This window comes from Meriones unguiculatus, chromosome 4, assembly GCF_030254825.1.
Source record: "Meriones unguiculatus strain TT.TT164.6M chromosome 4, Bangor_MerUng_6.1, whole genome shotgun sequence".
Taxonomy (NCBI): domain Eukaryota; kingdom Metazoa; phylum Chordata; class Mammalia; order Rodentia; family Muridae; genus Meriones; species Meriones unguiculatus.
In genome coordinates, this window is record NC_083352.1 from 38,944,571 (window position 1) to 39,232,928 (window position 288,358).

A 288,358-nucleotide genomic window follows, 5' to 3' on the forward strand; every position below is an offset into this window, starting at 1 on the left:
AAGCCATCAGAAAATGCCAGTGTTAGCTGGCCATAGTTGATTCCAGCACTCGGGAGGCAGAGGCAGGCAGATCTTTGTGAGTTTGAGGTCAGCCTAGTCTACACTAGTGGGGTCCAGGAAAGCCAGAGCTACATAGTGAGACCTTACCTGAAAAAGCACCCCCACACTCTTCCCCCTATCCTCCAAAAAAAGAAAAAGGGAAGTGTGACTACTTAGCTACCACCTCTGGTCACGGCTACAGGTCTCCTCTGCTGTCAATCATTGTCTTTCGGGTGTGTGTGTACACTTGCTTGCCTGTGTGTGTTTGGGTGTACAGGTTCCCACAGTGTGCATGTGGAGGTCAGAGGACAACTTGAAGGAGGCAGTTCTCTCGGATCCTGGGAACCAAACTCATGCCAATCAGGCTTGGTAACAAGTGACCTCACCTGGTAGGCCATCCTGCCAGCCTCGTGTGGCTTTTCTCCAGAAGCAAAAGCGTTCTACCAGGCCAATAGCAGGGTCCAGCTGGGCTTATTTCCTTAACATTTCACCAGTCGGTTCGCTTTATTTATTTAGCCTTTTAAACTTGGGCCTGGTGAGAATTTGCTTTAGTTGACATTTCTCTCAGTGCTGTGGTTTGAAATCCATCAGGTTAGCCAAGGGCCACAGCAGGACTATATAGGGACCCCAGCATGAGAGAATGTAGCTACCTTCCCTCAGGTAATGGCCTCTCTTTCACAGAAGCCACGTGTGAGTCAGTTGGTGCTCACTGAAGGCAGGCTCCCTGAGTTTGTCCCTGAGGGTAGGCTCCAAGGTCTGTATTATTCTACACTGTGTTAAGGGCCTGGTCACACACCCTTCTGAAAGAAGGTTGAGCATAGTCTGCCAAGCTCAATGCCTAGGGAAAATGGGCTAGCACAGTTCCCTTGGTTTTGGAGGGGTTCTCGGACATGAGATGAAGGGTGCCACTTCTCCACCCCTGCAAAGAGAACCCCTTCACCTGGCACGCTGGCCAAAGCAAAGCACCTCCACAGTGGCATCTTTGGAAAGTTCTTCATTGGAGAGGTCTTTGAGCCACTTCGAAGCAAAGACCCCCTTTCCACACTCTCCAGTCCTTCATGAATCACATACCCGGCATGAAGACTCCAGGCTGAGCATTCCTTACTTCAAAATAGGTGGGAACAGATGCACCTGACTGGAATTTTCCAGTTCTGGAATGTTCTCTTCTATGTATTGAGATATCATGGAAGTGGGACCCAGGTCTAACTATGAAATGATTTTGTTTTATTCATACCTTGTATCCCTAGCCTAAAGGTAGGTTTGTACAACATTCTCCTTGCACTCATGTTCATGAGTAAGACTGACTATAGGAGGTCAATATGTGGAATTTTCCATAGGTGGTGCCTCTTAGTTACTGCTCTATTGCTGTGAAGAGACACCACCATCAAGGCAACTTATAAAAGAAAGCATTTCATTGTTTATTTACAGCTTCAGGGGATTAATCCATGATCGATGTGGCAGGGATAGTGACAGACAGTTAGACATGGCGCTGGAGAAGTAGCTGAGAGGTTACACCTGAAAGTTGTAGACAGAGATAGAGAGAGAGAGAGGGAGGGAGGGAGAAGAGGGAGAAGGAGAGAGAGAGAAAGAGAGAAAGGGAGAGGAAGAGGGACAGGGACAGGGAGACTGGGCCTGACATGGCCTCAGTGACACACCTCCTCCAACAAAGCCATTATCTATCCCCCAAAGGCCACGCCTCCTAATTCTTCCCACCTAGTTCTACCAACTGCGGACCAAGCATTGAAATATATACGCCTATGGGGGTCATTCTCATTCAAATCACCACACAGTGTCAAGAAGCTTAAGATTTAGGAAAATTTTGGATTTCAGATTTTTTAATTAAGGACGTTCATTTTGTCTTAGTACTCAGCACAGCTAAGTTAATGTAGCAAGGGACTGATGAACCGATGTGTGCATGAGTAGCCAGATGAATGCTAGATATGTGAGCAGGTCTGTGGATGAACAGACAAATGGGTGGGAGGGTGGATGGTGGGTGCTTACATAAATGGGTTGGTAGATGGATGAATGGATTAGTGGATGGATGGATGGATGGTTGGATGGATGGGTAGACGGGTTCATAGGTCGGTAGAATAGACGGATGGATGGACAGTTGGGTGGATGGATGGATGGGCAGGTAGATGAAGGGTGGACAAATGTAAACATTCAGGAATAGGTATAAAGTATTTCATGTTTGGAATCTCTTTCATAAATTTGACTGCTCTTAAGAAAGAAACCTTCCTGAGCATGCTGACAGAAATCTTTGTGATGATAATAGCCACAGCCCTTCCTCCACAACAAGAGCTGGCTAAAACCTGACGAAAAACACTGCTTTTGCATCCTGCCTTTGAGCCACAACTGTAGAAGCGCAGGTGGGCCAGTGCCTTCAGGGACCGAGGTCAGAAACCAGAGTCTGTGATCCTCCTACCTGAAGGCCACCGGGTCAGCAGCAAGTGATGGTACAGTGTGAGAGAAGAGTATGGGAGATGAAGCCATTCAGTTGTGTCCTGGGAGAAACAGTGGTTTTCACAGGCAGGCTGTTGAGCCAAGCTTGCCTGCCAAGCTCCTTCCATGGCACAAACCCCTAATTTTAGAAGAATCAAGTCATATAAAGCTTTGGACAAGGGCACCTGGTTCAGGTCATGCACAGTAACAAAGAACCTAGCCACAGAAGCACTGACGTTTCACATTTCCCTGAAGGAAGGTTAGAGGAAAAAAAAACAACAAAAAACAAAAACCACCAGGTAAAAATAGCAGCTCATTTATTGAGCAACCATTAAGCGTTGCAGGATTCCACACACTGTCACCAACGTGCTTAGTCACCTTGAGAATACTGGAGTTTTATCATCTGGTATAGACCAGGAGACAGGATGTTACATTACCCAAGGTTGCAGAGTGGTACGAAGCAGAGTTAAGCTTTGAGCCCAGGTTTTTCTGATTCTAGAGCCCATCTCCTTACATTCCCCGTACAACAGTTTGTGCTACAGCAAGAGTCTGATCTGCTCGGAGGAGGAAGCGGAAGCCTTTGGTACTTCTGAATAATATCATTTTAAAGCGAGTGCTAGAGTGAATTTTCAGGGGTCATGTTTTGACTGTAAAATGTTCCCCTTCACACGTTCTTATGGGGTCTGGCTGGCAGGCACGGGCTCCTGCCTGAGCTCATGGATACCTCCTCCACTGAGGTGTGACCCAACTGCCTCACTCACCACCCCACTGCCTCAGCACCACCCTGCCTTCCCCATCACGATGGGCCGTATCCCTTCAGACTGCAAGCCAGCGAAACTCTCCCTTCTTCTAACTTGCTTCTTGTCAGGTTGTTTGGTCACAGCAACGGGGAAAGCAGCAAACACAGCCTGGATGGACTAGTGTCTCTTTTTGACTCTGTGACTGGTGGGTTTGAACCCTGATGTCCCCCTCACCCAATAATAGCCCGGGGAGTCCATGGCTCTCGAATGCTTTCTGTGGATAAATAGGAAGCGGGTGTGTCTTTGAATAAATAGGAAGCAGGCAATGACTTTTCAAAGGAGACTATCTCAGAAAACACCACGGAAGCGCCCGGTTTCTTTTGCAGCGAAATGGAAGAGCGAAGCCTTTGGCCCTCCTTGTACCGTTCTCAGGAAACAGATGCGGAGCGATCTGTGGCGAGAACAAAGAGCACTGTGTCCGCAGGCGCAGGTGTTCCCGCAGTGGCAAGTGAACCTGATGGGGTCGGAGACCCCTGCTCCCCTCCCACCCCTGGCCCAGCTCTCCACTGCTTGGCTGCCCCGCGTTGCTCTGTGTGCATCTGTGGCTCTGTCAGAGACCTGGGCTGGCGCTGGGTGTACTGTTTCAGAGAACCCCCTCGAAGCCTGCGAAGGTCTGCGGGTATGAGATCTGAAGTCCTCCAGTATGTCCCGGGATCTGTGAGGCTCGGTGAGGCCAGGAGCAACTGAAACAGCACTTTCCCTCCTCTGCCTTGAAGTATGCCTATCAGCGACGGGCTTGAGTGGTGGTCTGAGGAACCCAGCTTGGGTGCTGTTCTAGCTTCCTTTCTATTGCTGTAATAAATCATTTTGACCAAGATAAACTTAAGAGGAATGTGTTTACTTGGCTTACGGCTCTGGACCACAGTCTGTCTTTGAGGAGAATCAGGGCAGGGACTCGAGCAGAAACCATGGAGGATGAGGTTGGAAAGATGGCTCATTGGTTAAGAGCACTTGTTGCTCTTCCAGAAGCTCCAGGTTCAAGCTCCTACACCACATCCATCTGTAACTCTAATTCTAGAGAATCGGATATCCCCTTCTGCTCCTGAGGACCCTGTACTCATGCAGGGCACCTAACCTCACACAGGCACATACACATAAAAATGAAAACAAACAAACAAAAACTATGGAGGAATACTGCTTGCTCTCTCTCTTGTAGGCTCCTGCTTAGATAGTTTTCCTATATATTCTAGGACTACCAGCCTGGGGAAGGGTTTCACTCATCGTGGGCTGGGCCCTATAACATCAGTTAGCAATCAAGACAATACCCCACCAGACATGCCCATAGGCCAATCTGATCTGGGGGAATCCTTTAACTGAAATTCCCTTCTCATGTGACTCTGGGCTGTGTCATGCCGGGGTTTACAAGTGAATTAGGACAAATATGGAGGCTCACAAGCACTCATTTAAATTCTTTCTCATAGATGGTTTCCTTTAGCCATCAAATGTGCATTTTTTTTTCCTACCAAAACTGACCCTACTTCCACGAGACACAAAACAGGGATGTGACAGAACCATTGACCCGCTTTTGCCCAGGACCTGTCTTGTGGCAGCCGAGGAAACACTTGTTGAAGGGGCTGGGGAGGTGGCTTAGTCACTAAAGTGTTTGCCACACAAGAGTTCAGAGCCCTAGCACCAATATGAAAGCCGGGTATGGTGGTGGGGAGGATGGGAGGCAGGTGGATCCCTTGAGCTCCCTGGCCAGTCAGAGAGCTCCCGGGCAGGACGGATGAATTAGGTTCAGACCCTGTTTCACAGAGTTGAGCATGACTGAGCTCTGGCCCTCACAGACACGCATGCTCACATGTGTGGTCACACACACATGCACCCCCTTCTCACATAGGGTACCACATGCATACCCAGAAACACTTGTTGGATCGGCGGCTCTCGAGGTTTCCTGCAGCAGGTCTTTCTGGTGAGAGTGAAAAGTCAGGGTTGAGTGGTCTGTGGGTACTCCTGGGAGGAGTATGGGTCACATACATTAAGGCCCCCATGCACACGAGGCCTGAGAACCCACCATTAGTTTTTAGAGGCTGTGGGTGTTCGATTCTGCCTGGAGAATCTCTGCTACGAAGGTCCCAGGGCTGATGGTAAAGCAGAGTAGACATGGGAGGCGTGTAGGCTCTCCGCACAGGCTCCGGGTCGGGCAGAGTCATGGCTTTTCCTCTGGCTCCTGTTTGTGCTGTCCAGGACCCTGTGTCCCATCTCTCAAGCCCTCCCCACCTCTCCCAGCATACTTTCTAGCACATGACAGGCTGATGTTTGCACGGAATTTGTTCTCTGACCTGGAGAGAAAGACAAACACTGTGATGGCTGGAGCTTCACTGGGGATGTGGATTCCTGCTGAACTGCACATCCTGTGAACGAGTGGCAAGAGCCCAGGAATCCAAGTCCAGAGGCCATCGCTTAGTCCTGACCCTGAACTTCTTCCTTTAGGCCTCAGCTTCTCAGAAAGGCTGCTGCTCCAGCCTGGAGTGTGATGATTTCCCATCAGTTAACTGGAAATTAGCTAAGCCAGAGGACAGAGAGCCCAGATTAATATTTAGAAAGGATTTACAAGGTAAAGAACCCCGTTAATCCTGAGGTCTTTTCACTTGCATTTGTGGAATGGGTGGAGACTGTTTCAGGTTAGGACAATTCCCATAATCCCCCCTACTAAGCCCTTTTTCCATTGTGGTTTCTAACTTTACATCTACAAAGCTAGCAGGTGCTTCTCGGAATGTTAATGCCCATTGCTTGAAGGACACACTGGGAGTTCTGACTCTGGTCCAAGAAATCGCCATAGCCAATGACTGCCCACAGGAAACAAGCAGAGCTTTAAGACAAAATGGAGAAGCTATTGTGACGATGACCAATGGCGTGAAAGATTAAGGCTGGACACCAACAAGCCTGGACTTGCCTGTTTGCTCTACTGTTCCCACACCAGTTAGTTGCCCTATTTAAATGTCCAGTTCCTCATCTGTCAAATGGAGATAACGATGGTGTTTATAGTAAACTCCAATGTGCACATACAGGCCCAAGCAGCCATGTCTTGCCTTTTATGTAGATGCTGAAGATTTGAACTCAGCTCCTCATATTTGAACAGCAAGCCCTCTGACTCACTGAACCATCTCCTTGGCCCTGGGATTTTATTCTTTAGAGTAAAAAATATTTCAGCATGTATAGATATCATATCTATTTATTATCTATCTATCTATCTATCTATCTATCTATCTATCTATCTATCTATCTATCATCTACCTGTCTATCATCTGTCTAATTCAAGGGGACTGAACTAATACACAGGCTGACTATAAAACTGAACTAATCAATGCACGCAGGAGGTAAGATTTAAATATAGCATGTGTGTGTTTTCTAACCACTAGCATCTTCAGCCTCTGAAGCAGGCTGGCACATTTTCAGACCTGGCACAGGCAGTCCATCAGGAACCTCATCTGATAACCTTAGAGAGAACCAGCACAAATCAAGCAGGACGTGTCAATGGCTGGGAGCTGACAGAGTCCCACCAGCCAACCTAGCCTTTGCCCTGGCACTGGCTGAGACCCACAAACCAGTTCTGCCCTTTGCTTGCCCCCGAGGCTAGCCTCAGCGAGTGTGCTATAATGAAGCATCCTAAGGGTTCTGAGACTCCAGCTCCAGGCAGCGAGCCTAAGGGCCATGGTACCCCAAGGTCAAGTTTGGCGAGCTTGGGATTCACTGGAGGGGGTTTCTAACCCGAAGAAGCCTGCCCCAGCTTCTGGTGACACCCAATTGGAGCACACAGTCATGGCACAGTCATGTTTTGAGTCTGTCTCATCTTGGCTACCTGCTGAAGGTCTTGGGATACTAAGATGGTTGTTGAACACAGTCACCATTAAAAACTGAATTATATAAACTTATATAAGTTATGTTAAAAACAAAGATATTTATCGGTTCTCAAAACGTATCACTTCTTGGGGAGATAGGTTTAGGCAACAAAGCTGTTGTTGAATAAGCAAAAGGACCTGAGTTTGATCCCCGATGGTGTGTGAAAACGCTGGGAGTAATGGCTTGCACTGGTTACCTCAGTGCTCGGGCAAGGGGACGCCTCCAACTCAGCTGGCCTATCTGGAGGGCCTCAGGCTGATGAGAAGCCCTGTCTCAAAGGAGGTATGTGGCCTTGAGCATGGAGCCCGAGGAAAACCTATGGTTTATCCACACACACAAATAACCAAAACCTCTTATCACTTCTTAGTTGCTCTGCTTCATTTTATCACGGTGTATGCTTGGAAGTCATTTGTATCCATCATCTCTGTGTGACAAGACACTCCCGTGGTGGCTGCTGTACCCCTATCAGTCAACCGTCTGAGATGGACCCCAGTGGGACCGCTCACACCGCAGAACCCATCACCCAGGGTTCTCCCCGCCAGCTCCCTTGAGGTGGAACCCAAAGAGCACTTGGAATAAGCTCCTTGGGTGATTTCCTTAGGAGGGACAACATTCTGACACGGATGTAGGGGACATTCCAGGTCACCTTTGAGTTCTGAGAATTTACTCTTGGGCTCCAAAGGTCTGTAGTTACCTCTGGGACCATGTGAAAGAGACTGACCCTTCTGTGCTTTTGTTCTTCCTCCTAGAGATTAGGGTGCATAGCACACGCGAGTCCCCGGGCACAGTTTCTAGCATCAAAGACCTGCCTGCTGCCGGCACACTGCCCTTGCCTGACTGAAACGGCTACTGAGAAAGCCGGTACTAGAGGCCTCTTATTCGTAGCCCAAGTGGCCTCAGCAGTTTTTCCTACCCCAAGGCAGCTGGTATCACCAGATGTTCGGGGACAACTGGTGTCATCAGCAGCAGGAAAGGCCAATAGCAGTGGTCACAGACTCCACAGCGCTCGAATTCTGTCCTTATTCTAGAAGGATCCGTCAAATCCATTCACAGTGCAGACATTTTGATGAACCATAGGAAACATAAAGCATGTGCTCCATCCGGGTACCAGGAGCCTCGGCCTTATAAGTGAGCTGAGAGTTACTAGTTACTAGGAAAAGAATAGATTTTTTTTTAACTGCTTTTTTGTTTTCCTTTTTCTTTTCGGAGATAGGGTATTAATGTCTGGCACAGGCCGGCCTGGAACGTCTGGGCTCAGGTGTTCCTCCTGCTTCAGTCTCTGGAACTACAGGCTTTCTTTAATTAAATGAAGTTGTGCTTGGCAGGAAGAAGCTCTTTGTCTTTTCTGACATGTCAAAGCCACAGGGAGAAAGGGCAGTCCCTGTGGTGAGCACACCCCCCAGGTGCTGGCCAGAGAGGCGTAAAATGGCCTTTCCTAGAGCTGGTTCCACCGCAGACAACCTTCCTGCCGGGTCTCCAACCATGACAGAGACTTTATCATGTGCCTGACATTTGGCCCGTAACCTGGCCCTGGCCTAGTGCTGGAGCACACACCGTGAATGACAAGCTTGGGTCTTGAGAGCCGGAGGAATTGTTTTTATTTAATTATTTTTTATTTTTATATCATCTATCGATCTATTTATCTATCTAATATCTATCTATATCCATCTATCATTTATCTACTCATATTTCATCTATCTATCTATCTATCTTTCTATCTATCTATCTATCTATCTATCTATCTATCTATCTATCTGTCTGTCTGTCTGTCTGTCATCTATCATGTGTGCATATGTGGGTGAGCATACCACAGAATGAATGAGGAGACCAGAGAACAACTTGCAGGAGTCAGTTCTCTCCTTACACCATGTAGGATTTGAGGATCAAACTCAGGCCGTCAAGCTCAATGGCAGTGGCTTTTGTCACTGAGATATCTAGCCAACAATAGAGGGATTTTAAAAAACGGATTATTCTGACAATAGGATGCTCTACCTTTCCCCTGACCTTACTGTCTCTAGCTCTCTCTCTGGTGCCATCTTGTGCCCCTGCCCTGTTGCCCTGCTGTCTCTCTCTCCCTGTGCCCCTGTCCCTGCTGCAGACCTCTGCTGTCAGCCATAGGTGTGGGATACAGAGCCCGACCTGCCCAAGGCCCACAGATGCTTTGAGCTTCAGTCCAGCTACTGGTGGTCTGTAGACAGTTTGGTTGTGGCTTTTGGATCTTGGATGAGGCAAAGAAGGACCCTGAGAACCAACGGTTAGTTTACAAAATGCAGACATGATGATACCACACACGTGTGTGTGTGTGTGTGTGTGTGTGTGTGTGTGTGTGTGTGTGTGTGACACTCACAGCCCTTCCAGGTTCTTCATTACCCAGCACTGGGGGTTAAACAGTCTGCCGCCCTCTCCAGCTGCACATTCTCAGGGGTCTCTTGGTCTCTTGCTCTTCTGTGTTCCAGCTGCTCTCACTATGAGTCCCTGCATCACTGCAGGCCCCAAGGCAATGGGCAAGAGATCAGAGCGAAGACTAAGCCATTTTTCCTTTTCATTTTATTGACAGGTACTTACAATGTGGACCCAGATTGTCCTCATACCCCATATCCTCCTGCTTCTGCCTTAGTGGTGCCAGGACTACAGGCCGTTCCACCCAAATATTGTTCCTCCCGTCTTAAACTTGTCTTGGATATTTTCTTATAGCAAAATAACTTTAACCTACCTACCTGCATCTGTCACAAGGGTAATCTTTCACCTTTTTTCTTCTTTTTTTTCTGAGATACTATGTAGCCTTGGCTGGCCTGGAATTCATTACATAGACCCAGGCTGACCTTGAACTCACTAAGACCAGCCTGCATCTACCCCTCAAGCCTTGGCATCAAGGGTGTGTGCCACCATGCCCAGTCTCTTTCAACACCTGTGGCTGCCTCCCCTTTCCTTGAGAGAATCGCTCAGTCCTTAGCACTGTTTCTGTTGGAATGTTTAATTATTTGGGGCTTGTCTCATCTGAAAGCTCAGCCAGTGCCCCTGTCCCAAGGACCCTCACTGGTAGGAGCCTGAGGATCTTTGGTTCAGGAGTGGACCAGGAGGGACAGACTCGGTGGCTAAGCGGAGCTGGCACAGGCTGGCAGTGGTGGAGTTTGTGGTACACATGTCAAGATCTGAAGAGCCGGTCAACAAACCCAGTCATCACCCTTACAGGAAGAAAACCAAAGAGAGGCCATCTTCTCTCCACAGTGCTGACTGGAGTCTCCTAGAATGCAGATGGCCAACTGCCTCATGAACTGTTCGATGTGATTTGCTTTTGGTGACATTCATTTTCCAACAATGGCTGCAGCTATTTCTAGTTTCACGGTAGTACAGTGCTCTGGGAACGGATCCTCTGCCCTCCCTCAGCTGAGCTGACACTGCTCCGAGTTTTGAATGATGTCTTCGGGGGTCACTCAAATGGCAGAATGACAAGATACACAGTGATGGCGTTCTAAAGCAGCTCGGAACTGGGATGGTTTGCTACATATGGCGTGTTTAGTTGCTCTTGCCCTGGACCGAGCATTTTCTCCTGCTGTGTGACTCTTAGTGTTAAAACTGTGACAGGCCCTGGTCAACAGGAATGGCTGTTCATGTTCTCCTTCAGGGAGTGCTGGCCTTGTGAGTTTTGTTTCTCTCTCTGTGTGGTCTGTCTCTGTCTCCCCCCCCCCCCCCGACACACACACACAAAATACTCACATACAGAATAGCCAGTGGGTAGAGATATTTGACCCCTGGCTGAGTGTCCCCTACATCCATACTGAGTGGTGGGAGTCCTCTGGTTTCTTTTTCTTTCTTTCTTTCTTTCTTTCTTTCTTTCTTTCTTTCTTTCTTTCTTTCTTTCTTTCTTTCTTTCTTTCTTTCTTTCTTTCCTTCCTTCCTTCCTTCCTTCCTTCCTTCTTTCTTTCTTTCTTTCTTTCTTTCTTTCTTTCTTTCTTTCTGTCTTTTTCTGTCTCTGTCTCTCTCTGAGACAGGGTTTCTCTATGTAGCTCTGGCTGTTCTGGAACTAGCTCTGTAGACCAGGCTGGCCTTGAACTCAGAGATCCACCTGCTTCTGCCACCCGAGTGCTGAGATTAAAGGTGTCCACCTCCACTGCCCAGCCTAAAGAAGACAGTTTCAATGTATTATCAGTGTTTTTTTTTTTTTTTTTTCCTGTCTGGACCTTCATCATACCACACTGCCTCTGTAGAGAGAGTTTGAGTGCCATCTTATCCCATCTCTTGGTAACAGGCGCCTGATCCAGTGTCAGCCCTTTCTGGACCATGTGCCTCTACATACACTCAATGACACTCAGTGTCTTGCTTCAGTATACTGAGGACATCCAGCCAGCCTATGGGATTTAAAAAAAAAAAGATAGTAGTGGTGGGGACAGCTGCTTAATGGTAATGTGCTTCCTAGTGTATGTTTGGCTCTGGAAAGAAGAAAAAAAAATCATGTGTTGGCAAACCTTATTTTGACGTGCTGGAGAGGGAACCCAGGGCCTTTTGCACGTTAGTCAAGGACTCTACCATTGAGTTACCCCTTCATTCTGACAACCTTGAAAATATAAGCGGAAGGCAGAACATGACCACCACCCTTAACACTACTCTTAGGCCCCCTGTGGGTACACTGGGTTTTAGACTGTATCAGCATCATGAATGATCTCCTCTGGTCCTGAACTGTCCCTGTCTTGTGCACCATGAAGCAGGGTGGTTTTCCTTCACTGAGGTACTCTCATCCAGGGCAGGGCTCCCCTGAACGATCTTGTATGTCCTCTTGGTGTGGGTGCTCTGAGAGGGGCTGGGCCTTGCCAGAGATGGAACAGCACCGGGAATCTGGAGCATGCGGCCTTTTGTCCTGGCCTGGGAGGCCCAGTGTTCTTTGAGGGGGTCATGCTCGCCTGAGGTATGTTCTCAAGGTGTGGCCTGAGCCAAAACAACAAGATGAAGCCTCAAAGGTCAGGCCCGGCGTGGCTACTATTCTCATACCAGACTTTTGTCTTGAAACCGGCAGGCGCCTTCATGCCTGAGACTCTTCTGCCTTTGCAGGTTGAAATGGTGTGGACAAAAACAGTTGCCAGAGATGTCAGGCTTTACCCAGTGTCTCTAACGAGGATCGACGAAACAGCAGAAGGAGAGCTGGAGTTTCCCACAATGCCCCTTTCCTCACTGAGTTTCTCTGGGCACCAACCCGGGTCCTTTTCAATTTAATTAGCACAGTGAACCAGTCTCTAACTTTCAAAGGGATCTGAGGAAATCCTCCTGCCAAGTCCCCAGGGAGTCCCCGTGACACTCAGGAACATGGGCCAAGCTCTTACGTAGGTTAAAGATGTCTGAGGAGAATAAAGGTTATAGGGGAAACAGCCTACCTTTCTTTACAGGGCCTTGTTTCGCATCCCTGAAATCTCAGATGTAGCTCTTACAATGAGGTCCTGTTGTAGAAAGAGCTGGCCTTTTATCACCACTTAAAATCTAATTAATCCATATTGAAGCACAAAGATTTCCGTTGTACGTTAGGGTGAGGGGTCATAGAGACCTCTTTGTTCATCTTTAGACTTATACTCGTCAAACACTGGGGATATAATTTTACCAGGCAAATTGGAAGCTAGCAGATCAAATCCTTATCAGAAAGCCTAACTCATGGCTTTTAACAGAGTCCTTCACCCTTTACATGAAATACTATATTCAAGAGGAACAAAAACGTATTTCAGAGTGGCCCGGAGAGTTAATGACCAAAGCTTATATTCTGGGCAGCATGGGACCAAGATCGTCACACTCCTGACAACCACAAAGGACAGCAGATCCTATAGAGTGGCAGAGCTGTAGCACCTGTCCAGATGGCTTTCCTCTTCAGAACGGCCATGCAATCTGTAGGGCTTTCGCTGTCATTGCTGGGATGGGTTCTAGCCATTATTGCAACGTATCTGCCACACTGGAAAAACCTCAACCTGGAGCTGAACGAGATGGAAAACTGGACCATGGGGCTCTGGAAATCCTGCGTCATCCAGGAGGAGGTGGGGAGGCAATGCAAGGACTTCGACTCCTTCCTGGGCTTGCCAGCCGAGCTGCGGACCTCCAGGATCTTGATGTCCCTGTCCAATGGGCTGGGGCTGCTGGGGCTGCTGGCCTCTGGCTGTGGTCTGGACTGCTTGAGGCTTGGAGAGACACAGAAGGGTCTGAAGAGGCGACTGCTCATCGCGGGAGGGGTCCTGCTCTGGACCTCGGGCGTGATGGTCTTGGTTCCTGTGAGCTGGGTGGCCCACATGACCGTGCAGGAGTTCTGGGATGAGAGCATGCCCGAGATCGTGCCCAGGTGGGAGTTTGGGGAGGCCCTGTTCCTCGGCTGGTTTGCTGGCTTCTGCCTGGTGCTAGGAGGGTGCCTGCTTCACTGTGCTGCCTGCTCCAGGCCAGCTCCTCCAGCCTCGGGCCAGTATGCAGCGACAGGACCGCCAGACCACGGCTCGTACCTGGAGAACGGGACCATACAGCCTGGAGTGAGAGCCGACAGCAGGGCTGAGACATGTCCTTAACTAGCCAATTGCAAAAAAAAGGTCTCTGTTATGTTGTTATGTAACTAAATTGTGCTGCTCACATTTTTTTTTTCGTTCAATAATTGCTTTTTTTTTTTTTTTCTATACTAGAGGTTTGCCTTTGGAATCTGAATGGAAGCCCACCTATAAGGAATTTGAAAAACATTACATAGCTATGTGTGGAAAACAAAAAACAAACAAAACAAAAAAAACAACCTGTCATTGATCTGGTTATTTAAACCAGTGTGTTCGTGGGGTTGGGGGTTGGGTGTGGGGAGTGCTGTCTGATTGATAGTCAGTCTAGTGCTTTGATGGATTCGTTTGGTGAGAAAACTGTGCTGCTGTTTGCAGCTGGAAAGGATGATTACTGTCCACCTCCTAAAGAAAATAACAACCTGCACTCTTTTATTAGAAGAGCCACAGGCTAAGCCAGCCCCCTAGGGCCACTTCCACAGCGACTCTGCATTTTGTGCCTAGATTTTCCTGTTTAACTATACGAAAAGTTTAGGGGGGCCGGATGCTCTTGGAGACTCCTCTACTGTCAAGTAGTAGCTAGTCTCTGCTCTCATCTCTTCCCTCAGAAGCTTCAAATTAAAAAAAGAAAAAGAAAAAGTTTCTAAGGGGATTTTTTTTTCTTGTTGTCTAGATTCTGTCATTTCATTTGTCAGAATGAAAACTTGCGGATTGAAAAATGACAAATGTGGGGCTATCTAGAGGAGTGTTGAGCAAAGATGTCGATTTTGACACAAAAGGCCTGACCGCTTAACCCTTCTGCAGTTTAGAAAGCATATTTCAGCAAAGAAGCTAAAATCCCCCCAATCCACAACTGCTCATGGCTTATGCACGTGAGCCCACAAAGCCTCGGCGATAAGGGAGGCCTGACATTCTGCTCAGCATTGTCTCATGCTCTCTGTAGCGTGTGCAGCCGGAGAGACTTTTCAAAACAGCCCGATTTAAAGTCTAGAGGGAGCCCTGATAAGATTGATTTATTTGGTTAAGAAATACTTCTCTCTGAACCTCTTCCGCCCCCCCCCCATGATGGTAACACCCAGTATTATCCTAACACACGCACTGAAATGTGAGAACTCTTTAGCTGATGAAAATCTTACAGGTGTAATTAGCGAAACACAAAGCAGGAGGAGCTGAACCCAAACCTTCAATTAAACATTTTTCACATTCATGCTTAATTCTCCGACTTGTTAGGAACGCTGGGAACGTGAAAGCCAGGTAAGCCACCACAATGAGAGGGTTAGCACGGCTTGACCTGCAAACGTTCTCTTCTCAAAATTCAGCCCACAGGACACAAACGCAGCCCGGGCCACACCTTAGCATTGCTGGTTCACGGCAGCGTTTCCCTGTCCTCTTTTGAAACCTTTTCAACATGGAATCAAACAATAGTAGACCTGGCAGGCTTCCTCCTAGACACACAATGCAAAACTATGTCTGAGCTCTGCAAGTGATAAGTGTCACACTTTTTACAGCGAGCTTGGGGGCAGGAGTGGGGCTGGCTCAGGCTCACAGCACGTTCTAATGGGCTTAGTCTTCCGAACAGCAGCGCAGTTGGCTGCACTTTTGCTCTCCCTGCTGGGATGGGCGTTATCCTGCCTTACAAACTACTTGCCACACTGGAAAAACCTCAACCTGGAGCTGAACGAGATGGAAAACTGGACCATGGGGCTCTGGAAATCCTGCGTCATCCAGGAGGAGGTGGGGAGGCAATGCAAGGACTTCGACTCCTTCCTGGGCTTGCCAGCCGAGCTGCGGACCTCCAGGATCTTGATGTCCCTGTCCAATGGGCTGGGGCTGCTGGGGCTGCTGGCCTCTGGCTGTGGCCTGGACTGCTTGAGGCTTGGAGAGACACAGAAGGGTCTGAAGAGGCGACTGCTCATCGCGGGAGGGGTCCTGCTCTGGACCTCGGGCGTGATGGTCCTGGTTCCTGTGAGCTGGGTGGCCCACATGACCGTGCAGGAGTTCTGGGATGAGAGCGTGCCCGAGATCGTGCCCAGGTGGGAGTTTGGGGAGGCCCTGTTCCTCGGCTGGTTTGCTGGCTTCTGCCTGGTGCTAGGAGGGTGCCTGCTTCACTGTGCTGCCTGCTCCAGGCCAGCTCCTCCAGCCTCGGGCCAGTATGCAGCGACAGGACTGCCAGACCACTGTCAACAACTGGAGCTGAGACACACCAACCCAGAAATCTAAGGCCGAGGGATCAGTGGCCTCTCTGCCCTTGCCCCAGCTGGACTTGGTAGGATCTGCTCTAATCACCCCTACTTAACTGTGCTTTCTGATTTTCTGAAATGCATCCTTCCCTTTTGTGGCTAACTTCTGCAGAGAATTGCTTTCTACAACTGACTAAAGCCCTTCTGCTTTCTATCTGGAGACCAAGTGAATCAGGACCTATTAATGTAATCAGTCATTCGTGTGCATGAACTTCGTCAAACTTTTAAAGGAGGCTGTGATTGCGCCTGCGCACATCTAGGGCGCTGGTAAATGAGCACTTCCGTATTCCTGAAAGGACCCTTCTTGTGGAGAGGAATCATTTGGGAAACAGATGTGATTTTGGATCACGCGCTTTCAGGTGTTTGAGATACCTCCTGAAGCTTAGGTCTCAGTGGATATGTAAAATGCACGACGACTGATGAGAGTAAAAAATACAGAACCAAACAAACCACCCAACCCTGCTTGGTCCGTAAAGGACTTGGAGGTGAGATGGACACCCCCCACCCCCATCAGACACATCCATTCACGCCTCCGAGCAGAACAGGGCGATCTTGGATGCTGGGGATTCAGGTAGCATGCTGCCACATAAAAGAGCTCTTGCTTCTGTGCGCTGATGCAGGGTGGAATGTCCTGCCTGCCTCGGCTCTGGGGCAGAGGACAGGACTGGTGCCTCCGGGCACAGTGCCTCCTGGGACAGCTGCCCCCTTTCGGAGCACACTGCCAGCTCCAGCTGTGTAAGGGGGGGACCACGTACCTGCCAGTCCTTGTTTCTCTGGTGCAATGAAAATACCCCATCTCATTTTTCCGTGACATATATAGTCTAAACAAGAACTATTTGAGACAAATTTCTGGCTTGAGCAGGAGTTCTTCATGGAACGTTTTATATTTGTTGGGGACACGGTTCAAGTAGATTCTTGTATATGTGCCAATCAGGGAAATTAACTGAACAATAAGCAACGGTAAAATGCAATATTAGGAAATATGTATTCTTTGTTTAAAAAAAATCACTGAATTTCTTTTCCATCCAAAAATACACGGAAAGTGCAGCAACGGGAGTTAATCTGTGTGACATTTGCACACTTTTACAGACAGGACAAATGAAGACAGAAACATATGCAGAATTTAACCTGGATAAATACTAGTTCAGTCCTGAGCTTCTCATATTTAATACAATATAAATCCATAGCAAAAAAGTAAAGGTATTTAATTTGAATGCTACTCAGCTAACTTTTGTCCACTTGGCAAGTAATATTTTTTGTACCTCTAACACTTGAGTTGCATATACAAAACTGTAATAATATTTTGATAATCCAAACTTGAAAGCTAAATATTTACCCTGTGCAGAATAAATTCTACCTTTAAAAATATTTTTAATAATATTAAAAATTTTATTTGTCCATATGGTTTTGTGATTGAGTTAGTAAAACATTTTTTGAATCATTTGGGTTAATACAAACGTGACAGGCCTACAAAAAGCTGCCTGTAAGTACATAACACTATTGCTGACTTTTAGAGTGTGGAAAAAGGATTCTATTAGAATGAGTTTCTCTTATGTTAGAAATGAGCATGTTTTGTAAAATAAAACCAAAGCCCCTCAGTCACAACTGTGAACTACCAGCCTGAGATACACTTTATTCTTTAATACTCGTCTGAGACTTTTTGTATTACAAAAAGTTAGCAATAAATCTGATGAAGATCATAAAGCTGTAAATACTCCATTATAGCCTCTTGTAAGCCCAACATTTAAGATGGCCAGAACCAAACTATATATTAAACAGAACATAAATAAGACCGTAAATAAATAAATGAAGAAAATAAAATCGCACAGTACAACTCAACAAGATTCTATCAACATTTTCATGGGTCAAACTATGCTGCTGGCTAGCTGACCTTCATTTAGAGCTCTAGTGAGTAAACCTTTGCTGGTGACATTTGACCTTGACAGGAATGGAAGGCATGCCAGTTTCCTCCAGTCACCCGGGGTGGGGGCAAGCGGGGCAGCCTGGGAGGACTGTACTCAGCCCGCCACTAACACTTTTCTGTTTTTTTTTTTTTTTTGCTCCACGTAGTGTTGAGTCCAGTTACATCTTCTAAGAGGTTGGATATGAGCTGTAGAACATTCAGGGGGAAAATGAGTATGTTTTAGGCACAACGACTTGATAACTGACTGAGTTCTGGCTGAGTATAAACTTTGATTCTGATGAAAATGAACTTTCTAAAATATGCATAGATTTAAGACAATAAAAATCCTTACGGATAGGGATTCCAGCGTAACATAACATTTTTTTTAACAGATTTTTTTTCTTGCCTTCTTTTAATTTCTATAAAATTATTTTGCATTAAAAAAATAAAAATAATTTAGCTTGCTCTATAAGATGGCTCACCAAAACACGGCTTCTTCCAGTATGACAGACTGAGTAAGTACGGTTTAAGTTACCTAAACACTATGTATTTTAACACTTTTATGCTGGCAAAGCTATGCTGAGCCTTTTTTTTTTTTTTTTTAAAAGAAGTGCCTGGGTCTGGTAAGTTAAGACCTATGCTAGAGAACAGAACACTTGGACCAATTTCTATCTTAAGCTTGCTTGCTCACCACATATATATATCAAATGATCTGGTCCACACCGAGTCCCTTAGGTACACCCTCTGTTTCTGCTTCCAGCTACTGTCTGTGCTTCACTGACAGAATCCCCTGAAGATGACAGCTGTTCCCTAACTTCCGGCGGGCGTAGAAACCTTGATACCCTCTCTTCTGGCTGGCAAGTTTGATCTCACCAAGATTCGCCCTGTCCTCAGTTCTCACCTAAATGAACATGGTGAGTCCCTCCGCACTGCCTGCACTGTCGTCAGAGCCTAGGGAAACCATGTGCTTCTCAGCATCGTCTTCACCCCTAGGACAAGGCCCCGGGTGGGCCAGAACCTGACAGGGAGCCCTGCAGATCCGGTCTGTGTTGGAAGCAGCGGCCACTCAGCATTTGCTGAGTTCCCTTAGTGGTGCCTGGGTAGCTGGTGCTGCCCCCCCGACCCCCGAGGGAAGGGTGGCCCTTTACTCCTCACGCTCTTGTTCTCGGCATCTCATACGTTTGTTTTCACTAGATGAGTTTAAGAGGGCAGAAACAAGGTGGTCAGGCACAGGTGACAGAAGGACCAGGGCACCTGCTCTAGGTGGACTCAGAGCCATGCTTTCCATGGCAAGTGTGGCTTTCTGCTCTGGGGCCCGCCATGGCACTGGGGCACCAGCCTCACGGGCTGCCGGACGGCTGCCCCCTGCGGTCGGCTCAGCAGGTGAACACCGGGCACTCGCCACCACTGTTCCCTTCTGTAGCAAAGCTCAGTGCTAACACACTCATACAGCACTTGTGGACCAGGTTACCCCATTTTTGTTGTGATTTTTTTTTCTTCTCAAAGCATGTAAGAGTTACATTCAAAGTACTTTACAAATGGACCTGATGAAACTGGTGTGAAACGAAAGTTCTTCAAGAGTTGACACTTATGTTACAGGAAATGAAAGCCCCGCCCCCAACACAAAATAAAAAACAACAACAAAGTAAATGTTCAGTCTTTGACCCTCTGTTGGAAAGTGGCCAGGTGAGGAGCACCGGCAAGCCGAGGTCACACGTCATCAGCTGGCAGGGACGGGATACTAATCTTCGCGCGTGTGAAGTAGGCTATCTTCTCCCTGGAGGGGCAGAAGGAGAGAACTGTTTAGGTATGATCTTGAGAGCCCAGGGCTGTCTCCACAATCCCAGAAACTACACTCAAAATCAGAAGCGCCCATGTTTAATAACTTCTCTTTTTATAGCTATTTTTCCTTTGTGTGTGCAGGGGTGCACATGGGAGTCAGTCTTCTCCTTCTCCACATGCATCCTGGGGCTTGAACTCAGATCATCAGGCATGATAACAAGGGCCTCCCCCTCAGCCATCTCCCCAGGCTGAGTCTTCATTGCTTTAGAGGTTGTAGTATGTTGTAGTCCCTCTGGCTGTAATTCCACTACAAAGCTAGTAAGTAATTCCCTCCCTCCACATCTGCACTCAGGCTACGTGTGGGTATTTCTAAGCCAGGGTAAGAGAAGGTTCAAAAGGGCCAAATTCTGAACTGAAATTCCTAGAGACCTTACAGAAGCCACCATCCTGAAGTCTAAGGAGAGGGAGAAAAGGCCGAGTGAAAGCATGACGCTGGACAGTTATTTTATGACACACAGGCATCCTCTCAGCTTGGCTCAGTGGCCTGAAGGATGACCGAGGATGTTGGGAAGGCTGGATAGTGTGGTCCTGATGTCTGGGAGCCACAAGCCCTCCTGAAACCTGGGAGGACCTAACAACAAGGTCCGTTACAGCGCCTGCCTTGTTGGCTGGCTTCAGCTTGGCAACCTGACACCCAGGGACCCTGGGCTCCTGGCTCCATCCCCACCGGCTGCTACCGCAGGCATCAAGGAGCATGTGTGGCTCCTGTAGCTGTCACACGGTCCCCACATGGTGTGGCTTTGGCTGCATCTCCCTTTGTCCTGATGGGATGAGGCTTGCTTCAAGACAGGTCGGTTTCTTACGGGGACAGGAATGTTTATACATTCTTTACTTTGGATTTTAACAACTGGGAGCTGTAAGATTTTCCACAGCTGACATCGTTGCTTACTGTGGAAGCAGCTGCAGCAGCCCAAGCAGGAAGGGCTCCTGTCACCACTTCACAGATAAAGCACCAAGCAGTGGTACTTCCTGTAAGTACCGCAGTGGCTGTCTAGCACAATGGGCAGGGAAACCCTAACCCTTCATTTTATAAAAGGGACCCGTGACACCTCAGCTTCCTGTCCCTGCAGCGAAGGTGCCAAGAACTCCTCACCCCCAGCTCCTTCTTCAAGTCTCACCTGCCTAACGCCAGGCCTCACCCTTCAAAGCTCTCCCCATCTGCAAGGAGCCCCTCCTTTCCTGCTCCCAAATAGCCTTTCTCCTGAGTGCTCTCCACAACCTGAAAGCTTTCTCTGTTTTCATTTACATTTCTGTATTTGTGTAAGAATGTGTGTGTGGAAGAGAAACGGGGAGAGAAAGAAGAGAGAGTGGGAGGGAGGGAGAGGGAGCATGAGTGTGTGTTTGCGGGTATGGGTGAGATGTCAGAGGACAGCCCACTGGAATTAGCTTTCTCCTCCCACCATGTGGGCTCCAGGCACTGAACTCAGGTCACCAGACTTGGCTGGGTCAAACCATCTTGCCGGCCCAGGCTTAGAAGCTCTCTAAGGACTTCTCTATACAAAATCTAAGTCAAAACTAAGGCGAGCCTTCTTCTGTGGCCCTACTATCACTTGACCATCTGGTTTGGTCTCTGAGGCCTGTGTCACATAATTTGGGGACATGTTAATTCCCACCTCCACCCCCCCCATACGGGGCAGGTGTCCTCTCCTGGCCACCTTCTCCCACTTTCTTGGCTGTGTCTCCTGTTTCCACCCTGGGAACTGGCCAGAGCCTGCAGGCTCTTCCTTTCCATCTCTCTGTGATAACCCTCACTTTAAGGCTTGCTTTCTGACTGTCCGCTGGCTGGAGTTCCCTGGGTGTCTGATGGCTTGTTTAACCCAAGCTGTCTAAGGCAGTCCTCACTGTCACCGCTCTCCTCGCTCAGGCCCACTCTCCACCATTCCCCCATAGTATTCCTACTCGGAGGCCTGGCCCCTCAGCACCCAAAGCCACGCCTGAAATTTATCAGCGTGGCCCTGTAGGGTGTGAGCCCCGCTGTGCCCAGTAAGCTCGCCTGAGCCAGCTCTGCTGCAGCTGGGCTGAGCCTGACCTCTGGGGCTGAGTGGCTCTGTCCCTCACACCCGACACAGCCGGTGCCTGGAGGTCTGGTGGAATCCTTCCAGCACAGACTCCCATGATGGCTTCCTTTGAGCTGCCCTGCTTAGCTGGCCTACACAGATTCTTCCTATCTGCTCCCAGAATCCCTCTTAACCTGTAACAGCTCTACATGGCACCGCAGTGGCTTTGGAACTCTGTCCTCCCAGACTGGAGGTTCTCTGCAGAAGCAGGAAGCATGTGTTCTTGTGCTGTGCTGTAGAGATGAGCACAGTGCAAGGCGTGGGGGGAGGGAGAACGGTACCCCAGGAGTGTTCAGAAAATGAGTGAACAAAGCCCCCCAAAGATTTACAATGTCTATATCCTAGATACATTCGTAATATAACAGAGCCTGTCTCCCAGGAACTCAGGACCCTCAGCGGTCCTGAGTTCCTGGGAGACAGGCTCTGTTATGTCTGGAGCCTACCAGTGGGTGTCACCTCAGGATAGAGTACATTGCAGAACTCTATTCAAACCAGGGAAAGACCCTGGTGACACTCACTTAGTCCTGAGGTGGATTCCCACACACAGGGGGACGCCACACGGCTGGCCCCGCGAAGCCGGCTTACCTGAAGGACTGCACCTGCCGAGGCACCTTCTGGCCCTGCTCCCGCAGCCGGCACACGTCCTTGGCCACCTGCCTCATCAGCTTCTCTGCGTTCAGGTCTTGCTTCTGCTCTTCTTTCGTCTGCTCAGCCTGGCCCAAGACATAACAATTGAAACCTGGTGACGTGCTGCTAGGCTAAGCGGGGAGGCCAAGCCAGGCAGGCAAGGGTGTCTTTTGCTGGGCCGCAAGGGACAACGCCCACATGCTCAGCTCATGCCAAGGGCAGGAGGCACTGTGTGACCCAGGGCCGAGCTCATTTTAGTCACATTTCAGGTTTTACATGTGGAAAAGGTCTCAACACAAAAAGGTCTCAAAAACAAAAACCAAACCAAGACAGTGCCAGCGAAAACATAAAACTGAAAACTCCTAGCAAGCATTCTTTCCCAGAAAGTGAACCGGTACCATTTTGGCAAACACACTGGCAAACTCTTTCCTGCCTTCCCAGCCCCCTTTCCCCGTGTTAGCCAGTTAAAAAGCTTCAATAGCACCTATTAAGCAATGGCACCTATGGAGAGCTCGGGAGACCCTCACGCAGGAGCTCACCACGTGGCCTGCTGCAGGTGAAGGGACACAGATAATGTAATAGTTGGACACTCTCAGTGCCCACACCCTCTTAGGACCTCCTGGAGTCACAGTGCTGAGTAGGATGCACATTCTGTGTTACTGCTGGTGACACACAGATCTTGTATTATCTATATTTTAACACAAATGGACCAATAATCCCACTCATTGGCGGCTGCTTCCACATTTCATGCACTTGGCCACCTCGCTAGCATATGGGTATTGACTGCCATCAGTAGGAACAGCTGATGTTGGTGAAGATGGTAGACCCTGGCACACCACCTTCTGGTTTCAAATTCCCTTTTGACCGCTTTCTAGCTATGAGCCTGGGCAAACAGCCTGGCTAGCCGTGGGCCTTAGTTTCTTTGTAAGCACTTCAAAGAGTGTTGTTTAGGGTTGAAATGAACTAATAGCCACAAATCACTCGGCCCCTGAGCCAACACTCAGCCTGCTATCTCAGTGGCTCGCCATTCCTGTTACATTCCTGTAGGCTAACGCAGGGCAGAGCTGTGAACAAGTTGAAGTTAATGAATGAAAAACAAAACAGTAGAAGAGAGTAGAGAGTGTAATAAATATAAAAATTAAAAGGAATAATAATGTTTCCTCTGGTTAAGATTTTTTCAACTTAACATTTAAAAAGGTATTTCCAGGAGCCAGGCACAGTGCCTTGGAAGGGTAACTTATATAGGAGCATTGTGAAAAACAACCAACAAATGAATGGATAAATAAGAAACCAGACGAGGTAGCTCATGCCTATAATTCAACTACTTTGAAGGCTGAAGCAGGAGAACTGCCATCAATTTAAGGCCCGCCTGGGCTACGGAGCTCAAGCTCTCCACACCCTACCAATAAACCCAAAGAACAGCACAGCAGTCACCACTAGCAAAAAGACAAACAAGGTGGGGACAGAAAGAGAAAAAACAGTTGGGGTGCGTTTAGTTGGTAGCAAAATTGGACAGAAGGGGTTCGCCATACTATTCTTCTACACGCACGCAAAGCGCGCGCGCGTGCACACACACACACACACACACACACACACACACGCACATGCACACACGCACACGCACACGCACACGCACACACACACACACACACACACACACAGGCCTCTCCTGCTGGATCCTGCTGGGGATCCTAAGTCAGATGGGTGTTTGGCGGACAGCATTATAACTGCTGAGCCCCTCCTCGTCCCGACTGTCACTCTAACGTGGAGTGTGCCTGTGCTCCACTTGACCGAATACAGTTGAATGTGGCACACTGAGAGATGGGGAGTGTAACGAGTGACCGCGGCACAGTCACTACAACACCCGGGATCACGAGTCCTTCAGCTCCAGTTTCCTACTTAACGGTAATTGACCATTAATTAATGGTTTGTGGGCTGATTTTTTTTTTTTTTAAAGCTGCGTTACAAGGAGGAATTCCAAGGGCAAACTTTGGTGTCTTTCCATCCAGGGGCACTTCCTTCCTAGTCTCCCTGGCCTGGGCAAGTGGAGCTGATCAGGCAGCAGCTGAGGAAGATGCTGGGACTGTGATGGGCTCCTGCTCATTTCACAGAGAGTGACAGACACATTGCCCCATCAGTGCTACAGTGGGATGGCTTCTTGTTATCTTTTAGTCCATTTCTGGACTACCAGCCACCTTTCTCTATTCATGGAGTCTCCTCAAGGCCTGGGCTTCCTCAACAGCCGTTAAGGGACTCTCCGCTTCCCCCACATGAGAGCACCCGGGGCACTCGAGGAGAACAAGACATAATAGTATATTAATATCTCTGGGATGTTTTAAGTGTAGTCCGACTTTGGCATCTTGACATCAGGGAGACAATCTGAGGAAGAAAGGGAAATTTCTGGCTTCTTTGGAAGAACAGAGTCCTCCCTCAGCCCACCCCTGCCTCTCCTCTGAATCACAACTGGCCGCTTTCTATATTTCAGACTCTGGAAGGGGGTGGTCAGGCGATCAGTTCAGTTTACACGATGGGAGCCTGACCTGCAGAGGTCCAGTGACTCAAGTATAGCCATGCTAAGGCGCCTGATAAAACAAGGAGCGCACAGTCTTCATTTACAGTCCTCAGCTTCTCGCTCTGCTTCCTGGGGAAGTACAACCCCAGGACATTAACGTTTGGCTTTTGTTGTAAGCTGTAAAAGAGGATTCCTATCACCAACAAGGAGAGCTGTGGAGGACGACCCTGAGAGCTGAGGAGAAAGCAGATCCAGGGCCTGCTGCCGCCATAAGCCTCTGCTTCTCCAGGAGGCAGTTTTCATGACCACCAGCAGGGTCACTGTTGGGTACATTATGATGACCTGATGAAAATCTCACAGGGCCCCAGCACCACAGAAAACGGTGGAAATGAAAGGTCTGTGTGTATGTGTGTGTATGTGTGTGTGATTTGTGTGTGTATATGAACAGGCTGCTGTGGTCATGTGCACACTGCCCAGTGGGTGAGAAGGTGAAGAGGGAGCAGCAGAAATATCACTTCTGCAGCCGTAACGAAAGGTCCACAGCTGAACAGTCTGGATTTTTAGAGCTATTTATTACAAACTTCAGTTGTAGGGGAAAAAAGTACGCAATACAGATAGTTTATCCACCCACACAGTTGGTAAAAATAAAGATAAACCTCCCTGTGCTCAGGACTCAAGTCATTTTTAAAGCAGTATAAATGTGCCTGTGGAGCCCTGCGCTGCTGGCTGCTGTAAAGCTGTCACAAGGCAGAAGGAACAGCGACAGAGTGAGCGGAGGGGTTGGCACCGGCTGTGACAAAGTCTGTCCTCCAAAACCCACGTTGCAATTTAACTGCCCTTGTGACAACTTTAAGGAGTGGGATCTCTGAGGGACGTCAGGCCACAGGGCCTGCCACAGGGGGGCGCACATGCCTTAGGACCTCTGCATTTATTTCCACTTCCATCAAGGAGGATGTAGTCTTTATCTTGGACTCCAACCCAATCATCAGAGCTTCCCTTCCTTCCCTCTTGATCTCAGAGGCAAAGCCATTCTGAAACCAAGCTTATCAGAAAGCGCAGCTCAGGATTCTGTTGAGATAATGGCATTCCATGTATGTGCCTGTGACTGTGGCCACCATCAGACACCAAGGAGACAGACACATGCTAGCCATCACTTAAGAGCGAAACGACCACAGATTGATGCTGAGATAAAGTATGAGGAGAGTGGTAAGGTGTTCAACTTTAAGATAAGTTTCCAAAGCTGGAAAGGGAAGCCTGGCGGAGCACACGAGATCCTGGCCATTAATTACATCTTTGACTTTCTCCCCCTACAGTATGGCAAGGTGCCCAGGGCCTCTCATGTGTTAGGCGAGTGCTTGACCATTGAGCTATAACTCTTGTCTTGACTCTTGGGAATTCTTGTTTTATTAAGACCAGGTGTAGCCCAGGCTGGCCTTAAACTTGTTACGGAGCAGAGGATAACCTTGGACCTTCTGGTCCTCCGGCCTTCATCTCCTCAGTGCTGGGGTTACAGGTGTGCACCTTCATGTCCCATGTTATGCAGGACTTGGGGTTGAGCCCAGGGCCTCAGGCACTCTAGGCAAGCACACCCCACCCTCAGCCCCTCCTTGAGTTTTAAAATCGAAACAGGAGAGGACTGACTGGTCTCCAGGGTTCCAGGCAGTTCTGAGTGCCACGGATCACATTTTGTCTTCTAAACGTGACCATCACCTTGTATGTTGCACAGGACCTGTTCTGTGAGCAAAACACATGTAATGCAGTGGTAGTTAACTGCAAGGGAACCACACTCAGCTACGGGCTGAGCTGAGACTACACAAGGCCTGTGAGATGCAAGGAGCGCCTGTATGGCTACGGGTGCCGAGCGCACAGTGGGCACACAGCAGCCACGTGCATCCCCTGTACCCACTGTCACAAAGGAATTGTGATACAGATAATAAAATGCCAGTAATAGGGAGATGTAAGTGGGATTATCTTTTACACCAAACGTTACGCCAGGTGACAAGTCTTCAGAGATCGCTCACTATGGCGTCACCTCAGTTTCACATTATGTGTGTGGGGCTGCCTGACATTTCTAGGAACTGCATAGTAGACAAGGGCATGATGCAGGGGAAACCAAACAAACGGGGGCTCTCAGGCACTGGTTCCTGGGCAAGCTAAATGGCCACTCTTGCCCTCTCACTGCCATTACTTTCCCAGATGTGCCATCTGGAGAGGCTGGCAACAAGGCAACAGAACGTCCCACTTCAGAGGAACGCGAGAGAACTGGCGGACAAGTGCAACACCTGGCTTTGCACAAGGACGCTAGGGGTATTCACGACTGATACTCCTGGAGCTTGTCGCAGGGTCGCCAGGCACAGGGTGAACTGTGGGCGCTCAGGCCACAGCCATGCCTAACCCCAGGGCCAGCAGCCCCACCTGTCAGGGTCTCATCATTCAGCCGCATGCCTCTTCTGACATGAATAGATGAAGGAGTCTCAGAGTGGGCAGGGCCAAGCAAAACTACCAGCACACTGAAAAGACTAGCACGCTTTATCGAGCCCGTAGAAACTGTCACCAGGGAGGGGTGGACTCACGGGGCGCTGTGACACGGAAAAAGCAGAGGTGTGTCTGCGTGAGACCCCCGAAGTCTATAGCTAGGCTGACGGCAACAAGAGAGAACATTTGCATTACAAGACTTAACTAGGCTCAAGGTTCTGAATCCTTTGGCTGTTGGGTTTTATACTTCCTCCATTTTCCAACCACTGGACAATGGACAAATCCAAGGGTTTTATGGGTGTGGAGGAAGACAAATCACCCTGATGCCCTCCAAATTCCCAATCCTCCACCAACAGGAGAAACCCCAGAGAACCATACAGTGAAACACAACTTATGAGCATTGGAAAACAGCGCCTTGTGACTCCGAAACTTCCAAAAGGAGCCCCCACCGTGTTCTGACATCAGCCAGCGCTTCTGGTTATGCGTGCCAGTATAACTGTTACGCGGGATCATGCCTGACCTTTGGGCTTCGAAGGAGCCTCCTACCCTGGACACTGGGGAGACACAGTCATCGCACACCACTCTTCAACACCACCCTTTCCACATAGCACCTCTCAGAAGCCCCCCAGGGCTCCACTCTATTCAGGCCTTCAAGATGCCCGACAATTACCTTGCCCTGCCTCATCTCCAACTAGGTAGTGCACAGAACAGGTAGAGGAGAAACGAACGCAACCACAACATGAACAGAAGTGTCCTATTTCTTACTGTTTCCAGCTTTCCTTTTCTATGTTTACGTCCACACTGTCTGGAGTTTACGTTTCCATGCCGTCTCAGCCACTGTCCTACTGCTGTGAAGAGACACCGTGACTAAATCCTATTAGATAGAGCATTTCATCGGGGGCTGGCTTACAGTTTCAGAGGCTTGGTCCATTATCGTCACGGCAGCGAGCATGGTGGCAGGCAGGGACTGTGCTGGAGAAGGAGCTAAGAGCTATATCTTGATCCATAGGTGGAGAAAGACTAGGCCTGGTACAAACTTTCCAAACCTTAAAGCCCATCTCCAGTGGCACACTCCCTCCAACAAGACCACACGCAGTGCGACAAGGCCACACCTCCTAATCCTTCTGAAATAGTGTTACTCCTTGATGATTGAGCAAGGAGGGCTATTATTCAAAATACCACACACGCCAAGCAGAGATACAATGCCATAATTTTCTGTGTGGCTGATCTCTTTCCTGGTGCTGGATTCAAACCCAGATCTTCACGCACACCATGAAAATGCTCTGTCATTCAGCCACACCCCCAGTGCATTCCCGCCCTCTGTCCTCTGACATGTCTCCTGTACCACCGCACAGCAGTGCTCTACACACAAGGGTGCCTGTCCTGGCTCTATGTAAATAAACAGCATTCTCAACCTGTGGGTCAAATGACCCTTCCACAGGGGTCACCTAAGACCATCAGAAAAAACAGGTTTATTTACATCGTGATTCCTAACAGCAGCAAAGTTAGTTATGAAGTAGCAATGAAAATAATGTTATGGTTGGGGGGGGGTCACCACAACATGAGAAATTGTATTAAAGTGTTGCAGCATTTGGAAAGTTGAGAACTACTGATTTAATACCATGACTAGTCTCTTGCCTTGTCCGAATCTCACACTATTGAACTATTCTTGACTATTTTAATAAATCTTGACCTCTGTAGGGTGAATCCTGTGCCTTGTTCTTCTTCTTCAGAATTTTCTTCAACATCCATGACAAAGCAAATAGGCATTCTGCTTGGAAATGGACCGCTCCATCACTTGTGTAATACTAATTCTTCTGTATTAGTAACTGATAAATTATGGTCTGCCATCAATTTTTTCAGTGAAGTTATGTTAGAATACTGCCATAGCCATGTATTTACAATTTTTTTATTATAGCATTTTAGTTTTTGATTACGTGTATGCACATGTCTATTGGTGGGCACATACACTGAGTGACAGGGCCCGTGTGGGTCACAGGAACCAGGCTTGCCCCACCCCAAGCTTAGTCACAGGCAGTTGTAAGCTGCCTATATGGGTGCTAGGAGCTGAACTCGGGTCCTCTTGAAGAGCAGGAAGCACTCCTAACCTCTGAGCTATCTCTTTAGCTCTTCCTTACAGTTCTTTGTGGTTGCTTTTGTGGTTGCAGAGCCATGTAATGGTGACTTAGACCACATGATGGCCCCAGAGTTGAACATATTTGGTAACTGGCCCTTTACAGAAAGGCATCTTAAACCCTGTTTCATGTGAGTGTGGCGTATTTCTGTAGGTGCTTTTCTTATCACTGTTATGTTTGCGATTTTCTCTACCACGCTTATCAGATTTACTACTCGATACTGTCCATTGATAATGTTCTAAACGTTGGCACTTAAGTTTTCTAGTTGTTTCTGGCTGGTACATAAGGCACCTCATGGGTTAAACAGAAAACTTCCCTCAGAGCTCACATGTTAAAGTTTAGGGTGGTGTGACCTTGGTGGCGGGGGTGGTGCCCTAAAGGTCAGAGCTCGACCATGAGCCCTTGCTCTCTGCCATGAGAAGAGTCTCCCAACCCCATGCTCCCATAAGCAGCACGCTCCGCTTAAGTGCAGGGACCATGCAACCACTGCCTAGCAATGAGCCAAAACGTGACCTTCCTCCTCTAAGGCGTTCTCTGTCACGCCAGCCATAGCTGTGCAGAGTAACTCACGCAGACAGAGGCAGAACAGATGGCATTGCTCTCTATTGCTCACCTTGCTTTACCTACCCATCTTACTCTTACTCTCTGTAAGAGTACGTCAGTTTCTCCTTTTTTTTTCTGACTCAGAGTTTCTTCCTAATGTAGCCATCTATGCTACCTGCCAATACCAACAGCTTTCCTTCTTTTCAGTAATTTGGCTTTCTTTATGGTACTGACTACAGTTACTAATACAATGTTGAAGAGTGTTGGATGTCTCTGTGGTGGTTTGAATGAGAATGGTCCCCACAGGCTCTTAGATTTGAATGCTTAGTCACCAGGGAGTGAAACTGAAAGAATAAGAATGACGAGGCGGTGTGGCCTTGTTGGAGGAAGTGTGGAGCTCGGGGTGGGCTTTGAGGTTTCAGAGTTCCGCACCAGGCCCAGTCTTTGGGCCTCTGGATCAGGATGTAGTTTTTAGTTACTGCTCTAGTGACTTCCTGCTGCACACTCACTGCCACAATGTTGAACGTCTCTTCACAGCAACCAAACACCGACTAAGAGACTTTGCTTTGGTTGTTGTTATTCTGTTGTTTTGTTTGTTTGTTGAGACAGGGCCTCACCCTACAGCCCTGGCTGGCCTGGAGCTACTACAGAGACCACGCTGGCCTCCAGGTCACAGAGATTCACCTCCCTGTCCACCTGAAGTGCTGGGATTAAAGGCTTGCACATCACACTCGGCTGATTTTAAAGCAATGACTTTGTGGGATCACATCTCTGCTTCTTGTTATTTTTCACTGGGTTAACAAGTGTCTTACCTTCTTCTAGCATACTAAGAGTTTTAAATATTAATGTCCACTGTTTTTTTTTTTGTTGTTTTTTTTTTTGTATTTGCTTGTACCCAACAAGTTGACTAATAGTTACTCTGAAGTCTGTTAGGTTAGTACACAAATAAAAATTTTAATATTAAAAAAATCCTCCCACAGTTCCATATAGTAAAAGAAACGTGCTTTTAAAAAAATACAATAGTAGAGTCCGCTTACTGGAATTTTAGTTAGGAGTTTTGCAGTCATAGTGGAATCGGCCTGTGTTTCTCCTTTTTGATAATATTATCTGCTTTTAGAATTGGGGATTCAGCTGCATAGATTAAGTGTGGCATGGTCAGTGTATGAAATTGAGGCAATCTATTCTTTAAAAATTTGGTGAAACTTATATACAAACTTGATGTTCCTTCATGGGTAGATTTTAAGTTTCTGCTGCCGTTTCTTTAAGAGATAGAGGATTTTTCAATCTCCTTTCTTCATTAGTTCTTGTATCTTCCTAGATATTTGTCTAAATCGTGAACATAAAATGTTTAAGGCATTGAATGAATCTGTTAAATTTCAAATTTGTCTGGACTGTTCTGTCCTCATCAACACACTCTTAGTCACTTTTTGTTGCTGTGGCAAACCCCTGAGAGGACACCTGCGAGGGAAGCAGGTTGCCTCTGGCTCAGGGTTTCAGGTCCAGCCGGTGGCTCTGTTGCATGTGAACCCACACATGGAGGCAGGAAAGAACTGGGGGGATGTGCGTGTGTAGCGAGGAGGCTCATTTGGAAGAAGGCCTTTCAAGGGCCCCATGACTCCCCTCCCCCAGCTGGACCTCCGCCTTCTGCAGCTTCTTTATGCTGAGGTCTTTGGCTGAGGAGGTTAATGCTCTTGTGGTCCAGTTGCTTTTCAACACTGCCACCAGGTGGGCCCAAGCCTTTCAGTTCAAAACACACATTTGTTATGGGGATCCTTTTCTATCAGACACTTCAAGGTTGTATCTTCTGTACTTCAGATTCCTACCCAAAGGACCATGCTAAAAGAAAATAATGTTTAAGCACTTGTAACATAGCAGCTGTATGAAAAGCTCTATTTGAAGATTAGAGTAGAAATGAATACAGATTGCTAAGCAAAGACATAAATCCTAACCCTAAGAATAAATCAATATTATACTCAGGCAGATTCAGTAATATTTATGTCTCACATTAGAAACAATCGTTTTAAAATATTCGAGTTTTGCTGGGCAGGATGGTGCACGCCTGTAATCACAGCACTTGTGAGGCTGAGACAGGGTGGTTACATGTTCTATTTTTTGTTTTGTTTTGAGACAGGGTCTCATTATGTAGACCTGGCTGTCCTGGAACCCACTATGCAGACCAGGCTGGTGCTGAACTCACAGAGATCCCCCTGCCTCTGCTTTCCAAGTGCTGGGATTGAAGGCATAATTGAAGATCAGCATGAGCTATTCAGTGAGAAGCAAACAAACAAAACCCCAAACCAAAACCATAAAAACCCCTCTCAATGCAACCTGTGTGTGATAGCACTTGCTTTTAATCCCAACATTCTGTAGACAGAGGCAGGTGAATCTCTTTGAGGACAGCTTGGTCTACATAGCAAGTTCCAGACAGCCAGGGCTAAATACTAAGATGCCTCAAAACAAACAGACAAACAGATGAGAAAACAAAACCCAAATTATTTATTTACTTGGTGATTTAATCTTATTTTCTAAACATGTTTTTAGGGTGAAAAGCAAATGCACACCATTAAGTGAAATGTAATCTTCTTCGAGGCAGGAAAGTGAACGTTTAGAAACATTAAAATTAGCAATGAATTTATAACTGCTGTGGCGAATGAATCTGCAAAGTGCTGAGATGTAAACACTGTACCATTTGGGGAGACGCTGGGAGCGGAGCTGCCCCCTTCCTATCAGGAGACTGCAGAGCGGCCTGGGGGTTGGCGCTATCATTTGCAGCTGGTGCCACAACCACTACTAAGCAATATTTCGAAAGACACTATGATGGTGGGGAGGCCAGGCCCCGCGCCCTAGTAAAGGCATCGATGGGAAGATGCCGAGGTTGGGAACCTCCCCCCAGGTGCCGCCCACCCCCAAGGATGCATCCACAGCAGCCCCTCCAGAGCTCTGTACCTGCTTCTCAGCTTGCTTCAGAAGCTTCTGGAATCGCTCATCCTCCAGCACGCCCGGGGGAAGGTCGGTCTCTCCCTGAGCTTTCAGCTCCTCCAGCTTCTGCCGTAAGCCTCTCAGGGCCTGTAGCTCGTCGTTGAGGCGGCTCTGGCGGGTCAGGGAGGCCTGCAGGTCCAGCTCCAGGTCCAGAGATGTGCGCACGGGGCATTCCTGAGCAGTCCTCCTGAGGGTGGGCTGGCACGCTGCCTGCAGAGGGAGAGAACAGAGACCCTTGTTACTACCTCTGCCCTTCCTGTACGCGGCAGGAGGCGTGGCAGCCCCACGGCTTGCCCTGGTCAAAGCCAGAGCGGAGGAGAAAGTTCACCTCCGGGCAGAAGCTTGTCTAAGGCGCTCGTCTGCCTCCTGCTGGGGACATGGCAGAAAGCCAGTGGAGGAGGCTCTATCAGCTTGGGTCCCGGGGAGAACAGCAGAGCTGGTTTTGAGCCAGCCTGCCACAAACTAGCTGCTGAGCGTGAACTGAAGCTATATCATTTAAACCATGGTGATTTTAATAAGTGGGCAGTAGGTCACGATGACCCGAGTATATGAGGGTCCAGATGGTGGCTGAGAACCAGCTCCTCAAAGTGTGCCCTGACTGCCACACACATAAGGTGGCACCTCCCTGACCCCCAACAAATAAACAAACAACTGTAATTAAAATGATTTTAAATGGATGCCACAGCCTATGCTGAATGAGAAACAAACATACTACAAAAAATTTATATACGCTCCATTCCAGGACACATAAAGTCCACCACGTCTGTGTGTACTGAGTGGCCAGAGCGCAGTGGAGGTTCTGACTGTTTCAGTCCAGAGGTGTTCATATTCCAACTCCTTCCTCGGCTCCCCACTGTGCAGAATCTACTTTCACTGCGCTCTCCCCCAGGGCCAGCCTATCCATTTATCAAGAAATAGTTCTGGCACAGGTAGGAGTAAATGGGTTTATTATAGACAGAATAGGAAGGGAAGGAGGGGGCCTCTGACCTTGAGGGTGGGGTAGAGAATGGTCTGAGGCTGCATGCAGTGAGCTGTGAATTTGTGTCTTAACCACTGTAAGAAGCCCGCAGAGAGACAGACAATCCAGGGATGAGACAGACCCACTTGAGGAGAACATAAACTATGCTGAATAAGATACCATAAGCGGGATTGTGAGGGCGATTTCTTGCCTGGACTCACAGCAGTGGGGCCGGAAGTGATGGGGTTCCTGAGAATGGTGCTATGTGATACAGTGCTCTAGTTTGAACATCTAGAGTGATCACGGTGGTCATAACGGTGCAAGGGAGGGGCCTTTCTGTGCCTTCTATACTGAGACAGCGTCCAAACTGAAATACTTATTTATCCTTTCATGGTACTGGGAATTGAACTTGGGGCCTTGTAAGTTGAGGCATCCTGTCAGTGAGCTATACCTCAGGTTTTTTTGTTTGTTTGTTTGTTTAATTTCATGGCAGATTTACTAAGTTCCCAGGTTGGCCTCAGACTTGCTTTGCTTTCTGTCTTTGAACTTGTGATTTCTAGTCAGCCTCCCTAGGAGACATATGGGCCTTGTTCTGTCCAGTTCCCTCCAAGCTTGATGGGTTGGACTTTCTGGTGGTATTCACACTTGGGTCTGCTCAGGGATGAGCAGGCACCTCCCCAGGGACAGTGTCACAGAACAGGCCGGTCCCGCCTGGCCCAGCCTGGACTAGCTTTGAAGACAACATATATCTCATCACTCATAAGAGAGCACTCCCACATAGGCCTCGTTGGTTTATGCCATGCGACTACTCCCTGTATCATCTTCGACACAGCTGCACCATGCACCAACCTGGGAAGAGCTCTCGAGAGCCAGCGTGAGGAGGCTCAGTACAGGATGTCAAGGCTCCGCTCTGGGCCCATGACCTTTGTCTAGTCAAGGAGTTCTATTAACTAAGCTTTGAGTAACCTAGCCCCACGCAGCTCCTCAGCACTTCTAGCTAAAATGCCTGAAGCCACCGTCCCCTGAAAGCAAGAGCTGCTTTGGAAGGCAGGCGGCTTAAAAAGACGTGAGAACTGTTCTGTCCACATTAACTTTAATCCCTAAAAATAATTGTGCAAGTTACAAAATTGGTAAAAAGACACCCCTTTCTCCCCCAAGAAACTCCACAAAGCATCCACATGCTACTCCTCTGTGGAGTATGTGCTCCCTCAGGGAGGAGCCCGGTTTTACATTCTCTCGCAATCACTCAAGTGCTGGACATGGGGGACACGCTGACTCTGGAGACTTGGTGGTCATCTTCTCCAGAGACACTGTAAACCAGGTTCCAGCCTTAATCCCCACAGGTTCCAAACCAGGGCCACACGTGCTCCCTGGCTCAGGAAGTGACTCAGAGCTGCAGCCCAGGAGAGCTAGGGCCTTCAGTCACCTGCCTCAGAGCTGGGAACGCTGGCACTCAACCTTTCTGGAATTCATGTTCTTCAAGTCTGGCTCAGGCAATACATACCCTTTTGACCCGCAAACTGCGCCGTTCGGTGGAGTTTCTCACAAACAATGATTTTTTCGCCAAGGTTGAACTGTCGCTGTCACTACGATTTAACTGGTACCCGGAGATAAAAAAGAAACAGAGTAATCACTGACTATCCAACAGAGCTGGTGGCTGTCAGAGCAAAGGTGCTTCTGGGATAAAGCAGGCAGTGAGAGAAGATGTGAGCTACCCTCTTTCTCTCCTTCTCTTTGGTGCTGGGAGTCAAATACAGGGAGGGACAGGGACACACACACACACACACAGACACACACACAGACACACACACGGGAACTGATCAACCACAGAGCTACATATGAAGCCCATGAACTGTATTTTAAATAAAATATTTCATAAACGATTTCTTCCCTGGTCTTTGGTTTTCTGAAAGTAGTTTTCTGAAATAACTTAGAGCTGCCTTTTGGTAGCAGTTATCAAAATCTGTGTGTAAAAGTAACTTTTTTTTTTAAACAATGAAACGAGTTCTGTACTAGTAGCTAACACGTGGCTTGTTTCTCTAGGGCCAGCGCTAGCCTGTGCAGTAAGTAGGAAGAGGCTCACTCCTCTTCTGCCTCAGGCTCTGCTGAAGGTCACTTTAGCAGGAAAGGCCACCCAGAGCCCTCCTGCCCACCTCTCAGCCTGCTCTTCTGTCCCAACCGCACTGAGCCACACCCACGGTGCCTCACGGGGCGCTTATTATTTATAACCCGGCTCATTCAGAACAACAAGAGTGCAGAAGGGAAGGGGCTGAGGCTCTCTTTCTGGAAAAGTGCTCAGTAAATGTATTTTACTGCCTGAAAAAGTTCAGAATTTCCAAAGTCTCTATCTTATCATATGTAACATTAAATCTGTTTACTATAACTCATAACTAATTCATGAAGTAGAATTTGGGAAACTGATGTAAACCTCCCAATTTTCTTCCCAGGACTATGGGTCTGATTCCGGGACCCGAGGTCCTAGAACATGATTTCTCTTGTAAAATCCAATTCACATTTTCTCTTCAGCAGGATTAACATGGTTAGAAATGCATATGAAATATACAAAATTCAAGTCACTTCATGTTTCTAAACATAGAAGTTCAACAGTTCTTGGCATCTGGATCCTTCAACTCTACTTCTTTGCCGAGTGGATTCCGTTAGGGCCAGCGAAGCACTGAGCATATGGAAACAAACAGCTCCGAAGAGCCCAGGTATGGTGCTCTCCACGTGAGCATCTCCGCCTGCTGCCAGAAGGAAAGCAGGCCGCACAGCTGGCCCCTCCTCAGCACTGCGCAGGGCTGTCCCTTACCCGGCAGATGTACTGGCTCCGCTCGCCTGGGGAGAAGGTCTGCGAGCGAACTATCACGCTGTTTCTCACGAAGGGGTGCTGCCGAGAGCTCAGGCTGCTACGGTCTTTGGGACGAACCGCCATATTGCTGTCAACTGCTTCATCAGTATTTGTCTCCTTATCGACCTACAACGAAAGTTGGTGTTTCCTCAGGCATTCTTCATAGGTGCGCCACGCTCCTGGGGAGCGAGCCAATAGCTAAGCTTAAGCAGTGAACCCTCTAGCGCTGCAAGCCAGGCTTGCCTATGGAGAACCGTGTTTCAGAAAGGAGAGAGGGGAGGACGGTTTTCTCCTGTGAAGCATCTTACTTGGACGTGTATCACTACTAAACATTACTGATGTTTGTCAGAACACGGTATGATGATTAAAAAAAAATGATTAAAAAGTCAAGATAGCATCAGGAGAGAGAGCTCAGCAGTTAAGAGCACTGGTTGCTCTTGCAGGCTCCCGGGTTCAATTTCCAGCACCCACATGGCAGCTTCTATCTGTCTGCACCTCTGGTTCTGGGGGATCTGACACCCTCTTCTGGCCTTGGTGGGTACTGCCCACACATGGAGCACAGGCAGGATGCAGGTAACACACCGTTAAACATTCCCTAATAAAGTAAAAAATTAAAAAGAGGTAGATGAAAACAAAATAATCACATAGTATTATGGTCTGAGGGGAATTTCAAATGCACTACATGAGGATAACGATGTGAAGCTCACTGTGAAGCGCCCCTGGGTCTTTGGAAATATGTAACAAAAACACAACTCAAGGAAAGGTGCGGTGTCTCCAAATGCCAACTCCACGAACAAGAAGTTATCCGTCTCTTATCTCTACTGTGCCATCTTGGAGGCCTGCACGGGACATGTCCCCCTTCTGGATGGTCTTGACTGTAGCAGAAAATGTAGGCACGACCTGGCGGTCAGCCTACCTGGCACACTGCGCTTGAGCAGCCGGGAGCTGGCCTGCGTGGATGAGCCTGCTCTCTCCAAGTCTCCTTTAATGCACTTCTTCCACCCAGTGATCCTGGTGCTGTGAGTGCTCACCATCCAGTCTGAGGTCATGTGCTAACCGACCACAGTCTAGGGCTTCCGCTGTGTAAGTGGCTGCTCACGTGCAATAAAGCAGATGCTGTTCCCTGAAACCCTCTCGGGAGTGGTTTCTCTCTGCGCCCTTGATGGGCCCCCATTGCGGTCTTGTTGGAGGATGCCCAGGTAGTGAGGGCACTTGATATAGTTCTCACCCAAGGGGTCAAGCTGCCTGTTTCCTCACCATGGGTCCCCGAGCCTAACTGAGTCAGTGTCATCTCTACAGGTTTCAGCTAGAGCTGCAGCCAGCTAAGATGACCTGCAGATTCTTTTTTCTTTTTCAAGGTGTATTTTATTATTTATACAGCACCTTGCCTGCATGTGCTCCTGTACACCAGAAGAGGGCACCAGCTCTCACTACAGATGGTTGTGAGCCACCATGTGGTTGCTGGGAATTGAAGTCAGGACCTTTAGAAGAGCAGCCAGTGCTCTTCTCCTCAGCCATCTCACCAGCCCCGAACTTCAAATTCTTCCTTCATGTTTAACCCTGAAGTAGACTTTGAACCTTGATGCCATTAAGTAGCCCCTGCCCCTGATTTCTCTAAAATAGAAAAACATTTGTTTGAGACAAAGTCTTGCCATGGAGCCCAGGCTGGCCTGACACTCATGATCCTCCTGCATGGTCTCATGAGGGTTGGGATTGTAAAAATCACCATACCTGTGTCCAAAAAATACAATTTAAATAAGAAAAAAAAATTTGTTTGTTTGGTTATTTTTGGAGACAGAGCCTTTCGTGTCTCAGGCAGGCCTCAAACTCACTACAGAGCTGATGATCCTTCTGCCTCTGCCTCCTGAGTGTAAGCATGACATCTGGGTGCCCACTGTGATCACCTGTGTGGTGGTGGGGATCCAGGGCTGCAGGCACTATACCAAGTCAGCTACATCTAGAGCCCCAGACAACACTTTTTTAAAATTTTAATTACAGTTTATTCCCTTTGTATCCCACCTGTAGCCCCCTCCCTCTTCCCCTCCCAAGTCCATCCTCCCTCCCTCTTCTCCTCCCATGACCCTCCTCCAGTCCACTGATAGGGGAGGTCCTCCTCCTCTTCCATCTGATCTATCAGGTATCATCAGGACTGGCTGAATTGTCTTCCTTTGTGGCCTGGTAAGGATGTACCAGACAATACTTTTAACAAGCTCTCGCAGAACATTTAGAGAGATATAAAGCAGTGAGTATTGCTTCTGCCAAGAATAAATAAAAAATTAATGTTCTGGGCCTATGTGAAAATTGTAAAGTGTTTTCCATGCTGCTTGGTGATATTCCCATAAAAGCCTTTCACACAGCCAGGTGTGGTGGCACAAGCCTTTACCCCTAGCACTCAGAGTGACAGAAGGGGGATCTCTGTGAGTTCAAGGCCAGCCCAGTCTACAGAGCGAGTCCAGGATAGCCAAGGCTACACAGAGAAACTGTCTCAAAAAAAAAAAAAAAAACATAAACAAACAAACAAAAAGATCCTGATTTGGAAGAGAAAACAGCACCCCCCTGAGTGATGTCTACAGGGTTTTTTTAAAAGGAGATTGTAGTAGAACATTTACCAGGGTGGGAATTCCAGTTGGTGGCTGGCTAGGGTCTTCAGCATGCTCATTTTCTTTCCTACACTGGTCTTCGCTTGTCCGAGGCCTGCTAGAGCATGACCTCGGGTCTTCTGTGCAGCGACTGCCCTCTGCCGGGTGACCCTCGGCCTCTTTCGCAGCCACAGTTTCGTCAGAGGCCTCTCTAAGCATCGATAGGCTATGGTGAAACAAAACAAAAATCAAAAGCCATTCAGTCTGGCAGGCATACTCCACGCAGCGAGGCTGGGCACGTTAACCATTAGCTGAGAAGTAACTAACGGAGTCATACATGTGATTGAAGACACCATGACAGCTGGAAGTTAGTTAACTAGATCAAGAAAAATAGATTCTCACTGTCTGTTCCAGGAGTCCAGAGCAAAACCTCCATGGTATGCTACTAAAATGTTAAGTCTCCAGATAGTCAACACAAATATCCAAGGACCACATACAAATTTTAAATTCGGCATGTAAAAACATGACATTCATGTAATATAGCTTGTTATAACTCAACTGATTATAAAATTAGTTACATAATAGCTGGTTACTCTTAGCTAAGACATGAGGATTACCCATTACTAACTGTTCATACCTGGCAGTCACAGACCTGTGTAAACCATTTGCTCTTGAGCTATTGGATGACTCACTGCCTCACACGCTCATACTTAACAAAAGCTGTGGCATGCATTTGGGTGGTGACAAGAGCATGACCGCATGGCTAGAGAGATGGAGCAGTGTTTAGGAGCGCTGGCTGCTCTTCCAGAGGACCTAGGTTTGGCCCCCAGCACCTGGGTAGCATCTCACAACCCTCTGTAACTCCAGGTCCAGAGGATCAGACGCCCCCTTCTGGCCTCTGTGGGCACTGCAGGCATGTGGTGCACTTGTACATGCAGACAAAACACCTGTATATATTTAAAAACAAACAACATGACCAGTCTATACAGAGTGTACACAGGAGTGCTGCGAAGGCTCGGAACATGGCATGCTTTGCTGAGTTTCATGTTCCAAGACGAGAAAGAAGCCTTTCCATGGATGTCTAAATGTCAAGCCTTAATCGAAATTGGGGACATACTGGCAGATTGACACAGGCTAGTTATTAAATGTCTGGCCGTGATGAACACAAGGGAGAACCAGCAGTGGCTAACGTGAACTTAAGGCCTCCCCCTGAAACCTCCCGAGTATATTCCTTGAAATGTGAGGCAACTGTACTTTATGAGCAGGAAAAGAGCTTAATGCGCAAATACTTCTAAGTCCCTTTCCTGGTGCCGACTTTACTGCCTTTTTACCTCATGCTCTCACCCTTCCTTCCAAATGTCCACGGCTGTAACATTTGTGACTTTCCTTGTCGCTCTGAATTTCTCACGGTTCATCTTTGCATGCATACACACACGAGGACAGACCACACACACTAACAGTAACACAACCACACACAACAGTGTAACAACTGCACATAAAAATTAACTCCAATCGGTTTATATATGGAAGATGCTCAAAATGGAGGCATTCACTCAAATGCAGTTTTAGAGAATGTAGTGGAGACCTGGGAAGACAGCCCTTCAGCTGCAGAGGCACACAGATACACAACACAGCATCACCCTTAAAGGATGGGTACTGACACAGGAGGACACTGAAAGGGCTTGGGGAGAGGCTGACACTCCAAGAGCTACTTGGAGGATCTTTTCTAAATAGCGACTTTGCCTGAGAACAGCCTAAATAAATGCTACTCCTAGTCGAGAGAGAGAGAAAGGGGGAAAAAAAGGAAATAAAAAGATAGCGAATTTTACCTCATCTATGACTATTACAGTGGCTCTCAACCTTTCTAATGCAAGTTTTCAATGTAGCTCCTCATGTTGTGATGACTCTCAACAATAAAATTATTTTTGCTGCTACTTCATAGCTGTAATTTTGCTACTGTTATCAATCATAATACGAACATCTGTGTTTTCTGATGGTCTTAGGCATCCCCTGTGAAAGGGTCATTTAACCCCTTTCCCCAAGGGGTTGTGACCTGCAGGTTGAGAACCTCTGTTTTATAATCAGATAGCATAACTTTCTAAGTGGATAGCTTAGACAAAAAGCGAAAGCACAGAAGTAGGAAACATTATTACCAGCAGCAAGAGCAGACAGCCCGGTCAATGAAACTGCCTTTGCCTTTGCCGTAAGCTCACCATTTCCTCTTCTTATTCCCAACTGACCAGGAAGAGACCCCAGCCAGTGCTCTCTGATGCCACAGTTTACCACAGTTCCAAAGTAAGACACGAGCCTATAAAGCCCCCAGAAGTTCCTCTGGGAAGCTAAGGATGCCCCAAGCCCCCCAGAGAAAGGCAGCAGCCATTTACCAATCTCCTCCTGGACCCCGCTCTTCTTCTGGCCTCAGCTCCTCCTCCTCCTCTTGGGCCAGTTCTTGCTCCACAGCCAAGAGCTCGGCTGAAGTTCTTGCAAGTAAGGCTGACACGGCATCCTGCAGAACGGAAACCATATGGCACTTAACACCAGGCACTCCAGATATGATTCAGAAACTCTTTGGATGCAGGCTTACACTTCCAGCTGTGAAGAAACAGCTTGTACCAGACCCGGCTCTCCTGCTGAGAACAAATATGAAAGCTGAGCGAAATGAAACCAAAAACAAATGCAAACTCCCAGATGTTATGAAGCAGGAAGACTGACAGAGGGTGTCAGGGCTGGAGGGCTGAGGTCCCAGGGGAAGCAAAGAGACAAGAGAGGTGACCATCACTGCCAATGTTTCCTAGGCATTTGTCAACTAGACAGGAGGCTTGCAGGCCAAACAGATGGGCTGCCCGGAACCGCGGCCCCACAGTCCACTGCTTGAAGACTAGCATGGAGTGCAGAGCAGTCCACACAAGAGGACTTGGAGGAATGGTGGGTGATTGGGCCCTGCATTACCCAGCATGTTTCTGTTCAGGCCTTTGCCATTTCTAAGCTGCATCTGTACAGAGCAAGACAGAGAAATAAAGCCAAACCCAGCTGGTAGCAACCTAAACAGCAAGCAGAGACTTCATGGCTCACAGGGTTCTGGAGAGAGAAAACTTGGAATTCAAAACCCCTAGGTGATGCAGGCAACTTTCCTGTATTGTCATCTTACTGCAGAAGAGCATCAACTTGTCCCTCAAAGAATTATTTTGGCTGGAGGTTTTACAATCCCTCATTCAGTGTGACCAGCGTTCCACTGACAGCTCATGGTGGGAAGCCATAAGAGACAACAGAAAACAGAGGCAGACTCTCAAGCGACTCACGCACTGCAGGTTATCGGAGATGGCGGCTAAGCCTTAACAACTCAGTACGTTAAAGGAAAACTGACGAAGCTGGATTATTCTACTAGCAAGAACACAAAGAAAAGCACATCAGTGCATCGGAATGAGTTGCCACAAGTCAAAGGAAGAGAAAATCTTGCCGGCAGTGGAAGGAGAGGGAGACACATTTTAGGAATCATTGCATTTTAGATTAGGTCAGTGGCAAGATGACAGGTTATAAGTCCATGCCATGAGATCATGGGGATGGATGGAAAGAAGTCTGGATAAACAACCACCACCAGAGGAGGTAAAGAGCTACAGAGGCTAGCTGGCACCCCAGTCATGGCAAGGTGCTTGCCCTGTCCAGTCCCGCTGAGGGAAGTATGTTCAAGCACTCTGGCCACTGATTACGCTGAGAACTGGTGGAAGAGAAAAGTGTGGGAATGGTTTGCACCAGAGGCTGAGCTAAGCGTGCTAGGGGGAACAGTGGAGCACAGCACCTGCTGGGTGTCTGAGGCAAGTACCATCCTCAACCTCCCACGCTGCCGAGAGGATCAAAGGCACTGCACCCAGCAGAGCAATACCCAGAGATCAGCACAGATGAGAGACACAGTGTGGGAGAGGAGTCTGAAGCAGAGTCTTGACCCCCTCCACACACAGGGCCACTGCCAGGACGAGCTACGTGGAGACCCTGAGATCAGGGCCTCGGGAGGATGGTGGCACAACTTGATGCAGAATCCTGATGGACGGGGCAAAGGTGAACAAAGATGGGTGGGCTCTGCATATGTTTGGCGCCTGAGGCACAGGGTCTTGCACACCAACTGAGCTCCAAAGCTCCAGAGACAGAGCTGTAAGCTTTATCCTGGGGACAAGTCAGACTGGGGAAGACTGGCAGAAAACAGTCTGGCCAAGAAACGTCTCTGAAGGGCACCATGGTGTAGTTGGCTGGGCTACTGGGACTAACAGCTCTTCTTGCCATAACCTGTGGAGTCTGACTAGGAAAACAAACAAACATAGGGAAAAACCATAATCCGAGGGGCAGGAGAAACCACACTTCTCCAACCAGGAAACACACCGACAAAGTATACAGTACTTTCTGGTTCACCTCACTGCCTGTTTATTTTTATTTTTAAGCATCAATCCTTTAAATCTTATTACAGTATTTTTTTTTAATGTTTCTTGTGCTTATACTTTTGTACTTTAGTTGTAGTTGCTATGTACAATTATGGAAAAGGTTTTATATCTGTTCTTCCTTTCCCCAAACCTAACACACAGTATTCTCTATTGCTTTTATTCTTCTAACCATATACTTTCCTCTCATCCTTACTTTCTACTTCCCATTACCCCCTCACCTCACTACTTAAATGTTGGTACCCTTAACCCCCAAAATCTATAAACTGCACTTTCCCCAACCAACACCAAAAAGACCTACAAGGGACACAGTGAGGTGCGTCTGCTGCCGTTGGCACTGGGGCTGTCACACGCCCACGTGCTCCCTCGGTCACCTCCCTCCATTCATGCAGCACCATCTAAGCCAGGGTTCTCAAGATGTGGATCGCACCCCCTGGGGGTCACATATCAGCTATCTAGTTTATGATTCATAACAGCAGCATAACTGCAGTTATGAAGGAGCAAAAAATAACTTCATGGTTGGGGGTCTCCACACAGGAGGACTGAATTAGAGGGTCACTGCATTAGGAAGGGTGGGAACTGATACTCTAAACAGTGGCAACTCTCTAGGGGTTTTCATGTAAAACAAAAAAAAGCAGTGGGGACATGAGGAAATCATCATCATCATCATCACCACCACCAGAGGGTGTTGTCCATATGAATAAGTGTGCAAATTACAAGGGAGTAAGACACCCCAACCCTGAAAAATAAGGTAAGTTAGCTGACATGGAAAAGGATTCTCATGTCATACTTTTGAAAAGGAACCATGTTCCTATAGAGGATTCAAATCGGCAGACCAATAAAGGTAAGAAATCAGTTAGAGCCCAGACAAGAAAGTCACCCCAGTGTGTGAAAGGGTCACTGACATCTACAACCACATAGAACAGACACAAACCACTGCATAAGGAGCTGAAAGAACCTCTAAAAGCTGTGGCAGCATTAAACACCCTTTAAAAACTTATGATTAAGAAGTTACAATGGAAACTGTAGAGTGTTTTTAATTCATGATAATTCTGTAATTATCACTGGAAGGAGAGTTGCAAAACACACACACACACACACACACACACACAAACAATCCAATCAGCCAGTCAACCACCAACAAAACCAACAAAACCACGGGAAGCAGCAAGCCCGTCCATAATAACCCTAAGTGCAAATGACCTTAACTCACCAAATGAATACCAGCTAACTGTGCTCCATTAAAAAGCAGGATTCAGCTAGTGGTTTTCTCCAAGCATCTGACATAATTAGTAGAGACATCCAGACCTAGAGTCAGAGGCTGGAAATCAGCTACCAACCAGACGGACACCACCTCAGCTATCAGGCTGGCTGCTTCACATGACGGCTTTCTTCTAGTTATATCAACTCCAAAGCATTAGAGTAGTGATGCCGGCAAGACGGGCCTGTCAAGGAGAAGCTGTAAGTGCTCAACTTAGTAAGGAAAAAGCATGTATGTGCAGAGTTGCTAAGGTCTATGGAGAAAGTGACTCTTCTATGAAATTGTGAAAAAAAAAAAAAAAAAAAAAAAAAGACAGGGTCTCTCTATGTAGCCCTGGCCATCCTGGAACTTACTCTGTAGATCACGCTGGCCTCTAACTCTGATCCGCCTGTGTCTGCTTCCCAAGTGCTGGGATTAAAGGCTTGCAGCACTACTGCTTGGCGAGGCAGGCTGGTTTTGCTGCCACATTTCAAGTGGCAAAGCAGTGACAAGCACAGTGTGTGGAAACGCCAAGACAGAGAAGTCCTTGCAGCACCGTGGGAAGACACATTGCAAAGAGCACAGAGAAGTCTGCAGGGCAACACATCCACTCGTGGGTTTCGGGACACATGTGCCAAGTATGGGAAGAGGCGGGGGCCTATTCCTGATGATCTAATGGGAAGGAAATGGAAATTTACAAACTTGGATTGATCCAAAAGGAGGCGTGGCAACAAAGGCGAGGCCAACAACAACCAACTTCAAGGCAAATGCGAACCCAAATGTGTGTACAGATTAAATGTAACTGCAATGAATATTCCAGGTAAAAGGTGAAGACACTGGCTGGGCAACAAGCCAACACCAACTATACGCTGTTTTCAAGCAGAACAACAGAAATAATAAAAAGCTTGAAAGAAAAAGAATGGAAGATGCTAAACCATACTGACAGTACATTAAAAAAAAAGAGAGAGACTTACATAGCCTTGCCACTATCAGATGAAAAGGCATTGTTTGAGGGAGAGATAGCTCCTCACAATAACAGGTCAGTTGGACACAGAGGCACACTACAAGGCTAAATTTATATTCACCAATAACACAGATGCAAAGAAATTACTGCAACCAAAAAGGAAAACTATATTTAGTGCTATCATAGCTCAATGAGATTTAAATATTTCTGTCAGTAAATGATAAACAAGCAAACCGAAAATCTACTATGTGTAAGAAACTCTAAAAACAAAATTAACAAGTTGATAGCAAAACACATTTGTTGTAGAGTAACTGAACATTTATCCCAAATATACCACATGCTAAGCCAAAACAAGCATGGCCAAATGGTTCTATTCTCTGAAGACAGTCAAATAAAACTAGAAATCAGTAACAGAACTAAAAAGCTTCAACTACCCGGTAATTAGTAAATATCCTTTAAAAACTTATGATTAAGAAGTCACAATGGAAACTGTAGAGTGTTTTTAATTCATGATAATTCTGTAATTACCACACTTGTAAAAAGCATTTTTTAGTACCAAATCCAATGACAATAAAACAGCTATCTAAGTACCCGTCTTAAGAAGAAAAGGAGACCCAAATTAAACCTCAAGTGGTAGATTGGAAGAAATAATAAGGTAAAAGGGAAAATGAGCAGAACAGACACACATATAATAGTGAGTATCAACAAGACCAAAATTAGTTGTTTAAATAAGATATGAGAACTGGCAAGGCTCTGGTAGGAGTGCATAAAAAGGGCACAAACTGCCAATATCAGGAGTAAAAGTCCTTGCAGTATGGAAGGACAAAAAGGTACTGTGGCTGATTCGTGCTGGGTGGGTCTGTTAGGTGCTTGGCAAGCATGAAAGTAGCCCTGGGCTTGTTCCCAGCACTGCCACAATAATAATGACATAATAAAAATATATTGAATAGACAAATTCTGCAAAAAGCAAAGCCTACAAAAATCTACAGCAAGTTTAGAAAACCAGACCAGTCCTCTGCTGTGGTGGTTTGAACAAGGTGTGGCCCCCACAGACTCATGTGTTGGGTGTTGGAATGCTTGGCCATAGGGGGTGACGCTATTAGGAGGTGTGGCCTTGTTGAGTAGGGGTGGCCTTGTTGGAGGAAGTGCGTCTGTGTTGGTGGGCTTTGAGGTCTCAGGTGCTCAAGCTACACCCAGTGTGGCACTCAGTCTCCTTCTGCCGCCTGAGGATCAAGATGTGGAACCCTCAGCTCCTTCTCCAGCACCGTGTCTGCCTGCACACCGCCATGCTCCCAACTATGATGAAAATGGACTAAACCTCTGAACTGTAAGCCAGCCCCAATGAAATGTTTTTCTTTATAGGAGTTGCCAGTGTCATGGTGTTTATTCTTCACCGCAATAAAACCTCAAGTAAGACACGTGCTAGTACAGAAACCAAGCCTTTATTTAAGCATGGCCTTTTGCTGCTGGGCTGCAGGCTGGAACACTCGGTGTCTTCCTGGCTGCTGCTTAGGAGGCTGCCCACAGGCTTGGTTAATAAATTTTCCCCCAAATAATTAAGGAAAAAAGTAAGTTTAAAAATTGGCATGATGTTTTTTATTATCTTTTCATGTCTATGAGGACTGTGTTGTATTAAGTTTCATTCTTGGTATCAGTAATCTGTGCCTTTTTATGCATTCTTACCAGATACTTGGCAAATTTAATAATTTTAAGAGTTTCTGCAGTTACTAGAAAAAGATATTTCCTAACATACAATGAAGAAAAACCTCAGTGCCAGAGTGACATTGAGATCACAAGAAAAAGACTAATTTTTCAAATGAAAATAAATGAGAAAATAAATCAGCTAATCAAATTCAGTGTACATACAGACACACACATACACACATGTGTATATAATATGCCATAGTCAAGCCTGCTTTAGTCTAATAATCCAAAAATACTTTAATATCCAAAAGTCAGCCAAGGCTGGCAAGATGGTGCAGAGCTAACTGCGCAGACGGGACAGCCTGAGTTGGATCCCCGGAGGTCACACTCAGGGTAGAGAGCAGACCGCTGAAAGTCACCCCCTAACCTCTACCTAAGCATCATGGTATCCATGTCCATCCCCTGCTAATGATTACCTATGAACAACCCCAGAAAAATCATTTTAGATGCTGGGCTATGGAGAGCTCTCAAAAGGTTCAGCACTGCCACAAAGACAGACAACCAAGGCCGTGGAACAGAATGGAGGAGCACATTCAGGCCACGGGCTCACAGCAAAGGCAGCCAGTGCGGTGCAGCTGGGGGCGCATCTTCACTTCACCATGCTGGGAGAACCAGCTACCAGACGGTGGAAGGAGGCCTGGCCTACAAACCTCATGTCCTAAGCAGATTATTTTCATAAGAATCACATACTAAATCTGAACAACAAGCAATAAAGCCTGTGTAAGACAACACACACACACACACACACACACACACACACACACACACATTTTCAGGTCCTGCTACCAAACAGTTCTTAAAGGGAAAGTTCATAGCACAAAGGGGAAAATTGACAAAGGTTCATTAAAACTGAGTGAAGAAGAAAAGAAAAAAACAAACCCTGTTTTATGCTCGCGTTGGCAGTACATACACTAAAGTTGGAACAATACAGAGAATGTTAGCATGGCCTCTGCTAATAGGATGACATGCAAATTCCTGAAGCATTCCATATTAAAAAAGAAGCAACTGAGTGTTTCCTGGGCTGGAGAGATGGCTCAGTGGTTAAGAGCACTGTCTGCTCCTCTGGAGGTCCCTGATTCAATTCCTGGCACCCACAAGGCAGCTACAACTGTCATTCCAGCTCCAGGTGATCTCACAAAAACATACATGGAGGCAAAACACCAGTGCACATAAAATAAAAATAAATTGTTTTTAAAAACTGAGTGATTTCATCGAAGATGACATTATAAAAATGTAAAGGTAAGTTACAGAAAGTAAGACACTTGTGATATATTAATTTAAAACACTCATTTTCAAGCTCAAGGTCTCCAACCAAACTAAAACAAAATATAATAGAAAATGCATTAAAAACTAAAATATACGCGTTATAAAAAATGCCTCCCATTTAGCAGTATGTATATTATAATCAGGGACATGAAAATTAAAACTGTAAGGTAGTGCTATTCAGACACCCAAACAGCTAAAATGAAAGGAGGCAGCAGCAGTTTTATCAACTGTATGTACATGGATTAATTTCAACACTATTAACAACTAGTAACGGCTCAAGACGCTCAGCAGCAACAGAACAGATGAACTGAGATACGATTAGACGGTAAAATATTGCCTGACAATGAGAGTGAATGAGCTGTAATTACACGGATAACAGGTGAGTGTCACAAGATGCCAGACACAAGGAGCAGACTCCAACTGCGCCAAATTCAAAGACATGTAATACAGACGCAAAGTGGGGGCGACACCTTTGGGAGACTGTGGTAACAGCAGGGGAGGGGACATGGAGCATTCTCAGGTGATGGCAACACACTGTGACTTAATGTGGGCCACGGCTGCATAGGTGCCTCGCTTTGCACTAATTCGCTGCTTGCGTAAGATGTGTGCGCTTTGTTGTAAATTTCCCCATTGGCTTTTTCCTTAAGAGAAACACAAAAGACAGAGATTAGAAGAGGATAAAAAGTGAAATAAGATTCGTGTAACAGCACAGAACTGACAAGCACCAGCAGGACGCTCTGACAGGCATTTTTCTCCAGTGCACACAGGGCTTTCTCTAGGATATACTTTGCCACCCGAGATGGACGATGCCTAAGGGCTGACACCTGCGGCTGGTTGTCCTTTGACCTCCATACATATGCACACAGAATGGATATACACACACATACAGAAAAGCACAAAGCCAGTACAAGAAACAATAGATGCAGACACAAGAGAGCAGTCCTCCCCGAAGTGTTTGATTGCTTATTTAAAACAGCAATAACAAAAATACCCAACCCATACAAGGTGGGGTTTTGTTTTTTTATCAAGTAGAATTTACCCTAGCAATGCAAGATTAATTTAACACCTAAAATTAAACAACAGTAACCGAATGAAGGATAGAGAACTATATGAAAAGTTAAGTAGATACTAAAAAAGCATTTGGCAAATTCGACAGCCTTTAATGGTAAAAACATTCAGGTGACTGGGAAAAAGTCTTCCTCAATCTGCTAGAAGCTTTTCTGAAAACCTTTCATTTCATGGTGAAAAGCTTCCTCTAAAACTGAGAGCAAGGGGATGGGGGTCCTCAGTCAGTCCCTAGAGCCAAGCAGGCTTCTCCCAACATCCTCTAAGCCTGACTCCAGCAGAAACGACGCCCCCTTCTGGCCTACACAAGTACCATGCTCTCACACATGCATCACATACACACACACACAACACACCCCACACAATTTTTATAATTCAATGGTAAAATAAGAAACTAATCTATATATCTATATATCAAGAAAACAGTTTGCAGTCCTCCAAAATGTTAAGCGTAATTACTATTCAACCTGGTGAGCACAGTTCTCCATCTGTCCACACAAACACTAGGCTACAAGTTTTCAGGGCAGCGTCACTCACAGTAGTGAAAATGCAGAGATAACCAAATGCACATCAGCTGAGGAGTGGTAGCAAACAGTGGGGCACCTACGACAGAACACTGTCTGGAGACGAGAAGGAAGGAGTCTGCCACTGTCCCACAGGCACACCTTGATAAGCCACATGAAAGAAATGAGAGCAAAGCTTGCACGCCAGCATTCACAGGAAATGCCCAGAATAAGCAAACTCAAGGAGCAGGGCAACGTGAGCGGCTGGTCACAGGTATGGGGCACAGCTTGGGACAATGGCAGCATTCTACGACTACAGCTGTGGAGACAGTTGCACAGCTTTGCAAGTGTGAAGAGACATTGGAGTCGTACACTTCCCATGGGTGAATTGCATGGTTTATGATTTACATTGTGGAACAGCGATTTCAGAGAATTTATCAAAGACAGGAATTACATTCCACCCGTTTGCTTGCCGCGCCCATCTTCCACAAATCTGGACGTGAGTACAAACCCCACGCCATGTTTCCCTTCTCTTATCACCTACCAAGATGTCCACCACAGTTTCCCATACTAGATGATCAATACAACATTGGCTTAATGATTTGACTTTTGATTAATAACTGCTGTTTCCCAGATAATCTAAACTTGTTTGTACTAAGGGACAAGATTTTCAAAGGCTAACGAATGATGAACAGCCTCACAAGAAACACTTCTGTGATCTTTTTAAGTATCATGTATAACTGTTGGTGATGGCAAACTTTTCAGTGGAAGTCAACAAACTAATATTTACAACAAACTTTTTGACAGAAAAAGATTTAAGAATACTAAGAACCAAGGTTGGAAAATTAACATGCCTCCAGAATGATAACTGGAAATTTACAAAATGGAAGTGTTTCAAATGTGACATCAAATACATGAACAAAATGAACAAAAATATGAATTAAAATCTAAAGGTTTCCACGGCCATTTAAAACAACAAAACCTCAAGTAACTATTTTTATGGGAGATTAAGTCCCACTTGAATCTAAGCTGGAAATGATCTTTCTTAGGATGCTAGGAGCAAAGAGGAGCTGAGAGAAGAGGAAGAAAAACTCATGAATGGAGCCAGGCATGGTGGCACGTGCTTGTAATCCCAGCACTCCGGCAGGCAGGTCTGGAGGCCAGCCTGGTCTACAAAGTGAGTCCAGGACAGGCAAGGCTACACAGAGGAATCCTGTCCCAGAAAAATAAAACAAAACAAACGTCCTCCTGAATGAGAGCAAGGCCCCTGTCTTCCGCAATCTGTGTCCACATTACACTACCGCATCTCAACAGTGCTGTTTCCCAGCGGTGACTCACCAAGTCTAGAGAATCCAGTTCTGACTGGCTTGACTGAGCTACCGGCTCCTCATTTTCTTCTTCATTCTTCTTGCAAGGCATTTGCTTGGAAGGAAGTAAATTATACCACAGCACGAAAATCTCATTGGAAAACGGTAAATCAGCCAGGCTGATCTGCGTCCCAGCCTACGGGAAGTGGAAGAAATAAAGGGAGAGAGAAAAATGAAATGTTTAAATTGGTATTTGTTCTCGCTGGTGCAACAAAAGATGACTGGACAAGCTTATCTCAAAGAACCAACAGACTATTGGTGACATAAAGCCATAAAGCACTGGCTCTGTGTGTGTGTGTGTGTGTGTGTGTGTGTGTGTGTATACCTGTGCCTCTGTGTTCTTAAGGGTGTGAGTGCATACGTATGTGCAGTGGCCAGAGATGACTTTGAGATATTTCCTCAATTTCTTCTCTCACTCAATCTGGAGTGAGGGCCCTAGGATCCTCCAGGCTCCCCACACAACCCCCCGGGGCCAATAATGCACAATCGAACTGCCAACGACTAAGTGTGCAACTTTTTCTAAATATAAAATTATACTTAAATTCTTAAAAGTAAATGAATGAATTAATGACTACGTTGAACCTAAAATACTTCTTTTAATATGTCAGAAGAGTGACCTGATTATTACAGAACATCATTATAAATAAACTTAGAGATGGAGACTTTAATTTTGCTCTTGAATGAGAATTTACCAAGATTCCTTTTGGTCTGCGGGTCACTAGAATGCCCCCCCCCACAAAAAAAAGAAGGAAAGGTAAAAGCAACTTCATACCCCACCCAGCCACAGCCAGAGTCTAACCTCAAGCCTGCTGTTTCTGAGGCTACCAGTTAGCATATCTATTAATTTTATGGCAGCCTTCGACATGTATTAAACATGGTGTCTTCTTTGCTGATATTGACGGCCTAGCAGAATCATCTTGGTTTCTTTATTATGAGACAGTATGCTTTTTTTTTTTTAATTTTCAAATAAAGAAAAAATATACTGTTCTTTTTCCTGTGGTTATCATTAAATATGTGGCCATCCCCTACTGGATCACTGAGCAATACCTGTTTGACCACTTGTATCTGAGCAGGTCACCCAGAGAGAAAGGATGCCCTAACTTGCATGAGAGCATCCTAAGCAACACGTAAGTAGGAAGCCTTTCTATTGCTTACTGAATTAATCACATTGTTCCAAGCAGCAAATCAATTCTGTCTGGACGCTCTAACGAAATGGAAGGGCAATGGACTAAGAAAAGGAGTCATACTGAGTCTTGTTTAATTTCAGTTTGAATCAATGAATTAAGGACAGGATGATGTTGATATCCAGCTCCATTATCTATGAGCAAAACCCACTTTGGGCAGCTTTTATCCGAAAATGGAGCTGATCAAATTTTCCATCATCAAACTTCCATGATACCATTCTTGGCTTGAGGAGCTGAAAAGAGAGAGCACTCCACACAAGCATTCAGGTCCGGGAACTGAAAGCATACTCCGCAGAGATGGTCGTAGCAGAGGTAAAAGTTCTGCCATACTCAAAGAAAGGAATGAAAAGTCAAGTTTTACAGAATGTTATCATTTATAAGCAGATTAAAAAAATCTGGCCTGGGAGGAAAAACATTCTAGAAAAACAGGATCGATGAGATGGTTGAGCAGGCAAAGGCGCTTGCCACCAAGCCGGGGGAATTGTGTTTTATCCTCAGACCCTACGTGGTGAAAGGAACTAATTCCCCCACGTTACCTTTTCACAGTCACAGGCGCGTCTTGGCACTCGTACACAACCACACCAAAATAAATAAGTAAAGAATTTCTGAGGAGCCATAGCTGTAGGTGGCTAAGTGGTAACAGAAAATAGCTTTGCACAACAGGACCGCGGTGCTCTCTGGGAGCGCTCCCAGCCGCCTACCAGGCATTCCTCCCGGCGGTGTCTACTGACGGAGCAGAGGTCCACTCTCAGGGTCTTCTGTTGCAGGGCTGCCTGAGAAATGGCCACCCTGAACACGTCGTTGTACAGCACGGCCTCGGTGGGTGGATGCACTCTCGTTCGAAACAGACAGCTGACATCCGCCGAGGAGGGGAGCACAGCAACCCGGAAATACCTGCCAAGACAAGCGCGGGCTGACTCTCACGGGCACCAGTTACGGTGGATCCGCGGCTATCATCTGCACGTAGCCGCGGAGGAGAAAACGTGACAACACGGAGGGCAGTAGCAGACGACAGTGCCGTAAGGGATCCAAGCTCGGCTGCAGACACGGCTCTTAACCCACCCGTGCCCACAGCGCCTCTGTACGTAAAATAGCCACCTGCCACGCCGCGAGCCTGCAGCAAGGCACGATGGGAAAGCCAGGAGGAGGAGTTCGCGGCCTGACCTCCATCAACTCGAAGGTAAATGGTTTCTGAGCTGCAAACGGTGCGGACACACTAACATGGACGCTGCTGATACTCCCTCAAGCTGAGCATCAAATGACTGCTGACGAACGAACATCCCCAGGAGTGGAAAATATTACCCTACCAGAGACAAGGAAGGCTAAGGAGCCTTGTTAACAGGATGGAAGACAGATGAGGTGGCGACTCAGAAGCGTCACTGTCTAGCATCTCAGAAGGCGCGGAAGTGACAAACTCAGAAAAACCTCACGCTGTGTAGATGCAAAGGAGAATGCGCAACAGCAGTGACGCCCAGCGCTCCTCAGGGAGTGTACCTGACACTCTGTGAAGACTGAGGTATTTTCCTAATTCCAGAAAGAGAAATCGCTCCCCTTTCAGTTCCAACTCTTGTCTCGTTTATATTCTAAAATATGCCCTTTTTTTTCTAGTTAGGAAAAATCTGTAAATCCAATTCCATAACTGAAAATTCCATGCTATGTTTTATTTTATATCAACATTAATTACAAAGATCCAGCACTAAAGTCCAGTGGCGGCTGATGAAAGGCTCAAGCCCGCCGAGGGCTGCAAGCTCAGGAGAGGGGAGTTTTTCTTCCCCCCTCTGCCTCCAGAGAGTCAAAATGCGAGGAAAGGCTGGCTGCCCCTTCAGCCTTCAGGTTTCAGCCAATCTATACCTATGACCCAACTGTTTGGTTCATCTCAAAATGTTTCCACATCAAACAGGCCTGAGTTGAGGAGCTTCAGAAGTGAAAGCAGGGGCTGGAGAGACGGTTCAGTGACTAAGAGCACTGGCTGCTTTTCCAGAGGGCCTTGGTTCAGTTCCTAGCACCCATATGGCAGCTCTCAAACATCTGTGCCTCCAGTTCTGGGGGATCCAATGCCCTCTCCTGCCCTCTGTGGGTACTAGGCATGCATGTGGTACACAGACATAAATGCAGGCAAAACACTCCTACACATAACATAAAAATAATGAAGAAGAAGAGAAAGGAGGAGGAGGAAGAACAGGAGGGAGAGGAGGAGGAGAAACAGCAACGGCAGAAGCTGATAGCACATGCCTTTAATCCTAGCACCCAGTACTTGGGAGTCAGAGACAGGTGGATCTGTGAATGTGAGATCAACCTGGTCTATAGAATGAGTTCCAGGACAGCCAGGGTTACACTGAGAAACCCTGTCTCGAAAAACCACCTCCCAAAAAAAGTAAGGAGGAGGAGTGCAGGCACTCTGCCGCCCATTCTGCTAGAAGAGAGACCTCTCCAACCAGAGACAGGCAAGCTGTGAGCTACCTCCAGAAATAATGTGGCTGTTACCAGCCAGCTGAACACCACCATGTATTTGTCATAATTAGTAGTAAAATGAAGTTTTAGAGCCAGGCACAGTAGCCTATGGCCTCAATCCCAGCGCTTGGGAGGTGGAGACAGGAGGATCAGGTGTTTGAGGCTACCTTGGAATACAAAATCATTTTTCTTTAGAGATGAATAGCATTCGTATATGTGTGTGTGTGTGTGTGTGCATGCCAATTTTTTTTAAAGATTTATTTATTTATTAGGTATGAAGAGGGCGCCAGATCTCATTCTAGATGGTTGTGAACCACCATGTAGTTGCTGGGAATTGAACTCAGAACCTCTGGAAGAACAGCCAGTGTTCTTAACCTCTGGGCCATCTCTCCAGCCCTGCCAGATTTTTATTATGCATTCATGTGCTGATGAAATTCAGCTCTAAAGAAAAATAAAATCATAAAATTTGCAGAAAAGTGGATGAACTTAGAACATATAGTATTAAGCAAGGTCACACAACTCAGAACCCCCCCCCCCCCAAGTTCTCAGTCATATGCAGTATCTAGCCAACAGAACATGTATGTATGCTAACACATGCACATGTGGGTAGAGTGTAACAGGTAGAAAAGTAAACAAGAAAGGCTGATTATGATGGGAAGGCGGTGAATATGCATGCAGGCGGTGGACATGGCTCATGAAAGAGGACACAGAAGTCCTAATCTGCTGTGGAGTTGTCATTTGTGCTGGTGGCTCATGGATAAAATACAGAAAGCATAAACCCTACTGTGGAGATCCACAGCTTCTGCCATGAATGGCTACTCTAACTGCATAAAAGTCCGCTGAGTTACAGAGTCTTTGGGTCTGCTGAATTTTGGTTGGTGATTTTTTTTCTTTGCAACTTTAAAAATAATTAAGTTAAAATTAGAAAAAAGAAGGAAGGGAGAGACAGAGAGAATGAACTAAGGCCAAACAAAGAGCTCTCACAGACTTGGAGCAGGAGAACATCTCGGAGTGCTGTGTATGGCTGATATATTCGTGATGTCATTGTTCAGGCTTATTTAAGAAAATGTTGCTAGTCTCAGGGAAGTTCAGGCAATTAGACAAGTTATCACGCTTACATGGTGCTGGGAGCAGACGCGCACGCTGCACACCAGCTGGCTGAGAACCACTGCTGCCCCGGAGCTACCGTGGGCGTCACCATGCCTTACGGAGGCCCTGGGGAGGGTGACTGTGGCTGGCTTAGCTGAGCTAGGACACTTGTGTGTGAAAAAAGGGCATGGAGGCCGGAGAGCTGGCTTGGTGGTTCAAAGGGCTTGCTGCTCTTCCAGAGAACCCAGGTTAGGCTCCCATCCCCCACATGCCTGCTTACAACCACCTCAACTCCAGTTCCACAGCATCAGATGCCCTTTCCTGGCCTCCATGGGCACCACAGACTAGACATGGTGCGCTAAACATTCGTGTAGGCGAGACATCCAAACACAGAGAATGCTTTCTGAAATAAAATAAGAAGAGGAAGAAAAGACATGCGCAGGAGAGGCTCTCCACAGGGAAGAGTGACCACGGCCCTGCAGAGGACCCGGCCCTCACAGTGGCTCACAATCACCTGTCACTCCAGGGAGGGCCAGGGGATCTGATGCCTTCTTCTGCTTCCTTGGACACCAGCAACACACATGGCACACAGAAATACATGCAAGGAAACATTCATACACATAAAATAAAAATAACTAAAAAAAAAAGCTGTGTGTGTGTGTGTGTGTGTGTGTGTGTGTACTACAGATGGCTCTCCTTGCTCAGCTCCCCACAGCCCTGAGACTGACCAGGCTTACTGAGGAGCCACTGGTGATACACACTGGTATCACACAGCTTAGAAACGAGATGTCAGTAACAGCAGCATCAGGCTTGTCATCTCCCAAATGCTGCCCTGTGTAGATACAGCTGTGGCAGCCTCATGCCCAGGCTCTCTGTGAAGTGGGTCCTCTGTGCCCACTCTCCTCCTAGATCCTAGTGCCAGCTTCGATGGTCATCAGTGGATGCTCTACCACTCTCTCCACTTTTCTGTTGACATCAAACAATCTCCACCTAGCTCTGCCTCCACATGCCTCACCCATCCCCACCCCTTGATGATGGGGATGTGAGCTTAACAGCACCCCTGCTAGGAAGACATCCAGGACTCTTACTCACACTCAGCTAAATGTCCCGGCTCTGAGGAAGATACTGCCATTAAGAAAACAATGACCTGGCTGGGCACAGTGTCACAGGCATCACTCGGCTGCTTTTTTACCTCATCTCTGTCCTGCCGTGTTCAGAGAGGAGGTTCAAAAGCAGAGTAGACACACAGATTTGGTATTCTGTGCCCACAGCCATGTGCTCTTCTTAGAGTCACTGGGAGTCTGGCTCCAGAGGAGACTGATGGGAGGGCTCCAGAAAGCAGCCCTCCTAGGAAGCAGCCCTGAGGCAATGGACGGTAGAGAAGTACAGCAATACTTCATTGGGATTCTTGGTCTGCTACAGTGCTCTACCTGCCGCTGAGAATTACTGCTGACTGAAAGCGAACACGGAGTGGTAAAAGCACACTCTTCCACGCAGCGTAAAGTGTTTCTGTGGTGGTGCTTAATTTAATCACTATGCATTCATTAGGATATCAGAAAACATTTCTCTAAACCAACAGTGGAATAGTATGCATTAGTAAAAACTAAAATCCTATTTCTAGCAATCGGGCGTCAGCCAGCCTCTGGTCACAGAAAGGAACTACGGAGCCTTAATTGTGATCACCTGAACAAGGACCTAACCCTAGTTGGTTTGGCTTACACTTTCCACTTGTCTTTACTACCTTCAGTCCAAACAATCAGCCTTGCTATTCCTCCCCGGGCTTCCTTTCTTAAAAGCAGATTTGCTCTGTTTTTAATTCTGTGTATCTGCGCATATCCACATGTAGGTATCTGCAGAGGTCAGAAGAGGGTGGTAGGCCCTGGTGCTGAGGTTGCGGATGGTTACAGGGCACTGTCCAGTGTGGGAGCTAGGGAGACAAGTCTGGGTCTGGAAGGGCAGCCAGAGCGCTGACCCACCAAATGGTCTCTGAGTTCCCTGCCCCCGCCCATATCTTCTTTCTGACAAGCCATTCCATCACAGGCAGAAGTACTGTACGGAGGACATTTTAAGCTCCTCCATTTGTTTTCTTTACTGACTTTACTTACACTTTTGAAGAATGAGGTATCAAGAAGGCATGAAGATTGCGGAGTTGAGCTATAATCACCATGAAGCTTGAACTTTTTGTATCGTATCTGCCAAAAGAGAAGATGAATCAAACAGAGTAACTACACTAGCTAGGTCTCCCCACACCACACACACACACACATACACACACACTCTCTCTCTCTCTCTCTCTCTCTCTGCTTTACCTGAGTCCTATTTGCACCTGGGCTGTCTCCACAACAGTGACACCCTCTTCGCTATAGGGAATGTCTTCGATTTCACCAGGCCTAGGGACCAGGAGCAGGTGGACAGTCGTTAATAGGATATCGGTTACAGCTACCCCTTGCCTTCCATTCCTTGTGGAACTGACCCCTGTGGAAGCTTTTCAACCCCACGAGAGTCTGACTCCGAGCTTGGGGAACAAATTTGTGTGTCTGGCTTTCCTGAGCCCTGTGAGGCTATCTCACTGTCTTGGGGGCTTTCAGACTCTAAACAAGGTGCTTCATGTGCCAAACAAGCATTGGCCAATCACCAGGCCAGCTGGTGAGCACACCAGTCCGCTTGCCATTTCCACGGCTGGCAGGATGTTTTTGGCAGGGGCACGCTTCACCTTACAGTGTTCACGAGGCTGGCTGTCAGGCTTGCGGGGGCTGACTGTGCCCCTGCAGGTTCCTTACTGTTTCATGGAGGCTTCATAGACGCCGCTGTCTCCGGCCACGGATTCGTCAGAGGCAGCAGCTGACACACAAGCACTTTTGTCTCTTCGAAGATGGAGTCCTCTTCTTTTGGGTAATGACTTTTCCACATCTGGGGTGGAGAAGGTGATAGCATCATTAGTTTCTTATTGGGCAAAGTGTAAAATGCTCACACCAGGGCTGGAGAGATGGCTTAGTGGTTAAGAGCACCGACTGCTTTTCTAAAGGTCCTGAGTTCAATCCCCAGCAATCACAAGGAGGCTCACAACCATCTATAATGAGATCTGAGTGCTCCCTGATGGCATGTAGGTGTACGTGCAGACAGAACATTACACATAATAAATAAATAAATAAATCTTTCCAAAAAAGAAAAAAAAATGCTCACACCATAGAAGCCCAAAGCACAATTTTCTCCTTAAAGTCAAGAATGTTACTTCACATATTAACAGACGGGGTGAGAGAAATGCTGTGATTCAGAGGGTCTAAGATTTATTATTTGGGAAAAACTGGTTTTGCTTTTGTATAAAGAAATTCTTTTAACATTTATTTTATGTGTATTTTATTAGTGTTTTGCCTACACTTGCACTGGGCCGGCTCTCAAGCCCCCCAAATTAAAAACCAAAACCAAACCAAAACCAAACAAACAAAAAACCCATGTTTATTCAGGCAAGTGTGTGTGAGTGTGTGCATGTGTGTGTATGATAGACATGTGGAGGTCATAGGACAATCTGCAGAAGACAGCTCTCTCCTTCTATCATGTGGGTCCTGGGGATGGAATTCAGGTTGTCATTCTTGCATTAAGTAGCTTAATCCACTGACCCAGTTCACAGGTCCTTGATCTAAAACATTTTAAGGCAAGAGAGACATAATTCCCATCATCCCCAGCTTCTAGGCTTCAAGCGTTCATGAACCACCACAAACGCTGGCTAAGCAGCTATGTGCCCGCATCAAACACCGGCACTGCACCAACTTGAACAACTAACTTTAGCTACTCCTTGGAGAAAAGTTTGCTGCCCACATCTCTACATGCCCCTTCCTCTTCTGTGCATCTTCTAATGGAAATTAAAGAGAAAACAGCTTTGACTTGTATGAATTCTCACCCGCTAATATCACTAAAAAAAAAAAAAGAAAGAAAAAAGAAAAAAAAGAAACACAACAAAAAAACCAAAACTTTTTTTGTGCTACTGAATCTTTAGCACCAGCTACCACTTCGCGCTTTTATCTCTAACTCATATTCATACAGCAGCATCCTGCAGGGATGGAGGAGCATTCATTTAAAGCTGTGCTCGGCGCGGCACCGTAATAAGCTGTGAGCCCCGAGTTCCTTTCATCCTCCAGAGAGTGAGCCTGAGGAGCGATATTGGTATGCATTTCGGCCCCCCTCGGAGTCGTGACTTTACATCTTGTTAAGATGTTTAAGTTTTAAGGCTTCAGATTACAGGATTGATTGCTGCATTCTCTCTTTTATTTCTGGCAGTGGGAATGCTTTTTCCTTGAAGATGAAGTGCCTTCTCTTTGCCCACTCCCCTCTGTGAGGGGTGAAGGTGATGACATGATTTATTGATTACCCCCAGGAATAACCACAGCAGTCTGAAAACTGACTTTGACAATGACAGAGACCGACTGTGGGAAGACTTCATAGTTATTCCACCTTGGTGGCTGTCATCCAGCAGGGATTGGTGCGGAGGAGCAAACTGGCTATGAAATGGAGTTGGCTTCACCTTTCTAAGGCCCCAGGACATTAAGACGGGAGCAGTGTCCTTCCAACCGCCCCCCCCTTTCCGAGGTGGGAAGACGTTCCTCGGATAGGCCAGGCATCGGTTAAAATGCATGCCCCCTGCTGTTTTCAGTCAGGAAACAAAGCTCGCTGCAAACAATGCCCTTGCACATGCATTTTTTTCAAGTGACTTCCTAAGGTAGTGGGGATGGAACCCAGGTTTTCAGATGTCCACTGTGTCACTGAGCAGCTAGGCCTCAGGTACCTTTTTTAACAACGGTGCTGTGGGAACTTCCTCCAGGCACCTGCCTCCAGCCACAAAGTCATCAACAAAGCTGGTAGCAACCTCAAGTGTTAGGAACGAGGTAGCCATTGAGCCACCATGCCTGTGTGACTGGCTGAGGGGGCTCAGGATCATTAGGTAATAGCCCTTGGGCTGCAGCTTTTGGGGCCCTCTACCTTTTCGAGCATCTCCCATCATGTACTGGGTTTGCCATGCTGATGGGATTGAGAAGTGCCCACTAGGGAATATTCCCCATACATGAAGGGCACAGGCAGCTGTAGATGCTCAAGAAGTATCGCGCCCTAAAAGGCAAAAATGCGCAAAGAAGGGCACATCCACTCAAGTGCTGTCTTTCTCTTCTCTCCCTAACCTGCAGGGAGAAGGGCACAGCCGTGTTGACCGCACAGGTATGACGAGGCCTTACACCTCCCATGATTTATTTGTGTGTATTTGTATAAGGGGTATTTTAAGAGAGTGACTGTAGTGTTGGGAGCTCTCTGAAAGAGGGCATACAAACCATAGGAAGGTCTCCTGCACTCTAGGCTCTGCCCCAGGCCACTAATGAGAACATAGCACTTCAGCATTCTGTATCAGAAGCCTCCTAAATCAAGCTGTATTCATCTTTAGAGATCTCAGTCTGCCAATCAATTAATACTTAGAATTCCAACACCTGTGCATATACAAACAAACAAACAGCTTCTGAAACAGCAAGGACAGGGTGGTGGCACGCACTGACACATGCTGACAGAACAGGACTTCCTGGCAGGGGCAGAAAGTTTACCTCCTTCAAGCTAGCTATAGAATGGACCATCCTCAGAACACAGGACAGCCCGGAAAACAAGGGTGCCACCTGCTCTACCCGGCCTACGGCAGGCACTGAAAGCTTCCATAATGCAGAGGAAAGCGATGTTAAAAACCGAAAGTGGCTCAGCACGGGGTCAGGAAGGACCCTCTCTGCCCATCTCTTCCTGGAGCTGCAGCTGGGAGAGCAGCCAGCAGATGGCAGAGCAACGCCGGACACGGGGCTGCAGCGCCAATTAACTGGGGCAGAAGGGGAGTCTGGCACAAACCAAAAACGGTGTTATACCGAACCCCCCAAGCATGCTAAACACTGACCCTTCGTGCTGACCAGCCAACACTCTACTGACTTTGCTTTCATCTGTTTCAGGTCCCCTTTAACGAGAAAGTCCTCGTCGCTTTGCTGTTTCTGAACCAGAATCCAGGAGGAAGTGTAGACCACTCACAAAGTACCTCCTGGGCATCTGTGTCCCACGGAAGACTCTTGGGCCACAGAACAGCACTGGCCAATGAGTCCACTAAATAGGGAGGCGATATGTTCTGAGCACGCGCATGGACACGTCAGTGTGCACCGTGCATGCAAACACGTGAGTTCGTGTGTCTGTGCCGGAGGCTGACATCGGGTGTCTTCCTCAGCAATTCTCAACCTTACTTTGGGGACAGACTCTCCCTGAATGCGGCACTCAGCAGATCCGGCTGTTGCCAGGGAGCCCGGGGAATCCTCCCCTCTCTGCCTCCCTACCTGGGGGTATAGCCGTGAGCTGCTGTAGAGGCTTCTCTGTCGGTGATGGAGAACTGAATTCAGATCTTCACACTTGCCCACCAAGCACTTCACAGACTGTGCCATAGCCTCAGTCCCTGCGTTTATTTTGTGGTACTGGGGTATCGAACCCAGGGCCTTGCACTCGCTAGGCAAGCTGTCTGCCACTGAGCTATAAATATATCCCCCTGTGTAGGATATATTTTTTCTCTTTTAACAGAGAAAAAAAGTATAGGTATAGAATAAGTACTCCTTAAATGGATACCCCGAGAAACCAAAGGGGAACCATCCACTTTATTGACATGGAAAACAGTAACTAAACGCTTCCTAAAATGGTGCAGAGAAATGCAGGGGAGCAAGGTCTGTCTGTACCTACCTGATGGTCCTCCATACAGCAGCTCCCCAGCGCACTCGTCAAGATCTTTATCCTCAAGGAGAGCCTGGGATGCTCCTCCGGGCTCTGAGTCCAGCAAGACCTGATTTTCACCAAGGCCAAGGGCAGCCAGGTGGCCACTCAATTCACAGTCCTCAAAGTCAGCCGTGAACCGGTGCAGGGAGGTGTCGTGAGAAGATACTGGGAACGTGCTGTCCAAGACCAGGGGGGAGCCGGGAGGGGACAGGGAGGAAAGAGAGGACCTGGAGGAGAGGGACGCCACTGACTTGGAGGCCTCGGTCAGGGGGGGAGTGTGGCTGCTGGCTGCACCTGCCACCCCGCAGAGCGCACTCTGGCCAGGCTGGCTGGGGGACTTGACCACCTCATTCTCATGGATGGTGGTGATGGGTCCGGAAGGAATGTAGCCGCCCTTCTCTTGAAGAAGGAAGTCCAGTTTATACTGATAGTCTGTGTCCATCTGGTCGCCCTGGCTGCTGTAGTAGAGCTCGCTGGAGCTGAGGGAGTTGAGTGAGCCTCGGCTGGAGGTGTTCAGAGAGCCCCGACTGGAGGCCAGGGACCCCAGACTGCTCCCGGAAGACATGGACAGCGTGCTGGAGGAGAGGCTGGGAGGAGAGCAGCACACTGTAAGATCTGCCCTGGAAGCTCATGCACAGTCCCCAGCGGCTCCTTCACGCTCAGGAAGGGAAAGGCAGTGGCGCTGTCTGAGAGCTGCAGCCTGGGCAGAGGAACTCGCTGCCGCAAAAACAGTTCCCTGCTCACTCACAAAGTTGGTACTATTACCAAATTTGCCGTCCTGGCCTTTCTAAACACTTGTCATAGCTGCCAGGAGTGGTGGCACACACCTTTGACCCCAGCACTTTAGAGGCAGAGGATCTCTGTGAGTTCAGGGCTGGTCTAGATAGCCAGCTCCAGGACGGCCAGGACTACACAGAGAGACTGTCTCCAAAATAAATAAGTAAACAAATGAGTAAGTAAATAACCATTAAAAGTTTTTAATGATTACATGCAGGTAAAGCGGTGCACACTTTTAATCCCGGCACTCAGGATACAGAAACTGTCTGGTCTACATAGTGAGTTCCAGGCCAATCCAGGCCTGCCCCCACTCCCAATGACACACCTTTAGCAAAAACCTGTATCAAATGCCTATTTTACATCAACTTGCAGAGCCACCCACATCACCTTCATACTTGAAGAAGGCTGAAAAGGCTGATACTGTCAGCGCAGCTACTAAGGCTAGCAGGAAAAGGCACTCATAAAGACATTAGGCAAACTCACCCATCAATGTGAAAGATGGGATTTCTCAAGTTTTCAGTGATATAAAGCAAACCCTCTTTCTGTAGGATATTTCAAAATGCATTCCAAACTTAAATGTAGAGTTTATAGGAGGAAAAAGTGTTTCTATTTGGTAAGTAAACATCAATGAGTGGGCATGACTTATGTGTTTACTTTTAAGCAGCTAAAAACCAACTAAGGAGGGCCGAGGCTTTGCCTGGATGCCGGGGAAGGCATTTCCCTTCAAGGACCCAAGCAGCTTACCTTTTAAGTTGCGAATACAAGGAAGTAGTTAACTTAGTCGTTTCTTCAAGTTTCTGTAGCAGCTCTTTTCTTTTCTCTTCCAATTTCAATCTAGAAAAAAAAAAAAAAAAGAAAGAAATTAATTTTCAAATGATATGTAGAAACCCAAACTAAACAGCAGAAAAACTCAGTATCCCAGAACCATGTGTAACGGGGATGTCTGGATGAGCTCCAGAAAACAGGCAACAAACAAGAGAGAAGGGGCAGTGCTTTACAGCCATGATAAATGTAGCTGGAGTGTTATGTCCAGTCCCAACGCTGGGAGAACCTCAAAATGCCGACAGTGTAAACTTTCCTCAAGTTGTAAACGATTTGGCCCCAGTCATGGAGAAGTACTGAGGGCAAAACAACAGCAACACTGACCACAGCAAAAGCCTGAGCAAGTCCAGAGAGTCTCGTGGAACTGCAGGCTGGCTTCTGCTTTGGAAAACATTGGGCAGCAAGGGGCCCCCTTAGGTACTGGATGAGGCAAGCTTTGCTGTAAAATAGTGCTTAATGAACTCCGATGCTAACTTCCTGGGAGGTGTAGTATGGACTCAGAGATCGCTCCACAGTGCCGCTGTGGGCTGGCTTGGCCGTTGCCGTTTCAGCAAGAAGTCCAGGTCATTCGCCTTCCTGGCTCTATCCTGTCTCAGCACTCGGAGTGGATTACCATATAGGCAGAGCACTGTAGAATTTTATCTTGAAACAAACTCGTTTCAATACAGGTCAGACATCCAAGGAAAAGGGCCTGCATGAGGCGCATGGGGGGGGGGCGCTTGAGACATCACCCCAGGAAGGCAGTGCCTTGGTGCCTGGCCTGGGGTTTGCACCTTGTGAGTCCTGTATCCTTTGGCAAGCTACCAGCTAGAGGGACTCACCTTTCTCATCTGAGTGGTGATTACGAGCCTCCTGTGTCTACCTGATAAGGCAGTTAAAAGGATCAAACGGAGTAAGGCACAGGAAAGTGCTCTACAGGCCACAGAACAGTCACACCTGCTCACAGCCCTGCAAGCTGGGGATATGCACAACTAGCCATATTGGTTTGGAGAAAGAGAGAATCTCCCTGATTTCCAACCTCCTTGAAACTGTATGCATGTCTTGGGTAGGAGGAGATGTACTTGTTTTATTTATAGGTACCTATTCCTTTTATGTGTCTACAACACAATTTTCATTACACGTTACAATTAAAAGGTAATTCTTGCCATTTTCTGTAATACTGGCACGATCAATTCTTTTACATATTTCACAACTGCATTTTTAAGAAGAGCAGTCTATTTTAAAAATCTCTCCAACAAAGCAACTCAAACAGAATGGAAAATTAATGTAAAGATGTGACTTGGAACACACAGAGGTCTGGAGAAATCCCCAGTTAAAACCCACACTAAGTATTACGCTTATCAGTGCTCATGTGAACTCCCATGTGTGCTGCGTGTGCCCTCATGCATGCATTCATGCATGTCTACCTTGCTTATTTTTGTTTTATGTGTGTGGCTGTTGTGTGTGCGCCACATGCATACATTGCCTGCAGAGGGCAGAAGAGGCTGTCAGACCCCTCGGGACTGGAGTTCCATCCAGATGTGAACCACCATGTAGGTGTTAGGAACTGAACCTCTGTAAAGAGGAACAGGCCCTCTGTGAGAACGGCGAGTGCTCTGAAGCACTGCGCCATCTCTGCCATCTCTCCAGCCCCCACCTTATCTTTGAGACTCTGGCTTCACTGAGCCTGGTGCTTATGGGTTGGCTAGATTGGCTGGCGGTCTAGACTGGCCGGATCATCCCCAAGACCCACCCTCACACTAAGATTATAGACTCTTGTAGCCATGCTTGGCTCTTTCATTTTTCAACACAGGTGCTATGGACCTGAAGTCGGGTCCTCATGTACACAAAGCAGACATTTTACGGACTAGAGCATCTCCAAAGGCCCAGCTTCTGTGGCCTTGCTTGCATGTTCCCCCGAATGAGGCTAGGGTCTCAGAAGGTGGGCACTGGCTCCTCCTCAATCCTTTATACAAACCTCTTGTTGGTGTCACTAGAAGCCACAGAAACCTTATAGTGGGGCAGCAGTTTCTGCCCTTGGCGTTAACCATCAAATCAAGCTTTGCCAGTTGAAGGTTGCTGTGCTGAAAGTCTTCCTCAGGCTCTAAGGGTCCTTCCTAGGAAACCAGGGTTTAAGGAATGCCAGTGCTGTGGGTGAGAGTATGGAAGGAATACAGGAAAGAAGAGCAATTTCTCCTTTGTCCTGGTGCTCTCCCACAATGAACGGCTTGTGCAGATTCACTTTATTACCACCAGAGGGAGAGCTCGGCCGCTGCTGTGGGGCTCACTGTGGGCCTGCAGTAGCAGCAGCTACAAGGACAAGGAGGAATCAATCACAGGATGGCTGAGAATTCGCGGGAGTTTACTGTCCTGAGGCCACAGTTTGAGTCCCCCCTACTCCTGAAATAATGCAGAACCACAACAGGATGGAAAACAGGGAACCTGAAGGCAAGGCAACAAGAGTTTTCTTTGGTGTTGGTGTCAGCACCAGGAAGAAATTGAGGGTCTGGTGCTGACCGTGAGCGTCATGATGAAACTGTGTTACTGGCCACCACTTACCTGCACTAGCACTGAGGAGACTTGGCTTGCAGAGGTGGTCTCTTACTTACCAAGGTTCAAGGACAGCTGGATGGGAGCAACCAGCAAAAATAAATATGTATAGTAGGAAGCAAGGGTGAAGGGTACAGAACTGGAAAAGGTGACAGTGACGGAACAGAGGCCAAAAGCATTCCCAGGAAGGGCCAGGTCCGGCTGTTCTGCATCTGCTTGGGGAGCAGGGCCTGCTCTAGTGCTTGCTGCAGCAGAAGGCTCTTCAGGATATGTGGAAAGGAACCATTTCCTTTCTCCAACCATCGCAGAGCCATTCGTTGGAGCTAAGTTGGTCAGACAGGGATATTTGAATTCCCCCCTCCCCTGCACTGCAGCACAGCAATGGGAATCTGCCCTTGACCACAGACACTGAGAGGAAATCTGAATGCGCTTAGGTGGTAAGCCAAGTGGCTTGGCTTCCAAAGGACACGGAAAGTCAGCATATTGCACAAATGGATAAACACGTTCCTTCCTGCCACCATCCAGTCTATGGCAGACAGGCTGTGCAGGTGAGGCCTAACCAGACTGCCTATTCCCCAGTGAGGCACAAAGCCCTTGGTCGCCTCTCACTAAATATTGCCATTATTTTATGTAAAGACTATGGAGCTTCTGCTGAGTCCCTAATTTGGCCACTAGAAATGTGACAGTCATTAAGTATGTAAAACAAAAGTATAAAATTCACTCAGGAACAAACTGCCCCTGGTAAAAATGACAAGCACGATGCCATGCCTGTAAATGCTAAGATGAACATGCTCCTCCCTCCCCGTCCAAAGCGAAGGAGGACCAGATGGCCTTTCCAGAGTCTCCTGCTACAAGAGGACAGAGACTTAGCCTCAGCACATTAGATGAGCATGAATATGGGGGAGTCTCCACACCCTAATTCTATAATCAAGGATTCAACCAAGCGCGGATGAAGGTGCTCAGGGAAAAGGCCGGGTTTGCACTGATCACACATGGACCTTTGCCGTGTTGTCTCTTGAGCTATACAGCACAGCAGCTGTTTCCATAATATTTACGTTGTTAGGAATTCTTAGTAATCTAGAAAGTGTCCAAAGCTTATGAGAGTGTACGTTTTCCGTTAACACTACACAATTTGTACCAGGGAACTGTGGCTTGAGTGTCAGGGAGGGGCCCTGGAACCAACTCCCCAGGACATCAAGGGAACAATTCATGGTGTTCAGTAAGTGCTATACAGTAAGTGCACTGGTGTCTTACACAAGGCGCCCACAAAGGCTGCTGTGTCATTACATCCACTGGTGCGTCTCGCTGGAAACTTAAGTTCTATTAAGTAAACACAGACCAGCACAGCTCCGCCTTCCCTTCCCTTCCCTTAGTTTTGTGCCTATCGGTGTTTGTTCCCTGAGTCCTTCCTCACACCTGAGGCTAAACACAGAAAGCAGAGGAAGAAAGGAGGACAGGAAGTGGAGATGAGGCCTAATCAGACGTGGCAGGGCCTCTGCTTCCCTGACACACTGTTCCCACACTTTCAAACTATTTTGATGTTTAAAAATCTAGACATTTATTGAGAAATGGAGATTAGAAAGCAAGAGGCCAAGAATTAAAAAAGGAAAGAGACTGGGTTCTGGAACGATGTTCGAACTTATTTCCAGGTCATATGAGATGGACATGGACCCGCTCTGGGGCAGATACTGGTCCTCCTGAGCTGGTCTATGATGGGCACTGGACCTGAAGGGCTACAGTTTGTCAGCCTGGCACAGTGGCCAGCTGCGTCATCTGATAAACATTCCTGCCCATCTGCTTGTGGCTCCGGAGATCTTAGAATAAATAACTCACACCTTCCCACACTCGCTCAGAATGATTGTCCCTGCTTCAGAAGCAGGTTTCAACTGACAAGCCACATGCAAGGAACATCTTGTGACTGGTTAAGAGAGCAAGCTGCCTTTTCCTTTCCTTGTGAAAGTAAAAGCAATACACATATGACTTCAGTAACGAAGACAAGAGCAGGAAGGCTCACTTTCTGTAACAGTCTAGGTCATCAGCATCAGAGCAGCAGTTCAGAGCTGTTGCTATCGGGCTCGCTCAATGATGTACTGCATTCCTGATTTTATGTCAACATTCCTTAGCTATTCCACATCTGTCACGATCACTTTCGCATTCCTAACAGACAGAGGAGAACTGATACTTCGGAGCCCAGGAGGGTGCGCTTCATTGCTTTGAGTTCACTAACAACAGGAGCTATTGAGATTTCCAAACCCGGGAAATGTCACCCTGTCCCCAGGAGAAAACAAACCTCTCGGCCAGAGCCCTGCTCGGCAAGCCACGCACGGACATCAGCTCCTCCTCCAGCCGCTGGCGCTCCGCCTCCAGGTGCTCCAGCTCATCTTGCGAGCGTTTCTGGGGGGTGATGAACTGCAGCTCTTTCAGAAGCTCTTCTTTTTCGTTAATCAGCATCAGCTTCTCCTTCTCAATGTCCAGGGCCCCAGGCCAGGCCTCACTGTCCAACTTTGACAGCTCAATTTTCAAGTTAGCCATGCTAAAAGACATAGAAGACACATGTGTTGAAGACTCCCCGGAGAATACAAACCCAGGCCATGTCTGGGTGCAAACGCAATCCACGTCTTTCCGCCACTCCAGGTGGGATGAACAGGAGCGTGGAAAGCAGAGTGCCACTGGCAGGCATCCCTGATGTGTGTGTTTGGGGGAGTGATGGGAGGGGTACCTAGAGGCTTCCATTACGAAACAAACCAACAAAGCTGTCCTCTGAGAGGCTCCACCCAGCAGTGGATCAAAACAGATGTCGAGAGACTCACAGCCAAACATTGGCTGAAGTGTAGGGAGTCTCGTGGAAGAGTGGGTTAAGGACAGAAGGACCAGGAGCTCCCCAAGAAGATCAACAGAGCCAACTAACCAGGGCCCAGAGGGGCTTGCTAAGACTGAAGCACCAACCAAGGACCATGCAGAGGCTGGACCTAGGCATCCTACAAAGATGTAGTCAATGGGCTGTTCAGGCTTCATTTGGGTTCCCTAGTGATAGGAGCACAGGGCCGGAGGCTGTCTCTACATGAACTCTATTGCCTGCTTTCTGATCACTTCCCCCTGGTGGGGCTGCCTTGCCAGGTTAAAAGGAACTAGGATACACTCATTCTTGATGACACTTGATGTGCTGGAGTGGGGGGGCTCCCCTTTTCTGAGGAGTAGGGGAAGGAAGAGGTGGGGGAGAGAGAGAGAGAGAGAGAGAGAGAGGGGGAGAGAGGGTGGGACTGGGAGGAAAGGAGGAAGGGGACTATGATCCAGATGTAAAGTGAACAAATATACAAATAAAATTAAAAAATAAAAATAAAAAAAAAGAAACAAACCAACATGTTAGGGTGCCCCAAAATGACATTGTTGTATACTATAGAGTCTTCTGGGTAAAGCTTCCATCCCTCAGCTATATGATTACTTCCCAGAGCTGGGCAGAACTTGGGGCATTAGCAGATCACAGAAGGAAAAATGAGAAAGGAGCAGAGCCTTGGCCAACCCACATTAGAGCAAAATCAGTTCATTAAGGTTTCACATCACCAAGGATAACAGGCAGGCCCTCCCTCCCTCCCAGCCCCACTTTCCTCAAGTTTCCCACTGGGAAACACACCCTCCACTGGGGCCTCTGCATGGGAAGTGTTCATTATTGAATAGTCTTGTACCATCTCAGGTGTTATGGTTCTGACCTATGTTCCCCTGTATCTGGTTATCTGGCTGCACAGAGGTGGGCACAGCAGAGCAAAGGTGGCTGGTGAAGAAGGAAAGGATGGAGAAGAAGAGAGGAAGTACCACAGTAGCGCCAGCCACAGTTCTGCCTGACCCCGGGCTTCCCCACGTCTCGAGGCCAGTCACAGATGGCCAGGTTTACATAACTCCCAGCTCAGCACTAGCGCCCAGACTCCACTATGGAATGATTTGCTCTGCAACCCTGTGAAGGCAATCCAGACTTCCCACAAGATGAAAGCACCCTGGCCATGAGGTGCAAGATCCAGACAAACTATGGGCACAACTGGTACTGACATAAGAAATCCATTTTCCTGCATACACTGCTGGATAGCTGCTTTGGCTTCTGGGCAGCACATAACACGTACGAAAGACAGATGGAAAAAGGGATTACCCCTCTCCATTTTGAAGGAAGAAACTATAAAGACAAGAAAGAAACTAATATAAAAAAACAACTTCAAACAAAGATGTGAAGGAGGTCCGCACTGTGGGGCCTTCAGTTTCTTCCTCAGTTTTTAGGAGCAAATGCTCCCTTACATTGGTACTCGTGTAGTGTGTACCTCTCTTTTCACCTGCTGTCTGCACTTAGGACAGACAAAGCATCGGCTGACACAAAACCATAAACAGCTGTCTCCACGTAGTGGAACATTAATCATCAAATTGCTAAGTAAGTATGACATTATTAGCTTCTGAGCATAGAAAACAAAAGCTAGAGGAGAAAACATTGAGGGCAGAAGAACTCTGCTCTCCCTTTGCTAGGAACTGAGGAGGAAAATGCATTTTCAACATAGGCAAAATCCCTTGTGAGACACCTTCTGGCCAGCAGCACCCGTAACCCTAAAACCAATCCCAAATAACACCAGTGCAGCCAAATGACAAAGAAGAGATGGCCTAAGTTCTGATGTGATCAAGTAGCCAGCTGAGCTGAGAGCAACAGCACAGTGCAGGGAGAGAGGTACATTTATTACTTGAGGGCACACGATTAGATAGACATTGGATTTTATTTTGAAAAGGGCACACAGATCTGGCAGGGACAATGTGGAGAGGACTTCTAGGAACCGGGAAGGGAGGTGTTACCTGAGCTCTGGAGCTAATCAGCTATTACAGTCAGTCCCCATAGAGGGAAAGCACAAGGTGACCCAAAGACCCAAGGCGGAGTCCATGAGAAGCAATAGTGCTCTTTAGTTCTGAGATCTGAGCATTAGCCTTCAGACACCAGACATAAGTGTTGGGCTTGGTCCACGGCAGAACCAAAGAGTTGTGACTGTTAGACAGTTGGCCTGCTCACAGCAAGAGGAACCTTGAACGTGCCACCCAGTAACGGCTGTCCTGTCACTGGGCCTCCACACCGAAGACCACCCCTCAAAACCTACTAAAGGCAGCCCCCCCCCCCAGTTTTGTTCCTGGAAAGGAGATAATATAATATAAAAGCCTTTCCGACCCTCGAGACATTTAAAGGTCTACCAGGGGACATTGAAAGACATTAAAATCAGCTGATTTAAGCTCTGCTCAAACTGACCGAGGGACTTGTTCAAGGTCATGTGGTTAATCATTTATGGAGTGAAGCCTGGGTTTCTGCTCAGTAAACTGAAGTTTACTGAGGTACTATTTGAAACACTGCCTAGCACAGAGTCAAATACTATAGTAATAGTCACTTCACTTTGTGAAAGGCAGATAACCTCTAAGACCTATGGTCAATTACTTTAAAATTTCATCATCTCTAGGAGTAATGGACACATCCAAATGGCTGATGGTACTCATTATGGTAAAGACACAGCACTCTGGGAGGGTCTCATGGTCAGAGGAGGAACAAGATCAATTCCTTGGTCTTCTGTGTGGTGACAATGCAATTGCTCCTAATGTCTCCTAAATGATGAATCAACGGCCTTGTTAAGCTCTTCAGTGGTATCAGAATGACCTTCACCCTCAGAAACAAGTGGGGCGTGCTACAGTGTGGAAATAATTTGTCTATCTACCTTCTCTATTAGGACCATGAGGTCTCTTGCCCAGTACCCCACCAGAGTCAGGGAATTAAAGACAAGAACATGAGGGTTGGTAAGAGCTTATGAGGTAAAAGAGATAGTTCTTTCTCCTTCACTGGCCTGTCGGCAGGAGCAGACACACAGCACCTTCCAGGAAGCAGTAGAAAGCCTGGTGGGGACGGGGCTGCTCAGAGGTAACTCCCAGCAGAGATGCAGGGTCAGGCCACTGCACAGGGTTTGGGTCAGGAATCGGTCATCTCATTTTCAATTGGAAGTATTATACAAGCTCAAAACTTTTTCCCATAAGGGAAAGGGAAACTTTTATCCCCACACTTCTCATTAAATTCCCCTTTCAAGCATAGGGGCACACCCCTTTAATCCCAGCACTCAAGAGGCAGAGGCAGGTGGATCTCTTGAGTTCAAGGCCAGCATTATCCACAGAACAAGTTCCAGGACAGTCAAGTCTACACAGAGAAACCCTATCTCAAAAACAAAAACAAAAACAAACAAACAATAAATAAATAATGAAAAATAAAATTCTCTTGATTCTTCAGCTTTGCAGGGAGTAGAGAGAGAGCAACCTTTCCAGGCTAAAGCAGCACAGGTGGCTTGCTGAGGCTGGGAGGGGAGTGGCCACAACGCCACAAGTCACCACAGCAGCTGGGCAGCTTCTGGTCTCACCTTCGTTTGGCTTCTTCATACTGGAGACTCAGCCTGACCTTTTCAGCTAAATTTGATCTGCTCCGCACCCCAATCTAGTACAAACAGAAGGAAAAAAGTCAATTAACTCTGCTAATGAATGAAGTAAACTGCTTTTGTTTGTAGGAAGCGCAAGTAATTGAAAAGCTGGAGAAAATGGCTGTGCAATGGGGGAAATGCCAGCTAAGAGGCACTTACTCCTTTGGCTGAGGCTCATCTGTTTCGCAAAGACCTGAGCACCGCTCTCCCAGCAGATTAAATTCAAGACAAAAGTATTAGGTAAATGTGTCTGGTATCTGAGAGTTTATGAAGGGTGGATAGGTCAATGAAATTGACAAAATGGAACAGATTTCTTTGCCAAGATTTCCATCACTTAACTCATAACTACACAAAATGTAAACTAAACAACCTCAGGAACTGATTTTCACACAGCAAGTCCTACTGGCAGCACCCACTGGCTTCGTTTTTCACGGCCCATGCACTTTCATGGTGTAATATAAGTGGGAATCTAACAAAAATGAAATACTCTGGAAACGGCTTTTCACGAGGGAGAAGGGAAAAGAATAATATCCAGATCATAGTAAATGTTCTCAAACATCAGCTATAATTCATAAATACTGACTCAACTTCAAATTTATAAAAACCATTTCTTGAAAACAAAACAAAACATGCGTATGGATGTGTGTGTCTCTGCGAGTGTGTACCCTGTGTGCAGGTGTCCGTGAAGGCCAGATCGGGGCATTAGGTCCCCCAGAATAGAGGTCGGTTGTGAGCTGCCTAACGTGGGCGCTGGGAGCCTCTGGCAGAGCCAGATACAGTCTTAAAAGCTGAGCCATCCTCCAGCCCCTTCTTGTAAGCTTCAAAAAGTGCCCTTTTGGTTTCTCATTCCCCTTAAGGTTCTTGTGAAGTGATCCAATTCACAGGGCTGAGAACCAAGATGGGGAGAAGTTAAACTTAGATGCATTTCTAGCCTTTCAGTAGCATCTGTAAAGAAATGCAGACCAAGAGAGTTCCAACTGTGCACTTGGCTCTTTGACAGAAAAGATGAGGCTGCGACTTTTAAAATGAATCTAGAGGATGAAGTACTGAAGGCACACTCTAGCTCCTGTCCTAGTCCTCTGTCCCCATCCCGTCACCACCCTCTCTCACCACCAACTCCAGCCCCACCCCTGACCCCTGTCACCACCAACTGCATCCTCCCCAGCCCCAACCTGTCCTCAGGGCATGGAGGACAGCACTGGCACAGCTGATGCCCCCTGGCGACTTACATCTCCAGAAATGCTTGTCTGCGACCCAGCATCAAGGGTCTGTCTGGACAGAGAGAGATGAGAATTCACAGGACTGGATCTCAGATCTGGCTCGGAACTGCCCATGTTCTGATCCAAGTGGAAGCGCTCCTGCAGCTTGGCAAGACTCTGTCAAGAAGCACACAGGCGTCCTCAGTCTAAGGGGCAGCCCCTTTCCACAGTGTCACTAACGGGATGAAGGCAGGGACATCACCTGTACGCTTTGCACAAGCACGCGATTCTGGAAGTGTGTGATGGCATATTCTGCAGGTAGCCTCCCCCTTCCTCTGTGGACACTTCAATCTAGCTTTGTATTTATTTACTATGTGTGTGTGTGTGTCTCTGTGTGAGAGCCACATGTGTGCAGGTGCCCACGGAGGCCAGAGGAGGGCGTCTGATCTGGAACTGGAATGACAGGCAGCTCGTGAGCCACCTGATAAGTGCTGGGAATGGAGGAACTCAGGTCCTTGGCAGGAGCAGCAGGAACACTGAGCCCTCTCCCCAGTCTTTGGCCTCCAATATTGCATGTGCAATTCTTATTTTTAAACACTTTATTAAGTCAATAGGGACCTACTACAGTTTGAATATGGTTTGTATGTATTCCCTAAAAGTCCATGTAGAAGATTCTCAATATGTTGAAGCTTAAGAAGTGACAGAGCCGGGGCTGGAGAGATGGCGCAGAGGTTAAGAACAATCACTATTCTTCCAAACGTACTGAGTTCAATTCCCAGCAATCACATGGTGGCTCATAACCATCTATAGTAAGATCTGGCGTTTAGGCAGAATGTTGTATAAATAATAAATAAATCTTAAAAAAAAAAAAGAAGTAACAGAGCCTATAAGAGGAGGGGAAGTATAATATTAACATAGTTCTGAAGACCCTAGCTCATTCCCAAGAGAGCACATGGTTATAAAAAGCGCAGGTGTGGTCTCTGAACTGCTCTGGCTTGCTGTCTTGCTATCTGTTTAAGGTGCAGTCTTGCCATTGTGATACCAACCACACGAGGACTTTACAAAAGACTGGGAGAGAAAATGGGGCCAAATAATCTTGGGCTTTCAGCCTCCGAAACTATAAGCTAAACAAGCCTTTTTTCTTAACAGAGAACAAACTAATATAGAACTATTCACTTAGCATAATAAAAATTTCAGAACCATTCGATATTTATAACATAATCTCTGATTTTTAATATACAGCAAGACAGCTCCCTATTTGGAAAGGGGTACAATTATACTACTTTATATCTAGGCAAGACCTAAGAGGCGATTCTGTTTACATTAATATTACAGATTAGGAAACTGAGACCCAGAAGCTGTGAGGGAGTAGCCTGGCCTTACTCAGTCCATCTACGTGCTGACTGCACAGCACTGCCTGCGTGGTGACAGCTGATAGTAAAGTGAGTAATCCAAAACCACTGTGCCTTCCATGGCTGCCCAGGTCGAACACACTAGGTTAACTCTAGAGGGAGGCTATGTACAAGTCAATGTACTAGAAAGAAAATCTAATCCAATTTGCTTTGTAAAAAGCCCTCTAGTAGCACTAAGTAAAGAACAAACAACAACAACCCATTACTGCTAACTGAAGAGCATATGTAACCTGATATTTAGGATTTCTGTGCTACAATAACAGATGTAAATCCGACGTGTGCATTTGCAGTCTCAGCCATGGCAAGGAGGATAGGAGGTTTAGCTCAGCTTGGGCTACAGGAAGACATCATGTTGAAGGAAGAAAGGAAGAAGAGAGGAATGGAGGGGGGAAGGGAAGGAGGAAGGGAGGGAGGGAAATGCCAGTGATCCAATGTTTGACATTCACCTTTCACGAGAACAGATATATACTATGTACATATAATAAAACTTACATAGACACATCAAGTTACATATGATAGAAAAGAATGAAGAAACATTTCAGTGAATGTGGGAAAGTCTTTTCTGTTTCTCTTGAAGTGAAAAAGATTAGTAATTGTTTTTTCTTAGCTGTGATGATGACATAGTTAATTAATTTGGTAGCTTGTGACTAATATGTTTCAAAGAAATAAAAGATACTGGAAAATAAACTCAGAGCATATTATCAATATGAAGAGAAAGAATATTACTGTGGATTTGGTTTTGAGTGGCTGTGTGTTTATTTTTAGGTGTACATAATTGTACTACTGGATTTTTATGTAAAATGTTTGTTACTAGGCTCAAATAGTTTGAAGTCATAGCCAATCTCTGATTTCCCTTCTAGCTTTATTGTTGATCTCAGGAACTGATTAATTACTCTACGTACTTTAGGAGCTAAAAGAACTCAAGCTGACTGGCAGGTGAGACCAAAGTTTACAGAAGAGGCAAAGGTGACCCTCGCGTGATCAACTCCAGGCTCCAGCGTAAATGTGCCCACTTCCAACGACTGACTACAATGTGCATTTCAGAAACTACCAACTTCGTCAACAGGACAACTGTGGAGCAACAATGAAATGTTGAATAACAGTCTTCATGTGTTAATATGAGTTTAGGGTTGTTATATATGTGTTTAAAACAACACATATAAAGGCTAGCTGGGCTGGCAACTCCATCCCACTGCTTCCTGGCTCTGTGATCTTGGGTAAGGTACTGGGTTTCCTAGCCTAGAGTTCATGGGCTATAAAAAGAGGACTACACCTCAAGGTCTGCAAGGATTAAGGGAAGTGCACAGGAGAGGACCTGGCACCAAGCCACTTCCAAGTATTTGCCCTTTTCACTATTATCTTTTCCATCAGATCACTTCTTGCAAGTTATTTTGAAATTCCAAAAACAAACAAACAAACAAATCACATGGATATAAGAATATTTATCTTTCTCAGCTAACCTCTAGAAAGCAACATGGAGAAGCTGAATGTTACATTTGAATGGAGTTTCTGTTAAGAACACAAGTACCATTGCTGGCTCACACACTAGTCAAAGATGCAGGCTAAACCTGACTAGATGATGATATGCTTCTGACTTCTTTATGTTTTTCATAATTATGAGGAAGAGGAAGAGGGAGAGAAGAGAGACGTCCTTAGGACAAGGCCATGGCTCTGATGGCATTTAGGCACAGATGGCCGAATGCTCATCACCCCACAGCTGCTGTGTTTTTCCTCTGCATGAGGGTGGATCTGAGGAGGCCATAGGCCGAAAACTGTACAGGCAGAACTAAGGGATTGGCTAGCCACTTTCCTGGTGGTAGCTGTGGCTGAGCCCAGGCTGGGGCAGCATCCTGCACCCCAGCAGCACCCCAGGAGATGTACCTATCGCCTACTGATGATAGTGACACACTCCCACACACCCTGGGTGGGGGCCACTGTTGGGGACCCCTGACATTCCCAGTGTGCTCACAGTGTGATGGGGATGATGGACATTCCCATCATCCAGACAATGCCTCTGGCCTAGATACCAAGCTCTTCATCGAGGCTCCAGGCTCTCTTTCCCCACTCTACTCAGTGTGAAAGGACACATGAGCCCTGCCTTCACAAAGGACACCGCAAGTTGGGGACCACCTGGTTCCCTATGTGTTTCTCAGAGCCTATTCAGGGTGGGCGCGACCAGCGTGGAGACACAGATACCCCATAACATACCTGCATTAGATCTTGCTTTTCTTTTTCTCCTGAGCTGATTGCTTTTCTGATAGATTTCAGTTCTGTCAGGATGGCTTTGGCTTCACTAAGTTCATACCCACTCTGGCCTCCAGACATCTTTTCATCAATTCTATTAAGAGAGGAGAAGATGAGAGAAAAGAAATACAAAGGTGAGTGTAGAGGAGCCGCTGGTTTTGGGGTGCCTTCCTCAGTGATGGCTTTGCACAATTACTCTCACCCGTCGCTACACAGACAGTGCTTCTCCCCTGCCCCCAGGCTCAACTTCTCCATCCTCTATGTCATATCTTGTCCTTTTCTAACCACTTTCAAGCACAAACACATTTTGGGGTGGTCCTGATGCTGGCTGAACCCAGTCTTTAACATACTCAGCCTTTCTCGAAGCCAAGGAAAAAAAACTGACAGGGACGGCCTGTAGCAGCAGAAGCAGCACTCCAGCCACTGACATCACAGCCATGCCCGAGCAACACCGGGCAGGGTGCTGGCAGCGTGGCGAGCCCTTCAAGTGCTCGACAAATGCTTATTTGTACTAGTGAATCTCTGACAATATTTAGATTGTGCGGCTTCTTATTTCTGTCAAATACATAAAAAGTATTTACTAAAGCTATGAATGGAGATGGAATATCTTGCCTGGCTGACCAAACTTAGAACAAGGCAGATGGGCAGATGTGCTCCTTTGCGGTGTGTACTGAGCAAACAGCTCTTCAGCGGGTTAGTTACTCTGTTCCGTGCCCCCACGGATGTCCTTACTTTACATCATTATTTTTGTGGGCTGGAGTGTTTGAAGGGCTGGACCACATGTTCTGCTTCTTCTTAAGAAGCTATTGGGCGTTCTAGTCACGATCAGCATCCCATTCTCTCCAGTTACGGTCCCGACCATACAGACCATATACCGGATAGACAATGCCTCTGGCCCACAGCCTTCAACTCTACACAGCTTCTCCTAGAACTTATCAACAGATCCTCCAGAGAAGCGGCACACAGTCAATCAGGAGAAATGGACTCTGAGCTCATCTGGTTTAAGCTGCTTCATGACTGACATGTACTTTCCATGTGAAAGGTGCCATCTGACCAAAGCACATGCCATCTTAATCACTTTGCCAAACAAAGTTAACTCAAACCAGGAGAGTCTGTAGATTAATGATTTCCCCAGGTACTATTGAAGCAAATATTTTATGCTACTGAGCAAGCAATTAAGCTTTAAAAGCCTAACCAAAAAAAAAAAAAACCAACGATTATAAGGTCATTTGATAATGAAATACAGGCAATAACTTCAGAGGATTAAACACACACGCGACACACGAATGCATGCATGCATGTATGCACGCAAACACACAGACAGACGCATAGATACACACTCACTCACACGCCTGCACACATACACACACGTTCATGGTAAGAAGGGGGGTACTTAGAGACTCCATTCTAATTTTTTCCAAACCAAGAACTGAGGCCAGAAAGCTTACGCAAATTTAACTCTTAAGTCACATAGAACAGGCAATAGGGTGACCACATGGACCCTGGCTGAGGAACTGCATAATCACTAATCTAGAATACTTCTTGAAAACAACAGTGACTGTTGCATAGTTTCCCTTTTTTGGGAAGGGATTTATCAAAGTAATATTTGGCTCCTTGAAGAATTAGATCCACCAGCTTAATACAGGTAAAGGCTCACTAACCAAAAGAAACGCTGTTTCCAAATGTTGTTTTGGCATTTTCAAGCAAGGTACTTTTTAAGTTAAAAGAAAGTGAATGAAAACTGGAGATAAACTGGGGTTTCGTGAAAAAGCTAACAGGAAACAGAAACCACGTCCAAAGCCAGAGAGATCTCTTCCTACCTGTGAAAATCCCCACAATGGTAAAACATGCCCTTAATTCAGAAGTACACTTCACCATTTAAAAATAAAAAGCAGAGTTAGGCCAGACTGCTGGTTTAAATTTCTGAGGGTTTTACATTTTGATGGCAATTTCTTGGCTATCTTACTCTATTCAAAGTCCTCCCTCAAACCACCCTAATCTTTTTACCTCAAATATTCATTCCATTTTCAGTTCCAAGCTTTTACCTTTTCTCTACTTTTTCCTTCCCATCTTCCTCCCTCTTTTGACCTGACTATAAAAATATGAACATGTTTTGATGTTGTATTAATTTTTTTTGGTGTCTCTTGTGGTAGAGCCATTAGGCTTACTACCTTCTCCTTTAAAATGAAGTGTCATGCTTTTATTTTTCTGTGTTTGAATGAAAAGCTTTATTTTTTCCTACCTTTTTTTTTTTTAAGAAACTTTAAAACATTTATTATATCTGCATGAGATTTTCACTTGCATGCTTTCTTTAGAAAATGTGCCTCGGAGCCAAATCTTCATGGGGACCACATGTGCTTTTGATCTGCTAAGTGCTGCTATCATTTCCCAAGTAGGGGGGCAGCATGAGGAGTTCCTGGCATCCACCTGAACACAAGCCACGCTACTGTCAGGCCACAGGCAGATCGGAGGGCATAAACCAAGTCACACACACAGACAGAGAGTTGTTCAACTCAGCGTAAAACTGCTGTGCCACCCAAAATGAAATCTCAAGGATAAATCACAATTTCAAGATTCAACAAAAATGTTAGATAAGCCTACAGTGGGATTCAAGCTAATTTCCCCTGTCACAGCACAAGACAGACAGACAGACAGACAGACAGATTCGTTCATAAAATTAGTGGTGAGTGGTTTTTGTTGTTTGGTTGGTTGGTTTTTTTAAAGTCTGCTGTCTGGTCTCACCGCCACGGTTCATGCTTTAGTGGTGATAAAAGCTGAAGGAAAAAGCTGTTTTGTCTGTACCTAAGAGCAACAGGAGCAGTCTCTGCTCTCAGATACTGTATCTTTCTGTTCGTGGTTCACTCTAAGAGAAGCCTGGATCCCCACACAATTGTCTATTGTTTTCTCACGGAATGTTACTGACAGAGTCTTAAAGATGCCTTAGATTCCTATGAAAAGTGTTTGCAAGCAAAGTGCTTTCAACAACAGAGTATTGTCAGACCAACACAACAAAAACAGCAAGTTTGGCTAACCTCTAGCCCTAGGTGGTTACATGACTTATAATTTCACGTGTCCTAAAATGTTTAATGTATGGCTAAATATTTTGGGGCACTCCTTTTAGGTTTCTTCACCCTCTCCCTGTCCGCACGCAGAAGGCCTGCTTTATGTCCATTCAAAGGTACTAAATAACCCAGCTAGATCAGCTGAAGGGCTCCATGTCTGAACTGGAGACACACTACAAGACCGTCAGATACAGGTGGCATGGAGACCTGCAGCAGGAAACTTGAGACTTCCTTATTCTCACACAGACAGAGATTTGTTCAATCCAGCATAAAACGGTTGTGCCACATAAAAGGAAATCTCAAGGATAAAGCACATAAATTCTAGATTCAACAAAAGATCCCATTCTGTGGTGAAGAAGTGCAAGGTTTATCTACAAATGTTAGATACACCTGCAGTGGCATTCTACTTAATTTTCCCTGTCATGGTACAAGACGGATGGATGGATGGATGGATGGATGGATGGATGGATGGATGGATGGATGGATGGACGGACAGACAGACAGACAAATAGGCAGGCAGACAACATTCTGTGAGAAAACAATACACATTTGTGTGGAGATCCAGGCTTCTCTTAGAATGAACCAAGAACAGAAAGATACAGTATCTAAGAGCTCATAGGTACAGACAAAACAGCTGTTATCACCATACCATTGGGGTGACTTACCTAGAATGTCAGTGGCCTGATTCTATGAGGCAAGAAGGCTGAGTCACAACAAATGTCTGAGATTTACAGTCATGTGTCTGACTGCTGGTCAAGAACAGTGAGTGGGCATCACCAGATACAAGTCACCATTGAGCATGCAGAACAATCAGCTCATGTCAGGCCAGTGATACGAGCCTTAATGGCGACACTGCCTTGGATGGCACCGGGTTTCCAAAGAGCAGAAGGCTGACTAGGATTTCATAGGCAAAAGGAGTGGAGCTGGGTACTTTCCAGAGAGGTGGTTCCTGTGTTAATCTGGCATTGCTAACAGTGCTGAGGGAGCTGCTGGGAAGAACACGGAACCTCTCTGAACAGGAAGCTGGCCAGGAAAAGTCCTAGGGATACTGCCCTGCAGCCGATGGCAGCCAGCCCTGCCCAGGCAGGAGGACACCTTGCTGCCTCTATGGTCATAAGACTATGAAAACCATAGGCTTCTTCCCTTCCATGAGGTACCTATGGGCTGGTGACTGCCGGAGGAGACAATGTCTCAGCTGAGCCTGCCATGGCTTGGCTAGTGTGAGTACCATCAGTAGCGAAACACAGGGGCTTCTATAGGCTGGGAATGACATGGGTTCTTCCGGAACTGGCCACCTTTGTTTCCTGGCCCATCTCAAAGCTAGTCCACTGGCCCACCACCATTTAGAATGAAAACAAAAGAAAACAAACAAAAACCGTACAAAAACAGAGGGAACATAACCGATAGGAACAGCAGGCTCCTTTGCAGAGCCTAACTTGTCCTGGCTCCCTTGAGATGGGTCAGGCTGGACTCCATATGGTCTCTAGGACTGACAGAAAGGTGGAGACTGATAGCTCAGAGCCTTGCACGTATAGCCCGCCCAGGCTAGCCATCAAGGCTGACCTATACCACACTCTGTGAGAAGGCTGGCAGCGGTCCAGGACACAAAGTTAAATTCTTCACTTTGGTTTCTCTGGCTCATCTTCAATGATTAAGAAAAAGTTCAGACCTTTTCAAAGTGTATAGATTTTTTTTTTCCAAATATTTTTTTAAGTTGATTGCTTTTGGACCTCTGGCACGGAGCTTTAAGCCTTTTACTTTCTATGTTTCTTTGAGAAGTCGCTTATGTAATTGGTATATCTATTTTTTTTATTAGAGAGCTTTGAATTGCTGTAAAGTCAATTTTAGTATTTTAATACTCACTGTTGCAGTGTTTCAAAGCCTTGCTGTTTATAGAGAAGTTCTTGCTTCATCTGGGAGAGTTCTCTCTTCAGCTTTTTAACCTTGCAAGAAATCAGTGTGACCATTAAAATATTTCTGAATAATTAGTAACACACATTATTTCAGAAGATAAGAACTTAGCAAGCCAATAAACATTTTACTTCTCTATCACATAAATTCTAGGGGAACTCTATGAGGTATTTTTAAATTATCAGTGATACACAGCACTGTCACTCACTTAGCAACACTGTGAAGAGCTGGAGCATCCTATCCTGGCCTTTGCTTTGAGGTAAGCAGCCAGCGGGGGTCCCATGAGAACATGTAACCATGCATGTCTAACTCCATACTTTTGACTTCTTCCCTTCTCTTCCTGGGCTCTGGATGGCCCTCCATGCCTGGTTTCTCAGATATGTCCACGGACACATGCCTCAGGGACCTTACAAATGCTATCACACTCTGCTTGAGGCCCTGCCCAAGCTTCCCAGGGTTGACTCCTCTTGTGTATCTCTGAGTTAGTAAGCTGTCTGCCATGGGGACAGTAAGTTGCACTGATCTGCCTGCCACGGCTCCATGGGGACAGGAAGTTGCATGAAACCACAGACATCCCAAACGTCCAAGAATACCAAGCAAACCAAGTGATTCATAAATACTTGTCATCGTACTGATAGAACTACTTTCCTGTTATTTATTATATTCCTTGGTAGTAATAAGATGACAATTCAACAGATTGGAAAAAAATCACATGCCTAGTGTTTAGTCACAATCTCATGAAGGTCTTCAATGACCAGCAGGTACTTACTTGAACATATAAAACTATAGCTTTAAGAGTCAAACTCTCTGTTACATATTTTAATGTGTTTCTGGCTTTTACTTTCTACAAACATGACCTCTTACTCATCCTGACTATGGAAGAGCCAGGTACTGTAGAAATACAGTCACCAGTGACATCATGCTTTCCAAGCACTGGACATTTTGTACAGGAAAAGTTTAGTATGTGATGAGATACATTAGGGTTTGGGACCCAAGTTAGAGTGAGGGCCTGGACAGAGGGCTTCTGAGGAAATGGCATTGGGGTGGAGAAAGGGGGCTAGTGGGTACCCACTTGGTAGGAAGGGAAGGGTCTCGGGGTAGGACAAGTGACCTTTCTTAAAGAGAGGACTTGATTCTTGGGACCTTAAACAATGCTCCTATTGCTGGGTTACAAAAGAACAGGAAGCCCGGGGCTACAAAGGAAGGTCAGAGATGTAGTCTTAAAGCCATGTTGAAGATTAATACCTATGCTAAGAGCAATGAGAACAGTCCTGGTTAGATTTTTGTCCACTCGACACAAGCTATCTGGAAGAAGAACTATAATTGAGGAAATTTAGATTGCCAATAGGCAAATCTGTACAGTGCTTTTTGATCAATGACTTATGGGGGATGGGCAATGCCACCCCTGAGAAGGTGGTCCTGGGTGGTAGAAGAAAGCAGGCTGAGCAAACCAGGATGAGGGGAGAAAGCGGGCCAGCGAGAAGTTTTCTTCTATGCCTTCAGCCTCAGTTCCTCCCTCGAGTTCCTGCCATGACTTTCCTCAGTGATGGAAAGGCAAATAAACCCTTTTCTCCCCTTTTCTTCTTGACTTTGGTTACGATCTATCACTGTGCTAGAAAGCTCACTAACACAAGAATCAGAAAGGGATTTTATAACAAGATCTGCTTTATGAGGTTAAAGGATCATTGTGATTATTGTACTGGTTGGACGAGCGGGACCTGTGGTGCCTGCGCCGTGGACCAGGATGTAGGCAACTGCTTCAGAGAGCAGCACTCAGAAGAAGCAGAAATCCATGGGCCTTAGTGACAGACTTGTGTTGAATGACGGAGAAGAGGTAGCAAAGATCCCCTTCAAATACTAGGCTTGGTACCCCCGGGGGATGAAATTACCTTCCCAAAGAGCAGGACTACACGTGGGGTGACATAGAATCAGGTGGAACATACAGATTTCATGTTCAGAAAAGTGTTTTGATAAAGAAACAGGCTCAGAGAAATGCAGATGACACAAGTTGAGGATGGATGAGATCTCCTAGACAGGAAAGCCCCATTTGCCTTCATTATTGAGACATCCCATAGAAAAGACAAAAGAAACAGCGTGGAGAGCAAAGCAGGAGGGGAGAGGGCACTGTGAATGTGAGAGAGAGGCCAGAGGAAAAGGCAGGAGATGTGTAAGCCATGTCTGTGGATGTAAAAACACAGCCCTTTGATTCAAGTAAATACTCAGTATATTTTACACGCTAGAGTTCAATCGGATGCTTCATTTTCTGCCCACTTGTATTTTATCAGGGGAAAATGATACATGGAAAAGAATTATATTTCAAGCCTCAACTTGTAACTACAAAGAGAAGTAATGCTGTGAGAAGCAAGGGAAGAAAGAGATGGGGCTTCCTGATGGAGACAGGACTGCTCTGGCATGAAAGCCGGCATGCGGAGTGACTGAGCATTCACAGGACATTGGAAAGACATTAGCCATTCGCATGTCATTCAAACAAGCTACAAGTAATCAATAGCTCATTCCCTGTGTACCTGAATATTTGACAGATTCTCTGCACTTTTTGTTAAAAAGACAATAGCCCTTCTGTTTTAAACAAAACAAAAGCATATCCAGAAGTCAATAGCAACTCAAGGAGGTGGGCTAAAACCCACCTTTACCTTGGAAAAGAGGGTTGGCAGAAGCTGTTATTGAGACCATGTAGAACTGCAGAACTAAGCCACTCAGCATCGCGCAGTGACAAAAAGTAGTGTTGCACTCAGTCATTTGGGATAAAATGGCAGATCCACTTAAATGTTTCAAATATTCTGCAATTCAGAGATACTAGCACTCCTCACATTCACCAGAGTAACAACCAAGAGGGGAAAATACTAAATGTCCATTAGCAAACGAACAGAGGAAAGATGCTACATACCCACAGTGAAACAGAACTTGGGTTCAGGAAAAGTCAGAGGACCCTGCAGTATGTGTCAACACAGCTGGGCCTTGAGGACATTATGTTAAAGAAAAGAAGCCACTCACAGAAAAAGAAATAATGGGCAGTTCTACTTAAATGAAGTGCTCAAATTAGTCAGGCCCGTGGGAGGGAGAATAGCTTCCAGGGGCTGGAGGAAGGGCATGAGGAGCTGCTGTTCAGTGGGTAATAAATTTTCATTTATACAAGGTAACACTTCCACTGGGCAACGGGCTACCTACAGAGAGCAAGTCAGCACTGTACGCTCAGCATCTGATAGAGCTCATGCTAAATGTCCCTATCGCATACAATAAAAACTGCCATTTATAAAACCTAAAAACAAATCCTGACAAACCTGACCTCTGGATTTCATTGTGTACTGGACAGCACTGACATAGAACACTAACCTGAACTGCCTGATTCTTATTTCCCAAATATCAATTTTAAAATCGAACGGATTTTATTTCTTAATTATGAAACAATTCACTCCCGTTATGCTGACAAATGAGAATAGGTCTGGTTTCCAGGCAGACATTCTTTCTAATTGTTCTTTGGTTTTGTGAGTATGGACTTCAGTAATAAGTCACTCGCCTTTCCTCACTAGCTATTGGAACACTGTATTTTTGCTTTTGTGCTCGGCTCCAAGCCACCCTCAAATGGGCACAAAGTGTAAAAACCACGAGTTTGGTGCAGAGCTGGAGGACTGGACCAGCACTGGTCTGCACGCCTAGCACACACTCTCCACAGAGGCAATAACCAGTAGTTCTGTTATTCCAGGCATTACTCTAATCACGCCCAGCTTCAATTCTCACAATCATGTATGATAGCAACCCACTTCTAAAGCATATTGTATAGGTGAGGAGTGTGGGACTTGAAGAGGAAATAGTGGGAGACCTAGCAGGGACCAGAGTGGAACCCAGAAGTTTTAAAGCTACAGGGAGAATTACAGCAAAGTGTCCTAAGTGAAGCCTGTGACCCATTCTTCCAGCTTAGAAGCGTCGATATTCCTTGGCCCAGAACTGAAGACAGAGACAGCGCCACAAGCCCAGAGCCAGTGCTTTCTCTAAAGACTGAACTTCCAAGCAGCGGTGACCACCATGCAATTTTATACAATAGTTTCCTCAGAATCACATCTCACAACCTGGAGCTCGAAGTTAGAGGCAAGAGACCCTTGACTTTTGCACATTTCCTGCTTTCTCTACTGACTAAGCTAAAGGAACTGATATTTTAAATTGATTTCAAAGTTATTTCTGAAAACTAGGAAGACACTGTGATCAAATGTGTGGACTGAAATGAAACCACGGCACCTCTTCCCACTTCGCACAGTCCTGGTGCACTGATTTATTTCAAAAGCGGGAGAATGAAGATGGTGACAAGCAGGAAAAGTAAGTCCAAAACCTGTAGGCCTCTGAAAGAGCAGGGGACAGGCAGGTTTCCCAGGCTGGCCCCTGCGGTGAGCCTGGCAGCATTAAAGCTCTAATGAGCAAGATGGTATTTTACTAATGAGTTCCTTCCCTTCTCACGGTCACTCCGTTGTCTTGCAGGGAGCTCCTCTGTGTGACAATGAAGGGCAACTGTCAACCTGTTCCTCCGGGAAGACTTCTCCTCCTACCTGCTCCAGATCTGCACCACACATCTAATCAACCAGACAGTCAGTGGACAGGAACACCATTTTTAAACTTAAAAAAAAAAAGGCGGGGGGGGGGAGGGGAACAGAACTTAAATGCTGCTAAAACCATTTATGGTTACTAATTAATGGATTTTTGTCTTACAGTACAAGACGGTTAAATAAAATATTTTTTAAAATTTTTATAAAGCCAATGAGAAAAAAATTAAATGAACATCTATGAAATGTACTGTCCGAAGATAAAGATAATAGAGAAGAATGTAAAAGTTCTCTACAAACATAAAAAAAAAAATCAACCAGCAAATTATCATATAATTCAACAATTCCACTCCAGCAAATATCTGGAGAAATGAAAATGTATCTTCGCACACACGTGCACATGTATGTTCACAGCCTCACAGACATGGAACAACTACAACCCAAACAGGCATTGACTGATGGAAGGATGAATGTAGTATGTTCCTCAATACCAGAAAGGACTGCTGCTTTGATATATGCTACCACATGGAGGGGCCTTTGAGACATTTCTGTACAAAGAAGCCAATTAGAGAAGACTGAATGTCATAGACGACCGTCTCAGACACAGGTCTAGAGCTATGAAGGGACACCAGGACCACAGAAACTCTGATAAAGCAAAGAGTTTAAATCCCGGGCTTGCTAACAGTTTCAGAGGCTTGGGCTGTTATCAGAAGGGCAGGAAGCATGGAGGTACAAGGGCAAGGGTGGGGCTGGATATAACAGAGCTAGATCCTGATCTGTAAGCAAGAGAGAGCGAGAACTGGGCTTGGCTCTGGCTTTTGAAACCTCAAAGCACCCTTCCACACACACATACTTCCTCCAACAAAGCCACACCCACTCAGATAAGGGCACATCACTTAATCCTTCTCAAATAGTGCCACTCCCTGCAGACTAAAGATTCAAATACATGAGCCTCTGGGGCCATTCTTATCTAAGCCACCACATTGACATTTGTGTGACACAGCCACAACACACAAGTCTAGGGAGGCGGAGGTAAAACAGTGGCTGAAGGCTGGGACTCGGGTGGCTGAAGAAGAGCTGTGTGGGATGAGGAGTCCCTGTTAATAGAGTCAGTGCTTTTTTTCAGGAGGTTCAAAGTATTGAACAGTTAGATTGTGATGATGAGGGTGTGTGTGGAGTCTGAAACCCACTCACCTGCCCACTCAGTGGCTTTACACTAAATATTTAGTATGTGTATTTTAAATGGATGAAATCTATAGATCCATGAAATGTTACTCAATAAAGTTGTTAAATTAAAAAAAAAATACAGCAACAAAGAAAATTAAAAAGATGAAATACAGCTAAATAAGTTAATTACATCCCAACATCGAGAAAACTCAAAATCATGGTACCATTACAAACCAATTAAAGGGAACAGGGACTATTTCTAACATGAACTCAGTGGCTGGCTCTTTGACCCCTCACCCCACACCACCACGGGAGGAGCAGCCTTGCTGCCAGGCCACAGAGGTGAACATTGCAGCCAGTCCTGAAGATGCCTGATAAGCTAGGGTCCAATGGAAGGAGAGGAGACCTCCCCTATATGTGGACTTGGAAAGGGGCAGGGAGGGTGGGCTTGGGAGGGAATGAGGGAGTGGGCCACAGCTAGGATACAAAGTATTCACAATAAGCAAGGAAATGGAACCAGCCTAGATGTCTATCAACAGATGTGCAATAAAAATATAGCACATACAGAGAATGGAATTGTATTTAGCCATAAAGAGAAAGGAAATGTGCAGAAAAATGGACAGATCCGGAAGCAGCAGACTGAGGTAAGCCCTAATCATAAAGACAGGCACTATGTGTTCTCTCTTCTGTACAGACCTGACTTGAATGTGTGCTTAGGTGGGAGGCTATATGTCGTGGAAGTGGAAGGGGATCTATGAGAGGGAAAAGATGATATAAAACCAGACAAAAGACTACTAAGGGCCAAAGGGTACAGGGCAGTGATAAGATGCAGGAGAAAGAAGGAAGGAGAGGTGCAACAGAAACAAATTATGTTTCAAAGCGTTATAATAGAATTTAATGCTTTGCTCATTAAAAATAGTGATATTTAATTAAAATGAAAAAATAAAAATGTTGTGGCTTGTGATAGAAATACAAAAGATAATTAGACTACTCTCCCTATTCATAAAAGATGCTTAATCTTTTCTATAAAAAATATTTTAATCTAGGCACATGCCTTTAAACCTAGGATTAGGGGGCAGAAGCAGGTGGATCTCTGAGAACTCAAGGCCAGTCTGGTTTACATACTGAGTCCAGGCCAGCCAGTGCTACATAGTGAGACTCTGTTTCAAAAGAGAAAAAAAAAGTTTTAAAATATGCTTTTATTTATCCTTTGAGAATTTCATACAAGCATACAATGTTTTCCAAGCATATTCACTCCCTAGTCCCAATAAAGTGTTTTAATCTAAAATAATTCCCTTTAGTCTACTTTTAAGTTATTTTTTTCCTGTTCTCCCTGGTTGTTTGTTCAGGCTTTATAAAACCATCGAATTGATCACTTACAAATGAGTTTGTCCTCCTGCCAATAATGTCTATTCAGACACTATATTTTTTCCCAGAAAAGTTAACTGCATTTAATTTTGTAAAAAGCATGGTAAAAGTGAGGGTGTCAGAGAGTCGGGGTGGAGAGGCTAGTGGCTTACACAAGTTAGAAAAATCTAAGACTCTCTCAACAACACAATGCCAACAAAGGAATTCATTTGCATATATTATTTAGCCTACAGTACAGTGCCCTTAAAAATTAGGCAAAGAGGTCAAAATCATTAGAGAAAAAGAGAAATAAAATATCATTAAATCCATGGGATGACTGTTGCATCTTTTCAAGGTCTAACACTGATTTTTATTTCTTTCTTTCTTTATTTATTTTTTTTTTTGAGGAACAAATGTGCTATGAAATCACCTTGAAGTCATATGTGGGGCAAGAGAATAGCTCTTATATGGGACAGTCTTCTCTCATTTTCTCTTTCAGTTTCCTCCTTTTCTTAGTCATATAATTCTTCATTTCATTCAAAACCACTAAGAAAGTTGTACGGTACTCCTTAGCCAAACACCAACTACTAATAAATAAACTGATCTAATCATCCTAAGAATAAAACATCTAATGCAAACACTGAGGTTCCAAATTAGCACTGGCCATTGCTTCATCCCAAATAAGATCAGTGACATCTGGAACTCAGAAAAAGTGTGTGTGTGTGTGTGTGTGTGTGTGTGTGTTCGCATGTGTATTTATGTGATGATCTAATCAGATTCCCCAGGCTGTCTATGGAGCCTAAACAGGCTGGAACTTGCAATCCTCCTGCCTCAGCCTTCCAAGTGCTGGGATAATAGGCATGTACCACAGCCCTCACATTAAGCTGAAGTTTATATAAAATACAAATACAAAAGTCTTTCACGTGTAGTCAAAAGTCAATCCTCATTTGTGATTTTTATTACATAGCCAATTTTTATTTCAAGTGCATTGCTATGATTGTATTACTTTAGAACACTGCTTAAAGTGAAATATTTTGTAATAATTATTTCAACTCTATTCACTATTACAAACCACACTTTAAATTTAGCTGCACGGGGACTCCAGAACGCAGCTGTCATTAGTCTTGCTGCTCTGGGCTCTTTGGCAATACATCTATCCTAGAGTCACCCATGCTTGGGTAAGTAACCCTTCACCCATGTTTCTACTAAGCTACTAGGCGAGCTTCCTGGAGCGCCAGGAAGGACCAGGGAAGGGTAGTTTCTTTGGCCTGTTGATGTCCTTTCTGGGGTGAATAGGCATTTCTACATCTCCCCAGGAAAAGCAACACAGTAACTTGCTAATATTGCTACATCAAAACAACAAAGTATGAAACTAGTGCCTGTTTACCCCTAACAACTGTCAGTATGAACGTGGTGGCTCACACCTTTAATCCCAGTACTTGGAGGGCAGAGGCAGGTGGATCTCTATGAGGTTGAGGCCAGTCTGGTCTACAGAGCAAGTTCCTGGACAGCTAAGGCTACACAGAGAAACTCTGTCTTGAAAAACCAAAACCAAACCAAACCAAACAAAACACAAAAACCTATCGGTATGATTTAAAAGTAGATAGGTATGGAGGGCAGTGTGGTTGGCTCCTCCATCAATTACCATCTTGCAACATCAATTCATGAAAGGGGCTTGTATGCACAGGGATTCTGACTGGTGGGCCAGGTCAGCACCACCCCAGTGACTCTCCAGTCATACCCATCCCCTCTCCAAGGACTAGCCAGCCGAAATTCGAGGAGTTAGCAGAGCCAGCCAAGTGCCCAAACCAGACTCTAACTCCAGCATGGCGGCTGCAGAGCAGTCAGGGGACTGGCCTCTTCCCAAAAGCGTTTTTAGCTGTCCTCAGCTCTGGCGACAGGGATAAGGGAGGGTGGGCAGGCACCTCACACCCTCTTCTTCTCAGAAGCACCTTTTCACACAGGGCCTCTCTGACCATCTTGCAGTTGCAAGGTGACAAAACAGGTATAATGTATAATGCCCCCAATGAAGGCCCAAACCCCGGCCAGCATGCGACTTGTGAAAGGCTCATTAGGAGAGAGATCTGGGGATGCGACCCCGTGGGGACCCTGGGATTCCTGATTGACAGGACCCCTTTAATGGTTATTTGTATGGGGGACCTTGGTTTTTGTTTTAAACCACCCTTCCCAAAGTTTGATTATTTCCACCCTTAAAAGCACAGACTACAGTAGCCTACTGTGGTTATGAGTTGTATTACAAAGATGAATTATGAAAAATCGTTTACATTTCCAAGGACAATAATAACTTCCTGAAGTCACAACCAAGTGGTTACAGAGTTTGGTATGAGTGAGTCAACAAAAATGCCTTCATCTGCCTGTTCTATAAATACATCGCCCAGCCCAGACCAAGCACAGCAACATCCAGACAGGGCACAGAGACACAAAGCAGTGGTACCCACTGTGCGGCAGGCTTGAGCAATGGATAGAGGGTCCTTGACACGCCGACAAGTGTTTACTGTAAGGTGACACAGCTCACCTCTACGCCTGAGTTTATAAGTTAAGTGAGATGAATCCAGACTTCCAATACATGGAACTTGGGTTTGGTTCTGTTTTGTCCTGGGGCCTGAACTTAGGGCCTTGGCTACCCCCTCAGCCCACACATGAACCCACACGTGAGCTGTTTTCATGTTTGTTTGTTTTTTTCCCTGAGAACAAAAGCACATAAATTGTAAGGAAAACAAAACCAAACCATCTATCCTAAGATACTGGAAAACCGCTAGGCCACAGAATTTACGTTAAAGACCCGAAAGGTAAAGGGAGGGCAGGCATGACTGACGTGTGCTGGAGTTGTGCTTGAGGACTCTGCTGTGCCACTAGCAGCTGGAAGAGTCCAGGAGACTGGACTCCAGACACAGACAGCGAAGGGCGGTAAGGCCGGCACGCTCAGCGGAGAGGTTGGGAGCTCAGTGTCGATGAAGCTGATGGCATAGGCAGGGGCACATTCCATGGGCTCATGGGTAGCTTTGAGAGCTTTGCCTAAGCGGCGGGGAAAACTGGAGACAGAACCCCCTAAGAAAGGGACTGGACTGGGTTTCAGTAATTTCCAGTTCTGACTGGATTTAAATCATCTGCCCCTGATCCAAATGCCTACAAGAAGCAAAAGTAACTGTTCTGAAAAATGCAGGACCGCCCAAAGCTTCAGGTTATCTTTGTCCTTCTGCACATGCACTATAGAGCTCTTGATAAAAGCAAGAACCTATAAGGATCAAGAACTGACCAAACTCCAATACAGCCTAGGCCCAAGGGCCCCAAGACAGGAAATCCAGGCACTGGATTAACCAACGCATGGAAATATAAAGTACTATGGCTATTTTGGCCAAAAAGATACATCTTAATGTGCAGAATGTGGGCAAGGAACTAGAAACCAAAATAAACAAATAGAACCATTTAAAAAGAAACGTAAGTAGAATTTGGCAGAAATAAGTAATAATGATAAAAAAAATCTACAGGTGTTTGAAAATGAAGCACTATACTACGCTACGATTTCCCAGAAAGGAAGGAAGAGATTTCGAAGCGCATAATGGTAAAAATTCAAAACTAAAAATCTATGGGATGGAAGTAAAAGTCATATGCATGAAGTGATTTGGAGTCGGAGTGGCTGAAACGCTGTGGTACTGCCCACCAAGTAGCAGAGGGTGGGCCTGCTTGCCTGTCTGTGTGACTGAGGCTCGTGCTAGCCACGCACTCAGCCAGCGGAGCTAGCCCTACCAGAAGACGTGCTCATCCTGACATACCAAGTCCACTAATGTAAAAAATGGGCATACGTAGCCAGTCAGGGCTGGTGCACACCCTTTAATCCCAGCACTCGGGAGGCAGATGCACACTGAGCTCTCTGAATTTGAAGACAGCCAGGGAGTACAAAGGGAGTCCAGGACACCAGGGCTACACAGAGAAACCTTGCCTCAAAAACAAAACAAACAACAACAAGAAAAAGAAGTACATGTGTGTACCGAAAGCAGTAGCTATTTAGCTTTAAAAGTGGCTGTGGATGAGTCCTGAAATGATGCTGGGGGAAAAGAAGAGTGCGCAGAGCCATATACATGGGAAGCATTTCAGAACGGCAATGGGGGATACTGTGAGAGGGCTCAGTGCAGGCATCTGTGCTTATGATGATAATCTACTTTATGACCTCGGTATTTATTAAATAGTCGGTCATTTGCTCATGGGCAGCCCATATGATCCCCCCAATCAAGGACAAGAGATTGGTATTTAGCAGCATGATCAAAATAATTAGAGGAATGATCAGGAAACAATCCCTTCTGAGAAGGAGTGACAGACAGACGAGGCAGTGCAAGTTGCAGGCACCTTTTTAAATACCAGGACACCAGATGAAAGAGCAAAGTAAATTATGAGGATGCAGATTTCCCTTGCATATACCAACTGCTCATAAGAAAAGCCAGCCATGGCAATGAAGGTAATCCCAGCCTATGGCCATTCCAGCTGAAGGTACCCCGTTCTCATTGGTCTCTGAAGCTAAAGCAGGGTCAGGCCTGGTTAGTACTTGGAGGGAGATAAAAGTGATACTGATTATCAAACATCAGATAGAGGAGGGCTACCCAGCAGGGCAGAGCGGAGGAGTTTCCTTCAGAGACAGATGGAGGCGACCACTCAGGCCTCCTCCACGGTTGACGCTTCTATGCATTTGTTCAGTCGAGAACCACAGCAAAAGCAACCTTACCCGTAATCGCGTGGTGGAGATCTCAGCTTTTAAAATATCAGGATCATATTTAGTGCTAGATGAAGACCCTGAGAAGACTATTAAGAGAGAGAAAAAAAATGTTACTTATAAATTGCAATAATTGTGAGCTTAGAATTTCCTGAGTTTACAAGTAAGGCTTACCCGGCATTCCAGGACAGGCCTGTCACCCCAGTTAGATGGGAGGCTGAAGGAGAGAGATTGGGCTAACAGGCAAGTTCAAGGGCAGCTTAAACAACTTAGTGAGATCCTGTCTCAAATTACAAAGTAAAAGTAAAAGTTGTGGAGATAAAGCTCATTGGTGCAGCACATGCTTAGCATTCATGGGGCCCTTCCTGGTCCCCATAAAACACAAACACACAGAGCCAACATTTATATTCTTTTTTGAGTATGCTTTTCTTTTTCCTTTCAGGAGATAGGGTCTCATGTTTATTTCAAACTTATTTTCTTTTTGAAACAAGCTATTATTATGTAGCCCAGGCTAGCCTCAAAGCTGCAGTGATTCTCCTGCCTCAGCCTTCCATGTGCACAGATTACTGGCATGAGCCTCTGGGCCGGGCTCTTCCTTTGTCATGCTAAAAACCAAACCAAACCTCAGGATTAAAATAAATAATAAATAAAATACTAGGTCCTTAAAGAAGTCCATGCTGTGCAGCTCCTTAACACCCCTGAGCACATCACGCTGCTTCTTTAAATAAGGTCAGCTCCAGGTAGTAAATAGGGAGGGACAGAGCTCCATCATTCAACAGTAAGCAAGAGCCACCTTTAAAAGGTTCAAATCTGGGCTGCAATGAGTGTTTGCTGCTCTTCCAGAGGACCTGAGTTCAGTTCTGAGCACCGCCCATGTTGGGCCACTTATAGCTGTTTGTGGCTCCAGCTCTAGGGGTCAGATGGGTCTAGCCTCCTTTGCTTGTTCTGACAGAGAAGTTTACTCATAAACAAAAGGCAACCAGGCAGAAGCATCAGGAGAAACAGGAGGCTTGTCAGATGCCTGAGTTGGGGTGCCACCTGTAGGCACCCCCATCTCTCATGGCTGGGAGGTTCTTGCCTACGAGGGAGAGGGCTCAAAGTTAACTCCACAGGAGTGTGAGTGGCCTTCCCCTCTCTATCCTGTCTTCAACTCTGCAGTGAGGGCAGCCACCACAGTACTCACGGCTTGTGCGGGAGCTTGACTTCTCCTTGTAGGCATCATTTAAGCGTACGTATTCGTCGAGGGCCAGCGCCAGCCTCTGCTCCTTCACGTGGTACAGCTCCTTCTGCGTCCTGAGTGCGTCCTGGGCCACAGAGAGATAGTGCTTGAGCATCTTCTCTTGCTCGCCCCGCCACTGTTTTCTCGGATCTTCAATCTGCGTGGTTTCTGTAAGACAGTAGGCGGGAGTTTGTTGGCATTTAATCATGTTTGTGGGATTATTCATGGAGGGACTAGCTAGTTTAAATTCTTGTATCCTCTAAAGCATCTGCCAGAAACTTTTATGGAGTGACTTGTCTAAAACTTGGATATAGCGATTGTTTTCTTTTGTTTGCTCCAAAACCACCTCCTGACGTCCATTTATAGTTCTTGAAGTTCATTTATAGTCCTTGATAACCATGTGCCCTAACTATAAGCCCTTCACACAGATGTCACCCACTGGACCATTCTTTTGAGGATTCTCTGGCTCCCCAGTGCCCAGAAAACAAGAGCTAAGTCATCACTAGCATCCACAGCCATGGACACTCTGAGGCAAATGGACTTCTGCAGGACCATACTTCCACTGACCTAACACAGGACTCCTGCCCTCTTCCTGACTACACCAGCATGACTCCTGACCATGTCCGCAGACCATCACTGGTCCTCAAATTCACTATTATGCCCACAGCAATATGAAAATTAAGAGAGCTGTCTGAATAGCAATTTTATTCAGTTATTTTGTATCTGTTGAATCTGTAAGTATTGGGACTTGCATTTCTTTGTGGGCATTTCACTTTACTATGAATTCCTTTTTATTGAATTTTACCAACAGTATCAGTCACTCTGCGGTAGACTAGAAAATTTAAAACAACGAAAACTAAAGCCGCCCTGCTCTTGCTCTGAGGAGAAAGTCCTTTAGCTACTGTAAAACTCCCTGCACCAGCACTAACCGAAGTCAGTGGAATTTGGACCCTGGAAGGGTCCCCCTAACCTTTTACTTTATAATAAATGCATATATTGTTGTGTGCTGGTGTCTGGCTTTGGGGTAAATAGGGCTTACAAGACAAAGTGCAGTGTTTGTGAATCCACAAGGAGGCCAGTACAGTTAGGCTAAGAGACCGGTCACCTCACATGTCTGTAATGACAAGCCACAAAAGAATATATACTTTTGGCCAGAGAGGAGGTGAAAAGGCTCATATCACCAGGGAAGTATAGGTTAAACTATTAAGGAACATTACCACATATTTTAAGTGGTCAAAATATATGGCGCTGGAGAGATGGCTCAATGGTTAAGAGCACTGGCTGCTCTTCCAGAGGAGCTAGGTTCAATTCCCAGCATCCTCACATTGGCTCACAACCATCTGCAACTCCCGTTCCAGCTGCAGACCCTGTCTGTCCTCTGTGGGTACAGCTCACATGGCAGAAACATGCAGGCCAAACAGGAGAGAGTAAAATTTTAAAAAATCAAAATTTAAATCTGCCAGGACCAAGTGTTAGAGGACAGTTAAGCAACTGCAACTCTAATTCATGGTGACTAGAAATGTCCAACTGCTTTATAAAACATTTAGGTTATTGGCATATATCCTAATATTTGGCAACTTATTGACTCAAGAAATATGAGACTATGTACTAGTTGAAATACCTGAATAAAAATATTCACTAACAGCTAAATTTACTCACAATAAACAAAGGCTACCAACTGTAGTATTTAATTTTTGTTATATCCATACAATAAATACTACTCAACAATAAAAAGAAAAAAATACAAACAATAATATGACTCTCAGACCCCAAATAACACTTCCTGTATAGCATTTCTATAAAATCTGACCACAACCCCAATGACAGAAAAGTAGTCCCAAAAGCAGAGAGCAAACGTCCATTTTCAGGGAACGGGAACATTCCATCTCTTGGTTCTTACAAAGGTTATGTGGTATATTAAAACCCATGAGCTGTGTACTGAAAACAGATGCAGCTCATTGTATGCTGCACCTTAACAAAGCTGACTGAGGGGGCTCAGGATGAAGCTCACTGGGAGAGAGCTTGCCTTGCACCTAAAAACACACACACTCCCTCCTCCCCTAATGACGCAAATGAAAAAGCTAGTTTTAATAAATGAAAATTTTAGGTTGATTGCGTACACTTTAAAGACTCGGATTGAGTGGCAGCCACATTTTAAAGACATGTGGAGCTAGAAAAATGGCTCAGTGGTTTAAAACACGTGTTGCACTTACAGAGGACCTGGCTTCAGTTCCCCGCGCCCACAAGGTAGCTCACGACCATCTAGGAAATTTGACACCCACTTTTGATCTGGGCACCAGGCACACACACGTGCAGATGCGCAGACATACACACAGACAATCACTCAGACATATAAACTAAGATAGAGATAAGAGAAAACTGAGGAGGTCTTCTTTGGCCCACAGGACTGACTCTTCAGGGGCCAGGCAGTCCTGGAAATGTGTAACTCGGTCCCCAAGTATAAGGTATATTAAACTGAAGCAGTGCAGACAGGGAAGGCTCTTGGGGCTTAGAGAGGCCCCGGCTGATTCACAAAACGGTGAATCAGACCTCCTCTTGCTTCATATTCACTGGCTAATAAAAGCAGAGCTTTCTCTAAAGCACAATTTTGAATACTCATTTTAGAAACATAAATATTTAAATACACAGAAGATGTACATCTCATGCAATTATTGTGGATAAATGTTCTAGCCACTGTCTCACAGGACACACCCTGAATGTGCAGACCCTCTGGACAAGAATCTTCAAGGACAAAACAACATGGAGCACCCATCTGAGTGGAAGGTAGGCAGAGATCACCCAATAAGAGCCCCAAGTGCTCAACTGTGCAATAGTTACTACTTAGCTCACACGAATACGCGCTGGCCCGAAGCTCGGGGCCCACAGCATAACAAATGGGAATTTATGGTCCTTCTGGGGGGCTGCAGAGGGGACAGCACTGTGTTCTTTTTCTTCCTCTACCTCCAACTCTACCACCACGAGGAAGCCAGCTACCACGGCGTGAGGTGCCCAGTGAAGAAGCTCGCTTAGAAAGGCGTGAGGAAGCCGCTGGCCGGCAGGGGAAGGGAATACTGGTAAGAACCACAGCTTGGATTTAGAGCAGGGCCTTCTCCAGTGGAGCCCAGGGAGGACTGCGGAGCTGGGGGAGGACCACGGCCCGGCGCCCTGGTTACAGGCTTGTGAAAACTGAAGCCAGAACAGCTAAGCCTTACCTGACTCATAGCCCACAGTAACTGCAAGATGAAAACATATTAGTAGTTTGCCACTGTGAGACATGTAGCGATTAAACCAACCAAGTGAAGAGTTGCAAAGATCTCAATGTCTGTAATTAGAACAGTAAGCAGGCATCTCTCAGGTTCCGATGGTCACATTTGTCCCCACGTTTGAGAACTGGTACTCAAATGAATATTTATCAGCAAGAAAGGCCAGAGACATTGCTACAACAATGACACTCAAATTAATGAATTGAAACAACACTAAAGATGACAACAAACTCTTAGTATTTTGGGTGATAATAATGTGTTTTGGATGGGTCTGGAAAGAACACTAGAGTATATTGGTTTGAATTTGTTACAACAGAGGCAGGAAACATTTATATTTCTGAAATATTGCACAGTTCAAATATGAACTTCAAAAGAGGACTCCCAAAGGTGTCTTTGAAGGTTTCATAAAGCAAGACTAGGCTTCATCTCCATCTGTTATATTTGCTGAACAGATTTAAAAAGGAATATTTATTAAATGTAAACACACAAGAAGAGTGTGTTTTATAAAATGTGGTATCTTTTTTATTAAGACCTCCTGGCCTTGGGAGATTACTATATCATAATGCAATATAATTTGCATGCTGTCTGCTATATTAAAGAAGTAATATACTACATGCTTTAAAACATTGTGTATCTCAAGAGAATTCACATCCCATCAGTTTCATAGACATGGGACTTTACAGATAGGAAACACAAAAGCTTATCATGGAAGACAAGATAACAGTACACTTCAGAGAATAGTGTTTCTGTCTATAATGCAGAATTTGAATTCTCCTGCTGTGCTCAAAAGAATGAATGAAATAAATACGAACAACTTTTCTTATCTTCATTTTTATAAAGTAGCTGCAAAATTTACTTGTTACTCATTTCTTCCATATACAATTATTAATCTCCTATTAGATGCATTAAATAAAATGAGATGTTGGAAGAAATCATTATGCACAGAGTAAACAAAAAAAAAAAATCCTACTGAGCTGACTGTCTTCGGAGAAGGGTGATTAAGAATAGAGCAACTTAGAGAGTGCAGGTTTCTTCTGATTGAGAACGTGTGATGCCAGTGAGTCTAACCGTAATTAAACAGGACACTAAAAACTCCAGGCAGGCAGTCCTAGCCCCTTGCCTTCTCCAGTCATGACTCACACAGGCTACACATTGAGTTTCCTTTTTATTTTACCAAGCCCTGCACTCTCCAGCTTGCTGAAGCCTTTGGCTCTAGCTATGGTCTTCTTCCTCCCCGATCCCCTAAAGCTGTAACACGCTCCCTTTCTCCTGTTAACACAGCCAACCTTTGAGGGTCAGTTAGCACTTTCTGCAGACAGCACAGCTCCATCTCAGAAGGGAGGGGCTTCCACCTGTTCCTGCACTGTGGAGCACAGTCAATCTTCCTCATGTACAGTGAAAACTCACTTTGTAAACAACAGCGCACACACAAACTCGTGCAAGGACATTAACTATACTTTGGAAGATCACCTGATAGAAATGTGAGGCTCCACTGCCAAAGGGTTGATGTGACAGCATGGAAGCCTTTGTGGTGAAAGTTAAATACAAAGTGAAAGAAAACAGTTTATCAAACACGATAATTGTACTTGGAAGCATATAAAATTCCAAGTGTGAGTATGTTTGTGCCTAGATAGGAAAAGAACTGGAAAGATGCACATCCAAGATTCAGAAAATTAGTTAGCTCTAGGTCTTGTGAACATGCGATTTTCTTTCCTCCCCACTTCCTACTTTTTGGCACCATTACTTTTCTGAAATATATAAGGCTGTGATGGCTGAGTTGGGAAACAGCAGAAGGCAAAGGTGTGAATGAGAAAAGGCATCAACATGATGAGGTGTTCGAAATTATTTCCCATTTAGTATCCATAAGGACCAAAATATGTATGAAATAACATAAAAAGGTAAGAAAAAAAAGTCTTTTTTTAAGGGTTTGAAGACAGAAGATTAGAAGTTTCTCATAGGCAATGAAGACAATGACTTGGAAACAGACAAGAGGGACATGATAGTAATTGCAACGAAAAGCATTATGACAGAAAAAGAGGCACACACTGAAAGGAAAGGAGAGGTCACAGCTTTGGGAATGACAAAACTCATGGAATATAAGTCAAATGAGAGAAAGAATAAAAACATAAAACAAGGAAAATCTGAAAGAAGGCTGAAGAACTTACGTAAAATCTACATCACGGTGGAAGAAGAATGAAAAGTCCCAACTTTGACAAATATGTAAAATACGGTATCACATTTTCAACTTAACATCTCTCACCAGGCTACCAGTCAGCCACTGGTGTACCTGGGCATTAGCCACAAATGAGTGAGGAGCAGTTTCAGGGGCTGGCAGTCCTGCGTCCCAGAGTACTCAAGACCTGGGGACTTGTGGCTCAAATGACAGGTCTCCCGTGAGTCCCAGGCATTTTCTTTTTTCCCCATTTCCTATTTTCCGGCACTATTGCTTTTATGGTAAGGCTGTGATGGCCGAGTTGAGGAAATGGTAGAAGAAAGCACAAATGAGAAAAGCATCATCAAGAAATGATGAGCTGATTCTAAATTGTTTCCCCAGTTGTTGGGAACTTGGTCCCCAGTTGCTGCCGATGCTTGGGGAGGCTTAGGAAATGTGGCCTTGCTGGAGGAAGTACGCCACTGAGGTCAGGCTCTGAGGCTGACCACTCCCGGTTAGCTCTCTCTTTTCTGTTTGTAGCTGAGATGTGACACCTCAATGCTCAGCTCCGGCTCTGGCTCCAGCCACGCGTCTGTGCCCGCTGCCTCTGCTCTGCCATTATGGACTGTGACCCTTCACAAGTGTGAGTCCCACATAAACTCCCCTTCAGGTTACCTTCACTGTGGTGTTTCGTCACAGCAATAGAAAAGTCCTAATACAGGGCGTCACTGACAGAAGCAGAAACCCGCAGCTTTCCTGCCTGGAGAGCTGGGGACCAATTATTCCAGGCTTCAGAGCCAGAGACTAAAAGTTCTATGTACCGAGTATGAGGCTTGGTGCTCTAGGCCTAAACCACCAATATTGCTGCATTTAGGAGCTGTCTTGGTGCCCAGCAGCAGTGGCCAGCACCTGCTGGATGGGCCTTGGGTAGTAGGATCTTCCGCTCCCACAATGGCTAGCATTATAACCTTGGATGCTTGATTCTTCAGAGATCCTTCCAGTCTCTGGAACTTTCCCAGGGTCTACACAGTTTCCTGTCTTCAGCGACAGCCATTGTCAGTTCTACCATTTTTGTTTCCCAAGGCGGCTGGCCTCATGCCATGACTGCTGCAGCTGTCACTGCTATTGCTGCCTCTGCAGCTTCCTCTTCCATGCCTTCATTCTGCTAGGTCAGTCACCTTACTAATGATCAAAAGCAGTCACAGCAGACCACTCAGGTTATGAAGGTAACCAAACATTCTCTGATTGGATTTAAGGCTTCCACTACAGGTCCCACGCCTGGTACTGTAAATCTGGCCAAGAACCCAAGACTGGGGAGCCCATGGGCCCCAACATGGGCCCTGCTCTGCTGAATGGACACAGTATTTAATTGCTCTCTAAATTCCTCTCTATCTTCAAAGATTAGTACAGCTCCTAGACCTCCATGGGAGAGTCTCATTGTATAGCACACAGCAGTTAATGAACAACTATCTCAGTGACGACAGTACAGAAGACAGGTGTCTGTAGAGTGCTCGGCCATAAGTAGGGCATCTACTCCCCTCTTTGAGGCCCAGGGACCATCAGGGAAGAGGGAGCAAAAAGACTGAGAGAGCCAGAGATCCAGAGAACAGTGTCTTCTGGACAAGAGAGCAGCATTTATGAGCTCACAGCAGCTGTACTTGTCTGAACAAGACCTGCACAAGATCAATCCAGTCAACACCCAGCGTGGAGGAAAGACGGGCTCATGAGTTCCCACCCCTAACAACGGAGTCATTGGCAAGCGGATCCCTGACTGGGGAGGGAGAGTCGGTTTTCTTTAAGGGTGTGGCCGCTGGTGGACTGTACTCCAGTGGATGATCCCACACCCGTGAATATTTAGTTAGCACAAAGTGGACTTGATGAGATTTAAAAAAAAAAAAAAAGGCAGGAAGTTTTGGGGAGATCTGAGAAGAGGAGAAGGGGAGATGAATGTGATTGAAATACATCGTATGAATGCACAAAATTCTCAAAGAATTAATAAAAATACAGTCCATTCAGGAGAATGCTAAGGAACCCAACATTGCCACGGTCCAGGGCTGCACAGGAGGGCGCTTTGTCTTAGTTGGGGTTTCTATTGCGGTGAAGACCACCAAGACCGAAAGCAACTTCAGGGGGAAAGGGTTTTTTTATTTCCTCTTACAGCCCTCAGGTCACACTCCATCACTGAGGGAGGTCAGGACAGAACTCAGGGCAGGAACCTGGGGGCAGGAACAGAAGCAGAAGTCCTGGACCAATGACGCTTACTGGCTTGCTCTTCACAGCTTACTCAGCCTGCTTTCTTGTACAGCCCAGCACTTCCTGCCACCCTCCCAGGAGTATCACCACTCACAGTGAGCTGGGCCTTCCCTCACCAATCATTAGTAAAGACAAGGCCTCACAGCCTTCCCTACAGGTAATCTGATAGAGACATTTTCTCCATTGAATTTCCACTTCCCAGGTAACTCTAGCTTGGTCAAGCTGACAAAAGACCAACCAGGACATGATTGTAGGCTAGCTAGAAAAATGAGCTGAACAGCCTCCTATACCACGGGGGGTGGAGGGGGGGTAGGGAGGAGTTTACACTAGGCATGGTACCTTTGTGAAAACAAACGGCTGTGTTTGCACCAACAAGAGCAGTCCTTTATGCAAATGAAAGATAGTATTGACACCAATTATACTTCCTTTGCTGGACAACCCTGGGAATTGCTCTCTGGCTGGCCTGGGTAAAAATACTTGATGAAGTTCACTGAAGCTTGTGAGAGAGAGAAAAAAAAATCTATCACACGCTGTTTCAAACAGCAGCAAGCAGCTGTAGTTACAGCATAACTTCCTCAAGGGCATCTTGAAATTCAAAGTATCTGGGCTGCCAGAAAGGCACCCTGGCCAGATGTTTAGCTGGTGGTCCTCCACTAAACGCAGTTAGCACATCAGGGAAGGGTTTAACTATGTCAGTTAGAGAGTAATATTATCTCAGGGCCCCACAGCTTAGAGGAACCTTAACCACTAAGAGTGCCTACAATAAAGGTCTATCATTAGCGCAATAGTGCTTTAACGAATTTAACAGGGCTCTAGCGCTTCTGGGACATTACCTCAGTTTCCCAGCAGAGGTGGATTCCAATACACCCATCTCATTTATATATATTAGGCTTTAATTGATCATGTTAAGTACCAAGAAATGTAACTATCTACCCATCTTCTTCTTTCTAAATAACAGTTTGTCTACCTAGGGGGCTTAGAGGATGCAGGCAGTAAAGCAGCAGAAAGGCTCGAGATTAATGTTCTCCATTGAGAGACAACAATGCTATAAAAACCATCATATATACATCAAAACTTTTCTTCAAATCCCAGCAAAACACATTACCTAGGAAGCTGCTTCAGAGCAGCATGGAGTAAACACACACCATCCATCACTCCCAGAGATTACAACTGAAGTCAGAGCACAGAATCCAGAAACCAATCAAAGGAAGACTAAAAGGTAAAAGGATGGTAAGAAGATAAAACACTGCGACAGTAACTCCTGTTTTTGTTGTTTTATGCCTGCAATATTTCTTGTTATTTCCTGGATCTCATGGGATTACAAATGGAATCGAGATTTAAAAAAAGCTCCAAAACAAAAATCCACTTTTTGTAAAAAAAAAAAAAAAAAAAATGTGGGGAAGGGTCTGATGTTGCCAGACAATGCCTTTGATCCTCCTAGGGGCCATCCTAGATAAACAGCAAGAAACCTCTGATTTCTCTTCCCATGATAAAATATTGCCTAAAGTGGTCCTCAACCTTCCTAATGCTGCGACCCTTTAATACGGTTGCTCATGCTGTGGTGACCCCAACCAAAAGATTATTTGTCTTGCTACTTCACAATTGTAATTCTGCTACTGTTATGAGTCATAATATAAATATCTGTGTTTTCCGGTGGTCTTAGGAGATCCCTGTAAAAGGATCATTTGACTCCCACAGGGATTGTGACCTACAGGCTGAGAACCACAGAACTTAAAGCAACTTGGAGAAGGAAGGGATTTATTTGAGTTAAGGTCATACTCCATCAGGAACAGAAGCAGAGACCATGAGGCACATATACGAAAGCATCTCCAGTCATATGCAGTGGCCACAGCCCTAGGAAAATATCTGAAGATCACAAAAATGAGAAAATAAGTAGGAATCATAAAAGAGAAAAATAAGATCACAAATTAAATCTTCATTGGGTGAAAACAGATGCAATAATTGTAAAATTAACAATATTTTAAAATATTCATTGAGCTTTTACCAAGGCTGATCATATTTCAGGGCTGGGAGAGTGAGGCAGAAACAGAGGCAGAGAGACAAGGACAGAGAGATACAGAGACACAGAGAATGAATTACCACTAGAGAGGAAAACAGAAGCTCACTCAATATTCCTTATAAACACAGATACAAATTTTATCTAAATATAAGCAAATTGAACTGCGAAGTATATAAAATAAGACAACCCTCCATATCCAAGGGTTTTACATTCAGCAATCCAAACAATTATAGAGCATATACTGTAGCCAGTCAATGACAGATCCATCTTTAATAAACATACATGGCCTTTTTGTCTTGTCCTGATTGTCTAAACAAGACAGCAGAACAACTATTTACATTGCATTAGCATTGTAAGTAACCTAGGGTGACTTACGCACTCAGGAAGATCTGTAGGTTATATGCTGATACTGGGCCACTTTATAAAGGGGTTTGAGGCCAGGTATGGAGGTACACACCTTTAATCCCAGTACTGGGGAGGCAGAGACAAGCAAATTTCTGAGTTTAAGCCTAAGCAGGTCTATATAGCGAGTTCCAAACCAGCCAGGGCTACACAGTGAATCTCTGTCTCTCTGTCCCTTTCTCTCTCCATTTCTCCCATCTCCACCTTGCATAGGTGTGTGCTTGGGAACTAGGCATTTATTTACATAGGGCCCTGTAGCTGAATTCCAGCAGACACTGAAAACATATATATATTTAATTATATATATTGTATATATAATTTATATATATTATATATTATAATTATAATTATATATTAATTAATATATATTTAATTATATATAAAATACATATATAATTAATTGATTAATATTATTTAATCAAGTACAGTCTATATGGCTTAATGTGTAAAACAAGCATAATACATTCCATTAATAAAATAAAGAGTCACTGCAACAAATACCAAATAATCTGATTACTAATTCTGCACTGGTTCATAATGAGAACACTACATATGAAGTCCCAGGGACCGTGACTGAAAAATACTTCTGTCTCATAAAGGACATCTACAAAAGTACAGATCAAAAGTGACAGCTAGCACTGTGAATACTGAAAGACCAGAAAGTACAAATGTCTGTTTTAAAATTTTCAAATCACTGAAGATTCTAAAATGGTGCAGAAATTAAAAGCAAAGTAAAGAAAAGCTTTTCCTATTTGAAGGTGTAGGGATTTCTACACAAAATGTTATCTATTTATAAAGGAGTTGTACAATGAAGGTTTACAGCCTAGTATCTACCATAGCACCAAATATAAAGCAGTGGAAAACCCAGCGAAGGTGAATCACCCTTCTCGGGGCAAATGTTCGCCAAAAGCTGAGCAGATGCAGGAGTCGAACACACAGACGCCCCATCCTGGGAACTCAGGAGTCGATCATGAGACACCGCATCCTTGGAAGACTCAACAGTGTTCAGTTCTTCTTCAGGTTGCCCGCTAATTTAACAAACTCGGAATTCCATCATGGATTTTAAAATATAAATTACTATGACGGTTCTACAATCTACATAGAAATATAAAAATTTGTGATCCTTGAAAAATAATTTTCATGAAGGGCCAAGTTAAAGAACATACATCAACACATTTCAAGACATGAAAGCCTTCTAATTACGGTTACATGCTATCAGCATAAGATCAACTGAACAGAACAGAAAACTCGGAAGCAAGCAGATGCACACTGTGGTGGTTTGGATGAGAATGCCCACTCTTCATTTATAGGAGTACCTGGTTCCCAGTTGGTGGACTGTTTATAAAGGATTAGAAGGTGTGACCTTGGGGGAGTTCTGTCACTAGGGATGGGCTTTGGTTTCAAAAGCCCACTCCAGTTCCAGTCTGGCTCCTTCCCTGCCCCCGTCTTGCTGATAAGATGCTATGGCTCAGTAACTGCTCCAGGGTCAAGCCTGCCTGCCTGCCACCACGTCCCCTGTCATGAGGACTGTGGACTAACTCTCTGAAACTATAAGCAAGCCTCTAATTAAATGCTTCCTTTTATGGGTTGCCTTGGCCATGGTGTCTCTTCACAGCACTAGAACAGTAACTGGGACAAACACCAACATATTTTAAGTAAAGGTAACCAATCATTTAGGTAGGAAAAGATGAGCCACACAAGAAATGGTTCTGGAGGGGCTGGGACAATGGCCTAGTGTGTAAAATGCTTGCTGTGCGAGCATCAGATTCTCAACACAACACAGAAAGTCAGGGACAGGTTGTTTCTACAAGCTCAGTGCTTGAGGGTGAGGCAGATCCCAGGGGCTCACTGCGTAAGCCGAATCCATGAACTCCAGGTTCAGTCAATAGGATTTAAAAAATAGTGAGAGCAGCAACGAAGGGAGACGCCTGGTATCAAGCTCTGGCCTCTAACATGCATACATGGGTAACAGCACATGCTCACAGATGTATGCAACTAGACAAGTGCACTAAAGAAGGAGATGGTCCGGAATGATACAATATCTACTTAGAAAAGAACAGACCCCAATTTCACTTCACACGAAACTCAGAAAATAATTTGGTGTGGAGCAGCAATCTAAACTGTAAGAGCTTCATGAAATCTCTACACTATAAAGCAGAATATTTCACACCTTCTCAAAGGAAAAAAGATTTCTTAGAGCTCAAAAGGTAGGAGGCATTTATAAAAGTTAATTGGACTTTTAAAATCTTCGGCTCTTCAAATCTGAAGGAAACTGAAAAGAGAAGCCACAGGGTAGAAGAAAAAGATTCACAAGAGTCTAATGCAAACACAAAGAGTTCTAGCAATTCATTAACAGGATAAGTGACAAATACATGAACAAATTCTTCACAAACACAGAGCTGTGTGCACACAGCAGTGGTGGCGAATACGTTTGGAGGTGTTTACCATCGTTGGCCAACAGGAAGACACAAATCTAAACTACACAGGGTCTACTTTACAGACACCTGAGCCAATATCCTCCAGAATGGCAACAGAACAAGAACAGACAGCAGGTAAAACTCCTCAAGACTAAGGGTGACAACGTTACAAGGTACAGGCATTTGTTGGGCTAGTCGGCTATTTCATCTAAGTCACCCTGTGTATGGCATGGCTCATACGTGTCTCGGGACTTTACACTGTACATGGTGGTGTCTGCTCAAGAAGGGCAGCTCACGGGAGGTTCATTCACAACAGATGACCCCAGACATCCATTCCAAGATCTATCCACAGAGCCATGTACTACCAGGGAACAACAAGAGCCACACGACATCTACACATCTATATATATGGATCCAAAATGTCATTCCTGGTATTTTTAGAAAAAAGGCAAAACTAATCTTCAGTGGCAAAGGTCAGTTCCCATGGTATTGGAGAAAGGCTAATTGACAAAGGCAAAGACAAAATCCCCTAGGACTGAAAATTTCTTTGTCTTGACTGAGGAGGCAGCATACTTAAAATGTATACATTGTGTATGTAAATTATGTACGTAAAAGTTGATTTTATAATATTACTGTAATTGTATTTAGAAAACAAAAACATCGACATGAATTCAATGGAAACAATAACAATAGCAGCAAACAAAAGCCTCCATTCTGAAAACCCCAAGAAACTAAAATCTTTAAATAAATGGCAAATGATATCATGTTCACAGTATCATCAGCATACTCATGCTTCCCAAATTGCTTATAGATATAGTTATCACACTTCCAAGAGGCTCTTTTGAAGAAACTAACAAATTGATTCTCCAGTAAATGTAACTATGCCCCTGACATAAAACTGCCAATATACATTGGAAAATGAACATGAGCCAGAGGGCTTTCCATGGCTCAAACACTCACAGTACTTGGAGGGATGACAGCCAAGGAGCATGAAGAAACACACAGTTACATGGAAAGAGGCAGAGCCACACAGATAGTCAAACTACTTCCAATCTAGGCTCTGGACCAGTTCAGTGTGGAAAATAAAAATGTCAATAGCTCTGGAACAGCTTCATATACATAGAAGAGTAGGAAAGATCACACACAAATAGTGAACCATAAAACTTAAACCTAGAAGTAATCACTGGAGACCTTTTCCACCTATGGAAATTTCTCAGCTAGAACACAAACGAAACCTACCAACCATAAAGGAGAAAAAAAAAGGTGCTATAGTGAGCTTCATCGAAAAAGAAAAAAAAAGGTTTTTGTTATTAATACTAAACTACATACATGACATATGCCTATGTATGTGAGCACGGGTGTCTGCAGGAGCCAGAAGAAGTGTCACAAGCCCTTGAAGCTGGAGTTGCACACAGCTGTGAGCTGCCAAAACAGTGCTGATGACGCAAGCCTATATATACCCAGACACAGGAAACTAAGGCATAGAGATAGCCAGGAACTCAAGGCCAGTCTGGATACAGAGTTAGATTTTCCTCAAAAAATGAAAATAAACAGATTAATTTTTAACATTTACAAAGGAAATAAAAACTCTTCTCAAGGTAAGTACATCCAACACTTGAAAACAGGTACTGGTAAAGCATATATAATGAAGAACTCAGGTACAGAATATGCACATCAGAATTCCTACCACTCTAAACAATCCAGTTAAAAAATAGGTCATGGCCCCAACTAGACATTTCCTCAAAGAAGATATTCAAGTGGCCAATAAACATAGGAAAGGATGCTCAATATCACTAATTCTCAAGGAAATGCAAATGAAAACCACAGTAGTATATCTCTCAAGCCCCTTCAGACGGGCACCCTCAGTAAGTCACCAGGATGTAAGTGCTTAGTTAAGAGGATGCTGGGAACAGGACTCCTTGTGCGTGGCTGGGAGCTGGGCATGAAAAGCAGTTGAAATTCCTCAGTTAAAACCAGAGCTGTGATCCAGGCATCCTACTTCTGGATATTTCTCTAAAACAACCAAAAGCAGGCTCTCAGAGAAAATCTTCACACTCATATTCCTTGAAGCATTTTGCACAGTAACTAAAAGTTGGAAGCAACCTAAATGCCCATCCGCTGATGCGAGAGCAACACAAATGCCATATGAACCTACCCTAGCCCGTCACTAGGCTTACAAAATAAGGGCATCCTGCCCTGCGCTACATGTGACACAGGGGAACTTTAATCACAATTTTTACTTCAAAAAAACAAACGATGTATCTAAAGGAGTGAAACTCTTACTTAAGCTAGAAAGAATGACAGCTGCCATGAGCAGCAAACAGGGGCAGAAACACTATCCAGCCATCCATAGTTTAGTCTTCTACAAATCAGTTGCATCACAGCCGTTTACAGCGAGTTAACCCCAACGTTCTGTGCGCTGAGGGGCAGTTAATGAACGGAGGCTGTAGCTCCTGGCTACACACGGCATGGGTTCAATACACAGCACTGAAAGCCCACACAGGCACTTGCTCCCACAGGCAAAGATTGTACAGTTTAAAAACAAACAGAAAAACAGGGAAAAAAAAACAAACAAAATCCAATGTTCTATAATAATGCTCACAGCAGCCTTTCTCTAATAGCACGGACTAGGAACAATTTCAATTTCATAAGCAATAAAAATACATCTATTATACTACACTGACATCATAGATGAATAGAAAGGAGCCACGGCTGTGTCCGTGAAGTATCTAGGTTTGTTGTTTATTTTGAAATTAGTTTTTCTCATTAACATTGACTTTTGCCAAACTGTTTACACAGTTTGAATAGGAGTTCATTGACTTGATGTATATGTGCCCGAGACTACGCATGCGTACTACGTTTATGGCCGAGACCGGAAGAGGATGTCAGGTCTCCAGGAACTGCAGGTGGTGGTGAGCCACTCATGTGGCTGCTTGGAACAGAATCTGGTTCCCTAAAAGAGCAGCAAGTAGTCTTATGTGTTAGGCATCCTCCCAGCCCTAATTAGCACAGGTTTCTGGTTGGTTGGCTAGTTGGTTGGTTGTGTGTGTGTGTGTGTGTGTGTGTGTGTGTGTGTTTGGTAGGGCTGAGCTAGCAACGGCTTTTCTCCTAGAGCTAAAGGGTTGGTGCAGGGATTAATGGCAAGTCCTGTGCTTGCAGAGGACCCAGGTTTGATCCCCAGCACCCACATGGCAGCTCAAACCTCCTGTAACTCCAGTCCCAAGGGACCCTGTGCCCACTTCTTGAGTCCCTGGCTCCTGCACATAACAGAGCTCACAAAAGCTCATGGAGGCTCACACCTATGCATACACACAAATAAATCTTCTAACGGTGATTTTCCTATGGTTGCAGCAAGAGTACCAAACCTTTAGAAACATCATCCTTACGTTCTAGGTCATGCAAACATCCTGTCCCTACTATCTATGTGCAATACACATGCCCGCTAAGAAGGCAGAATGCAAATGTGAGACATGCCCGAAATTACTTCACCGTCAAGGTCAAACCTTTATTGCTCATATTTAAGAATGTTTGCAGCAATACTATTAAGCAACCAAACATTCCTTGCTTCATTTTTTTATCTAAATAAAGAGGAAATAATGCTGAAACTATACAATGTCAAAACACAACATATGTGTGGGCCAGCTGTTATAAAGAAATAATACCATTTGCTCCTGATAAACTACTTTGCAGGACTGTCTTGAAGATTAATGAGATTACAACAGCTCCTCCTCAGTAAGGGAACTACTTGCTTCAGCTAACTCAGGTCCCTCGGGGAAGAGTGTATCTATCAGGCCACGAGGCTACAAATCATACAATAAAGCAACGCGTAGGCTTGAAAATTCATGTTCTGATAATCAAGGTTTTATATATTCGGAATGTTTCTTTCTGAAGTATAACATGTGCTTGAAATGCACTTTAAATCCTTTATTTAGAAAAGAGTCCACTTTTATCCTTTGAGTTATATAATACAGCTCTTCCTTCAGGAGTTTAGACGAGGCATTCAAGGATAAATACAAAAAGTGTGGTCCCTGCCTCCAAGAGGCTCACAAGCTGGTGAAGATTCGTGCAGTGCAGACAAATGCAAGTGCAAGATGACAATGCTTTAGAAATCTCCTATGTGCCAAGAATTGCCGAAGTGTGGCCTAGGCACCTAGTCCATGGAAAGATGGATGTACAGTGGATGGTGCAGCCTCTGCCTGAGCAGACCAGTTCTAGAAGGACATGGTCGGTGGACATAAGGCCTAGGGAGCGCACAGAGTTTGGGGCTAGAATTGGACCAGCACACACAGAACAGAAGCCAGCCAAGGAGGCGCACGGTGCTACCGCTCAACCTTCCATGGAGGATTAGCACAGGATGGCAGATAAAAACAGGCAGGCAAATGGGCAAAACAGAGAAGCAATGTTCTAAAAAGAAGTCAAAGATATACATCCAGAATTCGGCAAGGCTTGAGGGACAAATTTTAGCAGCCAACAACCTGTAAGAGGAAACTGAAGTTATCAGCCATGAAGACCCAAAGGAAGAAAACAGCGGAAGAATCTTCCAGAAATTCTACAAGAAGGTACCTGGTAAAGAAGGGTCAAAAGAAAGAAATGCTCGAAGGAAACAATCAGGTACTAAAAGGATCTTCCCGAGAAAGACCCTACATAATCCAGAGGTTCCAGGAAGAAGGAATGACCCATGGTGACAAATCAAAGAAGTCAAGATCACAGCGGTGCCTGGCTGTCACCACCTTGTGACTCCAGTGACCTCAGCAAAAGTGGACACTGTGAGCAAATGGAAAGCAGTGGAGCAAGTGAAGTTCATGCAGGCCATGCTTTTCAGGGAGTCTGCCCATGAAGGGGACTGTATCTGGTAAAGGATGCATGCAGGCCAAATCCTTTGACATCCTGACACACATTACATCTACAAGATTTACATTCAATAAACAACCAAACAAGTCACACACACAAAACCTCAGTGTTTAGGTAAGTACTGATGTTGGGCTGGACCTCAGTCATAGCTATGCTAGAGTGTATGCGGGCAGGTTGAGGTTTGACACACCTTCGAGGGACAGTTTTGAGGGGGCAGGGAGACATTATTTGTTTCTTCTTTAGTAGTTTTGGTTTAGATTCAGTTTGAGAGTTTCCAGTATTTACTGAGACAGAAAAATATGAAATAAGCACTCAGGGGCTGGCTGTGGTAGCCAATGCTTCTGATCCTAGCACTTGGGATAAAGAGGTGGGCATACACCTGTGACTTTTGAGGCCAACCTGATCTAAACAGCACGTTCCAGGCCAGCCAGGGCTGCATGAGACTGTCTCAAAACAGAAACGCATGCACAAGTGCACATACATACACACTGACACGCGCGCGTGCGCACATGCACACACACACACACACACACGATTTGAAGCTGGGGCAGGTCAAGTTCCCACTTGGTTACCATGGAGGCTTATTTTTGTTGAACTGGACAACTGGTTGGCTTTTGGCTTCCCAGATACTGCTTGATAGAAGGACAGCTAAGTTTGTCCATCTAAAGTAAGTATTCCAAAGTTAAATGGCTATTTCAGATATTCCAGGGAATTGTGTATTTGCAAGGACAGAATCTGCTGTTCAATGTGAAGTGCCATGCTTAAAGAATAAAGCATTTGGCGGTTCATCGCTGAATAAGCATAACTGTATATTAGATGGAGAGACAGGGGATATTAGTATTAATATGTAATGCTACTCTATCAAGAAAATCTTATTAAGAAAACACAAAGTTGGGCTGGAGAGATGACTCAGTGGTTATGAGCACTGGCTGCTTCTCCGAAGAACCCACGTCTGAGTTCTAGCACCCACGGGGCAGTTTACGACCATCTGTAACTCCAGTTCCAGAGGCTCCAATGCTCTCTTCTGGCCTCCCTGGGCTCCAGGTACTCAGGTGGTACAGACATGTGTACAGACACCCATACACATAAAATTCATTTAAAAATAAATAAGCAAAACTTTAAAACCCCATAAAATTAAAGCCAATTTTAACAAGGCACAAACTCTCAGCATGCACAAGGTGCTGGGATCTCAGTACCCATGCACGTGCTTTGCACGAGAGGGGTGCTGCTGCCCCGTGCTCTTCAGAACACTGACGTGGTACCTACGAGTGTCTGCTCCTTCTGCTCCGGAATCTCACCTCCCTTTTGATATGGGCTATTTGGGGCCTCTCAAGAACTGTATTAGGAGGGCTGAAGGGACAGCTTAGCAGTCAGGAGCACTTCCAGACGTCCCGGGTTTGAGTCTCGGGACCCCCAAGGTGGTACACCACCAACCACAGCTTCAGTTCCAGAGAACTGAACCGGGTGCCTTGTTCTGAACACCACGTCCACCGGGACACATACGGTACAGGCAGAGCATTCATACACACAAAATGAGATAAATTATAGATTTTAAAGACTGTACTACCCACCTACCTCCCTAGGGCAGGACAAACGGTCACTGTTAGGTATTAAGTGAGGTAATTCCTAAAGACACCCGAGAGAACTGTCTCACAGACAGTTCTGATGTAAGAACAGATCCAGGGAAAATAAGATAAGACTCCCCCCAAATCTATAACATAATTTTAAGTGAAATAAAGTGAATCAACCTGATTTCTGTGAACTACAATTTGAATAAAAGTTTAAAGGGCTCAGTAAAGAAATATTCATGTTAACATGCACTTACATATACACAAACAAATTAAAAAATATTCGAAGTATATGTTTTTAAAAGTGTATCGGCGGGCACTATGGTGCATGCATGTAATCCTAGCGCTCGGGAAGCAGAGGGAGACAAATCTCTGAGTTCGAGGCCAGCTTGGACTACAAAGTGAGCTACAGGAAGCGGGGAATACAAAGAGAAACCCTGTCTCGAAAAACATGAACAGGCAGTGTATGGCTGGAAGCTAGGTTCAGTGGCTAAAAGCTCGCACTGCACTTGCAGAGACTCAAAGTCTGGTTCCCGGCATCCATATCAGATGGCTCCTAAGGCTCTGGGGGATCGGAAGGCCTCTTCCGAATTCCACGGGGACACGCACTCACACTCATGTAGCCACACACAGGCACATCACTAAAATTTCCAAAAGCTCTTTTTATACCAAGTTCATGCCCATGTCAGTTCTCTGCCTTAGCCATACTCAGGCAGGTCTGAACGCTATGAAAGCAAGGCCTCCTCCCAACAAGCCCAAAGCAAGTGAGCTTGCAGGAGGAAAGGGGTTCAGAACTTCCACACAGCTTTGCTGACTCCGGATCCACTGGACAGTGTCCACCCCTCCTCAGGCACCCAGAACATACCACGTGGTGCTCTATTCTTTTCCAGATAAGCCTAAGAGAACCCCAATCAGGAGCAGCAGCGTTAGGCTAGTTGCTAGCAACCTCTGATGTCATCACACACACCCCAGGTGCAAGCCAGGCGCACTCCAGATGTAAAGGACCCTCCTGTCACTCTCTCTCTGACTTTCTCTCCTGGGGTGCCACATCCACCCCCCCCTTTCTGTCTCTCCTATGCTCTCCCTCTTCTCCCACGATCTTCCACTGTCTCTGTGTCTCTTTCTGTCTCTTTTCCACTCTGCCCTTAAATAAACCTCTTTGTATCAGTCCTGTTGAGCGCGTGTGATTTCTATATTGTTACTGAGCACAGCCCAGTTGATATACACTGGATTACACTCACTGCTGGCCCAACAGACAGCCCAGACATCCTCTCTTCTGTCTCCACAGGACTAGTTCCTCATGCACGCCCCAACTACCTAAGCTAGTCATTAAGAAAACCGAAGTTGAAAATAAGGCAATTTTCTTTGTAAAACATGCATCTTTTTGCACGACGGGCCACAGATTTTTGGAGATTTGTTTCCTAATGTACTTTATCTCACCACAAAGAAAACTTACTGTTGATGTGATCAATGTAGTAGGCACCAATCTGAGGGTCGAAGCCCGCTTCCCATCCCCAGGGCAGCTCATCCCCGACACAATCAGCGAAGGACAGGGGCTTCGTCAACCTGCAACAAACCAGGAGAAGCACACTGTGATTTGTCCGTCGAACCAGACAGGTCAAGTCAGTATCCTAGCCATGAGCTAACATCCAAGTTGCATTTTCTTTTAGTTCTTGATCGTTCCTAGAATTCGCATCATTGTGTCTGAAATTTTATTTGTGTATGTGCATGCACATTTGAGTAAGGAGGTCCGGTGCCCTGGAGCTAGGATTATAGGCAATTATGAACCAAATGACACAGGTGCTGAGAACCGAACTCCAGTTCTCTGCACAAGCAACAAATGCTTTTAACCTCTGAGCTGTCTCATTGTTTTTAACAAGGACAAAATAACAGAAGTGAATATCCAAAAATATACAGATCATTCCTAAAACTGAAAGATCAGTCTCTGCAAATGAAGCAAGCCATCTCCAGTCACAGAACCCAAGCTGAGAATGAGGAGAGCTGGGACCTAGCTGGAACACTGGAACAATAAGATCCCACCAGAAACAAAAGCCACCCAGGATTCAAACACTGCCATTCAAATGATGTCAGCACTCTGTGACAAAAGACAAGCAGCAAGAGGCTGCAGAGGTGGTTCCGGAGGTGGCTCCGTGCACAAAGGCCTTGTAAGTTCAGGTCCCGTTTATTCTTAAGGGGCACTGAGGTATGTTCCAAATTGTCATGCTATTGAACTGTGTCCCCAGGACTGGTACTATCAATAGAAACACACATCTTGGACTTTATGGTAGGTCTTCAAACCCTGGGTCCTAGCAACATGGGCTTTCCACATAGTTCTACCATACACTGAGATTTAGGAGCTGCTAACACAGAGGCCCCAAAGAGATCTGGGTTTACATCCTTGTCCTGCAACACACTCACTATACCACTTGGAGCAAGTTACTCCTGAAAGAGCCCCAGTCCCTGATACGGTTTTTTGTTTTGGCTTGTTTTGGCTTGGTTTTACCAAAAAAAAAAAAAAAAAGACAGTAGGGGAAGGGAGAAGAGTAAAATTTAAATGAGGGTCACTGTGCAGGCTGTTTTATGCCAACTTAACACAAGCTGGAGTCATGTGGGAAGAGAACCTGAACTGAGAAAAAAGACCCCCGACAGAGTGGTTTGTGGGCAAGCCTGTGGCATATTTTCTTGTCGTATTGATGATTGATGTAGGCGAGCCCAGCCTGACCCTGGGCTGGTGGTTCTGGGTTCTATAAGAAAGCAGTGTTAGCCAACCATAAGGAACAAGCCAGACAGTACGCAGCAACCCTCCATGGCCTCTAGGTTCCTGGCCTGACTTCCCTTCATGTGGGACTGTGTTCAGGAAACAGAAGCTGAAACAACCCTTTCTCTTCACGTGGTTTGCTCATCGTGTTTTACTTACTGCAATAGAACCCTAACTACAACAGACAGTATAGGGCCTGGTGAACAGTGAACTTCAAAATGTGTTGGATAAGTTAAATGAATCTCAAAAATGTTAAAAGCAATGTATTCAAATGTAACAATTTGTCAAATTTGTGTAATTGTTAAATTGTGAAGTAAGTCTGAACACAATTTGAGTTAAAAAAAAAAAAACGGTAATGTGGCTTTAGAATTGTACTCAAAATCTATCTCATACCATGAGCTGCCCAGAAAAATAATATTTTTCTTTTGATAAAGGAATTAAATACCATATCAAAAGATCTCATACCAAAGAAAGTGACCTTGTCTACGTCCACAAACTAAAGAACGCCTCTCTGACCTCCATAACAGCTGTTTGCCCAGACACAACTGTGGTGCCAACATGATTTGAGAACTCTTGTTAACTTCAGATGGAGGCTGTGAACTGGAACACAGCCTGAAGAAATGAGGATGGAAGGGATGGAAAGGCAAGCTTCAATGATGAGAGAAAGATCTTATACCTGGTACCAAATCAACACCTGTAAGCTTCAATAGGACATGCATATATTCATCACAAGGAAAAATTATAGAACCCTCAGGAAGGTGTGCTGTGGTCACAAGCACACTTGTGATGTCATTACATTTGCAAATAATTCTGCTTTTCCCCCTCCTCTGGACTGGTCAATGAGCTCTTATTTAACTGTCACTGTTGTGAGAGCAGAACTACATTTGGAGGTATAAGTTTGAGTGTGAGTTCAGAGAACCAGACCTTCAGAAGTTCTCACTCATGAAAAAGTTAACGCAAAGTCTTCTTTACAGTGTTACTTCGAAGGGAAATTTCAGGCTTTCCTTTCCGCATCTATAGAGAAAAATTTTCGCTGAACTGCATCCACACATACAGATGACAAAGTTTAAAGCCTGAACCGTCAGATGAGAATGCCATGCCCAGGCAGGCAGCTCTGCTGCTGTTCTGATACTGGAAGTTACCGAGGTGAGCTAGTTTCCCTCTTTCCTTTTGGCCTAGAAACACACCCAATCCCTCTTAACAGAATCTCTTCCCAAAACTCCCGCTCCTCTTCCAGACAGTGGCTCCCTTGCTTCCTCTAGCCTGGAAACCATGACCTGAAGGGTTTAGTCTCCCTTCTGCACCTAACACCCAGCTCTGTAGTTAACGCGCCAGCACTCTACAAAAGCAATGCTTGCAAGTGACTGGCCTTTGAAACAGCACATCGCTTACGCTGTTGTTGGGGGCCAGATACACACCTGACAAATGCTTCAGTACTTAAAACAGTCTACCTCCAAAAAAAGTGCAAATGTTTGCATATGGTAATTGTACTGATAATAATAATTTTAAAAAACCACTGGGCTAAGTGGCTAAGTGAAAGAAAAGGAACTAAGTAACGCCACATGATTCCATCACGTAACATTAATATCCAATAAATCCATAAGACCAGAGAACAGATAAGTGCTTGTCTCCCAGAAGACAGGGAGAGTCCTATGGGCTCCATAGGAAAAGGGACTCTTTCCAATGGAATACAGGTCTGGGCTTACACAGTGCTGTGGCTGTATTAAATACCATTGTATTGCTCAAATAATAACTGTTAATCCACGTTACATAAATGTTGCCCTAATAAGTTGTTCTAAAAGGTAGTAACAAGCGTACAAGAAAGCCAGGACTCCAAGTGAATACAGCCCTTTCACAAGAGACAATAAATAATTAAAACTGAGGAGGAAACGTTCAGCATCCCTAATAATAAAAAGAAATGCCAAGTACAACAGCACTGGGGCTGCACATTAAGCCTATTAAGCTTTCAAGGTTTCTGCTTTGTCTGAGTGAGGAAACTCGGTTCTGGTGATATGGAAAAATCAGTTACTTTCACTCACATGCAACGTTTTCATGAAACAACTTGGCAGTATTAAAAGAAACAGATGAATAAAAATAAAAGAACTGGGCCAGCAAGGTAGTTCAGCCGGTCCACGACAGCTCTCCTACTTAATTCCTGAAGCCATGTTGGAAGGAAAGAACTGACCCCCATAGGCTGTGCTCTGTCCTCCCTATCTCCCCATGAGCTCTTTGGTAGGCATGTTATATTCCTTCTCTCCGCCCGCCCCCCACAATAATAATAAAGTATATTTTTTTCTACGTGTGGTTTGTGTCACCCAGTCGTCCTAGTCTGCAGCCCAGGACTCCTCTGCGAATGGCTCACCTGGACTGAGGGAGCCATCACCGCAGCATGGCCTGTGCTCACAGTTTTCCTCAGCCCCGCTCTTGCCTGATGACTCTGAGCACAGAGCCTCACAGCAGTCAGGATATAATAAATGTTGTTTACACAGATGACAATTAGAAAGGGAGGCTGGGGGATTCTAAATGATTCTTCTTAAAAATTTCCATTGATGGCTGGGTGTGGTGGCACACTCCTTTAATCCCAGCACTGGGAAGGAATCGGAGCAAGAGGCAGCCAGGGCTCTGAGTTTGAGGGCAGCCTGATCTGCACAGCAAGTTCCAGGCCAGCCAGACCTACATAGGAAGACCCTGTTGTTTTGTTATTTTAAAAAAGGTCCATCTGTGTACATTAAGTACATTTGAGCAAATGACGGTAGGAGGGCTGCTGTTGGAGTGGTGACCATGATACCCTGCCTGACAACTAGGACAGGAGAGAGGAAAGCTTTCAGTACTACATCAGACTTGGGATTTGTTTTATTTCTTTTTTTTTTTTTTTTTGATGTATACTTTTATTTTATTTTTTTATTAATTACACTTTATTCACTTTGTAGCCCTCATTAAGCCCCTCCCTCCTCCCCTCCTGGTCCCACCCTCCCTCACCCTTCTTCACGAATGCCCCTCCCCAAGTCCACTGATAGGGGAGGTCCTCCTCTCCTTCCTTCTGTTCTTAGTCTATCAGATCACATCAGGAGTGGCTGCATTGTCATCTTCTGTGGCCTGGTAAGGCTGCTCCCCCCTCAGGGGGAGGTGATCAAAGAGCAGGCCAATCAGATTATGTCAGAGGCAGTCCCTCTTTTCATTACTATGTAACCCATTTGGACACTAAACTGCCATGGGCTACATCTGTGCAGGGGTTCTAGGTTATCTCCATGCCTGGTACTTGGTTGGAGTATGAGTCTCTGGGAAGTTCCTTGTGTTCAAATTTTCTGGTTCTGTTGCTCTCCTTGTGGGGTTCCTGTCCTCTCCAGCTCTTACTATTTCCCACTTCTTACACAAGATTCCATGTACTCTGCCCAACAGTTGGCCATAAGTCTCAGCATCTGCTTTGATAGTCTGTAGAGCAGAGCCTTTCAGAGGCCCTCTGTGGCAGGTTCCTAGGTTTTTTATACCTGTTTTCTTCTTCTTCTGATGTCCATCCTCTTTGCCTTTCAGGATGGGGATTGAGCGTTTTAGTCAGGGTCCTCTCTATTGATTAGTTTCTTTAGATGTACAGATTTTAGTAGGTTTACCCCATGTTATATGTCTATATGAGTGAGTATATACTGTGTGTCTTTCTGCTTCTGGGACAGCTCACTCAGCATGCTCCTTTCTAGATCCCACCATTTACCTGCAAATTTCATGATTTCCTTACTTTTCATTGAAGAGTAATACTCCATTGTGTAGATGTACCACAATTTCTGCATCCATTCTTCAGTTGAGGGGCATCTGGGCTGTTTCCAGCTTCTGGCTATTACAAATAAAGCTGTTACAAACATGGTTGAGCAAATGTCCTTTTTGTGTACTTGAGCCTCTTTTGGATACATGCCTAGGAGTGGTATGGCTGGATCTTGAGGAAGCGCTATTCCTAGTTGTCTGAGAAAGCACCAGATTGATTTCTAGAGTGGCTGTACAAGTTTACATTCCCACCAGCAGTGGAGGAGGGTTCCCCTTTCTCCACAACCTCTCCAACATGTGTTGTCACTTGAGTTTTTCATCTTGGCCATTCTGATGGGTGTAAGGTGAAATCTCAGGGTCGTTTTGATTTGCATTTCCCTAATGACTAATGAGGTTATTATTTCTTTAAGTGTTTCTCTGCCATTCAATAATTCCTCTACAGAGAGTTCTCTGTTTAGCTCTGTTCCCCATATTTTAATTGGATTACTTGGTTTGCTGCTTTTGAGCTTCTTTAGTTCTTTATATATACTGGATATTAGCCCTCTGTCAGATAAAGGGTTGGTGAAGATTCTTTCCCAATCTGTAGGCAGTTGTTTTGTTTTGATGACAGTGTCCTTTGCTTTACAGAAGCTTTTCAGTTTCATGAGGTCCCATGTATTGATTGTTGCTCTTAGAGCCTGTGCTGTTGGTGTTCTGTTCAGGAAGTTGTCTCCTATACCAATGAGTTCTAGGGTCTTCCCCATTTTTTTCTTCTAACTGATTTAATGTGTATGGTTTTATGTTGAGGTCTTTGATCCACTTGGACTTTAGTTTTGTGCAGGGTGATAAGTATGGATCTATTTTCATTTTTCTACATGTAGACATCCAGTTAGACCAGCACCATTTGTTGAAGATGCTATCTTTTTTCCATTGAATGGTTTTGGCATCTTTGTCAAAGATCAGGTGTCCATAAGTGTGTGGGTCTTCTGTTTGGTTCCATTGATCCACCATTCTGTTTCTATGCCAGTACCATGCAGTTTTTATAACTGTTGCTTTAGAGAACAGCTTAAGATCAGAGATGGAGATACCTCCAGAAGATCTTTTATTGTAGAGGATTGTTTTAGCAATTCTGGATTTCTTGTTATTCCATATGAAGTTGAGAATTTTTCTTTCCAGGTCTGTAAAGAATTGTATTAGTAATTTGATGGGAATTGCATTGAATCTGTAGATTGCTTTTGGTAAGATGGACATTTTTACTATGTTAATCCTGCCAAGCCATGAGCATGGGAGATCTTTCCATGTTCTGATATCTTCTTCTAATTCTTTCTTCAGAGAGTTGAAATTTTTTTCATAAAAGTCTTTGACTTGCTTGGTTAGGGTTACACCAAGGTACTTTATGTCATTTGTGGCTATTGTGAAGAGTGTTGTTTCCCTAATTTCTTTCTCAGCCCTTTTGTCTTTTGTATACAGGAGGGCTACTGATGTTTTTGAGTTAATTTTGTATCCGGCCACTTTGCTGAAGGTGTTAATCAGCTGTAGGAGTTCCCTGGTAGAGTTTACGGGGTCACTCATGTATACTATCATATCATCTGCAAATAGTGATAATTTGACTTCTTCCTTTCCAATTTGTATCCCCTTGATCTACTTCAACTGTCTTACTGCTCTAGCAAGGACTTCCAGAACTATGTTGAAGAGATATGGAGAGTGGGCAGCCTTGTCTTGTCCCTAATTTCAGTGGGATTGCTTTAAGTTTCTCTCCATTCAGTCTGATGTTGGCTATAGGTTTGCTGTATATACTATATTTAGATAAGTGCCTTGTATCCCTGATCTCTCCAATACTTTAAACACGAATGGATGTTGGATTTTGTCAAATGCTTTTTCAGCATCTAGGGAGATTATCATGTGGTCTTTGTCTTTCAGTTTGTTAATATGGTGGATCACATTGATGGATTTCTGTATATTGAACACCCCTGCATACCTGGGATGAAGCCTACTTGGTCATAGTGGATGATATCTTTGATATGTTCTTGTATTCAGTTTGCAAGTATTTTGTTGAGTATTTTTGCATCAATGTTCATAAGGGAGATTGGCCTGAAATTCTCTTTCTTTGTTGGGTCTCTGTGATGTTTAGGTACCAAGGTGACTGTGGCTTCATAGAATGAGTTTGGTAATATTCCTTCTGTTTCTATTTTGTGGAATAGTTTGAAGAGAACTGGTTAGCTCTTCTTTGAAGGTCTGGTAGAATTCTGCACTGAAACCATCTAGTCCTGGGCTTTTGGATGGGAGACTTTCGATGACCGCTTCTATTTCCTTGGGGGAAATAAGACTATTTAATTGATTTACCTGGTCCTGATTCAGCTTTGGTAAGTCAAATCGATCAAGAAAATTGTCCATTTCATTTAGATTTTCAAATTTTGTGGCATATAGACTTTTGAAGTAAGTCCTAATGATTGTTTGGATTTCCTCGGTGTCCTCAGTAGTTATGTCCTCCTTTTCATTTCTGATTTTGTTGATTTGGATGGTGTCTCTCTGCCTTTTAGTTAGCTTAGCTAAGGGGTTGTCTATCTTGTTGATTTTCTCAAAGAACCAGCTCTTGGTTTCATTGATTCTTTGAATTGTTTTATTTGTTTCTAATTGATTGATTTCAGCCCTGAGTTTGATTATTTCCAGCCGTCTACTCCTCTTTGGTGTGTCTGCTTCTTCTTTTTCTAGGGTTTTTAAGTGAGCCATTAAGTTGCTTGAATGAGCTGTCTCAAATTTCTTCTTGAAGGCACTTAGTGTTATGAACTTTCCTCTTAGCACTGCTTTCATTGTGTTCCACCAGTTTCGGTATGTTGTGTCTTCATTTTCATTGAGTTCTAGGAAGACTTTGATTTCTTTCTTTATTTCTTCCCTGACCCAGCTGTCATTTAGTAGCAAGTTTTTCAGTTTCCATGTGTCTGTAGGCTTTTTGCTATTTCTGTTGTTGAGGTCCAGCTTTATTCCATGGTGATCAGACAGGATACAAGGGATTATTTCAATCTTCTTGTATCTGTTGAGGCTCGCTTTGTGACCAACTATATGGTCTATTTTGGAGAAGGTTCCATGAGGTGCTGAGAAGAAGGTAAATTCTGTTGTTTGGGTGCAAGGTTCTGTAAATGTCTGTTAGGTCCATTTGATTCATGACCTCTGTTAGAGACATTGTTTCTTTGTTTAATTTCTGTTTTGTTGACCTGTCCTTTGTTGAGAGTGGGGTGTTGAAGTCTCCCACTATTAATGTGTAGGGATCTATATGTGGTTTAAGTTTTATCAATGTTTCTTTTACAAATGTGGGTGCCCTTGTATTTTGGGCATAGATGTTCAGGATTGTGATGTCTTCCTGGTGGAATTTTCCCTTGATGAGTATGAAGTGTCCTTCCCTATCTCTTTTTATTAATTTTAGTTGAAAGTCTATTTTGTTAGATATTAGAATGGCTACTCCTGCTTGCTTCTTGGGTCCGTTTGCTTGGAAAGTCGTCTTCCAACCCTTTACCCTCAGGTAATGTCCATCTTTGTGACTTAGGTGTGTTTCTTGTATGCAACAGATTGTTGTGTCTTGTTTACACATCCATTCTGTTAGTCTGTGTCTTTTTATTGGAGAATTGGGTCCATTGATGTTGAGAGAGATTAATGACGAGGGCCGTTAGATCCTTTGATTTTGATGTTGGCTGTGGTCATAAGGTTATGTGCTTGGTTGTGTTTTGTTTTACTGTAGTGAAGTTAATTATTTCCTGTGTTTTCTTGAATGTAGCTAGTTTTCTTGGGTTGTATTTTCCCTTCCAGTGTCTTCTGTAATGCTGGATTTGTGTGCAGGTATTGTTGAAATTTGTTTTTGTCATTGAATATCTTGTTTTCTCCGTCTATGAGGACTGAGAGTTTTGCTGGGTATAGTAGCCTGGGCTGACATCTGTGTTCTCTTAGGGTCTGCATGGTATCAGTCCAGGCCCTTCTGGCTTGTTTTAGTGCTTTTACTCCTTGGAGGAAAAGAGACCAGCCAAGCAGACACTATAGCTTCAGCTCTTCTCTCTGTCAGAGCCAAGAACTATCTGCTTGTAAAATTACTTGGTTTTCAAAAATGGTTTGAAAGTCTAAGTGGCCAGGCCAGCCATGAAGGTAGGAATGCCTGCAAGAGGAAGGAAGAGGACTTCTTAAAGAGTTATTGTCCAAACTGAAGTCCACCAAGATGGCTGCCTTCCCTGGCCTGCAGAGAATGGATCCCATCAAGGCATCAACTGTAGAGAGAGGAGAGTGGACAGGCCTGAGCACTCACGCAGCAGGACAACACAAACCTCACGTCTCTCTGCGGACAGCCCTGTTATGCCTCCTTTACAAAGAGGCTGAGAAATGGCCGAGACAGACCTTACAGCTTTTATGAAAACTGCAGAACTAGGAGAATTTTTTAAAAATCCCTTTATCCTTATGATAGAGGAGTAATTTCAGTGAACAAGAGGATGTTTCCTCAAGCTGTGTTCATTAGCTAATCAGACACGTGTACAAATAATAAAAACATTACATTTTACAAAGTTGAGTTCATACTAAATAAACTATACACACACCAGTTTTGAATCTTGAGTTTTAACATGCACCCTTTAGGGCTAGAGAGATGGTTACATGGTTAAGAACACTGGTGGTTCTTCTAGACGACCCAGGTTCAATTCCCAACACCCACATGATGACTCACAACTGTATTTAAATCCAGTTCCAGGGGATCAGACAATGTCTTCTGGCCTCTGAGGACACCAGGCTTGCACAAGGCACATAGACACACATGGAGGTAAAATACCCATAGACACAAAAGAAATTTATAAACGATGCCACCTTTACACTCATAGTTAGGGTCTCCACTGCTGTGAGAGACACCATGACCATGGCAACTCTTATAAAGGAAACCACTTCACTGGGGCTGGCTGACAGTTGAGCGGTTTAGTCCATCTTCATCATGGTGGGAAGCACGGCAGCAGAAAACATCATTATGTTGGCATGATGATGGAAAAGCTGAGCGTTCTACGTCCAGGTCCAAAGGCAGCAGGAAGAGACTGTCACACTGCACCTGGCTTGAGTCACCCCCCAAAGGACACACCTACTCCAACAAGGCCATACCCCCTAATACTGTCACGGGGCCTATGGGGGCCATTTTTATTCAAACCACCACAAAATGTCAGCATAAGGACTACTTAAACCAATACTGTACACTCCAATTCCCAAAGTGATAGTTACTGCAAGAGCTTGGTACTTTCTCAGTTCCTAAATTTACTAGTACACTTCAAGTAATTGAACAAAGAATATGCCCATTTTTAAAGTTACAAAATGTCAATTTTTTTAAGTGGCAAAACCTCAATGTGTGTTAGATCTGCTTTTAAAGATATACTGGTACTGAGAGATTGTAATCCTTAGGCCGAGGGGATAGCTTCGTAGGTAAAGTACTTGTCTTGTAAGCCTGAAGACCTGAGTTCAATCCCCAGAACCTACCTTAAAATAAAGATAAAAAGGCAGCAGCTGGGAATGGTTGGTGGAATGCACTTCAAACCCCAGCGCTGGGGAGCTGGAGAACGAGGCTCCCGAGGCTCACTCAGCCAGTCTAGCCTCTCTGGTAGGCTCCAGGCCAACAACAGACTCATCTCAAAGAAACTGGCCGACGTTCTTGAGCATGACACCTGACAGTACTCCCTGGACTACATGTGTGTGCTCATACAAGTACATGTGCAGGTACACATGACACAGGAACGAGCACTCACCCACATACAGACATGCACACGAAGAACAAAATACATGCAACTCTCACATCTCCAGTCTCCCACAACAGAAGAGAATCTCTGTGTCCCCGCGTCCCACCAGCCTGGAGGCCAGCTAGGACTGGAGTAAGCTAATTCCTGCTCACGGAGGATGCCAGTGAGACCAGATCTGCTTTTTTAAAAAAAATATTCCAAGTATTATTGTGAGCTATTCTAGAAACGGGACCCGAGTGTAAACATGAAATTCATTTATGCTACACATATGACTGATACACACAGCCTGAGTAATTATATACAGTAATTTTAATACTTTGTGCATGAAATGAGATTTCATGATGTGGAAGTTTTGCTTGTGGTGCTATGTGCCAAGCCCGCAGGGTTTAAACATGGCAGCATTTTAGGGTCCAGATTTGAGCTAGGCGTGAGCCTCCTGTAGTGAAGGAACCTTCAGTGCTTATTTTGTGTCATCTTAAAAGTTGTATCGTATGGCCTTGTTGATCGACAGCAGATTTTTACACATTCTGGATATTAATCTCTTGAAGTTGCAAGTATTTCATGAAGATACTAGTTATCTCCTGCCTTTGTTGATGAGTGATGGGATGGCTATTTTTAAATGCCAGGAAGGATGGCTGGCCAGTTGCTGAGGATAAAAGCTAACTCCTCCTTACACCAGAATTAATTAGTTAGTTAATTATTAATTAATTAAGTCAAGTTACATGAAAAAAATGAAACTGACTAGAAGAAAAGAGGACAAGTAGGTAAACCTTGAAAGATTCTGGGTTCCATTCCTTACCTTGGTGTTCCCACTGCCATCCTTTAACAGCACGCGCTGCTGAAAGTAAACACCAGGAAAGGAAAACCATGGGACTATCAGGGCCTTGAGCTTATGGCATTGCTGTTTGCTGCTGCCAAAAGGGTAATTAATAAGTATTGGAAAGGTATTAAAGATTTGTGAGCTGAGCACATTTTCTTCTTGGCTTATCAAAAGGGATACAGGAAAAGAAATATGAGGGAAATTTATATAAATGTAAACATATTTATAACTTTATTTTATATTTATACACTTTTCCCCATATTCCTTTTCTTAGACGAATAGAACACTGGTGAGGTGACTCAGATGATAAAGGCTATTTAGGTCACCATGCCCTGTAACCGGAGTCAATCCTCAGGACTCACATGGTAGGAGTACAGAATTGATTCCTACAAGCTGTCCTCTGACCTACACACGGACGCACACACACATGCACACACGCACACACGCGCACATGCGCACACGCGCACACACGCACACCCCCAGATAAATTTTAAGACACACACACACAAAAAAAAAAAAAGAAACAAAACTTAGAGATGGCTATGGGGTTAAATAAAACTTAAAACTTACTTGGCCTAAAACAAACAAACATTTAATTTTCTTCTTTCTTCCTTCCTCCTTTCCTTCCTTCTCCTCCCCCTCCCCCGCCCTCTTTCTTTCTTTTGGTCTGTATCTGGGATGGCAGAAGCCAGCAGCCGTTAACCAAGGAATCTGAGTCTAACAGCACTCAGCAAACCCCAGGCCAAAACAGCTGCTGCAACTTTTTGGCAATGCAAAATCTCCAGTTCCTCTCCCAGAAAGCCAGCATGTCAGCTCTCTCTCATTAGCAAGCTCTCCATGTAGTCCCGAGGTCCTTCTGCGGTGATGCTGCAAGAGGAGAGCTACTCCATTAGAGAAGTGGAAAGCAAGCACCCTCTGCCATGACACCAAGATTCTAAGGCACAGAATTCAGTTCTACCCTCTGGCAGTTTGTCCTGCGTGCAATGGCGCCCTCTGGTGGTTACCATCATGGTGGGTGGTGCTTCCACAGTGGCACCTACATGCTTACTTTGGAAACAATTTACGTTTTGTTGTACCTTATCACAACTATCTGAAAATTATTCAGTGAGGTAGCTATGAGGAAAGTGGAAGTAGAGAGGTAATTCAGTTAACACAAAATAATCCTTATAACGGCAGCACAGTGGTAAACCAACCAACCACCCTTCTCTCTGCTTCCCGACTGCTATATATGAGCCCGGAAACGCACCAGACCATTCACCACGGTATTCCTGTGTCACCACCATCCAGGTCCCAACAGTCAGCCAGCCCTGTGCTGAAGCTCCCAGGACACTGCACCACAAATCTGTCCTCCTTTGAAACGGAACACTATTTTAAAAACAAACCACTGATTTTTCTTTTGCCTATCTGAAGATTCCGTATCTGTTGAAAGGGGAAGAGTCTTCAGAGGGAAGGAAATCACCTGTGAGTCCACACTCATGGGCACCTTCTATACACAAAGGTCACCTGACCACCCCATCCGCTAGTTCCAACAAGATACCTTCATTACCAGCAGAAAAGCCCAAGATGACAAAGAGTGGCACGCTCCATGGCTTCACAGCTCAGGAGCAGGACAGCCACAGCGCGGCGCCGTCTGACACCACTCCTGAAAAGTTTACCAGTAATGAGCCCGGAAGCATCCCAGGAAGCCCAGCTAACTTAAGGCCTAGGAGAGGCTGCAGCAGCTTTTCTCCTTCCACAGTCCCGTCTTCCACTCGATTCTCTTTCTCACCATGCTTGCCCTCTAAATTCAATACACTGAAATTTAATTCAAATGCCTCGCTGAAGAAGCCATCCTCATCTCTAGCATGACACTCACTGATATTTTATAAGCTTGGAAAATATTTTTCCAGTTCAGATGGTTCGATGTTTGCATTTCTCAGTTTGTTCAGTCCGCGGAAGTCCTACTGGTTTTTCATCTTTGTATGCCAAGCACCTAGCAAAGTATGAGGTCCTTGACAGACATACCCTAAGGAAAAATAACGAGTGTGTGACTTTCAGCCAGCTGTTTCTACCTGACAATGCCTTGGGTCTGTCTAACACCACAGCAAATAACTCATATACAGTACAATACTTGATTTCCCCTCCAAAATTGCATCTCTCAACCTTAATCTCTCTCCCCAGAAATCCGATCTTAGAAGATGGTAGCATCACTAACACAGATGTTCGAGTCACACCCAGGAGGCATTCAGGATGCCTCCTTCCCCAACAACCCTTCATTGCATCCATCAAAGTCCTACAGGCTTACCCTCCAGAACACGCCCCTCTGCACTCGCTTCCCCATACAGCAGCTGTAGAGGCGTTTAAAGGCAGTTTTTTAAATCTTGTTACGCAAAACGTCAGTAGGAACCAGGCACAGTGGGGCACACTTTTGCTCCCAGCACTTGGGAGGCAGAAGCAGGCAGATCTCTGTGGGTTTGAGGTCAGATCTTGTGGGTCTGGAACTACATGCTGAGTTCCAGAACAGCCAGTGCTACATAGTGAGACCCTGTCTCAAAAGCAACAACAACCAAAAAAACCCTAAAATAATGGTAGAAAATTACAAGAATGCACCTTCTTTGTAAAACACTGTGGTAATGTAGCAAATACTCAAGTTCCCACATTCTTTTCTTCAAAAGGACCTTCTACAAGTACCTGTCTTTCTAGACTTTACATGCAACCAGGAAAATACGTGGAATGCATTTTCACATTAGCAATGCACTATAGTTTCCTTTTGGCCTTATATATATATCATTATATATATATATATATATCCATCCCTTGGATTTTTCACATTGCTAAGCTGACGTATTTCCTTCACTGTTGGGACCACTGTCAGTTTGGTCTTTGCCGTACAATGCAATGAGGACTCGGTTTTAAGTGTCCTTCAACAACACAATATTGTGGATAAGCCCTAGCTTAGATACCCGCTAGTATTTTGTCTGATGTAGGTTTATAAAGGTGACCTCAGAAGGGTGGCACCTGTCACTCAGCTCCACACACGCACAGGTATGTGGGCCAGTAACTGGAGTAAGGTGCTGGACTTGGGAAGTTTGGGGTTGCCGCAGCCCTGCAGTCTCTCTGAAAGGAGTGCTCGGCTACATCACAGAGGTCAAGCTAGCTAGCAGAGCCTGCTCTTTCCCTGACAGGACTTTACCTAACTGATCCATACGGAACTGTCTAGCATCTGGTGTTCCCTGATCTTCCTGCGTCCTGCCGTTGAGACCTCTCGCTACATACAGACACGCCAGCACCGAAGGCCACGAAGGCATCAGACTGGATTCCTAGACAATTAAATCCAGCCTGACTCTTCCAAAGAAAGCTTTGAGAAGAGAAATGAGATGAACAATGTCACATACCTGCGGCCGCGCATGCTGGACAAAGAGCATATCCAGAAAGCATGCTCGGAGACCGTCGACACGCAGAAAAGGATGTCTGCATCCAGAAAGGTTACTGGTTTTCTTAGGAACACTGGACAGCTTTTTTATTTAGATATAACTCAATTAATCAGATTCTACAGAATGTCTGTACACATTTTATACAGCATGCCTATTTAAGATGAGGGAACATTCTTATTTACATTTTCCTAACTCCTGAAGGACACCAAAAGAGATAACAGACATTTAGCGCTTCTGACTGGGATCCTACAATGTCTGTGTCTTAAAACTTCCTTTTAAACTCGCAAAACCTGTATTTAAGTTATTGACATTAGCATCTAATTTGATATCTTAATATTTGACCAGGACAGGTTTGAGTTTTAACCCACATTTAGGTGACTAGTGATGGTTTACATGCGTACTTCCTTATTTGACTCTCAGCTGACTTACTATATGAGCAAGGGGTCACTAGAATTCACAAGCTGCTTATTTCCTTAGCAATGCTGACCAGTGTGAGTGTGCCGTCTGTCAGAGAACCTTAATGCCTTCCTGGTATGATCTTTCTCACCACACACCCCCGTGACTCCCACAGTGCTGGGAAGACAAAAAACAACACTGGTGCTCCTTCAACACGTTCTGTGCATCGGCCTCTGTTGACACATGCGTCCTGACACTCCCCTCAGTCACACTAAGTCACTCCCACAATACTTACTGGCTTCTGCAAGTATTTATTTTCCTAAAACACCGCGTGCTGGCCCTGAGCACAACATGCATACAGATGGAAAGAATCACAGATTTGCTAAAGCCCCTAGATTGGAATGTCAAGACTCAGATATGAGAAAACTGAGCGCTGCTCCTAAGCAGCCTCAGGAATGGCATGAACACGCTACAAATCAATTCCATAGCACGTTTGCTTTGCTAGTGAAACATGTGGCTGGGTTTTTCTCCTTCTGTGGAGGCTTTCTTTGGTGGTGTTTCCTCCTCCTCTCTGGCCTGTGTTCTCTTCTGGCACAGCACCAGCTCCGCCAAGCACTAAAAATTAGACGTATGGAATGTGAGGAATTGTCTGATAACTTCGGAGATCAGCCCTTAGTCATAAACAAAAATGCATGCCCTTTGAGCTTAGCCTCAAATTCAATTTGAGGGAAAGAAAAGTCATGAGGCTGAATGCTGGCAAAGGGGACAAGGTGACGTGGGCTGGGCTGGGAGAGTCTAAATATAATTCTCCATTATTGCTAACATAAACACTGCTCCTTTATTCTAAAAGCTAATGGGCCAGACAGAGCAGAGCTTCGTGGAGTTTTAGATTATTAGTGCAGGAGTTAGAAAAGCAATCATTATAATCATGGCACACTAAAATGTGCTCTGTCCCATAGGCTTCCACCAGCTCCTCCTTATCAGCACCACATCTTTAGTAATGGAGCCAATTCCATAGGTGCAAGTAATGTTCAAGACTAAATAGAACAAAAAAATAATACAACACAAAATAAATGGTTTAAGGATTTGCTCTATTCAAAAATGAAATGTCAACTGAGGCTCAGTTGTTTATCTCAACTAAACTTTTTTTTTTTTTTTTTTTTTTTTGAGGCAGGGTGTCTCTGTGTAGCCTTGGCTGTCCTGGAACTCACACTGTGGACCAGGCTGGCCTTGAACTCACAGAGATCTGGCTTCCAAGTGCTGGCTCTGTCTCCCAAGTGCTGGGATTAAAGGTGTTCACCGCCGTACCTGGCTTAATTGAACTATCAAGGAAAATAAACTTCTTAAAGGAAACAAAAATGACCATCAGTACAAGTTTTTAAACAATCAGGGTTTCTGCACAGGAGTCAGACGATCACAGAGCCCTTTTTAAAACGCTCTGCTGTAGACTAATGGTATGGTTCTCAGAGAACACTTCTGTTCTCTGGAAATATATGCCAAACTTTCTAGGAGTGACGTGGTGTCTGTAATGTCTTCAAATGTTACAGCAAAGGCAAGCAAACAGAAATGCACGCTTCATAGAAAGGCACACGCATGTGGGGAACATCCCCCACACACAGAAGAGATAAATATGACAGTCTGTCGCCAACCGCACACACACATGCATTTATACGCTGAAGTATTCATTCTACTGTCTTCATGTTTCTCTCAAGAAATGCATGTGGCTGGCAAGATGGCTCACTGGGTAAAAGGTTTTGCTGCACAAGCCTGATGACCCAGGTTTGATCCCTGAGCCTCATGGTGGAAGGAGGAAACCAATTCTGAGGGCCATCCTCTGACCGCCACACAAGAGGCAGGCAGAGTCAAGCATGGTGATCCCAACACTTGGGAGTCAGGGGCGGGAAGGTCCTGAGAACAAGACCAGTCTGGACCGCACAGCAAGACTCTGTCTTAAAAACATAACAGAAGGGCCCAGAAAGACGATTTAGCAGTTCTTCCAAAGGGTCTGAATTGAGCTCCCAGCACCCAGGTGGGGCGCACATCTGTCACTAGCTCTAGTCCCATTTGACCTCTTCTAACTTGATGGCACTGCACACACATGATACACTGGCATAGTTAGGCAAACACTCTCACATACAATAAAAATAAAATGTTAAAAAAATTAAAACATAAATACAAAAGGATAAAGGGAGACAGCAGACAAGAGCATCGTAATTAGGGTTGAAAGAAAGCAATGGCAGAGAGGTGACTTGGCAGACTGGAAAAATGAGGATCCCAAGTCGCCAAAGAGAAAGCCCAGAAACAGATCAACTTGTACTGCAGCAGCCTGAAATGGGATTTGAGCATCAAAATCGTTCACAGAAGGCTGTGTCTGTCAAGAGGCAAAACCTGTTAGGAAACAGCCAAACCAGAGCCTGGCAGAAACTGAAGAATCCATTCTCTGCAGAGCTCAATCAGAGGCGCTGCAGACTTGTAGGCAAGCATCTGGTGCCGCTTAAAGAAAAGGTACCTTATCAAAAACTGAAGGGAAGATGAACTCACTGAGCAGCAAGTTCCCCAGTTCCCTTCCATCAGCTGCAGGGAACCCGGGGACCTGGGCTAACATTTGTCTGGCTGGTGACTGGTTGAGTTGCACCATGGAATGCTAACTAGGCCAAGAGGAAAGGCAGGCTGCTGGGAGTGCCCCAGCAATACAAAGGCTATGCCTGATCACTGCTGCATACTTGCTAGTACAGCTTCCACGAGGTTCTCCATGTCTCCTTCTTCAATATAACTAATGGTAGGATATATCATGAAGGGTCAGGTAATACTGCAACGAAAAACATCAAATCTCATTTCCTTCTCCCTCATGCCAAGCCCAGCATTGTCCTAGATGCCTCTCTAGGCAGCCGGCCTCCACAGGGCGGCTCAGTATCCCTGACTGCTTGTTCAATGTGTAATACCTCTGACCCAGGACAAGCACGAGCTATGGGGAGAGAAGGGAACACATACATCACTTGTGCTCAATCCACTGGCCAAGTAAATTCCAGGAAAAAGGGAGGTCAGATCCACAGATCTGACCAGAAAAAAAAGGACCAGAATGTTTGAAATTAGTTAGCCCATTTTCAGACTATATTATATACTAAAACCTCAAAGCCTCCACCAAAAGGCTCTTGGAACCAATACACAAATTTATCCAAGTAGAAGGATTCAAAATCAGTAGCTTTTATACAGTCCCATTATGAACTGCATGAGACTGAAATTAGAAGAACATTCCATTCACAGCCTCAACAATTATAACCACCTAGAAATAAGCCTAACCAAGAAGGAAGACACCACCAATAACAATTACAAAACACTGCAGAAAGAAAGTGAGGGAACTAGAACATGAAAAGGCATCCCATGTTCATGGATGGCCAGAATTCATACTGTGAAATGGACAGTATGAATTCTGACAGTGCAATGTCAAGCACAAAAGACTCAATGCAATCTCAAGCACAAAAGACTCAAGTCAAAGCAACCTGTTGAAAAAAAAAATCCTAAAAAGAGCAAAAAAGGGAAACACCAGATATCAACCTCTGACCACCACAAACACCCATGCATTCCATACACACACACACACACACACACACACACACACACACACGTAGAAAAAAAAAAGTTTTTTAAAACCCTAACACTGGGAAATCAAATCATAGATATTTTAAAACAAAGGTCAATGCTTAAAGAAACTGTCACGTGTGTTATGTGGTTCACCCCGTGGAGAAAGAGCCTAAGGAGGAAGCGTTCAGTAGGAACTTTTCGGGAACCTCCTGTGTTCATGCATCATGTACAGCTACAACTAACAGGAACTTGTAAAGTCTTTCTTTAAAAACAGTCCCCCAGTTTTCATCTTTAAAGTCCTAAAACTTCCTGTTGACTTTATTGGTTGCAAACTCATCCCTAGGGATATCTCATATAAAGTTTTAAAATTAGAATTTTCCTAGATGTAAATACAGTTTTCAGTACCCTAAAATAATACAAAAAAATGAAATATAAGGATATTAGCAACACAACAGCCTTTGGGTATGAGCCGTGTTCTAGAGAGCTTTAGGTCAATTGTTCATTTACATGGCGCCCCTGCTCTTCTTCCGCTCTTCTGTGTTTCCGTCTTTGTATGGCAGAGGCATGTGGGTGAGGTCTCTCTCCCTGAGTTACTGTCACTCTCTGCTTCATTTCCTTGAGACAGGGCCTGTCACTGAGCCTGGAGCGTGTGACTTTTTCCACATCGGGTGGCCAACAATCCTCAGTAATCTGTCTCTCTAGGATTACAGATGTTATGTGACCACACCCAACTCTACATGAGTGCTGGGGACCGGAACACAGAGCCTCCAGCACTCCTATTCACCGCGCCCTCTCCCCAGCCCTGCTTTGGTTTTGCAACAGGGTCTTACTCTGTGTCCCAGTCTGGCTTCAAACTCATCAGGCTCCCTTCTGCCTGAGCCTCCAAGCTAGGACAGCAGGCGTGCATGACTGCCTTGGCTGTTCAATGTTTTCTTTACATGCTTTTTCACATTCAACATCCTATTCAGAGACCCATAAACGCTACCCTCTAGGAGGGTACAGTCCATTGGGAAGATAGGGCGTGTCTACACGGTTTCTACCACAGGCAGTTGGTGCTAGGAACTTTGAAGGCAGAGGAGAACGGCAGTGACTGATGGGAGAAATGTCCCTGTGCCTGCATTTGAAATGGCTGGCCCAATAAACTCTCACTAGTCTCTTTTCCTGATCTTACAAAGCAACAAAACATACTAACTTGGGCAAATCACTCGTCATTCTACGGTAGTCTGTGATGGGCACTTCTCTGTCTGTTTACCCACTATGTCTCAGTACAGCAGAAGCAGCAATAGAATAGCAAGGGTGTGACCCCTCCAGTGGGGACACCGGTCTCTCCTTTAGTGCTCTCCCTCCATCAGACCTTACAACAAATCCCCAAACCTGTTCTGCTTTCCAGTCCTGTGCTTCCCAGGCAGGTAGGACGCCCAACACTTTCTCTCCTCCGAGCCCCGCTTCTTAGCCTGGCCTGGCCTGGGCGCTGGTCCATTTGGTCCTTACGCAGCTTCGTCCTAAAGCTGTCTTACAGCCAGATGACAGACGATGGGTCATTTCTAGAAGGAACCTGACCAAGGGCACAGCACCTGCTTGTCTTTTGAGGTTAATGAGCGTTTGGAACGTTAATCCTCTTGGCAATATTTCTGCTGCAGTTTTATGTTCCATTGGCCCAACAAACCTACTACTATTCTCTAAATAATTTGAGACTCTGTTTTTCAAAGAAAACAATCACACTTTAATTACCCCATTTAAAGCGCAAATTAGTGTCCAAGAGAAAGTTTTGGTTTTAGAGGAACTTGTCAACATGGGCAAATTTCTCCCTCTCTGTCACATAAAGTAACATGGAATTAGGCTTTAAAAAATGTTGCTGGGACAGAACAAAACTTCCTAACATTTTTTTAAATATAATACAATTGTTAAAGACAGTGATTGGCTGGTTTAAGGTTTGTATGGCTCTTCTTCATACTGACTTGAATCCCCAAAAAGACCTGCTTTCTTTAGCACAAACACATGTCGTGTGAAAAGTATGTATACAGTGTTCATCCCATCAACAGCATTCCATGGTCATTCTAAACTATGTCTCTCCAGTGGCCCCTTAAAAAATAAAATACTGCCCACAAAAATATAAAAACACATAAATTGTATTTGTAGAGTCTTCCTCAAACATTAAAACTTTTTTAGAAATACATATTTCAATAAGTATAGCCAAAGTAAAATAAATTCCTTACATGCTAATCTATAAGCTTGCACATAATTGATCATTTAGTTACATGCATTATTTCCATCTTCATATATAGACTTTCTCTTTTATGCCATAAAATATGATTTCATACATACAGATGTTTTTATCTCAAATATTTTTAACACATGCCAGAATGTAAAATCTTTCCCAATGTGCGAGCACGATATGTGCTGCCTTTGTTTTCCTTTTTTTCTACTTAATGACTTTTACCTCCCAGCATGCTCTGGGGCACTCAAGGGCATACAGAAGGAGTCTTGCATCACAGACTCCCTTCATGTCTGCTGTCCTCGGAATTTCAAAGCTTCGTCACTCTTCAAGTAGAAGAGACAATCTTCATCACAGCAAAGCCAAGACACAGAGACCCTGAGCTGGGCAGGCCCAAAGTGAACCCTGCATTTCCCAAAATATAGCTGTGCAGTGAAGTCAGAGCAGGGTCCAGCGCCACCTCCCTGCAGCTTCCTGGAGTTCTGCCATTTGACAATGTGAGATTGGGACTGTCAGCTTTTTCATCTATAAAACAATAGAACTGGATTCAAATGCCCCAGGTTAATTCATGCTTGAAAACGTAATGATTTCTTAGGTTTACTTCTGGCTGCAGTAACTCGTGTTGTATGTTCTCACCGATTTAAACAGAAATCTAAATAACTCTCAGGTGACAACAATTTTGTTTTAAACCTCAGTGCCCCAAAAGAACCCTTTAGAATTATCTGGCAGGAAATACATGGGTCTTTTAAAATCATTTTTTAAATTACATATATATCACTCATGAACAAGAAGATAAAATGAAAGGTATCTGGTCTGGCTTTCAATACACTAGTGCTCCGACCTCACCTCACCTTCCAATTTTCATCTCCAGTGTCTCCTTCACTGTCCCCAAAGTCACAAGTATTACGTGAAAATGTGTTTCCTGAGGCCCTAAAGCTGCCCGTGCCGGTGTGTTTAATTTATAGTACCTACCATTAAGAAGTTGAACTCCTTCACACATTCAAGTCCTACTAACTCTTAGGAGACCACATAATTTATCATCCAAACTGGGGCAATTCCGACCCTGAGGGAACGTCTATGGGATGAGACACCAAGACTAAACAGGTAGTTTTACTAAACCCGAGTGGAGTAGGAATGTAACCACTCTACAGAAAACCCCTCAAATTCATAGAAAATGAACTCTTTCAGCTGACTTTCTATACATTTGCATCTTACTTCACTTATTGTCTCTGAGCTTTACGTACAGCCTTTACTGCCTAACCCAGTCTGAACCACAGACATGCTTCAGCATTCTCAATGCTTCCCATATAGCAGGTTGGATGGTTTCCTAGAACAAAGAAGCTGAAGAAACGGTTCAATGGCTAAAGAGCCAACACTGGAGTCCTGACCCCTAGAACCCACGCTCTCACCAGGTGAGTGTGGTGGCCCACCTGTAATTACAGCCCATAATTCCCCAGAGCAAGCTGGTTATGGAGCCTAGACTGACGGCTAACTCAGGGTTTGACTGACAGATCCTGCCTCAGTGAATAAGGTAGAAGACACCCTGCAGAACACCTGCAGCCTCCACTGGCACCGTCACATACACATACCCACACGTGTGTACATGCATAGACACATACCATACACACACACACACACACACACACACACACACACACACGAAAAGAAAGAAGGAATCGTATTCCTCGGCCACATCAAAGACCTGTCTCCTTTAGTGATGTCCTGTGTCCACCATGATGGTTGGCCCCAATAAATTCACTTATGGTGTTAAGTTGGGACACAATCCGTATCTCCCAATCCCTTGGAGCCATGATGACAGTGCACTTAAGTTCTGATACAAGGTAAACTGAACTCTGGGCTTCCGCAAGGTATGTTGCTCCATCTTAGGACAGCTTCACAGAACATTAGCTCTTGGGACAGAAGGCTGGGGATTGACTTATTCTCCAACTCAGTTTTGACTAGCCTGGATCCCAAGGTGTTTCATTTGTGTTCTTTATAAGCTATTGACCACTTTTTGTTATGTACTGGAGACAACATTTGGGGATCCAGATCTTTCCGCATTGACTTTTATATCCTCCAGAGCACACAGAATAGCAAATACCAGAAATGTTTGATGAATATTCACAGAATTAATTTTGAAAGCTGTAAGTCAATGACGTGAGCTTATACCTTGCCTGAAATGAGAATTTCTCTGGTCATGCTGAAGCATGCTTCAAATAAATACCAACTCAGCCCCATTTCATTCATTTTCTCCAACTCCTCCATATGCAAAGCTATGTGAGGTACAGCTAAGGACTTTCCACTTTACAAAACACTACAGTCCACAGAAATAAAGAGCACTGTCTAGAGCCAGCTATTAAGGGACAGATGTTTCTGGGACCCAAACATTCTGCCCACCAACCCCACAATCTTGATACACCCAGCGATACAACTATGAGCTGAACAGGCATGTAGTATTTATGTAAACACACACACACACACACACACACACACACACTTAAACTGAGCAGTAGTGACTCATGCCTTTAATCCCAGTGCTCGGGAGGCAGAGGCAAGCAGACCTCTGTGAGTTCCAGGACAGCCAGGGGTACATGGAAAAACCAGCTCAAAAAAACAAAGAAGAAAATATATTTACAATAAATGTTCTAAATGTCTTTCCAGATTCTATTACTTCATAGAAAATGAGGGAATTTAAAATAAGAGCTTTCCACAGCTGTCTTTTTCCAGGCACTGGAAGGGCAAAGCTGACTATGCTGGGGAGAGAAGCAGAAATCGGGGAAGGGGAGTTTAGGACATTGGAAAGTTAGAAGTAACTTTAATTTTTAAGTTTCCATTTCTAACACAAAATCCAACTTACTAGATTAAACGCGGATTCTAAGAGCTGCCTAGTCCCTATGACTCTTCCTTATAAGCACACACTGAAATGCTGCAATGATCAAGGTATTTTGGAGACACTATAAAAAAGGCATGTTGTCGTCTGGAATGTGTCCAACATATACAGCTTTTGACTACAAGTTGTGAACTAAACAAAAGCAGTTTAAAAAAATCAAATACTTATTTTGGGCCCAAGTGTACTTAACTACAGTATATTCAACTACAAACATGTAGGATTTGGGTAAAAAGTTAAAACTTATATTTTGTGCCAGTTTCAAAAGTTCCTTTACTACCTGTGAGTTTCTGCATTCTTTGTAACAGTAATTAAATTTAAGCCTCAGTGGGCTCCAGTCCCATTTGCTATGAGTCTGCAGGCATGAGAAGTATGTAGCATTTATACAACAGGAAATATCTAAAAGCATTCTGTGGAGATTTCCTTCCCCCACACCCCCTCCACACCCATTCCTTAAACTGCTTTCAAAAGGCCTGCTGTGCTCTTCAAAACGTTCAACTTTAGTTGCTAACAAGAAACAGTGGAGCTGCTCTCAGGCTGTTTGGACACCACACCACCAGATGCACTTCGGGCTTGGACAGCTTCTCAGGCAGCCCTGACCTTACCCCTCAGATACCTTAACCCCAGGCAGGTCAAATATGCTTTTCTGGTGTTATCAGGGTGGAATTTAGGAGGTAAAGAAGAAAGCTTACCAACTCAGCATACCAAACCCTGATCAAGAGGCCTTGCCACCATCTGACATGAACGTGAGAGAACACTCAAGCCAAAAGAGGCCCTTTCACCCCTCTCCACCAGCACCCCGGTCCCCACTCCCTGACCTAGCCCTAAATCCACTTTGCCCAGCCATGGCTTGAGTCCCCTCTGGCGTTCCCCCATCGATAGAAGGCTGAAAGGAGCAGAACGTGCAGTGCACAGGCCCGGGAATGCCTGAAGTATGCTAGCGACGAAGACAGTGCAGTGTTCAAGGCAGCAGCGTACCAGCCCCAGGGGACAGCTATCGGTGTCTTTCTTTACAAAATGCCGAAAATACGCCTTTTCTACAGAGTCTATGGCCAAGAAAGAGGACTATGTGATTGTGCTGTGGGTCCATCACACTGGAGACTGTCAGCCAGCCAGCCGAAATCGGCCTCTCCACTTGAAAACATGCGCCCATGCTTGCAGAAGCCAATCCATATTCAGGAACACCTTGGTTTCACCAAAGACTGCTTTCACAATACTGAGTCAAGCTGGCGTGAGCCCAAGCCATTCTGGGACCCTTACCCACCAAAAGAGCTTATATCTCTGCTGGTTACAAAGACAGGCATATTACAAGATTTCCCTCCTAGTGTACACTTGCTTTTTGGGTAGGGGATGGGTTGAAGTTTTGTTTTGTTTTTTTAAGAGACGAGGTTGCTTTTGTAGCCTTGGTTGTCCTGAACTCACTTTGTAGACCAAGCTGGCCTCAAACTCTGAGATCCACCTGCCTCTGCTTCCCTGAATGATGGGATCACAGGCATGCGCCACATTGCCTGGCTAGAAGTTTTCTTAAGATATTCTTGATTTAAAAAAAAAAAAAAGGAAGAATCACTGACTTTGTTCTAGCTTTCTCTTTTTTGAGATTTCTAACTGTGCTAATCACTTAAAAAACAAACAAAAACAAAAAGTGCAAAATCATGTAATGTAGCCTGACTTGTACAAAGTTGCGTGTCCCCAAAATAAATTAAGAGAAAGCTTAAAATGATGCAGCCTGACGAAGTGAAATTAGAGCACGGTATGACTCTTCCATGGACCTTCTTAATTTCTGCTCACAGAACTTTTTTGCCCACACTGTGAAAGAATTTTAATTTCAGCTCCATTTTCTCATTAGCTGCAAAAACTCTAAGAGTACCATTTTGTTAAATTGAGTCAATCCCAACTGAATAGAGTAATTCAGAAACCTCAATCAATTGTCCATAGGAATACTAATTTCATTTTATCTAAAATTAATACATTCCGGAACATTAAAGCAAGCCACTCCCACCTGCCACCTTATTTGACAATTCAATTCTATTTATAATTAAGCTATAAAATTATAAGGCACCCAAAATTGAGATCACAAATCACTTTTGTATTATGACCTAGAAAACACCATCTCTTCATAAAATGGAAAATATCTAAACTGATTTTTAATAACTTGAGTACCATCTACACTGAACACGTAAGCCAAGGGTACTTTCAAAGTCATGTGGCAGTGACCCCTCGTTTCGGTCAAGTCAAACAACCAAATGAAAAACAGTAACAGGAGGGCAGACATATCTTACCTGATATGGCTACGCTCTAAAACCACTAACTTAGCATTCAGTTTCTTCATTTGATCCGCCCCATGCCAAGCTACAGAGATGACCGAACCTCAGTTTACCTAAATAAATTCCTACGTCCTTCCTATCACATTGCGTTTTCCTTGGTTTGCTTTGGCTTTACGACACAAGGGCTCTCCTGCAGGCTGAAACAACCGCCCAGGATCCCAGGCCCTGCAGGATGGAGAGCCTGGCAGCTCGAGGCAGGGGCAAGCCAAGGGGATGAAGGGGCGTCTGGCCCTCACTAGTCACCAGCACCTCTGCTCACAGTGGGTACCGTGCACTGATCTTCTGACCTGTCCGTGGGTCCAACCCCTCTGCTGCTCACTCTGTCCACTTCCTCATGCGCCAAGGGATGTTCTCCTGGAAGGAGCCACCAAGGGAGCAGCCTCCAGTTTCACCCCCCCTTTTTGTTTCTACACAAACCACCATGCTATCTAAGGATTATTACTGTGAAACAGGCAAAAATAAGAGCTCACTCCTTTGAGGTCATCCCTTTGAACTCACCAAAGCATGCTAGAAAAGAACAACAAAACAAAACAAAGAAACACGAACACAGGAAATACTAAGGGTTTCTTGGAATACAAGGCACAGGTGAATACATTTGAAAAGGAAAAGATCTTCCTCAGACCCTGGACTGGCAGAAGAGATACGGTGCACAGGCTCCAGAAACTAAACACTGACCTGTATTAACTAGATGCAGACAGTTCATGATACTTATTTACCAAAGAAGAGTAGAGGCTGTGTGGAGTCAGGGCACTGGGTTAGACTCTGACAACTTAAATTGCTATAAATTAAGCCAACTGTCAGGTCTACAACTTGGAACCACATCTGAAGAAAGAGGCAATGCCAGGGAAGGGGGATCTTGGGAAGGTGCTAAATCCCAGGAGTTCAGGAACTGTATACAACTGTTAGCAGATGCTGTTAAGAATCTAGAAGGAGAGGCTGGGAGCCAGCTCAGAGATAGCACTGGCATGGGATGTATGTATGGGTGTCGGCTGCAATCCCCAGCCCTGGAAGTCCAGGAACAGAGATACAAAGAGACAATAGGACAGCAGATAAGGACTGCTGAAGGACACCGATGGCAGTTAGTAATGGGAACTGCTCAATAAATGTGCAAGCCAAGGCTGTGCAAAGTTATCTTAATAATTAATGAGAAAACGCTAAAACTGTTCAGTGACCCTAGGGAATCCTCAACAAAGCATTCAAAACTCTCTGTAAGTGTATAAGGAAGTGAGAAGCCGGCAAGCACACTGCAGTTTAAAGCATTAGAAGCATTGAGAAGTAGTGTTTATTTCTTTTTTTAAAAAGTATGAGGAACAAGTGGAGGAAGGTTTGTTTCCTTCCTGTCGTAGGCTTGAGGGTGAGAGCATCCCCTAATAACCCCCCACACACACACACACCAAACCCACTCCTGGCAAGTCACAGCACTCCCTGTAAGTCTGGCCTGGGTGCGTACTGCGTCATCCTGGAGCTTCCAAGAATGAATGAGGTCCAAGAAGTCTGTTTAAAGGAACGCATGTGGTCTGTGCCTCTGAGACCCGGCTCTAAGTTCCTGTGGCTTTTCGTCTGGAACGGTGATGATGTAACTCTCCTAGAGTCAGATATTTTGTCTATAATTCTGGAGACGTTCAGTTCCCGTCTAGCAATGCTACTTGAATAGCATGGTCAAACCTTCTCCCACGCTGTGCACATATCCCATAGTTTCTCCCCACTAGGATGCCTGAGTATTTTCTGATGTATAAAGAATGTATTTTTTCCCAAGTTCAGCCACTGAAATGAACACTCTCAATCACCTGTCTAGAAGGTCACGGGAGACAAGAAGCTTTAAAAGCTGAAATAACTTCTTAGATTACCAGCTGGATTAATGAAATTGTATTTGTCAGCTTAAGACTTCAAGAGAATCAAGGTAACAAATGACAAGGAGAATTGTACACTCATAAATAACATTACTGAACCATTTTAAATGTGAACTCAGACAGAGGAACAAACATAGAAAGAATTTGGTTCCATAATTATAGGTTGAAAACTTGTGATTTATATCATCAATTTTGCCAGTCAGCTCAAGAAGGATCTCTCACAATGCTTTCGCCAATGACTTCAAACAGATCTTCAGAGCCCACAAGAAGCATCATGTAAAGAGGTGACATTACATGACATTTTTAAAAGTTCATCTTATTACTTTCAAGTGGGTGGTGGCGGCACACGCCTTTAATCCCAGCACTAGGGAGGCAGAGACAGGTGAATCTCTGAGTTATAGACCACCCTGATCTATAGATCAAGTTCTAGGACAGCCAAGGCTACACAGAGAAACCCTGTTTCGAACAAAAATTATTACTTTCAAGCACACACTTCTGTCAGAGGAAAGCATACTGCAATAACTCCTAATCATAATTTTATCAACAACTGCACTCTACAGACACCATCATCAGGATATTCTACCTTCAACAATCCCTCTTACAAATCTTTCTTCCATACTACCATCCCTTCAGCAAAACCATTTTCAAGGTGTTTGTAACATAAAGACTTAGGATCAGACATCTTCCTTCAATATACAATATCTTCTAATAGTTCTCAAATCTCATTCCTGCTAAAACTATCTCCCATGTCTACATTGACACCCTAGCTCTTCCCTATTGATCCCCCAAAGCTCAGGGATCCACTGACTCATGACACCTGTTCTCATATCTCATACATCTGTCTCTCTGTCTCTCTGTCTCTCTCTCTCTCTCTCTCTCTCTCTCTCTGTGTGTGTGTGTGTGTGTGTGCAGGCTTATTGGAAGCAGCTCTTGGCCACCTTTGGTAGGGGGAGAGAAAAGCATAAGCAGAGAAAGAAAGAAGAAAGAGGGAGGAGAGAGAGTACAATTATCTCTTTTTCCATGATAGTTAGAAGCTAATTCAGACAAATGGATGGATGGATGGATGGATGGATGGATGGATGGATGGATGGATGGAGAACAGAATGGCTGTCCCGCTAAGTCCTAATTTTCTCCCTTTACAAGTATCATTAACTACTGTGTCATTAACATATAATATAAAACAGATACGATATACCTTCTAGTCATTCTCCATGTTCCTCTGTCCTTTCATTCTTATTATTACTTCCACTTTGCAGTTATTAATGCACATGCTATTATAATACAATGGGATATAGTAGCTGTGGAGAGAGATATCAAAAGCATGAAAGTTTGGGAAAGTTATAAAAGCAAAGCCATCACTTAGAGGCCTGGTGTCTGTGGTCTGCATGAGAGGCCAGATCACCAGAGCAATTCTAAGCCATTGCCCATGGCAGGGCTGTCTGGCATACTGCCACTGGCAACATTTCTATTGTCTTCCTTGATTCTACAAGCAGAAGAGGTGGGTTGGGAAAGGCAGGTGATGAGTAGATTGTGCCACCATAGAGAAAAGGCCAAAGTCCATCCTAATCGAGTACAAATCGTCTATCATTGGATAGATCCACAGTTCAAAATAAGGATCTCTCTGGAAGGTGAGAGATAAAATGAGGACACACCATGAACAGCAAATCCCATATGAGAAATCCGGAGGCTATGCCGAGTCCTTCCTTCCTCTTTAATTCCATCCAAAGGCTTCAATTCAAGACATTCCCTAGGAACCATGATCTCCAAGAATGGCATTGAACTTAAATACAGTTTTCTCGATTTAAGGCAGTCAAATATCTACTGTATTTTGAGCAGGTAAATCAGAGAATCTGAATGAGCTTGTGGATGAGGTATTTCTGTATAAGAAACTGATCCCAGGAAGATTGACCAGCCTGAAGCTACAGAGCAGAACCAGGACTTTTTCTATTACCAGTCTATACTGTGAAGCACTACACAAAACAAATATATTCCTTAAAGGGACAAATAAATTATGAACTCTAAAAGTAACCCCCAATACAGTATTTTAGCTGCATACAGAAAGATTACATTGATGGATGTAGTCCAGTTTAAAGGCTACGGAATAACTTTTCTGATTATTTACCTAACTCCCTCTTACAACATGGGACTCCAAAGCCAGGGAGATGGCTCAGAGTAAAAATGCATGGGCCAAGTCTGATGACCTGAGTGTAATAAGAACTCACGAGGTAGGAGGCGAGAATCAGGAGCTGGAGAAATGGCTCCCAGTGAGGAGAGCTTGCTGCCCTTCCACAGGGCCTGAGCTTAGCTCACAGAATCTGCATCAGCCAGCTCACAGCCACCTGTAACTCCAGCCCCAGGAGCTCGAAGTCACCACTGGTCACAGTCTTTTATCACAGCAACAAAAAGAAACGGACACAGCCGCACTAGGTAGCTCAGACTGCCCTAATGCTCACTCTGTAGGACAACCTAGGAAGAGGAAGAAGAAGGAGGAGGAGGAGGAGGAGGAGGAGGAGGAGGAGGAGGAGGAGGAGGAGGAGGAGACAACAACAACACACCTTCGGTGTGTGCAGAAACACACATTGAGCTCAGTGCATATCAAGCTAGTTAACTAAGAGGAGCAGAGATGAAGTCTCAAGTCTCAAAACTCTCTATACAATACCTTAAATAATATTAAATTGGAGGCTATCCAAACCTAAGATCTGATCTAATATACAGACATTAAACATGCTTCCTACTCTGATTAAAATTCAAAATACATTAGGGGTGATATGGAAATGGGATAATGCCACTGGACTGGATAACTTTTGAACAGTGTTCATTAATATTTTATCTTCCAAAAACCCACTGTTTGGTAAGAGTGTCAAAAAATGGTATTTTTAGATGAAGTTGAAAGGGGCACCCAGAAAGCTATGTGAGGTAGCCATAGTCTCACACGGTATGTCCCCTCTGTACTCGGGGGTAAGTCAGAGTTTAAGGTGGTGTCTGTACGCTCGGCCGCCGCAGTGCTAGTCTCTCGAAGTTCAGACATTTCTCACAGCTTTAGTGTTGTAGCTGTTTGGCATAATCGCTGTGTGCTCTGTAAAAGCCATTCCCACTCATACTGAACAATGAGAACGCCGCACGCAAGCAAGTGCAAAAACGTACTTTACACCCGAGAAAAACATGTCTCGTGATTGCTCTCCCATTTGCCTGGAGGGGCTTTCATGGTGGCTTTGTGTCTGAAAATCTGTCATGACAAAATTTTAACTGAAACATGCCAGACACTTCTGTCCCATGTTCCATGACCCCAAACATGTTCCATTTCAACAGTTTCCAGCACCTTTCACAGGGTTGAAGCAAGAAGGAGAATGTTTTTAGCAACTGTAAGCCTCTGAAGGTCACGCAGGGAACCTGCCACGTTCTTGGGTCAAGGTGAATTTAATATCTATAGTAGATAAGATAAGATAAAGTGGCTTTCTCTAAACTGTGTGAAGGGCCCCTCCAGTACCAAAAGCTTTACCCTGCTGTAGAGAAATGAAGTAAGCATCATGCCCCGGATTTTCCATTAACTCAAAAAAGCAAGCAAACAAACAAAGCAGCTGTAACACCCTTGATGTTTGGTTTTGGGCAGAATGGCTTATGCACTTCCATAGCCTCGTGGGAGCACTCTGCAGCAACTCATAAGAAGCCGAGGTCGTGTTCATACTGCTCTCCCTGGGGTCACAGAACCTCTCTCCCACTCCTGTCTGCCTTTCAGCAGTGTTAAAGTAGCATGGGGAGGAAAAGTGTCTGGTGTGGTGGAATCCCAGCAGCATCGGGACCAGCAGCACCTGTGGGCCTGTGGAAAACAGCAAGCTGGGACGAGGCCCAGCACGATAGAGTAAGTGGGTGCGCTGAGGATGGCTCCAGGACACTGTCAGTAAACCTGTCAGGGATTTCCTAGCAACACTGAAGTCTGGGAGCCACTGATCTAGAAAAAGAAGCCAGGTTGACACTGCATCCCATAGTTAGTTCTCCATTTTCCATTCCAGCTTACTCTGTTTTGTGTTTGTTTGTTTCTTTGCTTTTCTACCAAGTTAGGTCAACTACCTGGAAAAGAACAGCCCTTTGCACTACTGACGCACTGCTGGCCAGTTCCCCTGCTTATGCAACAAATATGTCTTACACCATGAGAAATCCCAGCATTCACCATCATGACGTTTTCTGCTGCTTCAGGACTTAGCATCCAACTATTTTCCTGGGAAGTCTGACTGCCCTTCTCCCACATGGCCACTGCCTACCCAGGATCTGGCCAGGACTGAAAAATCATACTCAGCTGCCCATAGTGAATGTGATCTATGTTATGATTCTAAGGATGTAAAATATGCAAGTGCATAAATTATAATCAGAAGGTAGACACAAATGTTTTAGATATTTAATATAATTATTTTTAAATTTCTTTAATATTGCTGATCTTGTTTTCAATAAGAAACTAGAAATTATATATATTCTGGGACCTGCAAGATGGCTGAGCAGGAAAAAGTACTTGCCACTGAAGCCTAAAGACCTGAGTTTGGGGCTGGAGAGATGGCTCAGAGGTTAAGAGCACTGGCTGCTGTCTTCCAGAGGTCCTGAGTTCAATTCCCAGCAACCAAATGGTGGCTCACAACCATCTAAAATGAGTGGCCTCTTCTGGCGTGCAGGTGTACCTACAGACAGAACACTGTATACATTATCAATAACAAATCTTTAAAAACAAAAACCAAAACAACACAAAAAACCCTGCGTTTGAGCTTGGAGTCCATGTGAAAACGTCACATGCTCTGGCCTTCATTTACAAGGATATGAGTTGCCTAAAAATTTCCAAATAATCAATAAAAATATTATTTAAAAAAAGAAGAATCACCTAGACGCTCACGAGCCAGATAGCCTGGAACACGCAGTACAGCAGGAACAAGACAGACCCTTCTGTAACATGGTGGAACGGAAGAACTGGCCCCCAAAGGTGTTCTCTGTCTCCATACTCACAACACTTGCGCTCACACTTGTACTTATCACTCTCACACACATTTTACCAGGAAAAAAAAAAAAGCCTCTTTGATTTATTTCCAAACAGCTTGAAAAATCAATATCGGTAAGAATTTTTTAAAATATACTTATACTCTCTCATTATGAGGCAGTTGTGATTTTAAATGTTTGACAAATAACAAAACAACTGAGGAAGAAAAAGGCAAGCATCTTGCCTCGGGGCTGCTCGGTGCTAAATAGCGCCAAGATTAAAACCATGTTCTGAGCCACTCATGCTCAACTGTGTCTGCATTGACTAACGCTTCTCTCCACCTGCAGAGCCCTAAACCTGTGAGAAACTGTGTGGACACGGCATCTCGCCTGTTGCCATGCATCCTTGGGTTTGCCGCTTGGCAGATCTTGTCACTTGAGTGAAACCAAATCTAGCCTGTATTGAAAAAGAAAGGGGAACTGCAGTGGCTTCAAAAGTGATGTTATTCAGACAACTCTAGTTTCCGATTGATGAAGATAATCATGTTTGTTTGGGCGTCACGTTCTAATTACAATGAATAACGTTCCATGTACAATGAGCTTCATTAAACAAATCTCGTCCTGCTACAAACAATTAGTACAAAAAAACAACCGAAAGCAGAACCCCTTATTAGTAAGACATATCAAGAATAAGTAATGACATCTGGGATCATCCATTTTCTCTCTCCAATTAGTCCTGGCAGTCATGGACTTAATTATTGCTTTCAGGTATTAATTTTAACCTTCAAGCGAATGACTGAACAATGCTCCAAGATTTGAAATTAATGTCAAGCAGTTTTCCTGACCCCAGTACCTACATCTTAGTATCAGGCTCCATCAAGATGCTCTCCGTTTTTGTAACTTTTTGTGTTCAGTAGGCCACTGAAATCCCACAAGCTAACACTGGACACGACAGAAAGGTTTGCTGGCAAGTGATCTCCAGCTATTCAACTCAACTGTCACATTTCCCCCAAATTCCTATCTCACATCCTCTCTGCAGCCACTTCCTTTCTGGGTCTATATGAACAGCAGGGGAAACTGACTCAGACTAATAGAATAACAACTAACCAGCTCCCTACTATTTAAAAGAAATGTATCAGTGTTCCTTTTCAGGTCTGAGTTCATCCAGGAGAGGAGAAAGTCCTGATGCTGGTTCTGAGCACGCGCAGTGGCTGCCCACCTGTTCCCACACCTGGAGGTGTACAGGAGACCACTAGGGTTTCCGTCTTCATTTCTCCAGGGCCAGTCTTGATTACATATTCCCTAGCTACTCAGTATTGCTGTTAAGTAATAGTTCAAGCTAGGAACACCAAATGATATAAAATCATCACTTAACTCAAAATATACACCACTTTCAGTTTTAGTAAAAACTTGAAATGTACTTCATTTAATAATATAGAAACAAAGTGGCATAACACTTGCCTAAAAATGTTTGTATATTATTAAAAATATATAAACCTCCAAGAACGAGAGCACTCACTACTCTATAAACAGTTCCCAATTATCCAAATGAAGTTCATCTCTGCTTAGCAGGATGAAGTTACCAAAGCATTTCATCTCCAGGCAGCCCTAATCAATTAGGAATGACTTCCTAGAGAGAAGTGCGGGGCAGGGTTCCGGGGCGGCACTCAGACACCAGAGTGCACGGGCTGCGCCTCCATGCCACCGGGGCTGTATATTCTGCTAGGCGTGCTGGGGGTGGGGCTCTCTTCTGACCCCACACGCCATGCCCACGTCACCCACTCACTAGTAAAGGAGTCTTGATGGAGATCAGAGGCTGCCAAGTTGATGTTAATATCATTTCAGTAAGACACGGTTTACAGCAAAAATCAGCCTGCTGAAGAATTCCAAACCCAAATACAAGTGTGATTTGAAGAAACGATTATCACTAGACTTTCCAACTGGCTTTTCTCCTCTGATGATGACAAGATGAATTTCACTGCTAGTTCTGGCCTGGATACTGAGTTTTCTTATGCTTCTCTTTATATTGCTCTTTCTGGGAAGAAAATAGCATTTTCTTGGTTTTTGACTTCATATATAATTTATGGAAGAAAACTGAACATTTCTGTGTTTCGTCTTACGGGATATTGAACAGTAAAACCACCCAGCCCACACCCTAGTCCCCTTGGGTAACATTAGCTGCTGCTGAGTGTTGAGCCAGAACACACACCACATGGCTCCATTCCAGGGCTGCTCAGAGTGATGCAGGCGGGGAGTGTGCCAAGGGCAAGGAATGCATCCGCAAGACAGGCAGGGCACACTCCCCAAGCCACCACTTAAACATCATCTCAACATTAAAATAAGCACACACGTAGTACTTAAAGGAAGACAAAACTGGATATTTAGAAGAGTAGGAAGACAGAGAGAAAAAGCTTGTTCCTTATCTGAAAGTACTTGAACACACACACACACACACACACACACACACACACACACCAGCCTTGTGAGCTCACTATAAGATACTCTAGTGAAAATTCAATGCAGTACATCAATCTATTCATAGACACAGAGTTAGACAAGAGCCTGCGGAAGGGATGTCCAACAACAAAAAGTCTATTTGGGGCAGAAATTTTTGTTCGTTATAAATGAATCTGTGCTGCCTACTCAACTGTGTCACAGTAACAGCAAATATTTATTGAGCACCTCCAAAGGCTCAATAAATAACACCAAGGGCCACTCTCAGGCCCCTTACCAAGAACATCCCAGAAGGGGCCCTGTCTTTGGTGTTCTGTCCCATCTCTCCAGAATCCCTCAGACAATGTCCCTGATTCATATCCACACTTTCTTACCACGTCTTTAAACCAGCATCTTCCACCTCATCCAGAGGACTACACTCCATCAGCTGACCTTCTCTGTATTTCCCTTCCCAGCACACCTTGGGCTGTGCCTCTGCTTGCCTGTTGGGTATGCATTCTCCTACTGTATTCCACATTCTACGAAGCCGGCTTGCTCTGAGCCTACCAGCAGTGCCTGGTGTGTAGTAGGATAAATAATTCCTGGTAAAGGAATGGCAGTTACATGGCACCTACTTATTTGGAAAGGTCTAACATAAAGACATCATGTATAATTCATAAAGATATTAAAACTGTACCCCTGTATACCTACGTCACAGTGCACAGAAAATGTGTGACTGCCTCTCTCTGTACACTTGTCACAATACACTCTCCCAGTTAGGACAGAGTGTATCAGTGTAAGATCAGAACAAATTAAAAAATTTCAATGGCTAACACTGACAAAGTTCCCAGCTTGCTCACCTGGACACAGAACTTTGTTTTTGTTGTCACTCAGGAGCCTCTGCCGATGGAAACAGGAAATAAAGAAGTAGAAATGTTTTGGGGTCTGGTGAAATAGAGCTGGTATTTACTAAGAGGAAAGATAAAGAGCTGATCATAGGAGACAGATCAGGAGTTCAGCTTTGGACAGGGTAGGGATGAGAGGCTATCAAACATCAAAGCGGCCAGTTTCTGCAGCAGCTACCCAACTCTGTAACGGCAGCACAGCACATAATCAAACCGTCGCTACTGACTTCCATTCAAGCTTTGCTTGCTTTCAGTGAATGAAGGCACTGAGTGAGATCCAAGGAGCACACCCTAATTTTCTCACTCCTGAGACAGTCTTAAGCAGTGGTTCTCAACTTGTGGGATTCGACCCCTTTGGGGGGTCAGATTTCAGATATCCTGCCAATCAGATATTTACATTTTGACTCAGAACAGTAGCAAGATTACAGTTATGAAGTAGCAACGAACATAATGCTATGCTTCGGGGTCTCCATGTACGAGGGACTGTATTAAAGGGCATGAACCAGTGCTCTAGAGATGAAGCCAATGAAGCCAGAGATGAAATGCGAACCTCTAGGCAACTGCGACCACAGGGAAGTCTGTCCTCACCCGCTACCCTGCTCATGTGGGACTAAGAGAGGGATTAGAACTCTGAGCCGCTCCTCACCATGAACCCTGTTAAGGGAAGGCAGCAAAAAAAGTCATGCCCCTCCTCCTAAACCTACTGTCTATGTAGCCCTCCTACATCTGCTTGAGCTGACTCAGGCTCCTACGCTACTGACATGAACCCCAACCACGGGAAGCAGCCACGCTCCCCACTCCCATGTCTGCTCTAAGTCAGCATACAAGGAACATGGGGTGCCGTTCAGTCAACTCATGCCACCGGCCACTACTATAGCACCTGTCGGTAAATGACCTGTGGCCACACTAGAAAATACATACGCAGGGGCCATTTCTGAACACATGAAAACCTTTGTCTCGGAGCTAGCAAGAAAAAAGATCTGGGCTAGGAACTCAAAGAGTGGAGACAGTAGAAAAGCAAGTAGGGCCCGAAAGCAAGTTTTTCACCTCAACAGGGTGTCGGTAAATTAGAGAGTTAGAAGTCAACAAATTTTACCACACAGGTACCTTCAGCTTTCCCTGCTGGTTGCTGTGGCAACTACCCAGGGTTACAGCCGAAGAACAGAGCAGTCACGGGTAGTATGTAAAACAACAGGTACTCCTATGTTCCCTTACAATGCCACTTAGAAAATGAAGGCCTTGGGTCAAATTTGGTCAGCAGACCAATCTGCTAAGCCCTGAATTAAGCACTAGTTATCCCAATGACTCTAGGACCCCACTCAGCTATGGCCAAGATAAGGAGCCTAAGAGCAAAACCCTCCTTCTAAGTTTGGATGCCAAAAACCAGACTCTCCCTTAAGAGGAAATCAATAGTGAGCCTACCTAGGCTTTTAGAAGACAGCCAAGGAATAGACTAATCCCAACTTTAAGCACCAAGCTGGGGGAATAATCCCCGATAATTAATACAAACAATACAATTTTCAGACAAAAACCCTCAACTACAGAATGTGATTCTAGAAATCCTTCCTGAAAGAACCTCTTTTGTCAGACCTCAAAGAACTAAAACGCACAAAGTCACATTGAAAACAAACAGCACAGCCAGGCACAGTAAGATACACTTCTAACCCAAACCCTCAGGAGGATGAGGCAAGAGGATCAAAGAGTTGGAGGCCAGGGTTTGAAGGTCTTAACAGCCTTGCAAGCTTGAGGACCCGAGTTCAAGCCCCAGCACATATGGAAAACCCCAGGCGTAGTGGCGTGTGCCTACAATGCCAGAACTAAAGTAGAGACAGGCAGGTTCCCTGGGTACACTGGCCATGAAGACTAGCCTAGCTAGTGTGCCTCTGGTGCCAGTGACTTTTGGTAAAGTGGGGGAGGGGAAGGCTCCTGAAGAATGACTACCAAGGCTGACCTCTCATTTTCACAGAGCATGCATGGCCACATAAACACAAAGACACATATTCACATATAAATAAACAAATGCCAAACCCTGACAAGAAGCATATGTTCATAAATACAAACTACAAAATAAAACGACTGATTGACAGCTCTGAAACCAGAATCCATCTTAATAATCAATGGCACCTTATAATTAGCCACTTTAATGTGTGTGTGTGTGTGTGTGTGTGTGTGTGTGTGTGTGTACATAACCCTGAGATAGGGATAGACCTCACATCAATGGAATTTTAAACATGGAAAAATAAAGCACTAGTGAGCTGAAACCTAACAAATACACAAAAACTGGAAATTCAAGACCAATTCAAGTTATTCCAAAGACTGCAAAGCCAGCTTAACACTGGAATCTGAACTGATATATTTACTATTACTTGGCCTTCTCTCTCTCTCTCTCTCTCTGTCTCTCTCTCTCATACACACACACACACACACACACACAATTGTGAGTATATCAAAAGGAATTAAAAAAAAAACCTCATGATAAAATTCAGCAACCATTTATTTAAAAATGCCTCATGGTGCACTGCAGACAGAAGGCAACGGCAGTCATGAGCGTGTCTGAGGCTGGGGCAGGGCACCCTTCCTCTACCGGGGAAGGCTTGGGACAGACAGACAGACAGACAGACACACACACACACACACACACACACACACACACTGGAACCAGAGCCGCTGAATCAATGCTGCCAATAAAGAGGGGGACAGATGTGACAGCAGATCCTCATCAAATCCAGAAGAGGACTTCCTTGGCCTGAGGCTGGATGCCCACAGGACACCTGTGTAGGCTGACAGCACTCCCTGTGCCATCTGGACCAAACAAAGAGACCCTTATTACTGGTTCACTTCAACCCCGTATTCCAGCTCTGAGCTAGAAGAGCACAGCAATGGAAAGAAATAAAGGAATCAAGAGAAAGCAAGGAAGAACAAAGAGTCGTTATCTGTAAATGGTATTAATTTCGTCACATAAATAATCTGGGAGACTTTCTCTACCAAACGTCAAGATTTCTGATAAAACTGAAATACTGAAGAAAATGTGACATTAGTAAAAGACTGAATTAAACAGACTAAAGGAAATGATAACAACAAAAGCATGCGCACACACAGACGAACGCTTGTGGAGCTGGTGTTCAGTGGCGTCATTCTGCCCAGCTACAAGGCACTTCAGTACCTGGTACTGAGACAAGAGCCACAGAGGGGGAAGAGAAAGTCATTATGTCCAAAATGCAATGCTCAAAACCAGATCCTGAAGAGTTAGTGACCCAAATGTGAAACATAAATCTTCAAATCTTTGCAAAGAGAATTTAAAACACAAGAATCTTGAACAAGAAAAAAAGTGAGCAATCATAAATCAGAGGCTGGATAAGTCTGATGGCATGAACTGGTACACATTTAAAAACAAAACAAAGACACCCAGGGCTGGAGAGATGGCTCGGTAGTTTAAAGCACTCACTGCTCTTCCAGAGGACTCGGTTCAATTCTCAGCACCTCCATGGTGGATCAAAACCTTCCATAACTCTATTTTCTGGGGGAACCCAACACCCTCTTCCAACGTCTGTGGTCACCAGGCACACACATGGTACACAGACATACATGCAAGCAAAACACTCATACACATAAATAAAATTAATAATTCAAACAACCAAAATGTGACTCCATAGAGATGGGAGGCAAAGGACAGAGGGAGGGAAGAAGCGGGGGACAGAGGCAGACAGAAAAGGGCCAGAAACTAAACAGATTTCGGAGCACAAAGAACCTAGAGGGGAAATTTCTAAACCATATGAGGAACTCCTAAGAATCAATAAGTCTGGCCAATAATGGGATAAGCAAACAAACAGTCAGCTAGAACTGTGAGGGAAAGGGAAACAAATGGCTGCAGATAAGACTGTGTGCTCAGCCTCACTCTCGGCAGAATCTCCTCCTGAAAGCATTTAAGTTGGCCAAAGCTTTTTAAGTGAATCGGGCACTTGGTGGCGTATCTGAGAACTCTTCACACTAGGAGGCCATAAATACCTTCTCTCAGTGTTCTGTAATCTGGTGATTTGAGCTGGGAATCATCTTGTTTTAACTTCTGTACAGGACGTGAACATGTCTTTCAGGAGGCACCGCTCAATTGTCCCGACCGTTTAACTGTCCATCTGTACAGGCCACACTCCACAGTTGTGTGGTCCAAATTCATAAACGTACATATCCATTTTCCGTTTGTGTGTACACGTTGCTTTTCTGGACAATCCTGACTGCTCGAGTTTCTAAAGCCACTAGTCATGCCTGGAGCATACAAGCCTGCCAGCTTCATCCTTCCTTTATGAAACTGTTTTCTCTTCCACCCCACTGACGCTGGCTTGTCACATAAATTTTAGAATCAGCATGTGCCTATGTACAAGAACTCCCCTGAGGCTGTTCAGAAGATGGTTTTGGGTTTTGAGGATACTGGAGCAAACCCAGTCCTCTCTCATAAGCTAGGAAAGCACCCTCCACTAGGCTTCACCCACAGCACTGTGTTGACATTTTTATTGGAGTTGCAGCAAATCACTTTGGGGGAAAAATGGCATTTTTGGAAGGTATTACCTTTTTTATTACTATCAACAAAGATGAGTGTGCTGTCTTTCACTAAGCTGATAGTCATGAATAATCCATTCAAGAAAAGTTGCTCAGTCCAACGTAATGAAGTTCGTGCCCTTTGTGTGACTGGGGAAATAGTGCTGGCTCAAGTCCAGCCCGTGCTCTGGATGAGACCGTAGCAATTCATAGCATGAGCCCTAGCCAGACTCCGTGGGTGAATCCAGAAGATCTCGTGGTGACCCATCCTGCTTTCAGACAGCCAGTGAGGGACAAGGTAATAAGTGACATTTCAAACATGCCTATTACTGCAGTTCACAACGAGATTTCCCTATCAGTCTGTGTGTCTGTCTATCCATCTATCTAGTTGAGGCAAAGCCTCCCATTCTGGCCTCAAATGTGCTATGGAGGTTAGGATGACCCTGAACTGCTGATCCTCCAGCCTCTACCTCCCAGGTGGTGAGGCAGCCCAAGTGTGCTCCCAAGCCTGGTTTACACAGTTCAGAGCTTTGTGCATGCAGGACAAGCAGTCTGCTGACTCGGCTGCACTCCCAGAACTAGACGCCACCTCACACTTGTTCACATTTGCCTTGAACCTCGTTTTTAATCGGCATTGTGGCCTTTTCAGAGCACAGCATCTGTGTGCATGCGCAGTTAAATTTATTGCTCAGGATTTCAGTTTTGAAGCTCTTATCATTTTTGCGTTCCACTGTCTACGGCCGTGGCTCAGTGCCCGTACTCCACCGGCATGGAAGAAGAGCCCGTAAGCCTGCACAGGGGCTCTCTTCCAGGGACCGGTATGGAAAGAGAAAGAGGAAGAGTTGGTTTTCAATATGGAAAGCTGACAGACACTGCCCTCCTCTGAGGCCAGTCAGACTGTGTCGAGGGTGGCAGGCGTCAAATACGGGAGCTTAAGGTTTCACATACACTGAAGACAGTTTCATCTGTACTCACTAACTGGCCCCCGGCCCCAGCATGCTGTAAATATGCTGGGGACTGACTAGACCCCTGGTGTTAGCAGTCAGCCTGTCTTCCTTAGATTCTGAGGTACAGGAGTTCATTAGTTACTACTGTAACAGAAAGGTAACATGCTGGCCCGGAATCACTGCCACACAGTGACCACACAAAAGAACTCTTGAGGGGGAGGGAACTCCACTTCTTGGCTACACTGACCTTTTCAAATTCCTGAGACAGCAGCTCTAGAAGCAGAACCTGTATTTCTACTACCTGGCTTCTCCACGCAAGATAGCATGCTTCAGTTAGAGCCTGCGGTCAGCCTTAGCCACAAGGACACGGTTTTAGTATAAAAAGGTTCTTTTCCATTGGCAAGTCAGAATGACATAGAACTCAGATCCTACTGAGAAGCAGGCAACTTTCCACCGCTTTTCCTCGTTCTACAGACTCAGTCTCAAGTCAGTATTAGTCGATCCCAAGGAAAAACTAGGACTTCCAGTCCTGACTGATGTAGATTCGCCTGTTGGGGGGCGTGGGGGGGGCTTTGGGACCTCTGAACTTCCTGAACAATCCCCATTAACGCTACCTCATTGTTCCTTGCCCAAGTTTCATACCCTGCCCAAGGGCAAATGTTAAGGTTTTCCTAGTTGGAACATAATATGTGCAGACTTCATATTATCAAATTCTAATGTGTCAACATTTAAAGTAGCAGATTTTAAGTCAAGCTGAATATTCCTCATGCAGTGGTTTGTGGTCCTCATAACCATTCTTTTAGATTCAAGAAACTATCTATGTGAAAGTCAGGCTTATTTGGGTATAACTGTCATAAAATTCATTGTCCTAGTCTGGTTTCTGTAACTATGTGAATACCAAAACCAAAAGCAACTTGGAAAGAAAAGAGTTTATTTGGCTTATGGGTCACAGTTCATCACTGAGGGAAGTTAGGGCAGGAAGTCAGGCGGAAAGCTAAAGGCAGGAACTGATGCAGAGTTCAGCAAGGAGTGCTGCATACTGCCTTGCTCCCAGGCTCACATTCAACTACCTTTCTTATCCCAACCCAAGACCATGTGCCTGGGGTGGCACCACCCACAATGGGCTGGGCCCTCCCTCATCAGTCAGTTCTGAGGCGTAGGTCTATCAACTCTGACTGACGTACAGGGTTGTACAATCACTACAATTGTGATATGGAGGTCTTCAACACCTCCAAAAGTCCCTGCATCTTTGCACGTGGCAGATACTGAACCATCTGAGGGCTTTGCAAGACTGCCCCATACACTGAGTTATACCTATAGAGTCATCTGAAGTGGCCTTCCACTTAGGCCAGGCATCCTCAATAGGCGAAGGAACGGGATACGGCTTCCGGGAAGGAGAGCTGGTTACAGAGATACTGCCTCAGCATGGGTCCTCCAAAAGAGGGCTACACACAAAGGGTTATGTAGCTATTCTGTTACGACTCCATAGAGGATGGGAAGAGGTATCTTAAAGGACTGGGGGCTAAGAAACTCTTAGCAGAATGCAGAGACTCATCCACACCTTTGCATGCATTAGGCGTCTGTTCCTTTTTCCTCTGAGCAGTGTTCTGCTGTAGGAATGTCAGTTTGTTTGTCCATCCAATAAGTGAAGGGGGTATGTTGCAATTTTCCTCAAAGAAAGCCCTAGAGTGGCATGCTGGCCCGAATGGCAAATGTGTATTAAGCTGTCTACTGACACGGCTGTGTCACACCTTGTTGGCTGCCAGCTCCTCCCTACCTAGGGCACACATTACCCCACCAGGGTTTAGCTTTGCTCTTCTCCAAGAGGACTGCTTCCCCGAGTTACAGTGGTCCAGTGACTAGGATGGATGCTGAACACCTACCATGCATTTACTCTCCATCAGTGTATCATCTTGGGTCAAAAATTAATCCAAATCTTGTGCCTGACTTACATGATTTTTTGTAGACTGAATTGTGGAAAAGAATTCAGTTTTAATGAAGTTAAAATGAAGCACTTTATTAAATTAGAAATCTGAATGGAAGGAATCCATCTACTAGGCTTTACCTCTGCCACACAGCTTTTTCACATGCTTACCTTGATGCCCTGCGAGCCCTCAAGAGCGCCTGCTGGGTGCCGGGATGCTTTTGCTTCCTCTGCCCTTCTCTCCTCCATAAGCACATGTCAGGGCAGGGGCATATATCTTGGCATTAAATGCCTCTAGCCCACCTACTCTCACCTCTTCTCTTCTGTGGTATAAAAAAAAAATCAGTACTAACAGAGTACAGCCATACTTTGAAAGTCTATATATATGCAAAAAACACAGATATGTAGATATGCATGTATATGTATGTGAATTAGATATAATATTTTAATTAATAAGCATACACAGATTCTTTCTTTTTTTTTTTTTTTTAAACAAAAACTACCTATGTAGCCCTGGCTGGCCTGGAACTCAACTATGTAGAACACATTACCCTCAAACTCACAGAGATCCACCTGGCTGTTTCCTGAATGCTGTTATTAAAGGCATAAGTTATCACACCCTGAAGTTTCTCATATTTTAACCACAATTCAATGAGTCTAAAGTTTGTTATTGAAAAAATATGGATTAAAAACACTTGTGTGTGTGTGTGTGTGTGTGTGTGTGTGTGTGTGTAAGATATCACTGAATTAATAAAGTAGCCTTGTATCTTTTATTTGCCTGATGCAATTGTCATCTAACCTAAGCCTAGTCCTGGAAGCTTCTAGCCTCAGTACAATATAATCTAGGCCTAGGATGTTTTCAGCCTCTGGGACTTTGCTGAATAAGCTCACCCTTTCCAGTTCTTTCTGAACTCTGGCTGGCCGGTTCAACTCAGCTATTCTGGCTCAAACTCCTTTCTAAGCTGACTGACTCAAACTAGCTTCTCTCAGCTTCTGAATGAATTGCTCTGCTTGGCCTCATACTAACTTTGGCAATATGTTCTAATCTTCTGACTCCTTTTCAGTCCCTGGTTCATTCTGTTTTCACCTGTGTCTAGCTTGTTCTCTCTGGAACCACCTGCATTGCTACATCTGAATTCAGGTCTTATCGACACCTGAACTACTGACATAGCTTATTAGTTACCTCCCACTAGAATCTAGTAACTACACTATACCTCCTCCTCAACTCATTTCCACTTCCCATAAATTCATTAGCTAAATTATTTAAATAGTAGTAAATTAGCTAGATAAAGTACATGTTTGTAAGAAAATATAACACAGCCATAAAAAGAAATAAAATAAGCCAGCCATGGTGCGGCATGCCTGTAATCCCAGCATCTGGAGAGGCAGAGGCAGGCGGACCTCTGTGAGTTCGAGGCCAGCCTGGTCTACAAAGCGAGTCCAGGACAGCCAAGGCTACCTACACAGAGAAACCCTGTTTTGAAAGAATACAAACAAACAAACAAACAAACAAAAGAATAAAATAAATCTTTTTATATTGACCTGAAATGGTATCCAAAATGTTAAGTTTATGAAGTGAAGAAAAACTGTCTGTTTAATATTTCCTATGGGGTTTTTAAAAGATGAGAAAAAAATATATACCAATGAGTGTGCCTATCAGTGTATGAAACCTCTATGGAAGGCCACGCAAGAATGGTTAAGTAGAGTGACCTTAAGGCAAAGAAACTCGTAGGAAGTTTGCAACGCTGCCGTACACATTAGAAGCTTTTGCACGTCACGTTATATAACTGTTTTACCTAGCGTCCTGGCTAGTTAGCCTCACTTGTCAACTTGACGTCTGCTACCGTCACTCTTTCCAACAACTCCCTGCGCTCTGCCCAAAGCTTAGTTGTGAATCTCTGCATCTGCTTCCATCCCCTGCTGGGTGGATCCTTTCAGAGGACATTGATGATGGGCTCCCATCCTGTTCCCGCTCTTCAACCACCAGCTTGTATACTGTTTACCCTTCTGAGTGAGAATTAAGTATCCTCCCTAGGGTCTTCGCGGTTATTTAGCTTCTGTAGGTCTGTGGACTGTAATATGGTTATGGTTATCCTGTATGGCTAATATCTGCTTATAAGTCATTATATACCATGAATGTCTTTCTGATTCTGGGTTACCCCACAGGATGACCTTTTCTAGTTCCATCCATTTGTCTGCAAATTTCATGATTTCCTTGTTTTTAACAGCTGAGTAGTATTTCATTGTGTTAATGTGCCACAATTTCTATATCCATTCTTCCATTGAGGGGCATCTAGGTTGTTTCCAGATTCTGGCTATTATGAACAAAGCTGCTATGACCACAGTTGAGCAAATATTCTTGTTGTATGGTTGAGCATCTTTTGAGTAAATGCCCAGGAGTGGTTTAGCTGGGACTTGAGGAAGCACTGTTCCCAATTGTCTGAGAAAGTGCCAGATTGATGTCTAAAATGGTTGTACAAGTTTGCACTCCCAGCAGCAATGGAGGAGTGTTCATCTGAGAGAAGAAGCCTCAACTGAGAAATTGCTTAGATCAGACTGGGCAGGCCTGTGGTAGACTGCCTTGGTTACTAACTGATGTAGTAACCAGGGGGGGCCGGCCTGCTGTGGAAAGCACCACCCGTAGGCATTTGGTCTTGGGCTATGTGAGATGTCTGGCTATGCATGTGCCTGTGAATGAAGCAGCAAACAACATCCTCCTGTGGTTTCTGCCTTCAAGATTCCACTGCATTTCCCACTCTGGCTTCCCTCAACGACAGATAGTAACCTAGAAGTGTAAGCTCCTCCCAAGTTGCTTTTGGTGTTTTATCACAGTAATTATCAATGACAGATAATAACCTAGAAGCGTAAGCTTTTGGTGTTTTATCACAGCAACAGCACAAAACTGGAACACCTAGTCAAAAACAAACAAATCGAAAGCAGGCAAAGATGTATCTGCAAGAATAAACCACCAAGAGCTTGAGCTAACTCTTCCTATGTGTCTAATCCAGCAGCAAGCCCAACTGCTGCCCACACCCACCCCTTTGTAAACTTTCAAGGTGGGGAGTTTCTCCGAACTCCCCACCTTGAAAGTTTGCACACGTTCTTTCCTTCTGAGCCTGTCCAAGCCACTTTCTAGCTCCTCCCACCATCCCCAAGTTTCCATGTGAGTGGTTTTTACTTAGCATCAAAGGTTTGTTTTTAAACTGTGTCAGTGGTACACCTAAGTACAGTGGCTAGGCCAGAAGACGAAGTCAGCTCTCCTGAGACTGGAATTGTAGGTACTCGTGAGCCACCTCATGTGGGTGAGAGCAAAACTTGGGTCTTTTACCAGGGCAGTATACTTTTAACCACTGAACCATCTCTACAGACCCCACAAATGGTACCTGTTGAACCCCAGGAGGGCCTCCCTGACTCCAAGAGTAACTCAAGTGCCATCTAACACGTTACCATCACATCCCCGTTAGCTACTAATGAAGCTTATGACAGAACTACTAGACTGTGCCTTCCTATCAAGCCAGACTCCCAACTCCTTGAGCGTTGTAGCCGACTCAAATGAGATATCAACAAGGAACAGAGAACTGCCCACAATAAGGTGCATTTGTAGAGAAAGCTAATGTCTCATGATCTGGAGAAGCAGACAGGAATGGGCATGATGTCTCACAGGCTGTCAGCATCCAGACACCAGTGAAGTGTGTGCGTGCACAGAGACCCGGGCTGGGAGACCCTTAGACACCTACTGACCGGGTCACCTCAGACAGATCACCTCTTCACACCTCCTCAGTAAATAGAAACAGGCATACCTGCCTCTTGGAGTTCTACAGAGAACTGAACAAAGCACCAAAGGATCAAACAGATCTCTGATGCCTGGTAGAAGCCAAGGCATGGCCATGGTGCCTACAGCAGCAAGTGGACAGACCCAAAGTTTGTATCCCTTTCAGTGTAAAAGATTGTTCTGTCATGGAAAGCAAAACATCTTTTGTTTAGCAGGAAAAGTGACACACACAAAACAAATAAACACAGAAGGCTATGTAAGAATAGAGGGACCTGTTACCAAACCACAGAGCAGCAGCAGGAAGCAATAGAACCTGTACTTAGAAATCTTCAGACAAGAAGACAAAGGTAGTGAAAGGGTTTAAAAAACAAAACAGCCCTGCACTCTACTGAATGAGGAGGAACGGTCTATGCATAATACAGAATAGACAGAGGCAGCAGCTGGCACCAGAGATCAGATGACTGGAGAGATAGGCCTTTCATACAAGCCCTCAAAGAAGTGAAGCCTAACCTTCAGTAGTGGAAGACCAGGCTTACACAAAAGGCTGAGCTACAGCTACACTTAACAAGAAAACAGGCATCTACATAACACTCGGAAAGAACACGCACACAGCATCTGACAGACTGGGGCAGATGAGGTCACTGGACCTGCACAGCACCAGGCCTCAGGGACGCGTGATGCAAAGCCTCAGCATCCACAGCATCCACTGAGCAGCAAACCACCCCGTGAGGAAGACCCCTCCACTCTCCAACAACCGCCAGACTCCAAGGAAGCACACGCTGCTCTGTGTCCCCTGGCCCTGTCTCTCCCACAGATGGAGTCTAGGCTTTTGTTCACATGACGGACTTTCAAACATGTGAAGAATATTTAAGTAGGTGACCTAATCCTACTCTCCACCGTCACCTCAACATAATTATTAATGTATCTTTTTCCATCCCTGGAGCGTCTTGGTCCAGATGGTAAGATTTGATCATCTAGTTACAAGATGCCCCCACACGCCCAGTGAAGCAGCGCCTCAGGGCCGGTGACCCTCCCCGACCACGCCTCCTCCTGCAGATGCTCCAGCCCCATCACCAACCCTCTACCTCCGAATGAGTTCCAGGCAACTGGTGTCCCCAACCTGAAAGTGATCTTACAGGATTAGAGTCACAAGAAAAAGCAGAATTCATTCCTCTGGTCACAGAGGATCCCCTTAGCAGAAACCAGGTTGCATCTTTTAGCCAGATGGAGTCCAAGTTATAATTCAAACTTTCCAATCTTTTTCCTTGCACTTCCCCTAGGTAATCACGTTCTTAGGCAATTCGGTCAATCACTAATACACCTGACAAAAATGCTTAAGATGTTCAAATTGTGTGAACCATGTCTATTGGCTGAGAATATTTTAAAACATGGTGTTTGAGGAAAGCATACGATCTCAACACAGAATGTCCTGAAAGAAACTCAAAGGAGGACAAAAATACATTTATTAATTTATTCATTAATTCATTCAATAAATACTTATCAAGCGCCGCTAGTACTGCTTCTTAGTTTTGTTTTTTAATTATTTTGGGGGGGTATGGTGTGTGTGAGTATGAGCACATACATGCTGTGCACAACTTTTGGGAGTGCGTTCTCTCATTCCACCTTGTTTCTCCCATAGGAGTGCTAGAATTGCAGTTGTGTGCCAGCCATCTTTTTTACATGGGTTCCAGGGATAGAAGTCAGTCTTGAACCACAAACACTTTTACCCACAGAGCTATCTTATACAGTGCAAAACTGAGGCAACCTTTTCATGGGCAATCAGAAGAAGAATCGTCCAGGAAAGAGCAGAGGAACACGGCACGCCTCTGGACGTGGCGCATGAGGACATAGTCTATTTTACGTTGTGCTGTGGTGAGAGACATGGCCAAAAACCAAACCCAACCCCAAAAAGACAGATGAGGCATGCTCTCATAGGGGAAACAACTGGGTTGAGCCAGGAGAAAAGTGGAGAAGATAGCACTTTGTCTTAAAGCCACAGAACGGGGATAGACAGCAGGTGCAGAGAACGCAGAGCCGGAAAGCACTGAGGGTGCTTGCTCCACAGGCACTGAGAAGGCCGCCGTGACAAGACAACTATGGTACAGCCTTCAGAAGACAGATGTGCAGTGAGGACAGCCGCTAAGAACCCACAGAAGCCGCAATGAAGCGAGCTGTTACACAGCAACCAGTAGCAGACATGCAACATACATATACCCATGCACTCTTGTACCGCATGCAAAATACAAATGAGGGGCTGAGGAGATGGCTCTGATGATAACGTACCTCAGGGCCTGAGTTCAGTCCCTACCAGCCACTTAAGAAGATGGACAGAGGCATGTGTTTATAATCCTGCCTCTGGGAAGGCAGGAACAGGCAGGTATCTGGGGATTACAGGCCAGACACCCTTGCTTAATCTGGGTGCCCCAGGTCCCAGAGGGAGAACCTGTCTCAAAAGACAAACTGTGTGGCTTCTGAGGAACAACACCTAAGGCTGACAGGTTAGGTAACCCCGGACCCTGGGCCGCCAAATTCACAGGGAAGCTCCGTTCTGAAAGTCAGGCAATGCTGACCTCCACGGCAGGAGTGGCAGAGAACTGCCTCACCTTAGTGCAGTACCTGGTCCCAGCCTGGGGCAGGCCTGGGAAGGGCAGCGTTTGTCTCAGCAACAGTGGGCACGCAGAGCCTGCTTGTCTCGCTGTGCTCTTAGGAAGGTGGAATGGCCCTACTCCTTCCTACCCTAGACAAAAGAACCTGAGCATGAGTTCTTCTGGAACACTGAAGATAAATAGGCTGCAGCTTCTATTTTGAAGTTAAAACAAATCCTAAAAAGGCACACTAAGTTGGACAGGGAAGATTTTCAACTCAAAGCTGTATGAGGGCAGGGAGGCAGAACCAGACATAACAGAGTTTACACCGAGTTCTGAACAGTGCAGCAGTCAATTAAACCTCTTTGAATTTTTAGATATACACAGTTGAAAATAAAAATGTCTTTTTAAAAATACAATAAAGGGGCTGGAGAAGGCTCGTCAGTTAAGGGCACTGGATACGCTACCAGTTCCCAGCAGCTACATGGCAGCTCACAACCATCTGTAACTCCAGTTCCAGGGACCCACAATGTTCTCTGGCCTCTGCCAGCATCAAATATACATGTGTTGCACATATATATATATATATATATATATATATATACAAAACACCCATACACATAAAATAAGAATAAATAAACCTTTTTTGGAAGTACATTAAACTAACTTTTTAATATTAAACAAGTAAATCATCCTTATAATTAAAATAAAAATGAATAAATGAATAAAATGTAATAATGAAAACATAATCTGAAATTACCATTGATTAAATTTTAAAAAAAACTGAAAGTCAAAGTGGAAGGCCAGATGGGATTACAAAGTGGCACACACATGTAATCCCAGCCCTTGGGAGGCAGAGGCAGGCGGATCTCTGTGAGTCTGACGACAGAGAGAGTTCCAGGAGAGCTGGGCTATAGAGACCCTTTCTCAAAAAAGAAAAATGAAAATGAAAATCAAAGCACAAATAAAGGCAAAAAGTGAAAAAAAAATAATCGACAGAGGAAAAAAGCTGTTACTACCCAAATATCCAAGAGATGGTGGTCATTTTAGAAAGATACCACAAGTAACTGAACAACCAAGTAGCCTAACCAGGGAAAGGGGGAAAGGCGAAGCCAGCAATGAAGTGAGTTTTAAAGGAGAACAGGGGAACACCACATAGCAGAGGGCAAGAGCACTCCCCCACACATCCCTAACAAGTTCAAGATCAAACCCAGGACACAACTCCACCCAGCTGCAACACACACATCTCTGAGGAACCAAGCTTCTCCTGAATGACAGAAAGATGGAGAAACACAAATTCTAAGATTACCACCATGATCCGGTAGACAGAGCCCTGGGGAGGAGTGTCAGGATTAGAACACTCTCAGAAACACTGGGGATGTAAATGCTCTCATTAAACCACACCCAGTAGGTGCTTGGGGACAAAGCCCAGAGGTAAAAAAAAAAACAACAACAACAACAACAAAAACCACTTACCTCCCAAGGCCCTACATTTGGTCGTAGGCACTGGAGGGTGGGGGTGAGGTGTCATAAAATATTAACACTAGATTCACCAGAATCTAGCCATATACATTTCTAAGGAGCTTCAGACCCAAACTCAAAGTTAGGAAACTCATTACTAGTAAAATTTATCATATTGATGGCTTAAACCACAAACTATCTCCACATAGGCAGAAGCATGCAGAAGTTCTCAAAATGGATGCTTAATGTTAATTTAAAAATAAAGAGAAAGGGAGGGGCTTATGGGGGGATACAAAATTAATAAAGTGTAATTAATAAAAGTTAAATAAAAATTAAAAAAATAAAGAGAAAAGAAAATCTGTGTCTCTAATACCAAGATTTAGGTGATGATATTCCACTGTTTACCTTTAGCTTGGAAACGAAAAGAATTACAAAGACGATTTGGCCTCTATGCCTGCCCCTCCCCAAACAATCAACCAAAAGATAAAGCTGCCTAAAGATATCTACAGCTGAAAACCTTCACAGTGCAATGCTTTCTTTTATTCTGCTGTTCTGTTGCTATTTTGGAAGAGGCTAGCCCTCCTGCACTGCCCTTCAGGTTTGACTGATGCCTTGGTGAAGTCTTTGCCTAGACTACATCTGGAACTCAGCAAGGCAGTTCCATGACCGCTTCCTCCATTATGCGGAAGGTACTTTGCATTAGACAATAAAAATAAATAAATAAATAAAACCCTACCTTCCCAAGGCAGAAAGGGATTAGTTTGCTGCTTGCAAGAGCCATGCAATTATGTAGAGTCTCACAAATGGCTGCTTATAGCAACAAAAAGTAATTACAAATCATGTACATCATAACATGCTTCTAAAGATACTGGACATGCTGCCCACAGTCCCTTAAGTGTTGTTCCCAAATGTGCTCGGCCTCCATCCCAGTGGGTTCTTGAAAAACGAGGCTGAGTAGGCTAGTCAGAATGACATGAGGTGTGTATGGTAGAGAGAAGAGAGAAAGCCTCATTCTAGTGAAAGATCAACTCGGTTCCGAAGTCAGTTTCTAGCTGACTAGCCTCAGGAAGCCTGGCCAGACAGAGGAGAAGCAGAGGCAGTCTAGCATCCTTCCTGAGTGAGGGGCTCCTCTTCTGTGCCTGTGTCCCAGGCCACCAGTCATCTTTTGCAATTTGGCTGCCACTCCCTCAGCCAGCTCTTCCGGCGTCTCTGCCTTCTTGAGCTTGTCCGTAAGAATCTATCTCTTCCTCTGGTTTGTCTTCTCCAGCTGTGCTCTGCTGTGGTCCTGCCCATCAGTTTGACCCTCACTGCAGCAGGTCAGACAGCTTTACCTCATCCTTCCAACCTCCTCTGCACTGTGCTCAGCTTCTGAGTTCAGTGTCCTGGAGCGCACGCCGCATCAGGTTCTCCCTGACCTTCGCACCTCTCTTCACTGGCAGCAGTGGCTTTTCCCACTCTCTCCAGTTTTCCAGGGCAGGGGCAGGGCGGCCGGAACACAGTCCAGCTCTTTAACCAGCGGGGTCCCACAGTTCAAGGAGGCCGCCAGCCTCCCCAGGCTCACGCTGCAAGTGCCCCCCCCACTGCCCTTCTGACCTGCACTAACAGCTGGATGGTGGCGACCCCACCCTGGGAACCCACCAAGCTGCTTCTTGACCTCAAGTTTCTGCCTCCTCTGTTTCTCAAATGGCTTTTAACAAGCAGGGGAAAAAGTTCAAGCCCACTCGTTTTTCATAAAAGATGAAAAATGCTATTTCATTGTAGTATTAATTTGTCCTTCTCATGTCCACTATAAACATCAAATCTTTCCAAAAATGATGTTGGGCAAAAGTGTGGGAAACAAGCACCAATTCATGGGTTCCTGGGATAATAAATTGATACAACCGCCATGAAAGGCAACCGCAAGCAATAATGTATCAAATTAAGAATGCATTTATCTTCTGATAGCCTTTTGGAGTCTAGAAAGGAAACTGTGGTTCAGACACACATGGTAGTGTCCACAAAGCCCTCTCTAGAACCGAAAAATAGAAGTGGAGGGCTGGAGATACAGGTTACCTCTCTCTTACTATTTCTGAAAAGGTGACACAGTTCAACCGAATGAAAGCACGCTGCTGTGAGGTGGACCTGCTTCAAGCGTGCCTCTGCAGCGTTCAATATTGCAGCCCTGGTCTCCCGTGCGGCTGCGTCTTGGGGTAGTGGGGCTGTTCAAAGGTTCCTCTCCTGGGAGGTCCTTAGGTCAGGGGGAGGCTGTCTAGTGCTTGCATGTGTAAGGCCCTGAGACAATCCTTGGCACTGCAACATAAGTAAACAAACAAACAAATAAGTGCGGAAAGGGAAGGGTACATGTTCATAAATGAGAAAGTGTTTTGTTTTTTTTTTTAAGGTCAGTACACTCACAAAATGAGACTATGAAAAGACAAACTTATAGACAAATGAATTATACAATCTCTAAGACCTTGCAGGAGAGAAAAGTCAATGTAAAATAATGTCACAATTATGAAAAAAAATTTCACAGCTAACTTGCATGTAGAAGCATGCATGCACACAGCCAGGAGTGGTAGCACACACCTGTAATCCCAGCACTTCAGGAGGCAGAGGCAATCAGATCTCTGTAAGTTCAAAGCCAGCCTGGTCTACAAAGAGAGTCCAGAACAGCCAAAGATACACAAAGAAACCCTATCTCGAAAAAAACCTAAAGAAGAAGAAGAAGAAGAAGAAGAAGAAGAAGAAGAAGCATGCATATACATACATATGTGTAAACTGTATATGTAGAAATTAACTCTAGAAGACTATATAAGTGGCAATAGAGGTCTCCCTTTGGGAAGAGAAATGGGGTTCCAGGAGCAATGGAAGGCTTCTTTTCACTGACTTATTTCCATCAGTACAATTCTTGTTACTTTGATAAAATATCTGAGCCTGGGAAACTGTATTTTTAAAAAGTGGTTGATACACTCCAGTGTTCTAGAAGTTCAAGGCCATTAGCATCAGCTGGGCTCTGGTGAGGACCTCATGGGAACAGAATCACAATGGCAGGAGCCTGTGCAAGAGGAAGGGCCAGACAGGAAGCCACAGAAATACGGGCCTCGAGCTTCTGTAGTCACTCATTCACTCAGTCTGGCAAGAGCTACTGTGTCCCAAAAGAACTACCTCATTCCCTTGAGGCGCCACCTAAGGACCTCCCAGGACGCGAACCTTTGAACAGCCCCACTACCCCAAAGACGCAGCCACACTGGAGAGAGACCAGGGCTGCAGTAATGAACCCTGGGGAGGCACAGTGAAGCCAGGTCCATCTCACAGCAGCATGCTTTTGTCTGAATTGTGTCACCTGTACAGGTACCACCATTTCAAAAATAATATATTTAATGTTCATTTAAAGGGAAGAGAGTGGCAGGCAAGGCCTGCCTTTGCTGGAATAATACCGCATCTCCCACTGCTGAGTCGGGTGGTAAATGGGGCATTTCACTGTGCCCTGAAGACAGTAGCATGACAAGAAGAGGGTTGCAGGGCTCCGGAGGGTCAGCAGAAATAATTAAGCAGTTTTTCTTTTTAATGAATACAGCAGCAAACTAAATTAGGAATCTAACACTGGAGCAACTGAACAAACATACCCACCTCAAGATGGTGTGGTAAAAACTAAGCGAGGGAAGGCCCGGGAGGTGGCTAGGTCAGTGAAGTGCTTCCACACAAACATGAGGTCCTGAGTTCGGATGCCCAGGACCCACATAAAATTGTGGCTGCAGTAAATAACAGGCACCTGGATTGTCAGCTGGGGCTTGCTGGCCAGGCGGCCTTAACAATCAGAAAGCTCAGGTTCAGGGAGAGACCTTGTCTGCAAAACTAAGGTGGAAGGCAAGTGAGGACGGTAACTGAAGTCAGCCTGTGGAGCACACGCACAAATGAAATAAAAGTAGCAATTAGAAAGAATTAAATGAGTTGGGCTAAAGAGATGGCTCAGTGCATAAGAGCACCAGCTGCCCTTCCAGAGGGCTCGGTTCAATCCCCAGCACCCACATGGCAGCTCACAACTGTCTGTAACAGTTCCAGGGGATCCCACACCAATGCAAAGAAAATTAAATGAAATAACATATATTTAATAAATAACAATAAATATATTAATATATAATTATTATTAATTATATATTACATAATTATAATATATTGTATAATATATAACTATAAAATAATATATAATTGTCATTATATATTATATATTATATAATAATATATAATAATAAACATATATTTAATAAATAATTAAAAAATTAAATGAAATAACCTATGTGAAAGCCTTGAAGCTCATAGCAAATATTCTACCAAGTGTAAGATAAATTATTTGTATTTCTATGAGTTGGGCTGAAGAGATGACTCAGTGGATAAGGGCAGTCTGCTCCTCCATAGGTCCTGAGTTCAATTCCCAACAACACATGGTGGCTCACAACCATCTATACTCAAATCTGATGCCCTCTTCTGGCATGTAGGCACATATGCAGATAGAACGCTCATGTATAAAAGAAATAAATAAAATCTTAAAAAAAACATTTCTATGAATTGTTATTGTATATGTTAGATGACATAGGTTACACTCTACTGCACGTGAACTCCCAGCTGCCTCTTGAGTGACTGCGCTAGAAGAACACACACACACACACACACACACACAAACAATTACTTACCAGCAAAGACAGAAAACGTACACCCACTGTCCTTAACACTCCAAACAAGCCTGTTTTCCCATCGGCAGGAACAATGCTAGTCTGAGAACTTGAGAGTGCACGAAGTCAGACATTCTGACCAATGGGGCAGAAAAAGCAGGTGCCTAGAAAAAGCCTCCAAAGAGGCAAATGATTGACTTGGGTGCCAAGGCCACACAGTAGGATACACTACCTAGAGGTAGTTCTCAGGAGAAGCAGTTTCTCAAAAAGGCTTCATTGAGATAGTCTGGCTCCACAAGCTCCTGTTTGAACACTTACTCTCAGCTGGGGGGCACTGGTTGAGACTTCACTGTCGTACAGGCCTCTGAGGGTAAGAGAGCAGCTCTGGGTCTCTCTCTCTCTCTCTCCTTCCTAGTTGGGAACCATGTGAGAACACACACACACACACACACACGTGCACACAGAGCCATGAACTGTCATGCTTTCCCCATCATGATGAACTATATAACCTTGCAAACCATGAGCCAAAATACATTCTTCCTTCTTTAAGCTACTTCCATAAACTTTTTTTACAAGGCCCAGAGGACTAGTTTAGCCTTTGTGGGCCATGCTTTCCTGTCCCTCTTCAACTCTGCCACTACAGCAGAAAGACAGGCAATCTGTAAAGGAATGAGCAGGCTTTGTTACAATAAAACTTTACTTACGAACACTAAAATCTGAACTTTATAGAACTTTCATGTCATTGCAAAAAAAAAAAAAAAAAAGGGAAGCAAGGTATTTTCAGTTTGTGTGATCTTCAACTGCATACAGCTTTTTAACTTGGACTAATGTTTAAACCAGGTCACCAAATGGTGCTATCTTAACCCAGCTAAATGAAAAGCCATAGATAAAGATATTCTCTTTTGACAGTTCTTCACCCATAGAGAACTTTTGGACCTCTACATTAGGGCAACAATCATCACAAGAGATTAGCACATCAACAACTTCTCCTGAAATGTCCCTTTTTAAACTATGGCCGGGCAGCTCAGCAGAGCACGCCGGCTGCTGGCCCTGGCTCAATTTCCAATGTGTTCTGTATATTCCAGCCTACCTTGCACCAGAAGACCTCAAGACAATTCTTATGCAGATAAAGGCACAGTGAAGTTACGTAACATGAAATATTTTTGCACTCAGTTACAAGTTTGAAATGTTTGAACATTCTCTTTCTTGCAAAGGCAGAGTTTTACTAATTTATGACTTTTTAAACAATACAATTATGTATGAATCATTTCAAGTGGCCTCCAAAACTATTACAAAACTTCTACTTCCCCCAATCTGCATTCTATTTCCTCCCAGAAGAGCCATTAATAAAAATTCCTTGTTCAAAATGACTAGTTTACAGACGTCAGAATGCACAGCTTTATGCATTTAACTCAAATGAAACCATGGTGGAGAACTTTGTATCTCAGAATTAAATATCTTTTTTATTATCAATTTATAATATGTCATTCTGTCTGCCATGAGTTCATAAACACAAATACAGGAGTTTTTCAGCAAAGTGTACAAATAAACACTCTTTCGGGTACCTGAACTTAAAATTCTTAAGATAACCAGTTTTCCAACAGATTCCTCATTGTCCTAAAACCAGAAAAGGAAAATAAGTTTTCCTGTTTTTTTTTTCAAATCTCCAAATTACTGGTTAACTTAGAACGATTTAATCATGAAGCAGCAAAACTTTCTTTCTGTACTTGTAAAAGTGATGGTTCGCTACAACTAGAGTAGAGTATTTGGATGAAATCGGATGTTCCCATTTCCACCGTGGTCTTCTTCCTTTAAAACGCAATCAGCAAACATCAGTGCATGGATTGCTAAATTGTCAATGAAGCATAACCCAGAGCCTTTTAGAATTGACACCTAAAATTATCCTTGTGGTTTTAAAAAATACCATCTTTTTAATATATGCAAAATGTGATTAAATATTTGACATTAAAAATGACCTTTTTTTCTTAAATCACCATTTAGAACACACATGGGCAAAGTGCAGGGTTCCCCGAAGCGGGAAGCATGAGAGCAGGCCTCCTCCTGAGGACAGACAGGCAGCTGGTGTCCCAGAATCCCTCAGTCACGCCAGGGTGTGCTCTCCACAGTTTGCTCCCTCACTCTTCGCTCTCAGCAGAGCTAGGGTAGATGAGAGGATACAAGGAGAGGACAAAGGGCTCCTCTTCCGTGAGTGCTACAGCCTAGGAGGGAGAACGATTACATCACCACCATTACATTTACATCTGCCTTCCTCTGAGAGCCTGACTTCCACAGTCCAGCCTAATTTCCATTGGCTTCTCAAGAGAGAATGCATGGATGCCTATCAGTGTTCAAAGATTGAGGACAAGACTCTAGACCAGTTTTCAACATGTGGGTTGTGACCACGATGAGGGAGGGATCACATATCAGATATCCAGCATATCAGATATTTACGATTCATAACAGTCGTAAAATTACAGTTATTAAGTAGCAGCAAAATAATCTTATGGTTGGGAGTCACCACAGCATGAGGAACTGTATTAAAGAGTCACAGCATTAGGAAGGTTGGAAACCACTGCTCTAGACTTTCATTCGAATGGGCCAATCTGTGTTCTTCACTACTGCCACTAATTTAGGCAAACAGTTAGTGTAAAAAGCACAAAGAAAATTAAAAAAACAAAAAAACACAACAACTCATACAACCGATCATATAACAATCGTGAGCACTCACCAGGAGTCAGCCAAAGTTAGACCAGGTGGTGGAAGAAGTGAAAACTACAGCGTGGGAACAGAAAGGAGGAGAAAGCATTGTATGAGAAGGGGAAGAAGAAAAAAGAAGAAAAAAGACTGTTTAGTGAGTCAGGCAAATTCCAGGTAAGTCATAGCCTGTCCATGCAAACCACTGCACTTGGCTTCTTTGAGGTCACACCAGCAAACCCATCAGACACGCGGCTGAAAGGACTCACTGCTTGGCTACCCTGCTGGAGCCCGGCAAGGGCTCGCCTCATTTGAATAGTATTTTAGGAATGTTCTGTTGATAGGTCTCCTGATGACCGACTTCTTTCTTCCTTTACCAAAATTATGGTCAAGTAGAAATTTGTCATCCGTAGAATACTCAACACTGAATGATGACTCCTTAAAATCTGTTAAAATTCACATATTTGTCTACAAGTTCTTTTGAAAGGGAAGGTTAACTTTTCCAACTGTTGTTCATAGCAACTCAAGAACAAAAGATTTTTTTGCATGCAGAATCTAAGCATTTAATTAGAGTTCACAAACTTGGCTCTCTGAGGAAGTAAACAGTAGAAGTGTTAGGGATACTAGATGCCCAAATAGAAGCAGAAATATGGTACGTTGCTCCATTACCACGAACATCAAAAAAGTACAGTTTGGAACAGGAAGACGGAATGCGCACAGTAAGCGCTTTTTCTTCAACCATCTTCCTAAATGGAACCTTCCCAGGAAGGTTCACGAGGCTAAGCAAATCAAGCAAAAACACCTTATACCCTGAGTTCCTGTCACTTGCTCTTTAACTGTGAATCCAAGTCTAAGACATTCAAAGACATTCAAAGGCTGAGATTAGCAATATACTGACATTACCCCACCCCACCCAAGAGTTAGGACCAATCACAAGAGTCAAGGTAGAAGGGGATTCCAATCAAGGTCTGTAACTCACACACCATAGTGGAACCCAGGCTTGCTCACTCAACAGATTTGAAATTGATGAAAATTGCTGCACAGGAATAGGAGAGCCTGGAAGAGTCCTGGCTTTATCTGGAAAAGTCTGCTCCTTCATGAACAGCTGGCCTGTCCTTTAAGGAGGGCGTGTGCAGGTGGTGGAGAGTGGTTTCTGAGCAGAGGTGGGAGGAAGCTACCATCCAAAGGCAAAGGGGCTTCAGAACCAGATGTCGGGGCTAAGGAGGATTTCGGGCATGTCAGATCTCAGCCTCTGAAAGAAGGTAAAACACTGCAAAAAGGCAGAAGGGACAGAATCAAATTAAGTGCTATTTGTGCAACTAATACTCCCAGGACACCTTGCTATGCATCCTGAGCAGGGCATAAACAAATAATGCTGTGCATGATCGACAAACTGGTACACCTACCCCCTCCCCTGGGAGAACAGAGGACAGACTGAGAAAGTGTAGTTCCGTTGGAGGTGGCAAACACTGCACACGCTGCAGAAGCTAGAATCAGGTCGAGTGATTAAGGTCCTACGAGACAAGGGGTAGCTGAGGTTGAGGGACGTGTCAATGAATGAAGTTTAGACTAAGGCCTCAAAAGTGGCTGTGACTCCCAAGCCCAGGAACGGAGGACCCAGGCTGCACGGGGAGTGCAGGACACAACTCGTGGCTAGAGCAAAGCCTTGAGGTCAAACACACAAGCCTGGGTCTGCCATCCCCACCCCCAAAGCTCTGAGCTTCAGACAAGTCCCTTAAGCCTGTAAGCCTCTGATTCCTAAGCTGAGTGAGTATTTACTCACTCTTCCGTATAATACCAGAATATTCAAAACCGGCTAACTTCATTAAGAAAGAAGGTCTTGAAGTTCAAGGTCATGGCACCCAACTTCTGCTCAGCTCTGGTGAAGACCTGTGGTGGACGCCATCACAGTGCAGGAGTGTGGCCATGCTGGTTCCCTCCTCTGAGATCTTTAATCCCTTCGGCAGACAAGCCCCCAAAGACCTAAGATGCACCCTGAATCTGTGCAGGACAGACTCAAGCTTCATTTAAACCATAGCGGAGGGTGATAACGGAGCTATCAAAGGTTCATTTGTCCAGCTTGCGCACAGGTGGACACCAAAATACAACAGCAAACAAGACACAGTGTCTGCCCGCACAGACCTTGAGATAATTCGTGAAGAGTTCGATAAATGGCATTTATTGACATTGTCATCATTAGCATCTTTAGCAGTGGTCAGTAAGCCTAAGGTATGTTCTAGTGACAAAAAATTAAGCCATCTTGGCTAGAACAGTTTCAAACACTGGGCAACATCAGCACATGCCTCAAGGTTCCTCAGCTTTAAATGCTATGTAACCCCAGCTTACTAACTCAGCTCTAAGCCTTCTCCTAAGCTCCAGAGTCTATGTCCAATGCCCACCACATGTCACTTGAAACACCTTAGACCTAGATACTTGAAAAGAACTCTGGGTTTCCAGTGCAGTTGGGAAGCAGCTAACCTTCCGCCTCCTGGTCTTTCCCCATCAGTAGGTCAGAAAAGCCTCCACCCTTGTTCCCAGACTTCCAGTACCTAACTGTTACCATGTTCTTCTTTTTTTAAACCTAAAAAGCAGAGCAAGCCATTCACTGCTTCCCACTGCACTTTAATCCAAGCTCCAACAGCTTCTCACCATCGGTAGCATCTGTAATCCCTTCTCCAGAGAGGAGTGGTCTCTTCTAATTATTTCTAGTTAGCCCACTTATTGTGCACACACACAGGCATGCACACAGACACTCATGTGGAGGTCAGAGGTCAGTTCAGGAGTTGGTTCCCGCCTTCCATCTTGCACAGGCAGTGTTCTGTTTCAGCTACAGCACTGCATAAGGTGACTCCCCAGCCTCTGGCTCCCACATTATGGTAGGAGTGTCGGGATTACAGATGCCATGGTCACATGGCTTCTGGGTCATCAAGTTTGCACTTTTACCTCCATCTTTACATTCAAAACATGGAGGTCTTCTCACACCTCTTTTCAACTTCTTCAGTGCTGGGAATTGATCGGGGCCTTGCACAAGCTAGGCAAGAGCTCTACCACTAACCTACCTGTAGCTCAGGCTGGCCTCAAACTCACAACCCTGCTCTTCCTGCCTCCCGAGAGGTAAGATAGCAGCACTCTCCATGCCCAACTAAAAGTCTCCAATTTTTAAGAACTCCGGGAAAGCTTTATAAGTGTGATGTTCAGCCAAGTGTGATGTTACAGGCGAACGCCTGTAATCCCAGAAGCCTGTAATCCCAGCACTCCTCAAGGCAGAGGCAGGCAAATCTCTGTGAGTTGGAAGCCAGCCTGGTCTACAAAGCAAATCTAGGAGCGCCAAGGCTACTCAGAGAAACCTCGTCTCAAAAAAGTTTGGTGTTGGTCTCCTTGGTTTGCCTGTGCTATATATGCAAGATTAGAGTCTCACAACAGCCTCATATGACCATTCAGGCCTTTACAGCCATTGAAGCAGGACAGTCTCCCCAAGCATGGGAGCTAAAATGTTACGCTCAGGATGCGAGGCTAAGCACTGCACTCAGGGTCAGCCGCTTTGGACCCAGAGAAGAGCAAGTCTGATTGCCTGCGGGTTGATGAGAAAAAGGTATCGGATGGGTCTGATGATCTTTGGGTGGATGACACCTAAATGAACATCGGTACAAAGTCCCAATTTATTTCTAATATCAGAGATCAGACCTCTACTCTTGCCTGATGCGTCTAAAACAAAAAGGGGGAACTGTAGAGAGCTGCGGAATGCCGGGCCTTAAAGATGGAGCTGGTTTCCGCCTTCCACCTTCCCGATGGTGAGTGCTCTCTGTCACGAACAACTCCACATTTGGCTAAGGCTGAGGATCTGGCTTGCTTCCATGTATGCGGACCTATCTGCATTGCCTACGTGGCACGCCTGGGTTGGCTACCCAGAGGCTATTTAAGCTGTGGGCTGGCTTTCCCCAGGGTCAGATGATTGTTCAAGGTTCCTGAATAAACTGCATTGAAAAAAAAAAAAAAGTGTGATGCTCCACAATGCAGAACTGCCCACACCCCTTCTCTTTCTGCCTCAGACCCACAGTCACACTCCCGGGCAGTTCAGTTCAGTCTCTGAAGTGCATCAACTGCTACATCTGCTTGTGAGAGGGCAGCCCAGCAGAAGCTTCTACACTGAGGAAATGTTCTTTATCCGCACATAAGGCTCTACACACTTAGAATGTGGCTAGTGAGACTCCAATATCAAACAGCTAACTTCATTTGGACTAATGCACAGGTAAATAGCCACACAGTCCCAGAAGCTACCATGCCCTAAAGCCCTGGGCTGGGGGTCCTACTGGCCTTTTCTTAGGCCTGCACTATCTCCGAGGTCTCCAAGTGGATGGAAGATCTTAATTAAATGTAGATCCTCAAAAAAGATGGACTCAAGGCAGCTTCTAATGACACCACTGTCACATCACCTTTGCCAGGGCTATCATAATTTCTTTGCCCTTGCCAAGCTAGAATACAAAAATCTATGAAAGCAAAACCTTACATACTTTAGCCAATGCTGTTTCCTCATAATAAGCATAATGGTTTCCTAAGTGTTTGACGAATGACCGACTGTGTGAGTGAACGACTATGTGCTTAGTCATGCCAGGTAAACTAAACCAGGGGCAAATGGTTGCATCTTGGAAAGATCTTGAAGAAAATCCTTGACATGTTTATATCTGTTTTCATGGCTACAGACCTCTGCGGTGCTGCGCCCTGTGGGGACAGATCATTTAAGGAGGCACGAGATGGGTGGACACACACACAGCGGGTCTCTATCCTCAATGGACACGAATGAACTTTCTGAACTCAGTAGAGATGCGCACACAGGTGTGCTCCCAGCATATGAGACATTAGGAAAGCCATCAAGAATGCATCCGCACACCTCCTACAGGCAGAGCGTTAGGGGAAGGGCGAGGGCCGGGTCAGACACCCACATCGGCTCTGGGTATCTGTAGCAAACCAGGGCACTGAACATTCTGCCAAGTCAAATACCAGGTCACATTTCTACTGTCCTGAGAGAAATGTCATAAATTACACCACTCAGCAGAAACAAAGGGAGGCAAACAGAAAGTAAATATAAGATCTGTTCCAACCAAATTCAAATTCCCTGATAATCAGCGAAAAAGAAAAGAAACAGAGAAACATGCAGCGTGGGACCAAATTACTGACCAGCCCGAAACCTGTCTTGGGTCAGTACAGTGAGAAACCTGACTATTCACTGACACCACAGACAATACAGATTCCACACAGCCATTCTGTTTACAGTGTCAAGGGAGAAAAAAATGGAACTCTTATCTCTCCCGAATACCACATGCAAAGGAAACTGAGAGATTAAAGCTTTACACTAAATGAAACTGTGTGTCCTTCAGACCTTCTGCAGTAAAAGTTGCCTACCATGTTTTTAAATTTTATTGAGGATCACTGCCACTTAATAAAATGGCCTTCTTACATAACAGAGAAACATCAATAAAATACCAAAACACATTCCACGGTCTGTTAGTGAGGCTGAATTTCAGTCAGGAAGTTACAGTACAAATCTCTGTAGCTCAGCATTTATTACTGATGTCCACATTCAGAGCTGCTACCCAACATGAGCCAGAGCACACAGAGCCCCTGAGCCCGTCCAAGCACTGGAGACTACTCAACTCCTCATAAGCTCTGGGTGAAGGACCGCTGCCCAGCGCCTCGCTGTGCTAACGTTCTCACTTGTTTTTAACGTGCAGGAGTGTTTTGCCTGCAGTCTGTTCATGTGTAGGTGCAGTATCCCACAGGCCAGAAGAGGACGGAGTGACAGACAGTTCTGAGCTGCCCTGTCGGTGTTCGGACTTGAACCCTGGCCCTTCTGGAAGATTAGCCAGTGCTCTTAACCATTGAGCCATCTCTCCTGCCCCCCAAATAGCCTCATTATTACACTTTTGGAACTCTGAGTCATTTACTATAAAAGCAGGGCTAACAATATATGAAAAATTATTCACAGACCAAACATAAATATGGTATATTTGGGGGACACCCTTTCCTCTAACAGATTTCAGCTCTCTGTATAGTAAGATTATTACATGGAATCATTTTCTGTTTGAGCATCATCACTAGCTTGTGGCCTTATAAATATTACCAAGCTGCCATAGAAAAGTTAATATTTCAAGAGCTAGAAGAACGGCTCGGTCAATAAATCACTCGCTTTACAAGCAACAGATCCTGAGTTCAATGGCCAGAACCCATGTGTCTTAGTCAGGGTCACTAGTGCTGCAATGAAACGCCATGACCAAAGCAACATGGAGAAGAAAGGGTTAATTGGCTTACACTTCCCCATCACAGTCCAGCACTGAAGGAAGTCAGGACAGGAGCTCAAGCAGGGCAGGAACTTGGAGGCAGGAGCTGATACAGAGGCCATGTAAGAGTACTGCTTACTAGCTTGCTCACCATGGCTTGCTCAGCCTGCTTTCTTACATCTTACAGCACCCAGGACCACTGGCCCAGGGGTGACTCCACTCACCATGGGCTGCACCCTCCCCCATCATCACTAATTAAGAAAATGCCCTACAGGCTTGCCTACAGTCCATTGCATGGAGAGGTTTTCCTTCCTTCTTTCCTTCCTTCCTTCCTTCCTTCCTTCCTTCCTTCCTTCCTTTTTTCCTTCCTTCCTTTTTTCCTTCCTTCCTTCCTTCCTTTCTTTCTCTTTCTCTCTCTCTTTCTTTCTTTCTTTTAAACATATTAACTTATTTTTATGTATGTGGATGCTCTGTTTTCACAGCACACCAGAAGAGGGCACCAGATCTCATTATAGATGGTTGTGCACCACCATGTGGCTGCTGGGAATTGAACCCAGGACCTCTGGAAGAGCAGTCAGTGCTCTTAGCCACTGAGCAGCCATCTCTCCAGCCTGGAGACATTTTCTTGAGGTTTCCTCCTCTCAGATGACTTTAGCTCGTGTCATGTTGACATAAAACTAGACAGCATACAAGATAAAATGCCATGTGGAGTATACACTTGTCATCTCAGCCCTGAGAAGGCAGTCAGGAGGCTCTCTAGGGCTCAGAGGCCAGATAATCTAGCCTAACTGGTGAGTTTCAGGCCAACCAAGAGATGGTCTCAAAGGAGGTAGATGGTATTTCTGGCGACTGTCAAAATTGCTCTCCAGCTTCCATACACATGTACACCCATGATCATGTATGCAAACATTCAAACATTTACCTCTCACACACATAGTTTAAAACCTAGTTTTTCCATATATCAAGATTAACACTCCATTTATACCTGCTACAATGAACTGCTATCATGCCTTTGAAATTTGATATTTTGTTGGATGTCCTTCCCATATCCTTATGCACCATTCTTTTTACAATTTTTCTAAGGCCAGGTGAGGAGGTACCTGCACTCTGAGCACTAGGGAAGGTGAAGCAGCAGAATAAAGAGGTCAAAGCAGCCTTGAACTGTTGTCAGCATCTCCCGGGGGGGGGGGGGGTGTCTCACAGATAAATGTCACTGGACCAAGGAGACAGCTAGAGAAGCAAGCCTAAAGCTGAGTATACTGAGTATTCTCCACAGTGGAAGAACAAAGCAGCCTCACAAAGTCTGTCCTCTGACCTCCTTGCTGGGCCCACCCACCATGGTATCTGACACTGTATGTGTGCATGTGTGTGTGTCTCACACATTGCAATTTTGAGTTTAAAATTTTTGAAAATATAATTATAAGGAGGCTTGGGAGATCTCAGCAGGTAGGAAACACTTGCTGTGCAAATGTAAGCGCCAGAGTCTGGACTTCCGGAACCCACATGAAAGCAGCTGGACATGGAGGAGCCCCGCAATCCTCAGGGAAGCAGAAACAAGGGATGATGGCCATTCTTGGTTGTCTACTGATGACACCTGGAATCAACTAAAACCTGAGGCAGCTCGGTACACCAGTGAAGGATTTTTCTTGATTGAATCATTTGAGTTGGGATGACCCACCCTAAACCCAGATCTTCTGAAGCGGGAAGTTCCCCCTTAAATCTGGGCCACACCTTCTGGTGGCAGCCTACAAAAAGGCCATGGAAGAAGGAAGCACCTGCTCTTTCCTGCTTGCCCTTGCTCTTCCTGCTGAGTTCATTCCTTCGTTGGCATCACAGCCTACTTTTTCGGGATCCCTAGGAGTTAGCTGGCTAGACTACCTGGAATTGCAGAATTCTGGGTTCGGTGAGAGACCCTTCCTCAATACATCAGGTGAAAAGCCTTGAAAGAAGAAACTCCTTATCAGCTTCAGCCCTTCACATATATTCAAGCACGCATGCACACAGGTTAACACAATATACACGTTCACATCACACCCGCATATATGCACAAAATCATCACCATCATCATCATCATCATGCCATGACTTGGAAGTGAGAGCAGAAGGAAAAAAGATTCAAGGCCATCCTCAACTATTCAGAAAGTTGGGTCCCAACCTGTCTCCAAAATGAATCCATTAATAATAATGATGATGATAATAATAATAATAAATCTGATAGGTGTCTACTATTTGGCAACTTACCAAACTAAACCTTGGTTGGTACCATACAAACAATCTCTACTTCAGGCCAGTACAGCAAAACCAGGCTCCCAGGATGGCCCTTGGTTTCAAGCCAACATATGTGGTAAATACAGTATCAGCAAGCAGCCAGATCCACGATTCACTCCAGTTATAAAATAACAGGCCAAACTATGCTATCTATCACGCCAGACACCTCAAAAAGAAATGGAGCTGAAAAACTTCAAGTAGTGTGTTTCATTTCATTGCAAAAGAAAACCAACCCATGACAGAAGGCGAGTCCTCAAAGACCGCATCTGTGGTGGCAGGACTCATCTTCACAGCATCCACAAAGCATTTGCATAATAAATGATCAAGGAAAACCCCATGTGCTCATAAATGGCTAATATTTCTTTTAAGTGTTGATATAAAATGTTTTAAAGACTTGGGTTGGGCATGGTGGAGCACATCTTCAATCCCAGCAGTGTGAGGCAAAAGGTAGGACTCTGTGAGTTCAAGGCCATCCTGGGCTACTTAGTAAGTTCCAAGCCAGCCAAGACCACCCAGCGAAACCCTATCTAAGTAGTAATAATAAGAATAAATACGAAAAGAATCCCATCATTCTACTTTACAGAGCAAACATCTGGGACCTTGAAACATCTGGAGCTTTGAAACATCTGGGGCTTTGGGAACTATATTCAACCCACCACACAGTCTTTGCTTCTGTTTGTTCACAACCTTTTCTTTGTATAAACCTCATGCTGGCTGGAGGGCTGTATAAAAACAGGTCTGCAGGATGGGACTCAGCTCTAGGCCATATTTTGCTCACCACTGTTCTTCACTTAAACAATAAGAAATAGTTAGCTGTTGAAAGTGATTTTTATAATAATTTAATCAACTATTTCTAAAAGTGTTTCCTATTTGGAGGAAAACACAAAGTTAATACAGAGAGGTGTCGTGTTCCCCTCACTCAGCTCCCGCTAGCAGTTCAGAACAGCTACAGAAACTGATGTACTAGCTAGGCTGATACTCCACCAAGCCAATAGCTCACTTTTCCTTAGTTTTCCCCTTTTCTGTCCCAAGACGCCCCATGATGTTTACTTGTGTGTCCCCACAGGGTCTTCTGGGCAGTGGCAGTTCCTCAAAGGCCCCAACTTTCAATGACTTAAGTAAACCTTGTCTGCCTAGGCAGTGGGCATCCTCCTCATGGCTCGGATGGGGCTGTCATGAGGATGGGGGTGGGAACACTGACTGACAGGACTCGAGGCTCTCAGCTGCCCTCCATCACCTGAATGCGCTGTAACATTTTAAAATATAACAAGACGGGATGAAGATAAAATTAATGTACATTATTAAAATACACTTTGCATCTGTATTGCACATTTAATTCCTTTCAAGTATTTCCCTTGTGTGTCTGGAATGGTACTCACTAGGCTGAATTAAAAGGAGACAGAGAAAATATCAAGGCCACTTCGGTTCACATTAGAGATGGTTGTGCCAACTAGATTGTAAGCAGGCTCACCCAGAACCAAATCTTACTTGCCTCTCTAGGTCCTACTGTCTGGGGCACTGAGCTGGTTGGTGCAGTGGAACCTGACATCTACAGTGTCAGGTTCAAACTATTCAAAGTCAGGCATAGTGGCACACACCTTTAATCCCAGCACGGAGGCATCCGGATCTCTGTGAGTTGGAAGCCAGCCCGGTCTACATAGCAAGTTTGAAGCCAGCCAGGGCTACATAGGGAGGAGACCCTTTCTCAAATAAAAAAATAAAAATAAGCAAAGCACTCAGTCAGGTATGGGAGGAAAAAGAAGAACTCAAGACCAAGAAGAACTTGGAATTTCTCCGACATAATGTTTTCTGGTCTAGAAACACTGTTTCTCACCCACACCCAGGTCTCAAATACCACACACACAGCATACACTCACTCTCTCTCTCTCTCACACACACACCATACACACAGGTCTCACACACCACATACACACACATACACACACACACTCTCTCTCTCTCAAACATAAATGAAGAACTACTGTAAATATATTAAACACTGCAATGTGAAACAACTTAATCATTATATTTACATTAAAATGACAAATACGATATTGTAGCCCATCAAATTTTAAAATAATAATAATAAAGAAAAGGGGCTCCGTACAGAATTGCCATGTGAGCCATAAAAGGGAGGAAGCGCCTGCTAAGGCCTACAGAAGGAGGAGCCACGAAGACACTGTGCTAAACGAAAGGCTAGCGGCAGAGTGTGGTACGCTACAGCAAACGTCCATAGGGAAACCCAGACACAGGATGCAGATTAATGACTGCCAAGAGCCTCAGGGTGAGCCAGGTAGGCTGGCACACACCTGTAAGCCCAGCACTCAGGAGGCAGAGTCAGGCAGATCTCTGTAAGTTCGAAGCTAGCCTGGTCTACAAAGTGAGTCCAGGACAGCCAAGGCTACACAGAGAACCCCTGTATCAAAACAAAACAAACAACAAACAAAAGTTTCAGGGTGGTAGAATGGGAAGCGAGTTTCTAATAAGTAGGAGAGTTATTTTGAGGTCCAGAAATTACATAGTATTTAGGCTTGCCTAACAGTGTGAATATACTTTAAAAAAAAAACAAAACACTGAATTATAAACTTTGGCTAAAATTGTGAATTTTGTGTGATTTGTTTTGTCATAATAAGAATGACTAATAAGAAAACACTCAAGATGGTGAAAACACTCTGCATTTACATTTTCATAAATTGTTTTTAGCCTACACCCTGTGCCTTTAAATTTTTCTTTCTTGTCCCATACACTAGAAGTACGTGGTAATTTTTTTCAATTTCAGAAACGGATAAAGAATTAAGTCCAAAATCTAACAAAGGTCAGTCAGCTTCGCTGAGGCTCACAGTGCCAGTGCACACACAGAGCTGAATTCTTCGTGAGGTCATTCGCACATTAGGGTAGTAGCTCTGTTTCCTGCCATGTCCCCAACTCCCACATCAGCAAGATGAAGCCCGGCACACCCCTCCGCGGAGAGGGCCTCATTTTCTATAGGATTTTGCCCAGGAAAGGAAGCAAGTGCCATTTGCAAGGCAGAGCAGGGCCTGCAGGCAGCCTCCACACTTCGCAGCGTCCCAGGCTTCCTCTCATTAAGTTTAAATACCACTTGCTTGTATACAGACCGCATGTCACAAAGGCTCACTGTGGCTGACAACTTAGCAGTTTGCAGCTCAAAACAAATAGCGTGTTTATAAATAACAGTCTTCCTTGAAAAATAAACTATTGTCCTGGGCCTTGCAGCAAAATTAAACTGCAAACTACAGACCATTAAAGTCACAGAAGAAAGCTTAGTCATTCAAATATACCAAGCAACGATTACTGTTCTCTCCAACAAGCACAGCAGTGCTGAAAGCAAGAAATAGGTCTACGGTTATTCTTGGGAGACACCAATGTCTGGTTTCCGTTAACACTTCCTCGAGTGATTAAAATCCACTCTTAGCAGCCTCTCCTGTGATCGCTCAGCTAACTCCCAGCACTTGGCACCCAGGCGCTGGACCTGCTGGGAAGGGGCAGCGTCCAGCAAGGATGACCATGGCGGTACGAGAGCTGACAGTGGGCTTTTTGCTGTTTAAGTAATTCACATATTTACATTATTCTTCAAAAAGCAGCAGCTCACTTCTCTCATTATTTCTAATCCAACTGGAAAATCGATTGTCTCTGGTTGTTGATATGTCGGGGCATAATTTTTTTTTCCCCAAAAGCCCAATAAAACTAAAATAGGAGAGTAGTTCAACTACACTCTTTCATTGATTTTAGCCCTTAACTGGCCTACCCAACATTCCGTTCACATCTACCACACACAGAGGACAAGCGTGGAATGAAGACTTGTGAGATTCACACTTGAGGTGGGTTGATCCACTTACACCGATTTGAAAGAAAAGATTCCAAGGATCTTAATCAAGTTCCAAGGATCCTAATCAAGTGTCACTGACTGAGCGTGGAAAGACACAAGTCTGCTCTGACAGCAATGACTTGCTCATCACACACACCTTCATTCACCCTCCGCCATACAGGCCTCACTCCAATTCAAAGCCACGCGCTGCTCGGTGTCTGACCCTAGTCATAAGCTACAGATTAGAGACTTAGCATACTGTTGCTTTGTGTGGAAACCTGTAAGCTTCACTGGACAGAAGGACTGCGCCTCTCCCACAAGGACAAGAAGTATGCAAAACCGCAGTGCCTGCCCATTTCACCCTGACTCCAAGAGGCGATCCTTCCTATCCTCTCTCCTGTGTTGAGTGCAGGGTTATAAAACACCAGCCCATTTGGCCAGGATCCATGTTCCACCATAAACACCAATTGGTGTGGCCAAAGAGTGTTCACGGTGAGCAAAATAAAATGGGACTGGGAGAGAGAACCCACAAAAATAACACCCTCAGGAAACACAGCTTCCAAGCCCTAGAGAAGCAGCTCTCAACCTAGGGGTCACGACCCCTTTGGGGGTTGACCTGCCCCTTCCCAGGGCGGCCTAAGACCATGGAAAAACAAAGATGTTTACAATACAGTTCATAACAGTAGCAAAAACGCAGTTATGAAGCAGCAACAGAAATAATCTTATCGTTTGGGGTCTCCACAACACAAGGAGCTGTAGTAAAGGGTCGCGAGAACCACCAGGTTATAGTCCTATTGTCTGGTGCCAGATCCTGACTCCACACTTGAGCCTCACCCATTCCATTTCCTCATCTATCCCTGTGAGGTACGAAAGGCCTACTTCAGAGAACTAATGGCAGAATAAGATGAGATCACCTTTATAGAGCCTAGTGAAATGTGACATCGCAGCCATACATGGAGACGCGAGGCTGTAATCCCAGCACTCAGGGAGGCAGAGGCAGAGGCAGGCTCATCTCTGCGAATTAGAGGCCTGCCTAGTCTGTAAGGCGAGTACAGGACAGCCAAGGCTACGCAGAGAAACCCTGTCTCGAAAAACAAAAACAAAAACAAACAAGAAACGAAGAAATGTGATGCTGTATCTACTATAATCGGGTTTCCCTGAACTGTGGCTCAGTTCCTAAGCTGAAGTGTGGACAGAAGGCTGGAGAGAAGTCTCAGTGGTCAAAGGCGCGGGCTGATCTTCCAGAGAACCCGAGGTTCAATTCCCAGCACCCACATGGCAGCTCCCAAACACCTGCACGTGCAACCCCAGGGGGCCAACAGCCTCTGCTGGACTACAAGGGCACTACACACTCGTGGACCAGACAAAGCACCCGGACACACATTTCCTTAGAACTTAAGACGAAAAGAAAATGTTACCAGGGCAAATAATACTATTTGGCTGGGTCTTAATGACAAGCCAGAAAACATCCCTGTGAGGGAGTTGATTCAGAAACTCAGCCTGACGTAGTAGGCGACACAGCAGTAAGAGATCCGAGACACCCCAGCAACGTCTGCGTTATGTGGCCTGGCCCTAACATATCTGAACACGTGAGCCCCAGCCTCCAGCACCAAAACTCCTTGAATGAGATCACGTGGCTGTAGAACCCACCCCCCCAGCCTCCTCCCATTCAGGCAACGTAATTCTCTGTCCAACCAGAAACACCAGATGACTTCTGATAAACTCTCAGAAGCAAAATTCCCACTCTTAATGGAATAAAAATAACAACAGTGAGTGGGTGAATCATTCTGACCATTTTAAGTGAAGTGGCTTTAAAGACCCATAACCACCACAGGCTCACAGTGTCTCAAGCCCTTCTTTTTTCTCTCGGGATTTGTAATGTGATCATGCAGGAGAAGAATGCACCATACAGTCCCTCCGGGCTTGGGTAACGTCTCCCTTCCCATATGCCTGCTGTGCAGCAAAATTCACCAGAGTTAGTAAGAGCTACTTCAAATTTCTTCTCTAATCAGCTCTAACACTATGGAGGAAGGCTCACTGTCACTTACTGGCACTGAAAGAAAACATATATTTAAACTGACATATCACAGTGGCTGACGGCACAGAATAGCTTTTAAACTTCTCATACAGGAATTCAGAAGTATTGCTAATAATTCAAACATACATCTTCAAGTACTTCAAGACCTAGCAGCTGCAAGGAAAACTGGAAAAAGAATTCACCTTAGTCAAAACCCTTTGTCCCCAACAGAGGACTTGGTTCCTACTTTCCTGAAAACAGCATTCACAGTAATTGCCAATCCATTCCTGTCCGAAGTAAAAGGCACACCTGGCTTGTGCAAGAAGGCAGGGATGCGGGTAAGCCAAGTCATAGAACTTCCCTTTCTCTTTGCTTCACCCAGCCACTGTGTACTCTGATAATCCTCTTCGGTGGACAAATGAGATGATGGGATGATGATGCGTGTGAGCTGAAGCAGGAGAGGACGTAAAATGCCTAGAAAGTGCAAGCATTTACCCTGCAGTCAGCCTCAAACTCCCGAGCTTCCACGAGCAGAGAGAACTGCCACACAGTTAACTGTAAAAGTCAAATATTTATACAGGTGCCTTACAAACCACTGCTGTGTGCACAGCATCGGCCCCAACATTTACTATCTGTTAAGTAGTTTCAAAGTGCAACGGCGCAACTAACAGGCTCGGAGCACAATGTTTATGACGACTAATAAGCCTGGAGAGCCCATGACCGTGTGACTCTTGTCATAACCTTCATCAGGCCAGCAATGGCCCATGGGGGTGGGGGAGGGAAACCTAAACCCCTATCTTCATGGATAATTTAACAAGGATTGTCCCATAAATTTATGTCGTTCGAGACTTTCTTATAACTGCTTTTTAATAGCTTTCAAATACAATAATAGTTCTAGGAAATGAGTGATTGGGGATATCAAATAGAAAAGCATATTAGGGTCAAATTAAGAAAGGTGAGGGTGGGGAAATAGGGTAACAGGAAAAGCACCTGAAAAGGCTACAACCCCTCAGACCACGCTGTGTAAAGATCCCACAGAACTTTTCAGAAATGTTGAAACTGCAGATGACGGGGTCTCCCTAAGGATACGTTATTGAAACTTGCAATGAGGCACTAACTAATCCAGCATGGTGGCTGGCACGGGTAATTCCTGCATTGAGGAGGCTGAGGCAGAGGGATGGCTGTGAGTTTGGGACCAGCTTGTGTTACATAAATGAGTTCCAAGCCAGCCAGCCTGAGCTACATACAGCCCGAGGCAGTCCAGAAATATAAAACAAAAAGGAATACCTCCTTAATGGACATTTTCGAATTTACAAGTAAAAATGTGCTCTAGTATTGGCCTTGAACTCGTGATCCCCCTTTTCACAAGCGCTGAGTTCATACAGATGTGTGACAGCATACCCTGTCCTCCTCATCTAGTCCTTCTGCCAGCAACTTTAATTCTAAGAAATACTCTTCCTAACAGTAAAAAGAAAGTTGAGAAAGAGGACACTGTGGGCACTCCACTAAACTTCAGCTCCTGAACCGCTTGGATGCCTGTCTGCTTCAGAGCCCTAGGTAGGAACAAAATGCTTGCATTTGAGACCTGTTCAAAATTAGGCTAAGCTTCAAGTCTGGACTACCTGTGGCCAAGGTTCAGTCCTAGTATTCACTCCACTTCCCAAGAAAACTCTGCCAGAGCCTTCAGGTGAGGAATTACAGTTAAGCAAAACTCCAATCCAAAACAGTGTTTTGGTTTTTTTGTTTGTTTTTCTTTTTTTTAATATGAGGGCCAGAGCTACGAAGGACACCAACCAGGAATAGGACCCCTCTCCGCGTCTGGGCCCTAGGGTATGGTTAGGGTTGCGCCCTAGCAAAAGCTTGCAGTGAGAGCTCCGGAGACGAGGATGGCTGGAGAGATGCCACAGGTGGCCCAGATGGCTAGTTTGCTCACACCATGCACTTAGGCCTCCGGGAGGCCCCAAGCCCGGCGTGCCTTACAGAGGTCGAAAGGTGCCCTCCGCCTCCATCTGACCAACTTTGAAGAGCACGGGGGATCTAAAGAGGGTCAAGGGGCCCCCACCCTGAGCCGGCTAACTGGACTTGGGGTGCCAACCCAGAGCACCAATCCGGCCCTTCCCTTGGGACAGGGAGTGTCTACGAACGAGTCTCAGGGGGGCGTCGGGAAGGCAAGTGGGCAATGGGGCCCAAGAAAGGGAGCCTGGCGGGCAGGCACAACCGCGCCTAGGCCGACCGTCCCGCGCCCATCCCGGAGCCCTCAGGGGTGTCGGGCCGGCGACGCCCCACGCCCCCCGCGCCCGCCAGGTCTCCCAGACAACAGTCGCCGCCGCACTTCCGAGGCGGGTCCCCGCACCCGGCCGGGATCCGGCCGCCCACCTGTCCCGGGGGTCGATCCAGCTGGTCCTCCTGGTGTTGTGGTCGATGTAGAAGACCTTGCCGTCGTAGTCCCTGGCCTCCTCCCAGCCCCGGGGTAGCGGCAGCTGCCCGCTCCCGGCCCTCCTAGGCATGGTCAGCGGCCTCGCCGGCTAGCGGCGCCTCCATAGGGACCGGGCGCTGGGCGCGGCGGGAACGCGGGCGCCGGCGAGGGGCGTGCGGGGCGCGGGGCGCGGGGCGCGGGCCACGCGCGGGGGGAGCCTCGGGAATCCCTGCTCTCAGCCCCGCCGGGGATCAGTCCACCATGTCTGCGTCGGAGCAGGCGAGCGAGCCCTCCTCCTTCTCCTCCTCCTCCTTGCCGCCGCTGCCTCCGCCTCTTCCTCCTCCTCCTCCTCCTCCCCGTCCCCCTGTGGCCGCCGAGGGTCGCGGCGCCCAGGCTGCCCCGGCCGACGCCGTCTGGGCTCGGATCCGGGAAGCTCCGCGGAGCAACGGCCCGGCGGCGACTGGCCTCCTCATTTGCGTGCGATTAGCATGCGCCCCGCCCCCGGCCCCGCCCCGCGTTCTCCTCATTTGCATGCACATTCCTCGCCGCCACATTCCTGAGCTTAACCCTGCAGCTGCCAGGGCCGGCCGCGGCGGGACGCGGGGCTGAGCCCGCGCGGGGGAGGGGAGCGGAGGCCAGGTGGGAGGCGGGAGGGCGGAGGAATGCGCCGCTCGCTCCCTCCCCAACATCCCGAACTGTCCTCTTCGGGCCAGACGCTCTGGGGATCTTAGAGTTTCAGAAGGAGAAAGACGGCAAAAGACAAAAAAAAAAAAAAAAAAAAAAAAAAAGTCTGCAGCCTTCTCAACCTCTTTCCGACTTGTTGGGGAAACCGCAGGACTTTCGAGAGGAAAGGGTGGGGAGCGCTGTCCCGGGAAGAGGGCACAGAAACTCCCCCATGCCGTGCCCCGGCGGTTCCCGGCGGCGGGGAAGTGTGCAAAAGCGCCGGGCGTGTGTCCGGGGCGTGTCCCGGGCCGCGGCGCCCCCCGAGCCCTCCGCCGGGGAGTCTGGCCCCGGCTGACCTCACCGGGGACCTCGCGGGCCTCGGAGGGCCGAGCCAAGGCGGGTCCCTCTCCGTCCGCCCCAGCGGCCCACGGATGAACCCAGGCCTGATCCTCGGAGGCGACAGGGCCACCCCGCTGCTGCCGCCGCTGCTCGCCACGCGCGGGACTCCCGGGGTCCGGAACCGCCCGCGCCTCCCCGCCGCGTAGGGGCGCTGCACCAGTGCGGCCAGGGCCCTCTGCCTCTGGCGTCCCTTCTGGGTTTAAGTCCAAGGGACATGGCTGCGTCCAATATCCAGTTTCTTCTCCAGCTCTCCGTCCCGGGAAGTTCTCCTCCCCAATCCCGGGGTCCAGCAGGTGTTGACGATCACCCCCCAAGGCGGGGGGTCGGAGGCCACAGCTTCTTGGATCAAATGTCCCCATCTGGTGTGAGATGTAGATCTTCTTTCGCAAGCACTTATTGATTCCGCTATTAAGTGCTGGTCGGCACTGAGTAGGAGCCAGACGGCAGACTCCTGCGAGGCCAAAGCCTTGGCAGAGTCAAGAAAGACACTGAGCTTGCCCTGTCCTTGTCCTTCAGTCTGGGAGGCAGCCTTTTTGCTCCCCAAACCTTTGTAGCCTGCTGTACACCACCACCCTAATGAATATTTTTTTTCCGGGTCTCTAAGCAGATTCTTTAGAACCGACAGTACCTTAGGAAGCAAGGCCCCAGAGCCATGTCATTCGCCTCTTGGTGTGAAATCCCTTAATCCTACCTGCTAACGTACTAACTCCTCGCCGAGAGGTTGGGACCAGAACTAAACTGTAAGAGCCTTGAAACAAGGAACCTTGAAAGAAGGGGACTCCACCTGCCCGGGGAAGGGATTTTAGGCAGGAAAAAAGGGATGAGGGGGGACTTACTGGGAATAAGCAGTTTGTGAAGCAACAGAAACTTGAAATCCCCAGGAACTAGGAAGGACAGCCAGAGAGAGGCAGACGTTCCCAAGAGAAGCTGCTCACTTTCGCCGTCTTTCTCGACCTTTCCCATAATGCCAAGGTCTCTGGAAGCTGGGCTCGGTGCTTTGTTGAGGGAGGTTTCGGCTCCCTTACCTGTACTCTGCCCCGATAGTCAGGGTCCTAGTCCTCAGGGGAGTGACACATCCTGGTCTGTAGAGGGAACCTGTCTCAAGTTAACCTGTTACACTACTGAGTGTGTAATTCTCTACATTGGCCCATCCACACGGCCAAAATGTGATCCGCAGCTAGAACAAGCTATCCTAATTTGAGTCTGCCTGAATGAGTTTCTCCCTTCCCCTAAAGGCCCTGAGAACATTTATTGTGCTAGCATGTCAACACCTTACAACTGGAAAGTGAGACTAGGGCCCATGGCTGTTACAGCGGTCAAGCTTGCCTGCTGGGAATGAGTGAAGCACGGGAGTCCTCGGTACAATTCATATTACTCCAATTCTGAAAAACAATGAGGGACCCGGAGTGGCTCACAATATTGGCTGGCATTTACCGTTCCGTTCACCGTCAGACTTCAAAAAGAAACGCTAAATATTCCGAAATGGAAAGAAATAGGCTGGCTTCTTCCACTGATTGGCAGGCAGGGAAAGAAAGGGTCATAAGCAGCTCAGACAGCAGAAAGGACTTTTTTATTTGGATCACTTTCCGGGTTCATCTCTCTAAATTCCTTTGGAGACTCCTTAAGAATTGAGCAATGAGGCTTTACTTATGCTCGTATCTGTGAAATTGACAGATTATCCTCTGTTAGGGATGGGCACATTTTGGGTTGCTTTGGGCTTCAGATTTCCCTTGGTGAGGGAAGGTATGCAGGCTGCTTCGGGGGAGGCCAGTCACCATGAAGTGACAACCAAAGGATCTATTCACTGTCCCTCAAACTTACCTTTCGTCCTGGTTCTGTATGTCCACCAGTGTTAATAGTGTGGCACACTAAGCAAAGAAGGAGAGGCACATCTGTAATCTCAGCAGCTGGCAGGCAGAGATGGAGGGACCAGGAGTTGAAGGCCAGCTTTGCCTACACAGTAGTTAGAGACTACTGTCTCAAAACACAAAACAAACAAACAAACAAAGCCTCTCACAAACACAAAAGAATAATGCCCAGCTGGTAAAGGGCTAAACTAGCGAGCCTAGGCTCAGTCTCCAGCAGCATATAAAATTAGATGTAGTGGTACACGTTTCAAATGAAGGCTGGGGAGATGGTTCAGTGTGCTTTCCACACAGATGTGAAGACCTGAGTTTGAATACGCTGGGTCTTCTTAAAAGCCAAGTACTGTTAGGCTGGCGGCAGCGTTGGTGGTGATGATGGGGGGGGGCGGCGGGCAGCAGCGGCTAACTCCTTTAATCCCAGCACTCAGGAGGCAGAAGCAGGCAGATCTCTGAGTCTGCTGGTCTGGCCTACAAAGTGAGTTCTAGGGCAGCCTGGGGTACACAGAGAAACCCTGTCTTGAAAAACAGAACAAAAAAGCTAGCTTGAGCACCTGTCCCAGCACTCCCAAGAGGAGAAAGGAGCAGAGGCTCCTGGCCAGCAGAACAACAACAAAGAGGTTGTCTCAAATAAGATGAAAGACGTAGGCCCACATTCTAGGTTGCCCTCTCGCCTCCACACACATGCCCACTCTAACACGGGAATGCACATATGCATACGTGTAATAAATAGACACATAAGTATTTAAAATACTTCAAAAATTATTATTACATCTGAACTTGACACGTGCGTAATCGGAATCCAGCAATCCCGGTGCAGTGATCTTTGCCGACGGAGTCTAAGTTCCCAAAGGTGTGTAAAGATGTGTATAGGAACTTCTTTGACAATAAAACCAGAAAAGCCCACTGGAGGCTATCTGTGAGGGATGAGTAAGAGGATTCTGAACTATCTATGTGCAACAAGTGGTCTTTCAGCATCTGGTAAGCACAACACACATTCTTATCTAGAGGCAAACAGAGGCTGGGCAGCTCCAGTGGAGTTATTACGAAGTTTGGAGCCGGGCGGGGATGGAAAATGTAAAGACCCACACAGATCTCCTAAACACTAGCTCCATCAAAAGACCAGCACAGCTCTTAATGGAGGAAGGTTGGCACAAGGGTGCAGCTGTCAGGGAAATCCCATCAACCACTACACAGGAGGTAAAGGCTCACGAGAAGGGTAAGAACACAGGCGAGATAGCAAAATGTACAGGCCCGGGGGGGGCACGTTTTTTTGGAAAGAAATGAGCAAATCAAGTTCAAAAATGCATCTGGCATGAAGGAACCCAAGACTGGCTGGAGCCATCCAGCTAAGGAGGCCACAGCGATAGTGTACGTCAGAGATAGAAGAGAGCTGGGGTTAGAAATAAGGCTGGGGGGGGATGAAAAGGAATGACCTGGCAGGAATTTGCAACTGATAAGATTAAGCGGGGCGAGGTGAATAGACTAGAAGGAAGAATCTGGGATTCGTCCAAGTTTTCAGGCAGTTGAAAGAAACTCCGGAGAACCGGGGGTGGTGAGGGGAGATGAGGAAGTCCACAGGGGAATCTGATATAGGATTTGAGTTTAGAAATCAGAGATACTTGGCAATGAAAGCGGTTCAGCTCACTGAAAAGGTCAGGACTTCGAATAGCTGCCGGGAGCCTGTAGATTGCGGAAGCTCGGGGACTGGGTCTTGAGGAGGAAGGAGGTAAGTGGGACGGAATTAAGTAGCTCCTCTGTAATCCTATTTTTGGCCTGTACCTCTTCGGTAATGTGATACGATTTTGTTTATTTCTTTATGACCTCCACTTCCAGTGAGGTGTGTGAGAATTAGTCCCCAGCTTGGAGAGCGACTTGGAATCGTCAAAGCCTTTATGTTAAGGCTAGTGAATCAACTCTGTGTAAGGAGAGGTGAACTGGCTCCAATATTTTAGTATCCCTTGTTTTCTCAAGAAGATCAAGGATTACACAAACGGAAATTCTAAATAAAGAAAAGACGCTCACCCTCTCCCCCCTTCCCCAATCAAACTTGCGAGGTTTTCTTTGTTGTTTGTTTGTTTGTTAGTGTTTGGCTCTCGTGCAACCAAACTAGTTAAATAGTGTATTTAGTTATTATAAATAGGTAACTTAATCCAAATTTCCTAAACTTTATCATCTAAGGTTTAACTTTTAGAAGCTAAGTATGCTGATCTTTAAAAATTCCCAGTGCTGGGCTAAACTGGAATCTCTCATTACCATAACCACTTCTCTTCCGGTTAATTATTGTACGAACACCTCAGGCCAAAACAGTCATTTTGACTCAATAATAAACAACACCAAGCAGATTTGGCTTTACCTTAATCATTCAGTAGGAGACCCCACTGAGCAGACTCTGATTACCAAGAAGGTAATGCACGCCAAGAACCCCTGGAAAATGTGGTTCAATGGTAAAGTACTTGCCTCACAAGGCCGAAACCAACGCATCTTAGAAAGAAAAGATGCTCGGCTCGGACATCAGGAGCTCTCATAAGAACGTCTGAAGATCCATTTGCACGCTCTGAGCTGAACATAACATAATTCTATTTTCATTTTACCATGTTTAGGCTGCAGTGTTTTCCCCATTCCAACTCTATACTGTGTGGAAAAGGAGCACCTTTAAAAAAAATGGGATTGAGGAAGCTAGGGAGACTGTTCAGTGGCTAAGACATTTGTCATGCATTCACAAGGACCTGAGTTTGAATGCCCAGACCCTGTCTAAAGCCAAGCACTATAGCACATTTCTGTCCTCACTGTGTTCCTAGGAAGCAAATGGGAGGCAGAGACAGGAGACTGCCATGAAGCTGCCAGGTCAACCTGCCTGACCTATGCAGCAGGGAACAGCAAAGAGAGTCTACCTCACGCGGTGCCTTTTCCTTTTGAGACGGAGTTTTCTCTCTGCTGTTCTGGAACTCCCTAGGTAGACCCGGCTGGCTTTGAACTCTCACAGAGATCCTCTTGTCTCTGCCTTTGGGTGCTGGGATTAAAAGTATGTTCTACCCCGCCCAGCCAGAGACAAGAAGGAATGCAGGAATCCACACCAGAGGCTATTCTCTGGCCTCCCTGTGGGCACTGTAGCACACACACACACACACACACACACACACACACACACACACGCACACACTGTGATTGTGTGTCCTCATCTCAGTCTTTTAAAACCATTTGCCTCTTCTGCCCTGTCCCTCTGAATTTCTCATTAAAAATTTTATCTTGGAGCTAGTGAGATAGCTCAGCAGGGAAAGCTTGCCAGGTCTTATGACCTGAATTAGATTCTTAGTAACTGCACGGTGGAAGGTGAGAACAGACCCCAGCAAGCTGGCCTCTGATATTCCTCACCTCCCACTCCCTGTGTACATGTAACTAAATAAATGTTTGTCTTTCTGTCAATGGAATACATTGTAGCGGTAAACAACTGAACTCTTCAGTTCTTGTCTCTCTCATGCTGATTTAATGGTATAAACCTGGCATTTAGAAATGAGCGGCCTAAGCCTGTAAACCCAGCAAGGAGGTCATGGGAAGGGGTGGGAAAGACAGAAGAACACACACACACACACACACACACAACAAAAAAACAAAAACAAAAACAAACCAAAAAACCTTGAGATTTGAAGCCAGCGTAAGATAAGGAGATATTGTCTTAAAAAAAAAAAAATACACACACCTGTAACCCCAGCACGTGGGAGATAGGGGCAGATGTTAGGAGTTCAAGGTTATTCTCATCTACATAACAAGTTCAAGGCCAGCCTGGGCTACATAAAACACTGACTTTCTCATCACTACCACCACCACCACCACCACCACCACCACCACAAAACCAAAAACCAAACCAAAACACAAAAAAGCAACAATAACTAAAAGATACATTTATACTATAATTGCCCAAATTTGTTTTGATTGAGAGACAGTCAAGTTAAAAAGAAGGAAGTATTTTGCCAGTTAGCATAAAAGGGTGGTTCTCCAAGTTATCATTAGTTGTCAATTTGAAGCTAGGCTAAAGCCTCCACCGAGAAATTGTCTAGATCAGATTGGCCTCTGGACATACTTGTGGGGATTCTCTTGACTGTTAATTGATGCGAGAGGGCTCAGCCCCCTGCGGGTGTCACCATCCCTATGCAGATCAGCCTTGGCTATGTAAAGATGCTAGCTAAGCGTGAGCCTGTTAGGGCACCAGGGAGCAAGCAGTGTGCCTCCACAGTTCCTGGTTCCAGACTCCTGCCTTAAACCCGGACCCTCGAAACACAAATTCTACAGAATTATCTTAAAATATGAAGATTGTTCAGCACCTGTTCCAATACTGGGAAGCATGCTATAGTTACATGAATAGAAATGTGCTTACCATTAAGCACATTTAGTGTAGAGGCAAATACTTTGTTAAAGATTATTCTAAAAAGAATCCAGTAGTTATCTTGCTAGTTGATGAGTACATATAGATAAGATCCACTTATGATAATTCCACAAAACAGAGCTCTATTTCTTCAAACTGTTACCTCATACCAGAGCTACAGGGTCTCACTCTAGGAGAGCCCAGGCTGTCCTAGAACTCACTATGTCCCCAGTCTGGCCTTGAACTCATAGCAATTCTTCTACCTCAGCCTCCTAAATCTCAGGATTACCAAAATAGATTTTAAAAATAATAAACAAATAAGTAGATTTCTCTAATTTCTAAATAACCTTAATTTACAAGTAGCCTTAATACTGTCCCATAGGCCTTCTGTAGCGGTGACGGCTTCTTCACACGCATTAAGGACCAGTGTTCTCTTCCCAGCCATCACGCTAGATGTGGTTGTATGGACGCCTTTAACCCAACGCCGAGGGAAGCAGAGACCTCAGAGAGTCATAGAAAATAGAATATCTGATAACCTCCACTTGCTTTCACTCACAGGAACCCACACAACACTTGCATGCATGGGACACACATGCACACACATGCACACACACACACACTATGTCCTTTGAAGCTCTTTGATGCTTTACTGAAAACAGGACCCAGCCAAGAATGTAACACGGCTCTCGGTTGTCAGGTCTTCAGTCTCTTTCCATTTGAGTATTACCCTGCTTAAAAAGGAGTGTCAGCATTTTCTAAATGAACAGACTGATTATACACGCACACACATAATGATGGGTATTCTTGGTTGTTTCAAGTTGACTATGTCTGGAATTAACTAAAACTCTAATGGCTGGGTACACTTGGGAGAGATTTTTTTTTTTTAACCATCTCAAAGGGGAAGACCCACCTCTAAGCTGGATTTCTGAGGTTGAAAACTACACTTTTAACCTGGGCTCCATGCTCTGCTGGCAGCTCATGGGAAGGACATGAAAAGGGAAACTTGCTCTCTTCGTTCTTGCTCTCACCAGCAAATTCATTCCTTCACTGGTATTAGAGCCTACCTCTTCAGGATTCCAGTGATTAATGAAGACGAGCTGAGACATCCAGCCTTGTGGACGGAACAGTTTACTAGCTTCTTGGACCTTTCACTGGTAGATGGTCACTGTTGGACTGGCTGGGCTACAGCCTGTAAAACATTCTAACGAATCCCCCTTATAAACTGGATGGTGGTGGCGCATGCCTTTCATCCCAGCACTCGGAAGGTCTCGGTGAGTTCAAGGCCAGCCTGGTCTACAAAAGTGAATTCCAGGATAGCAAGGACTATACAGAGAAACCTTGTCTTTAAAAAAAGAAAAATCTCCTTTATATATAACTAGATAGATAGATAAATAGATAGATTCATTTTATAAGGTCTGTTCCTCTAACACCCTGACTAACACACACACACACACACAAACACACACACACACAGAAAAGGAAAGGAGATTTGTTAGATTGGTTTACAGGATGTGGTCTGGGTAGTCCCACAATGGCTGTCTCACACTGAAGAGAGGCCAAGAATCCAGAGGCTGGATATTTCAGCAGTCTGGGACTGGAGGCATGGAGGATTCCTGGGGAGCTGCTGGTCTGCCGGTCTTCAGCCTACATTGGAAACCTGACAAACTTGGTGTCTCTGACTCTGTCTCTGTCTCTTTTTCCATGTCTCTCTCTCCCCAGTGTTCTCTCTCTTTCTCTTTCTCTCCCCAGTGTGCTTTCTCTCTCTTTCTCTCGTCTCAGGTCTCACTATGTTATGTAGCCTTGCCTGATCTGGAACTCTCTATGTAGAACAAGCTGGCCTCAACCTCACAGAGATCCTTCTGTCTCTGTTTCCTGAGTGCTGGAATTAATGGCTTATGCCACCATAACTGTCTGGAAGCAGGTTCTATTATCAGTAAAAGAACGCTTCAGCAATAGGATAGATGAGCTTGCAAACAAGAGTGAAGGCAAGCAAACAAAAGGCAGTTTTCTTCTTCTGTCTATTTATCTGGGCTTCCATCAAAAAAGCAGGACTCACATTAGGGAAGGTCTTTCTGCTTCAAATAATGAGAAGAGAGTCCAAGCCCAAGCTCCATGTAGTTTGTGAAATGTCCCCTACAGGCTCATGTGTTTGAACACTTAGACCCCTGCTTTGTCGAACTTGGGGTGATCTTTTTGGGCACTGTGTAAGGACTGTCTATTATTCAAATGCTGATTTGAGCTGGGTACAGGCCAGATTTTGGTTTTTTGTTTTGTTTATTTGGTACCCCTCCCCCCAAGACTGGGTTTCTTGGCTGTCATGAACTCGTTTCGTAGACCAGGCTAGCCTTGAACTCACAGAAATCCACCTACCTCTGCTTCCCCAAGTACTGGTATGACAGTCTGGGCCACAGAGCCAGACAGACTTTGGTATCGTTATTCTTTTGCTACATCATATTTTGTAAACCCTCCCTCCAACACCTTCTGATTGGTTTAACAAAGAGCCTAATGGCCAATAGCAAAGTCAGGAAAGGAAGGTAGGACTTCCGGATAGAGACTGGAACTCTGAGACTGAATCCGAGGCGTGATTCGCTGGCTGCACACAGAGGAAGAATCAGGGTGCTGGGACTGAAAGGCTGAGGAAAGGTGGCAAGCCATGCATGGTGCGATGTAGGTTAATACAATTTAACTTAAAAGCTCGTTGGGGAACACGCCTAAACTAAGGCCCAGCTTTCATAATAACAAAAGGTCTCCACGCTGGTATTGGGAGCTGGCAGTCCAAGAAATTCTGGTTCTGTTTGGCACCCAGTGGTTACAGGGACTTTTTTAGAACATGTAGGAGGTAGAGCCTTACTGGAGAGGGTGGGCCGGGGGTGGGGGGTGGCACTCTCTGTTCCCTCTCTACTTCCTCACTGTCGATGGAACATGGCCTCCCGCTTCACACTCCTGCTACCGTGCCATTTTTTCCAAAATGGATTATATCCCCCCAACGGTCAGTCAGAGCAAACCACATCCCGCCCTCCTCCCATTGCTTCCTGACGGCCAGGATGGCCACTGCAACTAAAAAAGCAACAAATGTACTTCTCTGAAGTTTCTCTAAGGCAAGGCTGGACTCACCTGTCCCTGCAAGGACTCTGGTTCCTCTGGGTGGGAAACGGTATTTAGAAAGACGGGACGAACAGCTACGCAGATGCATTGCTGCTGTGTCTAGACACGTTTGCAGGTCTGTCTACCTGTCTAAACCACAGGCAGACACAGTTCTTTTACTTCAAATCCAGTCTTCAGAATAAGCACAGTTTCCCATGTTGGAGTGCCTGTCCCCAGCAGCGGGAACTACGACCCTCCCTGCCCCAATACAATTAGTGTATTTCATCAATGCCTCGGAGTCAAGCGCCTCCCAGAACCGTCACTTCCCTTTCCTCACCAGGTGTCCTCCTTACGCAGGCCTCCATACCTTCTGGCTGGCCAACTCCCCCATCAAAGCCTTCCTCACATCTTCCTTACAAGGGTCCCCTCCACCCCTCAGACTTGAGCTCCCCATGTAAGGGCACCCTGTCCCCTCACCTGGATGATGCCCCTCTGTGTTGCTGTAGGCTGGTCTTTTAAGGCTCAGCTCTCCTTCGTTAGAACAGTATTCTCTAACCCCCAGGGAACATGGCTTCGTGGGGAGCGTTTACAAACACAGGATTCCAAATCCCAATCCCAGAGAATCTGACCCCGCTGGTCTGAAGAGGGGCCTTGAGGTCAGCAACCGGGCTTGCTGCTGATGCAAGCGGTCAGCATGAGGACGGAGGAAATCATCTGTTTCAGGCCAGCCAGATGGCTCAGCAGGTGCAGGTGCTGCTGAGAGCGATGACTTGAGTTTGATGGCCGAAGGAGAGAATCAGCCCCCCGCCCCCCGCCCCCCAGCTGTTCTCTGCCCTCCATAGGCACGGTTCTCTGATCTTGCAGACACACACACACACACACACACACAAACAAATAAGTGTTTAAAAGTTTTGGTGTTTTTTGTTTGCTGTTGTTTTGTTTTGTTTTGTTTTTTTGGGACAGGGTTTCTTTGTGTAGCCTTGGCTGTCTCAAAACTTGCTCTGTACACCAGGCTGGCTTCGAACTCACAGAGATTCGTCTCTGCCCACCTCAGCACCACCCAGTGCTGGTGTTAAAGGTGTTTGCCATCATCAGCCAGCTAAAAAGTTGGTTTTGGTTTTTTTGTGGTTTTTTTTTTTTTAGCTTTTTATTCTTTGTGAATTTCACATCATGCACCCCAATCCCACTCATCTCCCTGTCCTTCCATATCCACCTTCCTTGCAACTCCCCCCATGAAAGAAAAAAAAATAAAAATGAACCAGGTGGTGGTGGCACATGCCTTTAATCCCAGCACTCGGGAGGCAGAGGCAGGGAAATCTCTGAATTCAAGACCAGCTTGGCCTACAAGGAAAAAGGCTACACAGAGAAACCCTGTCTTGAAAAACCAAAATAATAAACAAATACATAAATACATAATAAAATTAAGGAAAAAAAATTTGTCGTGGAAGCTGCGGTGGGTCATGGTGTGTCCCAGAGCACACCCTCTTGCTCAGTTTCACTTGCAAAGGTTCTTTGCAGTCAGTCATCGGTCTGTCCGAGGGCCCTGGCTTCTGCTACACCATCAGTACCGGATCCTCACTGGGACTCCTCTCGGATGTCCTGCTGTTGCCCTGTGACAAGGAGAGCCTGCTGCTTTGGCTCTGCAGGACCGAGCCCTCTCTTGAGCTCCAGCAGCTCATAGATAAGGTAGATGGGGTGGGCCAAGTCAAAGCCCTGGATCTGGGCCTGGGTGGTAGCCGAGTTGGTCGGCCCGATGTGGAGCATTCCCAGGATCAGGGCCACCTCTCTCTGATTCGTCCAAGTGAGAGGCCTGCTCTCCCACCTCCGACAGGCACAGAAGGACAGGTTTTGGGGTTGTTTTATTTGTTTTTGTTTGTTTTTTAAAGAAATACCTTTTCTACCCTAAGTGACTCAAGTCATAAGCACATTGAATGTTGTGATTTATTTTACCTAAATATCTGCCAGAACAGTGTGCCAGTTTATGACTCCACCAGCAACGCACAGTAGGGTATCATTCCTACTTATCTGACACATTCCTGTTGACCTGCAGGTGCTCTAGAGAGGTAGGTGCTTAATGCATGCGGGACGGGTGGATGGCCTCGCTCCTGGGCCTCAGTTTCCTCATTCGGAATCGGGCCTTAGATTCTCTCAGTTTTTCCAAATTAGCCCCGTGGTCAGTCACTTGGAATCATTGTTTAAAAACCCCAGTGACAGGCTCAGGTTGTTACAGAAGATTAGGGGAAAGGGAACCAGAACACGCACGTGTAGCAGCGGCCTTTAGCTGTGCTGGTTGCTCAGCCTAACAGAGGCTCCTGGAGGACGGAGCCCCAATTGAGAAAATGCCTGCATAGGATTGCCCAGTAGGGAGATCTGTGGGTCATTTTCTCCACTGATGGTGTGGGCGGATCCAGCGCGCTGTGGACGGTACCATCCCTGAGCAAACTGTGCCGGGTGCTCTGAGAAAGCCCAGCCAGTGGCAGCGCCCCATGCCACCACCCCCCTTCTTAACTGCCAACCAATGGCCGTACCTTTCAAAGGGAATAGCGCAGGCTGCGTCCAGAGCTTGACTCGTGTCCCAACGAGCTAAGTGTAAATGATGGGCTCAGAACGCCACCATTTGTATCTTGGTCGAGCCTAGATATTTCTGATTTTTTACCATTTATAAAGGAACCGCATCCCTTCAAAGATTTAAAATATTCCTAAAAGGCCAAAGCCGCGCGTGCCAGTTCTGCCGCGCTGCTTTCTCGCTGGGAATGTTAAAATGATGGGTATTGGAATTGAAAGACGTGTGTGTGTGTGTTTGTGTGTGTGTGTGTGTGCGCGCAGTGTGCAGAGTTACGGCTAAAGGGCTGGCCACAGAGAAACACACTGACCCTCGGAGAATAAATATCAAATGAATGAAGAGTTTTGTTGTCGTTCTCTATACTGAGATGATTTTCCCTTATGTAACATAATGATTTTTGGATATTTTTACAAACGCTTTTAAAACTTAGTCATCAGGTTCCTGTTGGCTATCGATATTTTTGTCAAATAAATCTGATCTAGACTTTTTAAAAAGTTAATTATTTAACACTTTACCATGATCAAGGTGTTACTTTATATGTATAAGCTCATTCAGTGCTAGATCTTTCTTTTTTCTTTTCTTTCCTTTTCTTTCTCTCTCTCTCGCTCTTTCTTTTCTTTTCTTTCTCCCTTCCTTCCTTCCTTCCTTCCTTCCTTCCTTCCTTCCTTCCTTCCTTCCTTCCTTCCTTCCTTCCTTTCTCTTTCTTTCTTTCTTTCTTTCTTTCTTTCTTTCTTTCTTTCTTTCTTTCTTTCTTTCTTTCTTTCTTTCGTATCTCATTCCCTGGCCAGGCTGTCCTGGAACTCACTCTGTATATGATCCAGTCTTGTGTCTGTGCCTATCCACCTGCCTCAGAATCTTGAGTGCAAGCGTTTTGAAAAGCAAAGAAATGGAAGCATAGGTAATTGAACTTGCCAAGGTCATGTAGCCGGTGAATAGTGAATCCAGGACTCAAGCCAAGGGGCTGTCCCCAATGTCGATGCTCTTAGCTACACCACTGCAGAGTGGCAGGTAAGAAAGGCAAGGATGAATAGTACATGACATGGCTTCATAGTAACTGAACGAAATATGGCAGCAGCATTCTGTAAACAGGCATGGAAAATGCCATGATGAAACTCACTAGTTTGTGCATGGCTGTATGTACACACGTGTGTGCCCAGGTGTATGTCCCTGGAGCTACATGTGTGTAGGCCAGAGTTAATATTGGGTGCCTTCATCTATCACTCTTTACTTTATCTACGTATGTATGTAAGTGTGTGTCTATCTACCTGTTTGTTTATTGAGAGACGGCCTCTCATTGAACCTGGAGTTTGCCATTTCTGCTACCCTGGCTGGCCAGCACGTTCTGGAGACCTGCAGGTTTCCAGCTCCCAGTACTGGGTGGGCAGGCGTATGTATTCCACTCTGCCTGGCTTTTTCACGGGTCCCAAGTCACAGCATGTTTGTACATTCAGCACTTCATCCGCTTAGCCATCTCACCATCCTTGGACTAGTTTGAGCAACAAGACAAGTAACAGAGCATTGGATTCTAATCCGAGCCTGGTGTGATGGCTGCAGTCCCAGCACTCGACAGACGGGAGAAACAGGATTTTAAGGTCATCCTTGAGTACATATGAAGCTCAAGGCTATCTCAAGCTACCCTGTGAAAACCCTGGCTGAACAAAGCAAAAGAAAACAAACAAATCAAAAGTCCAAGCATATTGGATTATAGCCCAAAATAAAATTATACATGAGTTCAAATATAGAATATTGGGATTAATAGACTGACTGGCTGAATGAATGACTTGACTGACTGAATGAATGAATGAGCAGGCGAATAACTTCACAGTGAAGAAGTCTGGCAAACATTATACCTAACTGCACAGTCAAGGTTAACATTAGTAGCAATAAGTCACATGGCTAGCATAGTCCCTGGTACACTGTGATAAGAAGGGAAGTCCAGCCAGTGCGGTGTATGCCTGTGATCCCAGCACTGGGGAGGCAAAGGCAGTAGAATATCTGTGAGTTCAAGGCCTACCTGGTCTACAAAGCAAATCCAGGACAGCCAGGGCTACACAGAGAAACCCTGTCTCTAAATTAAAAAAAACACCAAACCAAACAAACAGAACACAAAAAGAAGGAAGTCCATGCCCCTACTCCCTAACCCATGTTTTGTGCTTTTCCTTTAGTCCCTAACTCCAGTCTAATCATGAGAAATCTGAGGAACAGCCTACAAGTCAGGAAAGAACAGGGAGCACCAAGAAGCCATCGAGGCCGGGGTAGACTCAGTGCTGAGATGACTAAGCGTCCCCTGGGCTGGAATTTAGTGGACAACAATGCATTCCATTTCTTACTAATGCATTGCATTTCTCATTGGGACAAACGGTTTTGAAGGCATCATGGGAGACGGGTGAAGCTCATATGTGAACATTCCATACTACAAACCACAGAGGCAAAACCATTCCAAATAAAGTCTCCACTAAAGGAAAATAATTTAGGGAGGGGTGGCAGATCAAGACAACTTCTTCAAAAGGCTAAACATCAAATCGGCCTAAGAATGATGCAATGTAAACCCTCCTGGTCAGAAGAGATGAGTGAGTCTTCTACTGTGATTAAGCTGGCACTTAAGAAATTTCTTGAGACTTCTCCAAGGCCTGTGGTTCACTGTGATAGGCATTCAATTTAGTTCAATCTGTACAATATTGGTAGTGTCTTTAGTTCTATTGATGTAAAAAGACACCATGATTAAGGCATCTTACAAAAAAAAAAGACTGTTCCTTCCTCCCTCCCTCCCTCCCTCCCTCCCTCCCTCCCTCCCTCCCTCCCTCCCTTCTTTCTTTCTTTCTTTCTTTCTTTCTTTCTTTCTTTCTTTCTTTCTTTCTTTCTTTCTCTTTTGAGACAGGGTTTCTTTGTGTAGCCTTGGCTGTCCTGGACTAGCTTTGCAGACCAGGCTGGCCTCGGACCCACAGAGATCTGTCTGTCTCTTTTTCCCTGATTTCTGGGATTAAAGGTGTATGGCACAAAAAACGAAACAAAACAAAACAACAGCCATTTAATTGGGGGCTTGCTTTACAGTTCCAAAGGGTGAGTCCATGCCCATCACTGTGGGGAATGAGGTAGCAGGCAAGCAGGGCTGGCCCGGGAGCAGTAGCTGACAATTGACATTGTATTCATGAACAGCAGGCCGAGAAGTCCAGACTGGGCTATGTGGGCTTTGGAAACCTCAGAACCCACCCCCAGGGACACACCTCACCCAACAAGGCTGTGCCTCCTAATTCTTCCTCTAGACTTCATCATCTGGGAACCAAACATTCAAATGTATGAGCCTATGGGGATCATTCTCATTCAAACCAGCACAGGTAGTAATCTATGAATGCCAAGAAATAAAGGCCATGAAGGATATTTAGAAACATCATTCATGTATTATGCAATGATAATACAGAAGTCATCAAATAACTTTTTTTTTTTTGGTAAAACAATTGATATTAGAATTCCACAGACAGTGTGTTTTTAGCTCTGTAGCACTGAGAATTGTTGCAGGATGTTTGATCCCACTGTGAATCCTGAGACTGTGAACTGTAAATCCTGTTTCTAATTGTGGTATGGCTCAGTCTTTGATCCTAGAGCTTTCTGTTTACTGTAAACAAGTACTTATGGTGTGGCTCAGTCCTAGCAAGCAACTTTAATCCAAGAGTTTTGGTGAACAGGATTAAATAAAGTTAACCCTAGGTCAAGGGGTGGAGCAAGCAACCAGACTGACAGGAAATGAACACGAGGAAAAGCAAAGCAAAACAAAACAAACAAACAAACAAAAAAACATAGAGAGTGAGAGGAAGGCCTGGGAGAACAGATATGAGGATGAACAGGAAGTAGAAAGAAGGGACATTGAATTGGAAGGTGTTTAAGCCAGCATGGAGAAGGAGAGAGTTTTCCTTCTGGGACATGTGATGAACAGGAAGGGCTTCTTCCTTCTGGGATGTTGCCTGAGCAAGAAGGTCAGCTGGGTGCTTTCTCTACTCTCTGAGCTAGCAGGCTTTCAGGCCAGCATCTGGCTCCTGAATCTTCTCTGGCAAAATCAAATGATTAGGACTTTCATTCTTTATAACAACAAAGTCAAACTCGGGGCCATGTTAAGTTAGTTAGCTGATGCTGAAGTACATCCCACATCCAGAAAAAAAAAATTCCAATAGTACTAATTCTGAATAATTTTATTTGCTTTCACAGTTTGTATGAACTTACAATATCTTTTAAGAATCCAGTATTCTTAGATGGCTCCTTTGTGCAAGATTACACTATGTATTAATTGAGCGGAGGACAATCAAGGGTTAAATGATGCAGAAATATAATTCTAGATCAAATTCCACCAGCTATTTCAGATATAAAACTGAGGCGCATATAAATGCCTATTTAAATTTGTAACGCAACACATCTGTGCACCATCCTTAGATAAAACTTTTTGGTCTTAAAAGTTAAGCATTATGCAGAGGAAATAAAGTCCCAACTGTTCAGACAGCTAAATACAGAGGAAGCAGATGGTCTTTGACCTGCCAGAAAGGCTAGAAAATTCTCCTGTCTGTTTTGGATCTTATACTGTAACTAATAAAAAGTCAATTCTTCAGCTATTATGGTTGTAAGCTGTACAGCCTTACACTTTAGATAAATGGTAAATAGATTATAAAGAGATAGAAACATTATATGTGTGTGTGTGTGTGTGTGTGTAGTTTGTTTAAGACAGGTCTCATGTAGGACCAAGACAGCCTCAGATTCCCTATACAACCAAAGATAACATTGAATCCCTGATCCCCCTGCCTCAGCCTCCCATATAACAAGACTGCAGACATGTGCCACAATGCTGGCCCATTCTTATATTTTGATCTATCAAAATGTCGTGGACAATAGAATAAGAATTTATAAAGCATCCCATAAAAAAAAATGTAATAGGCTGAGTACCACAGAACCGATTTGGGCTCAACGCCCACGGAAACCTCAGGTTGGGATGTCTGTGACTTAAATGGTCCACTAGAGAAATCTACCAGCTGTACTTCTTGGTGGGTTTTTAGTTAATGGAGTGAAGGCAGACGGATATGTCATAGCGTTAGTACTAATTTGCACTTAAGATTGCAGAAAAGTTGCCCACAACGAAACCATTTTTGCATTATATAGGGCAATAGAAGGAGGAGAAGGGGCGAGAGGAGAGCGAGGAGAGCAGAGCTGGAGGAGAGATCTTGGAAGACGTGGAGCACGAATCAGACCTAAGATCTCACAAAAAGCAAGTATAATGTGGGAAATTTAAATGTTAGGAAACTGAGGGCTTGGAGGTTTAGGAGGGAGTAAATATTGCCCAGCATTGTGTTCTAGGTTAACTGAAAACCCAGTCTCTGTGTGGTGATTTGGTTATACAGCTGCTGAGGATTAACAACAAGCTTTACTAGAAGATAAACCAATAGTAAATTTTAACTGCTTACAACAGGCAATGCATAAAAACATTTGCAAAGGGGCAATGAAAAAGCTATCCAGCTATCCAGTGATGGGGAGAGGATTCAGTCGGGTTCTGAGGAATGACACCGGGGGTTGTCCTCTGGCCTCTATATGCATGTACGCATGTGTTCTAGAATGCTCATGAGCATGCACACATGCACACATATGATAAGTGATCCAATCATTTGGTTTCCTAGCAACCTGACTTTTCATTTGATTAAGATGACTGCAAGATTCATTTCTCTGTTTTGCTTTGGTTACTCAACAGAAAACAAACAAACAAACAAACAAAAAAACCAAAAGATTTAACAAGAGATATGGTAGGCACGAGCACATTTTCTTTTTGGCAGGCAGAAACCTTGGCCTCTTCTGGAAAGTTCAGAGGTGCAATCTAGAGGCTCCCCCCCACAGAGCGGAGACGACCTCCTACCTGTTGATTAAGCCCAGCCTTTCACTCTGTTGTTCCTGAGTGGTGAAGACCTTCGCCACTCTGACCTCACACCGTGCCCTTTGGCTTCCCACCTTGCCCTTCTGTGCGTCTCTGTACGTGTGCAGACCCACTCCCCACCCCCACGCAGGTATGCTCCTGACAGCTGTGGAGAACTGACTTCCCGTGGCTACAGGAATGGCTGACATATTGACTCTCAGAGCCCAGCACAGAGGCCATGGAGAGTCTGAGCGTTGTCTCAAAACCTGCCACATCCCTTCATTTTCTCTTTTTCTTTTAATGTCACAGAGGAAACACATGTACACACACACACACATTTGAAGTACATGGAAATATGTGCCTGTGTATTCTCCCTTTTCAATCTTTTTTTTTTCTGGTATTTCTTCTTTGTGCACATGTGCCTAACAATTTTTCTTAGGAGCGACTGATTACCCCTTTGTGGCTCAGGAATTTTTATACAACCCTTGATCTATGGGAATACAAATCAAACAGTGATAATAATTCATACAGAAATTTATTTTTAAACAATTTGTTGTCATACATATAATTTTACCATTTATCCACAATTAAAGGGAATTTGTATGCCAAGAAGATGTTCATTTAGCTTTAAATCAAGAACTAAGTTTTAGATGAGTATTTGATTCTTCAGGGTGTAGAGCATCGTCGACATTTTTCATAGTTGACTGACAGTTTGATATTTTAGCTGGCAATGCTGAGCCGGCCACTTTGCATAAATCCATAGCACAAAAATCCGTGGTATGTTTAGAACCATTCAGAAATTGTTGGAGATCCTGTCCTCGTCTCAAGAGAAAAAATTATTTGATAGTTTAAAAAATGAAACTCAAAACAGCAACCCCAAGATCAAGTTTTAAAATAAAGCCTTTTAACACCATACAATCCCCCAAAACGCGCTATTTTGTTACATACTAAGAAGTGACATAGAGAGGAAAAGGCTTTGTTTTCTGTCGTTAAAGCACTTATGTTCCTCCTATAAGGGCAGAAAACTTTCTGGGTGCAGGAATACACTGATGCCCCTGACGTCCAACACTCTAACCTGCGCTGAGCCTTGAAGGTAGCAATCACTAGCGAGGCTAGGGGTGACGCGTGCGCAGGCCTTTAGAGTCATGGCTGCCGGGAAGTCAGTCACGCCTTGCAACGCCGGAAAGCGCTGCTAGAAGACGCCTCAACTCGGCTACGCGATTGGTTTGTTGCTGCTGTGTATCCAGAAATCTTTTACTGCTGCCAAATTTTCCACCCCTCAACTTCAAATATGTGCCGCAGTGTCATGGCCCACTGGGGCTGGGGCTCAGGGAACCTGCGGGAGTCTAGGGTCACACAGATCTTTGCTGGATTCCTGACTAGCTGGGCAAACCCGCAGTTACCTTGTGGTCCAGGTTTTCATCCATCACCTGCCTTGCTACCTACCGTAATTCACCTAATGCCTGTGAGCGTGAATATTCATGACTCCTGTCCACTCCGTGTTCAGTCACATCGTACCTTCAGGACTCTGCTGCGGACAGCACAGCCAGGACCCGAAGCTGAGCACATAGACTCCGACGCTTACTGTCTGGGTGACCTCAGCGGAGTTGTCCCTCGGTCTCACCGCGTCTGTGCGGCCTCCCCTGCAGGCCGATGTGCTACGCAGTACCTACATCATGAAGTTGCCTACCGTAGTAGTGGTCAGCTTCCTGTCGTGGTGACAGAACACCTGAGGCAGATCAGCTTCAAAGAGGAGAAGTTCGTTTTTGAACTCATGGTTTTAGAGGTTTCAGTCCATTGTCGGGTGACCTGGTTGTTTTTAGGGCAGCAGGAAGTCAGCACGTGATGCAGGGGAGCCCGTGATGGCGGAAGCTGCGAATTAAGCTCTGATGAGGTCGGAGACATAGGCTCTAATGCGGCAGTTCTCAACCCGTGGATGGCGACCCCTCTGGGGGTCACATTTCAGATTTCCTGCCTGTCAGTTGTTTACAATACCACTCATGACAGTAGCAGAACTGCAGATGTGAAGTGGCGACAAAATACGGGTCACAACAACACGAGGGATTGTATTAAATTGTATTAAAGCCTCACAGCATTATGAAGGTTGATAACCGCTGCAAAAGTCAAATCCAACATTGGCTGGTCTCCTTCGAGGAAGAGGAGCTGCAGCGCTGGCGTGCACACAGGAAAGCCACAGGGGAAAGGTGGCCACAAGCTCAGGAGAGAGGCCTTCAGGAGAAGGCCACCTGGGTCTGCAAGGTGTCTCAGGAGGTCAACGTACTCGACACCAACCTAATGACCTGAGTTCAATCCCTAAGACCCACACGGCAGAAGAAAAGAACTGACTTTCATATGTGTTTGGATTTTTTGTTGTTGTTTTTTTAAAGATTTATTTATTATGTGTACAATGTTCTGTCTGCATGTACACCTGCAGGCCAGAAGAGGGCACCAGATCTCATTATAGATGGTTGTGAGCCACCATGTGGTTGCTGGGAATTGCACTCAGGACCTCTGGAAGAGCAGCCAGTGCTCTTAACCTCTGAGCAGTCTCTCCAGCCTTTATAATTGTTGTTGTTTTTTTTCCTGCTCTTTTAATGATTATTGTTTTCTCAGTGACCAAAGTTGTGAAATTCAATAATCATTCATGCCCCTCCCTCATCAGCTCTTATGCCCAAATCCGAAACTATGACTCATTTTTTACTTAGTTCTCCTCAATTTCCACCTTTCCCCATTTTCAGTTACTGTGTGGATCCAGAACTCAGCATGTCTTGCCCTATATCCTGCAATTATGTCCTATTTCCTCTTTGGTTTTTAATCTCCGCCCTTCAGGAATATTACCCTGAAGCACAGATGCTATTATTTTCTTCTCGGGACCTTGGTGTAACTTCTTGCCTGATTTAACCAGTGCAGACAGCAGCTGCTTCCATCGGCATTCGTGGCTTCCTGTGATCTGTCGAATGCCCTTCCTTCTCAGCATTGCAGGATGTTTAGCACAAAACAGAACAGTAAAACAATGGGACTGGACAGATGGCTCGGCATTAGGAGCACTTGCTTCTCCTGCCTGGGGTTCAGTCTCCAGAACCGTGCGTTAGCTCACAACCTTATGGGATGTGATGCCCTCTCCCAGTCTCCAAAAGCACCACAAAAACCAACTCTGGTTTCATAAAATCACCCAGGTACTTTATATGGCTTCCATGAAAGACAATTCCCAAAAACAGTGGCATGGCTGACCCTGGAAATAGTAATTTATTCTTCTAAGGTCCTTGTCTTTTGCAAATAACAGGATGCCTTTCCAGATTGTATACCTATGGCAAATAAAATGAAGGAGGTTCTGAGTTTCTACATAAATGCTCTTGTGGTGGAGTGGATGAAAATGCACCCCTCCCCCCATAGGTTCCCATTTCCATAGGGAATGGCACTATTTGAAAGGATTAGGAGGTATGGTCTTGTTGGATTAGGTGTGTCCTTATTGGAGGAAGTACACTGGGTGTGGGCGTTGGGCTTTCAGAAGCTCAAGCCAGGCCTAGTGGTTCACTCTTTCTTCCTGCTGCCTGCCCATCCAGAAGCAGAACCCCTAGCTGCCTCTCTAGCACCGTGTCTGCCTGCATGCCGCCATGCTTCCCTCATGAAGACAATGGACTAAACCTTTGAACTGTAAGCAGCCCCAGTTAAATGTTTGTTTGTTTTGTTTTGTTTTATTTTGAGAGTTGCTTTGGTCGTGGTGTCTCTTCACAGCAACGAAACCCAAACTAAGACATCTATTCTCCATTGTTTTCTTTTGTTTTGAGGCTGGGTCTCACTTTGTAGCCCGGCTAGCCTGGAACTCACTATACAGACCAGTCTGGTCTCGAGCTCACGGAGATCTGCCTGCTTCTGCCTCCTGGGTACTGGGATTAAAAGCGTGTGTCATCGGCCTTCGTAGAGGCACTATTTTCACCTCCATACATCCTCATCACCGATTCCACAAGGACTGTGGAACTGAGGCCGTCATCCGGGTGTCTGCGCCTTGGCTTGGAGTGTCAAGGCTGCCATGCCTCCTCATCACTGTTTCCAGTGGTCCACGTTGAGGGCCACTCATAAGACTGAGAGAGACACAAGACCTGCCCCATCGCAATCAATTGCACATCCACTAAGGCCAGTGACCTGTGCCTCAACTGTCAGCATGCTTGTGTGGCATCCTTGGCCACACGAAAGTGAAATGCAATCTCACTTTGAAAGATTTGGGAGCCCTGGGGCTCACACATTTGCTGTCCCAGACGTGCAGTAGACAGAGGGTGAGCTGATGAAGGAGAGGTCGGTGTGGGCTGTGTGCTCAGGGCTTCTTGTGTTCGGGAGACGGAAGGAACTCGCGGTTGGCGATTAAGAGCAGAAAGAGAGTGCTCGGACGTAGGGAAAGAGGAACATGGGAAGTAATGGTGACTGCAGAGAGCGAGGCTCCAGCAAATCAGAAGCAAGCGCCACACGCTTGGGATGCGCAGGCGGGGCTCAGGCTCAGGTGCAGCTCAGGGGTAGGGCAATGGCCTAGCCTGAGTGAGGCTGTGTGTTTGATCCCCAGCACCACCACAGAGAAGCAGAGCATGCTTCTTAAGCTGTGTTTCTTGTCTTCTTAATGGCGTCTGCCAGTCCCTAGCAACAGGCCCTAATAAGAATTCGTTTTACTTTCCGGTTACTTTGCTTCCAACTTTCAAACTATTCTGACGTCATCCTTCAGCATGGACTGGTAGAAAGGTGTTAAACAAAAGACTCCTTTGGGGGCTTGCAAATATAGTTTTTAATCTGCTTTACCCAATTTTTGTTTTATTTTAGCAACACCCAGAGGAATATTCATATGTGACTAAGCCTGAAATAATAAAGCGTCGAATAATTGTATTTTGGGGGAAATAGGTCAATTCGTGGCTACAATGAAAAAGGCACCATAGTATAGCAATAGTTCTTTCTGATCATTGATCATCAAAACTGTTGACATTTCACCCATTTTGTGTTTTAAAATTTCTTTTAAATAAATAGAAATGAATAAAATTTATTTATTTGTGTGTGTGTGTGTGTGTGTGTGTGTGTGTGTGTCTACCCATGTACCATGGAGCACTTGTGGAGGACAGAGGACAACTTTCAGGAATTGGTTCTTTCCACCACGTAGGCCTGAGGGATCAAATTCAGGTCACCAGTTTAGTTAACAGGCACCACTGCTTCAGAGGCATCTTACTGGCCCGGTTCCATGTGTATTCAGCTTGGTTTTAACAATTGATGTAGAAGCGTATCTGGGGTCAGTACGCGAAGACTACAATGGGAAGAAAATTCTGTCGACGAGATTACTTTATCCGTACTTCGCCGTTAGAGAAAAACCAAAGGCACCCTCCCTAAGTTATGAACCTGATTTCTGCACGCCCAGGTTTTAGCTGGGACAATCAAGGGGCCATGAGTTGCTGCTGCCACCTGGTGGTCAGTATGGGTAACTAACATCTGCCCCCACACCACGCCGTTCAGCTTATCTTGAGTTCAGAGGGTTCTATTCTGTTGAATGAACTCCATACTAAATTCCTAGGAAGGCCAGGATGTGACAATTAGTCAGTGGATACGTGTGTCTTCACCCTTTCTTTGTTTTACTGTTGGCCATCAAGTTTATTTAATTCCACACAGCTGTGTGCTTGGAACCCTTTCCTATCACCTTTACTCAGTTCTTGTCCTGCTCCCCAATTTACCTTTCTCCTTTCTGAGGTTCCTTTTTTTGTGCCATCGATGACACTAACCACATCTTTAAAGCACACGTGTTATGTCGTTAGACGTTTTCCTCAGACAAATGAAAATCAAACTTTATGGGTTTATCCGTGAGCTTCTAAAGGCCTTGAAGAGTCTAGATAGACCTCAAAGAGTCTAGATAGAATTCTCCAAAGATCTTTTTGTCTTTGCGTCCACCTGTGTTGTTTGCGTGTCTTCCATCCATGTTTTAAGAGGCAGTGACATAGAAGAAAAAAGATTGACTCAACTCCTTTGTTTTCAATTTTCTAGAAATAATACATGTTGCTTTTTCTTTTTTTTATCATAAATATTCAAATCATTTCAACCCTCTGTGGATTAAATCAGCCTTCTTAAGAGTGTTTGCGAATATAATCATTAGTAATAAAACTGTTTTTAGGAAGAATTTATTCTGAATTTGAACAAATAGCTTAAAAGCTTTGAAAATGCAGGCTACTTTGCCATGGCCATTTTTTTTTCCATCTGAAAACAGATAAATCGAAGGCTATTTTGTTTATAATAGAAAAATATTTGCTACTTCACGGAGTAATTTATCATGCACTCTAAATAACATGATTTTTTTTTCAATGCACTTAAACTGGGATTCAAATGTAGAGCATTTTCAGGCAGTGGTGGTTATAAAACTGCAAAGAGGCCACAAGCAGAACCATGAACACTCAGAGACCTCCGAGACTTCACCATTTCAGAGTCTGTCCCAAGGATGCAGGTACACAAGATGTCCTTACTCGAAAGCAAAACAAACGACTGCCAAGACTAATCATGGCACCGAATACGCTACCTTCCAAGAAATCTTTAGAATTTTGGTGGGATCGTTGAGTCTAAGGTTATGCATAGTTGTTGATTTTGATAGACACTCCCAAGTCTCCTCTCTAGAGACCACAACAGCTATTTTCCTTTTCCTTCCTTTCTTCCCTCCTTCCCACCTTCCTTCCTTCCCTCCCCGCCAAGGTCTCTCCACATAGATCCATTGTCCCAGAATTCTCCGTAGACCAGTCTAGCCCCGAATTCACAGAAATGTGTTTATTTACTTTTGCACTGCTGGGGTAGAACACAGGGCTTTTTAAAAAGTTGATTTATTTGTTAATGTATACAATGTTGTGTCTGCATGTACACCTGCATGCCAGAAGAGGGTCAGGTCCTTGGGGTATGGAGTTACAGTGGTTGTGCGCCCCCTGACCTGGACGTCGGGAATGAACCTCAGGTCTCTGAAAGAGCAGTATGTGTTCTCAGCGGCCAAGCGGTGTCTCCAGCCCCTGTTGAATTACATTTAATAGACCAATCATACATGTATCACATTTATGGAGTACTGACATTGCTACATAGATGTGCATACACACAATGTGAAGTGATTAAAGTAAGATATATCTGTATGGATATATTACCATCTATTTAACAAGTGATGATATATTGAAGTTTTATTCTCTCCTATTGCTTTGAAGTACACAATACATTATTGTTGCTTATATTTTATATTTATGTGAATATTTTATATTCACAATGGTTCTCCCTGCTTCTATCGGACTTCTGCTGCCTTTTGAAGAGAGTTTCCACTTTTTTATAAAGATTTATGACTGCATGACAAAAGAAGGCATCAGACAGAAGAGGGCATCGGATCCCACTACAGATGGTTATGAGCCGCCGTGTGGTTGCTGGGAATTGTACTGGGGACCTCTGGAGCAGACAGTGCTCTTAAACCACTCAGCCTTCTCTCAAGCCTCCCACCTTCCTGTTAGATTCTACATAGATGTTCGATTCGGCAGTCCTAATCTTTCTGTGCCTGAATATTTCACTCAGCATAATAATGTCTCTTAGATTCCCCTACGTTTTCCCAGATAATGAAATTTGATTCCCTTTTTAGGGATGAACAATGTCTTAGTTGCCTTTTCCCATGGCTGTGACAAAAATTCCCGATGCTGACAACTTTAAAGGAGGAAAGGAGAATTTTGGCTGACAGTCACAGTTGGCAGGAAGGCTCAGTAGTGGGAGTGTGAGGCAGCTGGGTATGGGGCATCAGCAGTCAGGCCGCAGAAAAGGACGAACACGACTGCTCAGCTCGTGTTCTTCTATTCTACTTTTTAGTTGGCTGAAAAGCCAAGTCCACTGGATGGATAGTCTTGACCACTTAGGGTGGGCCTTCCCTTCGCCGCCAAACTTCTGCAGAAACTTTCTCAAACAGACTTAAATAAGCCGGGCATGATGGCTCATGCCTTTAATCCCAGCACCTCCGGAGGCAGAGGCACGAAGATGTCTGTGAGTTCAAGGCCAGCCTGGTCTACAGAATGAGTCGGGGACAGCCAGGGCTACACAGAGAAAGCCTGTAATCGAAAAAGAAAACAAACAAAGAAACAAACAGAAGTGTCTCCTAGGTGACTCCAAATCCAGTCGTGCTGACAGTGAGAGTTAGACATCACAAATAACATCTTACCACGTAAGGATACCACGATTGCTTTACCCGTCAGCCGGGGAATTTGATTCCTTATCTAGGCTATTGTGACCAAGGCGACAGCACATAACTGACGGCAGCTCATCTCTCTGCCATTGATTTCCGTTGCTCTGGATACCGTCTCAGAAGTGGGTTGCTGGAGCATATAGTAATTCATTGTTGTTGTTTTTAGATGTAGGGTTTCTCTGTGTAGCTCTGGGTGTCTGGAAACACACTCTGTAGATCAGGCTGGCCTAGAACTCAGAGATCCACCTGCCTCTGCCTCCCAAGCGCTGAGATTAAAGGCGTGCGGCATGACCCCCGCCCCGCCCACCCAGCAGTGATTCCATTATAGCCATACTCACCAACATTTCCACCAGTTGTGCTGAGGTTGTTTCCTTCTAAGCTTGCCAGTACTTTCTCTTTCACCCTGGCAGGGGTCAAGTGAAGTCTCATGATGGTTTAATCTGCATTTTTCTTTGTCTTTCTTTCTTTCTTTCTTTCTTTCTTTCTTTCTTTCTTTCTTTCTTTCTTTCTTTCTTCTTTTTTTTTAACATTTTATTATGTATACAATGTTCTGTTTCAGAACTCATTATAGATGGTTGTGAGCAACCATGTGGTTGCTCACATGAAATTGAACTCAGGACCTTTGGAAGAGCAGCCAGTGCTCTTAACCTTTGAGCCATTTCTCCAGCCCTACATTTTTCTGATGCTTGGTGACAACCGCCATCTTCTCCTGAGTCTCTCAGCCAGCTTTCACCTTTCTGGGAGTGCTTGTTTGGGACTTGTGCCCATTTTAAAAAATGGATTGTTTCTGTGATGTTGGGTTGTTTGAAGAGTGATCTGCTTGGGATGTTAACGCCTTATTAAATATCTAAAGGCAAGTACTCTCTGATTGGTTGTCTCTTCGTTTGGCTAATTACTTGTTTTGGTGTTTAGTTTGAAGCAATTCTCTCTCTCTCTCTCTCTCTCTCTGTGTGTGTAAGGCAGAGGTCAGTCTTAGGTATTGTTCACCAAGACCTGTACACCTTGTTTTTGTGAAAACCCCTCATCAGCCTGGGGCTAAGGGACTAGGCTAGGCTGGATGATCAGCAAGCCCCAGGGTCCTCCTGTCCACTCCAGCGCTGGGATAACAAATACACACATATCACCAAGGTTTTTTGTTTGTTTGTTTTTGTTTTTTAATCTTGGTGCCAGGGCTTGAACTCAACAACTCCTAGTTTCTCTCTCTCGTGCTTTTGCTTTAATTTCCCTAGGTTTTTTCTCAGACCAGATTTATGAAGCTCTCCTACTGTGTTTTCTTAAGGCAGATTTGAGTTTCAGCAACCTTGAATTCAGAATGAGTGGATTTTCATACGCAGTAAGAAGTAGGTTCATTCTTCTGCGTGTCAATAACCAGCTTTTACAAAACCATTTGTTGATGGGACTAGCCTTTCTCTGCTCTGTGTTTGTGAAGTACAAAAAACCTGGTCATAAATGCTGGGTCTCTCTCTCTCTCCCTTCCTCCCTCGCTCCCTTCCTTTCTGTTTCGTTTGTTTAGGTGTCTTTTATGCCAGCACCTTTCTGTTTTGTTTACAATGACTTCTTATATATTTGCAGTCAGGCTATGTGATGGATCGTTCCAGTCCTCCTTCTCCCTCCCTCCTCCTTCTCCCATCCTCCCATTCTTATCTTCCCCTCCTCTTTTTTCTCTTCTTTCTCTCCCCGCCTTCTCGTCCTCACTCCCCTCCAAGGTTTCTTTAGCTGTTCCAGGTTCTTGTGGTCCTATACGAATGTAAGGATTATGTTTTCCTTTTTTATGAAAAAAAATTTTTTTGGGGGGGATTTGATATGGGTTAACCCATTTAATGATATCATTCACATTCTCTTACCTTAATCCAATTGATTTAAAATTAATAAATAGCACACAGACAATGGGGTTTTTTTTCCTGAAAATTACAAAAAAAGGTTGTAAAAGTAACAAACAAACAAAACCCACAATTGGATGATAATTACTCAAATTCTGAGCAGCAACCAAGCATCTACCGTGAGCTGGGTATTTGTCTGTGCGTGTCTATGGTGTCTCTATATTAGATCATTGAATCCTCTTCACCATCCAGAAAGAACTGTTACTGTCTCCGCTTTATAGATAAAGAAACTGAGGTAGAGTGATTTAATAACTGACCTTAGGGAAGAACATGCCTCTTTATCATAACCCCAAACTCCTTCACCAGGAAAGTATGGCTTTCTTTTTTTTTTTTTTTTTTAGGACAGGATTTCTCTGTCTTAGACAGAGGACAGCATTGGCTCTCCTGGACTAACTTTGTAGACCAAGCTGGCCTTGAATTCACAGTGATCAGCTGCCTCTGCCTCCCTGAGTGCTGGGATTACAGGCATGCACCAACAGCCCAGCTCATGAAGTACTTTTTATGTAAAGCTGGGTGAGTCCATGAAAGGCATAGCCATTTATTTATGTATGTATAAAATAAAAAGATGGAAAATAAACCAGATAAACACTCAGCAGAGAAATCCCCCAAACAATAAAGGGGATTAATAATGAAGTTAAGATCAGGGATCAAGAAGAAGCAGAGATTGTTACAATATGAAGTGAGCGATGGGGAAGACTCAGTGTAAATGCTGCAATAAAATGGGAAGGCCAGCAAGCAAGACTGGCCATGAAGAAGTCACACACACACACACACACACACACACACACACACACACACACCACCGAGAATAAGATAAGCATTCTTGTGCAAAAAGTAGAGGTTTTGAAAAACTGTAACAGATACTGAGACTCACAGCCAAACTTTGGGCAGAGTGCAGAGAATCTTATGGAAGAAGGGGGAGATGAAAACCTGGACAAGAGCTCCACAAGGAGAGCAACAGAACCAAGAAATCTGGACACAGGGGTCTTTTCTGAGAGTGATATTCCAACCAAGGACCATTCATGGATATAACCTAGAATCCCTGCTCAGATATAGCCTATAGGCAGCTCAGTCTCTAAGTGGGTACCCTAGTAAGGGGAACAAAGGCTGTCTCTGGCATGAATTCTGATCACCTTCTGATGAGGGGTGCAGCCTTGTCAAGCCACAGAGGAAGTAGATTCAGCCAGTCCTGATGAGACCTGATAGGCTAGGGTCAGATGGAAGGGGAGGAGGTCCTCACCTATCAGTGGACTAAGGGAGGGGTATAGGGAGAGAAGAGGGAGGAAGGACAGGATCAGGGGGAGATGAGGGAGGGGGTTACAGCTGGGATACAAAGTGAATAAATTGTAATAAATAATAAATAAAAATTTAAAAAAGAAAAACTCTAAGAGAATTTACAACATAGAATTAATAAGTGGGAAAAAGATAAGATACAGTTTCCTAAAATAAATATAAATTACAAAAAAAGACCTGAAAAGGAATACAAAAACTTCATATTTAACTAGAATAGCACATGACAAAAAATTATAAATAAGTCTTATTATGAATAGCCACCAAAGGGCTAGAGAGATGACTCAGTGGTTAAGAGCACTGTCTGCTCTTCCGGAGGTCCTGAGTTCAATTCTCAGCAACCACATGGTGGCTCACAACCATCTATAATGGGATCTGGTGCCCTCTGCTGGCATGCAGGTGCACATGCAGCTAGAGAATAGCCACCAAAGTCCCAAATACATGTCTGTGTTCATGGATGATTAGCACTTACTCCAGTTAAGATGAGAAATCTATGTTATTTTTCACATTAGTAGGAAAAGAAAATGGGTGCATCTCAGAAAATGCAGAAGCGGCACCTGATGAAATAATAATAAGAAAAAGCATCAGCTGGAGAACCGTCTTGTCTCTACTAAATCAGGACAAGAACTTCCTTGTGGTGTCCCCCCCAACCCTTACAAAAAACAAGAATTGGAAGCAAAGCTGAGGAGATGTCAAGGAGAGACGTGGGGGCAGGACCTTATGGTGCCATTTCCTGAACAGCCTTGTTTGGTTTGACATCATCTAGATGGTAAACGAAAATATAATTGCAATAATACAGGAACTGTTAATGATGGTTCATAGGGTGAGACACTGGAGAAAGAATAGGAAACAAATGTTGTTTAAAAAATTAAGAAAAAGGTGATAGTACGTCTTCTTTTTTATTAAAAAAAAAGACTCATTGATCAAAACAAAACAAAACAAAACAAAACAAAAAAACAGTACAGGATCTCTCTGTGTGGTCCTGGCTAGCCCAGAACTCACTACGTAGACCAGGCTGGCTTTGAACTTACAGAGATCCTCCTCCCTCTGTCTCTTAAGGGCTAGGATTAAAGGTGTGTGCCACCACACCTCACCAGAAATTTAATAAGTATGCAAAACTAAAAAGTAGATTAGAAAAAAAAATGTAAATAGATGTATCAAATAATGGAGTTTTATTTGTTTTTTTTTTTACATTTACTTATTTATTATGACTATGAGTATGTGTCCATATGCCACAGTGCTTTGAAAGTTCACTCTTTTCAATGGGTCCCAGGGAGTGAACTCAGATCATTAGGCTTAGCAGCAAGCACCTTACCTACTGAATCACCTCACTGGCCCCAATAATGGAATTTTAAAGAAAACAACTTGCCATTCACTTTAATGCACTTGAACTCCCTTTGATACTTAAGCTGGCCAATGTTTCAGAAATTTAACTTAAAAAAATTTAATTTGACTAGAGTGAGGCCATCAGCAAACAGATATCAATATGTCAACTGGAAATCTTTATTTAAACTTAGGATAGAGTAATTCTGAAATCAATCCCGTTTTCCTAATGCCTTGCGCAGAACATGTAGAAACATACCAGGTTCACCACCAGCAGAGAAACTGCTTAGTTATCTTTCTTTATTTCCCTTATCCTCCATCCCTAAGCCTACGGGCGGGTAAGGAATAAGCTGTAATTATAGATGCCTTGGACAATAAATTTGCAAAAAGGTTTAGGAGGAAAAAAAAAAGAAAAAGATTAAAAACTTGCAAGGAATAAGAAATGAGAAAATAGTGAGAACAAAAGAAGATAATGTAAGCGGGAAACCAGAAACAAATGGCAGTTTTAATCTGGTAGGACAGGCTTAGGCGAAAGGAAGAACACTTCAGCTCAAATTAGGTCTTGGTTTGCAGAATTCAAACTATGAAGGTGTATTAGAAATGCACATGATCCTTCTGATTGTGTGATTGCTGAAGTAAAATACCACCTGAAAGAGGTCTCAGCTTGTTGCCTCTCATTTTCCTCAGACAAGGCCTTAGTCATTAAATGGCTGAATTTCTGGGAGTAAGTATCAGTCCTATTTTTGAGATCCGAGTGACAGATAATTAATGAAGTGCTCTGATAATTACAGCATTTTAATATTTATAGGCATCTGTCACTTTACGTTTTAGGATCATCTAACCATATGTGCTGCTCTCTGTTACTAGTATAATTAAAGTTTATGAACATATACTATGATGATGTAGCTCTGAGTTGTCAGCCTGATGATCAAGAGCTGTTTCTGTTAGTAAGTTTTCTTTTTTTTTTTTTTTTTTTTTAATTTTTTAAACGGGGTTTATATTATTTCCTTCTCTGTTGTTGAAATAAAACAGCATGACCAAGGCAAGTTAGAAGAAAGAGTTTGTTTGGGCTAAAGTTTCCCGAGGATTGAAGTCCATCCTGACAGGAAGCGTGTCAGTAGACATGGTTTCCGGGGCAGCGGCTGGGCCTCACATCTCCAGCAGCAGGCGCGAACTCAAAACGGCGCGAGTCTTAAAACCTTCAGAGCCTGCCTCCGCTGACATGCCTCCTCCACGAAGGCCGCATCTCCCAAGGCTCCCCAAGGATTGCCATCACCTGGGGACCTGGTACTCAAATGCCCAACGCTGTGGAAGGCATCGCATTCAGACGAAAACAGAGTCTCAGCGTTTGCCTAGGTTGGGCTCATACCCTCAACCCTGGAGCCTTACGCATCTGAGTTGGAGCAGGTTGGATCACAGGGAAGTACTCCCACACCTGAAAGCCTTCCGTGTTTAGTTTAGTTTCATTTTGTGACAAGGCTGTCCCGTGTAGGCCAGACCTGAAACTTACCATGTAGCCCCAGGCTGGCCTTGAACTTTTGATCCACCCGCCTCAGCCTTCTGAGTGCTTGTATTATCCCACCAAGCCCGACAAAGGTTATAAATCACTCTATGATCTTATTCGTTAAGTTTGTTGTGCCCTTCCAAGGCTCTTAAATTCCGCCTTGGGGCTCCAGACCTGACCATATGGCTCTGCTTGGTAATGCCTATATATATTTTTGAATGTTGTCCCATCAATATCAGCCATTAATATCAATTAATACTAATACTAAGATTACAAGGTACAGAATAAAAATACCTATAAGTGTTATTGCTTACGTCACAATTTCATAGTTAACGAACGTTATTCATATGTGAAATGTACCATTACCTTTCCAATGATTGATTTCCTAATCTCCACTAAGGTTTCAAGTTTACCTGGAGTAACTGGAGGGCTGAGACATGCCTTTCTAGTTCCTCTCTTTCTTCCATCACCAGGTGCAGCCTCCAAATTGATTATTGTATGGTTGTTTTTCTCCTTTTGAAACCTGTCTTAAATATCACCACAGATTGAATATGATTTTCCAAATCCAGCTTGGATTTGAATCAGGCCTCAGGCAATAAAAATACTAGACACATTAAAAAAAAAAGTTTTTGCAAGAATGACAATTCCCCAACTACTCCGGAGAAGTCTGTTCCTTGACATAAGCTGGGGGAAGGATTTCAATTAATCAAGAGACTGTAAACAGTCAAAGGTCTGATCATACACAGACTAAAACCTTAACCATAACTGTAACCCCAGCTCAGGAAGCCAGTCGACTATAATGGAAAGTCAACTGGTATACCTGCTACAATCCAGGAAGCGAAGCAATTAGCCTCACTAGGTAATGGCCTAAATGACCAGGACTTGTTTAATAAATTACAGTTAATTTTAATCTCTGCTTCTAACCTAGCACACACACACACACACACACAAAAACCTCCCCCCCCAAAAAAAACCAACAACCCAAAAACCACCCAACAAAAACAACAAAAAATAGTAAAATATGTACCCCTAAGCAAACTCATAGGAGGCCTCATTTTCTTTAACCTGCTTGTAGATTCCCTTGCCAAGAGCTCTCAAAGCAAGGGGTACCCAAAGCCTTCTCCTTTCCCAGGATAATACTTTCAGTTTAGTTTTCTGCCCTTGAGTCTCTGCCAAGATGCAAGCCAACTGTGGTGACTCCTGCCTGTAGCGACCTTGGAATAAATGGTTTTTTGTTTGTTCTTGCATAGTTGGTCATCATTTAATTTCTACTCAATCAATATATTAAGCACATACTGAGTGGCCCCTGTAGATGCCCATTTTATCCAGGAGGAGACCAGGATCCATGGATCCAACCATCTAGTTGGAAAGCTAAAACAGTGACATAATCATTCTTCAGGTAACTGTATAAAACAACCAGGTTGATTATTACAAAGCAAGACTGGCTTTTGCGGCCCCGGGGTCTGCTTTAGAACCGACACCATGAACAAATACTGAGGTAGGAGTCTGCTGTTTCGTACACGCAGGATGTCCAGTTTGAGTACGGCTTCCGGTTGGCCTGAGAGAAGTCATTTGAGCAGCATTCTCTTCTCCACAGCGTTTCCTTGACATTGGCATCCTCCTCAAGACTCCAGTTTCTAGACACCCTGGGTTTCTCATGCTGATCTAAAGATGCTACAGAGGAAGGTAAGCCAAATCTCTGCATTGTTGAAGTCTCCCAGATAAGAGGAATTCAAGGCTTTTTTTTTTTCCTCACAGACCCCAGAAAATGTCCTCATTTGCTTTTGCTTTCAGTTCAGTTAAATCTTTAACCTTCTGCTCTTGATTAATTATGGGGCCAGCGAGATGGAAAATGGTATTTAACTTGTCAGAATGAACTCGTTTTTGTAAACAGTTAGGCCCAGTACCACATAAGCCTGGAGCTAAAGTGATTTCTAATGGACATTGGGAATAATGTTTCCAAAACCACATAATATGGAGACTGGGCCAAAAACCAAACCAAAACCATATATTCATTTGTGCAATAAAATATTCCGAGCTGTTCCTTCCTGAGCCACTGTGCTTTGCTCTGGGGGATTCAGACATAAAAGATGACACAATTTCTCAATGAAAAAAAAAAAATCCCATAATAGCAAAGCTGAGGAAGGAGAGTAAGTCCACAGATATGGTAGATGCATTCAAAGGCTTCTATGGGAACTGCACTGTGAAAGAGAAAGAAAGATGGAAGGGGGAAATGAGGGTGAAGAAGTTGGGATAGACGGTACATGCTCCAGCCGAGTGGTCACTACCTGTGGCAGAGAGTCTGCCAAAGGTGAGGGCAAAGGCAGTCAGGTGGGGGTGGAGGGAGTATCTTCAGACACAGATATCTGAGAATCTTTTCCTTGCTCCACACCGGGAGGTCACATGGCTGTAGTTTGACAGAGGAGAACTGTTTTAGGAACTGAAGAAGCTGCTCATAAAAGGTATTATCTGAAGGCTGGGAAGAAGGCTGCTCTTCCAGAGGACCCGGGGTTCAGTTCTCAGCACCCATGGGGGAGGGCTCAACTATCTGTAACCCCAGCTGCAAGGTATCCAGCCTACCTCTCTGGGTTCTGCAGGCACCAGGAGCGTTTGTGGGGCACAGACACACATACACACAAAACACCCACACACATAAGTAAATAAGTAAGACACGAAAAAGATGGCTGAATCTTGTTATAAGAGCAAAGGAAGCCATTCAAGGTTTTTTTTTTTTTTGTTTTTTTTTTTTTTTTTTTTTTTTGAGACAGGGTTTTTCTCCATAGCCTTGCTTGTCCTGGACTAACTTTGTAGACCAGGCTGGCCTCTAACTCACAGTGATCCACCTGTCTCTGCCTCCCTGAGTGCTGGGATTGCAGGCATGCGCCACTGAGCCCGGCATTTGAGGACTTTGGACAGATTTTCGGTTTAGAAGAACCACTGTGGGCCGGGCAGACAGTACACCAGGTTTGTTTGTTTGGTTTTGTTTCTGTTTTTCCTATCTAGAATCAGGAGCCAACTGGAGTCCTGGCAGGTAGAAAGACAGATTCCTAACCTAGCATCCAGAACCTTCACATTTAAAGTCCTTTTTATTTATCTATCTACCCATTCAGCAAATACATATACCGATCTTCATTGTGTCTGGTAGTGTATTTGGTAAGGCCTTGTAAAGTTTACTTTCATTTAGTAATAATGCTAAATAACTACTTAGTAATAATGACCAAGGCCTACCTTGAACCCAAATTGTATTTAGCCATTTTCTTCCACATTCCTGAGACCTTTTCCTCTGTAAGTATGAGTTCCTCTGAAACACCAAATCCTCCTGGTTCAAAGCCAGAGCGGTGGGGTGTGCAGCCATGTTCTTTCAGAGTCTTAATTATAGACTTGACCTGAGTGTCCTTGCGGAGTCTGAATTCCTGAACATTGACTGTTTTTGAACTTGGAGTCCCTGCCCAGTTCTTTCTGTGTGTTGTCGCTCTGGAAGCTTCCTGGATCTGTCTGGCAGATACTATTCTACTTCTCAGCTTCTCAAGGTTTGGCCTGTTTCCTTGGCTAATCCTGGAGTCACATATGTTTGAGCCATGTCAGCACTGTTCCCAGTCAGCACTGTTTCCTGCCTTTCCACATAAGGAAGATATCTAGTCCTCGTGTAGGGCCAAGAAGACGTGGTGTGTGTGTGTGTGTGTGTGTGTGTGTGTGTGTGTGTGTGTGTGTGTGTGCATAAACAGAGTTTTTGGCTCTCAAGGCATGTGGAATATACAAAGAGCCAGACTACCGACCGCCCCCAGCCTCTCCAGCAAAGGGTAGAAAGCCAGGGCAGGGAGATCCTGGGAGCACCAAGAGCGATCCACAAGCAGGCCACCCATATCAGTGTGGGGACCCTTACCTACACGTGGGAACAAATTCCAGCCTGGAATTTGTTTTTATCTTTCCTTGCTTTGGCTGTTTTGTTTTGTTTTGTTTTGTTTTGAGACGAGGTCTCTCTGTATAGCCTTGGCTGTTCTGGACTCGCTTTGTAGACTAGGCTGGCCTTGAACTCACAAAGATCTGCCTGCCTCTGCCTCCCTGAGTGGTGGGATAACAGGCGTGTGCCACCGCACCCGGCTACTCTGGCTTCTTAGGGGTCTGTTCTCCTTTTTGTCTGAGATGGTCTACTGGCTGGTTTTGTATGTCAACTTGACACAAGCTGGAGTCATCAGAAAGGAAGGAGCCTCCGTTGAGGAAAGGCCTCCATGAGATCCAGCTGTAGGGCATTTTCTCAACTAGTGATCAATGGGGGAGGGCCCAGCCCATTGTGGGTGGAGCCATCCCTGGGCTGGTGGTCTTGGGTGCTATAAGAAGCAGGCTGAGCAAGCCATGAAAAGCAAACCAGTAGCAGCACCCCTCCATGGTCTCTGCATCAGCTCCTGCCTCCAGGATCCTGCCCTGTTTGAGCTCCTGTCCTGATGATGAGCAGCAACACGGAAGTGTAACCCTTTCCTTCCCAACTTGTTCTTTCGTCATGATGTTTTGTTGCAGCCGTAGAAACCCTAAGACAGAGAGGTCTTCAGTTCCTAGTTTACTGCCAAACACAGACAAAGATGTCCTGAGCTAAATGTGAACAAATTCTATATCGCTAGGTTGGCCTACTCCAGAGTTCACAGACCTAGAATTTGAGATGAGACAGTGCAAGGGTGGCGGAAGGGTCATACTTAAGACAGCAAAGTGGGTGTGACAGATCTGTGGGTAGCAAGAGGACAGAAACGTGAGAGCACACAGCGAAATCTCTGGCCTAGAAATATGAAGGTAGGGGGCTGGACGAGGGAGAAGCTACCCTTCTAGAATGACATGAGAATGGGGACCGCGCTTTGAAACCGCGTTTCTTTTCTAGTTCCCAACATTCGCCTGCAAATTTCATGATTTCCTTGTTTTTAATTGCTGAGTAGTATTTCACTACTACTAACACTAATTCACTAACACAATTTCTGTATCCATTCCTCCTTTGAGGGACATCTGGCTATTAAAAAATAAAGCTGCTATGAACATGGTTGATATTTTGGATATATGCTTAGGAGTGGTATAGCTGGATCTTGAGGAAGCACTATTTCTAATTGTCTCAGAAAGCTCCAGATTGATTTCCACAGTGGTCGTACAAGTTTACATTCCTACCAGCAATGGAGAAGGGTTCCCCTTTCTCCACATCCTCTCCAGCATGTACTGTCACTTGAGTTTTTTATCTTAACCATTCTGATGGGTGTAAGGTGAAATCTCAGTGTCATTTTGATTTGCATTTCCCTCATGACTAAGGATGTTGATCATTTCTTTAAGCATTTCTCTGCCATTCTATATTGCTCTATAGAGAATTCTCTGTTTAGCTCAGTACCCCATTTTTTTAATTGGATTACTTGATTTGTTGCTTTTTAACTTCTTGAGTTATTTATATATTCCAGATATTAGCCCTCTGTCAGATAGAGGGTTGGTAAAGATCCTTTCCAAGTCTGTAGGCAGTTGTTTTGTTCTGACAACAGTGTCCTTTGCTTTACAGAAGCTTTTCAGTTTCATGAAGTCCCATTTATTGATTGTTGCTCTTAGAGCCTGTGCTGTTGGTGTTCTGTTTAGGAAGTTGTCTCCTGTACCAATGAGTTCAAGGCTCTTCCCCACTTTTTTTTCTAACAGATTTTGTGTGCCTGGTTTCATGTTGAGGTCTTTGATCCACTTGGACTTTAGTTTTGTGTAGGGTGATAAATATGGATCTATTTGCATTTTTCTACATGTAGACATCCAGTTAGACCAGAACCATTTATTGAAGATGCTGTCTTTTTTCCATTGTATGGTTTTGGCTTATTTGTCAAAAATCAAGTATCTGTGGGTGTTTGGGTTTATTTCTTGGTCTTCTGTTCAATTCCTTTGATCCACCATCCTGTTTCTATGCCAGTACCATGCAGTTTTTATTACCGTTGCTCTGTAGTACAGCTTGAGATCAAGGATGTAGATACCTCCAGATGATCTGTTGTTGTACAGGATTGTTTTAGCAATTCTGGGTTCCATGTTGTCTTCCTTGAGGAGTTTCTGTGTAAGCCATAGAAATGGGCAGTGATGTCATATTTGCTTAAATCTTGCTGTCTCTGTCCTCTCTCTCTGTCTCTGTCTCTCTCTCTCTGTGTAGTATTTGTCTGTGTATCTGTTACTCAGTCTATTGAACTTAGGGCCTCACACATAGAATATGTATTGGTTAGCTTTTTTACCACTGTGACAAAATAGCTGAGAATAGTAACAAATGATTTATTTCAGCTCATGGTTGAGGAGTTTCCCTCTGTGGCTACTTGGTTCCATTTTTTCTGAGCTGCCGTAGGGAATGCATCATGGTGGCGATGGTAAAGAAAAATTGTTTGCCTCATGGTAAACAGGAAAGAAAAAGGAAAAAGGGAGCAGACATGGTCCCCGTGGTCATGTTCTAGGGATTCACTTCCACCAACCAGGCTCCATTTTCTCGTTTCTACCACCTCTCCCCAGTGGTAGAGCATGTCTGTAACCTGTGAATCTCAACACTCAGGAGCAAGAGGATCACAAGCTCAACATCATCCCAGGCTACATATCATGTCTGAGGTCAGCCTGGGATGCATGAGAGCATGCCTTCAAACAGACAACAACAACCAGTCATGAGCTGATCAGTGGAACAGTGATGAGATCAGATTCCTCATGACCCAGTCACGCCCCAGAGCCCACTGTCAGTTACAGAGCTCTGTTTTGGGAGGACATTTTAGCTGGAAACCATAACACCAGGCTAGTGCTCTTATCATCGTACTACACCTCACCCTAATATTTATATATTTTAACATACATTCTCTGTTTGTCGAAGTACTTTGAAGTCTCATTAAAGGAAACGCTGGTCATATTTATATCTCAGCCTTCAGACTCTTGGTTTTCATACATGCTTCTTTTTGAGATATGGAGGAGAAAGAACCAAGAAGAGTTGACGTGGTAGGATGATGAACTCAGGACCTTGATAGGAAAAGATTAAGACCTTATGGCTTGGATTTGTGTTCAAGGCGAAAATACTTAACTGCTGTGTTGAAGGCTCTGGAGCTGCGGAGGTGGTGGCCCTCACTACCTTTTTAGAATATGGTGGCTTCCCATCTTCTGAAGAATCTAGACTAAGACAGGACCTTACGGGAAAGTGTTTGTCCTTCTTGGGGTCTGTTAGCATGTCTACTGGTTACAAAACCCATAATCAGGGTCAAATGTCTGAGGGAGGAGGAGCTGACCCCAAGCAGCTCAGACTGTGGCTAACACACTCCGGCTGGAACTGGCATGTATGTCTGATTGATAATCATGATGGTGTTGGAGCCAAGTGTTGGAACCTAAGAGTAGAAGGAGACTGACTGGCTTAGCGCTCTAGCAGGAGTGCCAGGAAGGGGGCCTAGCACACCTGCTTGTGTAACTGTGAAAACTCAGGAAAAACCAGTGGATAATGTGAAGTGAAGTAAAGGTAGCTTTCAAGGCTTCCTAGAGAAGATCAAAAGGTGCAGAGAAATAGAGAAGCCAGCTTAGGTCTCTCCATGAGAGCAGCTGACTGTGTTTTTGAGAAGACATTTCAATTTACGAAGGAGACAAGGATGTGTCATCGAGGGTACCAGTGCCATCAAGAAACTCAGTGAACTGTCTTCTTCTGACATGAGATGATGCCACGGAACTGGCCTATCTAATAGCACCGAAGATAGGAGAATCCAAAAACATCAGAGACACGGGAGGCTAGAGAGACAGCTCAAGGGTAAAGAGCACCGGCTGCTCTTCCAGAGCGCTGGGTGTGATTCCCAGCTTCCACACTGAGTGGATCACAACCACTGGTAACTCCTTCCCTTGGGGACCTGACACCTCTTCTGCCCTCCATTGGGCACTTCCACACATGTGTGTACATATATTCTCACACATACGCATACCTGAGTGCATGCATACATACATACAGTCCTTGATAACATCTGACATTGGGTCCTTGGGTCCTGTCAACTCCAGAAACATTCTTCCTCTGATGCTGCCCCTTCCAGTCCTGGGTGTCATTGTCTTGGTTCTAGAATGTTAGAATACATAAATTGGTCATGTCGGTTAGCTGGCAGAGACCCACCATCGGTTTTGTGAACAAGAATGCTTTGGATCCTAGAACAACACTCAGGCAGAAAAAGCCACATGAGCCACCAAGATGCTTAACAGGTAAAGACACTTTCAGCCTAGATTGATGACCTGAATTCTATCCCTGAGACTCACATGGTGAAAGGAAAGAAACAACTTTGGCAAGTTGTCCTCTGACCTTCACATTTGTGTGGTGGCTTAGGCACACACACACACACACACACACACACACACACAAAACAAACAAACAAACAAACAAACAAACAAAAAATTAAACAAATAGAAAAGAAAGAGCCCTATGACTGAGGTCAGCGTTAGTGACACCCTTCAGAATTTATGCAGTTCAAAGACGGCCTCCTCATAATCCCATCTAATTCTCCGCTCTAGCTTCTGTAAAATGAAAACAAACAGAAACCGTGAACTGTGGCACGTGACAGTGGGCAGTCAGAAACGCAGTCATGTCATATCCGGTTTTAGTTGCTGCTCTGGCTCTGACGTCTTTAACGTCACCCAAACGTGGCACGTGGCAGGTCGTTACCGATCCGGAAACCGTCTTCTCCTTACACCCAGCCAGGAAGAAGAGACTATGTTAGGGAGTGTCCTCTCAGCGTCTCACACCGCTACAGTGTCCTCGCATGCTGGCGTATCTCACGCTCCCAGGACTGTCAGGAAGTATTTGATGGCTTGTCAGGCCATTCTGCATGCTATGGAACATAGTCCTTGAGAATATGATGGGAACTTTGGCTAAAGTATACGCTTGCTGCTCTGTCAGAGGCTAAGCCAACACTCATGTCAAGTCAAAGCTGCAACACACAGAGTTTGGACCTGAGAGCTAGAAAAATGCGTCTCCGTTAAAATATGGGGAGTAACTCCCTGCCAATCACAGAAGGAAGGGCCGTTATAGATGACAGTGACTTCGTCAAAGTTGTCCAAAGAGTAAAGTTTTCTCGAAGTCACCAGCGTCCCTCAGCTTAGAAAAGCAGGCTCTACTCACCGTCCTTAAACTCTCACAGAGAACATGCAGTGTGGCTGCTCGATTGTGTTATTGTGTATGTCAATATTCCATGATTTCCTTCAGCTCTCACTGAGAGCCAAAGGCATCTCTTGTCCACCCACTTACCCTGTGACTAAGACAGTGGCTGTGTTAGCTTTGAGGTATATCTTTTTCTTTCTTTCTTTCTTTCTTTCTTTCTTTCTTTCTTTCTTTCTTTCTTTCTTTCTTTCTTTCTTTCTTTCTTTCTTTCTTTTTCTTAGCAGGGTTAGGGATCAAATCCAAGGCTTAATGCCAGCCAGCCAGGCATTCTACCACTGAGCCACAGCCCCAGTCCCGGGCACGCTGCTTTGGAATTGTGGTATATCTCTCTTCTGGTGCATGCACTTCTGGTATTCTATCAGCTTTGATGCCTGTGGTCATAAAGACCATCCAGCTTCCCTGATAATCTTTAACGAAATGAGAAAATGTCTGTTTCATATAGCATGGCTCTTCAGAGATAAATAAAATAAAAAGACCATTGAGTCTTTTCCCTGGGATGTTCTGTGCTCTGTGCCTCTCAGCTCTCCTGCCCCACAGAGAAGAGAAAGAGCGGCTGTCAGGAGGATGAGGGATTCATTGCTCTCACTTCGTCACTGGTCCACTGTGATTACACTCGGGGGATTCTAATACAGATGTTTTGCCAAAAATTGTTCCCTTTCTGCATCCAGCATGTATTGTCAGTCGAGAGCCATCTGGGCTGGCTTTATGCTTCAGTTAAAATAAATTGTATTTGTTGTTGTTGTTGTGTGTGTGATGGGCACATGTGGGCTCTCATGCCACAGTACTTACGTGGCAATCAGAGAGCAACCTTATGGTTGTCCTCTCTCTTGATGTGTATTTCTGTGGGGTCGGTTCAGGAGCAGGAGCTCCAACTCAGGTCACCAGGCTAATGCAATAAGTGACATTATCCTCCAAACCATCTCACAGACCCTGGTTTTATGTTTTGTTTGGTTGTTTGTTTTGTTTTTTTTTTGTTTGTTTGCTGTTTGTCTGTTTCAGTAATATTCCCATAAACTCATGTTATCTTTTTTTTTTTTTAAAAAAAAAGGTTTATTCATTTTTTTTCCTAAATCAGTATGGGTGTTTGGCCTGCATGTATGCATGAGTCTGGTACCCTTGGAGGCCAGAAGAAGGTGCTAGATCCTCTGGAGCTAAGGTTCCAGGTCTTTGCAAGGCTCCACAAGAGTGCTGGGGATCAAACCTGGGTCCCTTGAAAGAGCAAGTGCTCTTCATCACTGAGCTGTCTCTCCAGCCCTGATTTTTAATGGTCATAACCCCGAACCCTGCTACTGATATTTTTTTTTCCTGTTTTCCATGAGACAATTGATTGGTTTCCTACTTGGAAAATAATACTTAGTTTTTACTCTTGAAAACCTCCCACGTGTATTAGAAAGGTCACCTAGTTTGCATGAAAATGATGCAGACACTTGGATGGCCTTGTGCCATTATGTGGCAAAGTTTCGAGCCAGACGATGCACTGGAACGAAAAGTGACAGGACCACATGCTGGATTGAACATGATTTTCAGACAGTCCTCATCCTGCCGTCTCTTCTCACTTCCCTGCCCAGTGCTTGTAGGCAGTCATCCCTATCACAGGGTCACTTGCCCCGGCATGCAAGAATTCACGTTCTGCACGAAAACTAGAGACCTGGTGATTACCTAGGAGGGTGCTATTCCGGACTGCAGCATAGACGGTATGTTTTCATCATCGCTTTTATGCTCCAATAGAACATTTCGGGCCACCAACCCACTTTTGTGAAATGAAGGTAAAATGTAACACAAGAAGAAAAGTTTAAAGGCATATGTAATACACGGTATCCTGTACATTAACTGGAAACACACAAGCCAGAAAATAGTAAACCATGTTTACTGGATATATCCATCCAAACGATTAACATAGCTCGTAGGTACACGCAGCCCCGAGGCCTAATCAGTTTTAGGTATTTCTGAGATCATCAGGGCCTTTTCTTTTCTTCTTTAGATTTATGTTTTTTAGACAGGCACGCTAGCTTGTAGCTATCTCCTGAAGCTGCTGCCTACAGCCTGGTAGGATTCCAGAAGTGACTTAAATTTTGTCCTGTAGTTTCTGTCACCTCTGGTCGTTATAAAGATTGAGCACCTTTCACCCCAAATTGGACATGCTCCAAAATCTGAACTGTTTTGAACTCCACCGTGATGCCCCAGGTGGAAAAAGTTACCCTAAGAAACTTCCTTCCGCTGTTCACTGGTTAAAAATACTGCGTAGAATTATCTTCAGGGTGTGTTCAAAAGGTGACTGTGAAACATAAATTAATTTGGGTATTATTTGTTTTTATTCTCCAAATAACCTGTTATATATGCCAAAGTTCCCAAATTAAAAAAAACAATTATCAAAAAATTCTAACTTCTTCTATTATCAAGTATTTCAGTTAAAGTATATCCAAACTGTATAAATATCTGTTTAGAAGTTTTAGAAGTATTTTTTTTTCCATTTTAATTAATTTTGAGACAAGGTTTCTCCGTGTAGCCCTGGCTGTCCTGGGACTCTCTCTGTAGACCAGGCTGGCCTCAAACTCAGAGATCCACCTGCCTCTGCCTCCCTAAAGGTGTGAGCTACCACACCTGGCTCAGTTTTTTTTTTTTTTTTTAAACGATTAGATTTTCTGGATTTTATTTTAATATACTATTCAGAGGTACTTCTCTCCCCAAATGAATACGATCAACATTATTTTAAAAAGAGTTTTACTTTTTTTGTTTATCCAAACGCCAGCTTCCCCCGCACACTGTCCTCTGCATCTACAGCACATTTTCAGGGGATCCGTTTAGACTAGCGCTTGACTCATGCCTGCTCCGTTTCTTGTCTTTTGTCTCCATTTTCAAAGTTTCATTGACTGTTCTTCCCCAAGGCGTGAGCGAGACACTAGCTTTGACGCTCAAAGCTTTGAAATGAGTGAGAAGTGCTTCACAAATGCGGATTCTTTTTTCTTCTTGTAGTTGTATTCTTATTCCTATCAGTAGCTGTATCTTCTCTCTGTCTCTGTCTCTCTGAGTCTGTCTTTGTCTCTGTCTCTTTGTGTCTCTGTCTCCCTCTCATAGCATTGGGGATCAGACCTGGGTCCTTATGCGTGCGAGGCAAGGGCTTTAGCTGTGAACCATGTCACCAGGCCCAGGCAGTTATAACTAGGCAGAAAACGATTTCTCATCTTTGACACCTCAGACTACGGCGGTGTCACCAGCAGGAAACCATGTAAGAACATATTGTAATCAAGTCATCCCGGTTATGATGCTGTGGTGAGGCACCATCACCAGTTAACGCAACAGGCCACCATTTCCCTTCAAATGGACTAAGGGGATACGGCCATCACCTGAAGACCAAAGCCAACGTAATTTGGATTACACCTTTAGGTCTCTAATGTTGTTGGTTTAAAAGGGGAAATTGACTTGGGCACTTCAGTTTCTTTGTTTCTATGATTCTAAACGCAAGCGTTTCTCGTATGCCCCATTTTTCGGAATTAACCAAGCCAGACTTCTGGGCTTGGCTTGGGTACTGGGAGGACAGAACTTCCAAGCAGCCTCTTATTTAACAAGATAAAACAGAGCATGCTCAGAACCTCCTGTGGGCCTTGCTGAGAGTTTGCATGGCCCACACATAGATCTTCAGTGCAAACATCTTTGGATCCAGATGGCTCACAAAGCATCTCGTGATGAAGTGATCCAGATCAAAGGGACCCATTGGTAGTCTGGTGTTGTTAGCAGTTAAATATGGATGGTTTCCATAGTCAGGGTTCACCGGAAGAACAGGGTGGGTGCCATGGCTTGCACTTGCGCCAACTCAGGTTCTTTTCTGGACCCCAAGTGATTTTTTTTTTAAAGTGTTTTATTATATCTGTAATTAGCCTTGGTGAAGAAAGACTCCTTTAGCTTCTACAGTGATGCATTGAAGCTTTCATTATAAACAAATACCCTTGACCCCTGTGTCTAACTGCAAACAATGAGGGTTACTAGCTCCATTAGGCCACTAGCAGATGGCTTATGAAGTCTTCACTGGAGTTTCAACCCATTTGTGGCTTGCAGGTGCAAATGTTTCTCTTTAAATGGTTTAAAATATGTCAGAGGGGTCTGCTACCCACTTTCATTAGCATTAATGCACTGTGATTTTAACAAAGCAAATGCCTTTGATAAGCTTGTGTTTGCTGACTCTCTACTTGAACTGATATTCAGACTAGGTCCTGCCGTCCTGCTGAGAGGAGCGCTGGCACCTTCTCTTTCTTCTTGTGCCGACTCTGCATGTATTTGTTTGGATGCAGTGATGATTAGCTACCATGATGGGTACACCCTAAGAGAGGCTTAGCAGATATTTGGCTGAGAGACGAGAACTAGAACTAAAGCATAGTTTTGTTTTATTTAATGCTGCTGTCCAGTTAAGAAGTCTTTACCAAGGACCATGACCAAGGCAAAGAAACATACAGTGTCTATCTAAAAATACAAAATGGTGGAGATCTGAGAAGCTGTGCTACATCCGTGTGAGTTTTCACAATGAAGTCTAAATCAGCCTGACAGAATAACACCGGCTGTAACTGATCATTTCCTTTAAATTTTTACTATTATTGTTTGTTTGTTTGTTTGTGTGTGTGTGTGTGTTTGTGTGTGTGTGTGTACTAGAGAAGGATCCCTGGAGGCCAAACAGGGCACCAGATCCTTTAGGGCTGTAGTTGACACATGGTTGTGAGTCACCTGATGTGGGTGCTGGGAACCTTCCTCTGCAAGAAACATCCGTGCTCTGAACTGCAAGGCCATCTCTCCAGCCCCAGCTGAGCATTTCCATGTACAAGACTTTAGCACTTCACTTAGTTGGGTAAAGCCTGAGTATCTAAGGGGAAGTTATCATCCTCCTTCTTTATAGAAGGCTTGGAAATATTCCAAGGCCCGAGTCCAGACTCCTTACCGCTTTGAACTGCGCAGGTCACTCACCATAGCATGAGTGCCAGTGTTCCTTTGTTCTTACTCACCATCACTTTTGGGAGAACACGTTCGCTAACTGGTACGGACTGCTTGGTTCTGCTTGTTTCAAATCTTGGCTCTGCCATCTGAAAGCATGGGGGCAGGGCTGGGAAGAGAGGAGGGAGGGGAAGCTGTGGTTGAGATGTAATGTATGAGAGAATAAAACATAAAATAGTATGCAAAGCACTCGGTAAGGACCGTGGTTATGACTGGCCATTGCTACTGCTCTTACCCAAACTACCAAAGAGTCAGCCACTCTTATGTATGTTCAGCATTGCACACAGAAATTCATGCTGAGTGGTGGTGGTACCACAGCTTCTGGTTTTGAGACCGGGTCTGGCTATATGCAGCTCATGCTAACCTCTATTTCACGACCTTCTTGCTTCTGCTTTCTAAGTGCTGGGGAGCACACTTGGGAAGCACACCACAACAAAATCGAGGTTAAAAAAAATACAAGCACGCCACAACAAAAATCGAGGTTAAAAAAAAAAATACAAGGTCTCACACGCTTTGAATATCACCACCTAATGGAAACTTTTGAAACTGCTGAGTGTGTCAGGTCCAAATTCAGCATACCAAAGCCAGCTTTGTCCAAGGAACCACAGAAGAAAGGAATAGAGGTCAGAGGATGCAGCAGAGACGCCAGCCAGCGGGGCTAATGCCACTGAGCATCCTCACAGGAGATTCCGTCAGTGACATCGTTTTCTGTTTAACCTGGTCTGACCAGCTTGGGTCCTTCTGCTGTGTGGCTGGCCGGTGAGAATTCTGCCCGGCACCATGCCCCTCACAGCTTCTTCTAAGGCGGGTTCATTCCGTTTGATTACTTACAACAGAACAACAGAAACATTGAGTAATGGGGGAAAGCTGCAAGATGTCCATTTGGGAAGCCAAGGTCCTTAAATTCTCCACAGAGATGCCACTCGGAATGTATAAACCAGCATTCTGAGTGTGCTGGGAAATTTAAATAATCACCCCCCACACACACCCTCTCTCTTTTAATTCTTATAAAGCTTCTACCAGCGTCTGCGAGCTATGCTACTGTCTTGTGAGACAAGGCTTGGTACTTGACAGACCTTAGCAAGTACTGAAGTTTGGTCATGAATCTGGCAGACCGGTGCTGGGTGCTGAGTCCTTCCCAGCCTGGCTGATCTCAGCCAATGCTGAAGCCCCGCTGGCCTGGGTGCCCTGTTCTTGGTGCTATGCCCCTGACGGTCCAGTCGGCAGTGAATACAGGCCAGGAGTGCTGTTTGGGGAAGCTGTGGAACTTTGAAAGGCTTGGTCTGGCGGAGGTGGGAAGGTCCTTGGGTGTGTGTCATCTCTGACCGGTTTCGGTCTAGGGCTTCTAGTCCTCTCTCTCTCTTACACACGCACGCACTCCTACCACAAGGAACCTGAGATGTGCTCATTAGAAAGGAAGAGTCAAAACCGGAAGGCAGAACACCTAAGACGAATTGGGAAGAGCTAAGCCCTCCCCCACCTTCCCTCCCTTTCTCCCCTCTACCCTTTCTCCTCCCCCTCCCGCCCCAGGTGCCCTGGCCTGCTTGGGAACAGGCTTTGTAATGTGGGCACCCACCAGCCAGTCTGCTAGCGCTAGTTGTCCTGTGAACAACGGACAAGAGGACCGGGCACTATTTTCTCCCTCCACTTGCCCTGGGTACCCTTCTTTGCGTTTAGCCCAGTCCAGTCTGTCTTGCTCAGCCTGAGGCTCCCAAACTGTCACTTTCAGGAGAGGGAACAGCCCGGAGAGCAGGAGAGCAGGTTCCATTTGCTGTCTGGCCTTCAGGGCAGGAGTGAATTAACCAGGAGCATGTCAAGACCTGAGCTCAGCTGGTGGGGGGAATCTCACATGCAAAAGTGCAATATCCTCTCTTAGCTTGCCGCCTCACTCTGTCTCTGGGTCTGGGCGTGTGTGTGTGTGTGTGTGTGTGTGTGTGTGTATGTGTGTGTGTTTGGGGTGGGGGATGTGCAGAGAAAATGCCAAGCAGTTACCTCAGACCGAAGGGGGAAAGGCCAAATGTATATGTCACCCTCAAAACAAAATTGTGTTTCTTGTGCCGAAGAACAAGTGGCTATTTTAGAGCAAGACACTGCTTTAAAAGCCAGGAACTGGAGGAAGAGCACCTAGTCCTTCAAGGTCCAGCGCCCGGCTTGCCAGCAGATTGCCTAGCGTGGGCAAGGGTGTTGGTGCTGGGGTATGCTGGGGGACCAATGACGAGCTGCAGAGAAGTCTTTGTACTCGTTTTCACTCCCTTGAAGCCCACCCGCCCTGTGGGAACCCCACGTAATTGATGACATTACTATGCAACAGTAGGATTACCGAGATCTGCTAATATTGATGAATGCTTTTTCATTTTTATTGCACTTTTCAGGTATGCCAAAAAACATTAAAAGTTCATAAAAGAAAATAACTTGGCTCCATCGTGCCTGATCACCTACCTGAAAATGAGTCCGAGGTACCACAAGCTTACCAGCCATCTGTGCTTACGGGGACAGTCTCATTTGTCACTATCTGTGGTCCCAGGTGTCTGGACGATCCAGATAAACTTGGGTTTGGATATTAGCCCTTAACAGAAGCAACACAGCTCTGGGAGACAAAATCCTATTTTGATTCCAGAAGTACTTGAAGAAAAAAAAAAAAAAAGAAGTAGTCATTTGTAGATAAGATGCTTAAGTGGTCAGCGCTGGGTATTTATTATATCAAGCAATATGGATTGGCCTCTTAAGCTTAAAATTTATCCCTTAAATGGAAGCTAGCTTAGAGCTGTCTGCTAAGGCCAAGGCTTTTCTAAATGCGCAGCCCCTACTGCCGTAGCCAACAGTGCGGAGTTTTGTCCTCAAAGGCAGATAGGACACAGATTCTTTTATGTCCATAGCCTTGCCCAAAAAATAGGCCCTAGACCAGATGTTCTCAACCTGTGGGCCTCGACCCTAGTTACATTACGATTTGTAATAGCAGCAAAATTACAGAAAAATTACAAAAAATTATGAATAATTTTTACCGTTAATTATTGAGGGGTCACCCCAACATGAGGAACTGTAACAGAGGATCGCAGCATTGGTTGAGAGTCACCCTTCGTGACCCTTGCTGAAAGGTTGTAGCTGGTCCCTCCGCCAGCCCTGGACCCTTCTGGAAGGCCAGACTCCCTCGCACACTCAGCAGCTCCCCAGGTCCCTCGGGCCGTGACCGGTTCTAGCACAAGGGAAGGAGATGAGCGTCCCTGCCGAACCCGGGTGGAGCGGGTTACATCAGCGGTCGAAAGCAACCTTGCGTAATGACGCGGAGTAGAGAGTCGCCGGGTCCTGTCGGACTGTGTGCGAACCGGCAATACGCCTCGCGGTGTTAAAACGCGGCGAGTTCAGGCTCTGTGGCTCTCCGACTCAGCACCCACTGTTCCCGGGGGTGGCCGACAACACACAAAGCCTCCTGAAAACCCGATTTAACAATGCCTGTCCTTTTTCACCCACGCTCCGTGGAGGAGGCCTGGGCCCCGATGCCAGAAGCTCGGCATAGCTTGTGATACTTAATGTCATCAAATATGGTCTGTTTACTTATTGAAGGTGATTCCGATCTTCTTAATCTTAAGCGTGGGTGAAGGTACATTCCTGGGAGATGAATGTCTTGAAGACACATTGCTTTGAAGTTATTTTATCAGGTTTTTTTGTTTTGTTTTTTTACCTACCTAGGTAAAGTAGCCATCAAGTCTTTCTCTCCTCAGCCTAAACATTCCCAAACATCTCCATGATTTTACCCTGTCACCCTCGATGGGCTAAATTATAAAGAAAACCATCCTTGACTTCGAGGTAGATAGCAGATAGGTGGGTGGACCGGGGAAAGTCAGTAATCTTTAAAATTTCACCAAGGAGGCTAAGTTCGTTTAAATTCCTTTTGGGTGGATCTGGGAGCAGCCTTCCTTCATGAGGGGTGGGGGTGGGGAGGAGAAAAATCGCAATTTCTCTCTCATTGATATCCTAACCATGGAACTGTAAACAAAGAATAATAAAACGTGATCAGAGAAGGAAGGAACAGAGAGTGATTAATGTATCCGGCTTCTCTCGAGTGCAAGGGAATTGCAGAGGGCTGTAAACTTTGATCACGAGTGTAACTTTTTATTTTGCCCTGATGCATGATTATGTTTGCTCGCTCATGATATGTAACATCTCACACCATTACACTCATTTGTAAATTAGATTTCAACACAATGTGCTTCTAGGAGAGGAAATAAATGGTGTTAAGAATACGAGGCAAATCTCATAAAGCAGAAGGTTGTATTTTCTCCTCCTGCTCCCCTCCTCCTCCTCCTTCTCCCCCTCCTCCTCTCTTTCCAGAGGCAGAGTCACACGTAGCCAAGACTGGCTTCGGGCTTGCTGCGGAGCTGGATGTGACCTTGACCTTCTTATCCTCTTGTCTCCATCTCTCTAGTGCTGAGGTCACAGGTATATGTCACCATTTCTAGTTTTGTATAGGGAACCAAGCCCTGGGCGTCATGCCCGCTAGCACTCTACCAACTATATCCCTAGCCTCAGAATATTATAGTTCAGATGGAAGTTTCCATAATACACACCATCACAGCCCTGAAGAGAGGAAGGGCTTTTAGCTGAGTGTCCTGGGCCTTGAGAAGGTATGGGCATTTTCCAGCTGGTCTTGGCAGGGAAGAGTGCTACTTAATGCAGACCTAGCATGTTCCAGCCCTGAGTCAGTGTGCCTTCCCATCCTTCCGGACCAGCCAGAGGAAGATGCCGCGTCCCAGGATCATGTGTACTGTAGGCACTTACAGCATTGTCCACACTGGGGCTGACATCGATCCTTGGGAAGATGCAGAAATCTTATCATAGGAAGTACTAATACAGAGCAGAAATAGAGATATCCATTTCTAGGACAAAGGGTCAGGAGCTTCTGAGTGCTTCAGCTGCTTACACGTCATCTACACCAGGGTAGGGTGGTGTGACATCTTTTCAGGAAACAAAATAAATTCTTCCACTAAGGCAGCATTCAAGGCTTTACTCCCAACTCAGGAGTTCCATCCTGGGAAGAAAAGCAGTCGCTGCAACCACCAATTTCTTTTTTGTTGCTTCCCAGCCCTTGACAGAACACGGACAGGGCAGAAATCTTTGAGAATCACAGTCTTGCCATCATTTAGAAACCACATCAGATAGAGTCCTAAGAACTATTAAATTAATAGAAGAAGACAAAGACGAAGAAGACGAAGAAGAAGAAGAAGAAAAAGAAGAAAAAGAAGAAGAAGAAGAAGAAGAAGAAGAAGAAGAAGAAGAAGAAGAAGAAGAAGAAGAAGAAGAAGAAGATCCTAAGGAAAAGTGGTTCTGAGCCTCCCCTGAACTGTAACCAAGCACAACATTATTTTCACCAACTCGTGTCTTTATCTTGAAGGAGGAAAGGGATTGTTAACATTTTAAATGCAGGACAGTGGAAGAAAGCTGTTAATCGAAGGAGGAAAACTGCACATTTAGGTCATTCACCAACATGCTTGGAAAAAAAAAAAAAAGGCTTCTGTGACCATAAATAATTGGATTTCTTACAGGGGCCACACAATGCTTCAGATAACTCCTTTTCCTCTTTATCTGGGGTTTTGATACCTAGTAGGAGGGAGAGGGGGAGAAAGACTTCACAGGGGAAGGAGGTGGATAAAAGGGAAAGATCTGACAGTTGCCATTATTACCGCGCTGTATCGTTTACCTCAGCGAGGAGTCTCTGGCCCTGCCGGGTCACCTGGGGGTCGAGGGCAAGAGGAGAAGTTTACACAGCCATGGAGGGTGGCTTGCTGGCTGGGGGGCGTACATCAAAGCTCACGAGCAAACATGAGAAGAGGATTTATTCGGGTACAGAGATCAAGATGACAGTGACTTCCTTGCCGTGTCCCGCCACGCTGGCAGGAGTGTTTCACATGCCAACGCCGATTCCTTCCCGGCTTCTAGGAAGGAACAACGCAATTTAGAGCTAAAACCGTCTCTTTACAAGGAAGCTCTTCTTTGTAGCCTGATGGTTCTCTCATGCCTTCTTCTACACAGCAACTCTAAATTCTATAGAGGAATCTCTTCTTTTTTTCACTACAGTCGAAGATCCATAGCATGAAAAAACACCATCCTGATGACATTCAAGTATACCGCTGGATGGCATTAAGTATATTTACTTCAATCCATTTGCTTTTATTTATTTATTTTGTCTGGTTAAACGTCTTTCAGCAATGTTTTATAGTTTTTATTTTACAAGTCCTTCATCTCCTTGGTTAGTTTCTGAGACATTTATTTTGGTTGATGTTATCTGTTAATGATAAGTACTTAAGTCACTTCTCTTTCAAATTGCTCATTGCTAACACATGGAAATGCAAACCAATCCTTGTGTGTTGTGGATCTTGCTCCTTTAATGGATTTCTTTTTTATTTTTTGAAGGTATGTTTATTTTTATGTGTACAATATTTTCATCTGTGCTTGATAACCGAGGAGGCCAGAAGAAGCTGCTAGATCTCCTGACACTGGAATTAAGGATGCTTCTAAGTTGCCACGTTTGTGCTGGGATCCCAACTGAGTCTCCTACAGAAACAGCAAACGCTCTTAAGCTGAGTCATCTCTCCAGGCCTGAAGAATTTCTATCCTCATTTTAACTTTTTTTTGTGTGTGTGAATGGAATCTTCAGGATTTTTCTTCATATGAGATGGTGTCATCTGCAAACAAATCTACTTTTTTTTTCTTTCCAATACAGATGTCATTTGTTTGTTTTTTATTTATGATAGAAGTTTTTTTTTGTGTGTGTGTGTGTTTTCACTCCTGTGAGCATGTGTGTGCTTGCGTTTGTGAAGGCCACATGTGCTCTCAACTGTAATTCAGGGGACCACCCACCGTGCTTTTTGAGAGAGAGTCTCTCTCTCTCTAGCCTGGAATTCAGCAGGCCTGTCTCCACCTCCCATTGCTGGGATTGCAAGTATGCCACTGTGTACAAATATCGCACCGAATCTGTGTGGTGTTTTTTCTTCTTTTGTGACACAGGTTCTGAGGGTTAAACACCCTAGCCTTGCTTATTTTTCTTGAATAACCATTCAAGTGTTATGTCAAAAGCAGAGAATATTCCTGATCGTTGAGTTAACATTTTTTAGTTTTTCACTATTGATGCTCACTGCAGGTTTTCATAATTGGCTACTGTTGCATTGAGGTGCTTTCCTTCTCCTAGCTTGCTGAGCTTTTCATCATTAAATGTGTTTTATTACGTGAGCTTCTTCCCTATATCAATTGAGAGGACTATTTATTTTTTTGTTTTCTGTTTTTTTTTTTTTTCGTTCTGTTAGGTGCTGTCTGCCACTGTTAAGTGCTTATATACAGAATGTCCTTGATTACAGTAATAAATCTCAGTTAGTCAGGACATTTATTCATTTACCATGCTGCCGAATTCAGCTGGCAGTATTTGTGGAAGAGTTTTGCATCAATATTGATAAGAGATTGTTGGTCTGCAGTTTGTTTGTTTTGTTTTGTTTTTTTAAGTGACATTGTCTGGCTTTGGTATCAAGGTAATGTTCGCCTCATAGAATGAAATACAACATGTATCTTCGTTTATAGTATTTTAGGAAGAATTAGTATTAATTCTGCAAATACGTGATGGAATTCACCTGTAGAGCCATTAGGTCCAGTGTTTTGTTGTTGTTTTGTTTTTTCCTTGCTGGGAAATGTTTGGTCACTGATTGAGATTGTCTGTGTTTATTTAGATTTTCTGTTCCTTTGTGATTTAGTTTTGGTAGAATCTAAGCTCTGAGGATTGCATCCAAGCCGCTCAGTTTGTTACCGTGCGTCTATTCATAATACTTCCTCACAATCTTTTTTTGTTTGTTTGTATTGAATCTGGAGGCATGTCTTGATTTCCACAATTTCTTTCGGTTATTTGAGCCGCCTTCTGAGATCAGAGATCAGGCACGCTCAGGGTGGTATGGCCATTGACGGGTATTTGAGCCTTCTTTAAAATTAATTTTTGAGATGGGCATTTGTTTCCATTGTATGTGTTTGAATGTTTTGTCTGCATGTTATCTTCACATCATGTGCAAGTAGCACCCAAGGTGGCCAGAAGAGGGTGCTGGATTCCCCTGGTCTGGAGTTACAGATGGTTATCAGCCGCCATGTGGGTGTTTGGAATGGAATTCAGGTCCTCTGGAGCAGCGGCCAGTGCTCTTAACTTCTGAGTAATCTGTCTAGCCCTACTGAGCTGTCTTTCTTCTTAGTCCACCCAGCTAATTGTGTCAATAAAACAACAACAATGACACAGACTAACAAGCACTTTTATTCTGTGATCTACTCCTGGCGATTTACTTGGCTTTCCGGTCTTTGATCTTCTTCGGGCAGAACTCCAGCTCTGTGCCCCCTAGCACGAAGCACCTGCCCTACCGTCTTCCCCAGGTCTTGATGCAGGTTGGGCAAGAAGCCTGCCACTTGGCCACCTGGAATTCCTCCTGCACACTGACAGTGGGTGTGATAGGTGTCTCCTTTAACTTCCTTAGGGTGCTAGAATCAATACTGACTTGTAAGCGCATATTGCTAACATCAGTGCGAAGTGCGTCAGCCGTAATGCTGTACCGATGACCTGCTGTTTCTACAGGCCAACGGTAGCAAACTGACGAACCATGTCAGTCTTTCACATGCAGCCCCAAAGCACAGCAATTTCTGCCGTGTATTTATGTTCACTCACCGATGATACTATGTATGTTTTGATTGTCACTGTTGATTGTCAATGTGACAGGACTTGGGATCCTGTCAGAGACAAGCCTTTGGGCCTGTCTGTAAGGGTGTTCTTAAATTGGGTTAGTTGAAGTTGGAAGACTCACCTTACTGTGGGCAGTAATAGTCCTTGGCTAGAGTTTTCAACCGGATAGAAAGGGGACTGTGAGCTGAGTACCAGCACTCACTCTCTACTTCCCAACTATGACTGTAACGTGACCGGATGATGTTCTTTCCAAGATGGAGTCTGTCTTGGAACGATGAGCCAAAAGAAACCCTTCTTTGCTTGACCTGTTTGTTTTTTTTTTTCAGCTATCTTGTTGCAGCCATGCAAATAATAACTACCACGTACGCCATACCTCTTCATAGTCATGTGTACCAACAATTAAGCTGACGGTAAACAGACAGTTAATATAAAATGAGTCGGATATACATGCTAAAACATGTTCTGGAGAAATTCTTACCCTACCAAAGAGTCTGGCCTTGTTTGTCTGAATCAAGTGGCCAGCTGAACATTTTCTAAGATGCCCTTTCTGCGAGGAAATCCCATCCACCTCCTGAGAGGAGAAATGAGTCCAGTTCTCTAATGCAATCCGTGAATGCTTTTCATTTTGTCATTTGCTGGAAAGAACTGAGGAAGAGTATTTTTTTTTTTAATCAGAGAGGAAATGTTGATCTGATTTTTAGAAGGGTTAATTACTAATAAGGAGAGAATTACTTCTGCCATTCCCCCCATTTGTTTTATATAGCCCTTTTTTTATTGCATTACACTCTTCTTTCATGTTCGGTTGATGTTTTTTTATTTTTTTATTTTTGAAGTGAAGCACCTAAGTTCATTTCTTATTTCCTTCTGCATGGGTTCTTTCGTTTTCTTTGCGGGCAGTGTGGAGGATTTCATTTTACAACCCGCAGTTATAATGCTCTCATTTGCATTTGCATCCGCTTAACCTCGGTAGCACTCAGAAGAAAACAGTGCCTTTAGCTACGGTTTCCACTCCTTCCAGCTGCGCTGCCCCCAGACGGCATCTTTCTGTGCTGTGTACTCCCATACAGGCTAATAACTCATGGAAATGCACAAGCCTCCTCAGTTATGAGGAAAACAGAATGTGGGGGTAGACGGTCAGGTTATAATTATATGACTTTCCATGGCTGTCCACGGATTTGCACTTACTGAGCCCCGTTTTCTGTCATGTGGCTCTGGAGCCTCTCTGTTTTCTCTCCTAGTTCTGCTTCTGGGTCAGGGCTAGTGATGGGGCATGCACTCATTAAAATACAGCGTTATCATTCATTGTTGAGAATGGACGCTATTAATGCTAACTTCCCCATTTATTCACTTTGTGCCTGTCGTGAAGGCACATCAAGTGTGTGAGCACTCACACCACGTTGTGTGTGGGGTCCGTGTTACCTTGTAGTGCAGGCAATTCAACTGGCCCTACCTCAGGGACCTCCAGGGTCCTGACAACGTCTTATGTCACCACCTGTGCCACGTGCCCCGTCTGTAGCCCACCTGCCACCCCGCCACCTCTCTCTCCCTCCTCTCTCTCCTCCTCATTTCTGTTTCTTTGCCAGCTCCTCTGTCTGTCTGCCTCGCTCCCCGCTCTGTATTGTCCTCTCTCTTCTAAGCTCTGTTTCACCTTTCCATAGTAAACCTCTTTGTAACCACAGCCTGTCTCGCAGCGTGTAATTTATATTGCGACAGTTTGTGTCCATCTGTGTGTGATGTGTACGAGCAGGCACGCATGCAGTGTGAGCAGAGTTCAGGGTCACGTCTCTACTTCCACCGAGTGGGTTCTGGGAATCGAACTCAGGTTGTCAGGCTGGTGACAAGTGTCTCTACCTGACAAACCAACTTGCAAACAGAACCCCAACAACAACAACAAACCCACCTTATTTTAATATTTATATTTACTTTACATTTTCTTTACTTTGAGAATTTTCTACACCTATACAATGAAATATATCTACTTTACATTTCCCACTTCTAACTCTCCTTATGTCCTCCTTTGCTCCTCTAACTTCATGTTTTTTGTTGTTGTTGTTTTTTAATGTAGATAACCCACTATTTCACTTAGTGTCAGCTATACAGTGCATGGGTTATGGGGCCATTTACTGAAGCTGCCTTAGCTCAGGTGGCCACAACCTCAACAAAGAACAATCCTCACTCACTGAGCGACTATCCACTGCCAAGAGTGCCTCAGTAGGGGTGGGGCCCGGAGAGGGGCTCTCCTTCTATGCCAGGAATGTGGCTTGATCTTGTGAAGATCTTGTGCAAGCAATCCACAGTCGCATCATGTCTAGAAGACAGTGTTCTGTGGTAATTCTTATCCTGTGGTTCTTGAGTTCTTTCTGTCTCCTCTTCCGAAACGTTCCTTGAGCCTTGATAGCAGGGATTAGCACTCATTACTATATCTCATACTCTGCTCAGCTATGCTTCTGTGTGTTGACTGCTTCCTGCCACAAACAGAAGCTTCTCTGACCAAGGCTGAGGGCAGTCAAGGTCTATGGTCCTCAACATGACTCGTTAAAAGGCAATCTGACAGTATGGCCACTTAGTGAATAAAATTAGCAGGTTCCACCCTAGGGCCTAAGATTTCCTCAGGGCTTGCTGGCTTGATGACCAGCATTATACCTTGCAGATGGGAAGCACCTTCTAGATCCATGAAAACTAGTCAACACAGAGGAGATTTCCCAGCTAGTTTGAGATTGATTTTTCTAAATCCTGTGATGAAGGTGTGTGTGTCTTCAGCAATGGGTCTTAACTCATTAGGTCTTTTCAAGGGGCAGCTTCTGTTGACCAGCATCTCCCCTCCAGCCCAAGAATAGGCTGTATTCTCCTGTTTCTTTATTAACTCTATAGTTTTATTTTTAACTGAAAACTGTACATTGGAACCTAACAATAAGGTGATTCTTTAAAAAAATTTGTATTTAACTTTATGTGTATGCATGTGTCTAAGACTATATGTAAGTACACATATGTTCAGGAGCCCATGAACGTCAGAAGAGGGCATCAGATTCCCCTAGAACTGGAGTTACGGGCACTCATGAACAGCTCTGTGGGTGCTGGAAGAACAGTAAGTATATTTAACTGTTGAGGCATCTCTTCACCCCATGTAGTTTTTAAGATTATATATAGTCTCACTTTCATCCAAATACAAAAAAATATTTGTATTTTGTGGGTTTGTGTGTGTGTGTGTGTGTGTTTGGTAAGACGGGCTCTTACTATGCAGCTGTGTCTGGAACTTGCTGTGTTGAACAGGGTGGCCTAGAACTCACAGAAATCTGCCTGCCTTTGCTCTGTCCAGTCTAAATGCCTGTGCCATCATGCCCAGCAGGATTTGCATTTTGCTGCTACTGTTTTTCTTTTTGCAGCTCATCTCTGTGACAAGGATTGGCCTAGGGTGTGCCTTTACTTCGATATGCATGGGTCATGTTGTATGTGCTAATGTGCTTAGTATCAGGACTCTGGAAGAGAAAAAGAGACAAGTGACAGGGGTCAAGGGTTATCCCCTGGAAGTCACTACAGCCGGAAGTACAGGGGCTTGCAGCAACGCGGGACAGAACAGCCATGACCACATCTTCCTGTTTGCACTTCCGTGATCAGAACGAGCAACCACCAGTAACAGCATAGACAACATGTTTGGGGAACTGGGTCTTTTGTGTCCCTTGGTTTCTATGCTTTGTGCACCTGCCTGCCTCAGGCCTGGAGGTGGGAGAGGGGTGGCTGCTCCCGTGCTAAGAAGTAAGAGACACTGGCCCAAACTGGTTGCAGCTAACTGCTGCTCAGGCATTATCCTGGAAATGGCAGGCCCCCACAGACACTCTGGCTCTGAAGCAGTTATGTTAGCAACTGCAGTTGTGTGGTTTTTGTCTTGGGAGGGAGGCGTGTTTCTAGAGACTTTGTTCTTTGCCACCTTTTTCTGTCACTGCTTTTACAAAGGGAGTAACACTCCAGTCCAGGAAACAGCTGGGATTTGTATACACACCACAGACTAAGACCTTCTGATTTCATTCCTTACCATCCAATGTCCCGAGTCTCCGGAGCAGAGAGTCCAAGATAGACGTTAGAGACTCGGTTCTAACCATGGTCTTGTCCAAGGCTTACTGAATGACCTTGAGAGAGCCCTTTAGTCTCCAAGGGCCTGAGCTCCCTAAGGGTGTTTGGGTTAAATCTTTCCTAGGTTTCCTTTGAGCTTTACGGTTCCGTGACTTAACAGCTACTTTAAGGCCTGTAGCCGTCACACATCTGCGACTCCTAATTCTGGCTCCAATCACTCTCAAGAAGTCTATAATGGATCCCTCCCTTCTTGTTTTTTTTTTTTTTTTTTTTTCCTCTAGTCACTGGAAACTTCCCAGTTAATGATAGATTTTTCTGTTACAGCAACACTGGCTTTCTGTAGCTCCGCCTGACCGCTCAGGAGACTGGATTTTTCTGGCGGTATTACCTATCCAACCATTATGGAGTCTAAAAAGCATGGACAGGAGGAAGACACGGGGGAACTCCTAGAGGTGGGATGGGCTCAGAGTGCTTTTACAATAGCCTCTAGGTAGATGCTAGTTTTCCTGTAGTTAAAATTAAATTAAGGGTGGAAAACAAGATTCTTGCGCACACACGTTTAATTTTCATAGAGTCACAGGTTACCGTCCCTTCAAAAGCTACTGTGACATAAATATGATTTTCCGAGTTGTTATGAAAAGGTAATTTGAATATTGGGCTTGGAGTTCCAAGTTCAAACTAGTTGCTTATTATAATTCATGCTATAATAGTGCTTGAAGGTTGGCCAGAGTGTCTGAGGGCCGTTGGGAAAACCTGCTGACGGGAGCTGTTGATTTGCGAAAAGAAAAAAAACAGCTCTAAGGCTAAAAGTGCGCTTCCTAATTAGTTACAATGATGGCCAGGCTTGTAGTGGAGAGGGCTGATCCTGCAGAGCTTTGAAGGTGACATCCGGGTTCTGGCTCTGTCGTGGGTTCCTTTGCTCAAGTGGTTGGCACATAGGTGTGTTCTCTTACAAATGTTGCTTGATTTTATGTGATGAGCTTTTGACATTTAGCAGCTTCAACTCTCTGTAGTGATTAAGAAAACCAGCAGAGCCAGGCATGGTGATGCAGGACTTAAATCCCAGCACTCAGGGAGGCAGAGGCAGACAGATCTCTTTGAGTTTGAGGCCAGCTTGGTCTACAAATTGAGACCAGGACAGGCAAGACTACACAGAAAAACCTGTCTCAAATTTTTTTTTTAAGAAAGAAAGAAAGAACCAACAGATCCGTGTGTACCTAGCATTTGAGAAGTAGTAATATGACAAGAGCACTAACCATATTGAGGAAACTTTAATTGCATCATATTAAAATGTGACATAGTATATACAACAGATATGGGCCAGCAAGATGGCTCAGCAGGTAAAGGCACTTACTCCCAAATCTGATGACCTGAATTCGAGACCCCAGAACCCACACAAGTGGAAGGAGAGAGCTGAGCCCTGCTAGTTGTCCTTTGACCTCTATGTGCATGCTGTAGGAAATATAGCTAATTTAAAAAACCAGTTGCTAATGATTTAAAGGCAAATGTTTCAATGTGTTTGTTACCCAAATGAAAACTAGAACATAATCAGTGTCTCTATGGCTCTGTGCTGGGTCTGCCCCTTTGAGCAGAGTTTCATGTTACACAAAGGAAAGATAACAACATTACTTGTTTCAGAGAGATGTTAGCAGGTGACAGATTAAGGAATGAGGGGAGAAAGGAGGGAAGGAGAAGAGAGGAGAGAAGAAGAAAGAAGGGGAAGGGGAGGGAATGAAAGGAGAGGGGAAGAGGGTTCAGAAAAGGGGGGTACTGGGAGAAGATGGGAGAAGAAGAGAGAAGCAAAGGGGGGAATGAGAAGAGGGGAGAGAGGGGGAGGAGAAGGAGGGAGATTTTCAGCCTGGAGGAACGGGAAGTTGACAAATTTCCGCCTACAGTCTTAAACATACAGGTCATAAACATACAGGTTAACAGTGTATGGGACCTGGAGGTGCCAGGCCTGTAATTCCAGTTAGTGGGAAGGTTGAAGCAAGAGGATCACAAGCTGAGTGTTTGCCCTGCCTACGAAGTGAATTCAAGACCGGTCTGGAAAATTTAGTGAGACCCTGTCTCAAAAAAGAAAGAAAGAAAAAAAAAGTACTAGAGATATATGGCACCATACATACTCAAAAGGAAGTGTTCCAAGGCAGAGGGCACTCCTTTTTTTTTTCCTTGTATTTTGAGAATTTCATACGTAAATACTATATTTCCATAATTTCTGGCCCCCCCTTTCATCTCCAATTCTTCCTGTACCCCCCACTGCTTCTGCAATTCATGACCTTTTAAAAATTTTCTATTGTTACCCTGCCCCCTTCTTCCCCATTCTTCCCTCCCCCCCGTGTGTGTGTGTGTGTGTGTGTGTGTGTGTCTGTGTGTGTGTGTGTAACCAGCTGAGTTGATTGGTTTTGCTCAGATGGGTGTGTGTTCGTTCTTAGCCAAATTTAGTAAGCCCCTTTAAGTCTCTGGTTCTGGAAACAGGCAGATACATCGTTATACAAAGACCCACGGGCTGGGGTGGTCCTGGCTGGGCCTCTGGTGTTGAGGACTGAAGAGCTGGAGAGCAACTTCAGTTAAAAAAAATTCGTCAAAGAGAAGGCTCTTTGACTAAAAGGACTTGCTGCTCTTGCAGAAAACCCGGCTTCAGCTTCCAACATCCGCATAGCGGCTCCCAGCGATCCTCACTCCAGTTCAAGAGGCTTCAACACCCTCTTCTGTCCTCTGGGAGCACCAGGTGTGTGTGCAGTGTCAACAAAACATTCGGAAAACAAAATAAATCAACATTTTAAAAAATTCTCCGGGCTTACCTAGAATGTCTTATATAGGTCTGCAAGAGCTGCTGTTTATTTATCGTGGTTTTATCTCTTCAGGATCAGCCACTCATTTAATAACGGATTTTTGATGTGATTGCCTGCCAGCACATTGTAATTTGTGCATTTTTATGGACCTGTCTTCCACCACACGCCAGACCCAGGCTTTCGAAAGGACAATTTTAACTTCGATAAACCTTATAAAATGATCTCTTACCAGATATGGTGGCACACAGCTGACATCTCAGCGCTCAGCAGGCTAAGGCAGGGGGACAGCATTGTTGAAGCCACTCTGGACTATACAACAGGATCCTACCTAAAATACATACATACATACATACATACATACATACATACATGCACATGTAGTCTGTTATGCAAATTTTGTAGCTCTTAAAGTAAAAACTAATCAAACACTGAGCCGCATGACTTCACCAATTCACTTATTGCGGAAATTAGATTGCACCCAGTGTTTAGCCAGAATGTATGTAAAATACATGTGGGGGCTGAACTGTTACTTACCCTTATTGCTCCTATATATCTTAGTTAGAGAAAAAAAAAACTAGATTTATTGGACAGTTACACAGAAGAGAATATTATTCAGTTATTCCTTGCCAGGCTTCTTCATTCACAGCTTTTCTGAAGAAAATTGTCAATTCAAAATTTCCTTTATAGGTCTCAGAGGCTAGTAACTTATTGGGTGCAGAAAATGTCTTGTTTTCAACTTATATGCGTGTGAAAAATCACCTCTTAACAAAGCCTCAAGTGTGATATAATGCACAGCTTATGCAATAGCTACTGGTAGGAAGAAGTGTATTTATAGAGAGGCTCAGATATATATTCCTGGGCCTCTTCACACGCGTCCAGGAATCTTTCTTCCGTGGTGCATTCCCAGGACATTTTGTTTAGACTAAAGGAAGAATGACTATTTGGCCTTCGGTGACATACCTCATTACTTATGAGAGGTAGTTCAAATCTTAGTCTAAGAAGCAAGATGCGCCTCCTCATTTGAGTGCCAGAAAAGACTCCAAGGCACTGACTTATTTATGACTTTTTTTGGATATTCGGGAGCTGGGTTTGTAGATTATTGCCTGGAATGGGTAAACTGAGAATTCGGGTTTAGCTCTTCCTTCACAACTTTGACATTGTGGGTGCTCTGCATATTTGATGGAATTTGACTGCCTACAATAATGAAATCATGATTCAAGGTGACTGTTTGCTCAGGGAACGCAGGAAGAGGGGCAGCGGGATCCGGCGCCGTGCGCGTGATTTGCGACCATGACGCTCTGCTGAGAAGCTGTAGGATCAGGCATTCATTTATGTAAAATCGTGCATCGGAGGGAGCTAATCCCTCTCTAATGTCACCTTATTTCACAGAATATTAATACCAGGAAAAGGCAGTTGCATGTGGCTTTATGTTTGATTCCGACTAGATAAGCCTTTTTTGTCCGTAAACAAATAACAAGGATTTCAGGGCGGTAATGTAATTTCGGCAATCCTGGATCCTTTCTAGGCATGAAAATACATATTCAAAAGCACCCTCCCTTCTGCTTAAAAAATACTCCCCCATGAGAACACCTGATTGTTTTAAAAAAAATGCTTCTGGGTACTTGCCAAACATTAGTCGGGACACTGCAGTTTCATCCATTTTTCTTTTTTTAAATGATAGAGTCGGTGACGGAAATGTGTGTCCTGGAGCCTTTGGAATTAGTTCGCTAAGCCTTGGACCCACAGACAAATCTGCGTATGAATATACAGAAGTAAGTAATATGAAGCAGGAACAGTAATCTGGAAGAGTAGGCTCAGGACAGTGTGAGTTTTCTCTGTCTGAAGTGCCCGGAATTACACTTTAGAGTTCAGATAGTTTGATTTTGGAATCCCACATAAACACCGTAATAATTGGAAATGTGAATCAGATCTGAATACAGAGTTAATTGGTGTTTTGTAAATAGTTTATACAGCTGGCCTGGAGGTAATTTTATGTATTAAAAACGTAATTTTGTAGATGGAACAAAGTTCATATATTCTGAGCCATTAGAAAGGGAAGATGTTCCAGCACCCAGGAGATTATATTATCAATGTGTGTGTGTGTGTGTGTGTGTGTGTGTGTGTGTGTGTGTGCTACATATCTGTCTGTGGCGGTCAGAGTTGGCACTGAAGCATCCTTGCCCAACCACTCTCCTTATGTTTTGAGACAGGACCTGTCACTGAGGCCTGAACTCAGTTTTCTAGGTTAGCCAGGGATCCATCTGTTCCTGCCCCACCTCTCCCCTAGTTCCGTGGTTACAGATGTGCGCTGTCTCGTGACTTCCAATGTGGACGCTGGGGATTTGAACTCAGGTCCTCATGTTTACACAACTGGCACTTTTGTGACTGAGCTATTTCCTTGGCCTCTGTGTTTTGAACATCTTAAAGTCCCAGGACAGAGAATAAGCAAAACTCTCGAGGTATCTCCCAAATATGTCCGTGTCCCATTATCACCTGTCTTGGTTTCTTTTCCTGTTGCTGCGGTAAAAACACCGCGACAAAAGCAACCCTAGGGCAAATACTTTCTGAGGCAGTTGTTTTTGTGGATGAGGGCGCCCTCGAGCGTAGGATTTTCTTTTCTAGGATTTTCTCAATGAGTGTGGCTCTTCGGAAGGGAGCCCCCAATGGCGGAGGTTTGCCCTCAGGGCTCCATCCCTACCATCCCAGTGTAGGGCGACCATTCACACTGGCAGTATTCATTTCTTCAACAATAACAGCTGCTCCCTCAGCACCAACCTTGAAGGTTCCTCTAGAGATTTTTCTGAGCCAAGCCAATTGAGTCCATTTTCTCTAAATTCATCTTCACCAAGGTTCTCAGGACACGGGCAGAAGGAAGCTAGATTCTTGGCCAGAGAACCACAAGAATGGTCCCTAGCCTAGTTTCTGGTAGAGCTCTTGTTCAGCTCTAAAGTCTTGTGACCATGTTTTTTATTTTATTTTATTTTTTATTTTTTCAATACTCTTGTTGTCTTCAGCTCTGGTAAGGATGGCACACAAAGTTCTGCTTCCGAATGCTATGCCCTTTCTAACCCAGAGTTCCAAATTCTCGCCAATTCCAGCCACAAAACAGTTTCAATGGCCTAAGAACAGCATAGGTTCATCACAGCAACGGCCCCACTCCCTGCCACCTTAGCTTCTTTTTCTGCTGCTGTGATAAAAACAAGAATAACAACGAAAGGGAGAAAGGTTGATGATGCTCATAGGTCAAAGTGTAGTTCACCGTGGTGGAGAAATCAAGGCGGCAGGAGCTTGAAGTGGCTGGTCAGGCCCAACAGAGTCAGGAGACAGAGGGAGCAACACAAGCCTCTGCTCCTCTCCTCCTCTCCATTCCCACCGTTCAGGATTTCCAGCCTGCAGCTAACACAGGTCTTCCCACACCGACTAACAATTAACTCAGCCATTTACACCATCAATCTATGAGTCTTGACCCCCTTTTGGGGGCATTGAGTGACCCTTTCACAGGGGTCACACGTCAGATACTTACATTACAATTCCTAACAGCAGCAAAATTACAGTGATGAAGAAGCAATCGAATTTTACGGTTGGGGGTCACCACAACAGGTGGAATTGCATTGAAGGGTCGCAGAATTAGGAAGTTTGAGAACTGCTGCTTTATAGGTATGTCCAGAAGCCCGTCTCTCAGGCGATTACAGATTATGTCAAGGTGATAATGAACATTCCTCATTACATCACCCTCAATTGAATGCTACATGGGGGGGGGGGGCGTTCCTGGGAATGTGCAGAAGAGATACATTGCAATCCACGGGGTCTGAGATGGGCCTTTTCTCCTTGAAGATGTTGAATAAACCTTGTCTTCAGTCATGTACATTTAAATGTTACTTTTTGTGGTGCGCTGAACAGGTATGGTCCTCATAGACTCATGTGTGTGATACTTGGCCCATGAGGCATGTCACTATTGGGGGGGTCTGTCCTTGCTGGAGTAGGTGTGGCCTTGTTGGAGGATGTGAGCCACTGTGGAGGAGGGCTTTGGAGTCTTACATGCTCAAGCTATGTCCAGGGTGGCTCACAGTCTCCTCCTACTGCCTGTAGATCAAGCGGTAGAACTCTCAGCTCCTTCTCCAGCACCAGGTCTGCCCGTGAGCCGCCATGCTTCCCGCCATGACACTAACGGACTAAACCTCTGAAACTGTAAGCCAGCTCCAACTAAGCACTTTCCTTTACAAGAGTTGCCGCAGTCATGGTGTCCCTTAAAACATGAACTAAGACACTCCTCCCACAAGGTCAGGCAATAGCATTTCTCACTGGTTTTGTTGAGCCAACATTGTGAAATTTGTTTCATTCACCCAGGATTTTTTTTTTCTTTTTTTGCCTAAACTGGGGATATTTAGTCTGTATTTACTTAGAATAGATTAAAAAAAAAATGACTGCAGCCTCTTTGTCTTCCCAAGAAGACACTCGCTGGCTGCTGGCCTGTGGGAGAACAGCTCGCAGGGAATACTGACAGGAACTGTTCTTTGGTGGGCGTATGTGATGCTATAGAAGGTTGGTATGTGGAGCCTGGCCGCGTGCCCACCAGATGGGTCTTCTCCTGCCAGATTGCTGCTTCACATCTCCATGGCTTCTCAGGTGAACTTTGGTGCTAATTGTTGAACAGTGGGCGCTGTAGTCAGAGGGAGCATTTCACATCTTGGGTCACACAATGGAGGGGACAACAAAAGGAAGCACGAAAGCAGCTTCGCTTTGGATCTCCAAGCGCCGTGAATCAAATGAGATAGCAGTTTGCTTTCCATCCATGTCCCAGTTCAGGGCACACATTCTGTCCCTGAAGGAGCACGTGCTCGCATTCCACGCTGTAGAGCACCTCCAACCGTCTTGACTCACGGCTTCCTAGGCCATCACCGTTGCTCTCTTAGCCGACACGAATGGCAGAAAGGCAAGGGCAAGGTCAGAGATGCTCCCTCTGTTAGGAGAAGAGAAGTTTTCTCATCACACCTTTGCTCACTTCTTGGCAAGAGCTGAGACATTTGTGCACCAGGTTTCTTTGGGGAGGTGGGAGAGAGGACGCAATGGCCATTTCTGACCATCCTTGGAGAGGGCCTCGGCACTGCATCTTCATTCTGTGCATGGAAGATCTCTATAGCCCATGGGCTCTTGAGGCTAAGAAGAAGCTGAGATATATGATCCTACATTCATAGAACACACAGATACACATGTCCACCTGCACACACATACAGAGGCAGAGACAGCATCTCTCCTTCCACTGTGTGGGTTCCAGGGATTGAATCCAGGTTGTCAGTTTACCCCGTGAGCCATCTTTAAGACTCCAGAATCTTAGGAAAATCTTTACCGGTCTCTGCTGTGGCTTGTATTTTAATGTCCTCCAAAGACCCACGTGGTCAAGGCTTTGTTGTCAGCATGGCAATATTGGGAGTTAGTAGAACCTTTAAGAAGTAGAGCCTGGTAGGAGGTCTTTAAATGACTTTAGGAGCCTTGTAAAATTCTGGGCTCTTTTATTTCCCTCTTTGGCTTCCTTGCCAAGAAATGAACAGTCTTACTTCTCAATGTGGTTCTGTCACATAAGCTACCAAGGCACAAAGCACAGGGCCAGCCCATCGTGGGTGGGAATCTCTAAAACTATGAGTTTTATCCCAGATAGTTGATAAAGTAAGTGTGCTGTTTTGAAAGAGAAATTTCCCTCATAGGCACATGTATGTGAGTGCTCTGTCCCCAGCTGGTGGAGCTGTCTGGGGAGGTAACGGCATCTTTAGGAAGAAGCTTTAGGAAGCAGAGGCTTCTGGAGGAAGTACATCATTAGGGGCAGGCTTTGAGAGTTCATAGCTTTGACCCGCTTCCGGCTCTCATTTCCTGTTCTCTCCGTGTGCTTCCTGTATGCACGTAAGATGTGACCCTGCTCCTGCTGCCATGTCATGTTTATTTCTGTTGTTGTTGTTTGTTTCACTATTGCAGACTCTAGCACCCTGGAACTGTAAGCCAACTCTTTTTTTTTTTTTTTTTTTCTTAAGTTGCTTGGGTTTTTAGTACTTTATCACAGCAATAGAAAAGTAACAAATGCAGTAATGGAATGCCGCCTGATCTGCCCACCTTTAACCATCATCTTCTGATCCTTTGTCCTCTCTGACTCTCTGGTTTTGAGATTTCCTGTGAGGTGGAACTTCTGCCATGCTGCAGGTTGGGCCTGGAATCTCAGTTCCTATTAAACAAACATCCTTCCACTGAACCAGCGCTCCATCTAGTATATATGAAGGCTCATTCATGGTATAGCATGTATTAATATACCATTTCTTCCTACTGACAAGTTATATATCCTTTATCGTGTACCGCCCATTGTTTCTCCCACGCATTAACTGATGAACGTTTGAATTGCTTATATATATATATATATTTTTTTTTTAAAAAGATAATACAAATGCTTTATTTAACAGTTGCAGGTCATGCCATGGGTCAAGTGGTGGAGATCCAGGGCCCGGCAGCAAGGTCAGTGCAACCTCCTAGCTGACTCCAATAGGGTGAGCAGGTCACCCTCCTCAAACCGGGTCCTTGATGTTCCGGGACGATAGAGTGGCTGGTGTCACCCATAAATTCCACATGTACCTGTGTGCACTGTCCCTGCGAACCTGTCCTGCCCAGCACTTTGGTTACACGAGCTGCACACGGCTCGTGTCCATGATGGTGGCGATCTGGCAGAGACGCTTTTACATTTTTGCTATTATGAATAAAACTGATGAGCACTCTTGTTCTAGTTTAGGAATGGACCTACTTACTTCTTTTAGGAGTAGGGTTGCAGTTGATTGGTTATATAGTCCAGGGAGCCAAATTGTATCAAAGGATCTTATGAGACAACAATGGTGTCTGAGTTCACTTGGCTTCAGCCCTCTGGTCTGATGAGCTGGCTGGCAGCAGATTGTAGCCATTTTGTTTATCTAGGAAGGACTCTACTTTTATTATCTTGATCGATACAGGATTATTACTCATTTTTTTTTTAAAGCTCATTGCTTTTGTCATTCCACTCCCTCAAGGCTCCCACTGTTTCCAGTGAAAAGTACTTGTAAGTCTTACTGGGGAATCCTTTTGTTTTGTTTTCTGCAGAACCAAGGGATCCAGTCCCTTTTCTGGCCTCCTCAGGTACACATATGGACACACAAACAAAAATTGAAACAAATGTTCTCTGAAAAAAAGGCAGTGGAAGAGATGGCTCAGCAGTTTTACACTCTGCTGGTCTCCTAGGGTACCAACCCATACATATGCTGTATGCACAGACATACACATGGACATTAATAAATAGAAACTTTAAAAAAGTGAAATCTGCACACCCAGAGCTATAAGGCATTGTCAAACACTGTAGTACGTCTTTACCGATGATCTAACACCCAATTGAGGAAGAGCTCAGGTTAAGATTTTTATTTTCCTTCCTCATTTTTGAACTCTCAGTTGCTTTTCCAATTTCCAAATTACTGTTAAGCACATACTAGCATTAGGTACATTAACATTCCTTAGCACAAATGTCACAGTGAATACAAAACCTGTCCTCTTACCTAGAGCATATGGTTTTAACAACAACAGTGATAATTTTTCATGTACCACAGATGAACAGTTTGGCTTGTACTTTTTTTTTTTTTAATGAATTCAATCTGTTCTTGGTCCCAAGCTTGTAGTATGATTCTTTCTGTCTGAATGGCTCTCAAAAATGAAATGAGATGCTTCTCTTTATCAACAAGGGTACTGAAATTTTGGAAGACACGGGAACAGACGGAAGCACTCGGTTCTGGGAGCAAAAATTACATATGGATAGAATCCCAGTACAATGAGCTTCACTGGGGTTTTCTACTGAGCCATTAGCTCTTGCTTGACTCCAAGGGCTTCTCACCATATCCCAAAGGAAACAAGGAAATGCAGGTTTTTAGTTTTTCCAGAAAACAAATATTTTGCATTTTCAACCTCTTTAAGTTTCATACAGTGCATTCTTCTGCCAAAAATAATGATTCTGCACTTGTAAGACCAAGCCTCTGTGCCCCTGAGTTGTGAGTGTGTATATATACCTCTGTATATACAGTGAGATCCCATAACCATCGTATAAATGTGAATATGAATAAAAATGAATTAGGGATGCCTGTTATCCTCACTGAATTGATTTATAAAAGGTTTAAAAATCTAATTCATTTCATCTAACCTTTTTGAAGATTTTACTTATTTCTTTGTATGTACGTGCGTGTTCATGTGTGTGCTCACATGTACACACACATTGGAAGACATTGTTGTCCGTGGTGATGGATACATGCAGACACAAGAAGAGGGCATCCGATATTCTCCTCTATAACTGCTAGTTCCTTTGAGGCGGGGTCTGTCTAGGCTGGAAGCCAGAAAGACCCAGCCATCCTCCCCTGTCCTCTCACCTTGGAGCTGGGGTCAAAGCCATTATCTCCTCTCGTTATACGAATGCCAGAATCTATGAGCTCAGAGCAAGCGCTCTTTACCCCAAGCCATCTTTCTAGCCACTTGTTTTATCTGATTTTTAATATCATGGAAGCTACCTGCTATAAGATGGCTTGGCCAAAATACTCTAAACAGTGTAGCTCACTGTTAGCACAAATCTGTAAATTTATTACAGAGGCACAATAAAAATCACCAGGTGTCACTTGTTTTGGAAGATGTCACTGTAAAAGGTGAGCACACATGTGATCAAAGGAAAAAAAAAAGAGGGAGAGAGAGGTTTGTTTGTTTTACAAAGCAGGAAAAAATATGGACGGTGCCAAAATATTGACGGCCCAGTTCTCCTTGTGAATGCTCTCAGACCCCTTCGGAGTGCAGCGAATTGAAATGCCACAGTCATTCTGCATACCTCTATCCATGACAACTCTTCCAGTGGCTGAACCAGGCCTCTACCCACCCACCCACGTGTGAGCAATCATCTCAGGGTGGGAACCAAATTGCCCCATCAAGCAAGAATAATTTCCTGGACTCAGCTGGCCCCCTGCTTGAGTTAATGATCAGCCAAGCCACCAAGACTGTTTGAAGATGCATCTTTTCTTCTCACATTAATCCTGGGGATGTTACTACTGAAGACAGGGCTCCAGGCAGCGGCACCTCTGTTCCTAATCAGTACAATCACCCTGAATACATTCTTTTCCTACTTCATCAAGGCTCGTCATTCTCTCTTCTTGAGGTAGTGGATGGCCCAGCCTGGTTTTCTGGAACCTGAAGAATCAGGTCCATGGTTTGGGACTCTGGAAACAGTGCGAGAGGATATGCAGCCTTCCGAGGAGATGAAGTGTGTGATATATAGCCATCAGGTTCTCTCTCCATCCCACGCACTCCAGGATGGTCAGCCCTGGCAAAGACAACAGTAGCAGGTGTTTCTGTACCAGGGATTTTTCTTTTTTCTTTTCTTTTTTTTTTTTTTTAGAAGAAAAAGGTGAAGTCTGTTCGAGGATGTGCTGGTTCGTCCTGATTGGACATATTAGCCAAATAATAATTTTTTTTTTCTTGAGACAGGGTTTCTCTGTATAGCCTTGGCTGTCTTAGACTCACTTTGTAGACAGTGCTGGCCTTGAACTTGCAGCAATCCACCTGACTCTGCCTCCCAGAGTGCTAGGATTACAGGTGTGTGTCACTGCGCCCTGCTCAAATAATAAATTTTGATTGGTGGTCCTTGTGGTCAGGCATAAGAAAGTGGCCAAATAAGGGAGCAGAATTTGGTGGCTAGCTTTGGGACTGTGGACGTGCCTAAATAAGGGAATCTAACAGGTTCAGCAAGGGAGAGGGAAGCCAGGAAGGCAAGATCTGCCAGCATCATGTTTGCAAAGCTTGGGCCTGTTAGAGAGCCCTTCAGTAGTCGATGGTAGGTGAGTGAAATCAGAGAAAGCCCAGTTTGATGTGAGGGGAAGGAGTTGTAGAGGTGTGGGCTGAATGAGAGTCATTCCAGGGCTGCCAGAGAAGAGGCATCAGGCCCTTTCCTGTTCGGTTGCCTAAAAGCCTTTGCTTGTCCATCATTGGTTAGAACAGTTATCTGTGCCCCAGACACTGCCGACATCATGACTCCTGGACTTGTCCATTCTCTTGCTGCTCAGGGCTGGCTAGATCTCCTGATTCTACCTTAGCCCTCCTCAACTGCCCCATTACTGATAGCTGTTGAAGCAGAAGAAAAGTGTGGAGTGTGAGGTCCTTACACCGATCCTTATAAAATTAGCACTTGAGAAAAACAGATCGACAAAGAGGAAGGCTGGACCTTCCCCCTTTTCCACACCTTCACAGAACAGCTACAACCAGCCCGCGCTGCTGGTTTTAGTCAAAGACTCTCCGGAGGCTCTGAGACTACCCTAAGGCGCACTAGAATTCTAATGTACGCCATCTCTGTGCTGGGAACAGAAGGCCATAAGGAGCAGCTTATGTTTAAAAAACATGTTGCTGATGTGGATATCCGACGAGTCAGCTCAAACACGGTTGATGTTGGACATCTGGGGACCATGAGTCAGCATGGAATGGCTGACACTGGATGTCTGAGGAACCCCAAAGTTGACGAGATTGCAGTCTGTTGTGGAATTTCCTGTAAGTATGGTCTTGAGGTCGGGAGTCTCCGTTAGAGCTTTTCCTGGACCTTCACCAACCTGCCCATGTGCTGACCTCCAGGTAGCCTGTGAACGGGTCTGTGTGTGTGTGTGGCTGTGCCCACCTGCATGCCTGGGTGCCTGCTGAAAGCTCTCTGCCAAGCAACCTGTAAACCTGTGAATAAAGCATGGCTTCCCACGATTCCTGAAATTTCTTCAACACCCTCCTCCCCCTGGTCTCTCAGAATTCTCCTTTCTTGGCTTCATACCCTGGATGGAGTGTTTAGATGCCAATAAGACATGTGACACATATAACAGAGAGAGCATGCGTGAAATAACCTGAACTATGCCAATAAGGAAAAAAACCTCTGTCAAGGCAGCAACCTTGTACAGTGGGGCCATATTCTCCACTCCAGCCCTCTTCTTCTCCTGGAAGTGTGATCTTTCTCTCCCTTTGCTTGCTATCTACTGTCTCTGTTCAATTCTTTGTTTGGGGTGATACAAGATCCCAGGACCCTCTTCAGAGATGCTCCCTAAACCTGGCTCTTAGCCAGGGGTGACACTGTCTTTGGGGAGGAAGAGGAGGCATAATTTTCACTCTATCCATCACAAGCATCCTTCATAACTGGGATTCTTTAAGACAAAAAAAAAAAAAAGATTAACAAGAGAAAAACAAATAGAAGTTTATTAGCATGTAAACATCACATACACATGGGAGAAAAATACAAAGAAACACATAAATCTCTAGAGTAGAATGCAAAGAAAGGGTTTAAGCCTCAGGGTTAAATAGTTTCCTTGTCAAAAACAAAGGAAGACTATCATGTGGAAAGGTCCTGTTTAAAAAAAAAAAAAAAAGAAAGAAAAAAGAGTGGCTAAGAAAATAGGCAGGAAGGTAGCTTAAACAAAGGTAAGGTTTGCTACACATAGTCAGTCAAGCTTTCTTCAAGTCCCTGGAGATCTTGTTATCATTTTCTTCCTGCTACAGAAAGGGAAATTGCCCTGCAAATGGAAATCTCCTTTATACATGTAAATTTTTCCTACAAAAGAATAGTTTCTCAGAGCTACAGCCGGTGTCAGAACTGTCTCAAGATAACCAGCTCAAAATAATTAATGTACCAAAGAGGCATATTCTGCCATATCGATTCTCTTTTCTACAGCTGTGTGGAGGCTGTGTTCCCAGCCCTCACCCTCACCCACGCTTGCTTTCTCCACTCTTCTCTTTCTTCCTTTATCCCTTCTCCCATTGCTCTCTCTCTCTTTTTTCTTTTTATTAGCCAACACCCTGTGGCTGTGACAAATAATGATTTAAAGGAATAAACACATTTTTTAGCTTAGAAGTTCAGTCTTTGCTCGTTTGGTTTAGGCAGAATATCATGGGATGGGACAAAGCTGTTCACGTCACTGTGGTGTGTGTGTGTGTGTGGAGAGAGAGAGAGAGAGAGAGAGAGAGAGAGAGAGAGAGAGAGAGAATTTATCAAAGGATGTAGCCTTTCATGGGTCCAGAGCCCTCATGATCCAATTGCTTTCCAAAGCACTTACCTTTGTATGCTTCTGTCTTAGATATCAAGCTGTTAACATGGGTCTTTAGGGAACATTTAAGATCCAAACCATAGCACCCACCTTCATTCTTTCTCCTCATTCAGGAGTATTTCTTGAGGACTATGTGCAAGCTACTATGCAAGACACATGGAATTTATGAATAACATTAAGAGTCCCACTTGTTGGAGCCTACATTTTAGTGAAGGGAGTTAGACAACAAAGAAATAAGCAGAAACAAATGTCTAGAATGTCATAAATAAGGACATTTAAGTGAGACTCAGGGTGTCCAGTTTGGGGGAGTACATAATGGTTCATAGTATGAAAAAGAAACAGTTGGGCTAGGCAGGACAGCAAAGTTTTGCAGAGACCAAAGCTGGTACAATTTGGTGCTCACTCTTTTAAAAACTGAGAATTAGAGAGAGAGAGAGAGAGAGAGACAGAGACAGAGACACAGAGAGAGAGAGAGAGAGAGAGAGAGACTATTCCCTAAAATAAATATTTATTTAGTAAGAGACTTAGGCTAGCTGAAGAAGCCAGAGCAGCAAACATTGATCAGAATGAGAAAAGACTACAGTGCTGGAGGTGCTGGTCCTCAGCCTTAGATTAAACGGTTTACTAGAAGGTACGCGGGCAGACTTCTTAGTCCTAACTGCCATCCCGCTCCGTCATCTACAATTGCTGGCCTCTGTCCATGCACGCAGGGTCAGTTCAAGCCTCAAGGTTCAGATAAATCTGCCTCTGCAGTCAGCTCAGTGAGAGGAGAGATGTGTTCAGGACCAGAAGGAGAGGAGGAGTCCGCCAAGAATATAGCTATCCCAAGGAAGAGTGTTCCAGAAGGAGGGAAGCTGATAGAACATATTCCTTGTACAGCCCTCAAGTGTGCCCAAAAACTGTTCTGCTGCTCATGGCAACTGTCCCTGCCCCTCCTCCTGTTTCTCCCCCTCTCCCACTTCTTCCTTTTTCTTCTTCTTCCTTCCTTTCTTTCTTTTCTCCTTTTCCTCTTTTCTTCTTTCCTCCTTTTTCTCTTCATTCTTCTTTCTTCCAGACAGACACCCACAATCAGTCTGACACCTAATCCTCTTAACTACTGGGCTCGGGTCCGATTCACACAATTAACAAGAGAGAAGGCCTGTGATGTCCACACAGTTCATAATCCCCCCACCCCAACGAACCTGGATAGAAGGGAGGACACATGCCGCTCTGGAGAAAGCCCCTCAGTATGTGTTTGTGTGCCCCTCAAATGGCACACCCTGCTCGTGATCTTCTTCCCGGTGTGCTGAGAAGTTGTTTACGAAGACTGTGTTGGTCTGCTTTAGAAAAGACGTTACTTGAGGATTGATAGATGCTGCTGGAAACATGACTGACTATGGTTGCAGAAGTTCACGTCATCTGTCTGTCATGAGCCGGGTGGGTTTCCCCAGGGCTGCTATGATTGGGACGTTCAAGTGCTGCAGACCTGATCTTTGGTACGTCAGCACTGAGGTAGTGGAACCTTTAATGAGGGGGTTTGTGTGACGCGAGGAACCCTTGCGGCCCACTGAGAGCTCTTCCCTCTGACCCTTGGGTGCTTTTCCTCCATCCCTCCCTTCCCCTCTCCCCACCTCCGCCTCCTCTCCCCACTTCTGTATCTACAATGAGGTGAAGAAGCTCCTTGGTCTCATACTCTCACTGCCGTGATGTCCTCCTCAAGCATGCAGAGCTAAGCATGCATGAACGGAGCCCTCCGAAGCGGTAAAAGAGTAAGTCTTTCCCCTCCTAACTTGTTTGTGTCAGGCGGTTCAGCCACTGCTAAGCCAAAGTAACCTTGCCAGGAGTTGAACAAATGGGGGTGCCCGGCTTCCTGAACTGTGAGCTGAAGAGGTTTTGTTTTTGTTTTGCTCTTTAGAGTGTGCCCAGTTCAGTATTTGCATATAGCCACAGAAAACGGAACTAATACAAGAAGCTAGACTGATAACCAAATGGGGATGTAACAGAGGCTGCCACCCTTTCATCCTTTGAATCTCTGGAAGTCCAATCTCCATTTCTGACATTTTCTCTGATATTTATTTACTTACTTACTTTAAGAATTAAGTTAGCATATGTAACAGTAGACATCACAGCATTTGGTCAAGAGCTTTTTAGGGTATTCTCCTCCCCACCCAACCCTTGTCTCCCAGTGTCTTGCCTGCTCTGTAGCCTCCCCAGCCTCTGTTCTGTTTTCATGTCACGTGTAACCCTTTGCCCTCCCCACCTCCTCCCTCAGCACCTCTTTCGACTCTCCCTTCCTCTCCTTTCTCATTGTTCTGGACTTTACCCACATCTACACCAGCTCATTTTTTTTTCAATGCAGTTTATTCAGGAACCTTGAACAATCATCTGACCCTGGGGAAAGCCAGCCCACAGCTTAAATAGCCTCTGGGTAGCCAACCCAGGCGTGCCACGTGGGCAATGCAGATAGGTCCACATACATTGAAGCAAGCCAGATCCTCAGCCTTAGCCAAATGTGGAATTGTTCGTGACAGAGAGCACTCACCATCGGGAAGGTGGAAGGCGGAAACCAGCTCCATCTTTAAGGCACAGCATTCCGCAGCTCTCTACAGTTCCCCCTTTTTGTTTTAGACGCATCAGGCAAGAGTAGAGGTCTGATCTCTGATATTAGAAATAAATTGGGACTTTGTACCAATGTTCATTTAGGTGTCATCCACCCAAAGATCATCAGACCCATCCGATACCTTTTTCTCAGAGGCGGGACCTGGGGTATCAACCCGCATGCAATCAGACATGCTCTTCTCTGGGTCCAAAGCGGCTGACCCTGAGTGCAGTGCTTAGCCTCGCATCCTGAGCGTAACATTTTAGCTTTTTATGGTATCCAACCATGCTTGGGGCGAATGTCCTGCTTCAATGGCTATAAAGGCCTGAATGATCATGGCTGCATCACACTGTTGTGAGACTCTAATCTTGCATATATACCACAGGCAAACCAAGGAGACCAACACCAGAAGGCCTGCTAACGCTCCCATGCCCGCCCATTCCTTCAGATGATTCATGGCTGCAGCAATCCATGATGATAATCCTGTGGCTAGTCCTGCGTCCACTCTGGTAGAATTTACTGTGACAATGGCCACTCTCAGCTGCTCCATCGTAGTATCGAATTCTCCAGTCCAATTACCTAAAATATAGCTCGACAATTGTTTAGACAGATTTGCAGCACAGGAAAAATTCTCATGTTATATGCTAGTGACTCAAAGTCCAGCATATTTTCATTGACAGCCAAGTTGAGCGATTTGCCATAGGGTATCAATTTGTTCCTGCACGAGGTCAATCCTCTGATTGAACACCATCAAGCTTCCTTTTAGTTGAGCATTAATTCCTTTATGTACAACTAAGGCATGAGCTACATTGGCTAAATCATCATTCAGGGTCTGAGCAGTCTGCCCAGTATGATTCATGGCTAATGCCCCGGTGGTAGCTCCAACAGCCGCCAATGAGATGGTAGTAACAATGGTGGCTGTAGTTCCAAGATCCCTTTTCTGTCTGAAGAGAGTCATAGCGTGAGGGGCATCAACGGGCACAGGCACCCAGTGAGGCATGCGAGTAACCAGGGCATACCTAAATTTACTAGCATTCCAGCATTGGGCAAAAAAGCAAGTATCGTTACCACAATTACTTGGCTCTATCTGGCTAATAATGAATAAAAATGGGGGATATAGACAAACAGGTGTGGGCTTATAGGAAATATTATGAGAAGCCTTAACCCCCTCGTTGAAACATCCTGCGTCAGTTCTAGAACTAGCAGTTACACCAGCTCATTTTGCATTGGTTTTGATTTACCTTTTCCTTTCAGTCTAACTGTTAGTTCACAAATTGCAGAAGTGTGCAGATGCTGCCGGACACTGACTGACTATGGCCACACGGATTGTGAATCCTGCAGCCCAAAATAGTGACCATGAGCTGAGGCTAGGTTAGCACTCCTGAGGTAAATCTAAGGAAGAACTCTTGTTTTTGTTTTTCTTTTTCCTCAGCTTAACTAACTCCACGGGGCCTTTTCTTTAACTAGATGGCATGATGACACTTTGTAGCCTTCACTCAGCTGGCCTCTGCCTTCTGCTCATCCATGTCTCGATTCCCTTGATTGACTAGGTCAAGCAATGCCTTTATTGACTGCAAGTGCTTCAGGCTCCTAGGAGGCATATGCTTGGGCCCTTCTTGCTGCCATTCCAATCTTGCTGTAATTAATGCCAACTACACCCACTTTGCCTTTTGCTGTTAGGTTCTGCCGAGTGACCTCTGTTAGTTGAGCGCTCTCTTTCCCACTGACACTGTGGAGGCTTTCTTCATACGAGCCTGTCTTGTCAGCTCCAGCCTCTAGAAGGCAATTGCTATTCAGCTTCTGACATAGCGTGGCTATGGACTGTTCCCTAGCAGCTCGGCGCCAAACCTGTGGTGGTCTTCAGAGGAGGCGGGGCCCAGTGGAAGGAGACCAGACCAGCGGGCATGTACTCTTGGTGGGAATGAATGATGGACCTCCAGCCTCTCTTCTCTTCCTCTCCCTTCTGCCATGACACGAATAGTCTTCCTGGCCACACAATGCCATATCATGTGACCTTGCCCAAAGACAATAGGGCCGAGTGACGGTGGACCAAACCTCTGCAGCCATGAGCTCCAAATAACCTTTTCCTCACAGGTTGTCTGCCTCAAGTGTTTCATACAGTGACCGAATCCTTCCTAGAAAGTTCCTTATCATCCCAGTAAACAAGGTCCTCTATGTGTGCTCAGAGAAACACATAGAAACAGAATCAGCCTGTGAACCTTTTCATTCCTTTTTGGTACTCTGTTGTGTCATTTTTATAGTCTCACTTAATTACCGAGGGCAATTATTTCCCCCACTCCCTCACAAACTGTTTTAGCAACATATCAAAACTGGAATGTAGATGTCCTCATCAAGAAATCCAAACCTGACCCACAGAAAGTGCTCCTCTATAAAAAAAAAAAAATCTCTTACAGCCACGGCTTTCCATCTGGAGTGGCACCCGGATTCTTGCCCACAGCCCCCTAACTGATATTCTTAATTTTAATATTGACTCCTTTCAACTTAGCCTTTATGTTGCTGTCAGATTATGTTTTTAAATTTTTTTCTGTGGTGGTTTGAAAAAGACACTCATATATTTGAATGCTCCATCTCCAAGGAGTGGCACTATTTGGAAGGATTAAAAGGAGTAGGAGGCGTGGCCTTGTTGGAGGAAGTGTATCACTGGGGATGGGCTTTGAGATTTCAAAAGACCATGTCAAGTCCAGAGCGTCTCTCTCTCTCTCTCTCTCTCTCTCTCTCTCTCTCTCTCTCTCTGCCTAGGGATCAGGAAGTAGCTCTCAGCTACTGCTCCAGTGCCAGACTGCCTGTTGGCATGCTCCATGCCATGATGACAATGGGCAAAACTTCTGAAACTGTAAGCAAGCCACCAATTAAACACTTTATTTCATAAGAGTTGCATTGGCCATGGTGTCCCTTCACAGCAACATAACAGGGACTAAGGTATTTTCCTTTTCTGATAGTATTCTAGCCAAAAATGTTCAGCAGTGTGCCAACATTTCTAGTAGAAAGCTTAAACCTTGTTGATTTGTGTATAAAAGTATTTTGAACTGGTACCCCTAATAGACATGCATAAATTATTTATTTGGGCTTGCTGTGGTATAAACACAGAGGGTTTTAGAGGCATTTGGGCCATGCAGGATCCTTCCTGATGAATGGGTTTCATGGGAAGGGGGCAGTGACTTTTCTCTCTGTGGGACTAGACAGGTACCATGAAAATTGGTTCTTATAAAGCAATCCTGTGCACCCCTCTCAGAGTCTCCGGAACTCAAACTCCTTACATGATGTTCTGACATGATGCTTTGCAGCATGTGTGCCCTTACCTCGCTCGTGGACCTCCCTAACTGTGAGACAGATAAATGTTTTTCTTTATAAAGTATCAGACATTTTGCTATAACAATAGAAAATAGAACAAATGAGCACTCTTTCATGCAAAGATTTACTTTCATTAAATTTTTAAATAAAATTATTATAAGCAGAAGTTGAAGCATTTTCTATTATTATTATTTTACAATGCATTTACTTTGTATCCCGGTTGTAGCTCCCTCCTTCATCTCCTCCCAGCCTCACCCTCCTTTTCTCTTCCCTCCCCCTCCCCCTCTCCTAGTCCATTGATAGGGGAAGTCCTCTTCCCCTACTGTGTGACCCAAACCTATCAAGTCTCTTCAGGACAGCCTGGATCCTCTTCCTCTAGGGCCTAGTAAGACTGCCTATGGGATATGTCTGAGCAGGGGGTCCAGGTCCTCTCTATGCATGGTCCTTGATTGATGAATCAGTCTTCACAGTCCCCCTAGGCCCAGATATTTGGCTTTGTTGCTCTCCTTGTGGAGTTCCTGTCCCCTTCAGGTCTCCCTATCTACCTCTTCTTCCATACAACTCCTTGTGCTTGGCCCAGAGTTTGGCTATGAGTCTTTGCATCTGCTTCCATGTTCATAGCAGCTTTATTTGTAATAGCCAGAATCTGGAAACAACCTAGACGTCCCTCAACCAAAGAAGAGATACAGAAGCATTTTCATTATATATATATATATGTGTGTGTGTGTGTATGTATATATATATTTTAATATTAGTTACAGTTTATTAACTTTGTATCCCAGCTGTATCCTACTCCCTCATTCCTTCTCACCCTCCCTCCCTCATCTCTTCCTTGCCCCTTTCCAAGTCCACTGATAGGGGAGGTCCACCTCCCCTTTCATCTGACTCTGGTTTATCAGGTATCTTCAGGACTGGCTGCAAAGTCCTCCTCTGTGGCCTAGGAGGGCTGCTCCTCCCTTGGGAGGGGGAAGGTCAAAGAGCTCACCATTGAGTTCATGTCAGAAATAGTCCCTATTCCCCGAACTAGTGTACCCATTTGGATACTGAGATGCCAAGGGCTACATCTGAGCAGAGGTTCTAGGTTACATCCATACATGGTCCTTGGTTGGAGAAACAGTCTCATAAAAGACCCCTGTGCCCAGATATATTTGGTTCTTGTGGAGCTCCTGTCCTCTCCAGGTCATATTTCATTTTATATTCTAAACAGCTACTTAATACAATTATTTTAGGTAATGATGCATACAGATAACATTAAAAAAAAAGGAGAGAGATAAAATCCAGCCACACGGGGCAGCAGATCACTGTCCCACCATCCTCAGTGCTGAACCATCCCTGAACACTACTTTGTAATGCTGTTTTCAAACCCTTGAGTCCTGGCTATTTATTACTGAGTCCCCGTATTTATGAAACAAAAGAAAAAGAGATTGAACATCATATTTATAGCATCCCAGTGTTTACATATTATTCCACATAACCGAGCAAAGGGTTGGCATCTTCCACACTGAAGGAACAAGTTTCTTTTCCATGAAAAGCCAACTGACAATACAAAGCTGTGGAGGACTTGAGCCAGTCTTCTCTTATGAGAATGATTTCATTCTGCAAACCAGGCAGGAAAAAATGTTTTACAAAGATGCTTATCATCACGTTTTCATAATATAGTGACTTTATAACCAAGGATGACCGTAGACGGGAGCAGGAATTTCTGTCAAGTATTGTAGTACGATGATGAAGTTGTGAGCCCCAGGAATGGAATGCTAGCAGGAACCCGGTCCTTCTGTGGCTGTTGGCGGTTGGATGTGGATGTTCGGGTCTGCCTTGAGGATGATGTGGGTACTCTGTGAAGTATCAGCCGCTGTTCCATGCTGCAGTACTTGTTACATAAACGATGAGAGGCTTTGTCCTCTTTACATTTCCGGCTAAGCTACACTTCAAATGAGGGAGCACAACTTAGGAAGCCAGAGTGATTCCAGTGCTGTTGAAAACTGGCTAAGTTTTTCAGACACATGAAAATATGTTGAGAACGTAGAGCAGCATCTGCTATTGACAGTTGTACTCTAAAGCCATTAGAAAACTTAAGCCAGGATAGTATCTTCATGTAGACCATATTTTTGTTTCAATTTAAGCAACTATTTTTATTGTTTAATCAACAAATTGTGGTAAAATTGTGTATATTTATGCCACAATGTTTTGATATATGTGTGTGTTGCAGAATGGCTAAACCTAAACATTTACTAGGCGTTGCCTCATATGCTTGCTATGTTTGTGTATGTGAGCACATACAAGGCATCCTCAGCATGCTTTATGTATATAATATAAAGATGTGAACTGAACTGTAAAAATTATTATGTGTATGTCTGTGTTCATGTGTGTGCAGGGCCATGTGTGTACACAAGTATGTAGAGGCCATGGGACAATCTTGGGTGTCAGTTCTCAAGTGATACTCATTTTTTTAATATATAAGGTCTCTCTTTTGGCCTGGAACTCACTATATCACATGGAATAGCTTGTCAGTGAGCCACTCAGTGCTGGCTTAGAAGCACACCTGACTCTGTCTTTCTGTCTATCTATCTGTCCGTCCATCCATCCATCCATCCATCCATCCATCCATCTATCTATTTATCTATCTATCTATTTATCTATCTGTCTGAGACAGGATTTCTCTGTGTAGCTCTGCCTTTCCTGGAACTCACTCTGTAGACCAGGCTGGCTTTGAACGGAGAGATCTGCCTGCCTCTGCCACCTTGGTGCTGGGATTAAAGGTGTGTGTCACCACTGCCCAGGGACTTTTTTTTTTTGAACCATACTTACGTCTTTGTGCTTGTAAGGCAATTACTTTACTGACTGAGCTATCTCTCTGGCTCAATTTTATTTTCAAGGCAGGATCGTACTGTGTAACCCGGCTACCCTCAAACTAGCAATCCTCCTGCATCACCCACACATTACTGAGCATTCAGGTAGTTACCTCTACACTCAGTTGTAAAAGAACTCTTGAACTTACTGTGCTGTGTAACTGAAATTTTGTGTCCTCTGAGCAATGCTTCTTTAACCCCCTTACACCTGATCTCTGCTTACAAGCTCTGAAGACCATTTTAAAACTTCCTGTTTCCTTTTTAAAACAATAGATTTCTGCTTATCTGGTACAATGAAAAGTGGATGTCTGACTGTGGCTATCGGGGCCATTGTTAAAACTGATACTATAAATTATATGTTAAAAGTTTTCTTCAATTTAAATGTTAATACAGAATTCCAGGGATTCAGTGCAATCTGTTAAAGTGGCATGATGGGTGAAAATGGGAAAAGGGCTACATAGTGACGTCTGAGGGATTTGGGTTTCCCTGAAGAGCAACTGGGAGCTATCAAGAGATCTAAGCAGGGGGAAAGGAGAGAGTATCATTTGCATATTAAGACCATCATTCCAACAACAACGTGACGAGTAGATTCACAGTCTCCCAAAGAGGGAGATATTTTTGGAAATTTGCTGAAACTATTGGACTATTAGCGAAAATCATTAAAAGCAAAGACGGAGAGAGGAGAAATATTTAAAAGCCATTTCGCTTATAGAATCAAGGCACTTACTGAGAGAAAAAAGGAGAGGAAAAGAGAGAGGGAGAGAGAAAGAGAGAGACAGAGACAACAGCAGTAACAACAATAAAGCTGTTGTTTGTTGTCTCAGAGAATCCCAGAGGGAGTGTGTGGTGTGGTGTGAGGTAAAGCCGTGATCCCGATGCTCGTGGGAATGCAGGATGAAGAACACTGAAAGGTTTATGATGAATGGACACTTGCTCCGAGCGTGAGGGCATCTTTCAAGTTGAGGTGCCCAGTGGATAGATGTGTAGCTGGTTTTGAAGCTCTGGGTTAAATTTTGGCTCAAGGCATATGCTTGGGAATCATCATTGGTAGCTGATGTCAAGGGAAGGATCCCCAAAGAGAGTGTGGAGTGAGGCTAGAGCCAGGCAAAGGCTCCACGGGAAGGTATTTGAATAACAGAAGACAAGGAATTTTGAAAGGAGAATAAAACTGAGGAGCCAGAGAGGCCAGAAGGAAACCAGAACAGGGGTATCATGGGAGCTGGTGCAACAATAGTTTGAAAAGTGGAATACATTCTACACTGAATAAAAAGAATGGAGAGCCCGTGTCTACTCCAGTGCCACTTTACCAATTAAAATTTTGCTTTATTCCACATATAATAGCTATTAAATAGAAATGAATGTTTAAATAAATACATATAGCCGCATTGTGTAGATATTCTTGGCAATCACGCCCATGGAAGGTCTATCGTTCCTTTTGTATTCTATGGTGGTGCCAGAGGCATTCTTTCCACTTGTGCTGGAAGAAAAACCCAGAACCATATAAAGTAACTATTCCTGAGATTTCCCTGTGTAGACATGAAATTTTACGCTATAGAAATGAACTCTAATGTGTGGCTGAATGGGTTCTTTTGAGAGATAATTTACAGCACTATAATATAACTACTTTGTACCCACAAGTTCAGCCATTCGGTTTTTATATTTGTCACGATGTCGGAAATTACCCTGAGGTGTCCAGAGAGTGGCAATACTTTGAATATGATGGAAACCTAGTCAGAGTCTCAACACTGTCCCATAAACATTAAGCCTAAATAATTGAGTGGGAGAATACATTTAAAAGGTTTGCTCCATGCATTAAGTCCACAAAATTTTATAATAACCTCAAATGGACGCAGAATCTAAATCTCAGGTGCTAAAAGTGCTAAGAAGAAAGTCAGTTGAAACTCGGAAACTTCTGTCTCTTGTGGGGGGGGTGTGTGCATATGTGTGTGTGGACATTTGGTCAATGCCACATTTAGGGTCCAGATCACCTCAGAAGCAAGATGGCATATGAGTTTTCTGGTTCCTTCCTTCCTTCCCTAAGAGCCCTAATTTTTATTATAGATAATTTTATTATACAATATAGAGATATATTAACCACGATTTGAATTGAATAAAAGTCAGTCTACTTGTTCACAGTTAATGTACTAGAAAATAAGTACAGGCTTCCCACAGTGGGAAAAGATGTTGGTTTCCATAGACTGCCGCTCACAAACAATGGGAGGGTTTCCCAGGCTTGTTATTTTAAAAAACACCAAAACAACCAACAAATTGAAATGACTGTAGGACTTTGAAAAAGAAGTGTCAGCTGGCTGGTAGTGGCACAGGCCTTTAATCCCAGCACTTTGGAGGCAGAGGCAGGTGGATCGCTGGGAGTTCAAGGTCAGTCTGTTCTACAGAGTGAGGTCCAGGACAGTCAGGGCTACAGGGAGAAAAACCCAGTCTTGAAAAACAAAACAAAAAGAAGGAAAGAAAGAAAGAAAAAGAACATCTCCCCCATAGCCTCGGGGATTTGAATGGCAGGTCCTTAGCTGGCGGCACAGCCTTGCCGGAGGAAGAATGTCACTGTGGGCAGGCTTTGAGATTAAAAGCCTCATGCCATTTCCGGTTCACTCTCTTGGCCTTACGGTCATGGTTGAGGATGCCAGCCCTCAGCTTCCTGTCTCAGCCACCGTGCCTGCCTGCTGCTGTGCGGTCCCTGCCGTTATGGACTCTAACCCTCTGGAAACGTGAACCAAAACAAACACTTTCTTCTCTGTGATGGTGTTTTACCACAGCAACAGACAAACTGATAACACAGTATGGGGCGCATAGACTGTGCCAGCAGGGGAGCCGGCATGGAATTGCCATGGAACTGCCATGGAACTGATGAGGTGGAGCTTGTTCAAACTCTGGAAATCTCAAACTTGAGATCGGCAGGAGTAAGAACCGCCCCTCCCTTTTCTGAGCCTGCATGAACTGGTCTTCGTAGGCGGGTGAACCCTCGCCCACGTCAAGCTTTGTGCTAGATCTTTGTCTACACTTGCAGAATACGATAAAGCAAACTTCCAGAGAAAAAGAAAAACAAGCGATGAGTCTCCCCTTTTTAAAATTAGAGTTAACAGTCAGGATCAATCTGTCCAGTTCTCTAGGCAGGTTTGTAGTACCTATAACTTCTGAACTTACACACTTAACAAGCAGCTTAACAGCGGCCCTGGTCTACGGAGCACACCACAGGGATGATGGGAGCTGTTCCTTTCTTTGGGGAGAGGGGTTCTCATCAGCTCGTCCAGAGTATGTGCATTTCTCCCAGCCTTCTTCTATCTTTATTCTGCCCCTTCTCCTTCCCAATGGAGTTCACCTTACTGTCTTTATTATTATTATTATTATTATTATTCCTGTACTGTAGCAAAGTCAGTTATTCTTGGGCGAGTCTTGGAAAGACAGACCCTAGGACCATGCAAGAGCAGGCTCACCCTTCTCAGATTTCTCTAAGTGGAGCAGCCACCAGGTAGAGGACACCTGCTGGGACTGACAGTCCGCACTAGTTGACTCTGGCTCCATTTCAGTTTTCTATAGCTCCTCTCGCCTCCTTCACATCAGTTTGTGCAGAGCCAGCCAGCCCGGCGGTGTGAGCAGTGAAGCTGCTGTAACTGTGTTCTGGGTCCAGGGATTTCTTCACTCCGTAACCGAGTATGGGAACAGCAAAAAGATTGGCGGGGATTCCTGGAATTGAATCACCTCATCGACCGTGGCAGAGACCCCAGATCCACATCATTTGCTGGAATGAACCTTCTCCAGGGAAGGGACTGTGAAAGAGTGTGTGTAGGTTTTTGCCCAGTGGTAAACAAAGATTGAAAGACAATAATCTTTATGGGCTGGCGTGTTGAGAGTGTACCGGCAAAGCCAAAGACAGTGGCCAGTACTCACAGTTTCCCATCATTTACTTCGATAATCATCTCTGCCCTGTCTGTCACCTAGCTCATTGGGCTGTTGAGTTAGGATGAAAGCCCATTTGTGGTGTGGTGCGGTGCGGAACCGTGCATTTTAAAAGCGAGGACCAAGCTACTCAGCTTTGTGAATCTGGCGTGGTTCTGGGTACGGACGTCGATCTGATGGACGTCTGTTTATCTCCAGGCAAATATGATGAAGGGAGGTATGGGCTACAGCGTTAAAATGATGGACCCGGGATCCTCATCTAGAGAAGAAGTGTGAGAAAGGGAAAGGCCAAAGGAGGCTCACGAATGAGGTCTCAAGACACAGGGTGAGGCTGGGTGTGGAGCTTGGGGGAGAGTGCTGGAGATGAGTGGGAGGAGAAAGTGGTATTGACAGATGCTGTGAGGTTCCAGAGAGAGGCCTGGAATGGGGCAATACCCCTTTCCTATGTGGGTTCTGGGTCAGGCTGAGGTTAGATAAGGTGAGGAAGGCGTGAGCACGCAGTAAAGGCTGAGGGGTGAGGCACAGGTTGCCCGTCTCCTGCATAGTGTGTGTCAGAGGATGCTCTGCATTAAATGCTAGTGGTGTGCCTGCTTTATATTGTCTTTACTTGATTAAATGGCAGGTATTTATCAGGAATTAAGAACTGAAGATCCTTTCCCAGTCTGTAGGTTGTCGTTTTGTTCTGATGACAGTGTCCTTTGCTTTACAGAAGCTTTTCAGTTTCATCAGGTCCCATTTATTGATTGTTGCTCTTAGAGCCTTGCTGTTGGTGTTCTGTTCAGGAAGTTGTCTCCTGTGCCAATGAGTTCAAGGCTCTTCCCCACTTTTTCTTCTAATTGGTTTAGTGTGTCTGGTTTTATGTTGCGGTCTTTGATCTACTTGGACTTTAGTTTTGTGCAAGGTGATAAATATGGATCTATTTGCATTTTTCTACATGTAGACATCCAGTTAGATCTCTGATATGAACTGATTGGCCTGCTCTTTAATTACCTCCCCCTGAGGGGGAAGCAGCATTACCAGGCCACAGAAGAAGACAATGCAGCCACTCCTGATGAGATCTAATTGACTAGGATCAGAAGGAAGGAAAAGAAAACCTCCCCTATCAGTGGACTTGGGGAGGGGCATGCATGCAGAGGGTGGAGGAAGGGAGGGATTGGGACGGGAGGAGGAAGGGAACCACAGGGGGATACAAAGTGAATAAAGTGTAATTAATAAAGAATTAAAAAAAAAAGAATTAAGAACTGGATGGCCATGGTGGCAATTGCCTTTAATCCCACACTCGGGAAGGCAGATGCAGGCAGATCTTTGTATATAAAGCAAGTCTCTATAGTGAGGCCAGGTATCATATTTGCTATCACATTACCATCATATTACATGTACCATTTTGTGCCCTGTAATGATTAATTTCCATAACCAATTTAGTATTGGAATTAACATGGAAAACCAACCTTAGGTGTAGCTGTCCATAAGCAAGTTTTCAAATATTTTTAACAGAGTACAGAGTGTCAAGAGGGTGGAAATAACCCATAGGTTGGGGTTCAAGACTGAATAAGAAAGAGAAAGTGAGGTGGGCACGAGTATTTGTCTCACTCTGCTTCCTTTATACTCCTACCACCATGGAAGGCCTGTGCTAGGCTCTGCCTCCCAACTAACCAAGAGCCAAAAGAAACCCTCCCTTCTTTAGATAGCCTTTGTGTCATCGATGAGGAAAGTAAACAACACATGTCCCAGGATGCAGTATGGCAGTATGCACGTAATGGTTAATACGTGGCCTCTGAAGTCAGACTGATCTAAGTTCAAATCTTGACCATGCCATTGATCTTAGTCAAGTTCTTAAGGCTCTAGTTCATGTTTCATATTTGAAAAATGAGAAATCAGGAATTAATTATGCTGTCAGCTAATGTGAGGATTAAATGAACCCACCTATATACAGCAACATTGCAGTGTCTGACATACAGCACTTTACAAATTGCTAACTTCTCTCTTTAACACAGTACAGACAGTTCTCATACTAAGTATTTGTAAAAGGGAGAAGCTTCCTGGTTTTTCAGCATCCATTGCTTTGATGGACTCTATCTCCATCTCCATCCCTCACCCCCAGCCCCCTTTTGAGACAGAATCTCAGTATCTAGCTGGTCTGAAACTCAGAGAGATCTGTCTGCTTCTGCCTCCCAAGTGCTGGGATGAAAAGCCATGCACTACATGTCTGGCCTATATCCATCCCATTCTGATGGCAGACAGGTAAGTTGTCATTCTGAAAGGGGACGCTCTCCAGTCCACATCCATGGATTTGGCTTCCAGCTCCACTGCCTACTCCTCTGATCTGGGATTAGTGACTTAAATCCCATAACCTCACTTTTGTAATCTGAAAAACTGAGGATAGTGACAGCCCTACTGAGTTTTTAATGACTGATTGGTATTGCACGTGAATCGCTCAGTCAGGTTAGTGACAATGGTGCTTTTCCTAAGTCACTTAAAGTGTTTCTGATGTGTGTCCTCGTCAGCACACTGCTTTTACAGTTTTGAGGAAGGGAGATTATTTAAAAGTATAAGGAAAGGGAGCGGTCTGGTTGGTCAATAGACAAAATGTATTTTAAGTTTCTGAAAAGTACGAGTAAAACAAAACTTTTAAAATCAATTTTCATTCTGGTTGGTTTTTAACATCAACTTGACACAAGCTACAATCACTTAGGAAGTCTCAATTGAAGGCTTGCCTTCCCTAAGCAGCTGAATCTAGGCTGCCTGAGACAGCTACCTGAGCCTGAGCCAGGGGGTGAGTCTGTGGGCAGCATTCCCCCACAGTTTCTGCTTCAGTTCCTGCCCCAGCTGCTCTCAGTGATGAACTGTGACCTGGAAGTGAAATCTGAAAGAACAACCCCAAGTTGATGTTGGTCATGATATTAATCAAAGCAACAGAATGAAACTTGTCTTCCTTTCTTTTTCTTTCTTTCTCCCTTCCTTCCTTCCTTCCTTCCTTCCTTCCTTCCTTCCTTCCTTCCTTTCTTTCTTTCTTTCTTTCTTTCTTTCTTTCTTCTTGGTAAGACTACTACCATGAAGAGGATGAACCACTTCCTTTGAAAGTCCATGTAACTTGCTGTATAAAGAGATTCCACAGCAATCAGCCTTTATGATTTTTTTAAGCCAAACCTTGTGTGTTTACTCTCTGTTAGAAGTAGAAAGCTTCACTGGGCCTGAGGATCTTGTCACTGATGTCAGTTTATGAGGAATAAAAGCACACACCCAATTATTATTATTATTATTATTATTATTATTAATTATTATTTGCTTCAAGCCTTAGTACTAGAAGTAGAACTTAGCATATGTCATACTGGTTTTCATGTGATTACTACACTCATTATTTCCTTCAGACATAATCTTCTCTTTGATGACTCAAATAACAAAGAATTCAATACAACGTGTGTTATTGTCAGAGCAAATCCTGGTACATTTCCAGCTATTATCACAGTTGATAATACAAATCTCAATGTAAAAATGTAATTCAAATTCTTTTTTGATTTCTTTAGTTCATCTCTTGCTTCATGATAATGTCGGTTATATTAATATAAAACTTCATAATATTACATAGAAGCCAGAAGTCTATATTGGGAAAATAAAACTATAAAGGAATGAGGTTCCGGTTGCCATTAGAAATAGAGCTGGAATGGGAGCCTCTGACTTCTTGCTCGTCAGTGTCCTCTTACTCTGAGGCATCCAAAGCAGGTCAGCCAGTACACCTCAAAGAGCCTACCTGTGTGTGGAGTAGGATTTCAGCCAAACACAACAATTCCACAGGAGAAACCCCGAGCCAAGAGTCCATGGATCCCTGGGAAGCTGATGAATGTAAGACAGAGAACTCTTTAGAAATCATATAGAAACCATGTTTTTACACATGCTCATAATTTTTAGAGCTACCAGCAGGGTCTCCAAGGGTCCATGGCCAAGAACTGTCATGTGGGCCAAATCAAGCATTCAAACCAGTTCCAGATTTCTAGTGTTTACTTCGAGTCGTGATGAAAGCTAATCACGAAATCCCACACTATTTCAGCTCCATCAGTAACTGTTAAAACGTTGTCACTGGATAGCCCTCGCCTGTGGGAACGTGGAGATGGGTGAATCCAACGTTTGGTTTCTCAGGGGTAGGGCAGGCTTTATACTCTCCTCGCATATGGATATAGCCTTGTATTTGTTCCACAATGTCTGGTTAATGTTCATCCCGATAGCCCATATAGACACACATCCCTGTAGTCTGACAGACACACACAACACAGTCAGTGTTAATGGTTCTTAGGCCTTGGTGTGTGTGAGGAACTCCTGGAGAGCCATGAAAGCTTCGAGTTGACGACTTGCATCCAGATCAACAGGGGATCTTGGAGGGTGGGATTTTGTCCTCCGCATGTAAGTGGCTTTGTTCTCCTGATGCCAGCCAGTAGTCTACTCTGTGAGATAACATGTGTGCAAAATGCCATTGCTTCCATTTCAGCAATGGCATCTCTCTTCTTTCCAAAACTAACATACGTGTAATTTTAAAAAGCCATTTTAGCGAGAAGGAACAGCCCACACACTGAAAAACGCCCGGCATGAGCAAACAGCTGGATGAATAAATCATGGGGACACACTGCGTCACTGGCATGGAAGTCAGCAGAGGGGACTGAGCCAGTTTCCCAGGACACAGCTCATCCCTTCCCAGTGCCCAGCACTCCCCCGTCTCCCTAAAGATCCCCATAATTTTGTCTGCTTTTGAATTTTATACAAATGGAATCATGCTATTATTTTGAGCTTTATTGTGTCAATTTGAAGATGTCATCTCAGCTCTTTTAGCAGAGACTTAGAGTTTTTGCTTTTAAGTGTGTGTGTGTGTGTGTGTGTGTATGTGTGTGTGTATGTGTGCGCATGCGTGCTGAGGGTTAATTTCAGGGCCTTGTGTGTGCTAGACAAGCACTCTATAAACTGAGATATATCCTCAATGGTGAAAATAAGTTAATATAATTTATTTATTTATTTATTTATTTATAGACAGGGTTTCTCTGTGTAGCCTTGGCTGTCCTGAGTCGCTTTGTAGACCAGGATGACTCGAACTCACAGAGATCTACCTGCCTCTGCCTCCCAGAGAGCTAGGGTGACAGGTGTGTGCCACCTCGCCCCGCTTTAATGAATTTGTATTTGGGTTTTGAAGAACTATGGAGACAAAAAGAGACCCATGAAGGCATTGTGAAGACAGCAAGTTCAGGGCACAGTTATCACCTCCGAGGATGACGAAACCTAGGAAAGAAGTTGAAATTGTTAACATTGAAAAGATCAAGGGGAGGGATGCTATGACGCGATGGAGGTGAATCTCAGACTTCTAACAAGATGCAGTGATGCTGTCTCTTTGATGGAGGAAAGACTGAGAGCTCAGAACAACTGATGCTCTGGGAAGGCGTGGTCCTTCCTCTTCCTCGCTTGCAGTCTTACTCTAATGTTTACTGTTGGGAGAGAGAGAAAGAGAGAGAGACAGAAAGAGAGAGAAAGAGAGAGGGTTGTGGGGAGGCAGAAAAGTGCGGAACACAGAATGGAAGGATGAGGGATGGTGTGGGCTTGAGGATGAAGAAGCCTCTATCTAGCTCAGTTTCTTTCGCTCAGCATAGGGCACATAGTTTCTACTCTCTCTGCATGGATCAGTAATCCATTAAGTTTTGTTGTTCTGTAATAGTGCGCCATATTAATATACTAATCTTTTGTATAGCTTTTTCAAAGATTTTATTTTTAATTACACGCATGTTGGTTTGTACACATAAGTACAATGTCCACAGAGACCAGAAAAGGGTGTCAAATCCCACGGAGCTAGAATTGCAGGCTGTTGTGAGCCACTCACCATAGGGATTGGGACCTGAACTCAGGTCCTCTGCAAGGGTCGTACGTACTCTTGACTGTTAGTTGCCTCTCCGAGCCTCGTTTGCCTGTTTATTGTTGGTGGATACTTGTGATTATTGTCTGTTTTTCACTGTTATGAATAATAACGAGAATGGCTATTCTGAAACATGTTTCTTGGCATGTATGTGCGTATGTTTCTGCGGATATCCACCTAGAAGTAAAATTGCTGAGTCACAGGGAATGCGAACATTCAATTTATCAGGTGTGGTTGTTTGAACAGTTATGTCTCCCTATACTCGTGTGTTTGAATGTTTGGCCCATAGGGAATGGCACTATCAGGAGGCGCGGCCTTTTTGGAGTAGGTACAGTCTTATCGGAGAAAGTATGTCACTGTGGAGACGGGCTCTGAGTTGTCCTAAGCTCAAGCTATGTCCAGTGTGGCCCACAGTCTCTCCTGTTGCCTTTGGACCAAGACGTAGAACCGTCAGCTGCTTCTCCAGTACCGTGTCTGTGTGCACGCTGCCGTGCTTCCAACCATGATGATAATGGACAAAACCTCTGAAAGCGTAAGCCAGCCCCAGTTAAACGTTTTCCATTATAAAGCTGCCGTGGTCAGGGTGTTTCTTCGGAGCAGTAGAAACCCTAAGACACCGCTAAGGCCAAACAGCTGTCTCAGATCTCTGACGGGGAACACCCTCCCCACTAACACACGGGAGCAGCCAGCTAGTACCTATTCAAGTCAGCCCTGCCTCTGGTGGCTCTTCTGCTTTTAGTCAACCTGTCATGAGGATTATATGATTGGATATCTCATTTTCACTTTCTTGATGATGACTAATTCTTAATATTATATGTATTCTTTTTAAAAATATTTTATTTATTATGTATACAATGTTCTGTTTGCATGTACATCTGCAGGGCAAAAGAAGGCACCAGATCTTATAATAGATGGTTATGAGCCACCATGTGGTTGCTGGGAACTGAACTCAGGACCTCTGGAAGTACAGAGAGTGCTCTTCACCTTTGAACCATCTCTCCAGCCCCCTTATATGGATTCTTTACACCATTTCATATCACGTCTTGTAAGGTCAGGACTACAATATCCGGTATAGTTTGTTATTGCTGTCTGACTGTCTTTTCCTTACCAATTTGGAAGTTTTCTTTGTAGATACCGAATTTAAGTCCTATATTAATTATATAATACGCCCTTTCTCTGCTCTATCACGCCTTTCCTCGCTCTTTTAATAAAAAACAGAAATCCTTTTTAAAATATTTATTATTATTATTATTATTATTATTATTATTATTGTATCTATGTGTGTGAGTGGGTTTGCATGCCCTCATGTATGGAGATTAGGGTGCAACTTTGACATCAGTACCCTCATTCTATCTTTTCTTGGGTTCTGGATGTTGAACCCAGAAATCCAGGCTTGCGTGACAAACACCTTTACTCACTGGGTCATTTTATTGGCCCAAGAACAATAAGTCTTAATCTTAATAAGATATAATGTATCATTTTCCCTTCAATACTTAAAACTCTTGTTTTCAAAGATATTTATTTTCCTAAGACAAAATTATGAAGACATTTTCAATTGCCTTAAAAAAAAATCTGTGCTGTCCAATGCAGAGTCACCGCCCATGCAGGATGATTTAGGTTGAAAGTAAATTCATGAGCCGTATGCAATGATGTCTAAGTGCATTAGGTAGCGTAGAATTAATTTGAGAACATTTCCGCCCTCTCAGAAGGTTCTGCTGTACCACACTGTCTAGAAGTTTTATTGCTCACTTTTCCCAATGGCTGTGCAGTCCACCTGGATTTAATTCTTGGGTATGTGCTTGGCAGTACTCAGGTTTAACCTTTTCCATATGGTACCCTAATGAACCCAGCCCTATTTTCTCTTTTTACCCCCACGGTTTGGTGGCACCAACTTGTAATTTGTAAAGTCCCCGTTTTAAAGTGGGCCTGTTGATGTGTGTGCTCTCTTCTGCCCCGTTAGTC

At 44.9% G+C, this 288,358-nt stretch overlaps 3 protein-coding genes, 1 non-coding gene and 1 pseudogene across 4 annotated transcripts; 3 read left to right on the plus strand and 2 right to left on the minus strand.

Moving 5' to 3' along the window:
- The first annotated feature begins 12,958 nt into the window (after positions 1–12,958).
- On the plus strand, positions 12,959–13,651 carry Cldn24 (claudin 24). The gene has a single exon (XM_021642453.2). The coding sequence runs from the start codon at positions 12,959–12,961 to the stop codon at positions 13,649–13,651; it is 693 nt and encodes a 230-aa protein (XP_021498128.2).
- A 1,405-nt stretch (positions 13,652–15,056) lies between these two features.
- Cldn22 (claudin 22) lies at positions 15,057–18,367 on the plus strand. Its single transcript, XM_060381757.1, has one exon. The coding sequence runs from the start codon at positions 15,182–15,184 to the stop codon at positions 15,842–15,844; it is 663 nt and encodes a 220-aa protein (XP_060237740.1). The 5' UTR covers positions 15,057–15,181; the 3' UTR covers positions 15,845–18,367.
- On the minus strand, positions 17,901–193,536 carry Wwc2 (WW and C2 domain containing 2). The gene is made up of 23 exons (XM_021642456.2): positions 193,041–193,536; positions 117,159–117,268; positions 96,741–96,944; positions 95,570–95,646; positions 83,720–83,799; positions 78,759–78,888; positions 75,169–75,315; positions 73,883–73,956; positions 69,766–70,008; positions 64,869–64,958; positions 63,315–63,934; positions 59,363–59,492; positions 58,892–58,972; positions 58,688–58,774; positions 53,744–53,936; positions 51,830–51,994; positions 41,707–41,828; positions 39,353–39,548; positions 36,705–36,869; positions 35,400–35,492; positions 32,905–33,147; positions 22,252–22,379; positions 17,901–19,544 (listed from the first exon to the last, which is right to left on the minus strand). The coding sequence occupies exons 1-23, from the start codon at positions 193,169–193,171 to the stop codon at positions 19,478–19,480; spliced, it is 3,576 nt and encodes a 1,191-aa protein (XP_021498131.1). The 5' UTR covers positions 193,172–193,536; the 3' UTR covers positions 17,901–19,477.
- Positions 48,545–48,652, plus strand: LOC132653919 (U6 spliceosomal RNA). The gene has a single exon (XR_009591741.1). It is a non-coding gene; the product is annotated as a U6 spliceosomal RNA (small nuclear RNA).
- A 68,726-nt stretch (positions 193,537–262,262) lies between the features above and the next one.
- LOC110551698 (small ribosomal subunit protein eS28-like) lies at positions 262,263–262,452 on the minus strand (annotated as a pseudogene).
- Between the last annotated feature and the right edge of the window lie 25,906 nt (positions 262,453–288,358).

Excerpts from the sequence above, each read along its gene's own strand:
- Cldn24 (XM_021642453.2), top strand. The coding sequence starts at position 12,959 with ATGGCTTTCCTCTTCAGAACGGCCATGCAATCTGTAGGGCTTTCGCTG.
- Cldn22 (XM_060381757.1), top strand. The coding sequence starts at position 15,182 with ATGGGCTTAGTCTTCCGAACAGCAGCGCAGTTGGCTGCACTTTTGCTC.
- Wwc2 (XM_021642456.2), bottom strand. The coding sequence starts at position 193,171 with ATGCCTAGGAGGGCCGGGAGCGGGCAGCTGCCGCTACCCCGGGGCTGG. Across the intron at positions 83,800-95,569 it reads TCTCCACCACGCGATTACGG|GTTAAAAAGCTGAAGAGAGA; the intron begins GTAAGGTTGCTT and ends ATTTCTTGCAAG. Across the intron at positions 33,148-35,399 it reads GCAGTTTGCGGGTCAAAAGG|GCAGCGTGCCAGCCCACCCT; the intron begins GTATGTATTGCC and ends CTCCCTCTGCAG.